The sequence below is a fragment of the Onychomys torridus genome, chromosome 3, assembly GCF_903995425.1.
Source record: "Onychomys torridus chromosome 3, mOncTor1.1, whole genome shotgun sequence".
Lineage (NCBI taxonomy): Eukaryota > Metazoa > Chordata > Mammalia > Rodentia > Cricetidae > Onychomys > Onychomys torridus.
Genome location: NC_050445.1, coordinates 141085163 through 141373520, shown reverse-complemented (window position 1 = coordinate 141373520; position 288358 = coordinate 141085163). Strand labels below are relative to the sequence as shown.

General features: G+C 46.6%; 1 protein-coding gene, 1 non-coding gene and 3 pseudogenes across 2 annotated transcripts; 3 read left to right on the top strand and 2 right to left on the bottom strand.

Moving 5' to 3' along the window:
* The first annotated feature begins 42085 nt into the window (after positions 1 to 42085).
* LOC118579239 lies at positions 42086 to 42442 on the top strand (annotated as a pseudogene).
* Positions 42443 to 108149: 65707 nt separating this feature from the next.
* Positions 108150 to 219034, bottom strand: LOC118580290 (annotated as a pseudogene).
* Positions 219035 to 239498: 20464 nt separating this feature from the next.
* LOC118580289 lies at positions 239499 to 245281 on the bottom strand (annotated as a pseudogene).
* Positions 245282 to 257808: 12527 nt separating this feature from the next.
* On the top strand, positions 257809 to 283512 carry Ccnd2 (cyclin D2). Its single transcript, XM_036182044.1, has 5 exons — positions 257809 to 258253; positions 259990 to 260205; positions 262721 to 262880; positions 269648 to 269796; positions 278772 to 283512. The coding sequence occupies exons 1-5, from the start codon at positions 258062 to 258064 to the stop codon at positions 278919 to 278921; spliced, it is 867 nt and encodes a 288-aa protein (XP_036037937.1). The 5' UTR covers positions 257809 to 258061; the 3' UTR covers positions 278922 to 283512.
* A 1373-nt stretch (positions 283513 to 284885) lies between these two features.
* LOC118581010 lies at positions 284886 to 284991 on the top strand. Its single transcript, XR_004944650.1, has one exon. It is a non-coding gene; the product is annotated as a U6 spliceosomal RNA (small nuclear RNA).
* The last annotated feature ends 3367 nt before the right edge of the window (positions 284992 to 288358 follow it).

Below are 288358 nucleotides of genomic sequence, written 5' to 3'. Positions count from 1 at the left end.
CAAAGTTGGTACCCAGTAGAGTACAAGGTCAGGAGATGAGAAAGCTACATGCAGGAAGCTTCTACCTCTGCTGATAAGGTCTACCAAGTCATCCATCTATTGTGAGCCTCAGTCTTTTCACCTGTCAAATGGGTGGATCTGGCTGGCATGGACGACTATAATGCAATAGCCCTGTGCATTGATGGCAGACAGGCCATCTGGGGATGGGGAAGTCCCCTTGAGCAACTGTGCCACAAAGCCTGGCTCTACCCTCACTCTGTGCCTGCTGTTAGCCCAAGTTAGATTGACCCTGCCCAGCCTGGAGACATCCTGGTGCAGCATCAAGGGAAGGTTTGGGTGAGGGCCGGCTGGGGCCAGCAGGGGGGGACCCACTGGGGTATTTTTTTTTCACATGCATATGTCCCCTCTCAGGCAGCCCTTTCAGAGTCCCGGACAATGCGCTCTTTTTGTCCCCAACCCTTTCAGCCGCCTGTTCATTCTCTTTGCATCTGCTGTCACACAGGACATCCCGGCTGGCAAGCGACCACGGGGACACATTGTGCTGCCTTAATGAAGCATGGGGCTGGTGATATGGGGGTGGTTGGGGCATGCAGAGGCTGGAGTAAGCAGAGGGGCACCCCACATTTCTACATCAGACTCCTTCTTGAGGGCAGGACCATTGTCCGCCCCCCCCCCCTTTACTTCACATGGTCCCAACGGATGTATCTGTAAGAAAGAAATGGAAGCTTTGATGATTGGGGGCCAAGGGCTTCTCTGCAACAGAGAGGGCTCCGCTGCTCCCCTGGGACCGAGCAACTGAGAGGAGAGTCTGAAAGAGGATGTATTACCTAGACAGAGACTCTGTACACCTCCAACACATGTCTGGGAAAGAAGGCCACTGGAGGATCCACCTGTGTCCCCATCCATTAGGGGTCAGGTTGGCCAGAGAGATGGCTTCTTAAAAGGCCCTTTCAAGCCCTCACAAGATGCAACTGGGATTGAAAAAAAGAGACAGAAGATTCCATCATTTCATATCATGGCCAGAGACACAGAAAGGTCTAACAGTCTGCCAAGCAGTGGCAGAACAGGTGGTGAGCTCACGGGCCACCCTTCCTCATGCCAAGTGTTCCTGAGAACTAACCTTTCACCCTTCCTACCACATACCCACTGCTAAAGGAGAGTGAAGTTGGGGTCTGGGTAGGGGCAGGAACCTTTCCTCCCTGAGTGGCTAGTGCCTTGTTTCTGATCTTTGCTCTGGAGGAAGACGCTACCGATTTGGATGCCTCTCTGCACTGCAGGTGTGGCTAGAAGCCCCCAGCACAGAGCCAGTGACCAAGGCAGCTCTGGTGCTTTTATTTGGGGCTCTTCATTGTAGCATGGGCTCCACCTGCAACCCTCAGACTTAACCCACATCCCCAACCCTTCCCTTCCAGGCACGGTTACCTAGCAGAAGCCCAGGGTGCCTCACAAGGATCTGGCATGAGAATCTTCTTTACCACTTGAGGTTTGTCTTTCTGGTCTACTTACTGCACACACGCACCCCCTCCAGCCCAACCCTTACCCTCCCTGGCCTGCTTACCCACCCACCACCCAAAGAAAAAAGCCTGGGTCTTGGCCAACAAGGCCCCCTGTCCTCTTTAACAAGCAAAGTGTGCTGGCATTGCGATTGGTGGTCTTCTCCCTGAAGGTCTTTAATCAGTGCAGAATGTAGACCTTGCTGCCTTGCCAGCCCCATGAAAACGCAGCTGGCAGGTAGCCGAGACAGAGGAATTCGTCATAGGTTGGATGGGCCCGGGCTCTAAGCACGAGTGTACAGCTTATGCAAATAGTTTTGCTTAGCATGGATCCTGTGTTCTTATTCCCTCTCTTTCCCCCAGAACATTTTTTTTTCCACTCAAGGGTGGGGAGAGATTGGGAGAGTGAGGGAAGTGGGGAAAACAAGCCCTTCCCTGCCAGATCTTGTTCTCAATCAGAAAGGAGCAAATTGCTTTTCCTAAAAAAGAAAAAGGCATGTGGGGGTGGGGGGCGGGGGGTGGTACAAAACACCCATCCTTTGCTCTGTGCAGCAAAGCGTTTGAAAGCTGAACAGCTCAGTGAGAAAGGCCAGCACTGAGTGTGTTTGGAGGGACTATTATCCCCACCAAGACCCATTCGGTCTCTCTGGGAGGCCGTCAAGCACCTGGGTGGGGACTTGGACCTCAGCACTCCAGCCCTCTCCTTGCCTTAACAGCTCACTCTCAACCCTGCCTCACCTTTCCAACTTTGGCAAACCCTGAGTGTCAGCTACCGAACAATGGAGTGTCTGGGCATCACCAAGACCCCAGCGAAGAAAGCCGTTGTGGTGGCTTCTCTTGGCTCATGTAGCAGTAGCTGACATTATTTAAAGAACAGTAGCTGCCAAGTTCAGCTGGGAATGTCACACAGCTTTCCTGAGCTTCAGCTCCGCCATGTATACAAGGCAAGGCTAGCAGCCCCTGACCCTCACGTTGCAGTACATGGTGTACTTGGCTCAAAGGAGAGACTCGGTTACTATCTGATGAGAAGGGATGAAGCCAGATAATGAGGAGAAGCAGCGAGCATGCTGCCTGGTGCCCCATAGATGCGGGAAAACTTTAACCACTCATGGCAAGGTCACAAAAGGAGTCAAACGGAAAACTAAACTCATAGGTCCTTTGAAAGCATCGACTTAGTTCAAACCTGAAGACAGGAGTAGTGGAGTCAGAGCTGGGACAACACGCCTCAAGATTGACCTAGGATGGGTTGTAACCAGGCAACGCTGAGACTTTGGGACAGGACCATTCTTTGTGGGGGCTGGGGAAGGGTGGTAAGCAGCACCCTGTGTGCACTTGATGCCGGGGCACCTCCCCATTTGTGATAACAACAACAAGTCGTCAGATAATTCTAGCTGTTCCCTGGAGGAGGAGATCGCTTTAAAATTTCTAACTGATTTGTGTGTTGTTCCTGCACACTGAGGGCTTCCCTTTAAGCCCCTCCCAACACTTGGGGCAGAGCAGCAGTCACCACCTGAAGGACTGCTGTGAAGAACAAAGAGAGGCCGGACTTTGGTATAGGGTGTCATGGACTTCCTCCTGGTGTCCCGTGTAGTGCTTAAGAAGTATAGAAACTACCATTTGACCCACGAGGCAAAAAACAAACAAACAAAAAACTGAAAACCTGGTTCTTCTTAGATTCATCAGACAAATGAGGTCACAGGGTAAACGGCTGACCCCAAGGTGGTAGAAGCAGCTTGCCAAACACGGGGAAACCACAGAAATGGACTAACAGAAATGGCCGGAGGCATCAGAGCTGGCAGAAAGCCAGACTGCAGCTGGCTGTAGCAGGGTCTGTAGGGACGAGTCTGAGTTCAAGTCCAGGGTGGCTCCTATGTGCTTTCAGGGATCACCAGAGTGTCTGTCCTTCCCAAGGCCTGCCCTGGGGTTTGAGCAGAAGAACCTGATGTTTGTTTTCCATTTGTTTCTATGATAAATTCCTTATTTCTTCCTTACTTTAGAATAAAAAAAAAATCTCCTTTACTTTTCCTTGGCCTGGGAGCAGGAAAATATCCAACCCTGCCCTTTCTGTCTATATTGTCAAGAGTGGAGTGGAGGACTGAGCCGCCCTGGTGGAATTCACAGTCAGGGTACAAGCTCACCAAACCACTGAGACCTGATCACAGTGTGGCCTGCTCATCTTCTCCCCCTCTGACCCACATTCCCCAGAGGCCTGCGAATTGCACTACCTTCCATCCACTCTGCCATGTCCAACTCTAGGGCAAAGGAGCTCTAAATGGCTAAAGACAGTTTGAAAAGGCAGAGCAAGTGTCCGAACCAGACTCAGATATGACAGGAGTGTTGAGCTTGCTGGATTGAGACTTTAAAACAAACTGATTCATATGCAAGGGCCGGAAGAGATGAAGGAGACAGCTCACTGGAACAGATGGGCCTTGTGAACAGAGATGGACATTGTAAGTAAGGACAGCAGAGAAGCATGAGAGCCTGCAAACACTCACCAATGAAGACTGCCTTTGATGGACTCATTAGTAGCCTGGGTGGAGCTGAGGAAATAATCCCTGAGCATGAGGGTATGTCATTAGGAACTTTCAGTGTGGAAAATCAAAAAGAAAAAGGATTGGAAAGAAAAATAAAGAAGAGAAAAACTCAAGAAGAAAAAGGCATAACATTTGTGAGGTGGTTGTATCAAAAGTGAAAAGGCAGGGTGGGCCGGGGATACATGTCCTCATGAAGCATTTGTTTAGCATGCAGAAGGTTTCAGGTTCAACCCACCCCCACAGCCAACACACATACACACACATATCCCAGGGGGCAGGGAGCTGTTTGAAGAAATAATGACTGGGAATTTCCCCAAATTGGGTTTGGTCAGACACCAAAACCACAGATCCAAAAGGTTCAGAGAACACAAGTGAGATGTGTCCTAAACAAACAAAGCTCCCTGCATTCGGGCACAGCATATTCAAAGGGAGATGGGGAAACCTTGAAGAGGCCAAGGGAAAAAATGTCTTACCTGTAGTGGAACAAAGATGAGAATTTATCCAAATTCTCGCCAAAAAGCATGCAAGGAAGAAAGGAGCAGATGAAATGTTATTGAAGAAAATAACTGGCCAATCTGGAATTCTGTAGCCTTCAAAAATAAGGAGAAATGAAGATTTGTTTGTTTGCTTAGACAAGGTCTCTCTACACAGCCTGGCTAGCCTGGATTTTGCTAGGTTGACAAACCTAGCCTCAAATTCATAGATGTCCTCCTGCCTCTGTGTCCCGAGTGCTGGAATAAAGGGGGTGCCACATGTCTAGCAGAATTTTTATCATAGAATTTTGAAAGAAATCTATTGTCCGTAGATATTCCTGACAATCAATGTAAAAAGTTCTTTAGCTAGGCAGGGTTACCACGGAACATGTCTGTGATCCCAATGCCCTGGAGGCTGGAGCAGGGGGATTGTGAATTGAGGCTAGCCTAGGCTACAAAGTGAGATCCTGTTTTAAAAAAGATGGGGCAGGGTGCAGAAAGGAGGAGGGAGAATAACAGGAAAAGAAGAAGGAAAGGGGGCTGGAGAGAAGGCTCAATGGTTAAGAGCACTTGTTGCTCTTGCCAAGGGTCCAGGTTCAACTCCCAGCACCAACATGACCTCTCACAACCACCTATCTATCGCTCCATTCCAGGGATCCAGCGACCTCTGCTCCTCTTCTGCAGGCAAAATGTCCATATACATTAAATAAATAAACAAATGAATGAATGAATAAACAAACAAATAAACATCAAACTCCCCTCCTATGTGGTCATTTAAAGAAATGCCTGAGCTCTGAGCTCTCATTCTCAGCAACGTGATTCTCAACAGTCAACAGGTACAAGTCATCGGAAGGTCTCTGGGGGGATGAACGGGTGAGGAAGGGGGATATGTGCACACAGTGCTCAGCCTTGCAACTGAGTCACACTCTGTACAATCGACGCTGTGTATCTACTGCCTCAGGCAGCCAAAGTCATCATATGCTATTAAAGGTGTTTTCTGCCTGGAGATGCCATTTGTTCACATGGAGAATCATCCAGAATGGACAAAATACAACACCCAAAGCACCACCCATGAGAATGCTCATGCCAGACTTCACTCAACTGTTAAACTGACTTTCCAAAAGGTACCGTTAAAGAGTCAACTGGAAGCACAGGCTGAATCTGGGTAGGCGGCCTAGCAGGCAAAGGCATCAGTCCTTCTAGCCTTCCTTCAGGCCCTGGACCACAGGGGAAATGCCAGACACTGTAGTTCAATATGGAGCATGAATAGATAGAGAGGTGCTAAGCTCAGAGAATTGTCTTCACGTTCAAGAAACAAAATATCACAAAAGAATAACACAGTAGTGAGCATGCAAGAAGCCTTCTCAAATACTTGCCAGCAATGTGTACAGGTATCCTAGGAGGCCTGAAGAGTGCATTAGATCCCTGGAGCTGAAATTACAGTCTGTAGTGAGATGCCTGATGTATGAGCTGGGAACTGAACTCGGGTCCTTTGGAAAAGCAACCAGTGCTCTTAATTCTCCAGCCACCTCTTCAGCCTGGGGACATTCTTTTTAACAACAAAATATTTTGTTTTCCCAAATAAGTGATTACACAGCAAGCTGCCAAATAAAACACCTAGAAAGGATTGGTTCACCGCCCCTGATGCTCTGTCAAATAGCGCCTCCAAGAGCATGGGCTTCCACAGGGCAAAGTTCAGAAAACACCTGCCAGTGGGCAGGATGGAGCTCCCTGCTCAGTACACACAACCCTTCACACCTAGATCCCACAGTCCGAATCCCAGCATCCTACAGGTTTCACGCCCTGTCTTTTACCTTCCACATGTGCGAACATCTCTGTGCCTTAGTGTTCTCATCTTTAAAATGGGAATAGTAAAGCTCACAATTGCTATGAGAATTAATGCGTCAATACACTTAAAGTGGCAGCATACAGCCAAGACATGGCCAGAAAGGACTTAGAATTGTGTGCAGTTCATAGGAAATATTCAGTACAGTTCGGCTTCTACTGGTTTTCTAGACTGCCTTGTAACACAGCTCGACAGATTGTTTCTGAATGGTGTTCTTTAAAACATCTGTGGACGGTTGGGATGTATTTGTGGTTTTTTGGCACGTGCATATCTGTCTGTCTGTATTTCTGTCTGTCTGTGCGCTCACACATGCCACAGCATGCACATGGAGGTCAGAGGACAGTCTGCAGGAGCCAGTACTCTCCTCCCACCATATGAGTCCCAAGGATGGCACTGTGGTGCTCAGGTGTGGTGGCAGGCACCCTCACCCTCTGAACCCTCTTGCCAGCCCACCCGTGTTTTAGGCATGCCGTTTCCTCTACCCAAAACTCTCTGTCCTCTCTCCTAGTCTCCTCTCATGACCTATGACCCAAAATGTATCAAACCTCAGTGAAAACTGAGACCGAATTTCCAGCATATCCTCCAAAGGTGACTCTACACTTAATCTAGCAGACAGAAGAAATGCAGGCAAGATTTTTATTTTTGTTTTTTAGATAGAACAATATTATAGTAGGAACCTCCTTACAATTAGGAATCAGATCTGGTAACTAATTGGTTAATTATTTTCTTAAATTGTATTGCATCCATTTAGTGTGTGTGTGTGTGTACAGGCACAAGCATACCATGGTGTCCCCTGTGGAAGTCAGCTCTTTCCTTCTGCCTGTGAATCCTGGGGATAAAACTCATGTCACTGGGCTTGGTGAGACTGAGCAATCTTGCCAGCTCTGATTGGTTAATTTGAAAACTCAATATAATACAGTGAAAACAACAGATGAGAAGAGGAAGCTGAGAACTGCTCCCTTGTAAAGACACGAAATGATGTTTTTATGTGGATGTTTACCTTGTTAACCCAGTGTTGAATAGTGCCTAAAAGCCACCAGGGAAAGAGCTACCAACTTGGGTGCTTGAGCCTTAGAAAATAAAAAAAAAAAAAAAACTAAAGGATTACATGCTTTCACCCTAAATGAGGTGGAGCGGGCAGGGATGGGGATAGAGGGAAAGATGTCTTTGAAGAGGGTGACCCTAGAGGACAGCAAAGTCAATGACGCTAGCCAGACATGTCTCTGAGGGATGCAGGGTTTTGGGTGTCTTCTGTTTTGCTCAGATCTTATCTGGGGTTACTGACTTAACCTTCCCCACAAGCTGACTCCCATCAGCCCTGGGACTGACTGCCACTCTCGTATATTCTAGCCACATCCAGTCAGCTTTCTCGTCCCTCGTTCCCCTCTGCCTCTTCCCTCTCTGGCCTCTGGCTGTCACTGAGATTCAGAGTTATCTGGAAAATTGTTTCTTCAGTCATGGACAGTGCCATCTTCAAGTTTCAAGTCAAAAACAGAAATAAAAGCTCACTGGGTAGGAGCGGCCAAATGTTGCCTACACTGTTGCAAACAGTATGCTCTGCTCTGTGTCAGGCCAAATTTAAGAGGGCCATTTACCGGGTACCCTCACCCCAGCCTCAGTGTCCAGGTAACACTCCACATGTGTTGGCTCAAGCTGATAAGAAACTGCTTTGTTCTCTTAGCCTGGGCTCCACTGGAGAAATCACAGAATGCCTGAGGAACTGACCGAGCGAAAGACCCAAGGGCTTTCACCCCTGTCTAGCCATGTGTTTGATTCAGCATCTTAAGGCGGCGATGGAGGACCAGAGGTGACCTGCATTTTCTGCACTCTGTGGGGTGTGGGAGGGAGCAGCCTCCTTCCCACTCAGTCACCCTTGGAAACGCAGCTCAATGACCCTGCATCATAGGAATCTGCCCAGTATGCTTTGAGGAGGCCAGGGGAGCCTGCCCTTCAGTGGGGCAGCAAGCCGTGTCTCTGAAATGCTAATGGGAGTGGTTCATTTCAGAACTGCTTATGGCATCCTCATTCTCGGGCTTGAAATGACCTGGAGTGCACAGCAAGGCGTCACTGCCCTCCCCGGAAGACTCCCAGGCAAAGGCCGTGTCCGGCGCTGCTCTGCACACAGCAGCCAATGGTTGTTTCCTCTGGCCTGTCTCTCTATGTCTGAGTTAACTGTGTTTCAAGCTCTCTGCCCTTCACAAAACTCATGTCCACATACATGTTGTCCCCCCCCCCCCAAATCCTCTCTTCCTGGAGAAAGGAGCGAAGGGAAGAGCTATGTCACTGGGTGAGGAAGACTCAGAGACTGTCACTCCTAAAGTGCCACTAACACAGGTTCTCAGTCTGGTTATTTTCTTTAATCCTCATAGCCAGTGTGATAAAGCTAAAGAAACTGAGGCTTGGAAAGCCGGAGACCCGGCAGCCTACCTTCTTACCCATACTAAACCATCCCAGGAGACAGACGGACTGGCTTGACTGTGGGTATTCTTCATGATTTTCAGCAAATCACAAATTTTCTCCGAACCTAGTTTCTCAACAGCTAACACAAACACACACACACACACACACACACACACACGCACGCACGCACGCACGCACGCACCCAAAAAGCACACACATATACAAGCATCTATACCTTGTGTGTACGTAGATCCTTTGCAAATGTTGTTCCTAGAACCTACAACACCCCTTCCTTTTGCCTAAGCTATGACTCCTACCCATCTGATTTTCAAAAGTTTCCACTTCCTCTTGTGAAGCTCTCCACCCACCAGAGGTGGCCAGGTACTTGCTCTCACAGCACATCCTCTTACCCAACTTCCACTTAACTGTTCCATATTTAGCAACAATGTTGTCTTCCTGATACTGTAACAAGATATCTGAGCTAGTCCAATTAAGAAGGTTTATTTTGCTTCCATTTTGGAGATTTCAAATTCCTGGTTAGTTGGCCTGGTTGCTTTTGAGCTTGTGTGGAGGCACATCATGGTAGAAGCACATGTAAAGCTATTTTTCCATGTCAGGACTCAAACAAAGCAGGAGGATGGTGTGTCCCATTGCCCCCTTTTAAAGGAACACCCTGAATGGCTAACTTTCTCCCATAATGCTCTACTTCTCACAGCAACCACTACCTCCTGATAGTGTCTCAGGGTAGGGACCAGCCCTTTAACATATGAGCCTGAAGGGAACAGATATAGTGTGGTCTCTGTTGCTGTGATAAAAACACTGACCAAAAGCAACTTGGAGGAAAACGTTTTTCTGGCTTACACTTCTATCACTGAGGGAAAACAGGGTGGCAACTCAAGGTAAAAACCTGGATGCAGGAGCTATAGAGGAATAATCTTTCTGTACACTCTGAAGATGTGTTATACTGATTGGCTTAATAAGAAACTGAATCATCAGTAACAAGGCAGGATTCCCAGGCACACAGAACACTGGGAAGAAGAAGCAGAGAGTGGCCAGCAAGACAGAGAGGAAGCAATATGGGAAGTACAGAGTAAAGGTAATAAAGCCACAAGACAAAAAGTAGATTGATAAAAATGGGTTAATTTAACTTGTAAGAGCTAGTTAGCCACAAGCCTAGGCTATTGGCTGAGCTTTTATAATTAATAATGAGTCTCCATGTGGTTATTTGGGAGCTGGCTAGCAGGACAGAAAAATATGCCTACAAGGAACTGTGGAGAAACACTGATTCCTGGTTCACTCTTGGGCTTACTACCAGGCTCATATGTTAAACCTTAGCAGGCTTTTGTGTATAGCCCAGAATTACCTGCCTCGGGATGCTGCTGCCCACAGTGGATTGGTTCTTCTGCATCAGTTAATATCCCACACAGAAATCTGATCCAAGCAATTCCTCCATGATCCTAATCTGTGTCAACTTAATAATCAGGTAACTAGGCCAGGGACCAAAGACCCAAGCTACCAGCATCCCCACTTCTCCATGAGACATAGATTAGTGTCTATGGCATCATACATGCTGCGACCATCTGGCCAACTCTGTAAAATAAGTGCCTAATTTTGTTCCTTCCTTGCATCCTGTTTGCTTTGTCAAACTTCTTCCCAAGACGATTCATGCTAATTGTGCATAGGTAGATCCGGTTCTACAGAAACAATGAAGCATGAGTACAGAGGACAATCATTTATCTGCAAACTAAACCGAGTAACCCGGAAAGGCGTGCTGAAAGTGGAGAGACCCCTTCAGCAGTCGGCTATACAACCAAAAAGACTACAAAGCTACAAGAGTCTACAGCCAGATTTTTCTCAGGTGCATCTTTAAATTCTCCCTCTCCTTCAGAGAATGAGAACAGGAAATCACCACAGTAAGGGTGTGGTGTGTACAGAGATCACAAAAAAGGTGTGGGCTTTGCACCAAGAGATGCATATGAGCCAGGTGTGAGCCAGGCCTAATGGAGTGGGGCTCTGATTCCAGTACTTGGGAAGCAGAAAGATCAGAGTTCAAGGTCATCCCTGGCTACTTAGTGAGCTTGAGACCATCCTTGGATACATGTAACTCTGTATCTCAAAATCAAAACCAAAATGATAACAATAAAGGTGTGTGTGTGTGTGTGTGTGTGTGTGTGTGTGTGTGTGTGTGTAAATCTTCTGGGTTAAAATAAATGCTTATGGAATGTATCTTTTTCTGTGATTCCTTGTTCAGTGACAAAACCTTTGTGGAGGTGACAACACCATCGTATTCCCACAAGGACTTGTGACAGAATGTGGAGCTCAGTGTGAAACAGAAAGGCAGGTCTCCTCTGTGGGGGAGCAGCCCCCATCTTTCACAGGGTTCCTACAAGGAGGAGAGAGCAATAAGGAACTTGCAGATAGAATGGTAGGCCTAGCTGAGAAGAAGAAAAAAGACAGAAACACAGGAGAGCTTTGGGAGGGCCTGGGTCAATACCCAACGGCCCAGAACTTTATTCAAAAGGGCTTTTTATAACTATGCCAAGGGACGAGGCAAAAGACCTCCCTTGTGCTAGATACAACCAAGTGTAGACCCTTCCAAATACCTGGTACCCAGGCCTGTGGTCCAACCATCCTCTCATACTGCTAGTAAAGCAACCTCAGCTCTCACTAGGAAACCTTTTGGGCTCCCACATCCTTCTACATATCTTAGGTATTTCAAGGTGGCAATGGCAGTGTGTTAGACCACATGAACACTGTGATGTTTGGGGCTATCTGAGTGGAGGCCTGCCATGGAGGTAAGGGGTCCCTCTAGGTTTGGAGCCCTGGGATGCCCCACAGTCACACCCATAGAGCATCCTAGACTGCATCCTCCCAGCATAGAACTCAGAAAGTCCAGGGTGCTGCACCGAAAGGCTCTCTGTAGAGGGCCTGTTAGCATTTTCTAGATGCTGCAAATGTAGTCGGGAGAGACACAGCTTAGTTTCTACAGACAGAGTTAAGAACTGAAAAGGCACCATCCTGTAACCTCAGTCCCAGGGGGCCTAATGCCCTCTTTTGGCCTGCACAGGCACTAGGCACACATGTGGTGCACACACATACATGCAGACAAACAACCATACACATAAAAATTAAAATACAATAAAAAGAAAAGAAAAACAGATTCAGAGAAAGTCAGAATATAGATAAAATGAAAACCTGGGGTGGGGGTTAAGTGATATCTGTGCTTCGATTTTGTGCTGAGTTTTCTGGTAACTAAAGCAAAACACACGTGCACACATTCACATGAATACACATGCTTACAAACACACACACACACACACACACACACACACACACACACACACACACGCAGTTTCAATTCTTATCAAAAGGAATACATTCCTGTCTCCTACGAGCAAAAATGGATGTCATGGCAGATCTACTTCCTTTGATAATAAATGAGATGGAAACTGTGGGAAAAAACTCTAAGCATAAGCCACTGTGGTCTGCGAGCTCTTAGCATCAGAATGTTCTCCCAGAAGAACACAGTTGCTAGAAATCACTGGCTGCTGTTCCTCGGGTGCCATTCATTTTGTTTGTTTTGTATAAGGTGATTTTGTGTGTGTGTGTGTGTGTGTGTGTGTGTGTGTGTGTGTGTGTGTGTGTGTTGTCATATTCACAAGACCATCTGTGTCCACACCTGTGCATGGGCACACAAAGACCAAATCAGTTCATCAGTTATCTTCTACGGCTGTCTGCTGTATTGTCTTGGGACAGTGTCCCTCATTAACCTGGAAGCTTTCATTTGAATTGGTCAGCTGGCCAACAACATGTTGGAATTTGCCTGCCTTTGCTGCCCGGTGTTGGAATTAAAAACACACTCCTGAATGCCTGGCCTCATGTCTCACATGAGTGATGAGGATTTGAACTCGGGTCCTTGTACTTGTAAAGCAAGCACTCTGGTCCATTGAGCAATTCCTTCTGCTTCCCACCTTGTTTGTGGGGACTGAGTTTTTCATGGGCCCCGGAACTTGGGAAGTAGGCTGCTCTGGCTGGCCAGCAAGCTTCAAGGGTCTCCCTGTCTCCACCGCCTCAGTGCTGGGGTTACAAGTGTATGCTATCATGCTGGGTAGTTTTTACATGGGTTCTGGAGGAAGCAATATTTATTCTCAGGTTCATGGAGAAAGGCTGTTCAACAATAAAGACCCCTGAGCAGAGGGGAGGCCTGAGCACAGACCCTGCATCTCTCTACCTGCCTGTTTGTCTGCAAAGCTGTGCCTGGCTGTATCTTTCCTACACACAGAAACACGCCCGCCTGCCCCCACCCCTCCAAAAAAAGATTTGTGTCTGTCTCAGAGACACAGTTTGGTGAAAAACCTGACTAAAAGTAGCAGTTACTGTAATAGTCTTTCATTTAGATGGAAACCAAACAAAACCAAACACTTCATTAGAACAGGAGTGTCCTAGGCTCTAAATAAAGTTGAAATAAATTAGCATTAGGAATACCTTTCACATTATTTTTTCTGTTTGCAATTTAAATTATTTTTTATTACTACATGAGAAAAAAATCTAAATTATACACACTAATGGAGTGTATACTGTGGATTTCCATACATGTATGCATCATATGGGCAAATCATGGAGATGTGTCTGTTTCCACGAACATCCATCATTTCTTCATGATAAAAGCATTCAAAATCCTTCCACCCAAATTTGTGCAACACATAGTGTGTTGTTGTTTTCTGTAGCTCCTCTGTGTCAGGATATGACTGGTTCCTTATTTGAGTGTGTGTGTGTGTGTGTGTGTGTGTGTGTGTGTGTGTGTGTGGTGTATTTATGTGTATGTTTATATGTCTGTCTCTGTGTGACTATATGTCTGTGTGTATGTATACATGCATGTGTATATGTATGTATATCTATGTGTCTATGTGTGTGAGTGTATATGTCTGTATGTGTATATGTGTGTCTGTGTGTATGAGTATGTCTATGTGTTTGTGTATGTGTGTGTGAGTTTGTATGCATGTATATCTATATGTGTATATTTTCAATGCTGGTGACAGAATCCACAGCCTCCCAAATGCTAGGCAAATGCTCTACCTCTCAGCTACATACACAGCCACAGAAATTCCTAATAAGCATTGTTTTATTTCATCTTTGTTTGGGGCAAGATTTCACTACATCTCCTAGGCTGGCCCTGAACTTGCAATCTCCCTGCTTCAGCCTCCCAAGGGTACAGATCACATACCTGAAACCCCACGCCCTGTGAAGCATCGTTTAAACAATGAACCTGTAAGCTCCCTCAGTCCCCTGTTCAAGGTTCTGTTCCAGGTTCTTCTAGTCCAGCTGTTAACCTGCAGAGACCATTTGGATCCAGATGGGAGAAACTGAATGTTCCCAACAGGGATGCTGCTAGTTCCTGAATGTGGCCCATGCAATTGCCTGGAGAAAAGACATGGCTGAGCTCTGCGTATTGGCCCTGTTTGAGGCAATAACTGCTGTGAGCCCCTCACAGCCCCCTGCTTGTGTGTGCAGACATTGCTAATGAGGGAAGAGCTAGCTGCAGGCTTTCCAGGCCCCAAATTGTAAATATGATGGCTGGATCTAGGCCGAGCTCCAACACAGCAGTGTTTGGAGCACACTTTAAATGTGGTCTCTGAGACTCTGAGCTGTGGCGTGTGTGGTTGTATCTCTTTCTCTTTTTTCTTTCCACCACTGGGTAACTGGAAACCGCTGTACAGTGTCTTGCATCATGTCCATGTGAGCGAGGCAAGGATCTGAGGGCCAGCTCACTCACACCCACCTCGGCTGAATTTGTATCTGTATCTTAGAAGTGATAAAGAACTCGTGTGTGTGTGTGTGTGTGTGTGTGTGTGTGTGTGTGTGTACCTATACCTCTGTGTGTGTGCGTGTGTCTGTGTCTATGTGTGTCTGTGTCTATGTGTGTATGTGTGTGTGTCCTCTAGTCTTCTCGCCTTTCTGGACACAGCCTTGAATTCATATCCTCCTTTAGGAACCATGGCAGGTCATTCAGGTTCTTTGAACTGTAGGAATCAACACCACATGGATGACCTGTCCCCTGGGGCTTCCATCCATTCTGACCATTCAAGGTCAGCCTGGAGGTCTACCATGGCTGATCAATTAATCTGTCGGCATCATGGTCTGCTTTAGGGCGTCCCTATGGAGTGCTCTCACGGTTTGTCATCTTTCTCGTGCACTTTTTCCCAAATCTTGGCAGGTTTCCCCAGGATCTTTCCTTCCGTTTCTCTCGGCCTTCCTGTAGCCCGAGTCTTCCTGGTTGTCCACCTTACTGGCTGGTAAGCCTGCTAACTTTCTGTGCTACCTGCCTCTCTTTTCTGTCACACCTAAACCTTTCCCGTGGTCTCCTTCTTTTCTAATACTCCTCAACTTAGGATGGGGTGACATCCCATCAGTCCATAAAAAGTTGAAAGCATCATGTCCAAAATGCCTTTAACATGCCTAGCCTCCTGCTTACATGTGCTTAGAGCGTTCATGTGACCTACAGTTGAGCAAAATCATCTAACACAAAGCCCATTTTATATTAAGGTATGGATTATCTCATGGAATTTACTGAATAGCTCTATCTGGGGAGAAATGACTTCAACATAGTATGCATTAGATTAAACATTAATATCATTTACCCTCGTGACCACAGGCCAGAGTGAGAGCTACGGCTCTGGGCTACAGCCCAACCCGACAGCATGCAGTTTCTACCATGTGCACATCACTTCCACACCATGAATGCTGAAAGATCATAAGTTGGACCATTGGATGTTGGAGTCCACCTGAATAATACTTAGAACAAAAAGATTTCTTCTGAGTCAGGGCATCCCAACTTAAGCGTGGCTGCCCTTGGGACCAGGTCACTGTCACTGGGGAGAACTGTTCAATGTGTTATAGGACTCCAGTATTTCTGGCCCTCTGCTCACAGCATGCTGGCAATGTACCACCCATATTTGTGACCTTCAAAAATGCTTCCACACTTTGCCAAATGTGGCCTGTGAACCTCTAAGAGTAACTGCTCTCTGTGGTGTGGGCCTTGGCCTTTATTAGTTGAGGTTTAGCATTTTGTTCTCTCGAAATATTTACTGATTTCTATAGTTTTTCTTTAATACAATGAGTTCATTAGAAATGCTTTAAACTTAAAATGTAATGTTTTCGTGTGTGTGTGTGTGTGTGTGTGTGTGTGTGTGTGTGTGTGTGTGTGTGTGTTGTGATGTGATGTGTGTGAGAGCAGGCATGCACCCAAGTACCATGGTGTACAGAAGACAACTCTCAGGCATTAGTACTTTAAAAACAGCATTGTTTTTAAGACGATGTCTCTATCCGGTGAAAATGGGTGCTGCTGTGTCTCAGCACTTGGCTCACATTCCTCAGGACGGCCACTGCCTTGGCTGCATTTGAGGAGCCTGTCCTCAGTCTCATTACTGTGCCCTTTTAAAGGAAATCCACATCTTCCTCTGATTGCTTTCCACCTCACCTGGTTACATTTAAGATCTTCTGTAGGGATTGTTGGTTTTGTTTTGCCTTTTACAAAGTTTTCTATGACACTGCCTAAGACTAATTTCATCTTTATTTATATGCCTTAAGACTTACTTCCTACCTCTGAAGACTCATTTCTATCATAAGTTCTGGAAAATTCTCAGGCATTTTCTCTCCTGTTATCCCCCCACCCACCTTCCCTTCTCTTAATGTTCACCTGACATTCCTATGAGTCATATGTTTACCTCTGTTCTGGCCTCTGTAACCCTCCATCTTGTTTTTTACACTGTCTTCTTGGGTCTCTGCACTGTATGTTGGGTACTTTTCTCAAACCTACTGGTTCTTAAACTCTGATGTCAGTCCTGTTGTTAAGCTGTGTTTCTTTATTCAAATCTGCCTGGTCTTTTTTCTCTCCCCAATTTCTTCTCATGATATTTTCATATATATATATATATATATATACACATACACACACATATATATGTATATACATATATGTATGTATATATGTATGTATGTATATAAAGAGTTATATATACATATAATTATTTCTCTAAAATATACTAATATGTAGTACCTCTCCACTCACTGTGCTTTTTGAAGATGTCTATGGTCTTCATCTACTGAGGTATCTGTGTTTGTTTGCAAGTGGTAATTGTAAGACTATAAGTTGAGAATTGAGACATCTCTGGTTTGGTCATCCTCAGGAACTATATTGAGCTGTGTCCCACCAGACCACTGCATGGGTCTTTGTTGCTCATCCTTCTGCCTAGCTCCCCAGCAATTTCTCTCTCCAGTGTCTTCCATGGTTTTTACAGACATCAGAGCTCCTGGACCACTCAGGCAAAATCACTGCACACTGCCGGCATACAGGAAGGTGGCTGGGTGGGAATGAGGGTTTAGGGAGATTTCTATTCACAGCTAGGCTCAATGCACAGGCATTCTTGATGTCTCCCTTGGTTGGCAAGAAGACAGGGCAAGAAGAGAGTTTCCTTCTACACTTTTGCCTGGCTTTATGTGAAGGCTTAAACCATGACTCTCTGCCTCATATAGACCCAAGGCCTCATGTTCAATAGCCTGTGGATGAAACACCTCAGTCTGCTATTGGAATACAATTTGTCTGCCATGAATGATACCATGAACTCCATCTTAGCAAAATGCCTTCAGAAATTCAACTGAAATTTTGAAAATGTAACATCCTAAAAACCTAAAAACTCAATCCTACTAGTCTCTCCCTAAAATCCAAAGTTGCCTCACATCTCTCCATTCTCTGGCTGCTCTCATTTCAACTCCTTGTGCAGTCTTTTTGTGGTACTCATAAGGCAGCATTTGGATTTAGAAAAAAATACATTGCAGGTTTTTACGGACTCCTGAAGTTTGGAAATAGGATGGTCTTCAGGTTGTCAGGCTTGCCATATTGTGGGAAATGGGGACCCTCCATTTAGACATAAATATCAAACAGTACTTGGGCCTGCATCTCAAAGGAAAGCTCTTTAAGATGGATGTTCTGGTGGACTGGGCTGTAGCTCAATGGTAGAGCACTTGCCTGGCCTGCAGGAGGCCTTGAGTTTGATCCTTAACATCTGAAGAGGTAAAAACAAATACTAGAATGATGCCTGTCTACCTGCTCCATGTCCATCTGTCCATTTTGCCACTCCACGTTCTTACCACACAGATAATTTGTATTTCTACCACCGTCTGCAGCTGTGAGACTCAGGCTATGTTGAGCCCTGATGGTTGGGCCTTCTTTATTTTCATAAACTTCCATTCTCCAACCAAAGCAAATGTCAAATATTGGCCTCTCTGTGAAACCCTTTCCAGCATCCCAAAATACAACGAAGCCAGCCTGTGCTCACAATGAGTTTGAACAGACTCTTTTGATAGCACTTGCCGCACAGAATGCAGTCTTTGTTTTTAGACTGTCCTAGACTTAAACCTTCACACAGATGGAAGCAAGATTCCATTCATCATCTCCAGTACATGGCAGTCTTTGGCACATTGTAGTCAGTCATAAATTCTATGACAATTGCCTGGAATTGTGAGACCACTCTACTCTGGCCCAGGGAGATACAGTTTGAGAGCATAACTTTTGAGTGTTACGAGCAGTCATAATGTTCATGGATTTCACAAAGCTTCGGACAGTGTGCCGGTTAGGTCACAGTACAGATCAAAGACTGATGGTTTGCAGTTTTCATTTGATCTTAGTCCTGATTCATAACATCATTCCATTTCTCTATCTCACTGAGGAGGAGCTTATGGTTTAAAACAGACAGCATAAGCACTGGTTGGGTGATGTGTGGTGATCGGCAGGTGATGGGTAGACAGGTAGATATGTGGCCGATGGGCAGGTGGATGGATGGATGGATGGATGGATGGATGGATGGATGGATGGCTAAATGGATGAACAGATAGATGAGTGGTTAGAAACACCAACAGACATGTTTATTGTCTCACCAATGGTCACTCCACAGCACACACAGTGACTGGTGTGGAGCAATTGCCCAGTGGACTCCTGAATGAGTTTGGCCCCACCGCTGGATCAGGGTCTGGATTACATATGACTCATTTTTACTTGACCTGTAATCATTTGCAATGAGGGATAGCTAAACGAATGAATGCAAGCAGGTGGATACTAAATACATAATAAAAATCTCTATATAAAGGCTGGGTGTGGTGGTATATATCTTTAATACCTGCATTCAGAAGGCAGGAGCAAGAAGATCTCTGTGAGTTCAAGGCCAGCCTATTCTGCAAAGTGAGACAATGTCTCAAAAACCAAATACAGTCAGAGAAGAAGAAATCAAGCATTATTATTTGAGATGAAAATTAAGAATTCATTATTTTTAAGTTTTATCCTTTTTGTGCACTTTATCCTTTCATCCATCCATCTACACACACACACACACACACACACACACACACACACACACACACACTTATGATTTATTTGATCAAGATAAACTTACTAACCATCTATTTGAGCCAAGCCCTGTGCATTGTGTTTAAAAATAGCTCTGTGATTCTTCGAGTGTATAATGATATCACTGATGTGCTGGGAGCTAGTATCTCTCAAATTTTTCATTCTGTGATTAATTCATTCGTTCACTTATTCACTCAGTATATACCTTTGAGCACACCTCTGTGAGATGCCATCCATTCATTACTTCTCCCCCTCCCCCCATAGGCTGATGTGCAGCTTTAATCCAACACGACTTTTCATGCATCATTTGTCAAGTAATGACAATTGGTATGCATGATAGAAATACAGGCAGAATACTACTACAGTAGCCACTGAGAACGTCATCACTCCTTCGACTTGCCCATTCATCAACAGAGCATTCTCAACAAGGATGGGGCTTAGGGGTGGTGTTTGCTTTCAGAGTACCTAAGTGATGATAGTGGTAGGGTTCAGGCAACAGACAGATCAAGAAATCAAGTTTAAAAATAATGAAACGAGACAAAAACAGAGGTGGGTGGGGAGAAGATGGCAGATGCTGAGTGAGAAAAAGGTTTTACCTTCAGACAAAGAGCTCTTAAGTAAATGGGGTCTGGCCTGAAGATTGTTCCCTACCTGGGGTCTTTCAACATGAGTGTGTGACCTGGCCTGGGGCAATGATACAAGGGTCTTGGGGAGAACAAAGCCAGAAGTATGAGCCCCTCACCCCCACTCTGAGGCCTCTCTGACTTTTCACAGAGTGTCAGCAGGGTGCAGTTTCCAACCCTGTGGCCCAATCTGACCTGCCTGAGCTGGCTTCTGGAAGGGCAAATATCTGCCTTCAAGCCACTCAAAGGAAACGCCTGCCCTACCTCCATTGGTCAGGAACTTTGACTCACTGGTGACCTGGTTTTGAACTAGTGACCTGGAGGTGAATGGCTCTGTATCTCATTACTAATTCCCCATAGCCACCCGCTTCTTCCTCTCATCAGGAGCAGGAGGATCTGGTAAGGGTGGGGGCAGAAGTCCAGCCAGGGGCTCTAAACCCATCAGCAGAGCTCCTGCCCCAGCTTTAGCCTTGCCATCTGGCCTCCTGACATGTCCCCAGCCTTTAGGCCAGCCTGATGGAACAGGTTTTGGAAGAGGCCAAGGTCACCCTGGGGCTGACCTCCACAGATGGATTCAGCCAGAGACTCCACCTGTGGTCCATCTTGCATGTGAATTAATGCTCAGGATCCACACACACACTCCTCCTCCACAGAGAACTGAAGCCAGTTAAAAATCTAGACCTCAGCCAGGTGGGCTCTAACTAGATCTAGAAATTTGCGTGCCCTTCCCCACACACTATAACTTGACTCTTCCTTTACTCTACTCTGTTCCCATGTGAACCCCAGTTTTCTTGATGTCTAGTCTTGTGTCTTGGTACTCTTCTCCCATAAGAGGCCATTGCCATACGTCTGAGATTAATGTTCAGTAGAGACAACATCCATTCAAGAATCAGGACAACTACTGAGAGGAAAAAGATTTGGGAACACTCCAGGAGCTGTCTTCCAGCTCCCTTTCTAGCTAGGAATGCTCAAAATGAACCCATACAACGGTGCAGAAGATCAAGGCTCAGAACGCTCAGGGAAGCCCAAGTCTTAGATAAAACCTTGCCTTTCTAGGCCACAGACTCCAGGAGAAACAGGCTGGAGCTGTTGGAGGGTGTGTGGTAATGGTCAGGATGTCAGATACACAGAGTCTGGATTTTGAGTTTTGGAGCCTGGGCTCTGAAGTAATAACCTTGCACACAGCAGCAGGCAAGCACTCTGCAGTTGGATTGCATCACCCAACTACAGACTAACTAAACTACTCAATGGAGTCCAAATCCTCTGTGCTGGCTATTACTACCTGAAGTTGGCATGGAAGACATGAGCTTTCCAAATAAACGGACTTATGGGACAGGGATGGAAACATGCCTAGTTTTTGCTTAGCAGTCTTACCTTGTGTGTATTTCTGTACATGAGTACTGCACTTCCACACACAGATAGTCCCTTCCTAGGACCGCTTCCTCTTCTATGCTGTGAATTCCTCCAAATTGGGAGTCTCCTTCATATAGTGCACTCTCTCATTGATGACTAAGGACATGATCAAAAATGATAGGTGTGCAGAGAGCCTGAAAAGTGAACTTTTATTCCATGTCTCTTTGGATTTATTGTAGAATTCATAGCACTTAGATCTAATAAGACAAGACAATGGGGGTGGGGGAATCTGGTGTGAAACATTAAAATCACAGTTTACTGCCAATCATGGTGGTGTTCAGTTGTCATCCTGACTGCTCTACTTAACTGAGAAAGGAGAGTCACAAGTTCTAGGCCTGCCTGGAGTACTTCAGCAAGCTCAAGACCAACCTTGACATTAGTGAGACCTTATCTCAAAATAAAAATAAGAACTGAGCACTAGGCACTGTGGCTCACCTCTGCACTCCCACATTGGGGACACTGAGGCAAGAGACTGGCCATGAGTTGGAGGCCAGCCTGGGCTACAGAATAAGACCCTGCCTAAAATAAAAAATAAAAAATAAAAAGACAATGGTATAAAAATGTAAAAGAATTGAGGATGTATCTCTCAGTGGCAGGACACTTGCCCAGCATATACAAAGCTTTGGGTTTAATATCCAGTGTCTTTTTTTTTTTTTCAAATTTTACAAAAATAGAGTAATATTAAGGAGTAATATTCTGGTGTGTGTGTGTGGGGGGTGGGTATCCTGTGGTGTCTAGGAGCTTCAGTTTGCTGTGGCTTAGACAGTTGATCCATCCCAGCATGCTCTGCCCTCTTGAGCTGGTGACTTCATCTGCTGGAGCCTCAACGTCCCCATCTTTAAATTGAGGGCTAACCGCAGTATGTACTCTTAAGAGATTTTTGTTTGTTTCTTTTTTAAAGTGAAGTGCTTGGAATGGCATCTGGCATGTCACATATATTCATGAAGTACTGTGACCAAAATTAGGACACGGGCCCCAGCACAGTCTTCAGTGGGATACAGTATGTGCACATTCTCCACTGGAAGCCAGGATGCTTCTGGATCTGGAAACAGCTTCAGTGGGCAGTAACCACTCCAAGGCACCTGTGAGGGTGAGTGTGGGTAATCCGGTTGCAGGAAGGAAAGCTCATGGAGAGTGAAAAGGAGAGAACAGAAAAGAAGAAAGGCTCTGTTCAGAGCAATTCCTTCAACTTCTACGGCTTGGGTGGACTTGGGGAGAGGAGACGTTAGGACAGTTTGGACGCCATTCTGACCACTAGAGGTCAGTGGAATGTTTCCTGACTCAGCCGGTCCTTGAAGGAACTATAGAAAGAACTGCCCACAGCATCACCCACAACAGCATCCCTTGGAGGGTCCAGGTTTATTTTGTTTTGTTCAGGAGCCTAAGTCATCCACCATTCTCTGGAGCCTTCTCTTAGAAGGTAGCATTTACAAGGCAATGCTCTAGGCCAGTGATGGGGGCCGAGGGGAGAAGACGTGGCTGGAGACACCACTTTTCTCCACAGCTGAATGACCCAGCTGTTCAAGACTGTCAGTGATCCCTTTTTTTCTAACAAATACTGTCTAAGATCCTTAAGATCCTACTCACTTGCAGCTTTCCATCCGGGATGTCCTGTGGTTTAAGCATCTGTACCCATCCTTGCTCCTTCTCTTCATCACATACAGATCTATGAGACTTCCTCCTGGTTTCCGAGGTCAGCATTGAACATGATAGTGGAATCCTATACATTTACTGTTATTTCACACCATTTCCTAGACACTGCTCCAAGGCAATGTTTTCGTGGCTCACCTTCTATTCCATGAACACCTAAAGGACTCGAGTTATGATTCTCCCTGTTTTATGGTCATAGATCTTGGTCCAAATATGATGATGATAGTGACAAATTTGCTGAGTAAACCGAAGGGGGAATGAGTGAGCGTGGCCATTATTCAAGCTCATCATACAGCTTTCATCACGGACAGCTGTGCCCTCTGGTAAATGGAGACTTCTGAGCATGGTGCAAGAGTTCTCTCTTTATACCTCCCAAGGCAAGTCAGTCTAGCCTCTGCATTGGGGCTACCTGAACCCTAGTATCCCGAGTCACTAAAACTTGCCCGAGGCTGGTCATGTGATCCTCTCTGCAGGCATATGTGATTGCATTTTTCCTGACTTCCTTTGTTGTGAGAGATCATCGCATGACTTGAAAAACTTGGAGAAATTCAAAGGGACTCACTTTACCTTAGTGCAGTAGAGCATGTGGATTGCTGCCATTTGACCCAAGAATGAGTGTTACCAGCCCCACATTGTACCAAATGAGGTAGACAAATCAAGAACTAGAGGAGCATTCCTCAACCTATGGGTCATGAATGCCCCTTTCACAGAAGTCACCTAAGACCATCTGCATAGTAGATACTTACATTATGAATCTTAACAGTAGTAAAATTACAGTTATGAAATAGTCATGAAAATAATTTTATAGTTGAAGGTCACACAACACGAGGAACTGTGTTAATGGGGTCGAAGCATTAGGAAGATTGAGAATGACTGAACTAGAGTTATATGGGGCAACTTACCAAAGACCACACAGCTATTTGGTAACAAAAACAACAGAAGGGTTTCTGGTGACGGGTTTCTTCCTCATCCTTGTATCAGGTTCTGAAAGCTGACCCTAGATGAGACAGGCTGGTCCCTGCAAGGCCAAGCCAGAAACTAGAGCTCTCTCTCTCTCTCTCTCTCTCTCTCTCTCTCTCTCTCTCTCTCTCTCTCTCTGCCTTGCACGTTAAGTAACCTCGTTGATGAGCAGCAGCTGAGGAATGAATGTGTCAAATATCTACACTATAACAAGAAAAGGGATAGGAATGGCGGGTAATGCCGGGCATGGAAACACAAACCTTGTTTGATCCCGGCACTCCAGAAGCAGAGGAGAGCGGATCTCTGTGAGTTCAAGGCCAGCCTGGTCTACGAAGTGAGTGCCAGTCCTACGTGGGCTACATAGTAAACCCTTGTCTAAAAAATAATGTTTATTCAAAGGAAAGAAAAGAAGGGAGGATGAATGCTAGGCCCAGGTCACTAGAAGAGAGAAAGATGGGAAGCTAGGCAAGGGAAAATAACTCCAGAAACTATCTGACCTTGACTCAGCCTCTAGGTCTATCACCATGACTACCCTCTGCCTTGAGTTTCTCCAAGTTCCAGCCCCACGCTGCACCTACCAAATCGGACAACTCAAGAATCAAAATGCGAGCCTCTCATCCAGGAGCACACAACTGTTTAGCAGCCTTTGACTTCCCCACGTCTTTCGAGCCCCGTGAAAGCCTTTGACCCCCTGTAACAGCATGTAGGGTGCCAGGCTAGGATTCCTCACACCAGAGCTAACAGCTGCACAGCTTGGATGGTGAGGCCAAGAGTGATATCTCCAAGAAAATGAACGGCTTTCAGAGAAAAGATCAGGGAAAGATTAGTGAAGACTCAGAACTCATCCTTAGCTTTGCAGAGATGGAGAGCCGGGGCAGGAGAGCGTGAAAAGATGCTTCGAGGCCAGGCATCTCAGCAGCTGTTCCGGGCAGCTCCTCCGAGACAGTCTAGGCTTCCTTTCATTTCTCTCTGAAAGTTTAGCATCTTCTACAGAAAGATTTGCAGTGAGGCTTCACTCAGCCAGCCCTGTCTGAGCCAGGTCTTTTTCTATCTCCTCAAAAGTCCGGATTCTGGAATTCTGTAGTTCTATGGTGACCTAAGTCACAGGAACCCATTGGTACAGGGAATCAGATTCCTTTTTGAGAATGTTTCTTTCCTTCAAGACAGGGTTTTTCTTTGTAGCTTTGGTGACTGTCCTGGATTTCACTCTGTAGACCAGGCGGGCTTTGAACTCACAGAGATCTGCCCACCTGGCTCCACCTCCCAAGTGCTGGGATTAAAGGTGTGCGCCACTGATGCCTGGCCCCTTTTTGGGGATTCTTATTCTCATTAATTAAAAAATTTAAGAATTAGCCGGGCGGTGGTGGCGCACGCCTGTAATCCCAGCACTCGGGAGGCAGAGGCAGGCGGATCTCTGTGAGTTCAAGGCCAGCCTGGGCTACAGAGTGAGTTCCAGGGCAGGCTCCAAAGCTACACAGTGAGACCCTGACTCTGAAAATAAAACAAAACAAAACAAACAAACAAACAAACAAAAAGAACAAGAGAGAGAGAGGAGGGAAAAGAGAAGTTCCACTTCTCTGAATGACTCCGAAAAGCAGGCAGACTTACAAAGCTCCCTAACTGCAACTGTGGCCCGTAAGCTGCGCTGCTGGGGGATTCTGGGAAGGAAAATGAAAGTGTCATTAAAGGACTAATTATTCTGCCTAATTCTTAAGCATGACTTAAGGTGAACCTGCCTTCCTTGGGGTGGTCCTTTCCCCAAGCAACTGACCAGCCCAGTTGTAATGTTCAGTCTCTACCCAAGCCACAGATTCAATTCTTTTGTCTAGAAGGAGTTTTTTCTGCTCTAACACTTTGCTATTGGTGTGTGTGTGTGTGTGTGTGTGTGTGTGTGAGAGAGAGAGAGAGAGAGAGAGAGAGAGAGAGAGAGAGAGAGAGAGAGAATGAGCAAGTGCATCAGTCCTCAGTCTTCATTTTGAAGCAGGTTCTTGCTCATCTTGTGAGTGGCTGGACCAGGAGCTTCCAGGGATCCCATTTCTCCCTTCCATCTTGTCATGGGAACAATGGGATTCCCAACATATGGATGGCATCGTCCAGCTTCCCATGGGCGCTGGAGATCCAAAATCAAGTCCTTACGCTTGCAGAGCCAGCATTTTACCCACGGAACCACCTCCAAGGCCACCTCTTGCACTCTCATAGCTTATTATATTACCTTCACTGACCTCACAGCAAGCCCTCTGAGGTGGGTGGTACTGGCTCCCTGCCTTATTGAAGTTCTGAAAAGCTGACCTGTCCCAGGTCATTCTATTATTGTCAATAAAACCTGAACCCAGAGGGTGTGACAGCAGTGAGCATGTGCACCCAGTCTTAACACAGCATCATCTTCCCACAAGGTATGTACGCATTGTGTTTCCATGAACACATGAGTAAGAGGAATGTACGGAGGAGGCAGGCAGCTAATTTTTTTTATTTTGTATGTGAACTTGGAGAAACGTCCACACTTAAAAAGCATCCTGCATGGGTTGGGGATTTAGCTCGTGGTAGAGCACTTGCCTAGCTAAGCACAAGGTCCTGGGTTCGCTCCTCAGCTCAAAAAAAAAGCATCCTGCTTCAAACTTATTTTTATTCAAACTTATATATAGAGTCAGCAAAATGTTTCAGTGTCTCAGTGGGTAAAGGCAGCACTCAGCTGACCTGAGTTTGTTTGCTTGCTTTTTTTTTTTTGTTTTCGAGACAGGCTTTCTCTGTGCAGCTTTGGAGCCTGTCCTGGATCTCACGCTGTAGCCCAGGCTGGCCTCGAACTCACAGAGATCCACCTGCCTCTGCCTCCTGAGTGCTGGGATTAAAGGCGTGCACCATCACCATCCAGCCTGAGTTTGATTCCTGGGACCAACATGGTGGAAGGAGAGAATTTACTCCTCTCCTGCAGATGTCTTTTGACCTTCATATCAGGCATGCTCCAAGGCTGGGTATATAGCTTGATGACGAAGCAATGGCCTAACATGCACTAGGCCCTGAGTGACATCCTCAGCATCCTCAAATAAAATAAGATACTCAATGTTTTTAAATCTATCTATTTTACATCCCAGCTGCAGCCTCCCCATCCCTCACTCTCCCCTCCCAGTCCCTCTCCCTCATTGTACCCCCCAATTCCCTCTTCTTCTGTTTCTATCCAGGAAAAGGCATATCTCCTATGGACACTCATTTTTTTTTTTCTTGCCAAAATGAGGATCAGAGAAGAAACAGAACACAAATGCAATGGGCGGATCACTGATCATCTTCTTTCACTCATGCATGCATGTATTTCCTGTGCACACAGCCCTGTCCAGTGGCTCTCAGAGCCCTACTCTGGGATCTGTCTCCCAGAGATGTGGACTGACAGTGTGGAGCACAGCCTCATCCAGGCCTCCCAGTACCTGGCTAATCTCCACCGCGGATGTAGCCTTTGCCCTGGCATTCAGCAGCGACAAGGAAAGAATGTGTTTTCCCTTTCTTCCCAGGCTCTACCTGGGCGTGGTGGGCTCTGCTGTCACTAGAAGGCTTCTGTAAATAAAGCCTGCTTAATCTCCTTAGCCTGAAGGCTGTGTCAGCCGGGTCTGGGCAACAGGAAGGCAGCTCGTGCCTTAGATTCCCCAAATTGTTGGAAGCCGTGGGTGCCCCATCACATCCCTGCAGCAGAAAGGCCTGCATTGGCTTGTCCACACATCTGGGCATGCTCTGTGAGACTGCTTCAACACAGAGAGGGGCTTGAGCAAATACCCTGCATGCCAGGCAACTGGACAGCTTACAGGCTATGACATCCCGTTTCCTCCCACTTGGCAGTTCTCCAGGGCTCCCAAACGAAGTACCATGGGGCACCCCACAATATGGCTTATAGCCAGAGCTATACACGGGGGAGCGGAGTCTCTAAGCCTACACAACTAGCAAGTACCTCTAAGAGAAACAACATAAAATAGCCACACCAAGGCTCTTAAAAGGGGTCCAAGAAAACAGGGGGGTTGAAACTTTACACTCATCAGCATCATGGGGAAAGAAAAGCAAAACATCACCTTGTTTCCAGTTACTTTCTAAACTTCTGTCACCCAGTTCCTTCAAGTTCTCCTCCTTTTTAGATGTTTCCACCACTCATATGGGATCTTAGTTCGCTTTTATTGCTGTGATAAAACACCGTGAATGAAAGCAACTTGGAGAGGGAAGGGTGATTTCAGCTTATACCTTACAGTCACCTCGGAGGGAAGTCAAGGCAGAACTGATGCAGAAGCCATGGAGGAGAGCTGCTCACTGGCTTGCTCCCTATGACTTGATCAGCCTGCTTTCTTATAGAACCCAGGACCACCTGCCCAGTTAATAATCAAGCAAGCACCAGCTAATACAAAAAGGGGAGGTAAGCCAGCTTCAAAGGGTGAGAGAGCGATAGAATAGAAAGCGGAGGATTGGGGGTGACTCTCCTGTAGCCCAGGCTGGCCTCAAACTCATTCTGTGGTGGAGGCTGGCTTTGAACTCCTGATCCTCTTGCTTTCATTGACCCCTCAAGTGTAGGACGACTGCACGTGGGTCATGCCCTGCTGAAAAGCACTTTGTGTATCGCCGCAAAGACGAATCTCTGAGATGAAAGCTGGCAGACATTTCTACATCTCTAAGTTTCATCTCGTCCCGAGAGATCCAGGCCTCGGCAGAATTGCAGGCATAGCAAAACTGCCTGAGCAGGAAGCCCCATCTCCTGATGGCCTCTGACCTTTTGCCCTAGCCTATCAGGAGCCAGGAACACCTCACTCCCCTGGAGAGGGCCAATCAGAAGCAGACAACTCCAGGTGCTGAAGCTACAATGTTGCAATTCCCTAGATCCAAGAGAGCCAATCAGCTCAGTCTAGGTACACCGAGCCAGGGCTTGAGCCAATCCCAGGTCTGTAACTGGGTTGTCTTAGAATTCCCCAAGCCCTCACCTCCTTCTCTAGCCAATATAAAAACCCTCGCCCGATGCTGCTGGAGGTCTCTCTCCTGCTCCGTTGGCTGCGTCAGTTGGATGGAGAGGCCCGAGTTAACTCCTATTAAAGACTTTGTTTTTGCATCGGATTCAGTCTCTTAGTGATCCTTGGGGATCCGAATTTTGGGCACAAGAGAACAACTCTGGCTAGGAGAGAATTCCTATCCCTCCACATCCACCTCCCAGCTCGTTTATCAAGGAATGAGTGGTTTGCATTCTTTGCAGCCAGTGTGATCTCATTAGGATCTCGATTTTCTACCTGCATGGGAACCAGTTCTAACTGAGAGTCAACCAGGACTAACTTTAACCTGGGGACACGTCATGAACACAGAAGACAGCAGCTACAGTGTATTGACAGGGAGATAAAGAAACAAATGGTTAAAAAGGCACATTGGAATTGTAAAGGAAGAACACCATTCTTAAGCTGCCAGGGAGCCCATTCTTTTTTATTTTAAGACTGTTTTCATATCAATTATTCTTTAAAAAATATTTTTGATGAACAAGTTGTAGCAACTATGCATTTTAAACTCTAGACAGAGTAGTAAAATGACTCAGAGATTACCTGTGTATAATGAAATCACACATAGTTTCTAGTCTTTTAATTTCATTTTTATATTCTATTTCCTCTCTATCAAGCACATGTTACTTCTGTAACAAAAAGGGGTAAAATGAAGGCTAGTATACTTGAAGCTTCACTTCCAGAAATGGTCATCCACCAGCAGCAACAGAAACATGTGCTGCCAGTGTGCCTCAGCCATGATTCCTAGCACACGGGACTTGTGAACCTGCTAAAGCCCACATTGGTGTGCTTGCAATCAATGATGAGCCTATGTGTGTCAAGTTGGTTGCACCCTGTGTGCTGAACACCGAATCAACCTACTTAAAGCTGATGACAAGAAACGAGAAGAATCGGTAGATGCCTGAAAAACTGATCAAGAGGAGAAACCCCATAAAACGGTTTGTTGCAGTTATGTAGTGGTTATGGAGTATGACAAAAACTCCCAGGCCAAAGATGTCATCAAAGAGTACCTCAAATGCAAGAAATGAATAAGTAAAGAATTGGGCTCATTATAAGTTAAAAAAAATGGTTTTCCTCGATGTCAAGATAGGAACTCCAGTGAGGAAAATGTATATAGACCTCTTATACAAGAGAGAGAATTGGCTGTTGCCAACTCAGATGCTAGAGGAAGTCTGCTCTTCCTGGGTTCTGTGGACCCTCTTTCCAATCTTTCCAATTTCTTCCATTGTGCTTAGCTCTCCTCAGTCTGCACAAAGCTTCAGTGTCAGAACCATAGGAGACAAGATGGTAGACTAGACAAGTGAGGTTTCTCAGACTAGACTTGTGTGACACCATTCCTGGGGAGACATGAAGAAATATCTATTTGCACCAGATAGGGAACCAACAACAGACCAAAGTAAGGATACCACAAAAATCAAACTTGTGGGTGACACCTCACAAAACCCCAGAGCTGTCTACATACATGACTTCCATGCAGCTTGGCTTGTCTGAGCTTTTTTCAGGCAGCTCGGCTTGTCAGAGAGTGTCTCCTCAGCAGTCATTATTATTTGTATAATCTTGGGAAGGGAGAACCTTCTGCATCTAGGTTTTTTACTTGTGAAGTGTCAAAGAGCTTCCCTACAGGATGGAATGTTTCACCTCCCTTTAGGATTTCCTGAATTTTAACCATCTTCTGGGAGGAAATTGCTACTCAGCAAGACTGAGAGGCACACTTATCTGCCATGCACTGTTTGGGATCCTCCCAAAGTCATATGTTGAGGCTTTAGACATCGAAGTGATAGGGTTTGGAGATGGGCCTTTAGGAGGTAACAAGGATTGAATGGGGTCATGTGAGTGAAACCCCCATATCAGTAATTATTTTCTTGTAATAACGGACATCCTAGAAAGAAGAACATGGCAGTGTAGCCCTGTAATCCCACACTCAGAAGGCTGAAGTAGGAGGATACTGCCCTAGAGGGCAGCCTGGTGTAGTTTGCAAGACTTTGCCTCACAAGACCCTCCCTGCAACATCATTTGGCTACTGCAACCTAAAGAGACAGCCCTCATCAGAACCAAATCCTGATGAAATCTTGACCTTGAACTGCCAATCTTCAGATCTATGACAAAGAAGTCTTTATTGCACAACCTGACCAGCTGATGAGGGTCTCAGAATCATCCCCTAAAGGCCCAGTGGTAAAGGCTTGATCCCTAGGGCAGTGGAAATTTGAGAGTTGGGACCTAGTGGAGGTCTGGAAATGACTGGAATGATATCTCCCCAAAGGGGACTGTGGGACCCAGACCCTTCCTCGCTCTTCTCTCTGCCCCTGCCCAGCTCACAATGTAAACAGGTTTTGCTACATCATGTATCCCTGCTGTGATGTGCTTGCCAAAGGCACAAACAGTGAGGCAAATCAGTCAAGTCCGGAACCTTGAAATGTGGGAATCAAAAATAAATGTTTTTCTCTTTACAATGTGATTGTCTTGGGTATTTGGGTATGTCAGTAAGACACAACACAGTGAATCTTTTGTTATAGTCACTTGAGTTGACTAATAGATCATCTGTACACTTAGGTCAATTTCTGCTGTCCTTTTACATAATATAGAGCCTATTAGTCATTCAGTTCAATCCATCCATTCCATTACTCACCCAGAAAACTGTGTGCTCTAGTGGGCCAAGCATTGGGGTATGCACCAGGGAAGCACGGTTTTATGAACAACCAACACTCTGTTTGCCCTTTCAGAGCTTAAGTTCTATTCAAAAGAGTAAGCGGATCAATAAGACGTTGATAATTATTAAAAGTTGGAGGTGTGGATGCAGTTCAGGGGTGGTTCTTATAGCATGTGCAGAGCCCTGCATTTGATTCTCAGCACTGCACAAACAAGGCTTGGAGGCATGCACCAAAAATCCTAACGCAGAAGTAGAGGTAGGAGGATAAGAAGTTCAAGCTCATCCTCAGCCTACATGAGACTCTGTGACAAATACATACACAAGGTACGTGGGTTGAGTTTTTATTATGCCCCCTACTTTTTCAAATGTTAGAAATTTCCTGTAAGTGTTTTGGTTTGTTTGCTTATTTTTGTTTAGTTGTTGTTGTTTGTTTTTTGAGACAAGGTTTCTCTGTGTGATCCTGCCTGTCCTGGAACTCACTTGGTAAACCAGGCTGGCCTGGAATTCACAGAAAGCCACCTGCCTCTGCCTCCCAAGTGCTGGGATTGAAGGGGTGACCCACCACTGCCCGGCTATAAGTTTGTTGTTTTCGTTGTTGTTGTTGTTTTGTTTGGGGTTGGGGGGGGTTGTTTGTTTCTTAGTAAATAGTATTGCACAAAAAATATATAAGTTTGGGGGCGGCGAGATCTGGACTTTGACAAGATGCCTCCTTTGGTAAACGTACTTGCAGTGCCACTGACAGCCTGAGTCTGACCCCTGGGACTCAAGTGTAAAAGGAAATCTCTAGGTTTGGTAGTGCACATCTGGAACCCCAGCACTCCTTCAGTGATCGGACAGGGAGGGACAAAGAACCTCACAAAAGTTCATGGGCCAGCTAGCTTGGGATAGCCACCCAGCAGAAACAATAAGAAAGACCCTGCCTCAACCCGCTTCCAAATTCTGTCCTCTGACCTCCACAACATAGCCTAGCATAAGCAGGTACCCATACACACATGCATGGAATGATAGTAAAAATAGTTTTAAAAATTGTTTTGAACTTTATTGAGTTTTCCAAAGGGCAGATAGGCAATCCCATAAAGCAGAATGGATCACTATGGTGCAGGGTATAGACTGTCACAATGAATGAGCACATTTGCAAAGCTTGAGCCATCAGTAGCTGGCTGAGGAGGAAAGGACATAGGGCTCGCAGGGGAAGGGGCATGCCTCACAGTGACTGGGACTGAGAGCTGGCTGAGGGGTGCTGGCTGAGGGGCCAGTATCTGTGTGGATTGCCCCTCCCATGGCCCTGGGACAAACAAAGGTAGCAGCTCACTCTTGCTCATGTCTCCCTTTGACAGTGTTGAGAATCTATGGAGCAAATCCTCACCTCGTGGAGGGTGACAGAACCCAGGTGACACAGAGAAGCACCCAGCATCGAGCGTAACCAGGTATTCCGTGTCCTCCGAGGCTCCTGGATGTTTTGATGGCCCTGCCGCTCTGTCCATCTGTTCCTTCCTTTGAGACTACAATTGGGTGGTGGCAGAGAGCTACCTGTCAGTTGGCATTCTTGCCAATGGGTGTAAGCCATAGTTTCCAGTTTGTCAGTAAGAAGAGTCAGAGATTAGTCCTGTCTTCCTCGGTTGCCTCTTATTCCTATGATGGATCCGAAGCAGGGTGGGAGAGAGGAATGTCCTCTACTCAGCCATCTCAGCCACCTTCACAATGACTCTCTCTTTTCCCTCCCACCTCTGGGGCTCCCAGCATTGGTTTCATCACATGTTTATGGTGCCATTGCTGATCACGTGTTTATGGTGCCATTGCTGATCATGTGTTTATGGTGCCATTGCTGCCCCTTAAAAGTCCCGTCCTTCATTTTCAGTCCTTGCAGAATGATCTGACGCTTATTCTTTCATCCGTTTATTTACTGAGTGAGACAGAGGAAGCTCATTTTTGCCTGGGGCTTATAGTCCTATGAGAGTCAATTGGAAGACAGGAGCACATAAGAACAAATAATAGATACAGAGGACAGTGAAGATGCTATGTGAGGGGTTAGGGAAGAGTGTTTAAATGGAAACCCGAATGACAAGTCACCAGGGACACATCTGGAGAAAGAACATTCTGGACACAGGGAGCAGCATTTGCGATCCCCACAGGGATGGGAATGAGTGTAGTGAGTTCAGGAATTGAAATGAAGAGGTCACAGCCGATGCACAATGAAAGAGAACATAACTCGAGTGGCTGGAGAGAGAGGTGGAGGTGTGCTCCGGAGCCCTTGCACTCTTGTTGGCGGGGAGTTTGGAGTTTGGATCAGACAGCACAGGGAACCTACTGGTTTCTTTCTTGACTAGAAGTTACTGCAACCATGATATTCTTGTTTGTTTGGTTTGGTTTTGGAAACAGGGTTTCTCTGTGTAAGCCTGGTTGTCTTGTAACTCACTCTGCAGACCAGGCTAGCTTCCCACTCAGAGAGACACCTGCCTCTGCCTCCTGAAGGCAGGGATTAAAGATGTGCACCACCATCACCCACTCAACCATGATATTCTTGACCCCACACTCTGTGCTCCGAATCCTCCTCATGTCAGGAAGAGACCTAGGCCTTCCTCATTGTAGTTGCTTTCCTAACAAGGAGTCACTGCTTTTCCAAGTTTATTGATGTTTTGTTTTGATTTTTAAGAAATATAACGGGGGCTGGAGAGATGGCTCAGTGATTAAGAGCTCTTACTGCTCTTGCAAAAGACCCAGGTTTGGTTTCTAACATCCACAGGGTGGCTCGTAACCATCTGTAACTCCAGTTCCAGGAGCAACAATGCTCTCATCTGACCTCTGCTGGTGTTGCATGCATGCGTGTGTACATACATACACTCAGGCACACACAAACACACTTAAGATAAAATGAATGTTTTTTTTAAGATAGGAATACAATGAAGGGTCAATGCTTAAACTCAGAGAGTAGTCCACTAATAATAGAAGACTACCAGGCAGTTCTGAGAAGAAGCCTCCAGGACCCCTCAGATCTCCCAACAAGAACTAAATCAGCGTAGACTAGAAAGGGAAAGAGTAATGTCAATCATCTCGGCAAAGAAGCTAAAAACGCCTTTACCAAAGACATAAAGAAACCTGGGTGATGTCATGATGGAAAGTCCAGTCGTAGCCAGCTGAGTATATTTGTTCATGAACTTCTCAGGAACGCAGCAGGTGGGTCACCCATATTATCAGAACTGGCTTACAGAGCTGACTGCTCAGCATTCTTGTTGCCGACTTGTACCAGGTGGTTAAGTGGAATGCTTAAAATGTGAGCATGCCCTTCTGAGCAATACCCCATCCAAAGGAAAACTCCTTTTTCCTTACTCTGCCCTACCAAGAAGGACTCTCCGAGCTGGGGGCTTATCAACTGTGACCAGTACCATCACAGCAGCTGCATAGGGAAAGGTACCCAGCAGGAGGTCTCTAATCCACTCCCCAACGGAACTCCTATGAGGCCTTCAGTCTCACTTGTAGATGGGGAAAGTTGGGCTTCTGTTTCTAGCAGCCAACACTTAAGCTAGGAGAAAGCTTCCGTGGTCCAGGTTGGTCAGAGGACAATTGGAATTGATTCTGATCCTGAAGGTCCAGGGACTATGGGGTCTCTAACTCATAGTCTTTTGAGAATCCCAGGATGATGTGATAGACCTGCCTCTAAGCTGCAAACTTTCTAGACTCACATACATCACAAGTCACTCTGCTGCAACTGGAGGAAGAAGCCTTCAGTATTAGTTGGAGAATTTCCTCCTTTGATCTGTTTGCCACACTATTAGCAGCAGGGATCAGAGAGCAGTACTGTGCTTTGCTATACAGCCAAATGGAGAACCACTAAATCCCCTGGAAGATCCCCTCACTTACAATGCCAAGGGGCAGCTTGGCAGGGAGCCTAGCAGGGGAGGCTGTTGGCCTCCTCTGTCCTTTGAGATATCTATCTCCAAATTGCCATCTGAAAACTTCCCTGCAAAGATCGAGAGCCACTGAACTCATGGGGAGGCTTGGATAAGCCAAGGTACCCATGTACTCCACTGGGAACAGCTATTACAAAATATATGAGTGCTATGCAGGACAGAAAGAATGGCCAAGGGTTCGAGTTTGGTTCCTGTCTGAGCATGAAACAGGATGAGGCTTATAAAAATGCTCTTTACCTCTCCCCAGTTAAAGGAATTTGATTCCTTTCCATCAGCAAAATCCTACTAAATGTCTGTCATATGCCAAGCTGCCTCTGATGTGGTCCAGCTCTCAGGGAGCTACCAAGGAGATGGGAAATCATTAGCCAGAGCAGGGCTGGCAAACTCTGGGGCCACCGACCCAATAAAGCCCATTATTTTTGTATGCCTCACAAGCTAAGAAGAAATTTTACCTTTTAGGAGCTCTGTGTTATAGCATTGACAATCATGAATTCTAATTTGAGTGTCCATAAATGAAGTCTGAGTGAAAGGCAACCATACCCAAGTGTTCACCTGTCATCAATGGCTACTTCTGCCCTACAGTAGCTAAACTAAATAGTTACAGCTAAGATCGTGTGCCTCGAAAAGTCTAGAAAACTTTGTTTTCTGGCCACAGTCAGAAAACATTTGTTAACTTCTGGGCTTGAACGATGTCTCCAACAGCCTTTGCACAAAAGGCCAGAATAAAAGGTAACTTTCAAGTTCTCTGTGCTGTTGAGGGGTTGTGGCTTGAACGTGGTTTGTTTCCATCAAGACACACTGAATTTGGTTGCCAATGGATGGAGTTTAATTAAGAGGGATTAATGTCATTCTCAGGAGATTAGCTCCTACAGCTGTGGGGGGCTATAAAGTGCCTCCCCCTTGTCTGCTCCTCTTCCTGTTGCCATGAGACTTTCACCAGAAGCCAAAAGATGTTGTACTCTTAGAGCTCCAGAGATGTGAGCCGAAATTAGTGCTTTTCTTTATAGACTCTATAGTCTCAAGTCCTCTGGAATAGTAACAGAAAGCAAAGTGTATACTATTACTTATAACAAATCCTTTAATTACCTGCTTTAACTACCATATCATGGTTATGTGATGTTTTTAATATTTCTAGAGAAAATAAAATTTCAACTTGTCCCCACCAGGAATGTGAGATCAGATCATGGCTGTGGATAGAAATGTCTATTATGGGTATTACTCTGGTTTCAAATCTGAGCCCCACCACTAAAAAAATTATGACTTTGAACAGGTTGTTTAATTTCGATCTTCCTCAGTTTAGTGATCTGTAATTTAAGTAAATTATAAATTTGAGTAGTAAAAAAGATATAGTGTATCTCAGCTAGTGCTGGCCATACAGGAAGAGCTAGCCATTAGTTTGCCTGTTTTTTTTTTTTGTTTGTTTGTTTGTTTTTGTTTTTTGTTTTTTCCTGTGTTGAGGATTGAACCAGAGCTTTGAAAATGCTAGCTAAGCAGGTATCCACCCCTGAGCCACACCCCCACCCCTAGCCTCACTTAGGTGAAATGTCACAATGTCACGCTCTCTTTAAAGCTCACCACATTCACACACTGTCTAGTGTGGGTAGCCATGCTGGCTGGCATGGTGGTCTCCTAATGAAGATAACCATGGCAGTTTGAATGTAATTGGCCCCCATAACCTTATAAGGAGTGGCACCGTTAGGAGGTGTGGCCTTGTTGGAGTGGGTATGGCCTTGTTGGAGGAAATGTGTCACTGTGGGGCTGTGGGGCGGGCTTTGAGGTTTCCTATGCTCAGAATACCGCCCAGTATGTCAGTCATCTTCCTGTTGCTTCAACATGTAGGACTCTCAGCTACCAGCACCATGCCTGTCTGCACGACGCCATGTTCTCCGCCATGATGATAATGGACTGAACTTCTGAAACTGTAAGTGAGCCCTCTCAATTTAATGTTGTCCTTATAAGAGTTGCCTTGGTCATGGTGTCTCTTCACAGCAATAAAGCCTTAACTAAGACAATGGCTAACTTTTTTTTGTTTTAAGGAATGTGTTAAAGGGAACTGTAACATGAAGAAAAGATTCTCCAGGGGAAACCCATCACAAAAACATAGCGTAAGTTTATTTTCTGTACCACACAGGAGCCGGCCAAGAGCACATCCAGGAAGACAAGCAGGTACCATCTTAAAAAGAAGTCTCTGTGGAGCCGGGCATGTGGCACACGCCTTTAATCCCAGCACTTGGGAGCAGAGGCAGGTGGACCTCTGAGAGTTGGAGGCCAGTCTGGTCTACAGAGAGAGTTTCAGAATAGCCAGGGCTACACAGAGAAACCCTGTCTTGGGGGAGTGGGTGGCGGCACGTTCACAAACAAGTCTCTTCAGATAACAAGTTCAGCGCAGAGGTTTCAAAGAGTCCAAGGGAGAAGTGAAAAGCAACTGCACATTAATGCCCACAAACAACTGAGCTAGAGAGGAAAGCTCCAGAGGCTGTTTACAAACGAATGCACACGCACACCCACCCACCTCTCAGAGATAAAGACCTTACTCAGTGCTATCTGATAACTTTGAAGTTACGTACCAAGGTAATGCTTTCCCACGCGTGTTACTTTGAGCTTTGATCTAAATTTGCACAAGTAGAAACGAGAGAGCAGTTCTGGTGGGTGCTGTGAAAATTGTAGGGTATGATATCTCTATAGAAAACTCACTGGAGAGAAGACTTCTCAACCAGTGTGGCCGTGGTTTGTTTGTTTTAAAGTTTTCCTCACCTGTATGACGACACACTTGAGTCTCTAGACCCAATAGGTAGGCATCAGTGTCATTGACGGTGACAACTCTAAACACACAAAAACCACCAGGAAGAGTTCATCCTCTTCTACAAGACATGCCCAGGGACCCACAACCCTCTGAGCAACAATCAGCTTCATGGGACGGTGAAGAGTGCAGAGTCTTGGCTAAAGACTCCTGGGAGACGGGCTTTTCACTGTCCACAGTGTGACCTTCAACAAGCCATTTACCCTCTGGCCTCATTTCTCATCAGAAAAAGGAGCAGAAGCAGACTGATTGAACTTCAGGCTTCCCCTAAATGGTTTGGTACTGTGACCTTTAAGGTGCAAGGTAGCGGCATGACTTTGTCATCTCTGCTGCTAAACATGCTAAACTTGTGGGTCTATTACCAGACGCACGTGGGGCAGGGGTGGGGGCAGGGAGAACACCTGTAAAATGACTAAAGCAATTCAATTTTCTGAGACTGTTTTTGGTGGTTTTGTTTCTTTCCCATGAAAGAAACTCAAAAGAAATGAGGAGTTGGACTCAGTCTCACCTTTTAACCTTTATTAAACATCTGTCACAGCAGAGTGGAATGTGTCATACAGTGGCCCTGCCTTCAGGGAGTTCCTGATGCAACATAAAACTGTCACTTCCACAGCAGCTTTCTGCTTTCTTGGGGGAATGGCCAGGTAGGAGCCCAGGAGTACCTGGGAAATCCCTGAGGCACTTTTTTTTTTTTTTAGTAGTACAATCTTGGGCCTTTATTTTTATTGTTTGTTTGTTTGTTTTGTGCTGGGGATGGAAGCCAGACCTTGGGCATGCTAACAAGTGCCATGTCACTGAGCTACACTTGACTCAGTCATCATCATCATCAACATCATCAAATTAGTTTTTGTGACATGGTCTTATTCAGTCCAAACTTTCCTTGAACTCACTAAGTGGCTGAGAATGACTTTGAGGTCCTGATCTTCCTGTTTCAGCCTCCCAGGTAATGGAACTGCAGATATGCACCACCAAGCACAGAGACAGTAGTTTTGGTTTTGGTTTTGGTTTTGACTGTGGTCCAGCATGCCTCTTTTCCCATCCTTTCCTACACGTCCATCCATCTTTTTAGCTTCAGCCAAGGTGATCCGTTTCGTCAAGATGTGATGCTTGGCCCTGCAGGGAAGGGTGGATGGCTATATCTACTGGTTGCAATGGTGCCTAAGCCTGGGGTGCACCCTGCAACTCTATTGGAGATGCACACATCAGACTTGGGAAACTTATAGCATCCCTATTTTGAAATACAAAGAAGGGGAACACTGACAGTTTTTAGGAAGATAATCTTAAGCTGCCAAACAGACCACCTGCAAATGTCATGATTTCATTTTTATGTATATCTGAATAGTATTCCATTTTGTATATGTACCACAGTTTTGTTATTCATTTCTTGTTGAAGGAGTCTTAGGTTGGTTTCATTTCCTGGCTGCTGTGACTATGGTGGCATTGAATGTTGCTCAACAAGAGTCTTATGGAGTAGGAAATCAAGTCCTTTGGGAATATGCCCAGGAGTCATAAAGCTGAGTCATATGGTGAATTTATTTTTAGTGCTTTGAGGATTCTCCATACTGATTTCCAGAGTGGCTGTACCAATTTATATTCACATCAACAGTGAATGAAGGTTCCTCTTTTTCCACATCTCCAACATTTGTGGTCAGCTACTGTTGATCTTAGCCATTGTTGAAAGAATGGTTGATCTTAGCCATTCTTTCTGGTGTGAGATGAATTCTCAAAGTTGTTTTAATTTGCATTTTCCTGAGTGCTAAGGATGATAAACCCTTTTTGAGAACTCTATTTAGATCTCTAGTCCATCTTTGAAACTGGATCATTTATTTCCTTGAGTTTTGTTTTGTGTTTTATTTTAGTTTTTTTGTTTCTTTGTTTGTATATTCTGGGTGGTAATCAGATGTACAGCTGGTAAAGATTCTCTCTCACTCTGTGTGTCTTTTCTTCACTCAATTGATTGTTTCTTTGGCTATGCAGAAGATTTTTATGAGGTTACACTTGTCAATTATTGGCCTTTATTCCTGAATAAATGGAGTCCTATTCAGAAATGGCCTTTCCTACATTTATATCTTGTAGGGATTGTCTACAGTTTTTTTTTTTCTTCTAACAGTTTCAGTGTTTCAAGTTGTCTTAGGTAGGGTTTACCATTACTGTGAGGAGACACCATGACCACGGCAATTCTTATAAAGAAAACATTTAATTGAGGGGGCTTGCTTACAGTTCAGAGGTTCAGTCCATCATGGCGGGGACAATGGCGGTATGCAGGCAGGCATGGTGCTGGAGAAACAGCTGAATGTCCTACTTCTTGCAGGTGATGGGAAGTCGACTGACAATCTCACCAAGAAAAGCTTGAGAAAAAGAAACCCCAAAGTCCACCCCCACAGTGACACATTTCCTCCAGAAGGTGTGGCTCAAATTAAAATTGTGGCTTCCAGCCTCAAGGTCTGGATTAAAGGCGTGTGCCATCCAGCCTCCTCCAACAAGACCACACACTTTCTCCAACAAGGCCACACCTTGTAATAGTGCCACTCCCTATGAGTTTATGGGGGCCAAATACATTGAAACTACCACATAGTTTTTGAATTAAAACCTTTGATCAAATTAGATATAGTTTTTGTGCTGGGTGACAGATACAGGTCTAATTTCATTCTCCATGTAAACATCCATTTTCCCCAGCAATATTTGTTGAATATGCTGTCTTTTCTCCAGTTTATATTTTGGCCTCTTTGTCAATATCAGAGGGCTGTATTTACATGTGCTCATGTTTGGGTCTTCTATTTTATTCCATTGGTCTGCATGTATTTTTGTCATGTTAGTGCCGTATTTCCTTTATTGTTAAAGCTCCATAATACATCTTGAAGTCTGAAAGGGCAATCCCTCTAGTATTCTTCTCTTTGCTTTAGCTTTGGCTATCTGGAGTCTTTTCTGGTTTCACACTAATTTTAGCATTATTCGTTCTTATCTTGGTGAAGAATGTTGTAGGGATTTGGTTGGGTTTGTACTGAATCTGTGAATTATCTTTGGTAGGATGGTTATTTCCACAATATTAATTCTGCTGATGCACAGACTCTTTCACTTTCTAGTGTCTTTCTCAACCTCTTTCTTCAGACCTTGGAAGCTTGCACTGTAGAGGTCTTGTACCTGTTTGGTTAGGTTTATTCCAAGTGTCTTCTAACACCTTGTTGGACAAGCATAATTCCTTACTACATTCTAAGTGTTATCCTTACACCCACCGATAAGTGTAGCTACCAACCCTCACCAAAACCCTCTTTCTAGCAAATGGAAACCACCACAGAAAACCACAAGTGGATACAATGCAGACATCAATGGATACTCTGGAGCCCAGCCACAATAGCTACATCTACATCACAGCTCTTGAGTCGATGGTTTAGGGAGCATCAAGAAAGAGGGGATGGAAAGATTATGAGAGTCAGAACACCAGGAAGTCTGCTAAGAAACCGTCTCTCCCAGAAATGGCTGCATAAACAAGACCAGAACCGTAGCAATATCACTGGACATGTTAATGTGGGAGGGGAAAATCTCCTCATGGTCCCACTCCTAGACAAAGAACTACAGGTAACTAATGATTGCTGAGAAAAGGAAAATTAGTTTCTCTCAGGGATGAACCCTCTTACTGGTATCCAGTGCAGAACAGCCATCTCTGAAACCATATACACACGAACAACAAAAATTGACTCAGTAGATTGTGTGTGTGTGTGTGTGTGTGTGTGTGTGTGTGTGTACTAAATATATGTAGTAATAATAATCAAAGAAAAAAATCTATCAATCTGAGAGTCAAGGGACATGGGAGGTGTTAAAGGGAGGGTACATAGGATGGGCTGGAGGAGGGAAAGGGAGTGGGGAGGTGATACAATTTTATTTCAGTTTAAAATATATTTAAGAAAAAAAAGGCTCTTCCCATGGCCACTACTCAAGATGGTGCCGCAGAAAGACAAGAAGCCAAAGAAGTCCACCTGGACCTTACTCATCACAGTAGAAGATGGAATTTTTGATTCTGGAAGTTTTGAACAGTTTCTATGTGAGAAGGTTAAAGGCAATGGAAAATCTGGAAATCTTGGGAATGCTGTTCACATTGAATGCTTGAAGAATAAAATCACAGTTGTTTCTGAGAAACTATTTTCTGAAAGCTATTTGAAATAGCTTATCAAGAAATACCATAAGAAGAATAATCCCCATTGTCGGCTTCATGTGGCTACCTTTGACAAGGAGACCTACAAACTTCCTTATTTCCAGATTAGTCAAGACGAAGATGGATCAGAGTCTGAGAACTAGTTGGCCTTTGCTTTTAATAAAATGGAAGTATGCTAAAGAAAGAAACCTAAAACTGGACTTTATCAGCAAATAAAAAATCATTGTACGTTATAAAAAAGAGGAGGGAGGGAAGGAGGGAGGACCAATGATGCACAGACAGGATAACAGGACTTATTGGACCTCAAAACAGTATTAAATAGGTTGAGACCAAAAAAAAAAAAAAAAAAAAAAAAAGGCTCCCCCAGGTGCAGTCAGAGTGTCCTTCAGCTTCATCCCTCTTCTCACAATAACTGTTACAACAAAGGAACAATTAGCAAGACTATTTGACCAACTGGACATCCTTGTGACTATAGAATGCTCCACCCTTTAAGAGCAGAGTGTATATTCCTTTCAAGTACTCTCAGAAGATAGACTATATTTTTGTGGCATGCAAAAGTCTCTTCCTTCCTTCCTTCCTTCCTTCCTTCCTTCCTTCCTTCCTTCTACCTTTCTTTCTTTTCCTGGTGTGGTGTGGATTGAATTAAAGGCCTTCTAGGCAAGTGATCTACCACTGAGTACTTAAAATTCTCCAGCACCTAAAATAAGTCATAACAAATGTAAAAATATTCAAAGCATACTATGTTCTTTGACTTTAATGGAATTAAATTAGAAATTCAGGAATAAAAACAATCATGGATAGTCCATTGGTTATTAACAAACATTTCAAGACAATTTAATAGAAAAGGCAAATTTTCAATATGGTGCTGGAAACTTGGTTAGATATATGTTTAAAAGAGCCCCAACAATGACCTCATAACATTTATGAAAGTTAACTTGAAGTGAAAAAGCCCCAAAGCGGAAAACACAGCCGGGAATAGCCGCCATTTTGTGTTTAACCAGTCACCCTTCCCTTGGGTCTACGGAGAGTCCTCATTGCCTTTCCCTCACTACCCTATGAACAACATCATTGCATTTGTTTGTTATCAAGTGAGACGCCAAAAATTTATAGAGGGCTGAAGAGACGGCTCAGGGATTAGGAATGTTGGCAGAAGATCTGAGTTTAGTTCCTAGCACTTAATGGTGGCTGCCAATATCTGTAACTCCAGCTCTAGAGAATCAGATGCCCTCTGTCCTCTGGGTACACAGTGCACATAAACTCATACAAGCACACAAACATATACACAAATATAGATAATTAAATCTTCAAGAATAGAAATAAACAAAGAATTTATAGAATACCCATGAAACCATCATCTGGCTTAACATTTTACTAAAAATCTTTATTTAGCTAGGCACGATGCCGTGTGAATATCTGGCCATGAATACCTGACAGAGGCAGGTGGATCTCTGATTTGCTGGCTAGCCTGGTCTATACAGCAAGTTCTAGACCAGCCAGAGCTACATAGAGAGACTCTGTCTCAAAAAGAAAAAATATTTTGTATATGTGTGTATGCATCTGTATAAGGATATATGAGTGTGTGTGTGTGTGTGTGTGTGTGTGTGTGTGTGTGTGTGGCACATGCATGTGCATGCCAGCTGAAGCTAGAAGTTGTAGTTGATACCTTCAATTGCTCTCTGCCTTGTTTTTTTCAGACAGGGAGGCTCACTAACCCTGGAGTTCACTGACAGATTAGAATAGTTAGCTAGCAAGCCTTCTGGATCCCGTCTCTACCTTCCAATGCTGGAAGTACAGGTGCATGCCACCACACCCTGGTTTTTTCATGAATACTGAGGGACGTTAACTTTCAAAGATTTTTAGGGCAGTTACTTTTTCCTTTCACACAAGAGCTTTGCAAGGGCAAAGAGCACAACTTTGGACTTTGTTATTAACTGAAATCTAATTGACAAATGATAGCTGTTTAGGCAGAGAGAAGAGAGTGGGGGAACCGTGCACTCAGCTGGACTCAGGATGAACAGTCTCACTTCTCTTGGATGACCCACTCGGGACTCAGGGTGAAGCACCAAGACAGGACTCAGAAAGCCAGAGTCACCTTCAAGCTCACACCCTCGAGGGAGGGAGGACAGGGGGTGGCTGAGGTAAAACTCCAGGTAATTCACTCAGCGGCATGCTGCGGCTATACTTCTCATCTGTTTCCTCTTTGACTTGGTTTTGGTTTGGACTCCTTTGATAAAGGTGCACTCCCACCAACCTCCCTGCCTCACAGAGCTTCTCCCAGAGAAGTCCACCTCCCCTCAGCTGCTGCAGAGCAACACTGCCTTAGCCAGGCTGTGGTTAGGGTCACCCCCACACACTGCCCTTCTGACGCTCATTTTCCTGTGTTCCTGGAGCGCTGTGGCCTGGCCCTTCATAGAAATTGGGTTGCATCTCCCCAGCATCGCGTGTTGTATTAGTGGCCCTTGTTACTCATGTTCAAATGCTGCTTTTCACTTTTCTAGCAAGGACTCCGAGCACAGAGACTTCCCAGTCAGATTGGCCTGGCCCTGGCCTTGTCCTGTTGTGGGGATGATGATGTGAATGACTGAGTGGGATTGTGGACAGATCTAAACAGCTGGGTGTACTGAAGGGCAAGCAAAATGCCTCTGTGGTTAGAAGTCTGTTTTCTAGCAGTCTGAGGACAGGGGGACGGCCCCTCTTGCTAGAAGTCAAAACAAACCCTAGACACCCTGTGCAAATAGCCTTTCTGTCCTGTACTTCCCAAGGCCCATTGCTCTGTTTGTGACCAAAGCCCTCTGAAGACACTACTTCCGAGCCTACAGCCTGGGTCACTCCCTGTCCAGATAGGGAGGACAGGCCACTCGCTTATCAAAGCCAAGGACATGAACTAGGATAACAGAATCTGGAGTTGGGACTGTTCCTTAAGGGTCATTTCATCCATCCTTCTGCTTTCAGCCAAGTTTTCCTGTACTGCTCCAGAGAGACCCTTGGCTATCCGCCCTCCCTGGAAGCAGCCCCTGCTCACTCACACTTGTTCCGGTGAACAGCAACTCCACAGTTATGGAAATGAGGGAACATGCCTTTAAGAGATGAGGTCTAGTGTGAGACTAGTTTTTCTTGTCTTGATCCATGTGGGGAAGGGGCTCAAAAGACAATGAACTGGAAGTTCAGAGAGGGGTTTGGAAACTGAAAGACAGCTGAGGCCAAAACCGAATGCTCTGGCCTGTTTAAAACCTTTGCTGTTTAAAGTGTGGTCCATGGACCACAGATGTCAGCATCACCTGGGGACTCAGAGTATATAAAGGGTGGTCCGTGGACCAGAGGTATCAGCATCACCTGGGAGCTCAAAGTGAAGACTCTCAAGTCCCACAGCAATTCACTAAGTTCAAGCTCAGATTCTCTTTCCTAAAAACCGGGTCACAGAGGGATTCATTTCTATATTAGAGTTGGAAAGAGCAGAGGGAGAACATTCTTCATTCCTGACTAAAAGCTCTGAGCAGGAGGCACCTCAGCCTGAAGCTGGACTGCTTGTCAAGGTATCTGAATTAGTCCTCATTTCCCAGAGCCCTCTCCCGGGCTCAGTCACTGAATTATCTCAGACAGCCATCCATTGCTGGAGACTGAGGGCGAGGGGGGTGTTGGTCCAGATGGATGGGTCAGTCAGACTTCCATCCTGTGGAGCAGCCCTCCATAGACTCCAAGTGGTGGCCCCACCCTCTGCACCCGCAGCCTCTAGTGTGGAGCTCTCTTTGAAGTTAATTCAGGGGACTTCATTTTGTTGGGCAGGGCTTCACATCTGCGTGATTCATGTGAGTGGCCCCCTCCACCCCCCAACAACAGTTTGCTTCTGTGCTTTTAAATGACACTCTTGCAGCCCAGCCCGGTAATGCCAGCCTCCTTTGATGCTCCTCTGTTTTGGAGCATCAGGGTTCTGCCACCCAGACCTGCTGAGGCATATTTAAAACTGTTTAAATTGACAGACCAGGCAAACAGGATTAACTCGGTGGACCCAGAAGGGGAGATGGGGGTGGGGGGGTTGAGCCTCAGAGTGGCTTACAGGGATGGCCAGGAGGGTAGCCGGCTGGGCTGGGAAGGAGCCTAGTGCTGGAGCTGGCCAAGAATTCTCGATCTGGGAGGTAGGCAGAGACTTCGCAATCTGCCGGTGATTGGATTAGACATGGTGTGAAAATCGGAGCAGGGCTACATGGCTGGGGCTGGGGCCCAGGCTGCTGTGAGGCCAGGCTGCCAAATCCCTGCTGTGGAGACCACATCAGGGATGCCTGTCCCCGCCCCAGCAGGCCTTGGAGACAGCTTCAATGTCACAGCCCTCAGAGGCTCCCCCACAGCTCAGCCCCGTTGTCTTCCCCATCCCACCACATCTTGGGAGCTTTCTCAGGGGAAACGGAGGCCATTGGCCCTATTCACCCGCCTCCTTTACCCTTGACCTCCCAGCAGTGACTCGGGCCTCCAAGGAGGGAGAGGCCTGTCTTTCAAGTCTCTGGGGTCTGAACAGCTCTCTCTTGATGTCTTTCTTTGTCTGGCTTTCTCTCTCCTTCTGGCACAGTCTGGTTCCTTCCAAGGGATTCCACTCTGTCTGCATTTGCTCAGGATCTGGAATCAGCTTGTGTTTTCCACTTTTCCAGGGATTTGGGAGTTCTGTTGAATAAATATCTCTGAAGATTTTGAAGCTTCTCCCAGAACCTTCATCAGGATTTTATTGGGGGGCTTGGGGGGCTCATCATCAATGGTACTTTGACACTATGTGATGCTTTATGGTAGGAGTAGGAACACAAAAGGATTGTCTAACAGGAGTGGATTTTAACAGGAACCCCAAAGGGACCCTGTTTGTGAGTATTAGGCTACTGTTGATGAGACAAGGCAGTAGCCACAGTATGGATACACAGCCCTCCGGGTCCTGAATCCCTTTAACCTCCCTCCTGACACTGTTCATAAAAATACAAATTAGAAACACAGAACTAGCCAGCCGGTGGTGGCGCACGCCTTTAATCCCAGCACTCGGGAGGCAGAGGCAGGCCAGCCTGGGCTACAGATCCAGGATGGGCACTAAAACCACACAGAGAAACCCTGTCCCGAACAAACAAAACAAAACAAAACAAACAAACAAAAACCACAGAACTAGCACCTCTAAGTCAGCTTCACCTGTAGAAGCCTTTTTGATTCTTCTCTGGTCCTTAGCTACTAGGGCAAGCATCCAGTCACTGGCCAAGTTTGCCTCTCCTTGTTTCCTGTCTTAGTGTTTCTGAATGTGGCAGGGGATTGGTGACATATTCCTTTTACTCCTTTTGAAATGTCACCAGTGATCCAGGAGGCTCCAAAGGTCATCTAGTTATACAGCCTCCACTGGGGAAGATGCTACTCCACTTCTTCATGTACAATCAGCTGGAGATCCTACAGACCCAGGGTCCTGCAGACCTCGGGGCATGCAGTCATCTGCACCAGAGGCTGTTAAGAATCCAGCACGCTCAACAGCAAGGGCGAAGCTGGAGAGAGAACACAGGTCATGGGCTGGCTGCTCGGGTTCTTTTCTGTCTACTGGGGTGTCATGGCTATTGCCAATGGGGACACCTGGATGTGACTTCCAACAAGCCACAAAAGGCCTGCTGTCACTGAGGAAGCCAGAAAACGGCTATCAGGAGATTCCTTCTGCCGTCACACCTCTACATTCTCTCACACTCTGAGGGGAAGCCTGGAGGACAAAGTATGGCCTGACCTTGTCTTGACCACACACTTGATGTCTACTTTGTCTGTTTGTCAGAGCCCCTCAAATGCCCATCAGTGTGGATTATCTGGATCAGTAAATAGATACCATTCAGCTATCCAGTTCAGAGACATCTGTGTTGTCTGCCTACACTCTTGTTCAAGTCCACTTTGGAAGGGGGTTAGGACTGTTTGAAACATTCACATGGATGAGGAACGGGATGATGAAGGCAAACTGGTGATGCATCTTTTGAACCTGGTGCAGAAGGAGGCAAACTGGGCTGCAGTGCATCTTAGAGGCAGAGACTTTGCCTAACATGCTTAAGGTCCTGGGTTTGAGCCCCAGTACCAAAAAATCTTTAAAAGAACAAAGAGAGTTGGTGTACCCCAAAACTGAATATGTTCCCAGATCTGCACTGTCCTGTCCAGATTTCAAAGTCACCCCTCCTCTAACAAGGCTCCCTCCCCTCTTGCTTTGGCTAATAGCAGACAGCTCAGGGCTTCCCCTGCCTTTGCATGGTCATTGAGAGGAGTGGTTTTCTAGAGGAGAGAAACAACCTTTTGAACACTTTAATCACCAATATGCAAATCAAACCCAATTACAGACACACTGGCAGCCTGTGAGGTCTGTTGGAAACATCTTGACTCTGGGGGTGCCTCTCTCTTTCCATAGCACTCACTGCTTTTCGAGGTAGTGGGTGTCCAAAGTCACCCTCCAACAATGCTTTGTCTCCTTGGATATGGATTCACTTCTGGGATTAAATTAAGGAACAGAATCTAGTCCCCTTACCCTTGATGACTGCTGAGCTCTTACTTGGTTTAGTCTCAGAAATTTGAGAGAACTCATCTGGAATATCAGAGAACCAGTTGTTTCTGCTTCCTCCCTTCCCTCCCTCCCTCCCTCCCTCCCTTCCTTCCTTCCTTCCTTCCTTCCCTCCTTCCCTCCCTCCCTCCCTCTCTCTTTCCATCCCTTCCTCCCTCCCTCCCTTCTTCCCTCCCTTCTTCCCTCCCTCCCTTCCTTCCTTCCTTCCTTCCTTCCTTCCTTCCTTCCTTCCCTCCTTCCCTCCCTCCCTCTATCCCTCCCTTCCTTCCTTCCTTCCTTCCTTTTGTCTGCTGTGGTGCTGGGACCAGGACTCACGGCCTCTTGCAAGCTAGGCGAATGCTCCACCACTGAGCTACAGGTCCAGTCCTATCTCTTTTCTTTAGACTAGACGGGCTGTAAGAAGCCTGGGTAGAGTAGGCGACTCAGTGGTATAAGAAAGCCCAAGAGAGTCATGCAGAGGCCAGTGGAAGACAAAACATCAGATACATACATGCAATTTAGGACCCTAGATATAAGTGTGTGGTCAGGAAACCCGACTAGTTGAATCTGGCCTAAACTCCTGACCTTCAGAATTGGAAAAAACAATAAATGATTGCTGTTTTATTATACCAAGTTTTGATATGGTTTAGCACACAGCAACAGAACTATGGAGACACTGTGTACATGTGCATGTATGTGTTGCATGCATGTGTGCAGTGCATGTGCATTATGTATGTTCATACACGTTATAGATGTGTCGTGTATGTTTGTTATATGTATGTGCTGTATATATATATGTGTGTGTGTGTTATATGTCTGTATATGTTTGATGTATATGTGTGTACTGTATGTTTATGTGTTTCATATGTATGTGTATACTCTTACCATTGTAGGTGCTTATGGGGTGCAGGGGTTAATTTTGGGATATCCTTCTCAATCACATCCCCATCTTATTTTGGGGGGTTGGGGTCTCTCAATGAACCCAGTGCTCTCTGCTGAAGATAGGCTGGTTTTTCAGTGAGGCCATGGGACCCACTTATCTCAGTCACTGGGGTTGCAGCGGATGCCATGCCTGGCTTTTTCCATGCATTCGAGGGATCCAAATTCAGATCCTCATGCTTGCATTCCAAGCACGTTACCCATGGGGCCATCTCTCCAGTTCAGCACCGTCTCTAGTGGTGATGATGTGGTCCCCAAGCAAGTGGGAGGCACCCTCTCTTTGATGGGCTCATTTAGACCTGCAATAGAAAACCCAGGAAACGGCATCCACAAGCACGGCTTGCAAGTCAATCTGACTGCTGGAGTGACTTCAAATCACACCTCTGCCGTGACCCTCGGACTGAGAAGCCACCCCAGCTCCCTCGCGCTGCGGAGAATGAGGGGCAGGGCTGGGACACATGACACAGACTTGAAAAAGACCAAGCTGGTCCATCATGTTCCTTAAAAACCCATTGCCCAATGTATCATTCCTCGGTTCCTTGGTCCTTTGTGCGCATGTGCGCCTATGCAGAGCCACGCAGCTTCAGCTACCCACACCCGACTTCCAGCTCAGCACAAGAGCCCCTGCCTGACCCATCCTCACAGAAGTGCAAGCCACTGTTCTTCTCAGAGCAGCTCTGAGGTGAGAGCTCTTTGCCAGGGCTGTTCCATGCTGATCCAAATGTTGTCCTGAGGCCCAGACTGTGAGCAGAGAGTCCTGGAGACTGCTCCCTGTACTCTGAGGGTGCTCATGGAGCTCTCCAGAATAGGCCACCTCTCAAGGGCTAGTCCCCAGAAATGGCTGTCGTAGGTGTCAGGCACACAAACCCTCAGTAGTTCAGGAATATTCTTTTGTGCAGTGCTGGGGGTCAAGCTAAGCATGCATTCCACCACTGGGCTTCACTCATAGCCGGTGACACCATTCCTGTTGTTGTTTGAGATGGGGTTTCATGCAGCTCTGGCTGGCTTGAATCCAGCCATGTATCGGAGGATGAGCTGGAACTGTTTATACTCCTACCTCCTGGGCACTGGGATTATAAGCAGGGGCCATTATTACCCACCTGTAACGCTATTTGAAACAATGTTATTCGGGACAAAGTCTGGGAAGAGGAAGGAAACAAAAATATGTCACCAATCTGAGCAAGCCTGGCCTATCCATAAGATACTAGTAAAATAAACTGATATCATCATATTATGAAAACAAGTGGCGTTTTGGACTGCATTGATGTGGAAAGCTATCCAGCATGCACTATCATGGGAGAGAGAGAGAGAGAGAGAGAGAGAGAGAGAGATCAAAGGGGTCCACAGAGCACGCTTCCTTTTTGCCTAAAGGGGAAAATCAACACGAATGTGCATTTTCATGTTTGTGTTTGTATAAATACTGAGAGAATGAACAGAAAGTTCCAGACAAGATTCCCTCCAGCACGGGAAGAGGAGAGAGACACAAGATGGGCTGTAGACGATGAGGTTGATTGAAATTTACTCGAAGCTGTTTAATTGTTTTGATTGTTAACCCATGTGAATTGCATTACCTAGCCCCAAAACATTGTTGGGGGTGTGTGACAATCAGTCCAGCTCAAACTGAACAGAGAAGGGCCGCATTTGCTGTGCTCCATGTCCTGAGTTAAGGAAGGGGCAGGCAGGAGGTGTGAAGCTGTGCGCTGTGGGTCTGGGGCTGTGGCTCAGGTGTTAAACCGGGCTGTGGGAAAGTTGGTGGCACTCAGGAAGTCTGTTGGCCTCATGACTGAAGCATCCATAAGAAGAGGCGTCCATAATAGGCAGCTGCCCGCTCCATCGGCTGCCTGTGGATGAGATAAAGACATCTAAAAACGCATGAAACCCCACTTTATTGGCGAGTTGGTTGAAAAACTGTTCGCCCGAGCCCTTCGAATTCTGTATCCCAAGCAAAGGAAAACTCCTGGGCCTGCGGCAGTGAAGACATGGCTGCCAGCAGAGGGCAGTGGTGCCCCTGTCAATGACTGGTGCAATGATAATAAGTTAATCTTCTTGTTTTTAATATATACATACTTCCCTATTCCTTCTCTCAAAGCTACCTTCTTCCTATTGTTCCCCTCAAGACAGAATGACCTATCTGGGGTCAATCTCTATACATCAGTGATGGACAGTTGAGGTCACAGTACTTGGTCACAAAATGCCACCACCCCCCAACTTGGCAAACCCACTGTGTCTGAAATGAACTTGAATTCTACATGGTAATTCCCCCTTAATAACTCTCAAAGACGATGGGGATTGTTTCCTGGGAAAAGGAGACGCGGCCCCCTTTCCTCTCCCTCTCAGGGCCTCTGACCCCTCTTTATCTTACCACGGAACCATATCTAATTGTGAGAAGAGGCCAGGCTCAGGAAACCTGGGCTCCTCTGGGCAGGGAGAGTAGGCAGGACACACACCGGCCTGAGAGACACTGCTCAGTTAGTCTGGGTTCAAAGGAGCAGCTGTCAGTGCCCAAACAGTGAGGAAAAACCGTCGGAGGAACTGAGAAAGAACCTGCATCCATTCTTGTCATGGTTTTTTCATCTCCCTGGGGCCCCTGTTACCCCACAGACTGTGCTCAGAGCAGCCCTGCTGGTGGAGTTTTCCTGTATTCCTCTCTTCAAAAACCCTACAAACTAAAACCTTTTCCCCCAGAGTAAAAGACTGGTTTCCCATAGGCTTTGGGGAAGTTCTTTGTCCCTGGGTTTTTCTGGCCTACACCTGTTTCATCTGATAAATAAGAGAGTTCTATTCACTGACTGGCTACTTCCAAGGCTGACATCTCAAGCAGTTGGAATATAGAGGGGAATGCACACATAGGGTGTTTCCACATGTCTGAAGAATGCACGCACATCAACAATTGATGAGGCATGGGGCACCAGCAGAATGCAAACCATGACTCCCCCTCAACCCCTAAGAAAATACGAATTCCCGAAAGTCAGGGTTTTGTAAAGTCAGTTTGGGCTGCATGGGGCAGAGTATAGCATAGAGCATCATGATGATATGAAGAAAAGGAAAGGAGAGGAGAGGAGAGGAGAGGGGAGGAGGGGAGGGGAGGGGAGAAAAGAAAAGAAAAGAAAAGAAAAGAAAAAAATAACTGTTGAAGTATCCAAACAAGGGCCCCATGTTACACACAGCAAGAACACGGTTCTTTGGAGGGTTTAGGAAAGGCTTCCAAGAGGGAGGTCCCCAAAGCATGCACTAGTTATGAGCCTGGCCTGCTACAGAGCTGACAGAAGAGTTTTGCAGAGGTGCAGGCTAGGACTGTTTGGTGTTTAGAGTTCATTTACCTCAATGACAGCAAATACCCACAACCCGATGGATATACTTTGAGCCTGGAGAAACCACAAAGCAAGCATTGCCTGCTGCCTGTGAGGACTTCTCTCCTCTCCACGGTTCTAGGCTAGGCTCGCTCCCCTGTGTAATAACTGGGAGTCCACATGCCTATGAGGCAGGAGTTATGAGTGGCTGCAAAAACTGAGAAGGCATGCAGCCTGTATGTGTGTGGCTGATGCAAATCCCCGTTCCAGCCACGTTTTAGAAATCTCTTAAGACATGCCTGATGAGGCTGCTGTTACTGAGAACTGCTACTAGACTGCTATACAGAAAGACTTTCTAAGCCCATAGCATCTAGCTTCCCCCCCCCCCCCCCCCCCCCCCCCCCCCGCCTACCTGGGATACTTAAAAGGTAGGAATGACTTCTGTCTTGTTCTGTTTTGTTTTTTTCTAATGAGAAGCCTCGGGGATAGGAAGGATTTAGTCTAGAGCTAGCCATGGTGCCTCATGTCTATAATCTCAGCACCCAGGAAACAGAAGCAGGTGTATCTCTGTGAGCTGAAGGCCAGCCTGGTCTGCATAGTGAATTCTGGGCTAGACCAGGTACATAACAATGAACAGATTAAACCTGGATTTTTTCTTTTTTTTCTTTTCTTTTCTTTCTTTCTTTTCTTTCTTTAAAGATTTATTTATTTATTATGTATACAGCATGTATGACTGCAGGCCAGAAGAGGGCACCAGATCTCATTACAGATGGTTGTGAGCCACCATATGGTTGCTGGGAATTGAACTCAGGACCTCTGGAAGAGCAGTCAGTGCTCTTAACCTCTGAGCCATCTCTCCAGCTCCCAAGCCTGGAGTTTTTCATTGGTGCACCTCTGGTCTGAAACATATGACTTTTGACTCCAAACAGATCCAGTTGTCTGTCAACAGGGTGGGTGATACCCGAAGCAAGAAGAGCCAGAGTACCCTGTCTGAAAGGCCTGCGCCTCTGGAGATGGTTGGGGTAGCCTACCACAAGCTGTATATAATAAGCTGAGGTGATCAAAAGACTCTCCAAGCTGGGTGGTGGCAGTGGTGGTGGTGGTGGCGGCGGCGGCAGCGGCAGCAGCACAAGCCTTTAACCCCAACCCTCGGGAGGCAGAGGCAGGCAGATCTCTGTGAGTTCAAGACCAACCTGGTTTACAGAGAAAGTTCCAGGACAGCCAGGGCTGTTATACAGAGAAACCCTGTCTCAAAAAACAACAACAACAACAAAAAGAATGGAGGCGAATGAGAGAGGGGTGTGGTAAGGAAAGAGAGGAAAAGTCCTGGACCACACCCTCTTCTCAGAGCCTATGAAGAGCAAAGCATTGAGGCTAACTGAGGAAGTCATCGAAGGGCTGCTGAACGTCTGAGTTGTACATAGCCATGCTGGAATGTAGTACTGGGTAGAAAGTACACATATTCCAGATACATTTTCCACTTTCAACGTAAAACAACATATTTATGTTGGTCTGTCAGATCTGTGTGGACCAAAAGGTTGGGAACAAGACGATTTGGGTTTGTAAGAGTTGAACTCCATATTAATACCAGCTGTTAATGAGCTATCAGATTATAAACTGAAATACACTGGCTAAGCCAAATATATGACTCTTTATGGAAACCTAGCAAAGTAAAAAACTGCATAAGCTCTGTAAATGGTGTCACCTGCCCAGCTCCCTCCCAATAAAATTTATCCTTGAGACACAAATCAAGAGCTCCTGTCATTTGAACTTTCTCCTCCAGCAAGCAGAAAGCACTCTGGGATGTAGAGGGCTACCAACGGTGGTTTGGTGGTGAGGCACACCTTCCTCCTGCCCTCCTATCCCTGGGGACTACAGGGAATGAGTCACTTTCCTCCACTTCCCATATCATCCACCTGTCTCATCCCACCAAGAGGCAAGGTGGATGGGGGAACAAGCAAGGGATGCCATTCACCTAAGACACAGAGAAGGAAAGCCAAGTGCCCAGGCCCACACGGGCTAGCAGAGGCAGGGCCGAGGCAGCCCTGGAATCCATAGGCTCCACATTTCACTTCTAGACATGTTTGTGCTTCCTCCCATGTTTGCTTAATGGTAGGAATGTTTCAGCAGAAACCAGGGTGCTGGCTGGTCTGAAGCTCACCTGTTGCTTTGGAATGTATTTATTTATACCTGGGGCCCCATCTCGGCAAACTCTTCCCTTCCTACAGCCAGAAGGCTGATGTGTTCCAACGTCACCATCTCCATGGCAACAGTTTGTGATATTACAAACAGCAGATTGTGCCTCCAGGTAGATAGCAAGTAGCCTGGACAGGTAAAGGGGACCAAATAAACTTCCTGTTTCCAGGCCAAGGTTTAAAAGAACAGTAAAGTGCCCTGGCACTCCCTACCTGGCCCTCAAAGAAGACAGGCTCTTCTCTAGAGAAACAAAGGCTTTGCAAATTGTGGTCCTGGTTTTACAGTACCTCTCTTCTTGTAAGGGGAGGCAGGGACATTTCTGTTTTCCTTCTGAATGCACCCCCCACCCCGGATCTACCATCACTTTACCTTTAATTTACGTATAGCCTAAACCCCCCCTTGGCATGGTGGTAACTTCAAAAGAAGTCTAGACATGGCGATAAACTTCCATATTAACACACGTCTTGACTCCAGTTGTTCTGCATGGGAAAGAAAAGGAAAATGAGCTGGGGTGGCGGCTCACCAGGTAGAGAGCTTGATACAGGAGCATGAGGACCTGAGTTAGAATTCTAAGCACCAACACACAAGTTGCCCGTGATGGTGTATATCTGAAACTCCAGCGCTGAGAGGTAGAGATGACAGGATCCCAGGGCCTTAATGAATGGTCAGCTAGCCAGCTGAAACAGCAAGGCCCCGGTTCAGTGAGAGACCCTGCCTCAAAAAACAAGGTGAATGCGGTGGCCCATGCCTTTAATCTCAGCTCTTGAGAGGCAGAGGCAGGCAGACAGATGTCTGTGGGTTTAAGACCAGCCTGGTCTACATTGTGAGTTCCAGGCCAGACAGAGCTACATAGTAAGACAAATCTCAAAACAACAAAAATAAACAATCAAGACAATAATAATGAAATAAAAGCTAAGGTGAGCCATGGAGGAAGACATCAGACATCCACCTCTAGCCTCCACAGTACAGTCATGGCTACACATCCCCAGGGGTGTGCACACAAAAAAATCAGTTTTTAAATAAGAGAGACAGGAGGAGAGAGGGAAAGGAAGATGCTGGCAATACACTCATCCACATCTATCTAAGTAGCCCAGCATGCAGAGGACCACCTGGGAGGCTGGCTCCAGTGGTGCCCACAGTCTGACTCAGGTCAGTGTCCTGCAGCTGCCAGGCTGCCGTTTGCACCCTAACCCCTTACATACTTTCATCTGGTTGTGGTGTTTCACCTGTCACTCAGCTTAGTGCCACCTCCTGCACCCTGACATTCTTCTAAGACCCTGGAAATGGACTAAGAGAGCAGAGGAAGAAGGTGTGACCAAGAGACATATGCAAGGCCAAGCCTTCTTCTAGTGTCCCTGACAGACACCTCCCAGTGACTTCCTGTGTGTCCAGACTCCTGACCATGGCCATAGTGTTCTCAGCAGACTTGTGGACCTTCAATCTGAGCTAAAATGTCTGTCTTACTAAGAACCTGGGGGGTCACCTGGTCTTCCCCTTTAGATTTAAGCTGTAAACTGTCTCACAAGCCACTGAACTTTCTATAGCTTAAGACTATAATCTTCTTGGAGGGAGGTATTAATCTCTCTGAGCAGAAGAGACATCTTGCTGGTGCTGCGGAGAAAGCAAGAATCCCTACAAGGCACCCTAATTCCCACAAACCTTGCAGGTCTAGACCTTTCCCATCCTGCAAGCCGGCAGACAAAGCCCTAGAAAGTTCCCCTGAAACATACCTGGTGGGGCCACCTCTCGCTGCAGAGTCACAACAACTGGCCCAAACATCTCAGTTCATCTCTTGATTTGTCTTGAGAAGCTGTCAGGGAAAGAGTCCATAACTGGTCATCTTGTGTTCTCTGTGGCTTTGAACATCACAGCTGCCTCATAGATCTCTGTTAGTTAGGTGACGTCATGGCCGGGATTGTTTGTAGCCACGTTCCCCCATCCCTCTTGTCCTCTCCCTCCTTCCTGTTTGAAACAGGGTCTCACATAGCCCAGGGCCTGGCCTCGAAATTGCTTATAGGCAAGGCTGGCCTTGAATTTGTGATCTTCTTGCCTTTACCTCTCAAGTGCTGATTAGAGGTGGGAAGGATATGGAGGAAAATGTCTTTGTGTTTCTCATCCTGCCAGCCACACTAAAAGGAACTATTTTACACCCAGCTGATGGTTTCTATGCTGCAAGCCTCACACAAAAGTCAAGGAAGGACATCAGGGATTCTATTCTGTTGTTCTTCGTATTATTCCCTTAAGACAGGGTTTCTCACTGACCTAGAGTTCACTGTTTTGGCTAGACTGGCTAGCCAGTGAATCCTGGCTGTCCCTATAGACCCATGACAGCTGGCCCAAATTTCTGATGGCTAGTATCTCCATCTTTGTTGATAAGTTATCTGGGAACAGAGTCTGCATCTGGCCAGTGCTGGGATTAGAGGTGTCAATGTCCAAACCCAGCTTTCACATGAGTGTTGGCAATTTGAACTCAGATCCCCATGTTTGATCAGCTAGTGTTCTTTCCCACACAGCCATCTCCACAGCCCCCTATTGTGGTAAAAATAGCCCCCATGGGCTCGTAGGGAGTGGTATTATTTGAAGGGATTAGGATATGTGGCCTTGTTGGAGTAGGTATGGCCTTGTTGGAGGAAGTGTGTCACTGGAGATGGGCTTTGAGATGTCAGAAGCTCAAAACAGACCCAAGGGCTCACTCTCTCTTCCTCACTCTCTCTTGCCTGCCAAGCTCTATGTGGAACTCTCAGCTACCTCTCCAGCACCATGTCTGCCTGTGTGCTGCCATGCTTCCTGACATGATGAGAATGGACTAATGTAACCCAGCCCCAACTAAATGTTTTCCTTTATAAGAGTTGCTGTGGTCATGGTGTTTCTTCACAGCAGTAGAAACCCTAACTAAGACACCCTTCCTTCCTTCCTTCCTTCCTTCCTTTCTTTCTTCTTTTCCAAGACAGGGTTTCTCTGTGTAGCTTTGATGCCTGTCATGGATCTTGCTCTGTAGACCAGGCTGGCTTCAAACTCACAGAGATCTGCTTGGCTCTGCCTCTTGAGTGCTGGGATTAAAGGTGTGTGTGCCACCACCACCCAGCTGCTGTGGGATGTTCTGTATGTCAAATGTGTTGCTCTGATTGGTTAAAATAAATAAGTACTGATTGGCCAGTAGCCAGGCAGGAAGGATAAGGTAAGCAGGACAAGGAAGAGGAGAAGGCTGGGAACAGGAAGGCTGAGGGGATAGACTGCCAGCCGTGGCCATGACAAGATGTAAGGTACTGGTAAGCCACGAGCCACATGGCAAAGTATAGATTAATAGAAACGGGCTAAATATAAGAGTAAGAGCTAGACAATGGTAGACCTGAGCTATTGGCCAAACAGTTTAAATAATAGAAGTGTCCATATGATTATTTTATATGTGGGTTATGGGACCACAGGGGCTTGGTGGCACCTGGAGAGAAACTCTCCAACTATACCCAGCCCTATCTTTCAATTAGTAAAATCAAAGATTCCTTTATAGAGATCTTTTCTCAGGGTTCTAGAATCCTGGGCCGGGCCATGCCTTAACAGTAGAGCAACTGCCTACGATGCATGATGCCCTATCTTTCAGCCATGAGTGAGAGAGATCCTTTTGGGAATTCCTGATCCTTCTACATGAATCACATCTCATTCCCCTCCAGCATACTTGAAGGCCTGGCTGTTCCTTCCCACAACACCAGAAACTTTCTGTTTTTAACCATTAGCTTCTGCATTTGCTGCAAGTGGCAGGGACCCAAAGTGTTGCCATAAACAAGTTAAAAACTGATTTCTTCATCTCAAAGAAAGTCTGAAGGAAATGGTAAAAAATATCAAGGAAACTTCCCCATATCACCAAGGACCCAAAATTCCTCAATGTAGACTGCTAGTCTCAAAACCTGCCTCCTATTTCATGGATGACGAAGGTTGCATGGTCTCCAGCTTTCATGCATTGCACCCACAAGGAAGTGGAAAAGGGCATTCATTCTTCATCAATAGAGAGGACCGACCTCTGTGTCAGCTCTATGTTTCACAGACCAGGAGCTACTCTAGGAGACCAGAAGCTTCTGGGGGACTAGCATAGAGTCAAGTGACTTTCCCAAATGAGCAGCAGGTCAAACTTCACTGTTCCCCCAGGATGGTTACTGCTGCTGTCAGTCACTCTGACGCTGCTACCAGAGAGATGCAAGGGCATCCTGGCCAAAGCAAGCTCCGGAAGCCATCCTGAAGGAATCTGTGACCCAGGGCACTGGCTTTCAGTGTGCTCATTCCAGCGGTGGTGACACAGGGCCAGCAGCAGGTCTCCCTCGTGCCGTCTTGCCTGGTATCACCGTTCCCTTCCAGCCAGGATTCCACTGCCAGCTCCACCAACCACCCACACCCACGCAGCGTGGCAATCCCTGACACCTGGCAGGCAACTTGGCATCAGAGAAGGCAAAGTACCGCAGCTGCACCAATTCTGGGGTCTCCCCGAGTACTGGAGGCCAATGCTTCCCTGCCCAGACCTGTGGCTGCGTGTAGACATGGCCCTTATCTTCCCGAATCCAGCCCAGGTCCTCCAGCTCTTGTGTTGCCTCCCACAGCAAGAGCCTCAGGAAAGGGAGTTGAGCTGGCGGTTTGCCTGCCTCCCCTCCCAGGGTGCCAGGCTCTCTGATCATCCCACCGAGGGGTGGTGCCTCTACTTATGAAACTTCCTACAACCATTTGAGAGCAATATCCTGGCTGTAGGGTTCACACGGGCTGGAAAGCAGGGTGCTGTGGGTGCTATTTGGCACTAAGGGAGCCCACAGGGGAGAGACACGGCATTTTACTTGAGGGCCGGCAAGTGTGAAGTCCTTGTCTAGCGAAGAAACAAAAATCGACTAAAGAAACAAAAACAATTAACAAATAAGGAGGAGTGTGGGACTCTCCAGACATCTGGCCTTGGGGGATGTTTTTCCCGTCTGCTGCATGGGATGACACCCTGTGTTCAGATAAGGAAACTATCTTTGCTCCTTCTTCATAGGTTGCACCACTGGGCCACTGTGATGGGCTGTAACTTCCCATAATGTCTAAGAGCTCTTGCTAGTGCCGTGGGACCTTTCCTAAGGGATGCCGGGGCACTGGCGAGTCAGCTCTAAGGTAGACCTATGAGGCCAGATCTTTTCTATGGAAAAGCTTGGGGTCAGAGAATTCGCCCTAAAGAACAGCTTGACTTTCAATTTCTTCAGTACAAAACAAGATTCCCACCCAAGTTCTCCTTCCCCTCCCTGCCTTTCCCCCTTCCCCTTCTCTCTTCTGTCCTCTCTATGTTCTGCTGCCCTCCTTCTTCCCTTACTCCCTTGCAGGGAGTGAATAAAGTCCTGAGTGAGTGTGTATTGTTGACAGGAGCGCAGCCATGTCAAGTTTGCCGATGTCTCAGACCATGGGAGATGGCAAGACTTTCCTCAGGTCAGGCTCTGAAGAATGGCAAGGCCTTCCCTCGGTCTGAGTACAGATGTTGACAAACAGTTGACCTTTGGCTAAAATGAGCATTTACAGAAAGTACTGGCCACAGCTTCCTCATCCGGGATAACCGTAGCTTGAGAGTTTCCTTACAGAGATACCCACTCCTTACTGAGATTAGCTAGCCCAACTTCTCCTTCAAACTGTATATAATAAATACAATTCCAGGCTGCTGCCGTTGAGTCTCCATCCAAGTGGACAGCCTATCTAAAAAGAGAGAGATAAGCTGTACATCAGCAGTGGAGTGCTTGCTTGGCATGCGGGAGGCCCTGGGTTCCATTCCCAGCACTACATAAAAACCAAGTGTGGTTGGTGCACTCTCACAATCCTAGCCATTAGAGGGTGGAGGCTGGAGGATCCGAAGTTCAAGATCATCCTCAGCAAGTTTAAGGCCAGCCTGAGATACATGAGGCACCATCTCAAAACCAATAGCAAACACAAAACACAAAAACAAAAACAAAACACATTTAAGTGGACAAAGACCAGTGCTACAGTTGTGCTGGGCATGGTGGCTCATGCCTATCACCCTCCGAGCACATTGGAGGCCAGGGCAGAAAAATCCCTCACAAGTTCCAGAACCTGTCCTGAGCTATCTAGTGAGATCCTGGCCAGCCTAGGCTACAGAGAGAGGGAACCTTGTCTCAACTGAAAATGGCACGCTGATTTGTGGATCTGGCACTGGCCAGGCCAAAACACTTTCCTTTCTTAGGAGTGCCCTGCCGCTTGCCCTCTGGGGTGTTGTTGCTGTAACGGAATGACTAATGGGTGCGGGGCTTGCAAGCATCCTGACAGCGGAGGGGTAGCCCAGGCCGGGGATGGGGGTGGGGTGGGGGAGGAAGCGCGGGGCGGCAGCCCAGGAATGCACCCCAGCCTGCCTCTAGCCTGCACTCTCCCAGGCCCTATGGCAGCCTCCCGGGTAGGTGGCTCCGCCTTGGATCTGTTTCTTCCCCTTACCTGCCTAAACAAACAGCAGGGCCTCCCACCCGCAGCACGCCCGCCCCCGGGACAGGAAACAAGCGGTGACAGCTCCCGGCCCGCGCCTGCCGCGGACCCGCAGCCGGGTTAGCAACCCGGCGCCGCGGCGCTGCGATTGGCTGAGCGCGGCCCAAGAGGCGCCGCGCCGCTCCAATGGGCGGCCGCCGGAGGCTGCGGGGAGCGAGGTTTTACATGCCTGTGGTATTTGCTCAGAGGGGCATGACCACTTTGGGCAAGTCTTTAAATGTGAGTCAGCTTTCGGCCGATCCCTGGGAAAAATTCCTTCGGTGTTGTCAGGCAGGGTTCGCTAGCTGTAGCTTTTTTTTCCGACCCCAACAATTCAAAAGGGATAATCCTACTGAATGGGGAAAGGCATTCGGACCTTGTCGGGGGCTCCCCAACCAGAGGCCCCTTTAACTCTAGGGTGGGGGCGCTCCTCAGAGCTGGTTTCTGCAGGGTCCCCCCACCCTCTTTTCACACCAATGGAAATGCCACTGTCAGTCTGCAATGTGGTCTCCTGACCTGGTCCATACCACTACCTGTGGGTGGTTTACAGAGTCCCCCTTTCTACAGAACAACAGCTTGGAACAAGGAAGCAGTTGGGGGCATCCTCTCTGCACCAGATACTGACAGTTCTTCCTCCTCTTGGCTCTCCTCCAGGAACCCTTGGGTAGCAAGTTTCCTTCTTCACTTAACTGCAGGGGGAAATTCTCTTGTACCCCTCATTCTCTGCACACCCCAAGACCCTCATAGGAGGACTAGCCTTGTGAGAAGTGGCTGCCAGGGCTACATGGAGGAGGCAGAGTTCACCAGAAGAGCACTGGATGCCTGTAAAACCCTACCCAGGGACCAGCATCAAAGAGGTGTCCCCAGCTCACTGTGGAGGTGTTATTCCAGCTGGATAAAGCTTCTAGAAGCTTATTCCCACAGAAGCAAGGACCCCAGCCCTCTTTGCCCCAGGCTTCCCCACCCCACCCCCATCGTGTCTTCAGAACTGCACACTTGGTCCAGGGGACACCCAGGCAGGGGCACAGTGCATAAGAGGGCTTGCTGCCCAGGGTCTGCCTCCTGCCCCTCTCATGGCGATTCCAGGCTTGGATCAGCATATAGCTGGTCACCTCCCACGCCCCTAAGCTTAGATTCCTATTTGGCAAAGCAAACGTCTTAACGCTAGTTTGGTCTTCCCAGCTTGCTTAGGCAAGCCTCTGCTGCATTCTTGGCCTCAGTTTCCACTGAAGAGGGTCAGGTTGGGTGTGGAAGTGTCCCTAAACAGCCTTCCACTTCTACGTGTGCCCCTCTGGAAGCTTGAGGTCCACCCAGCCCAACTGCACAACTGCGCAACAGATACCACGTGTCATCTCAGAGACACCCAGCAGCCAGGTGCAAAAGGGGTGGGGGCCGCGCCAGAAGGCTAAGGGCTGAAGGAAATAAGCAGGCACTTGAGGATTTACGTGTAATTTGGTTTTAAATGAACATCTTGTGCAGAAGAAGAGGCAATTTGGCACCTGCTGGTAGTGAGTTAATAGCTTAGGCGCTTGGTAACGGCCACAATACTGCGAAGAGACCATTAGTGCATGTGGCATGTGGCAGAGCATTGTGGGCAGGGCTGATGGCTTGGGAAGCCTCTCTCTGCAGTCAAGGCAGGCAGTGCTTTGCCTCCTTGAGGGGGCTTTGCAAGCTGGGCAGAGTGTGGCCCTTAGAAGCGTGCACCCTGGGGAACATGGGGGCACTGGGTGCTTCTGTGTGTGGCCAGCATGGTTTGCCATAAAGAACTCTGTACTCTGTGGCTAATCAGGTGTCGTGACCATGGGCAAGTTACTGGCCTGCCTTGGTCTCTTTTTCTCTAGCTGTAGGGTGAGAAGTTTGTTGCATTGCCCTCTTAAAGTGCCCCGCCTTCCCAAGCCCTGACCTCTATAATGAAATGGAATAATAATATATGTGCCATTGCTTGCTTGTTTGTTTATTTATTTATTTATTTTGCTTATTTATTTATTTGGGGGAGACTCTTTCCATCCTGTGAGTTCTGGGTCTTGAACTCAGGACATCAGACTTGGCAGCAAGTGCCTTTACCCTCCCAGCTACCTTGCCAGCCCTTGGCTATGATTTTTAAATAGACAAGGCAATCCACTGTTCATCAAACTCCATGGATGGCTAGAAGTGGGGTGTGTGCTGCCCACCAGCTGAGACCGCAGCAGGCTACCAGGCATTTGTTTGGTGGCAGGGTTTTGCTGTTAGCCTGGGGAGCAGTATTATTTTCTTCATGTCCTCCTATGAGTGCCTACCCTGCCTTGGCAGCTTGAACAGCCCACCGTTCTCACCCTGTCTTGGTTTCTCCACCTCAGCTGGCTTTTTCCAGTCTCCCGTGAGACCAATAAACCGTGCTGTACCTTGGACAAGTTTGAAGACACTGGCAATGAAACTGCATGTCTGAAAGAAAACAAAGCCAAGCCAGACTGGCAGTTTCCTCTCTCCTGTGAGGAGTTCTGAGCATCACTGAGGCAGGAAGAAGGGAAGAAGAATTCTTTATTTCATTTGTTGGGGAGGTGGTGCAGTTAGTAAAGTGTGAAGTGTCAGTACCCGAGTTCAGATCCTCAGTGCCCTGGTAAAAAACCAGCATTGTAACACAGCACTAGGAGGACCCCTGGAGCTTGCGGGCCAGCCAGGCTCACCAAATCAACAAACTCCTGTGCAGTCCTTGCCTAAAAAGTGGGATGGAGGAGAGGAATTGAGGAAGATAGCAACATCAATCAACCTTTGACCTCCATGTTCACCTGCATCTCCTCCTTCCCTTCCTCCCTCTCCCTCCCCTAAAAATTCAGACATAGAAAACAGACCTTAGCAGGGCAGTGGTGGTGCATGCCTTTAATCCCAGCACTCAGGAGGCAGAGGCAGAGGCAGAGGCAGAGGCAGGTGGATCTCTGTGAGTTCGAGGCCAGCCTGGTCTACAGAGTGAGATCCAGGACAGCCAAGACCACACAGAGAGAAATCCTGTCTCAAAAAACAAAACAAACAACAAACAACACACACACACACACACACACACACACACACACACACACACACACACACACACACACACATACACACACACACAAGAAAGAAAGGAAGGAAGGAAGAAAAGGTGGGAGAGAGGGAGGGAGGGAGGAAGGAAGGAAGGAAGGAAGGAAGGAAGGAAGAAAAAGAAAGGTCCAGGCAGTCATTGTGCACTACATTAAAAAAGAAAGAATTCCTGAAGACTATGGGAGCATAATGGAGTTTGGTTCTGCTGGGGCAGACAAAATAGCTTTCAGAGGACTGGTATCTGGGATACTTCACAGATGTGCAGGCTGGGAGGAACGGCATACACAGCGGTCAGGTGCCAGATGTGTCGGTGGCTCAGGTGGCTGACCGAACTGAAGCTGGATTCGTTGTTCACTGTGGTAAAGCGGTTGGCCCTCATTCACAGGGAGTGGAGAGCAGCTCGAATTGTTGGGGAAGATCAGCGGCAAAGGATGCTGTCTTTAAACTTCTGGTTGTAGAGTGAAAGTCGGGTCATAATCAACATTTAAAAATGGAATAGATGATTACAGAATGGAATGGAAGACCTCAAAGTATGAGTATACACATGCATGTATGCTCCATGCCACACATGTGCTAACATTATGTCTTCTGCAGTGTAGTATAAATGGACTTACTGGAGTCTTGCCTGAAAGTTGTCTGAAGCCCACCATGTTTGCAGATTTTTCAGGCTGAATCAGGAAGGGTGGGTAGAGAGGAAACTGTAGGAAGTTCGTGCAAACAGGATGGGTGCCTTGGTCCCTTCCGGTGTCTGCTGCAGCCCCACACAGCCCTAGAACAATTTATGACCCTATGACTTAAATATGATAGTCGCAGGGCTGGAGAGATGGCTTAGAGGTTAAGAGCACTGCTTGCTCTTCTAAAGGTCCTGAGTTCAATTCCCAGCAACCACATGGTGGCTCTCAACCATCTTGTAATGAGATCTGGTGCCCTCTTCTGGCCTCCAGGGATATGTGCACTGTATACATAATAAATATATATGATAGTCGCTTTCCACTCTTCTGGTGGGACATTACACAATTACTGTGCTCCAAATTTTGGGGTAGTGTATGCAGAGACTGGCTTTTAAGCATCAGCTTGGTGGATACAGGAGCAGACATCCCTGCAGGTAAGTAGTGAGTGCCTTACATTCAAAGCCCAGAAGAAGGCGATTGTGGACCCTCTGACGACCAGAATTGCCAGTGCCCTAACAGACTTGAGCATAGGGGAGCTTTGGTGGGTAGTGTGGATGCTCCTTGCCCCAATGCTAACACATGTCTTTGGCTGACTTCAGAAATCCTGGAGAGTGGCTGGTTACCACCTGTCTGACCACATACCTGGTGATTTAAAGCTGTCTCTAAGAGTTTCCATTTGCCTTTCCTGGTAGCCTTCGATGCAATTGTCAGGCATGTGAGGGTGTTTGAAGGTGGGTAGGCAGAGGAGCCCTTGGCTGAGGGGCTCGATTTTCACCATCCTTCTCAAGGAGGGAGGGGCAGTTTCTTACACTGAAAGAGTGTATACAGGTTGAAGGAAGGACCTGGACAAGGCAGGAAGAGAAGAGACAGCACTTGAGGCTCCCAAGAAAAGCTACATGGGACAACTTAGTCCAGTCGGCTTCTGTTTTTAAGGTAACTGACATTGTACTACTCATTTGATTCATGTTGAGCACACCCATGTCCTCCTCGCCTATCTGTACCCACACCCAGCCCCGTGTATACAGTACAGACAGCTCCCAGTTCAGTTTACATAACCAGGGATACAGCCTCTCAGTTACACCCCCAGAGCAAACATACCCAAGGCTGCTCTTTGGACTCCACGGAAGTGTGCATCCTTCCTATAGGAGGGGGGATTTCTCCAGTTCCTTTGATTTCAGCTGGTTCCTTGCCCATAATATAAAGAGCAATTTACCACGGTTGAAGTAACACTGTGAGCCAAGCCCTGAGCGAGGCATCTTGGATATTCAACAAACTCTGATAATATTATCGTTGTTTGTAGCTAAAACCCTGAGGCGAGGATACACACATCTGAGTTTCTCTAGACTGTGCTGCCATGCTTGATTTCTGAGACACCCCACTTTCCCTAATTTCCTTCCAGAGCTGCTTTTCATGAGAGCTTGGGACACTATCTGACCCTCCTCCCATTCTGTCACAGAAGCATCATGGAAGTCCATCTAATGCAGGAGTCCTTTCTAGAGACCTCTTAACATGGTTCATTCACCGTTTCCTTCAGGACTGGAGATGTGAGCTAACTTATCTCGTCATGCATGTTTGAAGATTTTTCTTCTTAGGTCACTCACATGATCATCAAGTTTGATCACTGCTTCCCCCAGGAGACTAATTTCTACTTTGGGGTAAGGTTGAAATATTCAAATCTGTCCTCTATGCATTAGTCCTTCAGATGTTTGGAGGCAGATATGACAGCATCCTCTTGTCCTCAGACTGAGCATGCCCAGTTCGGCACTGGCATTGGTACCACCGGTCACATTTGTGTCATTGTAGGTCACATTTGAGTGAATGACAGAACTGTGAGCATTGGCCATTTGCCAACCCAACCCCTTGAAAGACATTACCGATTTTCATATGCAATGTATGGGCTGAAAGCACTTCCATTTTGTGGAAGAGATAAACAAACTTGTGAGATATGGGGCTTAGGCCAAGGACAAATAGCTAGAAATGAACAGAAGTGCCACATTAACTGGAGCCTTGTATCAAACAGACACGTACTGTTTTCTTAGAGCGCCACCAGGGTAGTGTACCTAAGATGCGGTCGTGCCATCTCCAACTAAACACGGTTTTATCTGTACAGTCGCCTGTCTTGCTTGCTAGAGACTTCTCCCTCTCCCTAGCCTGATCCTGGCTGTGGATTGTTACAGACAAAGGCAGCTTTTCCATTTAAGAAAGAGAAACAGAGGGAAGATGCTGATGGTTTCTGTCTATTCTCACCCGGCACATGGCACACAAGTCCAAATGGAATCTCCAGGTCCCCCGCACAGGCAGAGACTGCTGATTGCACAGGTTTGTGTGGAGAAAAACACTGGAAACACGTGTCACTTTTCCACAGTATTGTTGGAATACAGGAGCCCCCTGGTGGCCAAAGCAGTAGCAGGAGGGTGTCCTTGAGAACTTGAGGCTTGCTGGAGTTGATCCTGGATGATCTGAGTCTGCGTTTGAGCCCACTCCTCTCATTCTTCATCCTTCCTAGTTTCATGGAGGGTGACCTGCTTTTTGAAGACTCCTTCCCGTTCTGTCTCTGCTGGAGTTTCTCTCTGTGCCTCTCCCTCCAGCCCCAGCTGGCCCTCTTGATCCCTGTCATCTTCAGCCTCAGGGAACCCTCCCTGAAATGGGGCCAGGTCCTCCATGGCAGATGCCGAGCGACAGCAGCTGCGGCTGCTTCAGCAGTGTGGAATTCACATCCCTCTTGGGTGTTTAGAAGCAGTGGATACATTAAGCAATGATGCCTGTTGATAAGCAAGCATGGGCAGCATCTTGCTCGACTATGGTCTCCCAGAATCCAGCTCGCAGAAGAGCAGCTCCTACATATTACCTGGTTCCTGGGGTTGGCTCACTGCCCAGAACAGGGCTCCTCTAGGTTTTTAGGGTATCCTTACATTGTACAGATGTTTGTTTATATCATTATAATCTGCACAGAATGTTTTGGCTTCTGTAAGGTCAAGCCACACAACAACCAGCAGGAAATAAAGATGCACACACTAGCTATTCTAAATCTTCGTCATGGAGAATGGTCCCATTGGTCCAAAGGCAGAAGGCCACTAGTGTATCAGTAGACTGCAGTGAAATGAACAAAGGGAGGAGAGCCGGGATGGGCGAAGGATGTGGGGCAGGCATTTTTGGCTAAGATTTTAGACAGGATCACCTTGGCTTCAAGTATAATAAGCTAATAGGGCAATATCACACTTAGATTGCACTTTGGACTGCTGAGGAAAAGGCATTCTATAAAACAAAATGGGTGATTTTATTACACTATAGTGTTTAACAATTAGTAGCTTAATCACTGGGTGACCAGGTGAGATAGGCCAATACGTTCACTTCACACTACGTTCACTTCACCACAGGGGCAATCAGAGCAGCTTTCCCAGGATTCTGAGTATATTGCAAGAAGTGGAGGATCGATGCTCCCGAGAAATCAGTGGCTAGAGAGGGTGGCGGGATTTCAGCGGGTGTTTCTCTGTTAATGTGGTCCAGTTTAGGGAGCCCACACATTGGAGGACTATGGGAGTAGTGGTAAAATGCAGTTGGGTTTCTATTTCCATGATTACCTGAAAAAGGAAGCCTTTGATGAAGCTTGATGACTTTTTATTTTTAACACAAGTTCTCATTGTATGGTTCTGGCTGTGCTGGAAATTGTTATGTAGACCAGGCTGGCCTCGAACTCACAGAGATCCACCTGCCTCTGCCTCCCAAGTACTGGGATTAAAAGAATCTGCCATGATGCCCAAACCAGATTTCACTTTTTTTTTAATTGGTTTGGTTTTTTGAAGCAGGGTTTCTTTGTGTAGCCTTGACTGTTCTGAAACTTGCTCTGTATACCAGGCTGGCCTAAATGTCACAGAGATCTGCCTGCCTCTGCCTCCATAGTGCTGGGATTAAAGACATGAACCACCATCTGGCCAGATGTCACTTGATAAGAGGAAAGTGTAGGTGAGACCTATAGGTATGGTGAGTGAGGCCTTTATATGTGCACACGGGTGGAAGTCAGAGAACAAGTCAGAGCTGGTTCTCTGTTTCCATATTTAATTAGAGTGTAGGGATCGAACTCAGGTCATCAGGCTTGGCAGCAAGTGCCTTTACCAGCTGAGCTACTTCATAGATCCTGGTGTCCTTACTCTTTATTGCCCTAGCAAACCACACATACCCAGCCTCTAGTTTCCCATGTAATTTACAGGATTCTCTGTAACTTCATCATTCTACCAAGAACCCTCATGGTAGATGCTTTGGATCACATGATCCAGCTTATGCTCCACTACTTCCATAATGATGCCTTCTCCCAAAATAACTATAACTATTTCCTGAGTGTTCAACAGGATCTTGGCTTTGAAGGCAGAAGTGTGTGTGTGTGTGTGTGTGTGTGTGTGTGTGTGTAGATGGGAGGATCTGTTTGTGGATTCATCATCCCAGCCTCTTCTTAAGGGAAGGCTACTAGCCCGTCAGGTGTGATAGGCACCATGAAGAGGCCGAGGACCACCTCTGTACTGCATTCCCCTCTTCCTTTCACAAGGAATTGTGAGAAACTCACCATGACCCTGGACTTGGAGAAAGAGAAAACAGACAGTTCACACTTGCTCCAAACCCAAGGTTGAGCAGAACTCTCAAGACCTGTTGAAAAAATTCAGAAACTCTCCCTTCTCACAGAGCAGGATTTGTGCTGTCCTCTGAAAACAGCTGTGGCAATGGAAAGAAAAGGCTGGAAGATTCGGGCGCCAAGCTGAGCTTCTGTGAAAGGTCAGATTCCTCAGCTGCTGCAAGCATCAGTGGTAAGGGAAACAGGGGCCCATCTCGGCTTTCCCCACACAAACATTTTAAATGGATCGTGAACTTCTGTCTGTTCTCCCAACCAGTGAGGCTCCATAGTGTTTCCAGCACTTACAACTCAGTGTGCCAGCACCTTCTCTCCTAACCAAGTGGGAAGATCACTTTACTAGTGGCCGCCAGCATAGGCTTTGGAGGCAGGAGACTGGTTGAGTCCTTAACTCAGATAACTGATGGAGAGGCTGCCTGGGCTTGATTGACATGGAGTTATCAATGGAAACTCTCTCGCTTCATTTCTGATAACCAAGGCCCAGCATAAAGGAGTTATCTTTGCCAGACCTGCAAGGTGGGAAGTCTTGGCAGCAGCTCTGGGCGAAACCAAGAACAGGATGAGGCCAAGTGCAAGGAACGTCGTTGGTTTCTGATGAGGGGGTGCCTATCAGAGGTGTATGGCCTTTGGGTGGCACTTGGCATAAAAGGGAAAGAGGGACGATTTCCTATTCAGAGGGACGTAGGAAGGGTGAAGGAGGGACAGGGCACCATTAAGGCCTTTTAAAGAGGTCATGGTAAATGGTGGAATGGAGACACCATCAATACTGGGGAGACACGGAATTGTAGAACACAGAATGCTAAAATACCTGAAAGTTATCTCAGGCTAGTCCTTCATTCTTTTTTTTTTTTTTTTTTTTTTTTTCCCATGTGTGTTTAACAAACCAGGCCTGACCTGGGAGCAGGTGGGAAGGCGTGTCTCTACCAGTGCAGCAATATGGTTTTAGGGCCAAAAGGTGGAGTCTGGAGTCAAACTGACTCAGAGCAGCATTAGGATCCAAATTACTAACTGTGGCCTTGTAGCACATGAGAATGCCCACCTTTTGTGACTCTTAAGAGGAAGCGAGACAACCTATGTGAAACTCCTAGTCCAGAGCTTGGCACTGCGCAGCCAGTACTGGTGATGACTCATCTGGCTGCTGTGGGGAGCTTGGTGAATTCGGATTACACTGTCATGACAGTGGGTGAACAAATGTTAAGCAAGCAATTGCCATATGCTAGGTGCCTTCCCGTTACAGGCACTTAATTACCCAGGTTGTATTGTTTCAATGAATGATGGTAAAAATGTGAACTGTTACGCTCATAAATAAACCAGAGGGAGCGGTCAGTACATCTAGAACCAGTGCCTGAAGTGAAGGATAGTGAATGGAAAGGGTCATTTGGACACTCACTTTTTGGTCTGCCTTGGTTATTAATAGTGAGTGAGGTAAGAAATGGGAATTCTGGGTATATGTTCATCCACTCATTCATTCACCATGGAACAACACACAGCCTATGACATCGTGTCACTTTCTTAGCAACTGTAGAGCTCAGTAAAGATGAAGTTCTTTCCTTCAGTGGAGGCAATAAACAGACAAGGAAATAGATACCACAGTGTTAGGTGGTGATAAGACATTTAAAAAAAAAAAAACCAGGATAATAAACCAGGGTGAGGGAGTAGCAGGATTGGAGGTGGCTGTTTCAGATAAGGGGACTGTCTCCCCAGGGAGAACACACTTGAGTAGAGACCTGAATGGGGAGGGGTAGTCATGTGAATACCGTGGGGGCAGAAAGAAATGCATGGACAAAGTCCTTAAGGTGGTACTGGGTCTGCAATGTGGTATCCATTGTACCTAGAGAGCCATTTCTTCCCAGATGCAGAGAAATAAACAGTCAGTGAGAAGAGCCTCTTAAGTAGAGAACTTTCCAGCAACCCCAAGGCCACCTCTCAGGGTAAGGCCAACTGTGAGGAAGCAGACTGGAGTATCCGAGACAAGACAAGTTCCTTAAGACAACTGGTGACTTGTCTGAGAATGTGAGAAATGAGACCCATACAGAGCCATGCGGCTTTGGACAGTCTGTGACTGTTATCTCCAGATGCCCAAGTTGGAACCCATTATCAGCCTCAGAGGAGTGGGAGAATGTCCTTCTCTCCCTTCTTCACTAACCTATGTGGGATCATCAGATTTTTTTGGTTTTGTTTTGTTTTGCCAGACAAAGTTTCTCTGTGTAGTTTTGGTGTCTGTCCTGGATCTCACTCTATAGACCAGGCTGGCCTTGAACTCACAGAGATCTGCCTAGCTCTGTCTCCCTAGTGGTGGGATTAAAGGCCTGCGCCACTGCTGCCAGGGCTTTGTTGTTGTTGTTGTTGTTTTTTTTTTTAAGTTGGCCTTAGGAACATTTGTACTTCTCGGTAGTATTGTTTGTTTAGGAGACCTGTGAGGACAGGGACGACATCCAATTCATAGAATTCCCATGGGAAACACATGTGTAACACAGTTGGGGTAAAAGAAGACCAAACCAGTGTTCCTTACCAATAAGCACACATTTACTGTCTACTCAGTAAAAGCGCAGCCATTTTATTTATTTGACATTTTAGCTTGTTCAAACTTCCAGTTACCTCAGGTTACAGGTTTGTGAAATCAGCAAACAAGCCTTTTGTTATTTCTCCTGTTCTTTACCACTGCCATTTCCACTCCTTTCTCTAGCACTGGTGGATTCTTACAGACCTGTAGGGCAGTAGGAAAACTCCTGGTAGGGGGAGCTTTTTCTACCATGCACTGACTGTGTTACCTTGTAACCTTACCCCGAGAAACCCAGGCTCCTCATCTGAAAGTTCCAGATGACATTTCTGTATTTTATAAAGCACTGCAATAAAGTGCTAGGAAGACTGAATCATAGGTAGTAAACTGCAGAGGACACAGGTTCCACCCTCAGCACTACAGATAAATAAATAAGCAAATAATCATCATACTCATCTACTAGGACCTTCCCACCAGCTACCCCCCAATCAGTCAGTGTGAACTACCTCTCACTGAAGTTCTCCACTTGTTAATCCTTTTGGTTCTGTTTGCTTGTTTGTTTGGAGACAGTTTCACTATGTTGCCTCGAATTCTCAAACCTCCTGCCTCAGCAGTGAGCACTGCTGATGAAATCAGTTCAACTCAGTGTACATGGTGGAAGGCTGGGGTGAGGAACAGGGCAACCAAGAGGCATGGGTCTGATGGCGTAAAGAACGCACAGATGATGTTGGCATTCTCCTGAGTGAAGTGCTATGCAGGAGGGAGCCCTCGGAAGTGATGGAGAAGATGAGGTCTCCTTACTGGGGCTACCCTGACTACTGGATATTTGCCCATCCAAAGTGTGTGCTCTCATGTTTCCCTTGGAAGCCTGGTAATGTGGGCAGAATGGTCAGGGGTACTTTTTTTTTTTTACACAGTGGGGCAGTGTACCCCATCCTGACGGCAAAGGGCCTCTGAACCACCAGCTGGAGGACCAAGAGGAAGATGGAGAAAGGTTGGATCGGAGCTTAGAAAAAGAAATTAACTTGGCGTGGAAGAGGCTTGTCCTGCACCGGACCCCTTAGGGTTTACACCAGGGCCCAACTGTGACACTGTGCCTCACATAAGCCCTGGCAGGAGGCTGAAAGGAGCCTGGACCCTGTCATTGAGACCATCCAGCCAGGCTCACTCTGTCCTTTGTCAGGGCCCAGGAGGCTCCGTATCGTTACCCCAGAGCATTCTGCTTCCCTCCGGCCTCATTACGCAGTACATTAGCTGTGGGAACGAAACCCATTACAAAAAAGAGGGGGTGGAATTGGCACACGGGGAAAGAGGCCTTCTCAGATCAAGCTAACAACTTGTGCCTATTAACTAAAGAAGATCATTAGAAAACTCCCATCTCCTCTCCCCCTGCCTCGCCCCTTCCCCCATGCTTGCCATGTCAGATAGAGACAGAGTAGGGCTCACGTGAACCGCCTGTTTCTTGAGCGCCCCCCAGCCATTAAGGGGCCCGGCTCAGAATTTTGTAGAACAGTAAGCCTGGGGTGGGGAGGACTTGGGTGGATGTTGGGCTGTTTTTATCATTACTTTAACTTATCTGTTTTGCAGTGTTGAGGATGGAACCCAGGCCCTCACACAGCCAGTCTGACACTGAACTGCACTACCAGCCCTAGAGTCTTATTTTAAATGAACAAGATGTTTCTCTTAAGGATAATTCTTTGAAGATTAATGAAGACAGTGAGCAGAATGAAGTCAGTCCCACTTAGGAGGAAGGAGGGAGATTGTCTTCTGAGGTCCCATAGTATGAATTGTTTCTCTGAGATGAATCTGTTTAAGCCCACGTTTAAGGATGAGAACCAGTGCATCCTGGTCGTTATGAGAAGTGTGTCATCTTGTGATGCCAGGCCTGGGGCCTTCCTCTTTCAGCAAGCTTTCTCTACTGTGCTAATTTTTCATTTTCTTTGAAAATTATATTTATTTTCTTTCTTTCTTTCTTTCTTCCTTTCTTCCTTCCTTTCTTCCTTCATTCCTTCCTTCCTTCCTTCCTTCCTTCCTTCCTTCCTTCCTTCCTTCCTTCCTTCTTTCCTTCCTTCCTTCCTTCCTTCCTTCCTTCCTTCCTTTCTTTCTTTCTTTCTTTCTTTCTTTCTTTCTTTCTTTCTTTCCGTGTGTATACCCACAAGCGTGTGCAAGTGAGCGTGCAGGTACCTTCAGATGTCAGGAGAGGGCATCAAATCGCGAGGAGCTGGAGTGACTGGCTGGTGGTTGTGAACACCTGAACTCATTCTTCAGAAAGAGCAGCAAGTGATTTTTTAATTGCTGGCCATCTCTCTGAGCCCTTATTTTTCTTTCTTGGGTTTTCATGGGCTTTTTTATAGCCTGACTGCCTCCTTAGCTATGTTCCCCAGCCAGGGGTGGAGAATGTCTTCAAAGAACTCCAGTCAAGTCCCTCAGATTTCAAGCCACAGCTGAGTATTGAGCATTGAGTAGCTTTGCGTCTTGCCTTTCTCTTTTCCCCAGTGCAGAATAAAAATAAACGTAATGAGCCTTCTGCAAGGCTGGGGCATGGTTGTGCATACCTGTAATCCAAGCACTGAGAAAGTGGGTGCAGGAGGATCAGGAGTTGAAGGAGGATCAGTTCTGCAGTGAGGTTGAGGTCAGCCTCTGCTCCCGTTTAAAAATAAACAAACACATACTCAAAGATACAAACAAAACAAAAGAACTCTTGCATAAAATATGGGTCACAGAAAGGACGGACTGAGCTCTTTTGCATCACTTAAAAATAAAGGGCTCTTCCGCCACATGTATTGCCCCGTGTCTGCCTGTGCACACTCACTTTTTTCCCCAAGAGCACATTTCACCCAGACAGTGATGGACTGGGCCAGTGCTTTTGTGTCTATGTGCTTCCTCCTCTGCATGCTTTGGAAAAGTCTCAAACAGCTCGACTGAAGAGGGAATCGTGGAGGGGCTGTGCCATGCATGGCTGTCCCCAGCCTGTCAGGTCACTGGAGTCACCCACTGGGGGAATTTCAGAAGCTCAAGCGTCCTTGTCCCGCGCTGCAGTGAGAACAGACTTCCCCCTTCCGTCTGCATGGTTTGCTGTGCTCTCGAACAAGGTCTGGTTAGCATTCCCTTTCCAGGAACTCCTTCGACATCCCAGCTGCACTGATTGTGGGCAGCCACACGGAATGGGGTACAGCATTGACTCAGGAAGGCAGCTGATGGAGAGAGCCCAGGCGAAGAGGGGTAAAGGCGGTCTGAGAGCCTGCAGGGACTGCTCCAATTAAAGGGGCTGGAGAAGACCGCTTGAAGAGACGCTTGGAGATTGTGGACGAGGAAGCCAGACTTCAATGAACAGAGAAGGGAGAAAGGTGCCTCAGACTAAGGACACTGAGAAAGAGGAAACAAAAATAAACAAACAACCCTGCCCCCCCCCAAAAAAAAAACACTTTGAAAGATGGAAACAAAACAAAACAAAACAACCAACCAAACAAAACCCAAACAGAGAAGACCAGAGTTTTAGAAAACGAAAAGGTAGAGAGACATTTCCTTTCCCTGGTCTTTGCTTTGTTATTGATTCTTTCAATACCTTTATGTCCTCATAGAAGGAAACGCAGTCACTTGGATTTTACTCCCGGAAGAGCTGCAGGGGTGAATGACTTGGACACTGCAGCTGAGGAGGCTCTGACCACCCTTGCTTTGAGACTAGCTCCACACGCCTCTCCAAGTTCTCCCTTTGTCGTAAGCACCATGTCCTTCTACTCACCTGCCTTCCCTGTCCCCATGTCATCAGCAGAATGCTCGAACAGTTGGCGAAGCTGTGTTGAGAAGGTCTGGGAGCTTTGTAGAGTAACGCACAGGAGATAGTGAGAGCACTCCACATGTTCATCATTCTTGGGGGCTCCTTCTATAATCCCAGGACAGGGAGTGTTCTTCACAATACTGTTGGTGAAATACAGGGCCTTCACCATGCTCTCCCAATGAGCAATATCCTCAGTCTTTTGTTTTTGGAGATAGGTTCTTGGTTGGTTTGTTTGTGTTTGTTTGTTTTTTGAGAAAGGGTTTCACTTTTTCGACCAGACTGACCTCAAACTCAGAGATCTACCTGCCGCTGCCAGCTGGGACTAAAGGCATGTACCACCACTGTCAGGCAGATCTTTCTGTGTAACCCAGGCTGACCTGGAATCCCTGTGTAGCCCAGGCTCATCTTGAACACACAGCAAACCTCCTCCCTTGGCCTCTTGAGCTAAGCCTAGCTCTTGAGTCCTTGAAGAAGATTGCATGGCAAACACTGTTGGGACTGGTCCTCTTCCTAAGCCTGTATCTTGCCTACCTGTGATTGAGCTGGCTTGCTGGCTTGCACTTTCAGGGAGTATGTCCTTGGTCAGTGGGAGTTACTGATTCATCTACTTTTGGACTTATCAGAGATAGAAAGGGACATTTATTTACTGAGATGTGTCCATACTACTTTGGAGATGTGATGCCAGCAAAGAATGCCACTAGCAGTGAGGAGAAGAGTAATAAATAGTCAGGAATTACATCCCTTCTACCACTACAAGTCAAAGAAAATGAGGTAAATTTGTGGGGTCTAACAAGGTCCCAAGCATTATCTATTTTAGGGTCAAGGTGATTCAGCACAGCACTTTATTCTCAATAAGAGTTCAAGATCTAAAGTCCAGTGGATTTGTGTCCAGTTGAACTCCTAGCACCAAGGAACTAAGCAATTATAGAAGAAGTTGCTACTCTCTAAGTGTCTTTGATTTGAAAATGGGGCTCTACAATCAGCCACAGAGAGCTGCTGTGAGGCACCTACCATGAAGTAACTTCAAAATGCATCTAGAAAGATTATGCAGTGGACCAGAGTTGGGCAATCTGGTGTGGGTTCTGTAAGTGTCCCTGCTGCTTTCTAGATGTTCACCAGAACAAATCGTACCATCACCCATCAGGACTTCACTCTGCTCCTCAGTCAGCCAAATGGGGACAAATATCCACCTCATCACATGGACTGAAGACACATGCACACTGGATTTGCTATGCAGTCCAAGCTGAGTTTAACGAGATGCTCCTGTATCTGCCTCCCCAGTGCTGAGATGACAGGTGTGCCACCATTCCCTGCTGGTTACAGATCATCTGTGTGCAAACTGTGGCATGTATTGAGAGAATAATACACAGCAACAGCAAGTTTATCCTTGTTTGCCCAGCTCCCATCTTATCCCTGACTCGAACTATAATAACAGGTCACTTAATTTTCTAAGACCTCTATTTCCCCATCTATGAGAAAGGGATTAGAAGCTAGACATGGTGCTACACATCTATAATCATAGCACTTCAAAGGTGGAAAGGCAGAGGATTCATCAGTTCAATACCAGCCTCAGATACATAGCAAGTTCAGAGCCAGCCTGAGCTACCTGAGACTCTTATCTTAAAATTTTTTTAAAAAGACATAGAATTAAACTTTTCATCCCATGATGATACAATCTTCCTATTTTGTGATCCCCCCAAAATGCCTAATAGATAAATTGGAGTCTTAGAGATGCCTCCATGAGTACCCCCCTACACCCTTGGTTCTTCTTGTCCCTTTGCCTACATCCTGGGAATCTCCAAACTTACTGTGCTTTAAAAAAGGTAGAAACTCCTACCCCCGGTGTGGAAGACAGCTTTCTAAGTTGACAGGCCACAGAATAGTTAAACAGGACAGATACGATTTCCAAGAAGAGATTGAGGAGCTGGCGAGATGAGGACCAGAGTTTGGACCCCCAGAAACCCAGGTGAAATGCCTGGTGAGCATAGCAACCCCTGTAATTCCAGCCTTGGAAGGCAGAGGACCCACAGAGCAATCTGGCTAGGGAGATTAGCCATATCAGGAAGTTCTGGGTTTGACTGAGGGACCCTGCCTCACTAAGTAAGGAGAAGAGTGATGGAGGATGATTCCTGATATCATTCTAAGGCCAACACACACACACACACACACACACACACACACACACACACACATACACACACATCCCACATGCACTCATGTGCATGAGAAATGGGAAATGAACATAAAGAAGACATTGACATGCAAACCAGAGTCCAATTTGCCCAAATTAACATGGTTGTTATATAGATTCGGGGTCAAGAGTGGATTCAGCCTGCTGAGAGCTTTGTGTTCAAGATTCGCCATTCAAATGTTATAACTTTAGACAAAATCTTCGCCATGGCTCCATCATGATTTCCCATTACATGTTGTCCTGTTGGTTTTCTGTTTCTGTGATAAAGGCCATGACCAAAGGCAACCTTGGGAAGAAATGGGTTATTTCAGCTTACAGTTGTAGTCCATCATGGAAGGAAGTCAGGGCAGGAACCTGGAGGCAGGAATTGGAGAAATGCTTGCTTCTCCTGGCTTGTTCACCTTGGTTTTTTCCCCCCTTTGGTTTTTCGAGACAGGGTCTTTCTATATAGCTTTGCACCTTTCCTGGCTCTTGCTCTGTAGACCATGCTGGCCTTGAACTCACAAATATCTGCCTGCCTCTGCCTCTCAAGTGTGGGATTAAAGATCTGCGCCGCTGCCACCACCACCTGTCTCACCTTGCTTTTTTATACCCCCCCCCCACACACACACAAGAATTACCTGTCCAGGGATAGCACCATGTCAATCACCAATCAGGAAAACGCTCTACAGGCTTACCCACAGGCCAATCTGATGGGAGCATTTTCTCAGTTGAGGTTTCTTCTTCCCAGAAGACTCTATCTTGTGTCAAGTTGACCAAAACAAGACAGGTTTGATTTGGAGATGTTAGGACTGGAATAGAATGGGACAGTCCATGCAAAGCGTTCAGCACAGTGACCAGTGCCTCGTCAGCCCTCACAATATTGGCCACTGCTGTGATTAATATTTATGTTACTATCACCATGAAAAGGCCTCACAGAAGAAATATGTACAGGGCCAGATTTTGGGGTTGGTGATACAGAGCAATAGTAGAGCCTGGTATATGCAAGGCCCTAGATTCAATCTCCATCACTGACAAAAAATAAATAAAAAAGCAGATTTTGAAGGGTGGAGAATAGAGTTTGGGAGTAGAAATGGGAGTCTAGGAAACAGTAAACACAGATACTCTGCCAAGGAATCCAGCATCTTCATATTTCCAATGTTTTCCATGTGGTTTTTATCATGCAACCAGGATTCATAAGAGAACAAGCAACGTTTTCTAGGTATGGACCATAAAACAAGGAAGTGAGATTCCTGGATTCTGGCACTTTCTGTGGCCCTAACTAACGACTTACCTTGGCAATTGGTTCAGGCATTGGATGTTATCTCCCTTGGAGTTCCATCAGTCTCTTTCCAGCTGTGATGGGCTAGGCCTTCCACGGCCGTTCTTGGCTCAGTAAGAGTTCATACTTAGGCATCATCACTCACCCTCTTGTTTCGTCTCATCTCTGGGATGATTGCTGTAAGCCCACAATGTTAGAGAGAGCCCATTTGGATTCCCACACACACCACTTCCACTGTGTAAGTTGCACTAGCTCCCTCTGCACCCTTACCTGGCCTTCTCTGCCTCTTCCATGTGAAGAAGCTGAACTGAAATGCAATGTGCATGGTCTTGGGTGGCTATCCACAGCCTGGTTCTCTGGGCCAATGGGAACCTTATACCTATGCAACTTGAACCTCTTGACAACAACAATAATGCTAATAATCACCAACTGGAACATTTGGGACATGCAAGTACCATATGGAGAATTTCAAATGCACAGTCTGGTTTAATAGTCACAGTAGCATCATGGCCTCAGCAGAATGATCCCATCTTCTATTATACACACAGAACCCCAAGATTGATGAGATTAAATATCTTGCTCCAGATCACACAGTTGGTACATGAAGGCAGGGTCTTCCATGCCCACCAGGCCCCAGCATTAAGGTCATCATCCTCTTTCTGCTCTCTTACTTTCCATAGGCCACAGATCACTGACAGGATTTTGTGCTGTTGTGTGATCACACAAGAGTATAACTTAAGACACTGCATTTGTTATGTCAGGTTCCAGGGATCCCTACGAGACTTTTACCCTCTCTCCTGATCTTAGAAGCCCTCCTCAGACTCAGCCCAGCTTTCCTTCCCAATCCTGTCCCTCTGAGCCTCTGTTCCAGAAAGACAGCCTACAACGGACACTGCATTGCTGCACTGAAGGCCCAGCGCATGGTCAACACTGAACTAATACAGTAGTCAGTGGCTATGTGCCTGCATTGAGCAATGGAAATATGGCCATTTAAATGTATCATATTTAAATGTATAATTTAAATGTACTCTGGATATATTTAAAAAATAAATAAAACGCCAGACTTCAAAGAATTACATGGGTAAAAAGCAATGCCAAATGTCATGTTGGTTACTTTTATATCACTTACATGTTAAAATGACGGTGTTTAAGAAGTACTGAGGGGGCCTGAAGAGATGGCTCAAAGGTTAAGAGCACTGGCTGTTCCTGCAGGGGTCCTGAGTTCAATTCCCAACAACCACATGGTGGCTCACAACCATCTGTAATGAGATCTGACACCCTCTTCTGGCCTGCAGGCAGAACACTGTATATGTAATAAGTAAATATTAAAAAAGAAAAAGGAAAAAATACTAGGGCAGTAAAATATCATTACAACCTATTTCGCCTCGTTCTTAGTTTTCATCTTGTGTGTTAGGATATTTAAGATTATAGCTATCTCTAGTGTTTTTAACTCTATTTCTGTCAGACAGGATGGAAAGAAGTTGCCTGGGTCTTAATCCTGGCTCTGACATATACTACCAGGATGACCTTGAGCATGTTCATTCATCCTGATGTCCTCAGTTTCTACAAGTGTATAATGAGGATACTAGTGATGAGACCTGTTTAAAGGTTGTTGAGCCGATTGTCTCGGCTCCTTGGTCTGTTACATATTCCTCATCAAGGCCAGGTTCTTCTTTCCTTCCCCTCCCTTTCTATATTAGTTGCTTTTCTGTAGATCTATAAACTACCATGATCAAAGCAACTCATAGAAGAGGGAGTCTGTTTTGGCTCATGGTTCCAGAGGGGTAAGAGTTCATTACAGCAAGAAGGACCAGGGGCAGGAGAAGCTGAAAGATCACATCTCAGTCATAAGAACAGAGAAGGAAGAGTGAACAGGATGTAGTGTGGGGTGATACAATTTTCAAAGTCCACCCCCAGTGATGCACTTCCTTCAGGAAGGCTCTGTCTCCCAAAGGTTCCACAATCTCTCCCAAGCAGTGACGCTAACTGGGGACCAAGTGTTCAGATACCAGAGCCTTTTCCAGACCACCCTTCCTTTTCCATTCTTTCCTTCCTCCTTCTCCTCCTCCTCCTCCTCCTCCTCCTCCTCCTCCTCTTTCTTCTTCTTCTTCTTCTTCTTTTTTTGGTGCTAAGGATTGAACTCTCACACATGCTAGGCAAGCACTCTGCCATTGAGCTATGTCTCCAGCCCCTAACTTCATCTATTACCCACTGTGCTGTTTTCCTTTGGTCTCTGTGTCCTCTAGCTTAGCATGGCTCATTGGCCATGCCCCTTACATTGGCATTAACTTCTTTACCCTATGAGTCATCATTTCAGTGTGAATACCTAAGTGGAGTTCAGTACTCGCTGAGATTAGGAGCCGTGATTACTTCCCCTTGAATTTCCCTCCCCATGAAGTCCTCCACAGATCTAGTACACTGAGATATAATGTGCAAAGTGGTTTTGTGTAAATAAAATGCTTGTTAATTTGCTGACCAATTAATGTAGCCCCTTGTCTCCATGCCAGAGATCTCCTACATTTTTTAGACTTCATAACAGGGAACAGCCATGATCAGATGCCCTTTTCTGGCCTCCTTGGGCACATGGTACACACACTTAGGTTCAGAAACACACTCAACATGCATTAAATATATACCTATGAGGCAGGATTGTGTTTTGACTGGTTATTCTCGAGTTACCATCTTTCCTGGTTGTCACCATAGAACAACCCATCTCTAATTTTAATCACTGTCTAGCTCTGCCATCTCAAATGCTTTCAGAATGAGGGATGGCTTTTCTTCCCCCTCCCCACAACACACAGATGTTGAAATCATCTGTAATTTCAGGGTCTTAAGTGATCCAACTTCATTGAATTCTAATAGCAATGAAGGAAAGTGGAGGTAGCTCCTTTAATTAAGAAGACCTCTCTTGGCTGAAGATGTGGTTGAGATTTGCTGGTGGAGGGCTGCTGCTCATTGCTTCAGCCACTATCTGGGATGGCCATGTCTGTGCTATGCAAAGGAGTATAGAAGTGCTGGTCCACAGCATTGGGAGGCCCATACTCCATCTGCCAATCATTTATGGTCTGTTATTACCACCCTTGGGAATTCACCCAACAGGAAAACCTTCACAAGCTTTAGATTTCACTCAGTGTTCAGGGAATGCATATTCAGGGGAAAATAAACTCCAATCACACACTTTCGAGGGTTTTCTTTCATTTTGGGTACTGGCAATTAGACCTGAGGCCATGCACATGTTAAGTACACACACCATCATTGAGCTGCATTCCAAACACCTAGAATTTTGGTTTTAATTTTCTTTAGTAACCTGAAGTTGGTTTTGTATGTCCAGAGAAATAGTTGGGGAGGCAAAAAAAAAAAAAAGGACACATACAATTAACATAGTCTACTAAATACTAAAAATAAAAATTAATAAAGAAGTCAAATAATTTTAAAGTTTTAATTATTTTAAAAAATATATGTCCTTGTATGGGTATGTGCACTTGAATGCAGCTGCTTGTGGAGGCCAGCAGAGGGAATTAAATTCTCTGGAGTGGTAGGTACAGGCAGTTTTGATCCATTTGTCATTGCTAGGAACTGAACTTGGGTCCTCTGTAAGAACAGGTTTTTAACCACTCTGACCCCACAAAACGGATTTTAATGATTTTTTTATGTGCCTAAGACATTCCAGGTTGTGTTAGAACTTGCTATTTAGGCTCAGCAGGCCTTGGATTTGCAATCTTTTTGCCTCAGATTCCCAAGTGCTGGGATTATAAGTGTATTCCACTGCATCAGGCCAACAATCTGGTTTTTAGTAGGTCTCAGCAGAGACATCTGACATCAGAGAGAAGTTGCACCATTAATGGTCCTTTGTTTTGAACTCAACCTAGCTTCCGTATACAGACCATCAGAAAAGTACCATGTAATATTTTAGAGAAGGCAACATAGTTTTACAGCCTTGGTATGCATCCATACTGAGACACTGCAGCTGTGGGCTTCTGGAAGGGAGACAGAATGCATAGGATTCTGGGCAAGTGGTGGGTACCACAGGAAAACAGCTCGCTTTCCCAGAGTTCTGAGTGCAGGATCCAGCTGGGCTCAAAAGTACCTGCTCTGAGGTGCTGCCCCACCCCACCAAGATCCCTCTGGAAGTTATCTGCTGAGTGTGCAGATGTATCCTTGAGATAGGTGCTCATCCATGGACTTAGAGACAGCCTGCACCGATGATGGCGATACAGGGATATGAAGACTCATAATGGGACAATCGCAGTGACAAGTGGGGTTAGCTGGCAACCTCTGACCACAGTGCAATCTGTTCCCCACCCCCACCCCCTGTTCAGTCCCGCTTCGTTCTCTTAATCCAGCAGGTGCAGATGCAAGAATAGTTCCTAACATGGCTGCTCACTAAAGTCTTGCTTCCTAAGTCTGCACCCTGGAAAAGATGACTTGCAACCCCTCTTGGGAACCCAGCGTGCCTCTGGATTGAACCGCATCACTTGACTGCAGATCTGCTGGGTCCAGGGCTTTCAGAACCCAGGATCCACTTTCTTCCTGTCACTGTCTCCTCCCTCGATGCTGGGATGGAACTCAGGACCTCATATGTGCTGTGAGAGGACTGCAGTCCTGGCCCACACCTCCAGAGACTCTTCATCCTTCCTGCTGTTCATGGGTCATTCTGATGAAGTCTCTGCAGTACTGAATGTTGATGCAGCATCTTGGTGGACATGTGTACATTGTGTGCATCCCCAGTGTCTCTCACTCCCTTCCCAGATGAGGTCTTGCTGAGGGAGAGGAATGTGTCTCTTTTTTTTTTTTTTTTTTTAATCTTCCTGACATACCTCAGCCCTCTTGGGAACAGTAATTAATGCTGCCTTTCCTGAACCCTCTTAGCCTCAATGATCCTCTGAGCCTATCACCAAAGAAGAATGTCATAGATTGTGGCTGTCCGTAGAGGACTCTGGGGTCATTTACCACAGCTTCTCATGTTGACAGGAATGCTCCTGGCATACCACAAAGGTGGTCACACATCTTATATCTTTGGTTGTGAGCCTAGCTGTTAACGGCCGAGCCATCCCTCCAGCCCCACACGTCCTAATGAAGAACAATCGTGATGTCACTCACTGTCACTGCCACATTCTGGTCCTGAATCACTCACAGCTCCAGCATCCTAGTTACCTGTGTTACCTAGTTACGTGCTGCCAACCATGCACAAAGCAACTAAACCTAGACAGGTTAAGTCAGCTGATAAGAGACTCACAAAAGGGGAAACTGAGTTTATTTTGGCTTGCTTATTTAAGAGCAAGCTTGGGAAGCCAAATAACAGACATCCAAGTTGGAGGCAGTCTGATAAGTATGGGAATCCTCCCAAGGTGGTTCCTGCATCTTGGGGTTAGCCTAGCCATTAACAGCCTCATTCTTTTGACTCCTGGAGGCTCCCGGATTCTTTAGGTTCCCAGTCAACCCTTCTGGTGTCTTTCAACCCAGTAGGCATCTTCCACGGTGGCCCAACCAAGTCCTCTTGCACTGGCAGCACCTGTCCTCAGTGAAGAGCAGGGAAGAGCTTGCCTTTCATTCCTTGTGGGCTTGCCCACACTTGAGCTGTCAGGCCTTCCTGGGAAAATGGCTCCTGTGGGGGAGCAGGGTGTGTGTGTCCACAGCTCCATTCCCTGTGGCCAAGTGCCAAGTGACGAAAGTGTCGGGGCCTTTGAAATTGTCAGGGAGACTGATTTCCTTGACAGGTCTTGTCCTGTGCAGTTAGAGGGCCAAATCCGACCTTCGTGTTAGCTGCCACGCGGATCAAAGGCTGATGACATGGAGTTGAAGGGTTTGTGCCTGGTGTGCTTCAAGATTTCCACAGTCCGGCTCAGGGACGCTCCTGCCTTTTGGCTTCCTTGAACTATCTTATCCATCCTGCTTTGTGGGCCACCAGATGAAGGGCCTGGGAAATAGTTTAGAGTAATCAGATTCCCAGATACTTGCAGAGAGGCCCGAGGAGAGAGACTGTAAGAGTCGGAATAGACAGTCACCCATAGCTTCGGGAAGCAGAATTAAAACGAGCAGGGGTGAAGGATCTATATCCCATGACTGCATGTGGAGCGATCTCCACACAAAAGGATTTATCCTCCTGTTTCTTGCTCTTGGGTATCAAAGGAAGTTTCAGCCCCAATGACTCCTGAAGCCACTTCCTACAGTGGGCTTGTCATAAGGCCATGAGGGATGGAAGTGAGCGGGTAATGGCCGAATTCAGGTTGTCAGGAAGCTGGTGTGATGGTTAATCTTGTCAACTTAACTAAACTTAGAGTCACCATGGAGACACACTTCTGGGTGCATCTAGGAGCATTTTCTAGAAAGGTTTAACTGATGTGGGTGGCACCATCCCTCGGGCTGAGGTCTCGGGCTGAAGAAAATGAGCCACCAATGCCCATTACCCTGTGCTTCCTGGCTGCAGGCGCAATGTTGTCAGTCACATCACACTCCTGTGACCATACCTTCCCATCACGATGTTCTTAACTGGGAGACAAAAGAAGCCCTTTCTTCCTTAGATGCTTTGTCAGAATTTTTGACATAACAATGAGAAAAGTAGCTAATGTACCCAGACAGATCCCAGAGTAGGAAATAGATGAGAACAAGCCTGGGGAGATGTCGACGCAGAGGAGCGCTGGGGTATCAAGCCTAGAGCACAGAGCCAGGAACACTGGGCTCCAGACTGCAGACATCCCACTGTGGCATCTTCTGCTTCTTTCTCCCTGGGGATTTCTAGACCCCATCTAGAAAGCACCATCTCTTGGCCACATGCTCCTCTCTATCTCCTTCTTACACCTTAGACCAGAGGTTCTCAATCTGCAGGTCATGACTCCTTGGTGAGGGGTCGCATATCACGTATTGGGTGTTTACATTAGGATTCATAACAGTAGCAAGATTACAGTTATGAAGTAACAATGAAAATAGCCCTATAGTTAGGGCTCACCACAACATGAGGATCTGTATTAAAGGGTTGCAGCATTAGGAAGGTGGGGAACCACTGCTTTCAATGCTTCTGACCTGAGGAGACCACCTACATGGGCTCCTCTCTTCCCAGGCCCTCCATACTTCAGTAGAACTAGACAAGGACGTTCTTAGTATTAGGCATCACAGGAGTCAAGTTCCTTCAAAATGGGAAGAGACTGAACCTTGGAATCCGACCATACCCAGAGTCCAAAAAGCTTGCTCTCTAGCAGGCCAGGTTCTGGAGGGCTGGAAGACTTGACAGAGCCTCATCTACCTAATTCTTCCTGTTTGGTCTCCATTCATCACTTCCCTGGCACTGTCACATGGATGTACATTTGCACAGAGGAGAGATGCCTCTTGCTTACTCTATTAGGTCTCTGCATTGCAATAGCAGGTGGTGAGAATCCAGGCAATAAGGCTTTATCCCAAACCCTGCCTGACCCTATTAAGTTCTTGAGTTTAGACAGCAAGGTTTATTTGTACTTTTATTATTTCCATAAAATTATCTCTCACGGTCCAGTTTATTGCTGGCCAAGCATAGTGTCTTTCTGTGCTTCTGCCTGGCACACGGTGTGCTGCCTAAATGCTTGGTGAACAAGGCACAGTAGAGAGAGAAGGTAGAAAACATTGGTTAGACATCAACATAGGAGAACTGGACTACATGGGAGATGGTGCTAGAATGTGAAGAAGTGTATGAAATTTTTTAAATGAGTGTGCAACAAAATGCTCAGCCTTGGCTGTAAGAGTTGGCCAGAGAAATTTCTTTAAATACATTGTTATTTAGACCTCATCCAGGTCGGGGTGGAGTCATTCACAGCAACCCAGGAAACCTCAGTGAGACCTAGGGCTAGAACTGATTCAGTGTAGACTGCTGTGTCTTATTTGGTTGGTTGATTGTTTTTGAGACAAGGTTGCCCAGATTGGCCTTAAATGGCAAGGATGGATAACCTTGAACTTTTCAACCTCTTTCTTCCTCCTCCAGAGTGCTCGAACTACAGGTGTACACCATCATGTAAAGTTCATATGGCCCTGGGGATCACATCCAGGGTCTCATGCATGCTAGACAAGTACTCTACTAACAGAGCCACATCCCTAGCCGAAGCCTCCTGATTCTCATGGAAAGCTCCATGATGAGCAGGTGCAGCTGGTGGTTTGAACTGTCCCAGTTGTCCCCTGCAGTTGCTGGATCCTAATGGCTCCCTGGGGGAGTGAGTGAGAAGGTGTGGCATCAATGACACAGATACCAGGAGTCAGTTGAAGGCAAATAGCAGACTTGTTTATGCAATAATGGGGAAGTCCTTACATACCCTCCTCCCAGCACCCAGGCTGTATCCCAGTCTGGTTGCATTGTCTGGCCATCCCTCATTGCCTGGGCACAATCAGGAACAATGATAGCAACTGTTGCTAGGCCCTCAGGTATACTCCAGGTTGACTCACAAGGAAGTATGTTATATGCATGCCTTGGCAACTGGTTTGAGCCAGTTTCCTTGACCCTATGGGCCTGTCCTACTACACCATGCTAAGAAAGTTTTACCACTCAAAGACACTTGCATATTTACATGTAGCTGGATGGGCAGTTGGGTTTGGTGAACCATCTGACCCACTTGATTGTGCCTCTATTTCACTAAGGCCAGCAGCATGCTAGGGGCGGTGAAGGTGATGAATATCCCTAACCCTAGGAGTCTTCGCTCCAGATGAGAGATAAGGCTGTGGATATATGATGTTGCATGTCACGAATTTCTCCTCCAAAGTGCAAGGTGGTAACCAAAACAGCAATGAGAGTTCATAAGGAAGGGCAGTTCACAGGGAAGCCCTTTGGTTCTCAAGGGGTGAGTGAGACTCAACGAGGCAAGGGGAAGAGGAGGCACACTTCCAGCTCCAGGCACAGCACTGTGCTTCAGCCTGGTGTTGGCGGGTGTCTCTGACCCGATGATGGGTCTCGAAATACACTCAGTACTCCTGGCCTGTTGGAAGTCCGGCAGGGCCAGCAGCGTGTTTCCAGGGCATGCACTGATCCTCTCTCCTCTCAGTAGCTTTTGCTTCCCAGCCCTTCCAGCCTGCGTTTCCTTCCCACTCTCACTCTCCCTTCAGCTCTGCACTCTCTTGGTTTCAGCATCTTTGGAAACATCCAGTGAAGGAACGCTCAATTGGATAGATAGATCCTGGAACTGACCTCTCTCCAGCTGGGTCTGTCCAACCTCCTCTTCTACCCCAACCCCCAGTACCCTAAGGCACTGCTGTGGCCAGGGCCCATGAGGCTGCCACATCCTGTACAGCCCTGTGTCCAGTCAATATCAAAACCTCCACCAACCTCTCCTGCAGTAGAACTGTTCTCAGGGAATTCCCACCTTATAAAAGAATCATGCCATGGCCCTATGGATGATAAAGACATGACTGGGGCAGGTCAGCTTCAGGAATTAGGCTTTGAGGTTTAAAAGTCATGAGTCATTTCCAGTTTGTTCCTCCCACCTGCAGTTCAACCCTCCATGTGTGAACCCTCAGCTTTACAAAGGGTCCCTCCCTCCCTTACTAATGAATATGAACTTCACACAACCCTCCTGAGGGTCCCCACGAGGGGGTCAGATGGAACCCATTCTCAGGCAGTGCTCTTCATTCTTGAATGTCAATCAGAATGAAAGTCAATGGCTTGTCTACCAGCAGCCCATGTGGGGTGGGAAGTCAGAAGGCAGGCATGAGAAACCTTGGCTCCATTCACAAGCCAGCTGGTGGATGAAGGACCAGAGCTGGGGTTAAGCATTGAACTTTTATTTGGAAATGCTGCTTGTGTGAGTGTTGCCCCTGAGGTGGGCAAGTATTCATGCTATCTAATCTCCACACTTTGCACTGTCTCCAGCAGACTGCTGATGCTATGTGGAACCCCAAGTTGTTTGTTCATCCATTCGGTTGTTTATTTACTTCCTGGTCTTTAAAACGCATTTAGTAGCTTGGGAAGGCGCTTGAGAGGAGGGGGAAGAGGTATACTGTTTGAGTAAAGAGTCTCTTCCATTTCAGAGAAAGGAAATAAAACCACAGGGTGGAAAGCAGGGGCAGAGAAAATGCTGACTGGCTTCTAGATCTTTCACACACTGCTTTTTGTTTCATTGTTTTTCCCAGTGTAGGTTTGTTTGTATTCTCAAATCATTTTAAATTTGCCAAAATGTTGCAATGATAGTAAAAGATATCCCCATAGACCTCACACTCACCCTTCCATTATGTGGCCTCTTACACAACTGTAGCACGTTGTGGATACTAAGGAATTGGTGCCTACACAATGCTAATTACATAGTGTCACCCTCTGGCTTGTGGGGCATCTCACAGTCTCCCTCCATTTGCCCTCTCCTCTTCTTTGTGCCAAGGCCCAGTCACTGTCCACACACAGGACTACTCCATCCCAAGACCTTTAAGTGGCTGTGTCCACAAACATGCGATTTTAAGAGGATCATCTTTTCAGCTTCTGGTGGACATGTGTTTCCACAGCACAGAATTAAACTCATTACATCCATGTGGACGCATAGATATTTACTTTATTCTTTGGATCAGAATCACATTTTTTCTTTATTCATTTATTTCCTTAAATTGTTCTAGCTTGGGCTAATAGGAGCTCTTTCAGGTCAGCATCTGTATCCTTTTGACATGTCCGGTTTCCCTTCCCTTCCCTTCCCTTCCCTTCCCTTCCCTTCCCTTCCCTTCCCTTCCCTTCCCTTCCCTTCCCTTTTCATTTCCCAGTCATTTGCCCAGAGACCTAATACCCTTGTTGAGACTCATATTAAAAACAAGGATCCACACACTAGTTGTATTTGTTTGCCATTAAAGCATCTCAGCTTCCAGACAGAATGTGTGTGTGTTTGTGTGTGTGTGAGTGTATGAATGTGTGATGTGGTGTGTATGTGTGTGTGTGTGTGTGTGTGTGTGTGTGTGTGTGTGCACATTTCACTTAACCACATATCTGCTTTTATTTTTGCATCTCCACATCTGTTAGACACAAAACAAGCACTCATTCCTACTGCCATGACCTCTTGAGTTCAGCACCTTGCCTTTTACTTTCTGGATTCCTCCACTTTCTCCCTTCTTTCTCTGGCAGAGAGAAGCCAGACCCTCCTTGTCCAGTTTATACACCTGTTTGCTCAGCTTAGCACAGGTAGAAAGTCTCTAAGCTATACCCCTGTGAGAACCAACTTGACCAACAGAGCACACGGCTTTTTTGTACAGCTTGTTAGACTTACAATTTCCAGCCAGACTATTGCCCCTCAAAGCTACAGTGGTACCGTCCTTCGCTCCCCAGTTCCCTTGGGCGAGGTTATGCCACAATCTTTGATGCATTGGGGTTCGTTACTCAAAGTGTGCACCCCTTTCTCCAGTCACCCCACATCCTCACTCGTTCCTTAAGAATTTGCATACAGCAAAACCAGCTCTTCATGGTGTGCAGTTCTTAGGGTTTCGAAAATGCAGAGTCAGATCACCACCTCCCCCAAACTGTAGAAGAGTTCCACAGGCCTCTGACAAGTCATTCTAATCAACGATACACTCAGTGTCTCTAGCAGGATCAGATTCTTCACAGGTAACCGTCACAAGGAACCAATTCTCAGCTGCTGCCGAGGACAGTCTACTTAGGAGCAGAGCTTACACTACCTAAACAAAGACGTGGTGGGGGTGGGACCCAGGGAATGCAGAAATGGAAAAACTCTTCTGAGGTTGAAAAATGCTTAATGGCAAGATAGCATTTTTTTTTTTTTCCGAGACAGGCTTTATCTGTTTAGCTTTGCGCCTTTTTCCTGGAACTCACTTGGTAGCCCAGGCTGACCTCGAACTCACAGAGATCTGCCTGGCTCTGCCTCCCGAGTGCTGGAATTAAAGGCGTGTGCCACCACCGCCCAGAGAGATAGAATTTTTGAAGGGTAATTACAACTCAAATAATTTGGGGGCTACAGAGATGGCTCAGTTAAGAGCACATGATGCTCTTGCAGAGGACCTGGGTTTGGTTCCCAGAAACTACACGGTGGCTAACAACCATGTGTAACTCTGGTTCCAGGGGATATGGCTCACTCTTCTGGTCTCCACAGGCATTGCATGCATATAGTGCACATGCATACATGTGGGCACTCATACACATAAAGTAGAGACAAAAAAAATCTTAAAAAAGAAATTCCAATGATGTATTAATACAGCTACAAACAAATATTATTGAATTCTTTCCACTCATTCATCCGGTGCTAGGCAATCTGGCAAAGGCGGGAAACACACAAGGGTGGAAGGGTAAGGTCAGGGAGACTTTGTCAGTTAAGTGCGTGTAGGTTGAACACAGCGTCTGTCCATCCCCTTTCCAGACTCCACCACCAGGACAGAATGCAATAAACAGATGCACCCTATATCATAGCTTCATCTGTCAACCACACTTAGTCACCTGGGAAGAGGGAACCTCAACTAAAGAATCGTCTTGATCAGATTGCCATGCAGCCATGTGGTGATTTGAACAGCGTTCTCCAAGGGCTCAGGTATTTGCACACTTGCTTCCCAGCTGGTGGCACTGTTAGGGGAGGGGGTACCACCTTGCTGGGGGAAGTACATCACTGGAGACAGACCTTGAGAGACAATAGCCTCACCCTACTTCTGGTTCTCTCTCTTCTTCATGTTTACACTCAGAAATGATGTGAGCTTTCAACTTCCCACCACGGCCCTATGCCTGCCCCTGTGATGGACTCTCATCTTTTTGGTACCAAAGTCCCAATAGCTCTCTCTTCCATAGCTTTCTTTAGTCAAGGTGTTTTATCACAGCAACAGAAAAGTGGCACACACACACACACACACACACACACACACACACACACACATACTACCTTCTCTTTAAATGTTTTCAGAATACTGCCTGCCTGGCATAGTAGTTTCCAGGGGAGTCCACACAAGCCTGTTGCCTTATTTTTGAACTAAGTACAGACTTGTGGGTTTTTAAAAATATTATTACATTTGAATATATTTATTGTGTATAATTCTTTCATTAGGCTAAATATCACCCATACAGACACCCAGCCCTCCTTTCTGTGCTCAGGCAGCCATGAACCTGCATTCCTTTTTTTTTTTTTTTTGTAATCTGTCTGCCTGTCTATTTTGTGGAACTCAGTACCTTGCATAAGCCAGGCAATTATTATACCACTGAACTATATCCCCAACACTTATTGTAATTTTTTATTTTGTGACAGGGTTTTGCTAATTTGCCCAGGCTGGCCTTGACCTTATGCTGTGGGCCACACAGGCTTTGAACTTGCAATCTTTCTGCCCCAGCTTCACAAACACCTATCATCATAAGCTTGAAAACCAGGCTCTGCTCCTTCCTTTCATTACAGATTAATTTGTCTGAGCTATACTTTCATATAAAAAGCTTTTTATTTATACTCGCTGTGACTTTTTATATAATGTATCTTTGAGATTTACCATATTGTTACACATACTATTATTTTTTATCGCTGATTAAGTAGTATTCCATTTTATAAATATGTCGCAATTTACTTACCTATTTAGTATTCATAGATGCTTTTAAATTGGGACTATTACAAATAAATCCACTGTGAATATTTGTGAAAACAAATGTTTTCATTTATTTCATATATATAAATTAGACTTTTTGAGTTGTATGGTAATATTATTATGCAAACTTGTCAAACTTTCCAAAGTGGTTCTGAGTTTTCATTCTCACCAGCAACGCCTTGGCATCCCCATTCTTCCATACCTCTTTCCACAGTGTCATCTCTGAGGTGTGAGATGGTATCTCCGCTGTGGTTTGAATTTGTACCCCCTGTTGACTCGTGAAATTGTGAGCGTTCTTTTATGGGCTCATCAGCCATTCATACACTTTCTTGTAAAGTATCTTTGCAAATATTTTCTGTTTAGAAAATTTTCTGTTTTTTTTTTTTTTTTTTTTTTTTTTTTTTTTTTTTTTTTTTTTTTTTTTTTTTTTTTTTTTTCCCGAGACAGGGTTTCTCTGTGTAGCTTTGCGCCTTTTCTGGATCTCACTCTGAAGACCAGGCTGGCCTCGAACTCACAAAGATCTACCTGCCTCTGCCTCCTGAGTGCTGGGATTAAAGGCATGAGCCACCACTGCCTGGCGAAATACACTATTTTTACAAAGAACATTTTAAGTTCCCGGTAAATTGAGAGGAAAGAACAGAGGTCCCACGTGCCTTTTGCCCCGACACGGGCAGTGCCTCTCCCACTGTCAATATTCACATTGGAGTGGGACATTTCTCGCAGCCAAGCACATTGACACACCTTTGTCACTTAGGACTCACATCATTGACATCAGGACTCACTCTTGGTGCACATCCTAAGGGTTTGTACAAGTGAACCATGACCTGAATTTGCCATTCCAGCCTTGTACAGAGAATACCTGAATCTTCTCTAAGACACCTCTGAGGCTTTCTGGTCTTTCTTCCCGCCCCAGTCTCTGGAAACCACTGATCTTTTTTTTTTACTACTTCCACGGTTTTAGCACCACTAGGAGGTTATGAAGTTTAAATTGTGCAGCACATAAGCATTCCAGATTGGTCTCCTGCACTCAGGAATATGTCTTGAGGGGTTGTGCGTGTCTCTTCATGGCGAAGGGAGTTCATTTCTTTTGTGCTTTGAATAATCTGTTATCATTGTGGTAATATTGCATTATCACTGTGCACCACAACTTACTGGCCCATTCACCTCTTTGTACATTTCAGCAACTAAGAACAAAGCCATTAAAAATATTTAGAAGCAAGACTTTGTATGGACATAAGGAGTGCGATTGCTGAGATGCAGCATATGAGCATTTTGTTCGCTCTCTAAGATATGGTCAATGGTCTTCCACAGCAGCCATTACAGTCTGAATTCCCATCAGCAATGAATGAGAGCATTCCAGCTGCTCCACACCCCTCCTAGCATTTGGTAATATCTTGTTTCCAGATTTTTACCATTCTAATAGGCGTAAAGCCATATCTTACTTTTGCTCTAATTTGCTTCTCCCTAAAAACAGCAGATCTGGTACATTTTTTCCGTGTTTGTCTGTCATATGCACATCCTTTTTAAAAGGTCTTCCATCCAGCTTTATTCAAGTTGTTATCTCATTGTTTAGTTCAAAAGTTCTTTATATATTCTAGTTTTAAAATAAATTTAATGTTCATGTAACAGTATCATGGGTCTTTAAATATTGGTGAATCAGTCTCCTGTCAAATACTTTTTATAACTATTTCCTCCCAGCTGTGGTTTGTCTCTTCAGTTTCTCAGCAGTGCCATTTAAAGCAATTATTTTTGTTTTGTTTTGTTTTGAGGGGGAACAGGGTTTTTCTGTGTAATTTTGGTGCCTGTCCTAGATCTCACTCTGTAGACCAGCCTGACCTCAGACTCACAGAGATCCTCCTGTCTCTGCCTCCCAAGTGCTGGGGTTATAGGTGTGTGCCACCATTGCCTGGCTTAAAGCAGTAATTACTTTTTAATTTTAATGGAGTCCATCTTGCCATGGATTATGCTTTTAGCATCATATCTAAACCGTCACTGCCAAACCCAAGATCAGTTTAGAATGTCTTCCTATGTTATTGTCTAGGAATTTTATAGTTTAACATTTTTTGAGACTTTTATTTTTATTTTGTGGGCAGGAAGGAGTATGTTGCCTTCATTTTCTTTTCTGTACCACTTGTGCGTAGTGCCCTCAAAGGCCAGAAGAGGGCGCTGGGCCCTCTAGGACTGAAGTTACAAACCATTGTGAGTATGTGGGTGCTGGGGGGTGCTGGGAATTAAAACCAGGTCCTCTGGGAATTAAAACCAGGTCCTCTGGGAATTAAAACCTGGTCCTCTGGGAATTAAAACCTGGTCCTCTGGGAATTAAAACCTGGTCCTCTGGGAATTAAAACCTGGTCCTCTGGGAATTAAAACCTGGTCCTCTGGGAATTAAAACCAGGTCCTCTGGGAATTAAAACCTGGTCCTCTGGGAATTAAAACCAGGTCCGCTGGGAATTAAAACCAGGTCCTCTGGGAATTAAGACCAGGTCCTCTGGAAGAGCAGCATTGCTCTTAAATGCTGAGATGTCTATACAGCTCCAAATCTTATACTTTTTATACAAGTTTTGACTTTTAGAGATCCGTAATAAATCTTAGATCTAAATTTGTGAGAACTACAAGGTCTGTGTTCAGATTTATTTGCTTAATTGAGTGATTAATTAATTTGTACATAAATAGTCTATGAATCTTCAATATTTGATATAAGAGCATTTCCCCATTATATTGTCTTTTCCTCTTTGCCAAAGACCATTCGACAATATTGATGTGGTCTGACCTTGCACTTCTAATCTGCTCTAGCGATTTGTTTATCCACGTTGTCTTGCTTGCGGTAGTTTTAGGGCTCCCCTTGAAGACAGGCCATGTGCACACAAGACTTTATCTTCCTCCTTCAGTAGCACGCCTTGCCATTCTTTGCCCTTTCATAGGAAGTCCATATCCATTTTCAGATAGAGACAAAAGAACTTGGTCAGGTTCTAGGATTGCATCAAGCTGTCATTAGGAAGAACTGACATGTGACATTATTGATGCCCCCACCCATCCATCAACAGGAGCTCTGTCTCCACTTCCTTGATTCCTCTCTGATGTGATTCATTAGAGTATTGTAGATTTTCTTATAGAGAGCTTATATATAAATATATAAGGCATATAATCATTTTTGTTAGGCATATAATCATTTGTTTTTAGATGTGACTATAAATCAGATGTTTTTAATTTCAAATTCTACTTGTCTCTTGTGTCTAAGTAAGCAACTGATTTCTGTTGCTTTTCTCTATGCCGCTAACTCATTTTTCCTTCTGGTTCATTCAGGACTTTTCCTGCACCCTGCATTGTATACAACCTGACCTTGTTACGTTGGTGTTGTTAGTGGTGTTTTTCTCATTTGCTCCAGTTCTCTGGACTCTGACTTTATTTTGGAGAAATTCCCAGTTGTTATTGTTTCTTTTTCTTCTTTCCTGGTATTCAAATATCTGTACGTGAAACTTTTTGTAGCTGTCCCAAAGAGATCTTGGATATTCTGGTGTGGAGGGTTCAAGGTCCTCATGCTCACAGACAAGCAATAGGGACACTGGGAATGTTAAGCACCCTGACCTGTCTCTTCCACAGAAGGGATGTGAATACCTGTTTTCTACTCAGAAGGCTGGGGTGGATGTTGTTAATAGCCTAGTGATCTGGTAATCCGTAGGGCCAGGCATCACCCAGATATTCCAAACTATTTTATTTATCCCAGACTCCTGGGCATTGTTTCTCAGTCAGTAGAATCCATTCATATGGAAGAGGTCGCAGATGCTCTGGCAAAGACATGTACTTTGCAGAGGAGAGTCGATGTAGTCAAGCCTCACGCTTTATTTCCATACTTGTCACTAGAAAACTTGCCCAAAGTTGTACTGAACTTACATATGTCAAAAATAAACTGCTATGGGTCAGACTCTGGCAATTTGAACCAACACCAGCTCCTGAGTCATGTTGAACCAGATTTCCTCCCTGCAGCACACAGATTATCCCCCTGCTGCCCTTAGTGTTTATAAGGACCCCTATGTTGTGAGTTTTGTTTTGTGTCCTTTCTGCTTTGTTTTTGGGGTGTTGAGTTATCCCCAGCTCACTTTCTTTTCTCAGCCGTGTCTAAGAAGCTCATCCATGACATCCTGCTGTGATGTTTTCGGTTCTTTCTTAGATTTCCCTATCTGTGTGTGGAGGGTGTGCCATGGCGGAAGTCAGAGGATAACACGTGGGTGAGTTCTCTCTTTCCACCATGCAGGTTCCAGGGACCAAAGTCAGGTTGTCAGGCTTGGTGGTGAGCCACCTTACCAGCCACATCTTAGAAATTCTCTCTCTGCTTACTTTCCATCTCTTCTCACATGGTATCTACTGTAGCTGTTGGAACCCTTGGCATATCAGTTAAGTCATACGAAACTCCCAGGCTAATACATCTGACTCTGATCCGGCAATTGTTCTGTCTCCACAAACCTTGGTGTCTGTTAGTATGCCTTGTGCTTTTTCTCGATATCCAGATGTGAGGAGCTGGGTGTTGTAAGTCGGTCTTTGAGTATGGTGATGGAGCAGAGGGCATGGGTGTACTCTGTAGTCCCACAACTGGGTCTTGCTCTTTTGATGAATTCATGTCCTAGACTTGGAGCTTCAGCAGAGATTCTCAGTTCTCTTTTCCTCCTAGGTGGGACAAAATGTCTAGAGGAGCGTACAGTTGAGTATTTTCCTTGCTCCAAGTCACTTAGGCTCTGATTAAATAGTTTCTCCTCAGGGCAGGCCTCATCAGGAGGTGAATGCCCTGACATATTTCAAAATGGTTCTTTTTCCTTCCTCTGATCAGAGCAGTGGGTTTTTGCCCCCTAATGTTACCGTGAGAACCAGATCCACAGCCCAGAGTTAAAGCACACTGGAAGGGGTACTCCTCTTCTGGCTGGGGACCTCTGTGTGAGCCCCTGGCTTCTGTTCCACAGTTCCAGTCTTTCTTTCCTGGCAGAGGTTTGTGTCCATTCTGGGAATCATCAGTTACCCTTCTATTTGGGGACAGCATTTGTTCTGTGACTTTGCCTCTCTTCAGAGCTGGGAGAGGTACCGACTTCTCTGCTTAGCTTTCCCATGCAGTTCCAGTGGGGCTGGGATGTTCTGGTTAGTTTTCTGTTGCTATGATAAACAGCATGACTAAAGGCAATTGGGGCAGGGGAGAGTTTAGATCATATTACACTCTCAGGTAACAGTCCATCATGGGGGAAGCTAGGGCAGGAGCTAAAGGCAGGAACTAAGGCAGAGACTGTGGAAGAATGCTATTTACTGGTTTTCTTCCAGACTCACATTTAGTTAGCTTTCTCGTACAGGGCAGGCCCACCTGCCTAGGATTCGCACTGCCCACAGTGGACTGGGTTGTCCTACATCTTATTGCATTGCATATTATGGATGTAGCTCCTTTGTTAGTTCTGTGGACTGTAAATCATTTCCTCTGGACTTTGAGGTTTTCTATACAAGATCAGAGATAGTACTTCAGCTAAGAATGGTGATTGTTCCTTTCAATCATAAAATGCTCTATTTTAAAAGGCAAACTTTTCAAAGCACACATATTTGAGCCATTTTGTGTGAGATATGTCAGAAACGTATCTGTCAAAACTAATATCTATTGAGTCCATCTACTGAGTTGAGAATTTTCTTTTTCTTTCTTATCAAATGCTGAGTGTCATCTTGTAAATATGTGTGATTCCTTTCTGCCCCAACAAAGGCAGAGACACTAAGCTCCATTTAGTGAGTGATCACTGAGGGACACGGTGTAAAGACATCAAAGTAGTTGTGTAATAGACACACAAAGCTTCTCCAACAATGTACGGCTTGTTCTTTGCAGGGCTTTGGAGGCTGGCAGCGGATTTGGAAATGGTTGATTGATGCACCTCAGCCCATGTGTGAACTCTTCTTTGGATGGCCTGCAGGTTTCATTTAAGCATCTCATGAGAGAGTCAACTTGTATTCTTCAACCACCTTTAAAAGTAGGTATTTATAAAGGCTCACTTTAGGCCAAGTGCCCAACTTGATGGTTCATGTCCATCATGCCTTTAATCTTCCATAATTTGACATAAATCCTGGTGATGGGTATAATCGGCCCTAGTCTACAGACTATGAAAGTGGCATTGGGGAAGACTGAGTTTCGTGCCTAAATCCACAGTCACCAAGTGGTAAACCTTGTTTCCTGCTGACCCCAGGCTGTAATAACCTAAGAACTGATGTCTCTGCTTTACAAATTAATGAATGTCACCTCGATGATGGTTTGAGTCACAGCCATGCTACTGTTTTTCACTTTTCAGAACACTATCTATAAGTTGTATAAATTATTCACTTTTTTTTTTTTACAAACTAGACTTTATGTTAGACAATTTGTCACACTGCAGCTACAAGCATAAGAGCACTGAGCACAACTAAGGTCGAGGAGGTTAGATTGCCATGCAGGTTAGATGTATTAATGTATTTTATTTAAAAATTTTATCCACATATATTAATTATACACAAAGGGTTTCATTATAGCATTTTAAAAAAGATTTATTTATTTCAGTTTCATGCATATAAGTGTTTTGCCTGCATGTATGTCTGTGTGCCTGCATGCATGCATGTCTGTGTCCCACATGCATGTCTGTGTGCCACATGAATGTCTATGTGCCTATGGAGGCCAGAAGAGGGCACAGGATTCCTTGGAACTAGAGTTGCAGATGGTCTTTATCTACCCTGTGGATTCTGGGAACTGAATCAGGGTCTAGCAAGCGCTCCTGACTGCTGAGCCATGGCTCTAATCCCTCTCTAGTTCTCTTTGGAGAAGAGCATCCATTTTTTACACTGTAAGGTTGATAGAAACAATAATGATGTTTAACAGCACATACAGTAAATGTACATGTGAAATAGTGTTGGATTATAGCTGCTACTTTTTTTTAAATCAAGTTAACTATGTTCTCTTATTTTTTGCCTGAGATTTTTAACCTGAATATTACATTTTACCAGATAATTATGATACATTAGCTGATATGATCCTGTGATTTTTATTTTTTTCTTGTTAATATGGTAGACTGGCTGATTTTCAAATATTGAACTGACATTACATCCCTAGAATGAACACCTGTTGGTCATGGTATACAATTGTTTAAGCATATCCTTGTGTTCTTTTAGCTAACATCACATTAAGAATTGTGTATCTATTATGGTGGGGATGTTGATCTGTAGATGTCTTAGGTTTTCTATTGTTGTGAAGAGACACCATGACCATGGCAACTCTTATAAAGGAAAACATTTCATTGTGACTGGCTTACAGGTTCAGAGGTTTAATCCAGTATCATCATGGCAGGAAGCATGGTAGCATACAGGCAGACATGCTATTGAAGGAGCTGAAAGTTCTATATCTGTAACAGTGGGCAACAGGGAGAGAGAGAGTCACTGGACCTAGCTTGAGGTTTTGAAACCTCAAAGCCCATCGCCAGTGACACACTTCCTCCAACAAGTCCACATCTACTCCAACAAGGCCACACCTCCTAATAGTGCCACTCCCTATGGGCCAAGCATTCAAATCTATGAGCCTGAATCAATTATTTTAATGCAATATATATAACTTTCATATTTAATATTTGATAAATTAATTTTTTTCAAGTACATATCCATTTCATCTCAGTTTTCAAACTTATGTGTGTAGAGTTGTCTATAATATTCTTTTATTATCATTTGGGTAGCCTAGTCATATTTCTAAGTTTGGAACACAAGTCAAATTAGTTATCATGGCCACTGTCTTCATCGAGACCATTGTCATCCTCATCACCGTCCTCTCAACATCATCATCACCATCATCATCACTGTCATTGTTCTCATCATCATGACCATTGTCATCATCATTGTAGCCATCCTTGCATTATCATTATTGTGATCATTGTCATCATTATCATTACCATTGTCATTATTACCATCATCATTGTCTCCATCATTATCATCACCATAGTCACCACCACCATCATCATCATCTTTCAAACTCATCAGTCTTTACCTTTCAGAATCTTCAAACATTTGTCTTACATACAGTGATCAGGGATTTTATTGTACTTTCTCAGTGAGATAAAGAAACATACTTCATCTTTCTAGAAGCACAAGGGAGACTTCACTTGAAGTAACTGATTATTTAGCACCAACAGGATTGATTTTTTTTTTTTAGGATTCCTTGTATTTAAACAGTACCATCTGGAACTGAAAGATGCAGGTAAGACTCATCAGTGAGAGACCAGCACAAGACAGAACTGAGGGGCTGCTCTGTGCAGTGGAGGACATCAAGACAGTCTAGATACACAGATTTGAGTGGAAGAAAAGCAGGGCAAACGTCAGCATGTTTCCTTAGACACTTTGTTTCAATAGCTGAAAGAGTACTCTTGCTTAATCTCCAAGCATTCTGAAGAGGACTGGAGGGCTGCAGATTCGCTGGTAATCACATGAGCTCTTCAGTCCTTTTTATCTGCAGAGGTAGGCCTTGTTCCGTGATATCACCACTGCACTCAGCTCTGTCAATTCATGGAGTGGGCTTACTCAGAGATTAACATCACAGTGAGTCATGTCACATAAATGGTGCCTTACTCAGCCCAGGATCCCCATGTGGATCAGGCTGTAAGGGCTCTATGCCAGTTTCTAGCCAGGTACAGATACTTGTTTGAGGAATGAAAACTTTGCCAGTCTTCCAAGTGTTTCCAAAATGAGGTTTGACTTCCTCAGCCCATGTAGAGGTCTAGGAATCCACAGGCTGTACAGGTATGCTGGGGGCTATATAAAATATACAGCTTCCATCCCACAGAGCTTTGAGAGATAAGAGATGTATGGCCTGCTGGTATGATATGGGTGTGGCTTTCCTGGGAAAGGTAGTGTGTCTGGCAGAGGCATTCCACATTGAGGGTGGCATCTTGCTTGCCTCTGCTGGTCCCTGCTCTCTTCCTCTCTCAAGTAGGGACTGGAGGGCCTTCAGAGCACCGGGCCTCTCTCTTCAGGTACACTTACTCATCTTGAGAATGAGTCTTTCAGTGTTGTTGTTTTGAGCTGGAAAATGGCGGCCGGGGTGCCGTGCTCCCTTCCCACCCAGAAATAATCCTAAGAGCGTTGTCCTTTTGGTTGAAGAAGATACAACTGACTCCAAACTAACTAACTAACTAACTAACTAACTAACTAACTAACTAACTAAACAACAACAACAAAACAAAAACAAAAAACCAAAGCAAAGCTGGGTTGGGGGGGTTGGGGATTTAGCTCAGTGGTAGAGCGCTTGCCTAGCAAGTGCAAAGGCCCTGGGTTCGGTCCTCAGCTGGGGTTGGGGGGAGCTGGGTTGAGGAGACATGCTTACCATAGCTGCTATTCAAGAGACTGAGGCAGGAGGATCAAAAATTCAAGGTCTACATGGCCAAATCAGCGAGAGGCTTTGCCTCAAAATAAAAAATAGAGAAAGGAGGGGCCAGCAAGATGGCTCAGTGGGTAAAGGCTCTTGCTGTGAAGTCTGACACCCGAATTCAATTCCTGCCACCACCCACTTTGGTAGATGGAAAGACAATTCCCACAAGTTCTCTTTTGACCTCTTCAATGAGCCCACACAATAAACATACCCCCTAAGCCTGCACCCCCACACTAAATAAATAAATGTAATTGTAAATGAATTTTTCAGATAGAATAAAAGCCTGGGGACATCGCTCAGTGGCGGAGCTGTTGCCTAGCAAGCGAGAGGCCTAAAGCACTTGCTTCCTCATTTCTTTGTTCACCCAATACTATTCCTTAGACCTCAGCATTCCTATCAATAAATATGATGTTCTAGGATCCAGCTAGTGCTTGCATTCTCTTGAAACAGACCATGAGAAAAGAAGCCAGCTTCAATAGATTGTTGTTTTTGTTGTTTTCTTATATGAGAGTTTGAGGGAGGTAGTTTAAGGCCAGGGTGGCAATTCTGTGACATCACTGATACACCAGGCTCCTTGTTAGTCTAGTTGGCGTCACCTCCCTTACTAGATCACCCTTACAACCTTGTGGTTGTGGCACCTGCACCATTCTCCACCCAGACATAGCAAAGTGAGGCAGAGAAGCAAAGGGCATGGGGATACTCCTTAAATTCCACTGGGACTTCTACTCATGTCTCTCTGGTCCAAGAGGCCACAAGGCCCACCATATTTGCTGCTAGAAATAGACAAGGGCATTCCTTTTGTTTGAGCACTTTGTCACCCCTGTCTTCAAATAGGGCTCTACCCGTTAAGACCGAAGGAAAGACAAGTATTTGGTGACTAGTTTAAGACTCTGCTACCAATCAGCCAGTTGGTTCTCTCCTGCTGCTGAGGGTTTCCATTTTCACAAGCTGGGAAGTAAATGTTCACTTCCACAGCCCAGCTATATTCAAAGCAAGAGTGGGCACCGTTGATGGGGCAGTGTCAAGCAGAATGCCTCTCCAAGTGAGAGTAGTCTGAGGATGCCAGGCCGCTGAGATGGCCACACACAGTGGGTCCTTCTTCACAAGTTCTCATTTGTCCCCGAACAAGACCAACCCAGGGAAGAATTTGAAACAACACTAACGCATCACTTTATCCCCCAGGTCACCACACAAAGCCTCTTCATCATGACCTCACTGATTCTTAGCACATGAAATGGGACAAATGGGGTCAGCCTTGCTTTGGAGGTAGGTCAGAGTGACAGGCCACTGTCATGCTGTGAGAAGGCTGCAGTTCAGTATCTGACTCTAGCCCTGGGTCTTTCCTTTACATCGTCTGTGATAATGATCTATAGCCATGTGTATTGTAAAGCCAATGCCACATTTTCTCTCCCTGCTCACTGGATTGTCTTGATAACCCCATGAGGTAGGCAGAACCCCTCGCCCTGTAGCCATGGAAGACTGAGATATCGCAGTGGTTTAGTAGTGGTGCTATGACTTGAACCCAGCACTTAAAATTCATTACAAGGCCCTTTAAATTGTAATGAGTTCACCAAAATACTCCTGTTTGGGCTCCTGAGAGCTGGAGAGCAGACTCAGGGCACTGAGGAGGGCAGGCTCCCACACAGCCTGGGGCCCCACTTCCCTCATACTCCTGGGTGAGAAGCAGGCATCCCCCAACAGCCTCAGTGTAAGTCACAGGGAGAAGGAATAGTGTTCCCCTAGGACTGCCCTGAGAAATGTGTTCTTTTCCCAGGGGATGTATTTGACACAAGATAAAGGGCTGGGGAAGAAAACAAACTCTGGGAGGCTGGGCTGGGTGTTTGTGCTTGTCCCTTTCTCCCTCACGCTCCCTTCCCCCACTCATGCGTGGGAAGACACAGTGCTCCCTTCCACACAGGTTTCTCTCTGCAAAGCATTTTCTCCAGGGGTGATCATCTGGCAGACCTGGTACCCCAGGCCCCACCGGCATTCTAAGTGCACAAAGCCCCACAGCCTGCTTATGGATGTCATCAAGAAACGACAAGTCTCCACGAAGGTTTGTTTTGGATCCCAACCCAGAAACCTGGGTGCATGTTTTATCATTCACTGTTAGAATCTTCTGTGACCACACACCTGACAGAAATGACCTGAGGGGAGAAATTACTTATTATTTTTACTTTCTATGTGTATGAATGTTTTGCCAGCAGGTATATATGAGCACTACCTGCATGCCTGGTGTCCTTGGAGGACAAAAGTGGGTGCCAGATCCCTTGGAACTGGAGTTACAGGTGGTTGTGGACTGCCATTTGCATTTCTGGGGGCCAAACCTGGGTCATCTGCAAGAGCAACAAGTGTTTTTAGCTGTTGAATCCTCTCTCCAGTGCAGTGACAGGTTACTAAATTTAACTGAAGTTTAGTAATTTAAAGTCTTAGAGGTCTGAGGCTGCTCAGCACACTGTATACAGGAAGAGCATCATGTTGGTGGGGACACGTGACAGAGGAGGATCTTCATCATGCAGTAGACAAAGAATAGAAAGAGGCAGAAATGACTAGAGCAGAGATCCTACCGAGGGCCTGCCCCTATGCCCAGGGTCTACTTCCTCCAGGCAGTTCCACCCCCAGCCCCCATAGTTTTCCAGAATCTTCCAAAATAGTACCACCAGGTGGTGACCTAGACTTTAACACATGTGCCAAAGGAACGGTTCCTATTCAAACCACAATGCAGTAGCAACCCAGTTGCCTGGTCCAGTTGCCATCAAAGTCAATGGTAGTAGACTTGGTCATCCCAACCTTGTCCTAGCCTCTCTGTGTCTCCTGAGAGCTGGAGAGCAGATTCAGGGCACAGAGGACGGCAGGCTTCCACACAGCCTGAGGCCCCCACTTCCCCTGCAAGACCATGAGCCCCTCATACTCCTGCGTGAGCTGCAGGCATCCCCAAGTGAGACACAGGGAGTGTCCGGAAGTCTGATCAGAGATACAATCCATTCTGGTCTCAACTACCCCAAAGATGCATGTGAGTGTTAAGAGGTCCACAGCTGGGCTCCACAAGAGTCCACCATGTGTGTTCTTGGCAGTCACCACATGACCATCTCAAGTCCTATGTAGCAAGCAGGAGAAGGGAATCCATTTCTGGTCACCGTGAGAAGCCCTCCCTTCCAAGCATGTGTTTTCTGTATCACTTAATTACTTCGTTCTGAGATGAATACTCCTGCCTGCCATGCTGGTATCTCAACCCACACCTGCCACTGCCTTCCACTATCTCCCTACAACCATTGCAAGTTCCTCAGGGGTGCCTCATGTGTCCTCTCCCTCTGGAGGTCAGACCCAGTGCCAAGCATAAGTCCTATCATTCTATGCAGGGGACATTTGCTTGTTGATTCCTAGTGTCCTAATGCAATGAACTGCCATGTATCTGCATACTTTTAGTGTCATTGATTGTCCCAACAATGCAAAGAAGAAGTATCCTCTTTTAAATTGTTTTATTTTTTTGAGTCAGGGTCTTACTATGTATCCCTGGCTGGTCTGAAGTTCACTGGATAGACCAGGCTGGCCTTGAACTCACAGAGCTTTCTTTGCTTGCCTCTGCCTCCCAAGTGCTGAGGCAAAAAGGCATGCACAACCACATCAGGCATGCAAGGGATATACTTTTTAAAAGACATTTTTGTTTAGTGTGTGTGTGTGTGTGTGTGTGTGTGTGTGTGTGTGTGTGTGTGCATGCACAGGTATGTCATGACATATGTGTGTATGTGTGGAAGTCAGGACATCTTGCAGGAGTCAGTTCTCTCCGTTCAGAGGTCAAACTCAGGCTGCTGGGCTTGGCAGCAGGCACCTTTTCCTGCTAAGCCACCTTGCAGGCCTGCAAGTTGCGTTCTTATCCCTGCTCCAGGGTGAGTGAATAAACTACATGATAATCAAGCATTTAGCAGTGCCACCCGGAGCCCAAGACCAAAGGCCAGCTGAGCCCGATTACAGTGGGGAACAACCCGGGGCAGTTAATCCTCCTGCAGCCAGTGCTCACTTTGTAGCAGGACTGAAGGCTCTCCATGCCTCCAGCTGCTCCCTTCTCATCCCTTAGCTTCCCTAGAGTGGGGTGGCCCTTCTGATGCATTTGTCTCCACAGGTTGCTGAGCATGGGGAGGAGCCCCTTCCTTCAGGGCAACAGGGCATAGCCACCTCCGTCCTTTGTCCACCACCTCTACCTCCTGGCCTGGGACAGCTGTTAAAATGTGCCACCCTCCAATTAATGAGGATGCTGTCATTGCTCACAAAGACTCAGAGTGGTCATGCCAGAGAGCTTTCCAAACCTTCTGCATGCTGTTTGCACTGAGAAATCCAAACAAGCTGCCTGCTATTTCTTCCCAATACCCACAAGGCTACAAGAGAAGAAGGCTTGGCACCAACCAGGTCGGGGTGGAGTCTACACAGGGCCTAGGAGGAACTGCCCGTGGGGCAGAGGCTGCCCCCACCTCTGGACTCTGTTGTCCTGGGGCTTGTAAAGGAAGAGGCAGGATTTGACTGGAGAAATTGTAGTGAGAAGAACAAACTTAAGCCCAAGGAGCATGGCTGGTTTCAGATGTGCGAGCGAGGGCCTCAGTCTTCCGCTACAGAAAAGGCAGCAAGGCTCAGCTTCTCTTCGCTTGCAGTACATCAGGCACGTGAACGGCAACTGACTTTCATGAGTGTCATGGTGGAGATCTTTCCAGAAGCACTCACCCTGCACCTCTGGGCACCTCTCCCCTATTTGTGTTGGCTTGTCCATCTCTGTGACAAACAACTTAAGCAGAAGGAAATTTAACTATCTGTAGCACGAATCTTAAAAGTCTTATTAATAAAATCAAACCCGAGCCAGGTATTGGGGTGAACGCTGAAGGATCAGAGAAGCAGAACAAGCCACAGCTAACCTCACCTCACCAATTTCCCAGACCATCCTGTTTCCTCAAACTGGAAGCCTGAGTCCTCACCCGAGTGGATCTCAGCTGAACTGCTGCTAAAAGCCTAAAAGCCTAAAAGCCTAAAAGCCTAAAAGCCTCTAGTTCCTGGTCCTTACACCTTACATACCTTTCTGCTTCTTGTCATCACTTCCTGGGATTAAAGGTGTGTGTCCTTCCCAAGTGAGACATGAGATCTCAAATGCTGGGATTAAAGGCGTGTGCCACCACGGAGGCTTTGTTCTCAGTGTGGCCTTGAACTCATAGAGATCCAGACGGATCTCTGCCTCCTGAATGCTAGGATTAAAGGCATGTGCTACCACTGCCTAACCCCTATGTTTTATATAGTGGCTCTGTTCTCTGACCCCCAGATAAGTTTATTGGGGTGTACAATATATCAACCACAACTATCTGGATATGGTGGTACATGCTTGCAACCCCAGTGTCTTAGTTAGGGTTTCTTTCGCTGTAAAGAGACACCATGACCACAGAAACTCTTTTTTTTTTTTTTTTTTTAAGAGTTAGAGATTGATCTTTATTCAAAACTCTGATCTACCAACTTAGCGTTTTCCACCAACTCAGGGAGCAGAGACCTTCACAGACTTCACAATCTTTTGTTTAGGTGCTGCTTTGGTGGGGGCCTTGGCAGCAGCCATTGCTGTCTTCATGGATGCTGCTTAGCTGTTTTTTTGCTTCCTTGGCAGCCCTGATACCTGTTCTCTCTGAGCTTTCCTAACTTCTGGTTTCTGATTCCTCTTGGCCATTATATCAGCAAGAGATGCACCAGTGATAGCTCGCTGGAATTTGACTGCATGGCGGGTTCTTTTCTTTTCAATTTCTTCTCACTGTCCCTTTTTGTGTTTTTTTTTTTCTCTAGAGGACAGTCCGGTTTATCTGCAGAGGATTCCTTTTGGAAAGGAATGTGGACTCGAATTTTGCATTAAGAAACTGGAAAACCTTCCCGTTGGTCCTAGCATAGCGCCATCGGTGTCCGGGGTAAATCTTGTAGCTGCTGAAACTGCACAGCTCAACCTTCACAGTGAAAGCTGCCGGCTGGCTGAAGGAAAGATGGCAAAGAGCCACAGCAACTCTTATAAAAGAAATTATTTCATTGGGGCTGGCTTACAGTTCAGAGGTCTAATTCATTATCATCATGGCAGCACGCAGGCAGACATGGTGCTAGAGAAGAAGCTGAGAGTTCTACATCTGGATCTGCAGGCAGCAGCTGAGTCACTGGGCCTAGCTTGAGCATATGAGACCCCAAAGCCCACCCCACAGGGCCACACCTCCTCCAACAAGGCCACACCTCCTCTAACAAGGCCACACCTCCTCTAACAAGGCCACACCTCCTCCAACAAGGCCACACCTCCTCCAACAAGGCCACACCTCCTCCAACAAGGCCACACCTCCTCCAACAAGGCCACACCTCCTAATAGTGCCACTCCCTATGGCCAAGCACTCAAACACCTGAGTCCCTGGGGGCCATACTCACTCAAACCACCACGCCAGCTTAGGCAGCCTGGGCCTGAGTCAAGAGGAATGTGAGAGTGAGTGCCTGGGATACATAATGAGATCCTGTCTCACAGCAGAAAATATATAAAAATTGTGGGAGGAGAGGCAGGATATGTATCTTGGCTCATGGTTTCTTAAGTTTCTGGCCACACATGATGGTTGGTTGGCTCTGTCGCTTTTGTCCTGTGGGGAGGTAAAACATCTGAATAGGGACCATGTAGCAGATCAAAGTTTCTCACCTCATGGAGGGTGGGAGTGTGTGGGGGTCCCTTCAAGGGTTACTTACACTCCCAATGACCCAACTTTCACCTGCTGGCCTCTCCTTTTAAAGGTTCTACCACTTTGTAGGAACAGACTAGTGACTGAGCCTTCAACACAGGGACCTTTAGTGTAGGTGGAATCTTCCTATCCCAGCAGCTGCTTCCTAAATAACCACAAAAGAGTCTTATTATTAATTATAAATGATCTGCCAATAGCTCAGGCTTGTTACTGGCTAACTCTTACATTTAAACTAACCCATATTTCTTATCTATGCTTTGTCATGTGGCTTAGTAGCTTTTCTCAGTATGGCATGCTCATCTGGCTTCTCCCTGCATCTGCTGGCAACTCCTCTGACTCCATCCTTCTTCATCCCAGCATCCTTAATTTGGTTGCTTTGGTTGTCCTGCCTATACTTCCTGACTGGTTACTGGCCATTCAATTCTTTATTAACCAATGAGAGTAATACATATTCACAGTGTACAGAATGATTATTCCATAGCACTTTAAGGACACTTAGGATCCAAAACATAATGCTGAAGTCTAGTAGGATATGTTTAGGAGTTGAATTATAAAGTCACCCTGAATAAAACAGGATTCATAGAAGTTTATAAAGATACACACCATTGAATTTCCATTGTGAAAAGATTCTAAAGGTTTGGTAACAATAAAGCTATCAAAATGCAATAGGAGGCTAGAGAAGATGACTCAGTTGGTGAAGTGTTTGCCATACAAGTATGAGGACCTGAGTTCAGATCCCTGGTATCCACATACAAAATCTGAATGGGGTGGGACATATCTGTAACCCAAATGCTGGGGAGGCAGAGAGAAAAGGATCCCTGGAGCTCACTGGCCAGCCAGCATAGTCCACTTGGTTTACTCACTGAGAAACCCCATTAAAAAAAAAAAGGCCAGGGAGATGGCTCAGTGGTTAGGAGCACTGACTGCTCTTCCTGAGGACCCAGGTTCAATTCCTAGCACCCATATGGCATTTGACAACCATCTGTAACTCTGTTCCCAAGGAATCTGACATCCTCTTCTGGCCTCTGAGGACACTATATAAATGTACTGTATAGACATACATGCAACCAACACATAAAATAAAACAAATAAGGTAGAGTGTGACTGAGGAAGAACCTGATGTTGACCTCTTGCTTTCACATGCTCATGCATACACACCCTAGCACCTACATGCACACATACATACATACACACTGCACAAGCATCCATCCACACACAAATAGGAATTGTGCTTGGATGAGTGGTCTGGCACAGGAAATAAAGCATATCCCAAAGAGCATCCCGCATAATCTGAACACCATACTCACTTCCATAAAGATGAAATAGTGTTTTTCCAAAACTCCTGAGGTGCCAAAAGAAGGCTGGAATTGCCGTCCTCATTTTGGCAGGCTTGCAAACTGAGACTCGGACAATAATGAGCTTTGCCAAAACCACACCCTAAACTGGGATGGGACTAAGGAGTCAAGGCTCTTCATCCTGGACATCAGGCCACATGTGTAAGTTACAGTGAGCTCAGAACTACCACACCCCAGCTTGTAATAAAACCCAGAAGCACCCTGCTCACAGAGCATAATTAGAACAGGAAGAGGCCACTGAAAATAGATTCTGGGAGTGTTTAGTGAGTAGTGAGCAAAAGGAAAAACTACATACAAATTGTCCAAATAAGCACTGAAGAAAATAACATGTGGGTTATAGTTTTTGCTATGTGCAAAATCTTAGGATAATTAATCAAGAATTGACTCATCTACAGGTCATTTGTCCTGCACAATTTTATAAAGGCTTATATGGTTAGATTTGGCCTTTGGAAGTAATCTAATAATCCCTTCATCTGGTATCCTAAAAGACCTTTCTTCATTCTTGGACTTTGAGATGTCTCTCCTTTGAATTCTAAAACCCTCTTTCTTAATTCCCATTGATGCGGTTCCCTTCAACACCAACTCTTCCAGGTCCTTCCCAGGGGTGGCCATCTATGTGATTACAGACATTCCTGGGCAACATAAGAAATGTCTTATGCAAGGTTTACCACTAACTTCCCAAAGATGCCAACATCAAGAAGGTTGCCTCATGTTGGAAAAAGATCAGTTCACTCACAAGTATCTGGATCATTGGAATGACTTCTCCTTAGCTTGATTCATCCCTCAAGGCCTGGGACAATGACTTTTTAGTTGACAGAGGGCTGAGCTGTTCTTCCTTTGCTTCTTGATGCCTAGTCAGCCTAAGGGAGGTTCAGAGTTACCACTACCACCAGCACCACTACCACCACCACCACCATCATCACCACCACCATTTTAAGACAGGGTCTCATGTGGTTCAGACTGGCCTTGAACTCACCTTGTAATGAGGATGACATTGAACCTGCTTCTCCTACTGGGATTATGTGTTCTGGTTACTCAGTGCTGGGGATGGACCCTCGTGGCTTTGTGTATGCTCATCAGCTTTCACTATTTTCAGACAAGGCACCAGAGCCCTGCCTATAGGACTCACAGTTTGATCCTCTTTGAGGCCTGAACAACTGCAGAAGACTTGGCGCAGGGCAGACTGTCTCTGAAGCCCCCTTGTTCTCTGGAAAGTCTGTGCTCCCTGTGTCATCACTGTTTCCAATAATTTCCCTTTGGGATTGGAAAGATGGCTCAGCAGACAAAAGTGTCCACTCTACAAGCATGAGGACCTGAGTTCAAATCCCTAGGACTCACATAAAAAGCCAAGAGTGGCCCTATGTGCTCTTGTAACCCCAGTACTATGGAAAGTGGAGATGAGAGAACATCAGAAGCTAGCTGGCCACTAGCTTAGAGAGAGACCCTGACTCAAGGGAGTCAGATGCAGAGTGATAGAACAAGACACATGACATCTGCCTCTGGTCTCCATGTGTGCACAGGCACACACACACACACACAAGTACACATATACTACTACACACGCATACACGTACACATATACACACATAAAACAAGGTGTCCATTTGGGCTCTCTGCAAGGCTGCAGCTAGTTATGCACAGCAGGGAGAGGGAGGACAACCAACAACAAATGGTGGTTCCCCTTCATCACTCCATCCTTACCTTCATCACCTGACTCACTCACTTATTCAAATAGCTGTCTATACAGGAGATACTTAGTCAGTAGTTACTGTTGAGGTGGATGATACCAGCACAGCCAGTGGACACCTCCAAGGACCTGAAAGAGTTGGAAGAAGCAATGCACACATGACACATTTGCTGATAGTTGTTAATTTTGAAGAGTTAGATTTGAAAATGTGTTTGTTATTGCTTAACCCCATCTCCTGTTCCCTCCCAAGCATCCTACAGATGAACTGGGTTACTGTGATCACTGACTTACAGAGGGGAAAGCTGAGACCCAAGGCCATTTATTGGCATTTGTATAGTCTGGTTCTTCTTACTCAGTGAAGTACTTTTTTCTGGAACATTCCTTTATTACCCTTTGTGAGAATACCAATTGTTATTCAGTTGTAAATGGGAATGAATATTGACACATGCTCCAATCTGCTTGAAGACCTAGGAACATGATGCTGACTGAATGAAGGCACCCACATGAGCTCATAGCTGGGGCTGTAGGTCCTGTGAGAAGCTCACAGTGGACAACTCCAGGACTGGGGAGCTAGAACCCCTGGGAATTTCCCTCCTGTGCCCACACTTCCCACTGTGTTCTCTAAGGAAGGGAGAAGAAAGGAGAATAATTGGCTGAAGTCAAGCAAAGTGATGCAGACCTGTAATCCCAGCACTCAGGAGGTGGAGCTGAAAGGATCATGACCAGTCTGGACTACATAGTGAATTTGAGTCTAACAATGGGCTACACAAGACTTTGTCTCAACATCCCATTCCTAAAATAGGCTCTGGATTCTGTGAATTATGAAACATATTTTTATGTGTGTGGTGTGCATGTGTGTTTGCATGTGTATGGGCATACCTGTGTGTGCAGGTATATGTGCACATGCATTAGAGGCCTTAAGTTGATGACCAGGTACCTTCCTTGATCACCCTCCACTTTATTAATTGAAGCAGGGTCTCTCGCCCAACCCAGAGCTCTCATTTCGGTTAGTGTATCTATGCAGCTTGCCTAGGGAATATCCTGTCTGTCCTTCCCCAGTACAGGGGTAACAGGGGGTGTCACACCTGCCCAGCTTTTATGTGGATTCTGAGGATTCAAACTCTGGCCCTCACACTTGCCTAGCAGAAACTTTGCCCGTGGAGCCCCGGAAATGTTTCCAAGCCTCTTTAAAGAGCAGAGGGTGTATTATTCTTATACCCCAGACATGTTTTTTCTGTCTTGTGATGATTTAAGCCCAAACAGCAAGCAGACCTGCAGCAAGCCTGTGGTGGGTGAGACAGCCTTCACACTGTGAGCCTCACCCCCCCCAGAACTGCTGCTGAACCAGGTTTGGCGGGGGTGGGGGGTGGGGGTGGGTTCCCAGCAGTCCTCAGTGCATGGGGAACAGTGGCCATCTGGAACGGGTTAGTTTCAGTCCAGCCTGGAGGCCGGAGGATGGACTAAATGACCCCTGCAAGTCCCCCTCTGCCCTCTGCCTCTCCGGTTACCTTCTCTCATTTCCAGCAAGCTTGCTTTCTCTAGGGAAAAATGAATCCAGGGCTCCAGCTTCCCTTGGAAATCAAAAATGATTTCACTCTCCAGCCTGGAGAATCTGAGGTCCATGAGACAAGAACATTGGGAGGACTGGAGAAGAGAGGCTTAACACACACTACATACTTAGACTTGTCTAGCAACATGTGCTCCTCAGAGCTGCATATGCACAGGAGGCAGGAACCAGGAGTCTTCGTTCTGTCCCCCCCCCCCACACACACACTTCCTTATCCTCATCCCTGACCACCCCAGGGTCCTAGCTTTTTGACTCCCTGCTTGGTGTCCAAGTGACCTCTCTACCTGGCAGCCGGCAGGAAGCTGTTTAAGTCACAGGACAGAGCTGTTCTCTAATTCTTCCTCCTCTGAGTTTTTCTTTCAGGGACATGGATGGAATCCAAGGTTTCTACATGCTAGGCCAGTGCTTCACCCTCAAGTTTCACCTCCAGCCCAGGATTTCTGTTTTCTAAACTCAATCTCAGATGTGTGGGCTGGCAACCAATATCTCTGATGCCTCTGGGTCTGGAGTTTATTATTCTGGTAACTTCCTTTGAAACCTTTTTCTGGGCACCTGTTTTGCTGGTTACTTTTCACACATGATGGTGTATTATCTCCCACCAGCCCCCTCAGACCAAGGGTTTCAGAAAGGTAGAGTCTGAGGTCACCCAGCTAGGGCTCCAGAACCAGTGCTGTGTGAATTCCTGGAGCACACTGTCACAACCATCACACTAGGCTCACAGATTTAACTTTGCACTCTGCTCTGTGAGTCACTTTATCATGACCCTGAAACCCCTGCCACCACACTGCAGCCCTTCTGTGGAAAGGCTGTTTATAATGAAAGCTTTCCAAACATTCAGAAAAATCACAAGAAGCAGAAATGAACCCACCTTCCAGGTTTAACCATTACCAGCATTTTGCAATGTATGTGTCCATTTCTGTTGACCCACCACCACAGTACTTAAAAAAATTCCTGACATTGTGTGTCATTCTGCCCCTAAGTACTTCCATATGTAGATCTAAAATGGGATTGGGGGGGGGGGAAGGAGAGGGGGAAAAACCTAACTATGAAACCAAATACCTAACGCAAACATTTTATTCTCACCTGATGGCAGCCAGTTCAACCCAAATATTGCCTTGTGTCAAAAAATAGAAATGCACTTCTACATTTCATTGGTTCCAATAAAAAGGTTTAAACACACACACACACACACACACACACACACACACACACACACACACATACACACACACTGCCTTTGATGATGCCCCTCCTCCACGAGTATTTGAGTGGAGAGCAGTTTGTCTGCCTTTTTCCTAGGGCTGATGGTTAACAAGTTGAACCATGAACTGGAGAGATGGCTTAGCAGTTATGAGAGAGCACTGCTTGCAGAGACCTGAGTTTGGGTCCCAGCACCCAGGTAGGATGGCTAACAACCACCTATAATTCCAGCTCCAGGGGTTCCAATGCTCTCTTCTGGCCTCTGTGAGCATTAGTCACACAGCATACATGTGTGTGCTTATGTGTACACACACACACACACACACACACACACACACATAAAAGCAAACAAATCTTTAAACGAAGTTGTCCCATTAAACGATAATGTCTCAGATTCTAGATCTGTGGGATGACCTCTGTATTGGCTAATTTTATGTCAACTTGACACAAACTAGACTCACTTTAGAAGGGGGGCCTTAACTGAGAAATGCCCCCCACTAGGTAAGCCTGTGATGCATTTTTTAAACTGATGATTGGTGTGGGAGGGCCCAGCTCACTGTGGTTGGTGCCACTTATGGGCTATGGGCTTGAATGCTGTAAGAAAGCAGGATGAGTGAACCCTGAGGAGCATAAGCGGCACTCTTCCATGGCCTCTGCATCAGTTCCTGCCTTCAGGTTCCTACCTTGAGTTCCTGCCCTGATTTCCACTCATGAAGCGCTGTGATATGGACATATAAGTGGAAATGAATCCTTTCCTCCCCAAGTTGCTTTTGGTGATAGTGTTTTATCACAGTAATAGAAAAATAACTAAGACAGGCTCCCTGAGGGTGGGATAGGGTAGCCTGTTGGTTGGGTTTGTTTGTTTGTTTGTTTTTTCAACTAGACTCAAGCCAGAGTCCTCTGGGAACAGAGAACTTCAATAGAAAAAGGCCTCCATCAGCTTCCTCTGTAAGTAAGTCTCTAAGACATTTTCATAATAAATGATTGATATGAGAGGACCCAGCCCACTGTGGGTGGTACCTCCCCTGAGCAGGTGGTCCTCCGTGCTATAAAAAAACAAACCAGTAAGTAAGCAGAATTCATCCACAGCCTGTTTTCATTCTTGCCTCCAAGTACCTCTCTTGGGTCTCTGCCTTGGCTTCCCCTGATGCTGTACTATATAAACTGTAAGCCAAATAAACCCTTTCTTCGCCAAGTTGTTTTAAGCCATAGTCTTCATCACAGCAACAGAAACCTAGGTCTGGCAGTTCACATCCTTTTCCTCCTGTGCTTCCAACAAGGTAAAGCTCAGAAGACTCAATGAGACTCAGTTGACAAAGAGTCATGGAGATGTGTCCAGAGCAGACTCTTGCATCACTTCTGAGGCTATCTAGGACCTGACTGTCCCAGACTGGGCCCTGGGGAACTGGAGAAGGTTACTGTGTATGATGGGTTCAGGTATCTTGCTGTCTTAGAGACAAAGTAGAGATTTAAATTTGTGTCCTCTGAACTTGATCTTGAAGACTTATGCTGGAGACACTGGAAAGATCTTTTTTTTTTTTCAGCTTTGAGAAACTTCTGCCTTGGAGCACTAAAGTCATCTGTGCTCAGGAGGGACAGACAGCCTCATGGAAAGTATGGCAGCAGAGCCTGATATTATCCCTGGAGACAGCTGTGGAAGTAGCTCATGGCAAAGGTGAAGCAGAGCCAGGAGTAGTGGCTAACTCTGGCATCAGGACAGCAGGGAGAGGCAGGCATGGCAAAGTGGTTGTCATGGTGTCTCTTCACAGCAAAAGAAACCCTAATCAAGATAGAAGTTGGTTGAAGGCATTGACAGAAGTTGGTACTAGGGCTGGGGTATTGCTGTTTCAGGCCTGACCATGTTTCTTGGTGGAATAAGGACTTTAAAACTTTGGATTAGGAGAGCAGTAACAGTTTAAGTGGTACTTACTGGGCCACACCAGTAGTGATGTGGAAGACAGTGGTGCTGACAGCAGTGTAGATTATAATGGCATAGACCAAGAGGTTCTATCAGAGAAGAATATTAGTGAGCATCCTAGAGGTCATTCTTGTGATATTTTGGTGAAGAATGTGGCTGTTTTCTACCCTTGCCAAAAAAAATCTGCTTGAGGCTAAGTTGAAGACTTTTGGATTAACAGTGTTGGCAGAGGAGATTTCAAAACAGCCTAGTATTGACTGTGTTGTGTGGTTATTAGTGGCCAGCCATATTTAGATCTATAATGAAAAGGAGTAGGCTGAGAAAGGAAAAATACAAAATATGCAGTTTGAGGAGAAAAGAGGCATGAGGAAGTGTAATGGAGCTAAGTCCTGTGTTCAAGGAAATAAACTAATTAAAGAAAAACCTGATATTAAATGGAATAAAGAAAGTGGTAACCTCAGGACCAGACCCTACCTAGCTAAGCTTCTTTAAGGAATTAAAGAAAAGTGTAGGGCTGAGTGTAATGGCACATGCCTTTAAATTCAGCACTCCAGAGGCAGAGGCAGGTGGATCTCTGAGTTCTAGGCCAGCATGGTCTATAGAGCATGTTCCAGGACAGCCAAGCTTAGGCAGTAAAAGAAACCATCACAAACAGAAAGCTGGTGAAGATGTAATTGAATGAGGGGTCATGTTCCAGCCCCAACAAGCAACAGAACTTGACAGCTTTGGCTACATGGTTCTGGCTTTGGAGTCAAGGATACAAAAAAGGGATTACAGAATCTCCCTCTAATGATAAGGAAAGACATTGAGGCAGCTGTGTCAGGGGTGTCCATACATAGAGACCCAGAGAGCCCATTGTATGAAGCTGGATTACCTTGGATTCCCTACAGTTTTGGAGATGCTGGAGTCATGGGATACCTGCCATGGAGAACTGATAACAGGGAGTGGAACCAGGCCAAGAGAGTGAAGTGTGTTGCAGTCAACAAAGCTGGAAGGAGTTGGAGATCTGATGAGAACTTTGACATTAGACATGGAGAGTTTGGAGTTTGCCCTGCTGGTTTTAGGTCTTCTCAGTGGCTGAGTCATCCATGTATATCTAGCATAGAGGCTGGGAGTGTGGTTCAGTGGCAGAGCACTTTCCCAGCATGCTTTGAGGTCCTTGGTTCCACTCCAGTACTGTGAAGAACAGCAAACAGTATAGTCTTAGCATTTAGGAAAGCGGTGGGCATAGAATGGTAGGTGGTACCTAATGCAGACGTGGAGTAGAGGGCCCACGTGAGTGAATGAATGGAAACTGAGACAGTGTGTACCTTATCTAGACCCTTCACAGTCCCTGTGACCCATCCTGCCTCACTGGCCTCAGCACTAGATTCTAGAACATGCTCCTCAAGTCTCACCAGCTTCCCCAACCCGCTCTCCATGAAATTTGAAAAATTATGTGTTCCCCTCATTACTTTGTAAGTCGGAATCCAACAGTTGGCTTCAAAGGTTTAAACATGTAGTTTAAACAGATGTAGTTTCTAGAATAGTGTGAATATTGATGTTTTAAAATTAAATTTGTCTCACTCTGTAGCCCAGGCTAGCTTCAAACTCACAATCCTCTTGCCTCAGCATCCCCAAGTGCTGAGCCACCACACTCAGCGTCAAATAAAGTTCTTACATCACACTTTCAGCAATAGCCTATAGAAATATGTGCAAGTGTTGACTGACTCCCCACTCCCGCTCCCACCCCCACCTTCCTCCCATCCCCTCCCCCTCCATTCCCATGTCCTCCAGGACCAAGACACCCCTGGGGACTCATTTAAACCTGGTGGATTCAGTACAGGCAGGTCCAGTCCCCTCCTTCCAGGCTGAGCATGTGTCCCTGTGTAAGCCTAATAATTGATACAAATAGCATTATTGTACTAAAGAATATATATTCTAAAGGTCAATTATTAAGATTACCAAAGTTCTTTCTAGAAAATGTAGACACAATTATAACTACCATAAGCAATTATAAACACAATGTAACTTTTTATGTAACTTTCAATATGTGGACATTAAACAAATTATATGCCTGACTTTCTTATCCATTACAATAGCTTCATTAAACAGTTATTACCTTAAAAAAAAAAGATGTTTTCAGAACAGTAGTTTTTTTTCTAGTCTCTATAACTTTTATATTGTAATTGTCAATATTGCTCTGGATTGGGCTATTATTGTATACAACTAATTAATCAGTATAAAATATTACACATTGGTAAGAAGATTTTAAAATAAACATATCAGTGGGGACCACCACCTAGTTGATAAAATAAACCTTAACAAATTTGGTTTGCGAGTTTTGTTTCATTTTGATTTTGATGAAACAGAGTCCCACAGTGTAGCCCAGGTTGGTCTTAAAGTTACAGCAATCCTCCTGCCTCAGCCTCCCAAGTGCTAGGCTTTTGGGCAATAGACACCAAACCCAGCTAATGGTGTTTTAAAGAAATGGATCACTAGGGTATTCTTTAAGCACAGTGGGGTGAGGAACAGAAAGAGCAGGAGCTAGCACACCCCTGTGATCCAGTCCATGGGAAGAGAGGGCGTCTCCGGGGAAATCCAAAAATACATCGAACTGAAGGAAGATGAAAATACCATGCATCCCAAGTTAAGTGGCAGCGCCTCTACATTGAAAGAGAATGCTGCCTTGCTACAGGCTCACACTGGAAAGAGGAAAAGGCTCGGGTATCAATCCCAACCTCCTCCTTGAAAACGGAAAGGGTGACCAGCAGCATGGTGATGGAAAGAAGGAAGAAGTCTCAGAAAAGAGACCCAGGGGGACTGCTGGAGAAAAAGAGAGTTAAGATATAGGTGACCAATGTCAGGATACACAGGATGTCCCTACAAGACTCCGAGGACACCAGAATGACTCAAAGCAGTCTGCTCTCATAAATGTCACAAGCTAGGTAATATGGACCAATTCCTCAAGAAACACAAATGACCACAGTTCACCCGATATGAAGCAGATAATCGGAACAGCAGTGTGACTACTAAAACAATTAAATGCAGGGTTTGGGGAGATGGCTTAGCAGTTAAGAGCATTGGCTGCTCTTGAAGAAGATCTGGATTCAGTTCCCAGCACCTGCATAGTAATTTACAACTGTCTGACTCCAGCTCCAGGGAGCCCAATGCCCTCTTCTGGACTGCTTGGGCTCCTGCATGCATGTGGTGCACATGAACTCAGGTAGGCACACACACATACACAGAAAAGTAAAGTCTTTTTCAATAGAGAATTAAACTAATATTTTTATTATCACATTGTTTGTTTGTTTGTTTGTTTGTGTTCTCCCCTTCTACCACACAGGCTTAGGAACTAATCTCGGCTGTCAGTCTTTGCAGAGGGTGCCTTTATCCACTGAGCAGTAACACTGGCCCCAAATTCACAATTTTAAAAACTTCACAAGACAAATTTTTACTCCAAGACTCAGATTTTCCTGAAGACAACTACCAAATGTTTAGAGAGGAATTAATGCAGATTCTCCAAATTTCTTTGGTTCTTGCAGCTCATTTTGTGGCAATTGTTACCCCTGTACCCAAACCAGCAAAAGATAATACACATGAAACTACACGTTAGTAATGGACATAAATACACAGAATCTCAACAAATACTGGCAAGTAAAACTCAGCGACATGTAGAAGCAATTACATGCCCTGACCAAAGAGGCTTATTCCTAGAAAGCAGCGCTGTTACAGTTTGTTTTTAATTATCGACGTAACCAACACTATTAAGAAGGAAAAGAGGGAAAATTACAAGACTATATTGTTTTTTTAAGCACTTGAAAAATTCAACATACACCTGTAATTTTAATAATTAAAAATAAGGTTTGTTGATAAAGAACAAGTATCTTTAGAGGTAAAAGCAACAGAAATGCTTCTCCATGGAGTGTAGATCTGGGTAAAGATGTTTGCTTTTGACACCTAATTAAGAAAATGCCAGAAACTTTGGCAGAAGAAATAAGTCAAGAAAATGGAATAAAAGGCCCTAGAAATAAATGAAACAGTCTGTATTACAGATGGCATGATCATCAAGGAAGAAAGTCCCAACAAGCCTGTAAGATAACAGAGAGGTTAGGAATATACAGCTGTGTTCCTATAGTCTGGTAATAAATATGTGGACATTGTGGGCTTCAGCAATAGCTCAGGATTTAAAAGCAGGTACTGCTCTTCCAGAGGACCTGAGTTTGGTTCCCAGCACCCGAGTCAAGTGGCTCACAAACCCTGTAACTCCAGCTCCAGGGAATCTGAGGCATCTGGTTCCCAAGGGCACCTGACTCATGTGCACATACCACACACAGATGCGTGACACGCGCGCACACACACACACACACACTTTTAAAACAACAATAATAAATCTTTTAAAACATATGTGGACACCCAAATTAAAATAAAAATAACAGTAGCACGTACAGTTGAAATTACACACTCAGGTTGAACACACTATGTGTAAGATTTGTACGAGAAAACTAACTGTGCTGGTGAACTACACCAAGGGAGTCTGAACAAATAGGTGTACTGCAGTTAAACACTGGAAGACTCAACACAGGGCTGGTGAGATGGCTTAGTGAGGAAATGTGCTTGCTGCCAACCTCAGTGAGCTGAATTCAGTCTCAAGCAACCAGATGGTAGAAGGAGAGAACTGGCTAACTGATGGACAGACGGACGGACTCACCCACTCACTCACTCATGCCAGTTGTTCTCTGACCTCTACATGCACATACACCATGCATCTGCACAAGCACCAGTTCTCCCTCCCTCTCTCTCTCTCTCTCTCTCTCTCTCTCTCTCACTCACACACACACACACACACACACACACACACACACACACACTGAAATAAAATACAAAAGACTCAATATAGTTTCAGTGGTAAAGAACACATGTTCCGCCGGGCGGTGGTGGCACACGCCTTTAGTCCCATCACTCGGGAGGCAGAGCCAGGCGGATCTCTGTGAGTTCGAGGCCAGTCTACCAAGTGAGTTCCAGGAAAGGCACAAAGCTACACAGAGAAACCCTGTCTTGAAAAAAAAAAAAAAAAAAAAAAAACCCAAAAAACCAAAAAACCAAAAACCAAAAACAAAACAAAACATGTTCCTTTTGTAGAGAATGAGAGTTCATTTCCCAGTACCTACATGGTGGTTCATGACCATCCATAACTACAGTTCCAAGAGACCCAACACCCTCTTCTGACCACTGTAGGCACAAGGCACACATGTGGAGCGCACACATATGAAATAAATAAATCTAAAAATAACTTTAAAGAAATAAAATTAAAAAGAAAAGATGTCAATTCTCCCTACCTTGATACACATAAACAGCACAGTTCTTATCAAATGCTTAGGAACACTGTGGTACATGTACACAGGGGCCACTCTTAAAACTTACATGCAAAGAGGATTACATTAGCAAAATCATTTTGAAAATAGGAATATACATTGGGGAAAAAACCCTGCCTATGTGATTTTAAGATGTATAGCTGCAGAGTTCAGATACAGCTCACTTAGTAGAGTACTTGCTTAGCACTCAGGACACAGAGGCAGGAGGATCTCTCTGAGTTCAAGGTCTAGGCCAGCCATGTCTACACAGTGTGATTCTGTCTCAAAATCCAAAGCATTTTCAGAAAAGTAAGTGCAGGAAAAGGCATGCAGCAGCAGAGTTTATGGGGAAATGTGAGCAGAGCCATGAGCTCGTGGTACATTGCTGGTGCCAATATGAGGCAATACTGTCACTCTGGAAGACTGGGAAATTCTCTAGCAACTTAAGGATGGAATATCCTGTGAGCCAGCAACTAAACTAGAATGAAAATGGGTGTTCGTACAAAAGCCAACACATGAATATGTCTGGAAGCACTGTTCAAAATAATAATAATAATAATAATAATAATAATAATAATAATAATAATAATAGATTCAAACAAGAAATAATTCAGGTGTCTTCCATGAATGAATGTTCAACACATCCACACCAGGGGCTATAACCCAGTTGTGAAAAGGGAGAATCTATTGATATTCACAATAACTTGCAGGAGATTTACACTGCCCGAAGAAAAAAATCACAATACAGAAATGGTGAAAAAAATTAATAGATGCCAGAGGTTGAGGAAAGGGTGTAATCAGAGAAAAACAGTTCAGAAAATAGGCAGTATGGATACCCTAGAAGACACAGGAATGTTCTGTCTTGACCATACCAGTAGTGATGCCTGGTATATATGATAAAGTATATGCAGACATTTTCTCTCTGTCTCTGTCTCTGTCTCTGTCTCTGTCTCTCTCTCTCTCTCTCTCTCTCTCTCTCTCTCTCATGTTCATATGAATGTGTGCACATGTACTGACTTAGGGTTTCTATTGCTGTGAAGAGACACCATGACCAGGGCAACTCTTACAAAGGAAACATTTAATTAGGGTGGCTCGCTAACAGTTTCAGAGGGTCAGTCTATTATCATGGTGGGGAGCAGCATGCAGACAGGCATGGTGCTGGAGGAACAGCTGCGAGTCCTTCATCTTGCAGGCAACAAGAAATTGACTGAGACACTGGGTGGTATCCTGAGCATAGGAAACCTCAAAGCCCACTGCCACAGTGACACACTTCCTCCAATAAGACCCACCCACTCCAACAAAGCCACACCTCCTAAGAGTACCTCTCCCTATGAGATTATGGGGGCCAATTACACTCAAACTACCACATGTGCATTGTGGGAGGACATGCACGTGTGTGTGTGTGTGTGTGTGTGTGTGTGTGTGTGTGTGTGTGTGTGTGTGTGTCTGTGTGTGTGTGTGTGTGTGTCTGTGTGTGTGTGTGTGTGTCTGTGTGTGTGTCTGTGTAAGACAAATGTCCACCTTGGGTTTTTCCCCCATCACTCTCTACCTCACATTTTGAGACGGGGTTTCTCATTGAACTTATTGTCTAAGCGAGCTGAAAAATGGACTCCTGGGGCCCTCTTGTTTGTCTGTCTACCACAGGCCTGGGGTTATAGATCCACACTACCAAACCCAGCTGTTAAACAGGTGCTGGGGGTCTGAATTCTTAATGCTTGTGCAGCACTGAGACATCTCCCTGGTGATTTTCATTTTTAGGACGGGTTTCACTTTGTAGCCCAGACTAGCCTTAACCTTACCATCCTCTTGCTTCAGCCTCCCAAGTATTGGATATCCTATGCCTGGAACCTAGTGTTATTTCTTACACTGTGTGAGGCTCTGCATTTTCCCCAAATTAAGACTTTTTGTTAGAAATAGCTATATTACTTTTAAATTTTTTATTATTTATTTTTATGTGTGTGGGTGTTTTGCCTATTGCATGTTTATGTACATACCATTTGCATGTAGTGCCTGTAGAAGCCAGAAGAGGGCATTGGATCCCCTGGGACTAGAGTTACAGAGGGTTAGGAGGTACCCTGAGGGTGCTGGGACTGGAACCCAGGTCCTCTGGAAGAGCAGCTGGTGCTCTTAACCGCTGAGTCATCTCTCCAGCACCGATACATTAATTTTTAATGAATATCTTCATGCACGGTGCTACTTACATTAGGACTAGTCAGTGGATGGCATTTTTGTGGAAGCCGCGCTGGGAAACCTTGTTCACATAAGAGGTTTGCCCGAGGGTTTATTATAGAAACATGACTTTGAACTCTCTGAACTCTTTCCAACTTCCATGCCAAGAATAACATGGGAGTTTGTCATCAAGTCTTATTTTTAATAATCTATCAGCAGACAATTCCTTGGACTCTCCTCTGATGCTGCTGAAGGCAATGGAGTGCAGAAGATCTGAGCTGCAAAGACCAGTTGCTTGGCCTTGTGGTCATTTCTCTTGTCTGGGAGAATCCACCCCAAATCCTTTATCAGGCCTCATGACTACTCCTCCCCTGACAGGCGCCCTCTACTTGGTGATTGTATGGTTGGTTTTGTGTGTCAACTTGACACAAGTTAAGAGTCATCAGAGATGAGGAGCCTCAGTTGAGGAAATGCGTCCATGAGATCCAGCTGTCAGGCATTTTCTCAATTAGTGATCAATGGGGGAGGGCCCAGCCAATGGTGGGTGGTTCCAACCCTGGGCTGGTGATCCTGGGTACTATAAGAAAGCATGCTGAGCATGCCATGGGAAGAAAGCCAGTAAGCAGCACTGCCCCATGGCCTCTGAATCAGGTCCTGACCCCAGGTTCCTGCTGCTTCAGTTCCTGGACTACGATCTGGAAATGCAAGCCAAATAAACCCTTTCCTCCCCAACTTGCTTTTTGGTCATGGTGTTTTATCTCAACAATAGAAATAGGCAGTGATTTGAATAGGTTAGAGACATAGACATGGTGTTGCTTTCAATACACATTTACCAAGCCTTAAGTGCTGACTGCACACATCTTCTGCTTTGTTAAGAGCAGCAAGCTTAGCACACTCATTTCAAAAGAACACCCACAGCAGGTGTAAGCTGTTATTGCTTTGTCTCCCAGAGGTGGCTTGCTGTGTCCCTTCCAATCTCTTCAGTCCAGGAGATGATATGTAGATAAACATTCTGAGTTTTGTTTTTGTTTTTTTTTGTTTTTTGTTTTTTTTTGAGCTGAGGATCCTGAACCCAGGGCCTTGTGCTTGCTAGGTCAGCGCTCTACCACTGAGCTAAATCCCCAACCCACATTCTGAGTTTTAATTCAGAGATGACAGAGGATAGATGGAAAATGGATTGTTAGACTGATTGATAAACAATAGCTACATTATTATATAATCGATGATAAATTGATTGAACAACAATAGATAATAGATGATCTATACATGATAGATTGATTCATTGATTGTTGAGATACATGGCAAATAGATTTATTGATGATAGATGATAGATACATGATCAATGATAGATAAGAGATGAAAGATAGATGGTTAGATAGAGAAAGATAAGATACAGATGATGGCTTGATTGAGGATAGGTTGATTGATGATTGATTTTTAGATAAATAAAAAATATATATGATAGCCTAATTGTTGAAAAAATGGATTGATTGATGAAAGATATGTAGAATGAATGATTGACTGATGATAGATAGGAGATAGATGATAGATGATAGAGACAGATAGGTAAATAGATATAGATTAGATAGATAGATAGATAGATAGATAGATAGATAGATAGATCCATGATACATGATAGATGGTAGACATATGGATAAGAAGATAGAAAGATAGGTAGAGAAAGACAGATGGTAAAGAGACAGATGATGGCTAGACAATAGGTAGACAGTGATCATCGCTTTGATGGAACACCCTGCTTACAGCAAGGCTCCCTACAGGATGACAGTATTTACTTTGGCAATCATTGGAAGAAAAAGAGTGGCATCAAGTTATAATTCAAAATTGCCCCCAAAATGGATCAAAGTCTCCTCCTCTGTCAGCTTTGTGATGACAGAAGTCTTGGAGTCTCAGGCAGGAGAGGCCCAGCTGCAGGGATCCAGGTGGCCTTGCCTTTGCCTGCACCTAGAAACTATGCAGACCACTGGGTCAGAAAGAGGAGAGCATGATGGCTTTGCTCTCTGGGAGCCAAGAGAAGACAGCAGGCCCTGAGGACAGCCTGCTGCTTGGAGACATGCATGGGGAGAAGGTCAGCTGAAGGCAGAGATGGAACTAAGCATCCAGATATCAATTCTAGTCAAGTATGTGTCTTGAGAATTTAGCAGTTTTCAAGACCACCATGTCCTTCCTACCTTACCAACCAGGCTCTAAAACACTCTTCTAGAGTTCCAGCCTTTCTGCTGCACAGATCTGTGTGGAGAAAGATGGGGTGCCTCTGATCTTCCCAAAGGCTTCCCATCTTCACATAACCAGAGTTGGTGTCACAGCCAGTGGGTCTCCCTGCCAGGACCCATTGTGCAGTAGAGGTGTCTTAGGAGAAGGCAGTGGCTTCAAGGGGAAAGTGCCCTTCAGAAAGGGGCTACACTGAAGCCTCAGACACACATCCCAGGTGAATTGCAGGCTTGAAGAGCTGTTTAGGTCTCCAGGCCAGAAAGGGGCAAGGCAGCCTGAGGGGACCACGGGAGCGTTGGAAGAGCTCCAATGGTTTGGTTTGTTTCAGAGATGGAGAGAGAGATACAAACACAATTTGATAGAGTGAAGCCCGTGGACTGACACCTTCTGGAAATGTCCACACTTGTCTCCAGGTAAATGAGAATTTCCTGCACTCTTTCCTCTCCACAACCAACATCATGTTCAATGACAGAGAAAGGGACAGAGAGAGAAAGAGGGAGTTCTCCTTTTCTTGACATTCTCAGTTTCTGAACCAACAGAAGTCACATGGATTAATTTATACTACAGCATTAATAGCTTACACTAGTTACACCTACCAAAGGTCCATTCCAGTTCACGGACCTGTGGAATGTACACAAAATAGTCAAATACAAAGGATAGGACAGAAAGAGGATCAGGAGGAAGGACTAGAGAGGGCTTGTCTCCACCCCTTCCCTAGACAGTCCGATCAGGAGCCTCATGCAGCAGCACTCACTCGGGGAGCTCTGATAGGACCGGTCTACCAGCAGATGATGGTCTGCATAGTTACTGCTCTTTCTCCTGCATCATATTGGTGGGGTTGGCTGGTGTATACGTACTTGGAAAGAATGCAACAGGCACAGTGCAAATGAGAGAACTCAGGAGGAGACCCGACCTGCTCAAAATTAACTTCCTCATGGATTTGTCCTTCTAGGTCTAACATTCCTACCTAGCCAGCCCTTTTGGGGGGAAAGCCAATGGCAGATGGAGTAGAAAACTGGGGTTAGTCATTAACACTTTAGCAGGAACTAATTTGGCATATTAACTTAGGAGAGAAAGGAGCTTGAAAAAGTAGAAAGAGCCTTGTGAGCTCCGAGATGACAATGAGCAAAGCTTTGGCAGCTTGTGCGTAGAATTCACAAAGCTCTGGGCCTCTGCGTGCCACCATCCTCTTGAAAGCAACAGGTGATGTGGGAGAGTAGGATGGACTAGTTCTATCCATCACTACATGGCTGCTTCCAGCTGCTTACCCGTGAGGAGGACAGGATCCTCACAGGCTTTCTGGACACCATAGAAAGTCCTCAGCCCTCAGAGGCCACAGGACTCCTCCGCACAGATGATCAAGGATCATGGCTGAAGAGCAGAGGGTACAATGACTGAAGGACCAAGAGGTGGAGGAGACTTGGCCTTGGTCCAGTAGCTGTCATGTGGCAAACTAGGGGGAAAGTCATGTTCAACAGGACACCACCAGCCTTGGAAAGGGCTGTGCTGAGAGTGGGACTCCATATTAGAATCAGACATTTTAGAGAAACTTGCCATGAGACCGCTGTTGTAGTTGCTTTGATAACACTGACCAAAAACAATCTGTGTCAAGGGTCACTATTGATCACTGAGGGAAGTCAAGGCAGGAACTCAGGGAAGGAACTTGGAGGTAGGAACAGAAGCAGAGCCATAGAGGAATGCTGTTCACTGCCTTGATCTCATGGTTCATTCAATCTGCTTTCTTACCCAGTACTACCTGCCAGGGGAGGTACAACCCACAATGGGCTGGGCCCACCTGAATCCATCACTCAGCTGTGGTGCTATTATATTCCCCAAAATATTGTGCACCCTAATAAACTTACTTGGGGTCAGAAACAGAACAGCCACAATATTATACTTAGAGGATTGGCAGTAGTAGCACACTCCTTTAATCCTAGCATTCCAGAGGCAGAGATTTACCTGGAGTTTGTTCAGGGATACAGCCAAGCTTGGTGACTCACACCTTTAACCCCAGGGAGTGATGGCAGAAAGAGAAAGGAATATAAGGCGTGAAGACCAGAAACTAGAAGCATTTTGGCTGGTTAAGCTTTTAGGCTTTGGAGCAGCACAGTTCAGCTGAGATCCATTTGGATGAGGACTCAGAGGCTTTCAGCCTAAGGAAACAGAATCAGCTGAGGAACTGGCAAGGTGAGGAAGCCGTGGATGTTTTACTTCTATGATCGTCCAGCATTCACCCCAATACCTGGCTCCAGGTTTGATTTTATTAATAAGACCTTTTAAGATTCGTGCTACACTCAGCAAGAATATATCCTACAGATATGCCCCAGGCCAACATGATGGAGGCAGTTCCTCAACTGAGGTTCCTTCTTCATGGGACTCCTGTTTGTGTCCCCAGCATAGCAACCTAAGGAAAACGTCACCTCTTAGCGACTTCACTCAGTGGTTAAAAACACTTGCTGCTCTTGCAGAGGGCCAGGATTCAGTTCCCAACATCCACATGGAGACTTACAACTACCTGTAACTCCAGTTCCAGGAAATCTGATGCCCTCTTCTGGACTCTGTGGGTACTGCATACACATGGTACACAGACAAGCATTCAGACAAACACTCTTATACATAAAATAAATAAACCTTAGAAAATGTTGCTTCCTTTCAGAGCCATCTGAAACCCACTGAATATGGTAACACCAGCATGGTGACTCTCAGTGCCTGGGGCTGGGTGCTGGGTGCCACCACCCAATGACAGCTGATAGCACTCCATGACTTGGGTGTCTTCACTGCTAGACTGTGACGATAAGAACACTGCAGCTCAGAGGAGTCCAGCAACACATTCAGGGTGAAGCTCAATGGTCAGGCTGTTTCTTTACACTAACAAGCTGCCCTGCAGAGTCAGAGCATTCCCCAACACAGGGCCTTCAAGAGACAGGCTCTGGACTTCCTGGAGGAATGTAGCAGAGAGGCTCATGGGATTCTACCCTCACAAAGTCCATCGACCCTGGGCAACCTGGTTCCTGCAGTCGCTCAGCAAATGTGCACAGGACCTAAGACGACCAATCAAAGGGAGAGAGAATGGGAAGGACAGAAGGGGGAGGGAGAGGGGAGGGCACAGCAACAAGCACACCATTTTAAAAACAGCTTAACAGAAAGAGGCATGTCCGTTGCCTTACAGAAGTAAAGAGTGTTTCAAGAAACCGTCCCACGAGCTTGAACGGAGTCTGAGAGCCAGGGGCCTCCTCAGACTGAAGAGAAGCTGAGACACTGAATCCAAGGGTCTCTCACAGGTGTGCCTAGGGGATGAGCATCCAGTAGGACTGCCCACTGGGCCATCCTGCTGCCTGGAGGATTAGTGGACATGCAGTGGGAAGGCGTTCCTGGGGCTGGAGAGATGGCTGGTAACCTGTTGCTCCTCTAGAGGAACCAGGTACTGAGGCGTGGGGAAGCATCCAGAAGTTATCCTAGGAGCTGTGGGGCATCACCTGTCTTGGTCCAATAACCCTCACGCCCACTGCAGGGCCCAGTCACAAATGCTAACGCCTTAGGAGAGAGGGTATGTTTTCATTTATTCGGGATGAAGGACAGCTCCTGTTGGGACTGGCTAGTTTTCTTATGATTGCAAATGTGATCAGTTACTTTTAACACACAGAAAGCCACACACAAACACAGATGAATCTTTACTGAAAGGGAGCAGGGAGTAGTCAATGCTTGGGCTTTGCAGCTTGCATTCAGAGCTGGGTTCACCTCTTCTAGGCGTGGCCTCAGGCAAGCTGGCTCCCAGCTCAGAGCTTCAGGTCCCTGTGTCTGAAAATCAGAAGTGAGTAAACAGAGTTAGGACATTGCCCTAACCATTGGCAACAGTGATGGACCCTTCAACAAGAAAGCCACAGGCTGAAAACAAGATGAGACCCACCAATAGCGGTTAGCCACTAGGCAGTCTGAGTCCTTAATGCTGTCTGTGAGGAGGTCCAGGAGCTCAAACAGAGAAGCAAGGACAAACCAGAAAGAGTCAGGAAGCGAGAAGGGCAGGGAAATGCGGTTGTTTCAGCAGAAGGCCTGGAGATATGGGAGTAGGTGCGGGACATCCCAGAAAGAAGCAGTCCTATGGTCCATGCATCGAGAAAAGCCCTGGGAGGCAGCCTCCACATAGCCATAGGCCCTGTGCAGCTAGGAGCAGTCTACAGCTGTGAGTGGAGGAGAGACAACCTGGGGGAGGTGCTTCTGTAGTATGGAAGGTTCCAGAGCATCCCTAGAGTCCCTTCTACTGCTGTGACCTCTAAGCTCTCAAAAGGCATGCCGTGAGTCCTCCCATCCTAGACTTTCCTTGCAGCTTCTTTTGAGAATGAGCTCCTGGTAGCTAGTGGCAACAGATAAGAACGTAGAGTATGTCTTTATCCATATGGAGGGCTTCACCCAAATGGAGCCAATGAAGCTGAGTTCCCAGTGCTACCAGTTGCAACTGTAGAAACTTGGAATAACTCCATCATCTCTGAGGGGTTGGTTCTCCCAAGGGTGCTGTAACAGCTCCTGTGCAACCTGTGGGCTAGGAGTGTGAAATGGGACAGCGCTAAGATGCCAGAGCCCCTGGCATTCCAGCGTAGGAGAGGGGCACCCTTTTAGAATGCTGTAAACCAAAAGTGTTTGCATCACGACCGTTCAGCCCCTGTTCCTCTGTCATTCTGTCACAGAGTAGTCCTGTGAGAGGTGGAGGGAAAAGAGCAGGGACATGAGGCTGGAGCTGTCCCCAGTTATCACCAGGCCTGGGGGAGGGTGTCAGCTGAGTATAACTTAGTGAAAAAGAAAACCCTAGCTGGGCATGGTGTCTCACTCCAACAGTTCTAGTATACAGAAAGTTGAAGAAAGATTGTGAGTTCAAGGCCAGCCTGCCCTACATAGGGAGAACCTGAAAAGGAAGGGAGGGAGGAAGGAAGGGAGGGAGGGAAGAAAGGGAGGGAGGGAGGGATGGAAAAAGTAGAAAGAGGGGAAGGAATGAATGAAGGAGAGAAGAGGGGGGAGAGAAGGGGAAAAGAAGGGAGGGGACAGTTCCACCAATCTCTCCTGGGTTCACCCTGCAGTGGGCCTCTGCTCCTAGCCTCTCTGTCCTGGAGATGGGCCAAGGGACAAGGATGACTCCAGCAACAACAAATTCCTAGAAGGCCAGGGCCATGGACGCCGTTCCTTTGCTATGAGTAATGTGGTCAAACAAAGCCCCTGGTATTTCCAAGTCCATTCACGGTGCCCAGCGTCAGATCCACAGCTGGGCAGGGTAGAAGGCAGCCCCAGATCTCTGCCTTGGGTCTAACCTTTGGGAAGCATTCTGAAGGTCTTCTCAGCCATGCCCCTGCCTCCTGGTCCAAGGTTAAAAGACCTGAGTGTTCAGGAATCTCTATAATGCGTCTGATGTGACCCAAAGAGTCTGCATAAGAAATTAAGCATTCAGGGAAGGACAAGAAACTGGTGTCCCCTTCATGTCCCACTACAAATGGCTACAGAAGAGAAGGCAAAGGGCTGGGGTCCTGGCTAAACACAGCGTTCATCTGACTGTGGGTACAATGTGACCAGCTGCCTCAAGCTCACAATTTCCCTGCCCTGATGGACTGTACCCTGCAACTGGGAGCCAGAGACCTTCCTTCCTTAAATGGTTTTTCTCAGGGCATTTTGTCCCAGCAGTAGACAGGTAACAAAGACGCCCCCTTCTGGCCACACATGTGTAACAACCCCTCCTGCTGGAAGCTATCATCTTCATAGTGGTAACTGATCTGCCAGTTCTCAGTGGCAGGAGTGGGGGGTTGGGGGATCTTTCCCTAATGGTGAATGTCACTGCGGTATGTCACTCTACCCTAGAAACCAAATCTTTTGCCTCAGGTCATTTTGTGTTTGTAATAACTGCTGGAGTAGGTGGGTTTTGATTGGTCCTTCAAAGAAGACTGAGACACAGCAAAGTTAAGACAAAGACCCTCCAGCTGGGGTTTCCCACGGTAGGAACACAGATAGAGGCACCCCTTGGAATCCTCAGGATGACTTCAAGGGACCCAGGCACTCCTTAAGCAGCTCCCGCCTGACAAGAAAAGAGCGGTCACACCATCACACTACAGCACTGTGAACTGCCCCAGCGCAGCCATGGGAAGGACCGTGAGTGTCCCCTCCAGAACGCTGACTGTCATTTCCCCTGGCTTAATTTCAAAGCCGGCATTAATGGACCCAGAAAGTCTGCATCCTTCACAGTCGCCTGCAGAAACGTTTCCTCCACGAGCCTGCCGGAATTTCTGAGCTTCCCCAGAGATGAGGAAGGTCCTGGGGACAGTGGCAGAGGGCCAGGGGCATCCAGGGGCCAGTGCCCCTCAGGTCGGTATTCCGGAAACATCCCGGTCACTTTAGATTCAGCAGCGCAGGAAGGAAGGTTCTTGTTAGTGCCCAGTTTCCTGTGGGCAGGAGGATGATCTCAAACAGCTCCCAGCGCCTGGGCCAGCAGCCAGCTGTCTTGGATGGTCAGAAGGTGAAATTTGAATGCTGGTGAATGGGAGAGCGGAAGCTCAGCAAGGCTGAGCTGAGCCCATTCATGAAAAAGATCTAGTCTCACTTCCTTATTGCCAGGAGTCCTGTGTGTGTGTGTGTGTGTGTGTGTGTGTGTGTGTGTGTGTGTGTGTTGTCTGCTCACGGGAGCGAACAACTACTTTCTGTCTCATTTCTTCCCCAGACTCCCACTCTTCCCCTTTTTTCACCCCCCTCATCCCCCCCACCCCCCACTCCCGTCTCAAATACGAAGCTTATCCTCAGGAAACTGCCAAAAACTGTGTAGCTGGTCTGTGGTTTGCCAAAAAAACGAAAGAAAAAAGAGAGAGATTCATGCAAAAAAAAACAGCATTCCCCCTTCCCCGAGCCTGCAAAGCACCCTTGCTTCTCCATCTCTGCCTCTCTGTCTCTGTGTTTCTCTCTCTCCCCCTGCAGCCCTCTACTCCAGCCCCTCCTGGCTTGGGATAGCAACATTAGCCCCTAGTAGGTGCTCAGATGTGCAGCAGGTAAAGGCTGGCTGACCCCATGGAGCCATCCTGAAGCTAAACATAGGCCTTCCCACGCAGAGCTGTTCAAGTCTCAGGGGTGGTAGAGACACCTCTTTGGTAGAATTAGAAACCCGGAGGCCCACCATGGACAACCACGCACCCAGCACAGCTGTACCCACTCCCTGAGTTACTGGAGCCTGGTAGCCGTGATTAACCCAAAGTCCTCAAGAGGGTTCATGGAAGGGAGATGGAGATGTGAAACTCTCAGACACCCCAGTTATCTCTCAGGTCGCAGCCAAGAAATGCTTAGTGGGCACCCACAACAATTTCGTAGCAATCTTGGAGGTGGTGCAGGTGGTGCCCTCAGTGAGCACAGCAGGTGGAAAGGCATTATGGTACTTTCCCTCCTGTAGCCAACACCCCCTGATGTTGATACCCCAGGAACCTCATCCTTGCTGACCTCACACCTTCTTGATGGTTGTCACTCAGGAAGACTTCACAGGGAGTGTGGGAAGGGATGTTATGAGTACCCAGCTCCTGAAATAAAAAATAAGCTATCTTTCTCTTCTGCCATCCAGAGTTACCCTTCACCGTGTTGAACAGAAGTGGGAGGTCTTGCCACCCTCAAGTTCCCTGCCAAGGTGCTCCTCCAGGATATGGGCCACCCCACCTCAATGTCCCTGGTTCTCCTTGACCCTGGCTTTGCCCAGGCAATACATATCCATCAGGGCATCCTACGATCTCAGGGGGGAGCTAACCCCAGGTGGAGAGAGATGGGCTTCCAGTGAGGAATCTCCCCAACCTTCACTTCCTCCCTCTCCCATCCCCCACATCCCCAAGCTGCCCACCAACAGAGAGAAAGAGGAAACATCTGGCCAGGTTCAGCTCCCTCACCCCAGTGCCAGGGGAGCTTGTGGGAAGGGATGGCTGCAGGTCTTGCAACCTTGAAATAAACCAACGGTCTGGCTACTGTCTTCCCCACCCCACATTAACATTCAATAGAAACAGCCCCACCCAGCCACCACCCAGCAGGCAAGCTGTTGGGTCTGTTTCAGAAACTTGGGGGGTTCCTGACTTAAGTCCAGGATGTCTCTACCAAGGCGATGATGATATTGATGGTCACAGGGCCAGAGTAGAATGGCAGGCACTGTTAGAAAGATGCTCCTCCCCCACCTGCCCCAATCATCTTTATCTGTGGCTGGCAGATGTTTGCCCAAATCATCTTATTTAATCCTCATAACAGGCACCCCCATGAAGCATGGTTCGTCCACTTCTTACAGATGTGGGGGGTAGAGAGGTTGAGCACCCTGACCAAGGTAACAACACTGCTGAATGGCAGAGGTTAGAATCCTCCAAAGTGTATCCACTCAGTTGGTGAGTCAAACCACAAACTCTCCGAGTACTCCTGAATCCTTGCTCCCCTCTAGACCATGACCCAGGCAGCCATCTCTACCTTGCTATAACAGTCACCCTTCCCCTTCATTTGTTCATTTCAATCATTTATTCATGCACTAAGTAAAAAGCCATTTGCTGCATGGTCAGCATATACTACACACCGAGAAAACCAAAATTATTCTGTGTGGTGTTTGGCGATGTTTTAAGGCTGAGACTTCATATATATCTCAGGCTGACTTTGAACTCTCCAGCCTTCTGCTTCCACATACTTTACCTGGCCTGGCTGAGAGCAAAATATATTAGATACTGAACTGGCCTTTTCTAACCTTTGCTGTCAAGATCTTTTGGTGGTTTTAAAAACTGAGTAACTGGTAAGTACCAAGGGAATATGCTTGCAGCTCAGAGAGGGCTGTGTGGTGAGACCTGGTCTCTAACAGGTCTTCATTGATGGCTGGTGACCGTCTTCAGCCAAAAGATGGGAAGGATTTGACATTTAGTGACAGAAAAGACAGTAAATCCAAGATGCCAAGCATGAATCTATTTAGTCTTATCAATAAAAACCAGGAGTCAACTTGTCAGGGTAATAACCCGAAAGATCAGTGAAGCAAAGGAGCAGCCACCAGTGACTTCTTACCTCTCCAGATACTCTGACCAAATGGGGCCGAGATCCTGTCTCTACCTGCCTTATATTCCTGTCTCCATCTCCTGAGTATGCTGGGATTAAAGGTGTGCACCACCACCACCACCACCACCACCACCACCACCTGGCCTCTGTGGTTAACTAGTGGCTAGCTCTGCCCTCTGATTTGTCAGGCAAGCTTTATTTTTCAGAACACAAACAAAATATCACACAACAGCAGGCCATTTTCAGGGAAGCTGTTGTGGCTGGGGATGGGGTTACAAAGGGATATTGGGGTCTTTTAAGGGAGTGCTCTGGATGACCCAAAGGACTAGCTTTGATCCAACAGGCCAGGGAGAGGTCACAGTTCACACGGCATCAGGAGACCAGGAGCTAAGAGAGAAGTGGGTGGGCTCAGCAGCCTTCTTAGGGTCACATTCCTGAGACTGCTGGTACCACTGTTTCTAGGGTGATGAAGACAGAGTAATGGAAGAACATTGGCAAGCCTGATTTTCCAAGGTTTGATGTTACCAAAGCTGTGAGCCTCAGCTGTTTGGTTTTGTTTTAAAGCCCCTGCTATAAAATGGGAATCATATTGCTTACCTGAAGTGTAATGGTAAGAATTTGATGAATTGGATGTGTCAAGGATTTCACATTCCAGGAGCATGATGGTGCAGTACTTGGTAGGCAGAGGTAAGAGAATGCAAGTTGGAGGCTTGCCTAGGCTACAGTGAGACCCTATCTCTAAAATCCAAGGGCTGGGGTGGGGGTCTCATTGGTAGAATGTTTGCTTAGCATGTGCAAGTCCCTGGCTCCATACCTTGTCAATGAGGAAAGAAAATCAGTTTGATGTCCCCAGAAAACACTTGAATCCCAGCTTGTCCTGCTGTCCTGGAGCCTTGGTGACTGTGCTGGTTACTAACTGATTGAGAGATGAAAATAAATATTCAGCAGTCAATGTGTTGGGTATTACAGGCTCCCTCTCCATTTTTAAGAGGACATCTGGGGACACGTCCCCATGCCTAGGTGAAAAGTGCTAAGGATAAGGAGCATTTAAGCCTCCAGCATCGTGCTAGCACCCTACATGGTTCTGAGAACACACATGTACGCACACACACTGCTACACAATGAGCTCTAAACATAACTTGAATGATGAATGAATGAGCCTTTTTGTCTTTGGAAAAGAAACGTTGACAAAGGGCATCCAAGGGATGGAGGGCTTACGGCTGGACACTGAGGCGCATGCTTTCCCATCTACTCAGTCCTGAGAATTTGGAAATGAAAGAATAGTTTCATTCCCTTTCAGAGAGGGAAACTACCAAATGAACATTTGACATACCTGAGCAGAACTTGCTGCCACATAGCAAGCGATCCTTGGGGCTACAGCCTTCCTTGACACTTATCTGAAGGCCCATGTGCAGGACAGAAGGTCAGTCTAAGGAAGAGGTGAGCTGCTTCCCAGGAGTCCAGGCTTTCCTTGACCTCCATCAAGCCTGCAGGCTGCACCTTCCTACTCTGACTCACTGTACAGTACAGCCACTTTCTCCAGTGTGTGTGCCCATTTGTAGAGGCCAGGGAGGGCATGCAGCAGAAAAGCCCTGTTGTGATTGCAAACTTGCTGTCTCCACAGTCCATGTTCTTTCCCCAACTTTGGGGCATCCTTGACTTCAAGGGCTTTTCTCTCCAGTAGCCTTTACCTAAGACAAGATACCATGTGTGATGGGTCCAGGGATCAGGACAGCCAACTGCCTGGGGTTTCCCTCTTAGGAAGACTTGAGTCTGTGACACCACTTACCCTCTTCCTTTCAGAGGCAAGATGGAGAGGAAATGAGAGTCATGTCTGCTAGCCTCTGGTTGCCCCTCTGTTGCCCAGCAAGGGAGTTGTGAGAATAGTACTTGAGAGACAATGAACTGAGTCTGTGCCTCTTTCTCTGCTTACAATTCCTATCCCTTGATCACCTCAACCCCTAGAGGCCATCCTAAGTGATCACTCACACTCCAGGCCAAGAGAACCGGGCCAGGGCCTCCTTCCTTCCTCCCAAGTCATGTACCTTCATCATGAAAATTGATTCCTCTTCCATTTCCACCTCTGGTCAAGAGCCTATCAAGTCTTAGACAGTCAAGATGAGTGAGACTCTGAGGAGGAGGATGGGAATGGAAGCTGTGCCTCCCTTATACACGCAAGGCAAGCACTCTCCTACTGACCTATACCTCAACACAGGCGTCCTTTTTATTGGTCATTTGCCAATCAGTCTTCATGTCCTATGAAATGCCCGCTTGTGTTCTGCACTTTGCTGTTAAGTTGTGTGTTCCTTGGGGATCTGATGACATTTTCATACACTCTGAACACTAATCATTTTTTTGGTTACATGCCACTGTTCCTCTTCGTGTATGTGTGTCTGTGTGTGTGTTTGTGTGTCTGTGTGTGTGTTTCTGTGTGTGTGTCTGTGTGTTTGTGTGTGTGTGTGTATGTTTGTGTGTGTGTCTGTGTGTTTGTCTGTGTGTGTGTGTTTGTGTGTGTGTCTGTGTGTTTGTCTGTGTGTGTGTATGTGTGTGTGTCTGTGTGTCTGTGTGTGTGTGTGTGTGTGTGTGTGTGTGTGAGTGCGCATGGGCGGGCAGTCTATGCATGTTTCTTTGAGTGTGTGGACGTCTTTGGCAGCGCACAGCCCATCCCTCTGTCGTATCTCACTCTCACATGTTCAATTCCCGCATGAAGTTCTTGAAGCTATTGTAACTAGGGACAAAAGCAGATGACTTAAACAACACAAATATGTCACAGTCCTGGGGGCTGGAAATCTCAAATCGAATGACCAGTGTTGTCCCCGCCTTCCTTGGGCTCTGTCTGCTCTGTGTCCTGAGGAGATCTGGCAGTCTGTGGTGTTCAGTGATTTACAAAAGCATCCCCCTAAACCCTCCCTGCAACCCCATGTGGTGACCTCCTGGGTCTACATCTGGTCTCCTCAATTCTTAGAAGGTTCCTTCACAGGAACTAGGGTCAAGACCTCAACATATGCCTGGGTGACACAGCTCAACTCAGGATGAATAGTGACGCCTTTTTCCTCCTTTCTTGTGCGGTTATCTTTTGCCCTGTTTCTTTATCTTGTAGTTACAGTTGCTGCTCACCACCAACCATATTTACCATTTACATTTTTTACATTTATTTATTTCATTTGTGTGTGTGTGTGTGTGTGTGTGTGTGTGTGTGTACATGTATGTCACAGTGCACATGTGGAGGAGGTCAGAGGGCAGTTTGCAGGGATCGGTTCTCTCCTTCCCTCATGTGGGTCTCAGGGATCAAACTCACGTCATTAGACTTGGTAGCAAGCGCCTTAACCTGCTGAGCCATCTCACCAGCCCACATTTATCATTCAGAAGCATCTTTGGGCTTCGTTAGTCTTCTCTATTCTATTTCTTCTTTATTTCATTTATTCTGACCTACAGTCATCTATGCCTTTGGCTTTTCTTTCGCTCACTCTAATGCTCATATAATGCTTTGCTTGTCTTCAGGAGCTTTGCATTTTCCTCTGACCCCAGTTGTACCTGCATTTCCTAAAGTTTAGCCTCCACCATATCCTCTTCAGTCACCAATGCTTATTTCCTCTTTCCCGTTATGCAGCTGGAGTTACAGGCATTGTTATTTAAAGTGCCTTTAAATTTCCCAGGATGGGATTTTTAATGCCACTTGTGTTACTGATCCCTTATTTAATTTCTTCACAGTCAAAGTATGTCATTTGCTAGAGACCAATTAAAAGCTGCAGAGACTTGCTTTACGGTAGATCATGGAGACAGCGTGTCTTAAATGCCAAATGTACCTGAACAGACGTGTCTCCATTTCTTAGGCTCACAGTTCGGTACACCTCCATTAGCTCAAGCTCATTAGCTGCAATTGTTCAAACAGTCCACATCCTATTGGTCTTCTGATGCCTGCTCTGTCAGACATTGAAGACTGCACTGAGGTTTCCTACCACAATACAGATTTATAGTGTCTCTTCACGGTCCTTCATTTTTTTTTTTTTTTAATTGTTATATATTTTGAAGTTGTGTTAATGGTTACATGCAAGATTAATATTGTTAAATCCTGGTAAGTTACATGTTGTTCTTCATGTAGGAACTTCTGTTATAAAGATTTACTTTTATTTTATGTGTGTGAGTGCCCACCTACAGGTATGTGTGTGGAGTACTCACAAGGACCAGAAGAGGGCATTAGGTCTCCTGGAACTTCTTATAGACAGTTGAGAGCTGCCTGAAGTGGGTGCTGGGAACCGAACCCAGGTCCTCTGAAAGAGTAGCCACTGCTCTGAACTGCTGAGTGGTCTCTCCAGCCCACTATTCAGTCTTTATAATCCTTTGTCTAAGAACACTTTCTTCTTGGTAGTAAATTTCGCCCAATGTTAACATCACTCATGTCTTCCATGGAGTCTCAGAGATTGGAGCAGGGGTGACCCAAGTCCCTGGGCTCCACACCAGCCTTCCTAACTGAGCAGACCTAAGGTGGGACCTGAGAACTTGCCTTTCTAAGAAGTTCTTATGTACTGGTGCTGTGGGCCGGAACTCCAGAGATTGGAGAAGCAGCTCAATGGCCATCCTTACCTTCAGAGCACCTGATCCCTGCCTGGTGGAGACCGGGAGCTTGGTGACAATCCCTGCCTGCAGCAAGTGCTTGGTGAGTACCCTGTGAGGGCTTGAACTAGGAGCTACTTTATTCTACCTTTCCTCATCTCTGTCCACATCTAGACCAGACTCCACTACCAAGGGATGCCAGGGAATATTTCCAGGACTCCAATCAAGAAATGTCCTCCAAAGATGGACACCTTCCTTCCAGGCTCCTGCCTAATCCTCCTACTGCCTTTTAGGAAAATCTAGCATTAAATAAAAAGAGAAGTAAGAAATGAAGTAAAGAAGAAACATGGGAGCTAGAGGAAGCCGGGAGTTGCTGTAGTGAAGTATTGTGTACCCCAATATTGTGTACCCTAATAGTGTACCCTAATAAACTTATCTGGGGATCAGAGCCAGCCACCAGATTAGACATAGAAGCAAGACCATGGTGAAACACACCCTTAATCCCATCACTCAGGAGGCAAAGATCCATCTGGACCTCTCTGAGTTCAAGGCCACACTGGGAACAGAGCCAGGGGTGGTGGCATACACCCAGCACTTAAGATCTCATGTCTTTGCTTGGGAAGGACACATGCCTTTAATCCCAGGAAGTGATGGCAGGGAGCAGAAAGGTGTATAATGCACGAGTGCCACAGCTGTCTGGCCTCTATGTCTAATCTAGTGGCTGTTCTGTTCTCTGGTCCCCAGATAAGATTTGTGATATTAGAACACAAATATCACAAGTTGCCAGCACTGGAAGTCTTTAAGGGGAAAAGAACCTTGCCCATACCAGGAGGCAGAGGTGGAAGGCAGGTAAGTTAGACCCACAGCTCAAAAGCAGGAGATGGGCTACAGGGCATTTCAATCATAGTAAGGTGTTTGTTTGTCTTGCAAGTGTGAGGACTTGAGTTCAATTCCCAGATCTCATGTAAAAATGCCAGGCGGAGTGTCTATCTGTAATCCAGACACAGGGGAGGCATAGACAGGAGGATCCTTCAGTCTCTAGACAGTGAGTGACCCTGTCTGAAAGGAGGAGAACATCCGTTCCTGAAGATGATACCTAAGGCTGTCCTCTGGCTTGCTCATGAACATGGGCACCCCCACCCCCATGCATGCAACTGCATAGACGTGCATTAAAAAGTAACAGCAAAGCAAGAGAAAAACAGGGGAATGCTGTGCAGGACCCCGGAAGCCTGAGCAGGAGGGGACACCCACACCCGGTCTGGTCCTCCTTGTCTGCTTCTCCCTTCTTACCTTAAGGACTGGTACTCCATTTCCCTCCGACTGTCCTTCTCAAAGGGAGACCCTGGGCCAGGTTTCTCCCTCTCTCTCCACCACGCCATTCCAAGTCCTGTCCACCCCTCCACCCTCCACCCCCTCCCTCATTTAATCTCTCACACCCCCAAGTGGTCTGCACGGCTCAGCAACCCGCTCGCCCAACTCCTTGGGGGACTCTGGCAGAACGTGACCCGGGTCAACCTAACTTACCCCCAAGGCCGCTGCGGGTGGAGGGTGGGGAAGGGGAAGGGGAAGGGAAGCCTGCTGGAGGGAGTGTGGCTGATTTGCAGTTCCCTGGAGAACCCAAACTTTCTCTTAAAGGGAAAATAAAGCCGATAGCAGGGCCTCTGGAAGGCCCCCGTTACCGTATATGCTGCCATATAAGATGCGCACTCTCCAAGCCACGCTGGAGTCCTTGTGACAGAGAAAGTCCCATGTCCCTCCCACCCCACATGCATGATTGCCTAGCCACCTCAGGACCCCCAGCTGGCCGGAACGGAAGGCTAGTGTGTCATTAACGAGAAGAGGGAGCAGGGGCCTCCCTGACGCTTCCCCTGAGGCTCATTGTTTAACAACACACCTCTGCTGCTCCAGTAGTTTCCCCTATGCCAGCAAATACGGTACCCGGTGTAAGAAGCAGCAATTCAGGTCTACCTTTGAGGATGGAGGAAGGGGTGGGAATGGCTTAAGAGGGCTCAAGCCTACAGCCCTCCTTCCCCTCCCCTCCCAACCCCCAACCTCCTTGCATCCTCCCCCATCTCCTGCCCTCACATATTCTTCAGCCCTCACTCCTGACCAGAAAGAGGGAGAAGGAGCCAAGAAAGGCCTGGGAAAGAGTGAGGTTGTGAGTGTACTAAAACAAACAACAAAGACAAAATAGAAAAAGCTAAGACGCGGTGGCTCTGCTCTTCAGCCCTTCATGAAGCTAAGGATGAAATTCCCACCCAGGTCAGAGATGGAGGCCTCCAGATTTGTCTTTGGCCAGCCAAGAGACGTGCAGTGATTGTCCTAAGGTCAAACAACAGGTTCCTGACAGATGTCTTGAGCCCCGGGCCTGAGCTCACCACATACCCCCACACTTGGTTTTTATCCAGATACACACGAGCGCTACCTGCTGTCTCTTCAGTCAGCCTGGCAGTCTAAACTGGCCACCAGAGTCGAAGGATGGGGACCTTTGATGGACAGCTCTCCTTCACAACAGGAAAAATGCCTGATTGCTCTAAGCTAGCAGCCCTGAAGTTGGCAACTTGCTTGCACAAGCCCAGGGTAGCTGAAGAGACTAACAGTCTGTCATTTTCTCTCTCCAACAAAGAAACAACTGAAAAATCAGCTAGGCACACCAGCATCCTAGAATCGGTGAGGACCAGGGGAGAGCAAGGGACCTGGGTGACTTCAGCAGCCACTGGACCACACATAGGCCAGGACTTCAGCTCTCTTTAATAAGGGTCCCTGGACAGGAGATGGGTGGATCAGGCTCTCCACGTCTTTTTCCCTCCCCCTCTCCTCCATCCCTCTCTCTTTTCTTTCTCACACACCGGCACAGTCCCCCGCTGCTCACTGCCAAAACCATCTGAGGACCCCGCACCAGGTTCCCATTAGCAGAGCGCATTTTTGTGCTATGGATATGAAGGAGGAGGAAAGAAAGCCAACTATTGTCCATGATGGATGGGGGCCTTCTCAAGGTGGTCCTGCTGCTGGAACGGCGACAGCCACCGGCTGGACCCTCGCTTAACAGCATTCCTGCTTCCTGCCCAACGCTGTGTTGAGGGTCTGTCTGTGGGCTGCATCTAGTTTCCTTCACCTCCATTCACCCCCTAGTGCACCCCTCCCCCACCATCCCAGTTTATCTAGTGCGAAAATGAGTGTTTCCAAGCCCTCCATTGAGAATCCAAAGGGGCAGTCCCTCGAGCTTGCTCTGCATGATATATGAGTTTGTTAGCTCATAAAATGCTCCCCCACTTTTTTTTCCCCAACATTTCAAATGGTCCGTGTCAGTATTCAGAATGCTGAGTCTGTCTTACACAGTGTAGGTATGCTTTCAGGACCCTCTTAAACTCACACTGATGCCACAAGATGGAAAGCCAAGCCTGGGACTTGTGTCCTCTCTCCATGTTGAGCTCAGTCAGTGTGTGTGTGTGTGTGTGTGTGTGTGTGTGTGTGTGTGTGTGTTGGGGGGGGGTCAATGCAGAAAATTGAGAGTCCATGAAAACGTCTTTTAAAGCTACTTTCCTTCGGCCTGTTAACCCTATTGTTTTAAATAAAAAGGAAATTGCTCCATGAGCTTCAGTGACTGGTCAGGCCACCAGAAAATGGCAGAGAGGGAGAGAGAGAGAGAGAGAGAGAGAGAGAGAGAGAGAGAGAGAGAGAGAAGGAGCTACATCCCCTGACTTGGGACTCTGTGGTGTTTCTATCTCCGCAAGAAGCTGAGGGAATCTAGAGCCTGTGCCCATGGAGGGCACTGCCCACAGCGCTTTCCAGCCAGCCCTGCCATTCAGGAAATGGGTGCTTATAACACAGCCCTGAGATGCTTGAGGTCAGAGAGCCCCTGAAGACAGGAATGAATCGGGGCCCATTATCCCAGTTCAATGAGGAGAAAATGGAAGCACCAAAAAGAAATGGAGCCATTCACCCCAGGTCAAACCCCAGAGGACAAAGGCGAGTTAATCAAATCCTTAATCCAGTTGAAGGGTTTTCAAAGAGCTTTGGGGAGCAGGTGGGATGGCTGTCTGGAGATCCAGACCTCCCAAGAGGGTACTGGAGGTCCGTGCTCACTCACACCCTAGCCTTTTCCTACTCCAACATGAGAGCAAAATAACCCGAGGTAATAGAAAAATAAGAAGACCCACCAGGGCAAGCAAGCATACAGCTTCCTACATCCTTCTTCACCAAGTCTCGGAAAAGTACGTATTAAAGGTTCTGAGTAGTCCTGCAGCCAAAACCAAAAGGGAACACAAAGCACCCAAAGTAGGAAAATTCTCAAAAAACGGGAGGAAGGGCGACTTGGTTGAATCCAGTGTTATTTCTTCTGGGGATTTTTTTCTCCATTCCCAGGAGTGATGTAAACTCCAGGAACAAAGTATACTGGGGAGCATATTTTGAAAAATAAAGTCTCAAGTTTTCCAACAGCGGAGCAAGGAGTTTGCTGCTGAGACTGTTGCGGGCAAGCACAGATTGGGTGCTGAGTGACAGAGGGTGGCTGTGTAGAGGATGAGGACAGAGGCGTCTTGATAAGTCCAGTTCATAGTTTGCTAGTGGAGCCAATCCCTCCCTCCACCCCAGGGATGGCCTGATAGGAATGTTTTGGCCTGAGATGGTCTAAGCACCATCTCATGGTGACTTGCCAAGGATCTTCCAGCTCTTTAGACCTCCCAGATGACACCAGAACAAATTGCCACTGGACTGGAAAGATGGCTCAGCAGCTAGGGGTACTCAAGCCTTGCAGAGGACCCGAGTTCACTTCCCAGCACCCACATCAGCAGCTCACAACTTCCTATTACTCCAGTTCCAGGGAAATCAGCACCTCTGGCCTCCATTGATTCCTCCAGATTCTACCAGCTTCTGTACTTGCATTACACACACACATAATTTAAAATAATAAAAATAAATCTTTAAAAAATGAATTTTTCTTTCTTTCTAGAAAGAATGTCAGAACTCTCAGTCCTTCACATACACACACACACACACACACACACACACACACACACACACACACATATTCGCACATGCACACGCATGCACACACTCACACATGCACACACACTCACACACGCGTGTGCGCACACACACTCACACATGCACACGCACACACACTCTCACACACACTCATGTATGCCTATTGAACACACTCAACATGTCTCCAAGGACTGCCTAACCCTGCATCTCATTCACCCTAGTTATACTGGGTGCTGTGTACAGAGCATATTCAACCGTGGGTAAGAGCTGGCATGTAGATCATCAGAGCAGTGTTTGCTCAACATACAAGAGGCTGTTTCCACTTCCAGTACCACAAAATTTTATACATTCACGTTAATAATGATAATGATTAATGATGATGATGATGATGATGATGATGATTGATATGATGATGATGTGGACTGTGTGAGCTGAACTGCATGCACAGCCCTGTGGGTTATTTCTTAAGTCTATTCATCCTTGTCTGTATGTCTGTGGTGTGTGTGTGTGTGTGTGTGTGTGTATACAGCTGCATGTCAGAAAATAACCTCAGCTGTCTGTCCTTGTCTTCCATGTTGAATTAGACTCTCTTTGTTGTGTCCCACGTACACGGGGCAAGCTGAACTACAGGCTTCAAGGCCCTCGCCAATATCCACCTCTCATCTCCTGGTGGGAATAGAAATTATAAATGTGCACCACCATGTCCAGCTTTACACGGGTTCTGGGGATTCGAACTCAGGTCTTTATCATTTTTGTACTCATCGAGTCGTCTCCCCAGGCCCTTGTGGGTTATTTTAGCACTCTTTTAGGATTTGTCCAACCATCCCTTTCCTGGGGGGACTCTCTCAACAAGCTAGGCTGCGGAAAAGTTGAGGTACTATTCAAGAATCAAGAATGCCGCTGGTGAGCTGGGGATGCAGCCCAGGGGCAGGAGCTGTGCTTACCATGCAGGACACTGGTCCAGATTTAGCAGGTTTTCTTGTTTGTTTGTTTGTTTGTTTGTTTTTAAGTGAACATACTTTTTACATTCCCTTCCTCCCCACCCTCTCCTGGCTCCACGCTTCAGTCTACTACGGGACCAACAAGGAGCTCTACCCAGAACCTCCTAGGTTGGCACCCCCACACTGCCATCCCCCCTTTTCTCTCCCCCTGTCCTTGGCACATCTATGCTTTCTTCTTCCCTCACACTCCCCAATATCTCCCTTCACCCCCTTTATCCTCTCCTAACTAGAGCTGTCTTTCCACCCAGTGAACTATGGGATTGCTCCAGCAGACTCGAGGAACCTTGGTTGTCTGGGCCCTAGGCAATCCCTGGCTTCAAGATTCTGATTACTCTGCATAAGAAGTGTATGTCTGGATGACTGTCTTCAAGGGACAGCCTTGTCCAGTTTTCTGCTAAGGAGAAACATTGGCATGCCCCCGGTGGTGGCAGTGCCTATGATTGCATCCTCCACTCATAGGCTTACTGGGAGGCACATTTGCATGGGGTGGGCTTTAGAAAGGATCTGGACTCTAGTTTAGGAACAGTTCTCTGTTCCTTGTTCAGAAAAACACTCGGCAAACAATCCGAGCTTGGCTCGGAGTGCCCAGATTTGTGTTGAGGATGCACAATATAGAGAAAGGAGCCTCATACTGTACCCACCCACAGTCCCTATACTGTTCCCACCCACAGCCTCTATACTGTACCCACCCACAGCCCTATACTGTACCCACCCACAGTCCCTATACTGTACCCACCCACAGCCCCTATACTGTACCCACCCACAGTCCCTATACTGTACCCACCCACAGTCCCTATACTGTACCCACCCACAGTCCCTATACTGTACCCACCCACAGTCCCTATACTGTACCCACCCACAGTCCCTATACTGTACCCACCCACAGTCCCTATACTGTACCCACCCACAGTCCCTATACTGTACCCACCCACAGCCCCTATACTGTACCCACCCACAGCCCCTATACTGTACCCACCCACAGTCCCTATACTGTACCCACCCACAGTCCCTATACTGTACCCACCCACAGTCCCTATACTGTACCCACCCACAGTCCCTATACTGTACCCACCCACAGCCCCTATACTGTACCCACCCACAGCCCCTATATTGTACCCACCCACAGCCCCTATACTGCACCCACCCACAGCCCCTATACTGTACCCACCCACAGCCCCTATATTGTACCCACCCACAGCCCCTATACTGCACCCACCCACACCTCCTTCCACTTAGCCCAGGATAAGAAAGGCATTGCTGGTGGGTGGGAAGGAGTGACTCCCAGAGAGAAGCTTGGGAGGCCGAGGCAAAGGTCATGACCTTCTAAACACACAAGAGAAAGGGCCCCTAGGAGAAAGAGGAAATGAGGCTGTCTCCAGCTCCTGACATGTGGTTGCAATGATCAGATTCCTCAGGCTCCCAGGGACCTCCAAGGCCATCTCTTCCAGCCTCCTGCTTCCAGGTAGGCTGTATCTAAACCAGTCAAGACATACAGGCCTTTCTGTTCCTACAGGTCCTCAGAGGAGACAGGCAAGTTCCTTGCCAATGAAGATTAGGCTGGGCATCCTGGTGTTGGCTTTTCCAAGATCATTCAGAGACATTTTGAGTCTCAAATGCTGCTACTATGTTGATAATGCTGTGTGACCTGACCAGCCTGGCTTGCTGGCTGGATTCCTGGGGCCCTTGTGTGTTGTTTGACAACCTCAAGTTTCCCAGGCATGAGAGATCTTCCTGTTCCTCCTGAGGCCTCTGGTGGCTGCCTTAGGGTAGGGGTTTATCTGGGTGGGCTGTGGCAAGTGCTTGGATACATCGGGAAGCCTGTGTCAGGCATTCAGTGGTGCTGTAACTGCTGCCATTATTGTCTCCTTCTTGGGCCACCAGCGGTCAACAGCACTGTCCTAAAGGCCGAAGGGAGACTTCGATAAAGGTCCTATCTGGGCTTCTCCCCGACCCTCCCATCCGCGTGTCTGTGCCCATCAGCACCTCACTGACCTCCGTGAAGGGCAATAGAGTGGGTCAGAGCTATGGCTAGGGACTCTGAATAGGAAGCCATATAATTTATTATCCCAGCCAAGATTCTCTAGAGTGAAAGGGTCAGCCATTAATTATGTAGACAGCAGGCATAAACCAGGATTTTCCCAGGCAAAGGGCCACACTGACCACCCTGGCCCTGGGTTTGAATCAGGTTTCTACAACTTCTTCCTTGGTCAAACCAGAGCAATTTTGTTCTTTCTGAGTTCAAATTTCAATTATATTCTTTTTTTTTTTTCTTTAAAAATAAAAAGGCTACCAAGATCAGTTTCCCACTTGGAATGTCGAATATCTTAGCTTCTAAGAACACGGGAGGGACTGAGGACAGTAGCTCCAAATAAGATGCCCACCAAGCCCTGGAGACACTGGACCGCTGGATCTGTGTGAGTCAGCCCACAGATCAACCAGCTGGCAACCTTGCCTTTGGACCATGGTGAATCCCATGAGAATTTTGTGGGTCAAGTGCTGGGCACAGAATTCCTGCTCATTCTCATCCCACAGGATGTCTTTTCCTCCCCCATCTCCTCACTTCTTCAGGACCAAGCTGGGCCTCACTCACCTCCAAAGACCCAGTACCAGCCTGGTACACAGTGCAGTCAGCCAGTGTCCAAGACCCTTTTCAGACTGGCATATGCAGAGCAGAGGGTCTTGGAGGCAGGCCCAAGGCCATCCAGGTTTGCTGTCAAAGTAGATCCACCATGCCCGTTTGGAATGGTTCTGTTGACATGCAGATCCTCCTGTCCAGTGCTCAGCTGTCCAACCCACCCTGATGCTCCTCCTGGAGGCCTGGGCTATGGCTGAGAAATCCTGTTGCGGGCCGATCTGGCTGTTGCCTGGGTTTCATCTTGAGATGACTGAGAGTGAAAACTGAAATTGAAACACCAGCCCACTTCCGCCCACACCTTCCTCCCCCAATGAGCCAGGGCTTGCCTGCTCCTGCCAGAGCATTACCCTTCCCAGCCCAGCTCAGAACCCCTCTGAAGCCTGGGCTCCGAACCCTGCCTTGAAGGGACACCTCTGCTCTTTCTTTTCCTTAACTGCCTCACAGAAGCCACAAACAGGAGTTCCTGAAGGAGACATTCCCTTTTGGAAAAGATGGCTTCCAGCTAGCTAATTAACACTCACTGTTCTTACTATGCTAGCTCTACTGATTAAATAAGAACCAATTCTTCTGTTTGGAAGATTGATCCAAGACATATATAATGACTAAATAATATCTGAGTGCATATTATGTCAGTTCTATAATGAGTTAGCACCCTTCAAGTCAAAAACATGGAAACAGAACACACACACATACACACACACACACACACACACACACACACACACAGAGTGAGAGAGAGAGGGAGACCATGCACTAAGGAGAGATGGCTCAGTGGGTGCATACTTGCCTAGTAGACTTGAAGCCCTGGGTTCCACACATAGCATCACACATGAGAAATATATGTCAACCAAAAATCAGGTGTGACCAGGTGTGGTGGTGCACACCTTTAATCCCAGCAGTAGAGAGATAGAGGCAGGTGGATCTCTGTGAGTTTGAGGCCAACCTGGTCTACACAGTGAGACTTTGTCTCAAAACTAAAACAAAAAGAAAAGAAATAAAGAGAAAGGAAAAAGGGGGAAGAAAAATTCCACTTTCTATGAATGTGGCTGTTTTGCCTACATGCATGTCTATGCACCATGTTCATACAGTGCTCAAGGAGACCAGGAGAGATCATCAGGTCCCCTGGTACTAGAGTGACAGGTGTTATTACTAGAGTTGCTAGGTCATAGGTGCCACTATGGGTGCCAGAAATAAAACGCAGGCCCTCTGGAAGAGCAGTCAGTTGACATTTAAACATCCCTCTAACCCTTCAAAAGAACTTTTGAAAAACTATCTAGGAATAAACTTAACAAAGGAAGTCAAAGATCCCCATGCCTAAAACTGAAAATGTTAAAAGAAGATATTGAAGGAAACAATAGAAGGTGGAAAGGTCACTTATGCTCCTTCATCGATAGCATTAAGAGTATTGAAATGGCCATGTTACCAAAAGCAAACCACAGATGCAAAACAATGCCCATCAAAATTCCAATGACATTATTTGCAGGAATAGTGAAAACAATCCTAAAGTTCACACAGAAACAGAAAAGACTCCATATAAACAAAGTAGTCTTCCACAGAAAGAACAAGGCCATTAGAACAAAGCAGCATGGCGTTGGAACACAGACAGACAAGGATCCCAGTGGGGTGGTGTGAAGGACCAAGAAATAAGCAGCACTTGGCCACTCTTGGTCAAGGGTGTCAAACCACATTGAGGGAAAGGGTAATACAGGTTCTTCAACAAACTGGGAATGCTGGAGAGGCACAAACGGTGAGCTAGGCCCTCCTAACCAAAGTGTTAACTGAATGTGGGCAGCAGCATCCTGTGGACTGGGGACCAGCACTGATCTCCTTTTAAATAAAGGAAACAAAGAGAAAGCCATCTGAACACTGGTATTCCCTACCCTTCCTCTGCTTCCTGGTTGAAGCTGTGGACCAAGCCACCCCCACCTCTATGCTTTCCCCACCAGGAGGGAGTGTGCTCCTTTGAACTGCAAGCCAAAATAACCCCTTCCTCCTTTGCGCTACTTTTTGTCAGGTATTTGGTGAAAAACTCACAGCAGGCAGGTGCAGGGCTTTCCTTTCCATCTACCCTCAAATCAAGAAAGAGCTCGTGTTCTTGCCGACATGTGACCATGTCTGTCTTTCTACCTTCTTGTCTGGCAGGTGCACACTCTGTTTTTTCCTCTCTAATTCCAGTTCCTTGCTCACTTGTGTGCTCTGGTCCTTACCGTAGGTACTCTTCATTCTCTAAGGTTTTCAAATACAGTAAGCATGGCTGCTTGGACAGCTCTTTCCAATGCCCTTGTCCTCTGGCTTTCCTAGCTATCTATTCCCATGATCAGCCCTACAGTAGACTTTTTACCCCAGAATAGTCTCAATTTCCCGCCATTGATCAAACTCCACCTTCTCTCTTTCTAATCTTCCTCTCTAGATCCTCAATTCCAGCAATATCACCAAGTCCTGTTTTACCTACCCTCTCCCTATCTGACTCACCTTTCACTCCATGTCAGTCATGATCTCCCCCTTGTAGACATCCTTAGTTCCTTCTCCTCTTTTGCTTTAGCAAGGGAAGATAGGAAGGAGCTAGGAGGCAAAAGGCATATGGCAGCAGTGTCAGGGGCCCGATGGCAATGTGTGAACATCCCCTGCTGCCTCTCGGAGCTTGGGAACATGAAAGCAAAGTGTGTTCCTTCAAGGATAGAGACTCAGAAGCCTAGATCACAGTAGGATTTATAATGACTTCTTGTAGGAAATCAACGACTGTGCTGAGTGGCCCCTAGGCCCTATGTAGATTAGTAACTCAGGACGTATAGCCCGATGTTGAAGAGTCCTTACCAGACATCTTATATTCACACTTCTCAAGAGAGAGGACCTAGTAGCATCACCGTATCATTATGACATGGGGAAGACCACTTCCTCTGGGACAGTCTTTGGCCAAGCTGCCCCATAGTAACCAGACCTCTGGGTTGGCCACTTATTATTCCATGCCAGGTTTCTGGGACATGACCATTGGCTGTTGGGCCAAGTTCTGAGACCATCCAAGACCACATGTTCCTATATTTAGTTCTGGGAACTAGCTGTCGCTTTTACATTCTACCAGTCCAGGGACTCTATGCATCTGCTTTCAAGGGGAATTTTGCTGGTAGTCCCCAGGTTTTCATAGACAGAATCATGATGTCTTGGTCAGACAAGAAAGGGACTGGTTTCACCTGACTCACCACACTGGTGACTCCATTTATAAAGTCTGAGAGGAGGGATCAGTGGACAACTTCATGATCCACTTCAAACTCCACTCTTTATGCCATGTAAAACACATGATATTTCCAAGCGGATGGACATAGGTTCAAATCCTGGTATGAGCTCCTACTAGCTGTGAGACTGAGTAGTTTCCTCAGATTCTCTGACTGAACCTGTTTTCTAGATTGTAGAATGGGACAGTGTTGTTAGTCTATCCAAGTCTCCCTGGGATTTGAAGGACTTTTATTTGGCAACTTGCCTGGAGGGCTATTAACACCATGCCTTGATTTACCCAACTCCATCTGAGTATGCAAGACACCGAAGACACTGTCATTTTGTTCTGAAGTGGAAACACTTGCTAACCTCTTTCCACTTGTCCTAGGGCAGAGGATCTGGGCTTAGTCTCACTTGAACTTAGTGGTACTGGCCCTTGCCCAGCAGCCCAGCAGGACACAAGCCTCCTAAGACACCTACCACCTCTGAGCCAACTTTAGGGGCTGAGGATATAGCTCCAAAAGACTTGCCACGCATGCTCAAGGGCCTAGGATTATTATAAACAAGCAAACTCCCTGAGAGACCTCCAGAGATCAGATGTAGAAGGGGCTGAATGAAGGAAATGGTGCTTGTGGATTCAAGTGGAGGATGGCCCCAAACTCTGCAGCAGTACCAGGGCTACAGCCTTTTCCCCCAGCCTCCTATAGCTTCATATGTATATATGGCTTCCTATATAACCTTCCTATAGCTAAAGCAATCTGAAAGTCCTCCCAAGGAGACCGGAAAAGAAGCCCAAAGAATGAGCTGGGCACTCAAGGATCCTGAGGTTCCACTCTATGCTCTGAGTCTCAGTCTTCCAAACACACCCTCTCAGATTGTGCAAGGTGAGAAGTTACACGGAGGGGAATTTCCACAGCACAACATTCAAACAAGATTTAAAATCTTTCTTCCTTAAAGGGAGGGAAGTCCACATGGGGGAAACACCTGATATGAATTTCAGCTTGGACAAGGTAGGATGGTAGCCTTCCCCTGTGGAACCCATGCGGGAGCCCAGAGTCTGAGGGCAGCTGAGGCATCACTTTCCCACATAGCTCAGAGCATAATATATATACATATATATTTACTTACTTACCTACTTATTGTTTATTTCTCTCTCCTTTTCCTATTTCTCAAACACTCTCCTGGTGTGTACTACGCTCTTGTCGTTTGTGTAACATATTTCTGGAAAAAGAGCTTGTCCACCTTGGCCGTGAAGGAGATGGTGTGTCTACAAAATAAGGCCGGCATGGGGACTGGGGTGGGGTGGGGGTGTGATGGAACAGCAGAGAAGGAAAAGCCATCAGCTTGGCCCCCTGCTCAGGAAGAACCCCTTTGCTCTATTTTAAGATAATCTCAAAGGCTGCCTTGCACCTGGGCTACACTCTCCGGAGAGACTCATCCTAGGAAGCAGCCTGCACTTCCTCCCGTGCCCACCTGGCTCATGCCACCTGTGCGGCCCCACACCTGCTGAATAGTGCCCAGCCCATTCGGTTTTAATGTCCCCGGAGGCAGCCTCCCATCTAGAGCTGCTTGCCTGAAGTACCAATTACTGGTCCTGTTAGCTCTATAACCAAGCCATGTGGGTTTTACAGGCCTGATTCTAGGATTTTTATACTGTTAATTTTAGTGGGCAATTTTACAGCACATAGCATTTTTTTTAGAGGAATCTACATGTAGATGACCATGTAAACCCCACTCTAAAGCAAGGCCATTTGCCTTTAGTGAAACTGTAGTATAGTCATACCTACGGGGTACCAGGTGGCAGCTAAAAACACAGAACTGTGTGGAAAAACCCCCACCTCAGTCTAAGTGAACACCAGCCAGTTGCAGAACGATGCATACAGTATGATATTATTCACCGAGTGGGGGAGGGGAATAACCTTCAAAACAACACCTTTGTTCTCTGAGGTTCATATATTCCATATGTCTGTAAGTTCAAGGGAAACTGGTAACTGGTTCTCTCTGGGTGGGAGAGGAGAGGTGACCCCAGCACTTAGATCTAGGTACATGGTACTTGCTCTGGCCCCTCTGACTTGACTCCTTTCTTAGCCAGAGTCCTCCACTTAAAGGCACATTCTAGGCTATTCTAGATCATACTCTGAAAATCGGGAGCCAGAGTTCTTGTGTGAAGACCGCAGAGCCCACTTCCTTGCCTGTGGGGATGGTAGTGGCATTTTCTGAATCCATTCTCCCAGCAAGCGAACCATTTTGCACACTTGCAGGTTGGATGAGTAGGCGTGGGAATAAAGGATGGAGAGTGCAATGCTCAGTGATCCACAAAATACAGAGGCAGGACAGGCCCTGCCTAACAGAGGTAGTTCTGTGAGTACCACAGGACTTCGCCTACTTCATTCCCCTTTACAGGAAGACCGATTTTTGCATCGTTCACATGCATAGCAACTAATTAAAGCAATGAAAAAAGAAGTCGGTGTTCACCTCCAGAAATTGAAACTAACAACACTTTAATGGTAACTCTTGTTACGGCTTACAGGGAGTGGGCTGAGGGGGGGGCAGCAAAGGGGGAAAATGAAGTCATAAGGGAAACAGGACACTCATTACTCTGACAGTTGTGAAGAACTACTCAATTTTAAAGAAAGAAAGCACATTCTAATGGCTGTTGGGGCCTATGAGATGAGAGTGGAATTCCCCGGAAGCAAAAGCCATGGCCATTAAGAGAATTTACAACCCACTTCCACTCATGGCCAGCTTACTGCCAATCTAAGAGAAAGGTCCAGAAAGTCCTGAGCAGTTCTACTACAGTCTGCCTGTCCCGACAGCCTTCAAAACTGTCACTCAAGGGGCCACAGACCAGGGGATTTCCTGTGGGTGGAGTCTCGAGCCAGGCCCCTGGGCTATTCTGAGGTGTCTTAGGCTCCCCATCTTGATTCCAGGAAGCCTCGCTGGGATTATCAGAAAAGTAGTATCATATCCTCAGCTGTGTTCAGCAAAACTAGAGTGGGAGGGTTGGGGGACAGACCACCTGGGGATCCATGGAAAGAGCCCGGAAGCAGCAACAGGAAGCAAGAGCTATTGGCCACCTGGTCTACTTGTGTGTGACTTCAGGCAAGCCATCCCTAGGCTCTGCTGCCCCCTCCAACCTAGAAATGAAATTAGAATGATATTTTTACTTCATAGCAACTGCAAAGGGCTATTAAAAATGTATATGTGTATGAAACTGTCCAAAACTAAAATAAGAAGTTAATTAAATAAGGCAAAACAATTCAATTTCACTTGGCCAACCACCTACTCAAGGCAGTTAAAGATACTCCACAGCAAGGCACTAGGGAAGTGCAAATTCAAGTAACAGTGAGATGCTAACACACACCCATTAAAAAGCCAAGCTAACAGCAGCAAGTGCTGGAGAGGCTGTGGGGAAACTGGAAGTCTGCTCACCACTGGTCTGGGTGCAAACCGAGAGAGAGTTTGGCAGTGTGTTAATGTAGTGCATCCAGGCTAGTCCTTTAATCCCAGCACTCAAGAGGCAGGGGCAGTCAGATCTCTGTGAGTTTGAGGACAGCCTGGTCTACATAGAAAGTTGTAAGCCAGCCAGGGTGACATAGAGAGACCCTGCCTTAATCAATAATGATGATGATGATGATGACTATGATAATGATGGTGGCATGCTGCTGCCCTATCTATATTCCAGGCTTCAATCACATTTCTTGATATTATCCAAAGGAGCTGAAAACTTCTGTTCACACAAAAACTTGCACCAAAGAGCTGGATCTGGGGAGATGGTCCTTTGGTAAAGTGTGATGGTGATATGCTTGTAATCCCAGACAGGTGTATCTCTGGGGCCTGATGGTGAGCCAGGCTAGGTAGGTAAACAAGCCCCAGGTCCCAGTGAGAGAGCCTGTGTCAACAAACAAGGTAGATCGGTAGATGTCCTGAGACGGAACGTTGAAGTTGACCTCAGGCTTCTATGCACATGCACCAGCACATAGATGCACGCACGCACATGCACACACACACACACACACACACACACACACACACACACACATCACACTTGTATTCAGGACCTCTGGGACAAACCAAGTGTATCAGTAGTCATGATAAAGTGCTATAAAAGGTATCGAAAATTACTGGGAGAAGATGGTCACTCTTTTATCTCAAATGATATTTAAATTCATCTCTCTCTCTCTCATAGTATCTCTGTTTTGAAAATCTTTCAAAACAGATTTTATTTTTTAACTTAATTTTGAGATAATCTCATACAGAAGTTTCAAATATAGCATGGTGTTCCCCATGCTCTGCATCCAGCATTCTCAAATGTTAACACCCCAGTACAATGGTCAAAACCATAAGGTTCACATTGATATAGCACTGCTGTTTGGCCTCCCGACTTTGATCAGACTTTCCAAGCTTTTTCACTAGTGGTGGCGGAGGACGCCCTGCTGGCTTCTACATGCCACAGTGTAGCATGGACCAGCCCTGTGCCCCTCAGCCCCTTTCATCAACTTGCTTCCTCAGTCTCTTCTTTCAGCTTCTAGATCTTTACACATCCAACGTGTCTCTGCTAGTTACTCTGTAGAAGGTTCTTCCTTTCCCTTAGTCTGGTGTTTCCTTGAGATTACACCAAGGAAATACATTTTTGACCCTGATCACCAGAGCAGAAATGTCTTGTTCCCACCATACTACAGTCAGGGATCACAGGCTGTCAATACTCCAGGTGATTCCACTTGACTAAAGAGGGTCTTCCGAGTTCTTCCTCTACAAAGTTATGCTCTTCCCATTCAAATCAATAAATATCCTTTGGATTATCCAAGGACCTTGTTTCTCAGATTTGGCTACTGGGATAGGGTTTATTCTTTAATTTTTATTCTAAAAATCATAGCAAATATCATTATAAAAATAGTTCAGTTGAATCTGCTGTGGTGGAGGCACAGCCCCAGTGATTCTAGGGGATTATACTTCAGGCCAGGAGTTGGAGGTCAGCCTGAGCAACCTCTGAGTGAAAAAAATAAGCCGAACAAAGTCCATCAAAGTACCGACTGTTGTTGATGAAGCACATGAAGAAACCAATTTCAAGTCCTCGGTTATGTCATTTCTACTGTTCTTGCTCATTTAAGAGAAGTGATTCTTGCAGATGAGTGGCGCTTCCTGGACAGAGTGGGGTGGGCATTCCAGGTCACAGAGTCGCTAGAGCAAAGGTACTGATGTGTAAGAAGTCTGGGTGTTGCAGAATGACAGGCTGTTTGGGGTTGTTTGTATGAAGCCAAGTGGGTAATCCCAGCTACTTGGAAAGTTGAGATGGGGGATCAAAAGAGGGGGGAGGGTTGGGGTGCTGGCCCAGAAGATAGTGCTTGTTGTACAAGTGTGAGGATCAGAGTTCAGATCCCCAGGCCCTATGTAAAACCAGATAGGGTCAGTATGCTTTATAACCTCAGCACACCTAGGATGAGATGGAAGAAAGAGACAAGAGAATACCAGAGGCTTGCCTGGCATACATAGTAGTTAATGAGAGACCCTGCCTCAAACAAGGTGGGAAGACAAGACCAGCACTAGAGTGCTCTCTCTCTCTCTCTCTCTCTCTCTCTCACGCGCGCGCGCGCGCGCACGCTCGCACGCACGCACACACGCACACATGCACATCCACATAGATGTGCATTTGAGAGTCAGGCAAAGTAGAAATCAAGAGAAAGAAAGCAGCCAGGCCCTGATGGGACCCTGTCTGGCTCAGTGCTGTTGTCTAGCAAGCACATAACGAGAAGCCCCAGTGGGTGTTCAGCAGACCAACTTGTTTAGCTTGGTGATCTAAAACATCAGCTCTGACTCTGAGATGAGGGAGCTGTAGGAGGGCAGCAAGCTGGGAAGGGAGTTTAATTGACTGGTAGAGATGAGTCTGTCCACGGCAGTAGAGGTGGAGATACAGAAGAACAGATCTGAGAGACACAAGGAGGAAGGATGTAGAATGTTTCATGACTGGATGGAAGACTGAATAGAGAAAAAAGAATAATCTAGATTGACTCCTGTGATGGGTAGTGTTAATTGTCAACAAAATCTAGGGCTGGAAAGATGCCTTAGCAAGTAAAGACTCTTACCACCAAGCCTGATGAACTCAATTCCCAAAAGAGAATTGATGCCTACCAGTTGTCCTCTGGTCTCTACACTTAATAAGAGTACGAACACACAAACCAAAGCAAACTCAAAATGAGGAATTGCCTGGGAGATGGGACACTGGGCATGTCTATGGTGGTGTGCTGGCTAGTTTTATGTCAACTTGACACAAGCTGGAGTCATCAGAGAGAGAGAAGGGAGCCTCAACTGAGAAAATGTTTCCATAAGATCAGACTGTAGGCAAGCCTGTAGAACATTTCCCTCATTAGTGACTGATGGGTGATGGTCCAGCCCATTGTGGGTAGAGCACTCCTGGCCTGGTGGCCCTGAGTTCTATAAGGAAGCAGGCTGAGAAAGCCAGGGTAAGGAAGCCAGTAAGCTGCACCCCTCCATGGCCTCTGCATCAGCTCCTGCCTCCAGGTTCCTACCCTGTTTCAGTTCCTGTCCTGATGTGGAAGGGTAAGCCAAATTAATCTTTTCTCCTCAAGGTGTTTCATCACAGCAATAGTAACCCTAACTAATACAGAAGGATTTCCTTCCTTCCTTCCTTCCTTCCTTCCTTCCTTCCTTCCTTCCTTCCTCCCTTCTTTCCTTCCTCCCTCCCTCCCGCTCCCTCTCTGTTTCTTTCTTCCTTTTTCTTTTTTTTTTGGTTTGGTTTTTCAAAATAGGGATTCCCTGTGTAACAGTCCTGGCTGTCCTAGAACTCACTTTGTAGAGCAGGCTGGCCTTGAACTCACAGATATCTGACTGCCTTTGCTTTCTGAGTGCTGGGACTAAAGGAGTGCACCACCACCACCTGGTTCAGGGGGGGTTTCTTGATTATGTTCATTGATATTGGAAGACCCACCCACTGTGGGTAGAGACATTTCCCACTTCTAACCTTAAGAATCCTATCCTGTGTAAGAATAAAGTGAGGTGGGCACTCACATGCATGCATGTATTGCTTTCTTCTGCTGACTGTACACACAGTGTGCTCCTCTTGCTTCTGCTGACTGTAGACACAGTGTGCTCCTCTTGCTTCTGCTGACTGTAGACACAGTGTGCTCCTATTCCTCCTGCTGGCTGTAGACACAGTGTGCTCCTGCAGCCTTGACTTCCTCACCGTGACTGATTGAAACCTGTATCTGTGAGCTAGAATGAACTCTTTCTCTGTTAAAAATTGCTTTTGTCAGGGTAATTTATCATTGCAACAGGATAAGAAACTAGGACTATTCCCAGTGCCCTATGGCAGGAGCTGGATAGCAGAGCCCTTTGTGAGAATAAGAAACACCGGAAAGAAGAGAGACCAGTTCAGCTGTGCACCTATGTTTTCTTCTCTCGTGAAAAATTAAAAATAGTACCAAGAACACATCCACATTTTACACAGATGCCCCTGGTACCTTTTAGCTGCACATACTTCATCGCTTGCTTTCTCCAACAACTCCCAATTCCCGTTAACACAATATTAAACCCAACCTTTCCTGAAACAATCTGTGGCAAAGCTGCACTCATGAACCTTCAACCCTAGATATCTTACTGTGCATCTCCAACAGTGGGGATATTATCTCAACCCAGGACAGACAGAAACAACAGACATTGAATATTGACGTAACTCTTTCATCTAATCTACTGTTTGAATACAAGTTTGGGCAACTGACCCCCAAAAAGTCCTATATGGTATTTCTGTCTCCTCTAGCAGAGCGTCAAGTCTAGGTCATGTCTTGCTTTTAGGTGTCATGTCTCTTCAACTTCCTTCACCCTGCACAAACACTTTCACATTGAAATATTATTAGCTGCAGAGTGCAAGCCATGTAGTTCATTCAAAATTTTCTAGTAGATATATTTAAAACCTTTTAGAAAGGTGGAATTAATTTTAGAATGTAATTTGCTTATTTAGCTCCATATCTTAAGCATATTTCAACACAGGATCAGTATAAAAATTGCTGATGGACTAATTGACTTTTTTTTTTCTTACTGAGCCTTTGAAACCTAGAATGCACTTTACACTTCTGGTACAACTGTCTCACCAACCACATTCCATCTTTCAACCGCCATGAATGGCTGCTATTCAGGACAGACAGTTCTGTCTTTCTGTGAAATAAGAATATCATCCTCTTTCCTCTTCCTTCCTCCTTCCTTCCTTCCTTCCTCCCCTCCTTCCTCCCTCCCTCCCTCCCTCCCTCCCTCCCTTCCTTCTTTGTTTCTTCCTTTGTTTCTTTGTCTCTTTGTTTCTTTGTTTCTTTCTCTCTTTCTTTGTGTTTGTTTGTTTGTTTGTTTGTTTGAGATAAGGTCTCCACATAGCCCTGGCTGTCCTGGACCTTATCATATAGACCAGACTGGCCTCAAACTCACAGAGATCCACAAGCCTCTGCCTCCTGACTGCTGGGATTAAAGGTGTGTTCTCTTTGTTTTGTATTAAGTCAGACTGTTCTCATGTCGTGTTACTTTTCCTGGAAAGATCCACAGAAACTTTGTATTACCTCAGACAAGGCACAAACAGACCAAAGAAAGGATTCCATCCATGTCCCGCTTGGTGATCCACTAAGTTTACTGGGGTTGCATACAGGAGCATGTGTGAATCTCAAGGGGCTACACCAATAGAAAAAATTCTCTCCAACGTGGGTGGAGATCCCCAACAGCTGCATCCCTGAGTCTTAACTCCAGTCAGCCTTTCTAAATGCTCAGGCATCTCTCAAGTGCACCTGGGGCAGGATCATGTGCAGCTTGTTGATGGGGCAGGAAGGAGTTAGTGGCTAGAATTTGGGGAGCAGGTCTCATGTCCCACTACTTCATGAGAAAATGGTAATGGGCACAGTCTCATGAGTGTCTCCTGTGGGTAATTACAAACGTTCTGATTTTAGGATGGTAATAGCCATGTCTTGCCTAGAAGTCAGAGTTCCAGTACAGGCGTTTCTGATGCTTTTTCATAATGAGACTTTTGGTTAACAGCACATAGGCCCTTCTTGGGAAGATAGCCAATGCAGACATAGAATGTCTGCCTGCCCCTTACTGCTGATGCTGTCATATATGTGTATATGTGCAAGTGTACAGATACATGTTCATGTGACCCTAAATGTTGTTCCTGAGGAACCATTCATCCTGTTTTTTCAGACAGTCACTCACTGAACCTGGAGCTCATGGCTTCCACTAAGCTGGCTGCCTAGCAAGCCCCAGAGATCCACTTGTCTCTGCCTCCCAGGCTGGCATTGCAAGGGCATGTCACCACACTCAGATTTTTTTATTTGAGTTCTGTGGCATAGAACTTAGGTCCTTGTCCTGATACACCAGGCACTTTACCAGTGGAGGTGTCCCCCTGCTCCCTAATGTGGATTTCAATTATTCAAAGGTATATGACTTCTCTGCTAAAACAATGACATTGTGAAAGGATTGAGACTCATGAACATAACTTGGCCAGGGTCGTACACCTGGTGCATGGTAAAGTGAGCCCTTGGTTCCTACACCGCTAGAGCAGCTCTGTCACCTGGACAGTGTGAGTACCTGTCTGGGCCATGGGCGGTACTAATAATCGTTGTTCATCTTTAGTGATGTGAAAAAGAAAGTTGTTTTTTTTTTTTCCTTCTGTGGCTCATTGCTGGGGAACAGAGCCAAACAGAGAGAAGCAGCCTTCCCTAAAACTGGCTATCCCTTCAAACAGTGCTCTTCAAATATTTATTCAATATTCTTCAATCCAGCCAGGAAGTTTCCCGAAATTTGAACTACAGATGCACTTACACATTCACAGAGGATGGTTTGCATAGCCCATTGTGGTGTTATTTGTAAGAGTAAAAGGTTAAATCCATTACCGTCCATCACTAGGAAACTGGTTAAATAAATCACAGTGTTACCAAGCTTGAATAAGTCCATGTCCCTCCCTGGGTCTCAGCTGGAAGGGCTTCAGGGTGGCAATGTGGAACCAGGGCTCTTGACACTAGCCATCCTGGGCTGTCCTGAGTGAGAATGAGTTCCACTACATCTTCTCTGATGGGAATGACATGGACCAAGTCCCGAGTCTCTCTGAGCTTCACCTCAAAGGAATCCAGAGAGCTGCCAAGGTGACATCAGCTGGGGAGCATTGCCTTCCACACTGCTCAACAGATGCTCACTCTTGGAGAACTATGCTCCCCAGACCCTGTACCCCAGACCCTGCCCAAGGTCCTGGGAGTGATCCAGAGGGTCTGAGAAGACACAGAAAGTCTTTTTGATTTCTTCAGGATGTCTTTCAGGTCCAATGTGATTGCCTCTGGGTCCACTAAATCACCCCTGGGAGGTTGGTTACCTTTGTCCTTATGCAAACACCACATTGGATAAAAGCAGAACAATTCTCTAAAGACTCTATTCTTCTTTCTCCTCCTCCTCCCCCTCCCCCTCCTTTTCCTCCTTCCTTATCTTCCTCTTCCTCTTCTTGTACCTCCTCCTCCTTCTTGTTTGATACAAGGTCCTACTCTGGAGTCCTGACTAGCCTTGAACTCACCATGTAGCCCAAGCTAGCCCCTGATGTTCCTGTACCCTTCCACTCAACAACTCTCTCTTTCTCTGGGAGTTGATTTGTTGATTGTTGATTTTTGTTTGAGCAAGGTTTCATGTATCCCAGGCTGGCCTCAAACTCAGTGTACAGCTGAGAGTCCTGAACTTCCTACATCCACTTTCTTGGTGCTAGGATTGCTACTGTGGGCTGCCACACTTAGTTTATGTGGTGCCAGGGATTGAGCCCAGGGCTTTAAACATATGGCAAGCACATAAATCCCTTTTTAGGAGTCTGTCACAATGTTTCTTCCTTAAGGTGACTTTCTTTTGCAACTAGAATAATCAAATAATCACCCCTTGTTTATAACCATCTCCTTTTGGGTCCCAGGTAAGCATTTGGGGTCCCATCTCATGGGAACAGTGGCCACTGCACATCCTTATGATGTTGCTTAGGACTGCATCTGTATCCCAAGGAAGACTTCCCTTCCCTCTCTGTGGTTCCCAATGCAGCGACCACTGGGACAGAACCCTAACACAGGCTGTGGAGATGCTTCCAAAACCTGGCTGTAGAAGATGGGAAGAGGAGTCTCTCAACAAACACTTCTTATCGCATCCTTTCCTACAAGTAATGAAAAGTGTCAGCTCTCAAATAGACTTCATTTCTGCTGTTCCTCCTCTGTGACGGTGAAATATTGCTTTAGTCTTGACATTTTAAATATCCCCCATCTCTTCCAGGAAGGCTCAGCTTTGTATCAGACAAACCAATGTTTAGATTGCTCTGTTGATTTCCTAGGAACTAATCTTTTATTGGGCTTACTAATATCATTTTCTGCATATAATATTAAGATATTTTTCTTATGGTGTTTCTCATAACAAGAAATAAAAGAAGCATTCATTCTGGACCTGTTAAAAAGCTACTATCAGTCTGACAAATCTTGCCTGTGCTCACATTACCATGTTTGAAAATCCTCCCCAGAGCATGTCCATTGATCCAGCTCTAACCCCAGGCCTGGACATGTCTGTGTGCGTCCTTCCTGAGTGAACCTTGCTGTGTCTCATATTGCCTGTGATTTCCTTTAGATATCAAGTTCCATGAACTTCTCAGTCATTCCTGTAGGCATTACCTTGGTCACAAGAAGGTTTGCACCAACGTTTTTGGAGTATTTTGCACAGATCCTTCTGATCTTTGCACCCACATTGGACTCTGCACTTGAAGAGATACTTGCCCATAGTTCTTCAAATGCATTCTGCTCAGTGGTCCTTTTATGCGCAGACTTGGAATATGGTGCCTCACTTTTTCTTGGATCCTGCCCAAATTATTTCAATTTGCTTTCTGTGAAATTTTCGTTCTCTTCCTCCAGTGGGCTTTGTGGAAGCATGAACACCATTTCTGGTACAAATGTATCTGATGTATGACCCTTCCCCCCCACCTCTTCTCTTTCACTCTTTAAAATGATCAACTTTGGCAGGCGATGATGGCACACGCCTTTAATCCCAGCACTCAGGAGACAGAGGCAGGTGGATCTCTGTGAGTTCCAGGCCAGCCTGGTCTGTAGAGTTCCAGGACAGCCAGGGCTACACAGAGAAACTTTGTCTTCAAACTCTGCCTCCTCCTCCTCCTCCTCCTCCTCCTGCTCCTCCTCCTCCTCCTCCTCCTTCTCCTCCCTGCACACACACAAAAAGAATAATCAGCCTTGGCTTTTCAGCAGTATAAATGGATTTCTCTACCATACACGTCTCTTTGTCGTGAGGGGTCCCATCCTTCTCAAGATCTCATTTGTTTTTGTGAGATCTACCCTTTTGTGGAAAAAAGCACACAAAAGTCTTGATCTTTCAAACCTCCTCCCTCTCGTTCCAGGCTCTTTGGTCCCCCCTAAGCTCTTCATGTCCCCTCAATCCTTTGCCACTCTCTAACTAGCTACCCTCCTCCACCTAGCCTGCTGTGCCTGGAGGCCACTTCCTCCGGGTACCTAAGGAACAGCGCAAACACCCTATATTGCAGCCTCTCTGTCGCTGGGAGAGCTGGACGGTGGGCCTCATCTCCCAGATCACTGTTGTGTACTTCCAGCCCCAGCCAAGCAAAATCCCAGCCCTTCCCACTCTGTATCCACTTCAGGTTTCTGCTGCCTTTCATGCGCAGAGGGAGAGGATGTGACTTCATGCATGAGGCATCTGAATCCAGGGGTGCCCAGAGCTCCCACCCAGGTGGCTTGGAGCTGTCTCCCTGTGCCCCTCTTTCTAGCCAGGAGGGAAGGGATGCTATACTTCAGAGAAAGGGGCAGATGGGAGAGGAAGTGAATTTATCTAGACACACACTTTATGTCAAACATTCCCCAAACTGGAATCCCATACACAGAGCCCCACACATGTGTTCACCCTGACTGGAAACCCTCTCCCCACCCACACTTACTCCAGCTCTGCAGGACCAAACGCAGGAATAAGACTGATGACGTTTTCGTTCTCATTCCCCAGGGCTGTCTCTGGGACAGACACAGAAGGGTGGAGCCGATAGACCTGGGAACCCCAGCTTCAGAAAGCCCAGCTGTTCCTGAAATGGCTAGCGTGGCAGTCCACTGAGGGACCACTTTCTCACGCCCCCCAGAAACCTATCTTCACATGGTGGCTGAGGATTTTACATGGTACTTACATTCCTTGGGGGTCTTTGGGGTATCCACTGTTTCAGGAATCTTCATTTAAAGACAGTGCTTCTTGAAGAGGGGCAGCATACATCTCCCCCAGGTATGGGAGAAAATGAAGCTTAGAAAGGGCCAGAGAAGAAGTGGCCCCGACCTTCAAGTCATTCCTCATGCCCAGTGGGGTTGTTTCCTGCAGGCCAGAGGCCAGCTATGGAACAGTTTGTAGGAAGGCTGGGTGGGTGGCTCCTTCTACACTCTTCCTCTCAACCCAGGCAGAAGACTTTCTTTCTAGACTTCTTTCTAGGCAAACGCCCCCCATCCTCTTGGTGTCCCTCATATGGGTCAGCACAGAGTAAGGTTCTGTGATGAGTTTGCACACAGCAGAGTTACCTAGCCAATGATGACTAGAAAAGAGTGTGTGGCCAAAGTTGCTGCTGCCCCTACCAAGTGCCCCCTGCCTTCCCCCTCTTCCCTGCACACTCCTCACCTCGTCAGAACAGGAACAGAGTGTACTGGTATTCAGTTTTCTTTCTCCTTATCCTCTAGTATGGATCCCAACCCTTGGGATAGTGTCCAGGTTTAGCATAGATTTTCCCTGCTCAGCGAAACCACTTTGAAAACACCTTTGAAGACCTGCCCTAGGTGGGCAGCCTGGGTGATTATAAATTTAGTCACACTGACAATAAGGATTAACCATCATGGAGTTTCAGGCTGGTCTTAAACTCCTTATGTAGTCCAAGCTGGCTAAAAACCTTTGGTTCTCTTGCCTCTTTACTCTTGAGTGCTTGGATTTCAGTCATCTACCACCACATCTGGCCTGCTGTTTTTTTGTTTTGTTTGTTTTTTGGTTTTTCAAGACAGGGTTTCTCTGTGTAGTTTTGTGCTTTTCCTGGATCTCACTCTGTAGACTAGGCTGGCCTTGAACTCACAAAAATCTGCCTGGCTCTGCCTCCCGAGTGCTGGGATTAAAGGCGTGCACCACCACTGCCTGGCTTTTTTTTTTTTTTTTTTAGATTTATTTTATTTTATGTGTGAGAACCTGGACACATGTATATGTGCATACAGTACTTCTGGATACTAAAAGAGGGCATCAGATCCTCTAGAACTGGGGTTACAGGTAGTTGTGAGCTGCCATCTGGGTTCTGGGAACTGAACTGAACCTGGATCCTCTGGAAGGGGAGCCAGTGCTCTTAACTGCCAAGCATCTCTCCATCTCCATACACACTACATATTTGGAAACCCTGCTTGTCTAGGTTCTTGTCTAGGGTGTTCTCACGGCACCTCCCTTCGTGCCTTCCCTGACGGCTGTGTATATCCCTCTCCTGCAATAGTTAGTGTGCACATTTCCCTTATTAGCTTTTCTGGGTTCCTTCAGCAGGAACTGTGATTCCGGTAACCGTATTCCTGTTAGGCTTCTGTCTATGGCTTTGTCGTAGCTCTTAACAATTTCAGTTACTTGTATTGTTGCATATTTTCTCCAGTGACGACATGTATCTTCCCAGGATGAAAGCTGTATATTACTTATTTACATACATTCATTCCTAACGTGGTGTCTGCTACCCCATACAGTAACTGTTAATTGACTTGGTTTTCTGTGTCATAAAGAGAAAGAAGACAACCATGTAAACAATGAACAAACTGAGACATAGAAAGCGCCTCACTACTGTGAGGGGAACTATGCCAGTTTCTCCAAGGGACACAGGTCAGGTGACAGATTCAAGGGCGGTCCTCTTCGGCTCCTCTCATTGCCTTCCTCCCCTCCTGTCTTGGGCAACAATCAGTGCCCCAATAGGAAGAGGCTTTGCCTTCTGGAACCGTGTAAATAGGAGCCTAGATTTCCCAAAAGATCTCCTTGGAGAAGTGACAGTTGAAATCCAAGATAAACCCCCCACCCCAGGAGCTGGCCAGCAGAATAATCATGACAGCCACCTTCTCTCAGTATTTAGTCTGGTGTCACAGAGGCAGCCCAATAAAGGGACAGCCAGCATGCATTCCAGGACGGTGTGGCCAGTGAGTGGGCAGGAGGAGGTCTACTCTAGTTTTTCAAAAAATATGAAAACCTGGATTTTTTAAATGAGAAATTCCTTGGTTTTAAACATTGGCTCAACTTGAAAAAAATTAAAGCAAACTGTATGTGCCAAATGAAACACACCTGCGGGTTTTATGGCCCAATGGGTAGGCAATTTGAAAGCCCCGAGTTAGGGATATAAAGCCAGGGGTGGAAAGTGAGTAGCCATAGGCAGAGATTGAAGGAAATGTTCAGGCTTATTAAGGAGACCAGCTGGCAAGGAAGGGCCACTGGAGGGCTGTAAATGCGATCAGGTTTCTGTTTAAAAGGACTGTTCTGGTTGCTGCCTGGAATCATTGGGAAAGAATCTGCCATGGAAGGAGGAAGGCCATGTTTTAAAATGATGGTGACACACCAGTGAGTTATGCCAGGGCCTGGTCTCCAGAGCAAGCCCTGGGGGAAGCAGAAAGGGATGATACATTAGAGAGCAGCTCTGCAGTTAGCCTAAAAGTCTCTGTCGCGTGTATTTTTTTCTATTCATAGGTATGTATGTGTGTATCTTTGAACGTATGCCACATGCCATATGTGTGCCTAGGGTGTCAGATCCCCAGAATTAGAGTTACAGTGAACACCGTGTGGATGCTGGGAACTGAACTCAGGCCCTCTGGAAAAGCAGCCAGCACCCTTAACCACTGAGCCATCTCTCCATCCCCACCCACATAGCCTTTTCTTAAACACACTTGGCTTTTGGCAGCACTGAACTCAGGGCCTCAGACGTGCTAGGCCAGCACTCTACCAGTGAGAAATAGCCCCCTAACCTTATTTTTCTGACTTTTAAATTTTGAGACAAGGTTTCAGGTTGGCCAGCTGAACTTGAACTCACTCTGTAGCCCTGGCTAGTCTTAAACTTGTAGACTTCCTAGCTCAGTTGCCTAACGAGCTGGGATTACAGACATGAACCACTAGACAGGTTTCCTTCCACCCTCCCTCCTCCCCTCCCTCCCTTCCTCCTTCTTTCCTTTATTTCTTGTTGTTTTCTTTTGAGACAAGATCTTGTTTATGTAACTGGCCTCAAGCTCATCATCCTCCAGCTCCAGGTTTCTGTATGTTGGGAGAATAGCCCTGTACCAGCATGCCTAATTTAATTCTTCTACTTATTGATATTTTTTCATTCATGTTTTCATGTTGTTGAGGATAAAACCCAGGGCCTCACACTACTACCATGCAACTGACTCGAAACTTAATGCTGCAAAAAGTCTTAGCTCTTAGCTGCACATAATCCAGTTCTCACTGGATATGGCCCATAACTATACCTTGCAGCTTCTGGTATTTTCATGGAATAAAAGGACGAAATAAAAGCATTATAAACACATACAGAGTTTAATAAATTCCATTTATATATGAAAATCAAACAACACTCATATCTACAAAAAATAGCTAATTAGAAGCTATAACAAAGGAGAGATCCCATTTAAAATAGCAACAAAAATAAAACTCTTGAATAAACTTAACAAGAAATATGCAAGATTTATAGTTTGCAATTTTAATGCACTCAAAGGACACAAAAGCTTAACAATGCTAAAATATACCATGTTCTTAGATTCTTATCATCATAGAGCTGTCAGAGACAGGGAGCCTGCAAATTTCATGTGATCTCAATGAAAACACCAAAAAGGTATTCTAGGGGGAACTAAGTGGCTAGTATTAAAATTCATGTGGAAAAATTATCAAGAATAGCCAGAAAATTTGGAGGAAAATTAGAGTTGCAAGGAAGGGCTAAAACTACCACATTTAAAAACTGGTTGTAAATCCTTGATAAAGAAAGCAGTGTGAATAGAAAGATCACTCAATCCCAGTGAGAAAAATCCAGAAGCTGTTTCAAGGGAATGAGAGAATGCTGTATGTTGCTTTAATGGTGTTAGCTTGTGGACAATCATCTGAAGAAACGATAGCCGGATTACACCTGTGTAAGTAACTCCAAGAAAGATTCTCTCCTCTGATGGATTTAAATGAAATCATAAACTTGATATGAGAAATCTCTTATACTCTCATGTGAAAGTATGATGAGTTAGTGAGTTTTAGTCTACAAAACCTTTGTACAACCTGTACAAAGTAAAATAATAATAATTATTATCATTATTCCTTAGTAAAATGTCAAAATATAATTGACCAGGAACTTGAACTCATGACAGGCATATACCACTTTCCTTAATACAACAGTTCTCAAGCTATGGGTTGCAACCCCTTTGACAAATCTGTATCTCCAAAAATATTCACATTATGATTAATAATAGTAGCAATATTACAGTTATAAAGTAGCAACAAAAATAATTTTATGGTTATAGATCACCACAATGAGGAACTGTATTGAAGGGTCGTAGCATTAGAAAGGCTGAGAAACACTGTCTTAATATATAACGTGATACAACTAATGAAGAGAGAAAAGAACAACCTGATGGAGAAGAATTAGTAGAAAAGAGAACCAATGCTACATTACTCACTGGCTAGGCAAAATGTGACCACCGGCACAGTAATGGCAAATCAGCTATGGGGGTAACCAACTCTTTCTGATTAGAATTGAAGCCTGCTCCCACAGGACAGAATTTGCATCTGGCATTATAAACCCAGTCAGGAGCCACAGGCTGGAGAGCTGTTGTTTTGTTAAATGAACCATGCAGATTGCCTTGGAAATAATTACGTTTATCCGCATAGGTTAGTGCTATTGCCAGCCTTGGTCAGCAAACCTCTCGCAGTCTAAGGTGACTGTATAGACTCCTAACTGGTCAGAGTGCTGAGAAAAAGTGATGGTTTAATGCTCAACCATAAACGGGACATCCATATTATGGTTTCCAAGACTCAAAGGACATTATGGAAGAGGATCCAGAAAGAATGTGAGAGCTGGAGTGTGGTGGAATATGTCTTTCGGGTGTGACATGGCCACTGCAATCTTGAACTCACAGAGCTGTAGTTGGTTGTGTCAATGTCCTGCCATGAATGGGGAGGAATCAAGAGGCTGCACCCTTCTCTGGAAATCTATAAGCAGTTGGTGGTTGCTAGGAGGAGAGACCACATTTTCTTCAGTGGAGCAGCCACAGGTGAGGTATCCATACTCCGGTAAATAACCTTTCATCCTTGCAACCCAAATGCAACTTATTGAGTCAAAAAAATTTTTTTTTAGGTGCTGGAGAGATGGCTCAGAGGTTAAGAGTGCTGGCTGCTTTCCAGAGGACCTGAGTTCAATTCCCAACACCCACATGGTGGCTCATAACTGTCTGTAACTCTCCAGTTCCAGTTTCTGACACCCTCACACAGACATGCATACAAGCAAAATACCAGTGCATATAAAATAAAAATTTTCTTTTAAAATTTTAAGGCATGAAAGTAGAAGGGGGCTGGAAAGAGGATCCGCAGAGAGGGACAGGGGAAGGTGGTGACTGGGTGCTATCTAAAGCATGCGTATGTACACAATGACACCCATTGTTATGTGCAATGTATGCTAATAAAAACATGAAAATGGAAGCCAGGTGGTGGTGGCACACATCTTTAATCCCAGCACTCCAGAGCAGAGATAGAGTTTGAGGCCAGCCTGGTCTACAAAGCGAGTTCTAGGACAGTCAGGGCTGTGCAGAGAAACCCTGTCTTGAAAAACAAATAACAATAAATCCTTCTCCAAAATATCAAAATTACAAACTCATCTTCCCTTTGAATAAACTACTTCATCTCTAGTCATCTATTCTGTAAATATATTTGCAATTTGCATTCATAAAATGTGACATTGTGCATCATCTATTGCATCAGGGAGCAGGGCCCAGTGTATTGGTGAGTGTTCAGGCCAAGACAAGAACTGCTGCAAACAGGGATTCAAAGTTGGACTAGCAGCGGGGCAAGACTCCTCAAAAAGAGAGAAATGGAAGGAACCCAGGGATGTACTAAAATACTCTGCCAAATGTCAAGCAAGTTGGAGAACAATAATGTACTAATACTTGCATGAAATACACTGTGTGTATGTGTGTATGAGAGAGAGGGAGAGAGAGAGAGACAGACAGACAGACAGGAAAAGGAGGAGCAGGAAACTGGTTGTCTTTGAAGAAAGAAGCCAGGAGGGAGGGGTGTAATGGGTATAATTTCTTTCTACTATCTAGTTTTTGGTACCCTATGCATATAGACTCCACTAAAAATTAATGTGTGTATAACAGAAAATAAAAAGCTTCAGGGAATAAAAAAATCCATAATCTCACCACTAATGATGACAACAGTTGGGAGATTTCTTTCCCATTCTCGTTTTTTTTCACTGAGTCTATAAATTTAGGGTGGCTGGCCTGTTAAGCTCACACCATACATGGCTTTGTGTCTTGAACACCTCTTCCCCTGTATATCATGAACACGTTCTCATTTCTTATCACAATTCTAGTACAGTCTTGTGATTGTTTACTGTTTCAGACCCTGCTGATTCTTGGGTTTTGTGTCTCTGGAGGGACTGCTCTGGGGCAAACACACACCAGGAGCTTCGGCATCTGTCCCTAGAGCATGCCCCTGGAGCTGACGGGGGAGAGAGATGCTGGAGCTCCGACTTCTCACCAGCTCTGAGATCTGGAGGGAGCGGGACAGAGGCAGCAGCTCTTCCCATTTCTTACAAAATGCCTGGGAGAAGCAGTTTCAGGCAGGAAAGATTCACTGTGGCTGATGGTTGCACCTGATTTCAGTCTATCGTGGTGAAGGTATGGTGGCGGGAGCCACTCTGTTCCTCCAAGTGGGAGTACTTGTTTACCAGGAACCAGGAAGCGGAAGGGGCTGGACAGAAAGCTCCCAAGCTCTGTCCTGAGGGACACCCCTGTCCCCAGTGACACCCCCTGTCCCCAGGGACACCCCACATTCCCAGTGATACCCCCTGTCCCCAGGGACACCCCCTGTCCCCAGTGACACCCCCTGTCTCCAGTGACACCCCCTATCCCCAGTGACACACCACCACCAGCAGCCAGGCCACACCTCCCAAAGGCAACAGTCTCCTAAGACAGCATCCCCAGCTGAGGACCAAATGTTCAACCATTGAGCCTGTGGGGGACATTTCACATTCAAACCATAACATCTCACACACACACACACACACACACACACACACACACACACACACTGGGAGAAACACCAAGTGGCAACCATCCAGGAAGGTGTGTGTCCCCGTTACCCCTGTGGGAAGTAGGGAGTGAGAGATCCCAGCTGGCCTGGAGAACCATAGTCAAAGCCCCAGCACCCACATGGTGTCTCAGAACCACCCATAAGTCCAGTCCAGAGGACTCTGACTCCCTCTTCTGACTTCCTTCAGCACCAAGCATGCAAGTGGTACACATACACATACACAGGCAAAACACTCACTCACATAAAATAAAAATAATAAGATGGACAGTGACAGAGAAAGACACCCAGCATTGACTTCTGGTCTTCACATAGAACATACACACACATAGATGCACATGTACATGAACTTCTATTCATGACTTACCCCCCCCCACAACACACACACACTCCAAGTTTTGGAAGCCTGGAAGTCCAAAAGGGAGATGTGGGGAGGGATATACAGCCTTCTGCACCTTCCAGGAAGGGGGTACCATTTTTGTTTCTTCCCGAAGCTGATGATCTGCTGAGAATCCTCGGCCTTGTCCACCTCAGCTTCCATCTCTCCAATCAGCTGCACAGCATCCTTCCATGCTCATCTGTCTCTGATCTTCCTCATACTCAGCTGTCAGTAGTATTACATTAAGACCTCTGGGCTGGAGAGATGTGCTATCACACAATTCCCAAAACCCACAGGATGGATCACAATCATCCCTGACTCCAGTTCCAGGGAATCCAGTGTCCATTTCTGGTCTCTGAGGGTACCAGTCATGAATATGGTGCACAGACATACATGCAGGTAAACATTCGTATGTATAAAATAAAATAAATAGATAAAAAAAAAAAAAGACCAGCCTACACTGGCAGTGGCCTCATCACACAGCCACCCTACTTCCAAATGGAGCCATATTCTGATGTGGTGGTATTGTGTTCCCTAAAATATTGTGTATGCTAATTAACTTATTTGGGGTCAGAGAACAGGACAGCCACAATATTAAACATAGAGGATAGGTAGTTGTAGCACACACCTTTAATCCTAGCATTCCAGAGGTAGAAATCCCTCTGCATCTCTGAGAGTTCAAGGCCACATTGGAAACAGCCAGGCATGGTGACTCATGCCTTTAATCCCAGAAAGTGAACCGTTAATCCCAGGGAGTAATGGCAGAAAGCAGAAAGGTATATAAGGTATGAGGACCAGGAACTAGAAGCTGAGATTCATTTGGATAAGGACTCAGAGGCTTCCAGTCTGAGGAAACAGGATCAGCTGAGGAACTGGCAAAGTGAGGTGGCTGTGGCTTGTTCTGCTTCTCTGATCTTCCAGCATCCACCCCAATGCCTGGCCTTGGGTTTGATTTAATTAATAAGAACTTTTAAGATTCCTGTTACATTCTGAGACTTAGACATCACTTGCTTCTTATGTGTTTAATGGATGAATCTCCACATGAAGGAAGCAAAGCCAATTGCGGGCTATAAGTGGGAGGTGTGGTCCCTCCACCTCCTCACCGTAGAATTTTCATTCATATGCCTTCTGAATTGATCAGTTTATCTCTTTCTCAACAAGAATCCCTTCAAAGTAAGCCATTTCCATGGGTATTCAGTAAAATATATCTGCCTTCTTTAATTGTGCTGTCTTATCTACACCCAGGTTAATCGATCTCCATTCATTGAATTTTATTCCAGTCCTGTGGAGTATAAAATACCATCATCCCCGTGTCAGGGATGGGGAGACTGAGGCACAGGAGAAGTATGTAGCAAACCTTCTCAGAAAGTGAATTTAGCCTGCCCAGAATGTAGCTCCAAAAGGATTTCACTTCTCATGAAAAAAAAAAACAACAAAAAACCAAAAAACGTTTTTTTCATTACATTTACATTATAGAAACATGTGTTCATCATAAGTGCTTTCAAAGAAGGCAGAATGACATGTGGGGAAATGACCCAAACTCTCCTCCCCATCCCAGTTACTTCCAGGCTTGATTCCCTCCCAGGGCTCTTCCTCTGTGACATCTGTTCTCTATGTTTTCTGTCAGATGTGTACATCACTGCCTATTTTTAGTGCTTGTTTTTTATTTACATAAAGAGAATCTCACTCTCCATGTTGCTTTAGTACCGATATTTTCCACTTAACAAAACCCTGGAGATGGTTTTTTTTCCCTGTGTCAGCGAAGCTCACACTCATCTTGAATGTTCCAGAATAACAGGAGGGCCAGTTCTGTTGCTGCTGCCAGGATGTCCCTTCTGATCAGCACCCATGTTCAAGCCAGCCTGTGGATTGTCAGTCTTTCCCCTTTCTCTGTTTCTTTTTTGGAGGTGGAATAAGAGGGGGCTGGGGATTGAACCCATAGCCTTCTGCTTGCTAGACACACAGTCTACCACTGAGCTGTGCCATCAGTCCCACAGCTGCTGATTTTGAGTAACATGTCTCGTTCATCTCAATTGCTATCTTGTGTTTTGGAGCATAGACGTGCTGCTGCTGGGTAGAGTGCCTGCTGTGAGGTGCAAGCATGAGGACCTGAGTTTGGAGCTCTTGCGTCCACATAAAAAGCTGTGGCTGGTGTCTGTGATCCCTAGGTTGGGAACACAGACTGGAGGAATCCCTGGGGCTTTCTGACTGGCCAGTCTAGTCGGACGCATGAACCCCAGGTCCCAGGAAGAGATTCTATGAGGTGGACTGCCACTGTACTCTCATGTAAACATCTACTTCTGCTGTTGTGGTTTAAATGTGAAATATCCCTCACAGGTTCGTATATCCAAACACTTTGTCCTAGCTAGCAGATGTTTGCGGGACATTGTGGAACCTTTAGGAGGTAGGGCATGGCTAGAGGAAGTCAGTTGCCTTCACATGGATCCTTGGGGAATATAGCCCCTAGTTGCTTCTTGTCTTACTTTCTGCTTCCCATCTGGCCCTGCCACAGTAGACTGAAATCTTCTGAAACAGTGAACCAGAACAGACCTTTTATTCCCTTAAGCCATTTCTGGCAGGCATTTTGTCAGTCATGGTGACTGATGGTCCTCAACATCTGAGAACTTCCACCAGACAGTCTCCCCCAGGAGAGACCCCCAGGATTCTTCCCACCATGAGACTGCCTCCCACAGTCACCCCAGGTACCTGCTCTAGGATAGTGGATATATCATCTGGGGTGATTCTAAAAAAAATACCACCTGGGCCTATGCCTCACCTCCAGGAAATCTAATTTAAGTGAATGAGGTTGGACCAAAGTGTTAAGATACTTTTTAAACAATTCCTATAGATAAATCAAGTTAAGAACTACTGACAGGTGCTGGAAAGTTGGTTTGGTGATTAAGAGCACTTGTTCTTGGAGAGGAGTAATTCGGTTCTGAGCACCCACATGGTGGTTCACAACCATCCCTAACTCCAGTACCAGGGGATCTAACTCCCTCTCCTAAACTTCAAGGGCACCAGGCACCCATGTGGTACACATACATGCATGCAGGCAAAGCATTTGTACACATAAAATAAAACAGGTTTTTAAAAACGGCTTGCATAAAAGCAGACAGGTGCAAAGACCATGACATTAATCCACACACCTGTTTTTTGACAAAGAAGCTAAAATTGTACAGTGGAAAAAAGAAAGCATCTTCAACAAATGATGCTAGCATAATGGGATGTTGACATGTAGAATAATTCAAATAGACCCATATCTTTAGCCATGCACAAAACTCAAGTCCAAGTGGATCAAAGACCTCAACATAAATCCAGTTACTCTCAACCTGATAGAGGAGAAAGTAGGAAGTAGCCTTGAATGCATTGGCACAGGAGACCACTTCTTAAATAGCACCAGTAGCACAGACACTGAGATCAATAATTAATAAATGGGACCTCTTGAAACTGAAAAGCTCTGTAAGGCAAAGGACATGGTCAATAAGACAAAACAGCAGCCCACAGAATGGGAAAATATCTTCACCAACCCACATCTGAGAAAGGGCTGATCTCCTAAATATATAAAGAATTCAAGAAACTAGACATCAAAATACTAAATAATCCTATTTAAAAATGGGGTACAGATTGAAACAGAGAATTCTCAACAGAAGAATCTCAAATGGCTGAACAACATTTAAGGAATTACTCAACATCCTTAGTCATCAGGGGAATGCAAATCAATCAAAACAACTCTGAGATACCATATTACACCTGTCAGAATGTCTAAGATAAAAAACAATGATCATAGCTCTATGTTGGAGAGGATGTGGAGTAAGGGGAACACTCCTCTACTACTGGTGGGAATGCAAACTTGTACAGCCACTTTGGAAATCAGTATGACAGTTTCTCAGAAAATGGGAATCAATCTACCTCAAGACCCAGCAATACTACCCTTGGGCATATACCAAAGTATGCTCAATCATACCACAAGGACACTTGCTCAACTATGTTCATAGAAGCATTTTCCGTAATAGCCAGAACCTGGAAACCACCTTGTTGCCCCTCAACTGCAGAATGGATTAAAGAAAATGTGGTAAATTTACACAATGGAGTATTAATCAGTGGTAAAAACAAAACAAAACAAAACAATGGCATCATGAAATTTGCAGGCAAATAGATGGAACTAGAAAAAAATCATCCTGAGTGAGGTAACTGAGACCCAGAAAGACAAACATGGTATGTACTCACTCACAAGTGGATATTAGATGTAAAGCAAAGGATAACCAGGCAACAATCCACAGCCCCAGAGAAGCTAGGTCACAAGGAGGACACTGAGAGGGACGCATGGATCACCCTAGGAAAGGGAAATAGATGAGATATCCTGGCTAAACTGGGGGAGGGGAGGGGAATGGAAGAGGATGGGGAAGTGGAACATGAGAGATCAGGATGGTTGAGTTGGGGAGGGATGAAGCAGGAGAACAATGAAAGAGATATCTTGATGGGGAGGGGTGGTTAGGAAGAAACCTGGTGCCAGGGAAACTCCCAAGAATCCACAAGGATGACCTCAGCTAAGACTCTTAGCAATAGTGGAGAGGGTGCCTGAACTGGCCTTCTGTAATCAAATTGGTGACTACCCTAACTGTCATCATAGAACCTTCATCCAGTAACTGATGGAAGCAGATGCAGTGATGTGCAGCCAAGCACTGGGCTGAGCTCCAGGAGTTGAAGAGAGGGAAGAAGGATTGTAGTAGCCAGGAAGCTCAAGATCATGTCATGATGGGAACCCACAGAGACAGCTGACTGGAGCTCTTGGGAGCTCATGGACTCTAGACTGACAGCTGGGGAGCCTGCATGGGACCGACCTAGGCCCTCTGCATGTGGGTGACAGTTGTGTAGCTTGGTCTGTTTGTAGGACTCCTAGCAATGGGACTGGGATCTGTCCCTGGTGCATGAGCTGTCTTTTTGGAACCTATTCCCTATGGTGGGATGCCTTACTCAACCTTGATGCAGAAGGGGAGGAGCTTGGTCCTGCCTCACTTGATATGCCATGCATTGTTGACTCCCATGGGAGGCCTTACCCTTTCTGAGGAGTGGATGGGGGTGGGTAGAAAGGAGGTGGGGGGAGGGGACTGGAGGAGAGAAAGGAGGAGAAACTGTGGTTGGTATGTAAAATAAATATAAAAATTTAATAAAAATATGTTTTTTAAATTTCTTAAAAGAAAATTAGACAAAGAATCTCCCCTACCCCCAATTTGAAACCTGAAGAGGGAAAATGTATGCACAGAAGAAAGGCAAATGGGACAGAAAAAAAAAAGTAGGAAATGAAGACAGGACATAACTCCTCCCATAGAGGCTGAGGCTGCCCACCTCCAGTCCCTGAGGATCCCACAGTTTGGTCCAAAACCTCCCTCCCCACCAGCTGCTTGTGCCCCTTATAATCCTCATGATTCGCTCACCCTGTGCATTATCTCGCCTCTCTCAATACTCTCTCCATGCTCTAGCTCCACTGCTCTCTCCTGCTTCCCAAGCTCTCACCCTGTGCAGCCAGCTTTTCTCTGTGCGCTGGATGCCTCCAGCTACCTCTGGATCTTTTCTCCACAATTAAAAACCTTCCCACTAATGGAGCAGTCGTGTTGGTCGTTTCTTTACTGGGTCCCATCGGATGCTCTCACAGGTTCTTGCCTTTCTTAGGGGTTATATATCCATCTGGGCATCTCTTGACAAACCCTCTCCCCATTGAAGGCCCAGCTCCACACCAGCAACCCAGCTTTTGTCTTCAAGAAGACCGGCAGTGTGCAGACACTAATCTGTGTGATGTATGTTGGTGTAATTGTGATAATATACATTGTTACATCTGGCAAAACTCACAGAGTTAAGCACACTGCGGTTGACCTTGTGACTGACCTTGCTGGGAATGACTAGGTATCTGACTCTGTTCATTTGTGACAGACCACACCATTGCCAATGGGAATGGATGACTACCAAGAAATCAAGTGATTGCTGGCCAGAATGGCAGGAAAGAAGAAGCTTTCTCCACTGCTAGCAATGTATAAACTGATGCAGCCACTATGGATATTAGCATTGAAGTCCTCAGAGAATGGAAACTACCTGCTATGATGTACTCCTGGGTAAACAGCTGAAGGACTCTAAGTCTGCAGACTACCAAGATACTTGCACATCCATGATTCACAGCAGCCACTTATGATGTCATCATCAGACAAATCATGAAGAAAATTGTCTGTTCATATTTAATGGAATATTACACAGACATTAAAAAGAATGAAATAATGTCATTTACAAGAAAATAGATGGCTCCTCCTGTTAAGTGAAATAAGCCATGCTTCTCATGTGTAAAATCTAGACTTTTTTAAAGGTCGTGAAATCAGAAGACTCTCCAGAGACAGGAAGGAGACCAACAGGAGGGGGAAGGGGACCACAAGAGAGCGGGTACTGAGGGGATGGATACGATCAAAGTGTGTGGCATATATGCATGAGAATGTAATAATGAAACCCATTGTTTTGTACTAATGAAAAAAAGAGATGTTAATAATTGATAGGGACACCTGGGAGGTGCTGGGTCACATGTATGAAACTCCCTGCACTCTGCTCAATATTTTTTCTTGTAAAGACAGAATTGCTACAAAAACTAGAATTTATTATTAGGAAAAGACCCTCCACATACAAAATTTCCATTCCTGGAGCCTCAGCATCCTCAAGAGGCTAGTTGGGCCTTTTCTTTCTTTAGATGAGGAAGGACAGGATGATTGAGGCCCTATAAATACCTTAAGCTTTCATAAATAAATAAATATAAGTGTGCTCATCCCAACAGCTCCAACACTCATTGAGCACCAACGCACTGCCCACCTGCGTCTGCATCCTCTGGCTCCTGCGCCCACAGACCAGGCTGGAACAACTCACAAGTTCACAGCTCTCTTTTCCTCCCTCCTCCTTCTTTTTCTGAGGCCACACAAGGGTAAAGGACTTCCTAGTGGTGGGAACCCCTGCTCATTACCTTCCCCCTCTACATTTCCGGGCCCAAGACTTCTTTTTCAACGGAGGTTAATCTGATTAGAGCGGAGGTGCTAATATCTTAAATGAATGCCATTAAGGAGCAGCAGATAACATCTGCATGTAAACCTGGCCTCTGAGAGGCCAGCAGCTGGAATGTCAAGCATCTGGCTGGCTCAGAGCTGGGGGAGGGGCTTATCCCAGGCTTCTGGGAGTCTCCTGCTGTCCCCACAATAATCTCTTCTTTAAAGCAGCAGTGTGCGGGGTGCAATGTGATTCAGTAATGACTCTTTGGAGTGTTTCTGTGTTAGACACAGGGCTTGGCTTTCTGCACCCATCATATCACTTTCATTTTTCTGGTGTCCCAGTAAGGGACTGTAGTCTCCATTCTGCACGGGAGGTCTTTAAGCTTGAGTTTGTCGAGAGACTCGTTCAGGGGAAGAATTCAAACTTAGTTTGAATCTTGCTCTAATCATTCTCCTTTCTAATCTGCACCCCATCCCCATCTCTCTCTCTCTCTCTCTCAGTGGAGTTTATATGAGGTAGGGTTTCCATCACTGCTGGTGACAGCAGTGGTTGGGGCCCCCGGTACAGCTATTCCTCTGCCAGACCTAGTCTCCCTCCTCCCTCCCCTCTCTGACTTCCTGGCCACGCATAGATAAATCACAAAGCAGAAAGCTTTAGCCTTCAGAGATCGTTACATGGAGCCACCCATCCCTGGGCATCATGTGGGATCTGGCAGTTGGCTCAGTGAGGGCGGACACCACACTCAAGAGCAAGACTGAGAATAACTCACCAGTACTTTCCAAGCACACGTGGATGGCTGCAAGAGAACTGAGGCCAGAATGCTAGATATGATGGAGATGAAGTCCCTGCCCTCCGAAGCTGGATACACACCAGGAAAGGAGGAAGGGGCTGGAGGGAGGGGAGAGGCAAGGCCCCTGACTACTGACAAAGGCTATTTGTTTGGCCAGCAGCTCCTGGTACCTGTATTTCCACAGAGCCCTGCACTTTCCTGCCTAAGATTTCCCCAATGGAGAGTGACTTATTCAACTACATGGTGGCATTTTCAAGGCATCTCTAGATTATCCAACTTCCAGTTACCCTGTAGGGCTGAGGATAAGGTAACAAGTGAATTCGTCTGTATTTAAGGATCCACAGAAGGAAAGAAGAGGGACATGTGCTGGCTTCACTGGAAGCTGCCCTCAGAGGTAGAACCCTGGACCGGCCCTGACCTCCTTTTTGTTTTTGCTTTTCCCCAGGTTGTTTGATGTATTTTCTCAGGAATCAAACCAGGGCTTCATGTAGGCCAGACAAGTTCTACCCCCTAGCCACATCCCTAGAGGCCACTGTATGTCCAAACAGGTGGTGTACCCTTCCCTGGCTGGTCCAGGCAGACTCCTTAGCATTGGCTCTCATTTATGTATTGTGGTTGATATAAAAGCTGAGGGTCCATGAGTTCTTGACCACACTCTATCAATAACATCCAGCGCATGACTTGAGAGTGGCAGGCTAGCTCTCCTGAAAGGCTCGTAGCACTCAGAAGGTCCTGATGGACTATAATCTGTGGTAGAAACACACACACACACACACACACACACACACACACACACACACACACACACACAAAGTCTTCCAAAGCTGAACTTCTTACAGCATCGACCAAGGGAAGCTGGCCATGGCATGTCTGCTCCTAAGACACCTGGTGATGCCTGCACCAAGCCCTTTTGTCTGCACCAAGCTCAAAAAGAAGAGGAGGATTTTCATACCTGACACAGAAAACTAGAGGCAGCAGGAAGCTGTGGACCAGGAGCCTGCTCCTCTCATGAAACCAGTGTGACCTTCTGAAAGGCTGAGTGCAGAGGGTATGCAGTTGGGGGACTGCTCCCATCCCCTTCCTCTGAGAACTCTTGAGAAACAGAAAAGTCTAAAAGATAGAAATGTTTGATCTGTCTTGGGCAGTCCCTCTGACACACCTGTTTTCATTCCTATAAATTCTCCAATGAAACTCTGTTTTCAACATCTCAAAACACCCACAACTGGAGTTTTTTAAAGCAAAAGCCCTAGCTGGTAAGTTCCAACAGGCTAGGCTCAGAATGTCAATTAAAGATAACAACCATAGTGAAAAATAGAGAGATATCTATTCTCTGCAGCCATATTGGGAAGAAGAACCAATAGAGGTGTCCTGTGACCCCAAATCAGACCCAAGGGTAATTTTAAATAGAGGGCAAGCAGTATATGTAGCTATAAACACTCCTGGTTAAGGTGGTCCCAAGAGGCACTGCAAAGTAGTGTTAAGAAGTGGCTGGAGAGATGACTCAGTGTTAAGAGCACCAACTGCTCTTCCAGAGGATCCAGGTTCAATTCCCAGCACCCACATGGCAGCTTACAACTGTCTGTAACTCCAGTTCCAGGGGATCTGACACCCTCACACAGACATACACACGGATACAAACACAATTCCCCAATACAGAATTGCCCTCATGTATACAACCCTTATTATCTATCCTGTGAGGTTTTGTTCTCTCTGGAATCCATGGTGACTAAAGAGGACAATGACTTAGCTGTGTCTTCAGCCTTGACAGAGATGGGTTAGGTTGGCACAGTGTAGCAGGAGTGTGAGCCCCTGTGAAGGAGTCGGATAAACAGTGTGGACAAAGAAGCCAGGCTTTCATAGGCTTGAAGCTACCCTGTAGACTTCAGCAAAAGCATCATCATCTGTGTGCAGATCCCCAACCCACCCAACACTGCAGCACCATGGCTCTGGTCTTGAGACATATTCTGAGGCAGGTGTGCTTTCCCGGGAGGTCCATGGAACTGGTGTGTTGGCTCTGCAATTCCTGCCTCAGGAGACTCTGTTTGCTGATGATACAGGCTGTGAACCCTAACAAATGATCCTGCATGAGGGAGCTGATCTCATTTTCTCCAGACAGAAAAGCCCACTGCCTTCTTCTGCCCCTTACTTTCCAGCAGATAGAACACAGTGTGGTTCTGGAATGTGAAGGAAATGACCACTGTCAAGCCTACATCCAGAACACACCTCACTAGGAAATGTTCCCACAGGATCATGTGCTAAACATTTGATCCCCACTGGGTGGCGCTATTTGGGATGTTGTGGAACCTTTAGTGAGACCTGACCTTCACTGGAGATGAGTCTTTAAAGGTTATAGCCTGACCCTGTTTCTGGTCCTTATTTTTTTGTTGGTTTTGTTGTTGTTTGTTTGTTTGCTTGCTTCTCTATCACCGAGATGTACAGAATCCCAGCTGCACACTCTTGCTACCACAACTTCCACCATTATGTCCCCAACCATGAGCCAGCATAAAGCTTTCTTCCTTCAATTGCTTCTGTCTGGTTTTTGTTCACAGCAATGAGAAAAGTGGTTGACGCCGGTTCTCACTTGAAGTTCCAACTATGGAGTTCTGCTATAACTTCTCTTATCAATCTTCCTCTTGTTATACTTGCTTCCTGTACATCAACATTTGTGCATTAACTGCCCAACTGAATTAGGAGCATTGGCGCTCTAACAACTTGTTGAGAAGTGGGTTGCAGACAACTTCAATCAAGGTTGCTATAATTGTCATTTGTTTTCAGTGTGTAGTGCTCCAGACTTTACACACATGTTGCTAAAATCCCTTCTCTGGGGGCAGGGGAAGACGTAAACAACATCTACCCTCTCCCTGAGGTCCCAACACAAAGCAATATAGATCCCACTCAAGTTCACCCTGGGGAACCAATGATTTTATTAGGCTTTCTTACAGAACCATGGGTGAAGGGTTACAAGCAGGTATATGGGTGGCCTTAAGGCAGCCACACTGGAAGACCTGTGACTGCATAGATGGAACTTCCTCCCCTAGCTAGCCCTCCTCCCATCTATACACTCCAACCTCTCACTATTAATCAGGGTTCTCTAAAGAAACAGAAGTGATAGAATGAATATTATATTAAAGGGAATTTATTAGGGTGGCTTAGAGACTGTGGTCTGGCTAGTCCAACAATGGCTGTCTCTTCAAGGAAAGGCCAAGAATATAGTTCAGTCCACATGGTTGGATTTCTTAGCTGGTCCTCAATCACAAAGAAGTAGGGTGTAACACCAGTGAAGGAATGCCACAGCAGCAGGACAGATGAACTTGCCAGTAAGAGTGAGGGCAAGCAGGCAAAAAGCAAAAGCTTCTTTCTTCCATGGCCTTTTATGTGGGCTGCCAGCAGAAGGTGCAGCCCAGATTGAGCATGAGTCTTCTGATCTCAAATGATTCAATTATGAAAACTCCTCAGAGACCAACCACTTGGGTTTTAATTGACTATAGGTATATTCAATCTGACAGCCAAGATTAGCTGTCACACACTCCCTGAGGCTTCAAACAATTAGAATTTCATTAGGCTTCATACAACTGGTTGGGAGGGGTGACTGGATACTCAGGATCCCACGATGTTCTGTACCCCTTATATAAAAGGTCAAAGGTCAACAAGGCCAGCCATGCTGATCTCTTGCAAACAGGCACAGCTGATCTGATGAAGATGGAGGCAGTTTGACTCTGAGGATAGCCCTAAAAAACAACACATTACTTCAAGTCTCGCCACAGACATGCAAAAAAAGAAGTTTATAGAAGAAATCATTTGCCTGTGGATACAACACCACAGTTCTCACTGCAAGGAAAATAAGAGAGAATTTATTCCGAGCCAAATATGTGTGAGCATGCCCTGGGAGCATGGGTTCAAGTTGCTCCAAGTGACATATTCCAAACAGACTTGCCCTTTTCATAGTCACAGAACAAAAACAGTCAATGCATTCACCACACACATTAACAGAGACATCAGGTGATCTGGTTAGTGGAAGCTAGAGGTCTGCTAATAACGTATGTAGTTAATATATTCTAAAGGTTTTATGTGACAGTTGAAAGGTCAGATGGAGAGGGAGCTGTAAAGAAGACTAAAGATGGCCCAGTCTTGGCTTCTGATCTGTGTCACACCTACTCTCCCCAGTCACAAAGCTCTAATCAGTCCCTAGAATCTTCAACTCAGGTATGGCTTTCCCAAGGCACTACAGTTATGTGCCCAAAGACACACATTGTTTTAAGAATGGAAGTAGAACCAGAACAAAGGCCTAACATCAAAGACTACTCTTCTGGGCTGTCCTTTAATTCTATAGAGTATGCCTATATACTCAGGGATCTGCCTGCCCTTCATTCTGTGGGAGTCAAATGCATGGGCAGCCATGTTTTCAGCCCAGCTTACACTGTTCCATATCATAAACGAATAGGTGACAACCATCTGCAAGAATGTTCACCGTGTATACGGGGGAGGGGGACCCTCCACTCTGTACATGGATAGAAAGTCAGCAGTAGACACTTAGTGGATTTTCACCAGGGAGGTTCCCTTGGAACTTCTTAAAAGAAACAGACCAAGATTAATGGAATTTCTTGAGCCCTTTATGAAGGGTGGCCTTTGAGCATTCCCTTACAGAGAGCAGAAGCCCATCTTTCAAGTGACATTGTTTAGACAGTGACTCACCTCTGTGATGGAAGGGGTCTTAGGATTGAATCTCCTTTGCCTCTCTCACCAATGCATGCTCCTTCAATCACTGCAGAGGAGACAGCTTGGTGTCAGTGTGGGGCAGGGGAGTATAGAGACAGGGGCAGGGGTTCAGGTCTGCTGACCCATCAACCCCATCCTTTCTGCCTCTGGGCTGTTTACACGGCACTCCATCTAGGCTGCCTCAAATAACACTTGCTTTTTCTTTAGGGGAGGCATTGTTTTTCTTATACCAACATACAAAAAAGCTCCCCCATCCCTCTCCTCCAAGGCACACCTAGAAGATGGCATGGGGAAGAAGAGACTTCTGCCAGGTGAATCTAGTGACTACAAAAAAGTGACTGCTTTCTCTTGAGGCTTTCCAAGATATTTCCTGTCACCACCATACACGGCTTGTGAGTTTATCTCAAATAAATAAATATGGTGGGAGGTGAGTCTTGGGCCACCTCCAGGGTGAGAACCACCTATGCAAAGCACAGGAGTGACAGACAAGGTGGTTGACAGATGCAGATTCCAAAACAAATAATTTCTAATCCCAGACACCAAGGGCCCGTTCAGGGAGTCTCTTAGGGAAGATGTCCTTCAAGATATTACTCATGAATGAGAGTAGATGCAGGCACTTCACTGAGTGGCAACCAAGTCTGAGAATGTGCCATGTAGAAAGGTGCATGCCTTAGAAATTCAACCTGACTAATAGGGACTACAGCATAAGTAAGCCAACTGGTCAACCCCATGCTACCACCACACCTGATCTTGGCTCTGTCCTCTGTACTAGCCACTCCTTCATCTCATCCCACCTCTTTCAAGAGTGTGCCCAGGGGGTTCCATGTATTTTAACATGACCTTGAAAAAAGCAACTTAAGGGAGATCCACTGCCTGCCTTGAGAGAATGGGACTCTTACATAATTAAAGGCTTGGCAACCCTCAACACATGTAAATTCACGGCTCTCATCACTATTATAAGTCAGTGCTTACGGAAATAGTTGTGCTGTGAATCCTTTAATATTACAGGAGCCTGTCTCCCTGGGGACATCTTGCCTTTGGGTAGCAACTGGTGTGGATAAATGGGAGATGCTTGTAGGGACAACTCTGGTCCTGTCTCACATGCCTGAAGTAAGAGAGAATCTGGCTTCCAGGTTCCATCAGGCATCCTTCGTGACCTTCTTCATTGGGAGCCTGTGACCCTCTATGATCTCCCTTGGTTGGAACACCCTTGGAGTCCAAGGCAGTATCAAAGTTAGATGTCTGCTTTACTAAAAACAGCTCAGTGTCTGACATAGTACAATCAAAGTTGAGAAGGCAGATTGATGATCAAAAAGATTTGCTTCTGATATGAGCCTATCTACTCTCAACACCAACTCTAGCCAGGAGCTAGCAAAACAGAAGTGGGAGTCCAAGTTTGGTAGAGATGTGAATTTAACTTATACTACTCCATGATTCATCTTCCTACTTAATAAATATGAGTACCAAGGGCCAGACAGGGAAATCATCTGCCCCGCTGAGTCTGAAGACAGAACCTCCACACAAGAACTGCCTGGACCCTGCTGTCCTTTGCCGTATACTCCTTAGAAATCCATGGGAAACAGGCTAATCTATCCCAAGGATGCCAGCTGATGGGTTACGATCCACAAGGCATCTGTCCCCACAACCTAGCAGGAATCCGTGCCCAGCAAATGAATTCCAATATATCTCACACAATCAGTGTTGAAAGTCTACCACAGCTGAATCTTTCATCCATGTAGTTTGAGGAACATCTGATTCAGAGGGACACAGGATATAATCTCACTATGGGCATCTGACAAAGCTACAGGGATGCCACCTGGAGCCACATGCTGCCACACCTCAAATTCCGTGATCTCCAAGACTCCTTCTCCCTCTAAATGGTACCTCCTCTAAAGGTTAAGCAGGTGACAGGGGCCACCATTACAGCCAGAGCATTTAGATTAGAGAGGAAGTTTCCTCACAAATTACTGAACTCCAAAACCACGAGGAAGTTTATGTAAACTCTGCTTGAAAACATAAATCCTCACTCTCCTTAGAAGAGCCTTGAAGTAGACAAACTGAAGCCCTTTAGCTGGGAGGACTAAGGAGTCATAGCTAACCAAGTGAAGAAGGACTGAGATACAGTTTGAGGCCCCACATCACACTTGACCCATGTCCTTGGCTGAGAGGCCAGATCAAAGCCTGTAATGTTTCTGAAAGCCGTCAGTCCCTGTTGCCAAGGTAAAGGCCAGGGATCAATCACCCTTTGGATCTGGAGAAGTACAAGGCATTGTGGAGGAACACCCAACTGGGAGGAAGACAGACTGATGAGTCTCACAGTCTCCAGACAAAACTTACATCAATCAATGAATGTCAAGGCATGTGAGGTTGAAGTCAAGGCCACTGTGGGTGAATACAAGAAAAAACAGCAGCAACAACAACAAAACACTCCCCCTCCATCTCTCCCTATGCATTGATTTTTTTCCCACCATTTCTGGTCTGGCCCAACCACCACACATGATGAAGGTGATGAGGGTGTATTATCCCATCCCACAGACAAGGAAGTTAGGGCTAGAAGTTGGGGGGCAGAGAGGCTGAAGGTACACATCTAGAAAGCTACACAGATGGCTCTTCTGACCCTAGACACAGGTTAATGCCTTTCTTGCAGCAGTCCCATTTATAGGGTCCTCGTCTGCTCTCTGTTGCTGTGACAAAATGCCATGATCAAAAAAAACCAAAAAAAAAAACCCAAAAAAACAAAAACAACCTTGTGAAGGAAAGACTATATTTTGTTTAAACTTCCATGTTCATCATCTAGGGAAATAAGGGCAGGAGCTCAAGCAGGAACCTGAAGCAGAGATCATGGAACGACTTTGCCTACTGGCTTGCTCCAGGCTTATGCTCAACTACCTTTTTCATACCTCCAACACTCAAGGGTGGCCCCGCCCACATGGCTGGACCCTCCCACATCAATCATCAGTCAAGAAACTGCCCCCATAGACTGGCCTACAGGCCAGTCTGATGGAGGTAATTCCTCAGCTGAGGTTCCCTACTCCCCGATGGCTCTGGTTTATGTCACCATGACAAAAAGGAGGCAACACATCCCAGTCACTGCATCCTTCATTTCCTTCAGCCATTCCTTGGGACGTTGATGAGGCATGTTTGAAACAAAGGCAGTCACAGATTTTCTTCTTCCTCTTCCTCCTCTTGCTCTTCTTCTCCTTCTCCATCCATCTTTTTCTCATTAACTCAATCATTTAGAATTCAGTCATGGTACTCTGCCCTTCCTAAAGAGGGCCCCAGCTGTAAACGAAATCCCCACTTTCTACCCACTGAGTGCCTGACAATGAGGATTCAAAGTCCAAACCAGACTCACCGTGGAGCCCGGGAGTGGGAAGTGCTGCAAGTGGAATAAATACACCAGGGGCCAGCACATCGGGACCCGCCAGGGCTGGGGACTGCAATTTTAAATAGTGTGTGCAAGCGAGGCCTGTTGAGAAGGCATGTGAGCAAAGACCTGACCAAGAAGGGAGAGAGTGACATTTGATAGATAGCAAGGAAAGCTCATTCCAGAATCAGGGACAAAGGCAAAGGCTCCTGGGTAGGGATGCTGTCTTGTTGGGTAATGCCAAAGATAAATATAAAAAATATTTGTCGGGTTAAGCTGTCTAATATTTTCAGTGCCAAAAAGAAAAGAAAAAAAGAAAAAAGAAAGAAGAACAAACTTAAAAACTTAAAATTGGCATGTGAGCGAAAGTCAGGTCAGGGGTTCCCTGAGAACTACGGCACTGTTAGAGTGGGTAGAGGAGCTAGTGAGGGGCAGAGGCAGGCATAGTATGTGTTAAATCTGGGGTGGTGGTGGTGGTGGTGGGCTGTTCAAACATTTATTTAGTGTGTATTCATGATGTATGTGTGTGTGCTCTTGTAGGAAATCAGAAAGTCCACTGACACCCACTCCATTTGGTCTCCCAAAAGTTCTACCACAGGCATGTTATCCCCGTTTGCCTTTATTTTCAGACTGTTTATTTTTAAGACAGGGTCTTAAGTAGTCCAGGTTGGCTTGAACTCAGAGCCCCTTAAACTCTTGATCTTCCTGCATCCTCCACCCATGCACACACACACACACACACACACACACACACACACGCACGCACGCACGCACGCACGCACGCACGCACACACACACATGCACACACACACCAAAACAAAACAAAAAGCACCACCACCACCAACCAAATAACTGGCTTCCTATGATCAGAATGACGTCAGTAGATGAACCTAGTGTCTCCCTTGGGTCACTACTCTGCTCTTTCGCTTTGGTAGGCTGTGGCACCTGGGGCTCATCACTCCCACCCCACAGATCCCTGTCACCTGGCATCCTATACCACGAGACCAAAACACCTGTTCTGCTCTTTGCAAGATGTTCTGCCTGGAAGGGTCCTCAAACCTCAGGGATATTACATCAGCATCCCTTCCTGTTCTCACTATCTCAGGCCTCAGTGAGAAAGAACCCATGTGGCCAGCATGCCAGGCCAAGGCCTTTTAAGTGCAGCTTTCCCTCTGGTGACTAAGCACAGTGACTAGATCCTGCTTGCTCTGCTGGCTCTTTCTGCAGGGGGTTTTCCCAGGAATCACCTGCTTACTGGGAGATACTCAAGGGGGCAGGGTGTGGCCAGCTCCTACAGAAAGTTTAAACAGTAGTGGGACTGACTCAATCTGCCTCTTATTATTGTCCTGGGCCTGCGTCACTAAAAAGGTCAATGATAGAACAGAACCCAAGACTGAATTTGTTTATTCCAAATTTGCTGATTACTCTTCATTAATTTAATTATATATCTCTCTATGGGTTTTAATTGGATCTGTAATTGCCTTTTCATTGCTTACCATCAGGAGAATTATATCCAGCGTGGCTGTTGACTTAGACCCTTCTGTGATACAGCTCTATGCCTAGCCATTCACCCTATCCACACAGACAAATAAAACAGCAATATCCTAGCGACTACAGCCAGCCTCCTCACTGGCTCCTCCCACCAAGCATCCTTGCACTTCCATGGTTAGAGTCTGAGGGTCCCACTTTGGATTGCTAGGACTTTCTTCCTGGCATAGTCCCACCCTCATGCTCTGAACTATCTACTCTGCTATTCCCACAAGCAGCACAGTGTATATACAGGCAAAGTAGAAGAGCTAGAGAGACTTCATTCTACTGTCCTCCATGAGCCCCAGAGCTCTTGACTTGTGGAAAACTGAGCAGAGAGTTTTCCAGAAACAGAGAGTGAGAAGTAGAACCTGGAGGTTAGGCGGTGGCGCGATTAGGTTCTAGTGGGGAATCTGGAGCATGTTTTTATTAATGGTGCTTATCACTTTCATATCGTTATTTTAAAACGAAAAAACAGATCAAGAAAATGATTACTAGGTAATAATTAAGGAAAATACTGTTGAGATATAGAGGGAAGTTGGCAAAATATAAATGAACGTACAGATCAAATACAGTAAAATACTGAAGGCCTTATGTGATGCTTAATCAAGTCAAATGTATTGTCGGAATATTGGGGGGACTACAGCTCAATAATAAGGTGTTTGCTGGTGTGTTTGTGAATGTACACACATAACACATACAGAGAGGGGGAAGAATTGAAATCGTTATCTTCTTTGTTTTGTTTTGTTTTGTTTTGTTTTTGTTTTTTGAGACATGGTTACTCTGTGTAGTTTTGGTGCCTGTCCTCTGTAGACCAGGCTGGCCTCGAACTCACAGATATCTGTCTGGCTCTGTCTCCCAAGTGCTGGGATTAAAGGCGTGTGCTACCACCACCCAGGTCTTCTTTTAAACTTCAATGTTTCAGTGCTGGAGGCATGGAACCAGTGCTCAGGATGAGCACTCTTCCACTGAGTCATGTCCCTAAACTCCCAGCCCCATAATGGCAGATCTAGGTCACTCTGAAGCTACGTGCCCTGCGCTCTGGTTTAGACATGGAATGTTCCCCATAGGTTCATGTGTTTGACTACTGGGCCTCTAGCTGGTTGTGCTGTTTTGGAAGGCTGTGGCATGTGCAGGAGGTGGAGCCTCACTGGATGAAGTGGGTCTCTGGGAGGTCAGCCTTGAGGTTTTATAGCCTAGCCCCCCTTCTTGTCCTCTCTGTACTTCCGGAATATGGCTGCAATGTGACCAATGGCCTCACACCGCTGTTGCCAGGCCTTTCCTGTCATAATGGACCATATCCCTTCTTAAGTCAAAATATGCCCTGGCTTTCCCAAGTTGCTCTGGTCAGGCATTTTGCCATAGCAACAAGAAAAGTAACCAACACACCCATCCATATTACTATTGCCATTTTACAAAACTATTTCAGCCCCATGAGGAGGCAAGGTAATGTATGTATGGAGCCGTCCCAGACAATACTGCTTCTTACCACTCTTTCTCTGGAAAAGGCCCCTGGAGCATCCCCGTGCATCCTGGCAGAGCAGATTGCTGCATTAGGCCCTGGAGAAGGCTACAGGGCTAGCTAGGGCTAAGTGTAGACTGTTCCAATCCTCTCAAGCCATCAAAACAGCGACAGATGAAGGCTAACTGTCTCTTTTAACGGGCTAGAATGTTAATGCTGTTTCCAAAACTCATCTATTAAAATGAGGAGTTGACTGGAAGGAAACACACACTTACAAAGTCATAGTTGATAAACAGAAAATCCATTTATGTTATTATACACTTAGAAGATGAGCCCTGACCTGCTGGGTAGAGACGAGTAATTGTAAAGAAACTGGCTCCTAATGGAGACCAGCACAGGCTCCAACACCATTCCAGCACTTACCAGGCCTCCTCATGGCTCCGGAACGTGTAATAAGGTGCACTTGCCCGATTTATTTAATAAAAGTAATTCCTGCTCATTATTCCTCTTATTATCATTGGTGGTGATAATGACAGGATGTTTGAACATGTTGCTTTTGCTCTGGGACTGGCCAGGGGGGTTAGTTTTTACCCTACTGTTGGTGACTCATCTAATGGTGAAGACCAGTGAACCAACTGGTAGGCGTGGGGTAGACGGGAACAGTGCCTCCTGGACAGGTAGTGGGGCGTCAAGGCTACAGGCGTGTTCCATCAACATCGATGTCATGCCTCAGCAGCATAGTCCTCTCAGCTCCCCTGAGGTGTGGGGGGCAGAAAACATAGATGGATCACGCACGCTCCCACACAGGTTACCATCTGTGCTACTGAACTTGTCCCTGGTATTACAAAGTTCCCAGACAGCCTCTTTGTGTGCCATGTAGGCTGTATGGTGGCTTCTTCACTAGATTTTTGAAGAGACCAGTTCACAGATCCAGCCACAACAGAGAAGGCAAATTTCTTGTTTAGGGCATTGTCATAGAGAGAGGAAAATTGGCGAGACCCTTGGGTGTTGGAAGCTAATACTCTCTCTGTAGGAACAGATTTGAGCTTTCTTGATCTAAATACTGTAACTAGGGCTAGGGAAGCAGCTTGGTAGTAGGGCACTAGGATGTACAAGGCTCTGGGATCCTTCCTCAGTACCAGCTGAATGAATGAATGAATGATCCCACAGTACCCAAGAGTAGACAGCCAACCCTCTCACCTGACACACATCTCCTCACTTCTCACTTCTCTGATAGGACACCTGTGCAAATGTCCTCATCTTGAACAAAAAGGGCCCAACATTGGAATGGGTTGGAGAAAAGTAGACTCTATATTGGTCTGGTTTTGCAACTCATGCTGGTACTAGGGTGTAGTGGGTAGCCATTCCAGCTTTGACCTGGAAGTTCCAACCCCCACTGAGGCTTCAGTAATGGTCATGCCTACAAGGTGGGGCTGAGAGAGGACACTGAAGACCCGGGATCCAGATGCAGGGACTCTCTTGGTTCCTAGACCCTGGACGCTGGAGGTAGACTGAGTAGAGTTCTCTAGAGAACACCGCCGGACTGTGCCACACCTTTCCCAGACCCTGCAACCTACCTATCCATTCACTTGTAGGTTACCCTACAAAACAAACCTCCTTTTTAACTACGTGGAGTGACATTAATAATTTCACCAATACTAGGGATGGGTTGTGTGGGTCGAATTTTCCTCAGCTGTAGGGGTGTGCACACTGATACCAAGCACACAGTCGTGTGAAGACAGGCTAGGGCAGAGCTATGCGCTAAGCTGCTAACATATACCACACATTCAGCTACAGATGGTGGCTGCCTTTGTGCCGCCCTGGGCCACACCTGCTGCCACTGTGTTTCTCATTATTGTTCCATTGATGTGGGCACTAAGGGCTCTCAATACCTTTCACTCTTACTCCTGAGAAATTCTCCTTTCCATGTTCTATGAATGTCAGAATATGAGTGTGTTGGAGGCAGATGTGGTGGTGCACATCTTTAGTCCGAGAACTCAAGAGGCACAGGCAGGCTGATCTTAAAACCAGTCTGGTCAACACAGCAAGTTCCAGGCCAGCTAGGGCCACACAGAGCAGCCCTGTCTTTAAAAAAGATGTGCATTGGAATATTCTTGTTTATTTCCTTCCAAGGAACTTAAAGATTGGTCTGACCTAAAATATAATTTCACTATGTCTAAAAACGGCACAGAAAACAAGTATAATTATTCCCATTAGATGGTGAAACAGAGGCTCAGAGAGGGTGAAGGAATTACTGAAAACCACACAATGAGCCAACGCTCTTACTCAGGTTGTCCTGGACGGGTACACCCCAGAATACTGCTCATTATTGTTGGGTCGCTAAACAAAACAGTTTTCTTGGGAGTACGAGCCTCACTGCTTGGCACAACATTGATGCTTTCTACAGTTTATAAAGCACTTATAAACCCCTCCCTAACCTCCCACAGCATTATCACCTGTATCACTGAGTAGAACTGCCATCGTAATCAACTTGTCCTTGAGGAAACTGACATTTTGAAAAGCTCCATGACCTTCCCAAGGTCATGGTGTTCTGTAGTTGGGATCTTGGTAGTTCTCATGTGTTAGAGACTTGGTTCTCCAGGGAGGTACTGTTGGGAGATGGTGAAACCGTTAAGAAGTGGAACCTGGTAGAAGTATTTTAGGTCATTGTGGGGCTGTCCTTGGAGGATTGGGGACCCTTCAAGCCCCTCCTATCTTTCATTCCTTGACTCTGTACATGGTGAGATTTGTTCTACACATACCCACTCTGTGCTGCCTCACCACTCATGGAACCTCTGAAACCATGACCACAAATCTCTCTTTTTCTCTCTATGAGTTGATAATATCATAGTGATGGGAAGGTGTTCGCTTAGTTAGATTTGTTTGTTTCTTTGTTTGTTGTTTTTTTTTTGAGACAGGGCTTCCTTGTGGAGCCCTGGTCGTCCTGGGACTAGCTCTATAGACCAGGCTGGCCCCGAACTCACAGAGAGCTGCTTGCCTCAATCTCCTGAGTGCTAGGATTGAAGGCGTGTACCACCACTTCCTGGCTTAATTTTTATTGTCAAATTGACTGAAAAGGGAACCTCAGGTGAAGAATTGCTTCAATTAGATTGACATGCTGTTATGTCTATGGAGCATTGTTTTGATTGACGATTGACATAGGAAGGCCCACACCATTGTGGGCAGCACCATACCTAGGCAGGTGGATCTGGGCCATACAAGAAAGCTAGCTGAGGGGCTGGAGAGTTGGTTCAGTGGTTTAGATTGTTGGTCTTGCAGAGAACCCAAGTTCCTTTCCTGGAACCCATGTAGGGGCTCACAATTATTTTCTAGTTTTTAAAAATTTAAAAAAAAATACATTTTATTCACAACTATCCTTTACGTGAGTTCCAGGGGATCTAACATCCTCTTCTGACCTCTGCAGTCATGAAAACTAGAATATGATGCCATTAAGTAGAGCCCCAGTCAGTGTGGCTCCACATAATGTCCTTGTTGCTGTTATTGTGTTGATACTATAGCCCGAGCTAACCTGTGTTAGGGAATATATGTATGTTGTGTTAAGATATGTCATGGTGATTGGTTTAATAAACAGCTGGATGGACAATAGCTAGGCAAGAAGAGGTTTGGCGTGACTTCCAAAGACAGAGTGGAAAAAGAAAGGCAGACATGGAATGGAAACAGGAGGTGCAAAAATGGAAGACAGGTAAAAGCTACATGTAGATTGATGAAAATATGGGTTAATTTAAGTTATAAGAGCTAGTGGGAGAGGCAAGCAGATCTTTGTGAGTTTGAAGCCAGCCTGGGCTACAGAGTGAGTTCCAGGACAGGCTCCAAAACTACACAGAGAAACCCTGTCTCGAAAAACCAAAAAAAAAAAAAAAAAAAAAAGCTAGTGGGACAAGCCTAAGCTAAGGCTGAGTTTTCATAATTACTAATAAGTCTCCATGTAGTTATCTGTGATCTGGTGACCCGAAGGACAGTCCAGTTACAGACCTGAAATTTGTTATGTAGCCCAGACTTGCCTCAAACTTAAGATGCTTCTCCTGCAGCTTCCAAATGCTGTTCTGTCATTGGATTTCCTGAACATGTAAAGATGGTATGAGAGGTCTGCTCCAAGTCTGCTTTCTTCAGCCTCACAGTCCTCATTCACTGCCCCTACAGCTGCTCTTCGTCCTGTTGTTTCTGGTGCTCAGAGTCTTGCTCACAGTTGCTCCTTCCTCAGTCAATACCTTCTTTCCAGGCCTCCAAGGACCAGGTATCCTTGGTCTTCAACTTCACCTGTATAGTCTTGACACTCTGCAGGCCAGAGATGTGAGCCTTGCATTTATAGGTTTCTATTTTATCACCTGGCTTTAAAACCCAACCACCCAGGGAGGATAATCCAAGGTTTACAAGCCCTGAAGCTTATATAGTTGGGAGACCATGTACAGCAAAGAAAGAAGACACTTAAGTCCCTATGTATATGAAGATCCAAGCCCAGTCTGGTCATTCCTCTGTAAGTCCATCTGGGCCCTATGTGGAGCATCTGTTCCATAAGCTTAGCTCTCTTGACTCCCAGGGCATTAGAGTCACGGAACCGTGTCTCCACTGTACATGTCAACTCCTTCCTACTGAATGATTTATGGTTAAACTTGTGCTTCTTTCAGCACAGGAGTCTTGGGGGTGAAACCCAAGACTTTGTACATGGCAGGTAAACACTCTGCCACTGAGGTACACCCCCACCCTAGGAACCCAGCTTTCCATTTTGTGATAGAACCCCCGCTGCGCCCAACCCAGTGCTGAGTTTGTGAATGTTTTATGGATGAATAGATGTTTGAACAAATGAATGAATAAAGAGTGCCCATTCAATTGCTGCTTGTGGAATTTATGGAGAAAAATTAATGGTCCTTATAATGACCATTTATTGGTTGCCTGTTATGATACAGTCAACCCTCCTGCATCACTGGTGCTCACAGCAACCTTGCAGAGTGGGTGTCATTATCTCTAATTGATAGCTGAGGAAATGGAGGCTCTTCATGGTTAAGTCATTTGCCCAAGGTCAAGTAGTCAGTCAGGGGCAGGGCCAGATCCATTCCTTTTCACTTGAAACTCTATCTTAGAGACAAAGAACAGGACCCCCTCCCCAGTGGGGGCAATGCAGCCTGGACCTGCTCTCTGTGTACCTCAACTGTGAGTGAGGAGGTGCAGAGAGTCCCTACCTGCCTCTACAGGCCTCCTCCTGTCTCCCCTGTTCCCAAGAAACTTTGAACATGCTCTGTCCATGCAACTCACTAGCCAGTTGGGTATGGACAGTGAGCAAAGTCCTTCCAGTGGGTCTGCAGTGGACAGTAGGATTAGCCAAAAGTCAGGTTGGCAAATAGGATAAGCTAGCTGAAGGATCTGGAGTGTTGATGGTAACACCTAGGAAGCTTGCCTGGGCCAGAGCAGAGGGAGGAGGAACCTCAGATGCCTTCGCTTTCTACCAGACGCTGTTGCAGATAGGGAGAAGAATGATGCCCTTTGTGGTCTCTTTGGACCAACAAGACTCTGTGATCATAGAGGAATGTGAGGATGGATGCCAGCTTCCCACCGAGGGCGCGTAATGACAAAGTTTCTCTTGGGCAATTTTTAGTTGATGAAAATATGATGGTGCTTTAAAGAGGTTTCAAGAGCCTGGGGCAAAAGATGCTTTGATAACAGACGAAGAGGTGCTCAAAGGCCCACACCTCCCTCTCTCCTTGAAGTCTTGGCTCTTCGAGGCTGTCAGAGCAATTCCCATTTTACAGAGGGTAAAACTGGAGGCTGGCATCTTGGAGACTAAAAATTCAGGGTTTATTCTGTATTTGGCCTGATATGGGATCTCCCTGAGTACAAGAAGTGTCTAGAAGGCAGTCATGTGGAATCTCACCTCTTGCATTGTAATTCAAGTAAGAGATTTTTTTTTTTTTTTTAGAATGCCTCCTGATCACCTGACATGACAGCACTCAGCCCACTCTCCTTTCCCAAGTCCTTGAATTCTGAGGCCCAAAGACTGTTGAATCAATACAGTGGCAAATCACTTCTAACCTGGGAAGAGCAGCAAGATGAAAAAAAATCTTCTGCTTAGGGTAGGCTAGGCACAGCCTCTACATTCTATAGTCTATAGAGGCTGCGGTCCTGAATTCCAGGGTCTAGAATTCTTCAAGTCAAGCTATCCTTAGAAGCTAAGCTTGGAGCACTAGACATAAACACACTTTGAGTTTCCTTTGACACAGGTGGGGAGCAGGTGGTTGGGGAATACCTGCCCCTTGCTCAGATTCTACAGTGCACAGTTAAGAGGCAATTGCCATCACATAGCAAGGGTGCTGAGGGCCTTGTTTCTGACCAACTGATCCAATGGACTACACCATCCATGGCTGCACAGATAGGTACCAGTCCAGGCTTCTGAGAATCACTTGTCTGATCCCTAATAAAAAGAGGACCAGGATACCTAAGGACTCTGGCTAATTCCCGCTCATGTCTTGCCCATTCTACTCTTAGCCACATCCTCTTGTGCTCTCCACATTCCTTTTCTTCCCCCAAGAAAGGGCAAAGGTTTCTCTGTGTAGCCCTGGCTGTACCAGAACTCACTCTGTGGATCAGGCTAGCCTCAAACTCATAGATTCACCTGCTTCTGCCTCACAAGTGCTGGGATTAAAGGCATGCGCCGCCACCACCCAGCTGCCCTCCATACTCTTCAGAAGACTTTTCTGAACTCTGTGAAAGATCTCAAACATCTCCAAGGTCTGTAGCTTTGGCCTGGACAGGTTTAGCTTCTTAAGGCTAGAAAGTCTTTGCACATCCTTCAATTCATTCCCTTGTCTCTGGGTGGCCACACCTGGAGCCTTCCAGGTCACTCAGCTACTTTCTTACTTCTGAATCCACATCTGAAAGGCCAGGTTAATCTTTTAGTCAAACCAACTAGCCATCTCCAAGTCTCATTATATCCCATGGTATTCCATCCCATAGTAGCTTGGAGCAGACATAAATAGTGACTCACAATGGCTCACATTTTCCTCCCTGGTTTAGAAGGCTCAAAAAGCTCAATCCTTTTGACTCCAGTGGAGTCACTTCTCCTGGTCCCTTGGAGAATTACCTCCTCCAAGTCCACCAGCCCTGGTTGTATGTTCCGCTTTTTCAACAGTCGCTTGTAAGGACTTACTAAATCCTCTGAGCAGGTGGTTAATTTTTCCCAAGAACATCTGGAGGAAGAAGGCCAGGCCTTGGTTTCCAGCCTCTCGTGATGCCTGCCAGTGAGCCCAGCAAACAGTGACAATCCTAACAGCTGAGTCAGGAGTGCCTGCTCTGACCCAGACTCTGTCAAAGGAATCTTAAACACATTAGTTTAGCTTGACCAGAATCCGAGGGGGCAGGGGACAACCCAGGTCTGACTCTGGCTTCGTGTAACACCATGCCAACTTTCCCTCTTAGGAGCATTTCCCCGCCATTGTTCCACTGCCATTGTTTGATGCAGCCAAGGGGCTTTGTCAGCACCAAGCAGATGCCTGCACCACGTTGCCTGAACATGGAACCAAACAAACTATTTTTTCCTTTATACAGATCCAGCCTTGGGTATTCCTGCAGGAACAGATGGATGTGTGAACATCTTCAGAATGGGTGACTGTAGTTGAATGTTTTTGGTCCTGTCTGGCCCACGGTTAGGACAAATCTCTTATCCACCAGCCCCGCAGTTGTTCAGACCCAACCAAGTAAACATATAGAGACTTACATTACTTATAAACTGTATGGCTGTGGCAGGCTTTTGTTATTTAGTTTTTATATTTTAAATTAACTTATTTTTATTAATCTATAAGTTGTCACATGGCTTGTGGCTTACTGGTATTTTGACTCAGTCAGTCTTTTACTTTTCAGAATTCTCCTCTCTTTTTATTCCACCTGGCTACTGGCCAATCAGTGTTTTATTTATTAACCAATTAGAGCAACACACTTAACGTACAGAACATCCCACAGCAGGTGGCTGTAAGCATTTATACACCCTAAGCAGTAGATGACTGGCTGGTGAGCCCCAGGAACCCTCTAGTCTCCTTATCCACAGTGCAGGGATTGCAAGCCCACACCACCACAATGGTGCACTTATTGAATACAGTTTCTGCGGATGGGATTCACATTTCCATGCTGGTGCAGACAGCACTTTCCCAGCTATGCCATCCCCAAGCCTTTGGTTTTCTTTTTAACACGAGCAAACAGAGAAGTCCCTCCTCCTGCCAATCCCACCATCTCCTTACTCATCCAAGTTACAGACGCATGGAGATGGGTTTTGGTTGGACTCTATTGGTCCATGTGTTCACATGATGACATTGCCATAAATTTCTCAGTGGGTATGACAGTCTGTGCTTGCTCCTCAACCCATCAAGGACATTGTTTCGCTCTAGAACCTTATATGCTTATGATGGGTTTCCTTTCTTCTCAACCTACCCAAGTCAGAGTCTCATACTTGCCTGTCTGTCTGTAGGTCTGTCTGCTTTTCAAGACGGTATCATGTAGCCCATGCTGGCCTCAGACTATATATCCAAGACTGGACTTCAATTATTATTATTACTATTATTATTACTATTATTATTAGTTTATGTGTATGAATGTTCACCTGCATGTGTGTGTGTGTATGTGTGTGTGTGTGTGCATACAACAAGTATGTCTGGTACCCATGGAAATTCATTGGATCTCCTAGAGCTTGAGCTACAGATGGGTGTAAACCACCATGCAGGGACTTAGAATGGAACCCAGGTATTCTACAAAAGCAAAAAGTACTCTTAGGCACTGAACGGTCTCTCCAGCCCCAGGCCTTGAATCCTCCACTCTCCTGCCTCCACCTCCCCAGTGCTGGGGTAACAGGTATGCATTGCCTTGCTTAGTCACGTTCTGATGCTAGTCCCCCTCAGACTGCACACAGCAGGAGTTGGCAGGCCATGAACTTGATCTCAACAGGTGACACTCATTTTGCCTGACTTATTCTCCAGTGGCTGGTGCCAAGGAAACGATACCTGTGTTCCTGCCACCTGGCACTATCACCAGTGATTTCCATTGCCTTTGAACACTCTCAATGTGTGAGTCCCATCTATGTAGAGTCTCCTTCTACAGTCTCATTACAACCCAAAGACACATTGCAATGGAAACAGGGAAGCCACAGCCTTCATGGCGTCCCTGACTTGTGGATGCCTCCCTATCTGACCCAGCTCGAGCTATAGAAACGACTCTCAGAGCTATGCTTGGCTCATTGTATACCCACTGGTAACGTCTGGGCTTAATGAACATTCCTCAGAGGGATTTGTAGAGACACATGGGAAACAGAGCTCTGAGTGATGCTAAAGTTAAAAGCTGAGTGGTTTTCTCAGCAACCAAGGTATCTTAAAGTTAATGCAGGGTTAGGACCCATAAAAAGAGGTCATGGGACAAGAGTCTTCAGATAGGGGTTTCCAGTTGCCTGGAGGGACTGTGGCACTCAGGCTAGGGTGGGGGTAACCAGTGAAAACCATTCTATGTCATGGAAGAGCCAAAGAGTTTCTAGAAACAGTGGGGTCTGACCTTCGATGTGTTGATTATTTCCCTTCCCTGTGCCACCAGCCAGTTATCCCAACCCTTGGGAAAGTCTGGTGAGCACAATAGCCTTGTGTTAGTGATGCTCTAGGGTGGGGGTTGGGGGCAGCTCTGAACTCCAGATGAGAGAGGGAAGGGGGAGAAACAGCTGCTCCGGGGCACTGGTGGGGTGGGGAGTGGAGCAAAATGTGAGAATCAAGACTTCTATAAGGGTAAAATTTAGAAGATAAATGCGGCCTTGAGAATAGAGAGCCCCAGCAGATTCCTGGGGAGCTGACAGGGCTCCACACACTACTCTGAGCTTGGCCCTGGGACGATGTTCAGCCTGGGTCATTTGAGTGGTACCAGAGCAGTTGCCATGGATGAGGTGGCCACAAGCATTTATGATGCCTCCTTGAGTCTGGTCTGAGCACCACTGCCCATCCCCCGACCCCCAGGACACAGTTGCTTTTTTGAGAGAAGTGGAGGCAGCTGAGTTGACTGTGCTGAAAGCTATAGGATTAACAGCTGGTCCCCAGTCCTTAGTGCTCAAGATTCAGGCTCTTCTCTGAAGCAGGGAACAGCTGGCACCAGGGGCAAGCTAAGATCTTTCCTTTTACCTCTCTCTAGCCCTCCCATGTCCCGCAGATAGGGTCACCTAAGAGCAGATGTCAAGCCAAGTTGAGGTTGCACTGACAAATGGACGGAGGACAAAGGGCCAGCCTGTGTGTGGCACCTTTCGCCACTCAGCACCAAAAGGCTCATCTCCTCCTGACACTACCATCAGCTTTTTTGGTTTGTTTTTGGTAGCAATATATGCATTTTAACCATTTAAAAAAATTTGTGTGTTGTGTGTGTACATGTACACATAGGAGGGGTGTGTGCTTATGCTCACATGCGGGCATGTATGTGTTGGCTGGAGTCTTCCATTGGGAGTCTTCCTTGATTGCCCCTCCACCTTAGGTTGTAAGACAGGGTTTCACTGAACCTGGAGCTCTGAGTCAGCCAGACCGGCTGGCTGATTAAACCCCAGAGATCTTCCTGTCTCTGCCTCCCAAGTCTGCACCATGGTGCCCAGCTTTTCACACGGCTGCTGGGGCTCTGAACCTAGGTACTCATGCTTACACAGTAAGTACTGAGAGCCGTCTTCCCAGCTCTGCTTCCTGGGTATCTGGTTTATACCATTAGTCACATTCACAGGGCTGTATAACCATCTCCACTATCTATTTCCAAAGTTTGTTTTTTTTTTTTTAATCACTTCAAAGAGAAATTCTGTACTTACTTACAAAACACTGATTCCTTGTTTTTCCTAGCCCCTGGTGACTTCTGATCTAATCTACTTTCTGTCTCTACAACTGTGTTGTGGTGGTTTGAAAGAAAATGGCCGCCATAGTCTCACAGGGAGTGGCAGTATTAGGAGGTGTGGCCTTTTGGAGGAAGCGTGTCACTCAGGGTGGGATTTGAGGTCTCAGATTCTCAAGCCTAGCCAGTGTGCCTCAGTTTCTCTTCCTGCTGCCTGCTGTCTGCTATGGATGCAGAACTCTCAGCTCCTTCTCCAGCATCTCGTCTGCCTGCACACCACCATGCTTCCCACCATGATGACAATGGACTAAACCTCTGAACTATAAACCCAGCCCCAGTTAAATGGTTTCCTTTATAAGAGTTGCCACGGTCATGGTGTCTCTTCACAGAAACCCTAAGACATTTGTTTTCTTTGGCTTACTTAGCATAATGCCATGTTTGAAACATGTGACTTGTTTTGTTTATTCTCCATTGATGAAGACTTTTTTTTTTTTTTTTTTTTTTTTTTTTTTTTTTTTTTTTTGAGACAGGGTTTCTCTGTGTAGCCCCGGCTGTCCTGGAACTAACTCATTCTGTAGACCAGGTTGGCCATGAACTCATAGAGATCTGCCTGCCTCTACCTCCAAAGTGCTGGGATTAAAGGCGTGCGCCACCACTTCCAGATTGATGGAGACTTTTGTTTGTTTCCATCTCTCTGCTGTTTCACATAATGCTATAATCAACACTAATGTAGGAGGATCTAAGCTGTTGCTTTTGATTAGAAGTGGAACTGGCAGGTCCATAATAATTGTTACTGTTTGAATGTGAAGTGTAACCCCCTCCAACCCTATCTCATGTGTTCAGTGTGTGCTCCCATGCTGATAATACTCTTTGGAGCGGTTCTGGAAATTTGGAAGGTGGTGGGCAGTTAAAGGTAGACCATCTCCAGTCACTTCCTGGATCACTGCCTTCCTGTCCTGGCCTGCCATGACAGAACTGCCCTGCTACTCTGTCTCCCCCACCACGATGGACTGAACAGGCTGTTTCTGTGAACCATAAGAAACCTTGCCTCCCTTAAGTGATCTGTGCCACCTAATATGGTCAAACAGTAGAAAAAACGACACTGCAGGCCCTCTGCATTCAGCTTTTGGGGGAACCACATAGTGACATGTCTCCATAGCGACAGTACCATTCTAGTCTAGAGCAGCGCCCAAGTCTCCTAGTTCTTCACCACCTCCGACACCAGTGGTTTTCAGTGTGTGGTTGTTATTCTCAACAACAGCTGTTACACGGGGGCAGAGCAGCTCAAGGGCCAGTGCCATGGAGCATCCTTGCAAGTGTTTGCTGACCATCTGTCTATACCCCTTGGACCCTTTGTTAAGCTTTACATTTGTCTTTACTTACTGTTGTGTGTATGATGTTGGGGGTGGTGCATGTCCACAGCACACTTGTGGAAGTCGGAGACAACATTGTGGACTCAGGCTCTCCTTCCACCTTTATGTGGGCTCTGGAGGTTGAACTCAGATAGTTAGGGTTGTGTGGCAAGTTCTTTCAGCCTCCTGTGCCACTTTGTTGGCCCATTGCCAAGTTTTTGATGTAGTGGTTTGATTGTTCACCATTGAGCTGTAGGTGTTCTTTACATACTCTAGATATTAAGTCTCTATTAGATGTATAATTTCCTAGTTTTCTCCAATTGTGTGTGTTTTTTTAATTTCTCAGAAAGATTTTTAATTATGTGTTTGCAGATGTGACTGTGTGCAGGTACCTATGGGCACTAGAGTCCCCAGAGTTGGAGTTATAGCTAGTTGTGAGCTGCATGATGTGGACGCTGGAAACCAAATGTGGGTCCTCTGCAAGAACACAAATGGACCATTGAGACAGCTCTTAATCACTGGGCCATCTCTCCAGCCCTGTGTGTGGTTTTCTTTTGTAGTTTCATCCTCTTGAAAATGTGTTTTGAGGGGCTGTAGAGATGGCTCAGAGGTTAAGAGCACCAACTGCTCTTCCAGAGGTCCTGAGTTCAATTCCCAGCAACCACATGGTGGCTCACAACCATCTGTAATGAGATCTGGCGCCCTCTTCTGTATACGTAATAAATAAATAAATCTTTTTTTAAAAAAAAAAAGAAAAGGTGTTTTGATATACAATTTGATATATAATTTGTATATAATCAGTTTATCTTTTCTTAAAACTATGCTTTCAGGGTCAGAAATCACTGCTAAAACCAATGTCATAGAATGTCCTTTGATGTTTCCTCCAAAAAGATTTTTTATTTTTCACTTTTATGTTTTAGTTGCCCGGGTCCTTATGAGTCTATAGGAATGTTAGTGAGTTTTCCTACTTTAAAATGGTTACAATCTTAATAGGACTCACCTGAATCTCTGGTTTGATTTGGGCAATATCTTCATATTAACAATATTATCTCCCAATCCATGAATGTGGTATGCCTTCCATTTTTTTTATGTCTTTTTTAAGATCTGTCAGTGATGTTTTCTAGTTTTTTATATAAAAATCATTCAGATGTTTAAGTAAATTTATCCTTACCTTTCAATTGCTATAGATTGCTGAATTAGCTTGAAAGATTGTTAATTTTATGGAACGGAACTGCTTTTGTGAGTTGGCTGAGTTTGTTTGTTGACTGTAACATTTTCTAGTGGACTGTCACACTGTATACAAACAGTGACAAAAATTTTTTTTTCCCTTTTTTGGGTAGAACTTCCAATATTGTAAAGAGGACATATGTGTGTCATGTTCCCAACCCTAAGAATGAATTTCTTGTTTTAGCAGAAATATGAATTTCTTTCCACTCTCCAATCAGAAATGGAATTTGAAACTTAAAGTTCATCTGGAAAGAAATTTGGGGTAAAAATTCACAATAACAAGTAAATGACTAATGTTAGACTTTCCCCTTGGGATAATCTTTAGACTGTTAGGACTTGTAAGAAGCTTGAGAATCATTTCATCTAAAAATCCAGAAGGTAATGCTGCTTGTTTAAGTACACAAAACCAACTAGATAAGAATCCAGGACTAAACCAGACTTTCATCAAATGATATTTACATTAACACACACACACACACACACACACACACACACACACACACACACACACATAAATGAATGTAAAACACAGGACCTTGCAGCTCTGTAGCTGAGAGAAGGTTGTAAGAGAAGGGGAGAAGAACAGAACAGGGTGACAGAAAGAAGCTTGACTGGTCCTCACACCTCATAGTTTGGAGAGGCTGTACCCAGAAAAGAATTCAGCCACACAATCTCTACCTATAAGATCTCAACTTCATTCATTCATTCACTCAGAAAATATAGAGACCTACTATGTGCCTGGTGCTGGGAACCCAACACAGGGGGACTAGCAAGGCTCCTGATCTTGGGGGCTAGCATGCTGGGGCAGCTTACTCCCAACCCCATCTTTGATGCTTTTTTTTTTTTTAATTCTCCATGGGATGAAGCTAGACATGAAAAATGGGAATGGTTAGCTAGGCCAGAGATCCTTGCTAAGAGCAGACCATGGAAAGACAAGCAATGGGAGCTGACAATGACTCTGGGGAGTCCTTTGGGCATGAAAAGTCTTTGATGTCCCCCAAAGTCAGCAGAGAGTCACTGCTGAGTTGGGAGGGTGGGAATGGGGTGGGGTGGGGAAGCCCTTTGGCTCTGTCTCCACATTAGAAGTGTTACAGATCCTTCTCTAGCCCTGAGCCCTCTACTAATTTCCAACCTTGGCTGGAAAACTGTCTGGTTTTTTCAGAAAGGCCTAGTATGGCCTGAAGGGCAAGAAAACCAGGCTGGGCTACAGAGTTCAGACCTCTGTGAGACAAGCACAGAATCTCAGGCTGGCAACAGCCTTGGGTTATGTCTTTCTTATGACTGGATTGTCCTACTCTGCCTGCCTCTGCCTGCCTCTGCCTGCTACTCTACCCCCAGCTTCAGCCTTGGGAGAGACTTCCCACCTTGGGGTTCAAGGGAAGGCCAGAGGCAGGAGGCAGAAGATGTGGGTTTTAGCCCTATCTCTTTGTTTAGCTTATTTTATGTCCCTGGGGTAGGGAGGTCACTTTGTAGTTCTTTATAGTTCCTGCCCTGAGCTCTTTTGTATGAAAGAGGGGAAGTGATATAGGTTATGATGTTTAATTTTGTTTGTCTACTTGGCTGGATTGAAAGACACCTTGACAGTCTCTAGGATGTGCTTCTGTATCTATCAGGGTGTTTTCAGAGAAAACTGGTCCATTGGTTATGGGCTCAGTGGGGGAAGTCTCAACCTAAATATGAGCGGCACCATCCTGGATGGCACCAGCAGGAGGGGAAAGGGATGCCCACCTGCACCCCAAGCTTGATTCCCCTGGAGCAGGTGTCTTGGCCCCCACTTTCACTCATGGACATCACACTTAAGCTTCACCAGCCTTTGGATGTGGTGACTCTCTAGAGAGTGGTCTTGTCCCCAGTGACTCTCTAGATAGTGGTCTTGTCCCCAGTGACTCTCTACAGAGTGTGGTCTTGTACCCAGTGACTCTCTAGAGAGTGTGGTCTTGTACCCAGTGACTCTCTAGAGAGTGGTCTTGTCCCCAGTGACCCTCTAGAGAGTGGTCTTGTCCCCAGTGGCCCTCTAGAGAGTGGTCTTGTCCCCAGTGACTCTCTAGAGAGTGTGGTCTTGTCCCCAGTGACTCTCTAGAGAGTGGTCTTGTCCCCAGTGACTCTCTACAGAGTGTGGTCTTGTACCCAGTGACTCTCTAGAGAGTGTGGTCTTGTACCCAGTGACTCTCTAGAGAGTGGTCTTGTCCCCAGTGACTCTCTAGAGAGTGTGGTCTTGTCCCCAGTGACTCTCTAGAGAGTGGTCTTGTCCCCAGTGACTCTCTACAGAGTGTGGTCTTGTACCCAGTGACTCTCTAGAGAGTGTGGTCTTGTACCCAGTGACCCTCTAGAGAGTGGTCTTGTCCCCAGTGACCCTCTAGAGAGTGGTCTTGTCCCCAGTGACTCTCTAGAGAGTGTGGTCTTGTCCCTAGTGACTCTCTAGAGAGTGGTCTTGTCCCCAGTGACTCTCTACAGAGTGGTCTTTTCCCCAGTGACTCTCTACAGAGTGTGGTCTTGTCCCCAGTGACCCTCTAGAGAGTGGTCTTGTCCCCAGTGACTCTCTAGAGAGTGTGGTCTTGTCCCCAGTGACCCTCTAGAGAGTGGTCTTGTCCCCAGTGACCCTCTAGAGAGTGGTCTTGTCCCCAGTGACCTTCTAGAGTGTGGTCTTGTCCCCAGTGACTCTCTAGAGAGTGGTCTTGTCCCCAGTGACCCTCTAGAGAGTGGTCTTGTCCCCAGTGACCCTCTAGAGAGTGGTCTTGTCCCCAGTGACTCTCTAGAGAGTGTGGTCTTGTCCCCAGTGACCCTCTAGAGAGTGGTCTTGTCCCCAGTGACCTTCTAGAGAGTGGTCTTGTCCCCAGTGACTCTCTAAAGAGTGGTCTTGTCCCCAGTGACCTTCTAGAGTGTGGTCTTGTCCCCAGTGACCCTCTAGAGAGTGTGGTCTTGTCCCCAGTGACTCTCTAGAGAGTGGTCTTGTCCCCAGTGACTCTCTAGAGAGTGGTCTTATCCCCAGTGACCCTCTAGAGAGTGGTCTTGTCCCCAGTGACTCTCTAGAGTGTGGTCTTGTCCCCAGTGACCTTCTAGAGAGTGTGGTCTTGTCCCCAGTGACCCTCTAGAGAGCTCTAAGTCTTCAGCTTTAGTCTGAGGTGGCATCCTGGGTCCCCTTTGTTCCCAGGATCCCAGCTTCTTGTACAGAACAGTTGGTTTTCTTGTACTAGAGCCCGCAGACAGCCATCATGGGGACATGGAGACAGATGGGGACAGCCCAGCATCTGACTGTGAAAGTCATCCTAGGAAGCTTCTTTACTATGATCCTTACAGTTTGGTTCCCCTAGAGAATGAAAGTACTTTGCAATAGGCATCAAAACTCCAAATCTCAGCTTCAGATGAGGGAAATTTTTCATTCAAGTCCACCTGATGTTAAGGATGGGAGGTGCTCAAAGGAATGTGCTCACCTAGGAGCTTATTACATTTGTGCTGTCCAAGTGGAAACATCCAGAAGGATACGGAAGTATGAACCTGAACTTAGGAGAAGCATTGGGTTGGACGCTCTGATGGTTAATCTTTTTGTTTGTTTTGTTTTGTTTTGAGACAGGGTTTCTCTGTGTAACAGTCCTGGCTGTCTTGGAACCTACTTTGTAAGCCAGGTTGGCCGGGAACTCACAAAAATCCACTTGCCTCTACCTCCTAAGTGCTAGGATTAAAGACATGTGCCACTACACCATACTTTGATTGTAGCTGAAGCTTTCCTGTGTCCCAGCTGGCTGGCAGCTTGGGACAAATCTCTCACCCACCAGTCCTGCAGCACTCAGATCCAAGTAAATGCACAGAGACTTATATTAATTATAACTGAACAGCCATTAGCTCAGCACCATTCTGTGCTGAAGTCCTGGGCTGAATAAAAAGGAGAATGGGGTCGATAAGCAGCATTGTCTCTGCTTCTTGACTGTGAATGCAGCAGGACCAGACACTTTCCCACCTCCGTCTCTATGCCTTTCCCACTGTGACAGACTGTACCTCTTCAAACCATGAACCAGAAGGAACCCTCCTCCTTCAAGCTGCTTTTGCCAGATGATTTATCACAGTCATGAGAAAAGTCACCAACACAGAGCCAGACCCAGACAACACTGGGATCAAACATTGCTGCTCACATGCACTGTGGCTGTATCTGCAGAGACCACTGGATCTTCCTGCCCAGCCCCAGACCACGCCCCCCCTGCACTAATACATACATCTTCATTAGTCTAGGATAATCACAGACAACCACATTTTTGCCAGTGTTTAAACACTAGACAGTGGCCTGGCAGGAGAAACTAGAAGGACATTCTAAAACAGATGTCTTAAAAGGAGAATCTCCCTTTGGTCCACTTCTACTCACAGCTCTATGAGGAGGCGACCCGAAATTGTTGCAGCCATCTTGTGACCATGAGACAACAAGCCCAAGAATGAAACCCAAGCTGCTAAAGATGGCAGGAAGGCACAATGCAAACCAGGTCACCATAGACACTGCCGCGCCACACATGGATGTTCTTGTTTAAGCCATTGTTTTCTTTCTTCTTTTTTATTTTTCAAGACAGGGTTTCTCAGTGTCCCCTTGGTTGTCCCGGAACTCACTCTGTAGACCACGTTGGCCTGTAACTGACTGAGGTCCGCCCGCCTCTGCCTCCCCAATGCTGGGATTAAAGGCGTGCCTGTCACCGCCCGGCGTTTAAGCCATTTTCTGCCTCTACAAGTATTCTACTGCAGTCACCATTGCATTAGTTACTTCAGTGCTGTGAAGAGACACTGGCTAAAAGCAATTTGGGGGTTATTTGGCTTATAGGTTACAGTCTGTTTTCAGAGGAAGCCACGGCAGGAACCCGGAGGTGGGAACTAAGGCAGAGACTGTGGAGGAGCATGGCTTACTGACTCGCTCTCCAGGCTCACATCCAACTACCTTTCTCATTCCTTGCAGGGGTGTGATGGTCCACACTGGGGATCCTCCCACACCAATCATTAACCAAGAAAATGGCCCCCTAGGACTTGCCCATGAGCCAGTCTTCAGTCAAGGCTCCCTCTTCCCAGGCGACTCTAATTTGTGCCAAGAAGATAAACTCTAACCAGCGACGGTGACTAATAACCATGCAGCGGAAGCGTGTGGAATGTAGCAGAATGGGCCAACTGAGGTAAGAAGCAAGAGTGGAGCCTAACAGCGTGGAGCGAGAGAAGAAACGGGAAAGAGCAGAGGAGAAAGGCAGGGGTCAGGGAGAGAATTAGAGCTGACTGTGTCAGCCAGGGAAGGGAATGGAGCCGGTCAACAAGAAGGGCCTGGAGAGCAGAACGAAGGTGTGGTGCAATCACAATGGAGTGGTGCAGGGTGTGAGGTGACAGTGTTCATCCCCCAGTCCCTGTGGCCACTCCATGGTCACAAGGATGACCCGAGAGCTGCCTACTTGGTGCTTGTGGGGCGGTAGAGTGCACAGAAGGTGCCCTGTTGTCGGACCCGGTTCCAGACACCTGGTCCTGCCCCTCTCTCCTGCAGACAGGGCACGAGACAGCTCCCTTTACCCCTTCACTGTGCTCTTGTTCCCAACCCAGGGCGCAGCCCCAGCTTCCTTCTCTCCCATCATTCTTCCTTGCTCTGCTGTGCCACATGCTGAGCATCCTCACCTTTGATCATAAGGTTCCCTGATCATGAGGGCCCTTCTTCTTCCTCCTCCTGTCACCTCTTCCTGCACTTAGAGATGGACACCTCTTCCACGAAGCCCTTCCCAGCCTGCCAGGCAGAAACTATTGCTCGCCCTTCGCCTCCCGTCGACTTGATTTGAGCAACTGTTTGTGTGAGCACTGAGGAGGAAGTGTTAGAGTTTGGTCCTGGAAGATGAATCCATAGACCCTGTCATAAGCACACTCCATGTATGGAGCCCGCAGCACCTGTGAGACAGACTGCAGACGTAGGCATGATGGGAAGAGGACTGAGGTGACCTCCCTTCCACCCCAGCTCAGCTCCTCTTCCTTTCTCCGATGGTTCCAGAGGAAATAACCTTGACAAAGCCAGCTGGGTAAGTCCCAGACACTGTCTGTGCCCGGCCCTCCCAGGTTGAGCTGTGTACTGCCACCTCCCCACCTCCTGAGTATGGGTGACCTCACAGATACACCCCCCCAACCCCACTCTGTCACTGTCCCTCCTGCTGGCCTCTGTCCTGGGCTCCAGGCCCAGTGTCTGGCCACCCCATCCTATCTCTCTCTCTCCTGCTCTATCTGCCATTGTTTCTTTCTCTGTCTGCCTGGCTTGCTCAGATGCTGTCCTTGCCCTTTCTGCCTCTCTTCTGCACTCCCAGTCTCCTTGACTAAAGCAAGAGCCTGCCAAGAACACAGAAGCCTTCCCAGAGCCAAATATACCCAGAGTGGACAAGGCTGGAGGGTGCACTGTTCTGTAGAGACCCCACATATGGGCTGCAGACCAGGCTAGAACTTGGAGGGAACATCCACCAGGATCAAAGAAACTTGGGCCATGGTCTTAAACTGGTGGCTTCCATGCTTTGATCATATACCCCTATCAGTTAGAAAAAATGTCTCATCTGAGCATGGTGTCTCCCATCTGTAATCCCAGTACTCAGCGATGGAAGGTTCATTACAAGTTCAAAGCCAGCGTGGTCTACATAGGGAGTTCCAGGCCAGTTGGGGCTATGTGGTGAGGCCCTATCTTAAAAGAGCAAACCAAAACCAGACTGAGAACCATTTCAACACATGCACAGCTAGCTACATATTCATAAAACTATCATTGTGAGATTGTGCTAGCTGCCGCCCAATGTCCCAATTCCCTTCTTTGCACCGTAATTACCCCCAAATGTCACACAGAGTGAACATCGCATGTTCCACAGACCCCACCAGAGGCCATTTGAATGAAGTTCTGGACAGCGGGGCACGAGCAGAAATAGAATGTGAATGCATGAATCTGCCCCTCTAGCTGAGTCCTCCAGGCTGCTTCTGGAACATATGCATTGATGACAAGCCACCTTGGACTCTGTAGAGGAGGCCAAATCCAACAACAGAGGGAGAAGAAGAGAGGAGGGGCTTGAGTCCCTGGGTGATTGACGGAGCCTGATCACAGACCTCTGGATACTTCTGTCTGACTCACGTCCCGCTCTCACAACCCCAGCCTGTGTTTTAGCTCTTCTGCTTCTCTACAAGAGCATCACCTGCAGCACAGAACACAGGGAAAGACTGACCATGTAAAAGACAGTACTGGGCTGTGGATGCCGCTCAGTGGTTAAAGTGTTTGCTTAAGTTCAGATCCCTAGAGCACACCGAACTGTGGGCTGGCCATGACACCCCACCTGCAACCCCACCGCTTACAAGATGGAAATGGGATGCCTGAACAAGTTGATTCTGGTGAGGTCTAAGTTGGATTGAGAGACCTAACCTCAGTGATTCCCAACATGAACCTTGGGCCTCCACAACACCCATAAGCCTGTGCATGTGCACCCACATAAGTGCAAATGTGCATGCTCAGCCACCCACACATGTGACCATGCATACACGTACATACATCAGACATACACACACACACACACACACACACACACACGAGAGAGAGAGAGAGAGAGAGAGAGAGAGAGAGAGAGAGAGAGATTTAAAAAATAAAGAATGGTATTTCTGTGACATTTTTGTTTTTGTTTTACAGTAAGTTTCTGTTTACAAGGTTTTAAGGATAGTCCAGGGGATTCCCATATGTCCTGAACCCAGTTTTCTCTGTTAATTCCTCCTGTAACTGTGGCACATTGTTACAGTTAATGAACCAGTGTGGATATACTCATAACTAAAGCCCTGCCTTATGGCTGTATTCTTTAAATAGTTTTTTAACTGGACATGGTGGCTCTTCCTTGTAATCCCAGATTTTGGGAGGCTGAGGTAGGAATGCTGTGAGTTCAAGGCCAGCCTCGGTCACAGTGGAACTTGTCTCAAAAACAAATCAAGAAATAATCAGTAGAAGCTTGCTTTCCCCGTCCAGCCTCCATGCATGTTGATCACCCTCCATGGTACATTCAGAGACCATGGTTTTGATGATCAAGCCCTGTACCAAGGCTTAATGGTCTGCTTAGAGCCACAGAGCACAAGGCTGAGACACTGTGAGGGGGCATGGAGTGAAAGGAGGGTGAACTTCCACATGCCAGTCCAAAGTATTTAATTCCTGAGCAGGTGCAGGGGGCTGGAGTGGCTGGTATCCCCAGGGAGGGCCACAGAAAGCTGCTTGGAAGGGATGCTGGGGAAGACAGGTGTTGCTAAGAGGCAGCTGGTGTGAAGCCTGTGTGGCTTGTCTGAGGTGGAGTCTAGCACATGTACCTAATCGAGGTTGCCAGGAAAGAATGAAGGCAAGAGGTGGGTGGCAAGACTTGACTCTAATGGGCTGAGAAGCAGTGTGGAATAAAGCTCAGGGGCATGATGATGGGCCCTCAGCATCTGCTCTGAGACCTGGGTACTTTCCTTGTCTAGATCCCTTCCCTGATCTCAAAGCTGACCATTCTGTGTGCCCCGCGGGACTCTGTGCGGGGGTTTTCCTTGATGCCTGGGAGCCTGTGGATCTGGAGGACAGCCATGATGTTGGAGAAAACTCACAAGAACTCTTGTCTTGCCAGGCCAGGCTGTGCAGCCAGAGCTCTTGGGAGAATCCAGACCTCAACCGCCCCTTACTGTTAGCTTCGGTTCACATCCTGATTCCTGGCAAAGAGCAATCCTAGGAGTTCCTGCTGCCCCTGCAGGGGGATGCCTGTGGCTGGGTGACTCCTCTGGAGCTGGGCTGGATCTCTAACATCACCTTTGCAGCATCTCTGGAATCCTCGCTCTAAGCACACACCGTACCCCAAACAGCCGAGGCTTGCTCTCATCCAGTGCTTGATACTCTTGGACACAACACTTCTTATTTCCACTCCTGTGCTCAAATCCTGTGCTCAGATCTTCCTATGCATAGGAATGCCATCCTCCTACTTCTCCTCATCAGTGTCCTCATGTCCCCCCAGTTTGGAATTGAATCTTATCTTCTACAACCGTTATTGGCTCCTCCCCACCTGCCGGGAGGTGATCACGATTCCCTATATATTCCCACAGTTGACTCCAATGTCATTGTTACTAGCTTTGTATAATTTTGTATGCCTCAGGAGACCTCATGTTGTGAGGGCACCATGGATGCTGACCTCTGAATTTTCTCTCTCCTTCAGCTAGAATTCACCTGCCACATCTGCTCCCCATGAGACCTGCTGTGATAGGGAGGAATGGTCAGCAGCGCTGTCTGGGCTGGAAGAGTGGCTGTGTATGGCAGTGCACTTTTGGGATGAGAACAGTTCCAAGTGGACATCTTCCCTCTATTTGATGAGACCACTGACACACAGAGAAGTGCTGGTGGATCTTGGAAGCCAGAAGAGTAAGCAGGGACCATACGAATTAGTTTTTCAGTGTGGGGAAGCTATTAGACCAAGTAGGAGGAGGCTGCTTAAACACCAGGCTGGTGAGACAGCCTGAGATCCCAGAGGCCTAGTGTAAAGAGAGAGTAACGATCTCACAGATGGCTTGAAGGATGCTGGAGAGAGAGAAAGAGAGAGAGAGAGAGAGAGAGAGAGAGAGAGAGAGAGAGAGAGAGAGACAGAGAGACAGACACAGAGACACAGAGACACAGAGAGAGAAAGACAGAGAGACACAGAGAGACACAGAGAGGCCAAGTCATCAGCCTCTTCCCTCTCCCTCTCATTCTGTATAGCACCACCCTGCTTTCTCCTATGCCCACAAAAGATAGGTAATAGGCATTAGACCTTCCCTTTATGGAGTCTTTGGAATCCATTAAAGACAGAGCCCAAGTCTACTGAACTTCATCTTTAATCTAGGTGGGACTAAAACACAGAAAGCCACCACACTTGATAAGGCATCTCTGACAGAACACTGAGTATCTGGAACTGTTTCCCCCATGGGAAAGTCTCCTTGCAGCAGCAGGTCATGAGAATTCTTGTCATACTCAGGGGCTCAGTCCAGGATCAGTACCCCTCACCTGTCTATCCCTTCTTCCTTGGAATGGTCTCTAGAAATGTTCCCTTGCTCCCTCACCACCCTAGAGAAAGTTTTAGAACTTCAACAGAGCTCATTCCCATCAACAGCCTTCTCCCACTGTGCTCCATGGTACCCACACCCCCCATTTCCTCAGAATACCACTGGGATCCTTGGATGGAAGGCTCTTGGCAGCTTCCCGGTTTTTCCAGGCAGCCCCTCATCCCCTGACTCTGAGCACTGGCAACCTTTGCCCCATGCAGCCATGACCCTTGGGTCTGAAACCAGTCTCTCTCATTATCCAAAGGGGCGGTACATAGGCTTTTGGGAAGTGGCTGGGCCCCTCGCTCTCACTTCCATTCCTGTGTATGGCTTCGTGCAGACTCTGGGGGAAAAAGGATAGACTAACCTGAGTTGGCACTGTGACTTCCTTATTGGCACTGTGGCTTCCCTGAGAAGATGCAATCACTGCTTCTGACATCTGCTCACCCACCCTCTCCCAAGGAAGAACTGGCCCTCAAAACACAAGCTTAGAAAGTGCCCCAACCCACTTCTGTTTGGCTTTAGGGGACATGTGGTTTTTGCTTTTAACTTATCCTGCAAGCTAACTTTAATAGATATTAAAGCCCACCTATCCCAGGCAGTGATGGAGGGAAAATGTTGCTCCCCAAAACCCATTGCAGAAAAGTTGGGGAACATATTTCATCCAGGTGTGGTGGCACATGTCTCCAACCCCAGCATATGAGGATGAAGGTGAGGATGTAAGAGAGTCATGAGCAGCCTAGATTTTTTTTTTTTTTTTTTTTTTTTGGTTTTTTGAGACAGGGTTTCTCTGTGTAGCTTTGCACCTTTCCTGGAACTCACTTGGTAGCCCAGGCTGGCCTCGAACTCACAGAGATCCACCTACCTCTGCCTCCCAAATGCTGAGATTAAAGGTGTGTGCCACCATCGCCCAGCTCAGCAGCCTAGACTTTACACACACACACACACACACACATACATACACACACGCACACATGCACACACGCACACACACACACGCTGGAAGGGACTTTCCAGGCCCCCTCAGTAGCTCTGAAAGTCCATGTAAATATCCCCCCAAGTGCTTCTGTGCAGCACTGACTCAGTGTGTCATCTCTGAATGTATCATTATCATTTTAATGACTCGTTTCCCTCATTGACATAAAAGCTAGAAGAAACAGGGGCCTTTACATCCCTCCTCATAAATTCTGCATTAATGACTCACTAGTGAGTTGTACTAACTAACCTGTGATGAATGCCCCAAGGTGAGTGGTTCAAATGATGTCTCCGACCTGGGGTTCAAGTCCTGAATCTCTAGCTGTGTGACCTACCTCCCCTGTAGAAGTGGGAGCATGAGCTGGCTTGCCAAGAGGGGGGCTTTGTTTTTATCCAGAATGATTCCCCCAAATATCCCATGTGTAAAGTCAAAACAAGACACAGCAAATCTCAACTTCTTGGCCAAAATCTCCAGGATCCCAGCTCAGAACCTGTTGCCTCTTCCTGCTGAGGAAAGCCAAGTGCAGCCACCGTCCCACTAGAGTGAGCATCCTCAGCTGGAATACGAGCCAATAATAACTCACCATTATTTAAGCTAATAAGGTGTCTGTTTGAAGCCCTGACCCTCTGAAAAATCTATTTGGCACATAAGTGAGCATCCAGTTCTGTAAATGCAGATGATAGCTTGATCACTACCCTGGAGAGGCTCACAGACCCACAGAGGAGGCAGAGGACATCACACAAGGACTGTCTGATACAACTGAAGAGAGGAGAGCATACAGCAGAGAACAGAGGAGGGAATGATGGTTGATGGTCACGCACTGTTTCAGGGGATCCAGGGCAATTTCAGAGAGAAGCCTGAGCAAGCATGCAGGGCCTGAGTGTATAAGGAGGACCGATGCCTAAGCAGGCCTGTGAGAGCCGCAGGTGGAAGGCTTACTCTGCAGTGGGGGCATTTGGAAGGATTGGAGCATTTGAACTGTGCTGTACCCTCAAGTTGCAGGAGTCGCTAGGACAGGAAAGTGGGAAGCAATAGGCAGTGAGGCTGCAAGATCCAGAAAGGCTGTGAGTTCGAGGGTGAGCAAAGCTTGGCTTCTCATCCTGGTTCCTGACTAGCTGCTCCAGCAAGTCCCTTGACCTCCTCAAGGACCACGTGGAAGGAACTTGTCACCATGGAAAGGATCATCCTAGGGCAGCAGCTCAGGCAAACAATGCAGAGGGACCCGGCTTCACTTGGAAACAGCATGACTATAAAGCAAAGAAGAGAGGCTCCTGAGCCTGGGAGCTAAGCACAGAGTTTCAGCTGGGTGAAGGATGGACAGTGGAGCCTTTACCTAGTAGAATTGTAAAGGGCTTTGGGGTGAGAGTTAAAAGCAGAGGAACATGCATAGTTACATACATGACACAAGTTCACAGTCTGTACTCTGGTTAATACTCAGTTTTCCATCGGGAAGAGACCTCATTCCTCTCCTCTGTCGGGGTGGGAGGCTGGGGCTCTGGGATGGTGCAAATGTGATCACCTCAAACTCATGTGTTGGAGACTTAGCCTCCAAGTTTGTATTTGGGGGTGAGGTCTTGCAGAGGGGATGTGATTAGGATTGGGTGAGGTCCTGAAGGCCATCCCTTTGGCCTGAACTAGCTAGCTGGCTCTCAAAATAAACCTCCATCCTCTATGAGGTGCCCAGCCTGGGCCATTCCATCACAGCACCAGGAAGCAGCTATGAGCCAGGTTTGGGGTTCCTGCTTGTAATCTCAGCACTTGGGAGGCCGGAGAGCCATGCCTTTGAGGCCATCTTGGGTTGTACAAAGTGAGGTCCTGTTGAAGGAAGGAGGCAGAGGGCTAGAATAACACCAACAAACAGACCAGACTAAACAGTCTTCGAAAACCACGGAAATGGGAAGAGAGGCTGAAACAAATACAGGAGTCAGGCATGATGGTATGTGCTGAGGCAGGAGGACTGCAAGTTTGGGGCCAAAATGGGCTCCGTGGCAAGAGCCCGTCTCAAAGCCATGACAAAAGAAGCGAGGGCCACATATCCATAAGGGGAGAAGCCACGGTCGCTAGTCCAGTAGCTGTGTGTGGACACTTGTTTCAAAACCACACTGTGTGGTTGGAACTGGACTTAAGGTGTGCACTACAGATGGTGACCCGGGCCCCTTTATAAAAGGCCACTTGATGTTAGAAGCCAGACCAGAGGGGGACAGTGTCTAGGAGGATAAAGCCTTCCTGAGGGCTAACCTGGAGTGCGAAAGTGGCCACAGTCACCCCCGAAGATTTCTCTGTGGCCTCATTCCTGATGCCACCCTTTGACTCAGGGGGGTCAGGCAAAAGGGAGGCCTGAGGGAACAGGACACAGTAGGCGCTCACAGGAGAGACTGGAAAAGTCTCTGGAGAAGGAGCCACATGTACATCTAAGGGCTGGAGGGAGAGGCGCTGTGGGGATGAGAAGACAGGCTGCGGTATGGCTTAACTTTGTACATCAGAAGCGCTGCGGTGACCCATGGTCTATCATAGAATGCTAGCAGGGTGAGGGGCCTCCTCCACAGAAGAGGCAGCCAGGGCCTGCCCGGCCCAACCCACTCCCTTCTGCTTTGGGTGGAGGGTGTGTACCTTCTGCCCTGCCTGATGGCCCCAGACCTCGCTGGCATCCCACCCACAGGCTTTCCAAACCTCATCCAGCCCCCCACGAATTGTCTAAGCCGGGAGCAGGCGGCTGCCCCTAGGCCCAGCGCAGGCTGGCTGGAGCAAGGCTCTGACCACCTCCAGCTCCTACCCTGCAGCTGTCGCTCCCCCTCCATGCCCATGTGGCCCACACCATGTGGCACAGGGCTGCCCCCACCCCTAGCCAGCCTGGTTCAGCAGGCATGGCTGGCTCTAGTTTCCACAGAAACTCTGCCCTTCCTGGGGCTTGGTGCAGGCCCGCCAAGAGGGTGGTGGGTGGTTTGTGTGGGCCGAAGGCTCAGCCGGCCATGTTCCACTCAGAGTTCCAACTGCTGCTGGCTTTGGAAGCCCCTCTCCTCCCACGCCTTCTGGCAGGGCAGTGTCCCGACGACCGCAGAGGCAGAGCCTGGCAGCAGCCACAGCTACGTGTCCCTTTATCCTTGCAAACAAGTTTCCAAACTTTATCTCATGGTTCTCTATGAAACAGGCAGACCAATTAAGATTAACCTTTTGGGGACCAAGGTATAGTTCAACGGTAGTGTGCTTGCCTAGCACACATAAGGACCCTCCTTTCTCACCAAAAAAGCCGCAGGAGGAGCCAAGGAGGGATGTGGTGTCTTGTGGTTGCTCAACTATGGTGGACACCCCAGAAGCTTCCCCCAGCCACACTGTTGCCACTACCACATAACCCTAGCATATGTCCAAAGACTGACGCAAAAAACATCCTTAAGAAGCTGAAGATGTAGCTCAGTGGTAAGGAAATTGCCTACCATGTACACGGCCCTGGGATCCATCCCCAGCACTGCAAAATTTAAGGAAATAAGCAAATAACCAAAAATTGTAATAACAGAAATTCTTTTTTTTTTTAAGTCTTAATTATCAACAGGAAAACCCCACAAAGGAAGATGGTTTGTCTGTGACTTTCCACAAAGCCAAAAAGAAGCTTCAAAACTAAGGTAAAGGATGGCCACGCATGGCAGCACATCTGTAACCCCAGAACTGGGAGGCAGAGATTCGAAGACCAGGATTAAAAAAATTTTTAAAAAAAGATAAAAATAACCAGGATGAAGAGGAGCTGGCAATAACGGCTCAGCGGGTGAAGGTGCTTACCCCTCTGAAAGCCTAGTGAGGGAGTTCTTTCTCCAGAACCTACCTAAATGTAGAAGGAAAGTACCAACCCCACAGAGTCATCCAGTGGCCTCCACATATACGCGTGCACGCACACACACACAAATACTAATACAATAATAACACTTTAAAAAAGGATGAAGACATTCAGAAGGCGGGGGTGGAGGTGGGGGGGGGGGGGGGGAGGTGTGATAGATGTGTGGGTGGTGTGAAGTTTCTAGCATTTGCTCCATAGACCTCTTCATGGTCCTTGTATAGGCTTAGTAGCCCTACCCTTGTCCACTTGCAATGAGAAAATCCTCCTGGACAGCCCAAGACCACCCACCCTGAGTACACTGAGTACAAACCATGGAAATGCCACAGCCTCTATGCAGCTACATCCCTAAATTCCTCCAGATACAACCTGTCTGAGTGATCATCTGCAAATCTCTAGGGTGGCTGATACCTGGAGCATCTCTCCTGTCTCTGGACTCAGGTTGCTTCTCCTCCTAGATGTTTCTTTTTTTTATATAGTATTTTTATTTTATAATTAACTTAATTTCACATATCAGCCACGGATTCCCCCGTCTTCTCTCCTCCAAAGAAAGGTCTCCCCTGGGGGGTCAGCCCAGCCTGGCAGACTCAGGCAAGGCAGGTCCAGTCCCCTCCTCCCTACACCAAGGCTGAGCAAAGTGTCTCAGTGTAGGCTCCAGGCTCCAAAAAGTCAGCCTCTGCATCAAGGACAGGTCCTGGCTCCATTGCCTGGGGGCTTCCCAAACAGTTCAAGCTAATCAACTGTCTCACTTATCCAGAGGGCCAGGTCCAGTTCCATGGGGCTCTTCCACCATTGGTTTACAGTTGATGTGCTTCCACTAGTTTGGCTATTTGTCCCTGTGCTTCCTCCAACCATGGTCTCAACATCTCTCACTCATACAATCTCTCCTCTCTCTCACCGATTGGACTTCCGGAGCTCCACCTGGGGCTTGGTGGTGTCTCTCTGCATCTGCTTCCATCAGACACTGGATGAGAGTTCTATCATGACAGCCAGGGTGTTTGGCCATCAGAGCAGGTCAGCTCAGGCACTCTCTCGACCATTGCCAGTAGTCTACAGTAGAGGTATCTTTGTGGATTTCTGGGGACCTCTCTAGCACTCTGCTTCTTCCTATTCCCCTGGGGTCTTCATTCATCATGGTGTCTCCCTCCCTGTTCTCCCACACTGCTCGTGACCCAGCTGGGACCTCCCTCTCCCTAAGCTCTCTTTCCCCAGACCCTTGCCCTCAAAGGTCTCTTCTTTGGAGTGAAGGAGGGCAAGCACAGTGCCAATATGCAGGAAATAAGCCCCTCCCCCATTCTTGTCATTTCCCTTTTCTTCCCTCCCCTTCCCCCCTCCGATACCCCCACCCTTGAGACTTTGAGTCAGATACTTTCACTGCAATGAATATGTGTTTAATTTCTTCTGTGAGCCTCCAGGCTTCTCCTAGAGGTCCCAACAAGGCAAATCCCTCAAGGAATGATTTCACGGAGCTCTGAGGGCTGGGGGAAGCTTTTCCCCAGTCTGTCACTTTCCTCTAAGCTTTGACCTTTCTGTTCCCACATGAGGCAGAACCACAAAGGGGTTCAAGTTGGACTGAGCTGTCAGCAAACCTTAGCAAGTAGCGTGGGATTCAGATGGCATGAAATGGACACATTCAGAAAAATGTGTTTGCTTCAGGGGTTCCCAGAAGGTTGGATGGTAATGAGGAAGTTCTGAAATGAAGCCTCCCCCTGAGCTGGATGTGGCAGCCCACACCTGTAATACCAGCCCCTGAGAGGCTGAGGCAGGAGCATTGCTATGAGCTGTAGTGTGAAACACTGTCTTCAGAAGAAAAAAAAAAAGTCAGATATGGTGGTCCATACCCTGGACCCAGCTCACAGGAGGTAGAGGCAAAGGATTGCCACAAGTTCAGGGCTAACCTGGTCTACAAACCAAATAACCAAGTTCCAGGCTAGGGAACAGTAGGTTAGGGTTGGGGCAGTAAAGTAGCTGGGCAGGTAAAGGTGACTGACTCCAAGTCTGAGCCCCTGAGTTCATCTTCTAGGACCCGCAAGAGAGAAGGAAAGAACCCCCTCACTCAAGTTGACCCCAGACACATAAGCACATGAACACATATTTGAGTATGCACGTGCACACATACATTTAAAAAGTTAATTTTTAAAATTCAAACGTAAATAAAGGAAAACACAAGGCAAGCTCCATTGGATTAGGAGCTCCTCTCTGGAAACTGGGAGGCAGAGAGCCAGGAATCCTCTGTGCAGCCCCCTTGCCATGTGCTCAGAGGTTTCTTTTTTTTTTTTTTTTTTTACCCAAAAAGCCAGGGAAGATCCAGACAATGGAGATGGAGTTCTGACTCCTCTAGTAGTCAGCAAGCTGCAGTCACCTTGCATACAGACTTGGGAAGCCACTGCGGCAGAGCCCCATGCTGTCTCCAGCTGTTTCCCCACTTGAAGTCTAGGGTGGTGACACAGACTTCACAGGACCGTGTTGCAGACAGGGAGCTGGGGATTCTGTCTCGGAGTCTGGGAGACTCCATTTCCGGAGTGGAGGGCGGGAGGCTCCAGTCTGCGCACTGGCATCCCTCTGAAGGATGAGTCAAGAGGCAAGGGCCAGCTCCAGTGGCACCCTGTGCCCTCCAACCAGGACAAACAGCAGATGGGAAAGCAAGGCTGGGACTTTGATGCCTGCGCAGAGCCATCTTCAGACCAACTTTCCCAGGCCTGGCGAATAGGGAGGCTGAAGAAAGAAGTGGGCTCTCCTAGACTCCGAGACAGTCCCCAGCAGGCCCAGCTCAGAAAGGGCACAGCCTTCAAGATTCACAAGGATTGCGATTGTTTGAAATCGTCGTAACATTTCATCTTCCCAAGACCTTGTTCATTTATCAGGGTTCTTAAAACCCTTTTGTTCACAAGCTTGTGTGGGGCACAGAAAAGGGTCTATCTAATATCTGAGCCCAGCTGTTCAGCGACCGAAGGACTTGGGGGGAAGTCCTTTAAAAGGAGGAAGAGGGGAAATACAACAAGGACGCAGCCTGGGGATGTGGCAGGCGCCACGCCACCACCAAAGGCCTCACAGGCCCCAGCTGCCTCGCAAGGCTGTGCTGTTTGGGGAGTGTGAGAAAGAGAATCAGCTGGCTGACAGCAAGGCCTCTGCCAGGTCCCGCGAATGCACAGCCCAGGCAGGGCCTGAGAGCTGGCCTCCTCCTGACTGTGGGGATCCTGGCAGTGGCACCCCAGGCCCTGCCAAGCCCCTAAAAATGTCTGAAGTAGGTGTGACGCCTTGAGGAGCTCTTATGAAGAGCTAGTGTGGTGGGAGGGGAGGGGAGGGGGGAGAAGAGGGAGGAGGGGGGTGAGAGTCCAAGGTGGGGTCTAGTGGAAAACTTCGTCCGTCCCAGGGCACAGGAGACCAGCAAGCCTTTTCTAAAGAGGGCATTGATTGCTGTGAAAACACAGGACAGTTTTCAGGGCCAGCAGGGCCCGGCCAACGTGGGGACCATGCAGTGCAGGCCACTGGCCATGAGGGATGAGGACAGACTGGTACAGAGTCTAGCCTGTCTTCTCAGCTCTGGGTTGGACCTGTGGGAGTGGACAGGCACAGGTATAGGAAAACACATCTGTGTTTATGAAGTGTCTAAAGTAGAAAAGGTTTTAAATGTCATTTTACGTCTTAGAGACAATCTCAAACATCACAATGTCTCATAAGCAGTGCTTCTGTATTACAGAAATGGTGATCTTCTGAACAAGAAGTACTTGAGTGTAAAGAGTGCTGTGTGACCTTCAGAGAATGTTTCAGCCTCTCTGTGCCAAGGACGTCCCATCAGTGTGATGAGGCTAGAGGTCCTTCATAGCAGTGTTATGAAGGCCACGTGAGCTATGATTGATGAAGCATTTAGGAAAGGCTTGGAACTTAACCAGTCCCAAATATTAGAAGCTATAATTTTAAAAGGCGGGGTCCGTAATGAAATTTTGTAGCCATAGAAGAGCCAAGTCAGGAAACTTGGATGGTCTCAGCTTGGCCGTGACTGGGTCTTGTAACACCACCTCAGTGTCCTCTGTGAGAGGTAAATGATACTTGTCCCCACTCTGAGACATGCACGTTCTAGACAAGGAAACTTTGGAAGTACCAAGTCACTTAGAAGCCAGCCATGTAAGGGACTCATGTGCACGTGCTCACCTGCAGTCCCGAAAACCAGAGGCTAAGGCAAAACGATTACCTCAAGCTAGAGGCCAGCCTGGGCTACAGTGTGCAACCCTGTCTCAAAATCAGCAGCAGCAAAGGCACTTCTGAATGCCATCCACAAATGCCAGAAAATGTCCTTGGTTTGCAGCCCCTGCATTCGACAGGCATTCTGAGGCCAACGCTTGGACTCTGAATACCAGCTGCTCCTCCTGCTTGGTAAGCTGTGTGTGCAGAGAGACAGAGAGGAGAGGAGGGGGACAGAGAGAGCAGGGGGCACGCGGGGGCTCCATCAGGGCAAGTCAATGACACTGAAGAACTATTACTGACTTTCTCGTCACAGCCATTGGCCCTGCATGCGGAGCAGCCAGAGACAAACTCGTGTTTGGGTGGGCTTTAAAGGCATCTGGGCTGGAAAGGAACCAGGGTTCAGATATATGACCTTGGGGGCCAAGTGAGGGAGCATGGGTGTGGGGACTCACTCCTGTAACCCTATCCCAGCACTTAGGAGGATAGCTGTAAGTTTGAGGCCAGCCTGGGCTACAAAGTAAGATCTATCCAAAATCAAACAAACAAACAAAAACCCTTCAACAACTGAGACAGAAAACAAAAAATGGGGCTGGAGAGATGGTTCAGTGGTTAGAGAGCTGGCTGACAGGAAGTAGGGCTGAGTCCCAGCACCCACATAGCATGCTGGTACCTCTGAACGCCAGTTCTCTGGTTCCAAAGAATGCCATGCTGTCTTCTGACCTCTGCCTGTGCACCTGAACACACCCGCTCACACACATACGTACGCACAGACACACTCACACACACACTCATACACAGACAAACACACACACACACTCACACACAGACACTCACACACAGACATACACAGACACACACAGACACACACACACTCACACACAGACACACTCATACACAGACACACACAGACACACACACACACATTCACACACAGACACACTCACATACAGACTGACACACTGACACACTCACACACAGACACACTCAGACAAACACACACACAGACACACTCACATACAGAATGACACACTGACACACTCACACACAGACACACTCATGCACAGACACACACACACACACACACAAGCGTACTCACATACAGACTGACACACTGACACACACAGACACACTCACACACAGACACACTCATACACAGACACACACAAACACACACATTCACACACACACACATAGACACACATACAGACTCACACACTCACACACTGACACACACATAGACACACTCACACACACAGACACACTCACATACAGACTCACACACAGACTCACATTCACACACAGACACACTCACACACAGACACACTCACATACAGACACACACATTCACACACAGACACACACACTGACACACACACAGACACACTCACATACAGACACACACACAGTCATACTTACACACACACACTCACACACAGACACACACACACAGAAACACACACATACACACTCTCTCTTAGAAATAAAAAATTTAAATTTTTAATTAAAAAGCACAAAATGCCCCCCACCCTGCACCAAGTACATAGGAAACCTGAGGGTGCAGAGAACATGAAACTGCACTGTGGGCTGCAGACAAACTGCTCTGGTTCTCCAGGGCACCCCCATCCTTATCTCAAGAAGGTGAGACTCAAATGCTTTTGACATTCCCATGATGTGATGGGGGATTTCCAGGGGCCAAGTATGTCTTGACAGACTTTCTGGACAGATTACCACTTCTGAGGGACGAACTCATTCCACACCAGAAGTTCACTCTTGTTATGGAATGAGTTGGGGAGAAGCCCCAGGCTAAGCAGAATGCCTGTCTGAGCTGCGTCTTTCTCCTGCTATTTGTATGGAGCCTCTGATTTTAGTTTTTATGGTCAAAGACCAACCAAGATAAATGCATTCAGAGCTTGGATATTTCTTCCAAACTCTACTCTCATGAACTGTGTGTGGATTTGTGGGGAGCATACGCAATCTGTCATGTTTATTTAGCCGGTGCAGGGGATTTCTCTTGAAGTGGGAGTCTCTTTAGCACAGAGCAGGACAGGCAGCCTTCCTGGGGGTACTGCAGATCTGAGGTCCCCAAGCACTAGTTCTTGCTGTTGTGACTGGAGGTATGGACACAGTTGGAGAAATCAAGTTGAACACTGATGCTCTGGAACCTTCCAGCAAAGACATCTCAGTATCAGTGGGTGCACTGTCCTGTGCATTGGAGGACAACATAAAGAGGAGCTTCATCAATAATGTTAATGGGCTCCATCAATAAATCACAGTTTCACTGACATGGGTTGTCTCTCAGAATCCCACAGCACCAACCGCTTCTCAAGACTTGGGGCTGGGCACGAAGGCATTCATCCATAGTCCCCGCTTTCATGAAGAGGTGGCCAGAGGATCACTTGAACCTGGGACTCTGTATGAGAAAAGGGGCAGCTGGGAAGATGGCACAATGGTTTAATGGGTATAGTGTCTGCTGTGCAAGCATGAGGATGTGAGTTTGGATCCCCAGCCCCCAGGTAAAAGCCAGGCACAGGGGAACACATCTGTAACCCCAGAACTGAGGAGGAGATATCCGGATGCCTGGGCAGTTATCCAAAATGCTAAGTTCTCTAGTAAGAGACCCTGCCTCAGAAAATAGGGTGAGGAGTGACAAGAATAAATGCCTGACCTTGACTTCTGATTACACAGGCGCACTCACACACACACAGACACACTCACATACAGACTCACACACAGACTCACATTCACACACAGACACAGACACACTCACATACAGACCCACACACAGACTCACATTCACACACAGACACACACACACACACACACACACACACACACACACACACACACACCAGGGAGGGGGGAGTGACACATCTCTTGTTCCTTCCCCAGCATATCTGGTTTCTCTAGTATCAACTCCACATGATTTTATTGTCTCAAAAGCATCCATCCTGCTGACCACCAGAAACACAGACTGGAAATGATATTTGAGCCATCAGTAAGGCGGTTTTTATTGAGCAGCCGCTTCATCCAGACACCCTTGTGAGGAGTTATGAGAGATCCAGGGGACTGTGACATCCCTCTTGAGACACAAGTCAGAGGCACACTCCCAGACACTTGGGGTTTAGTGTGGTGCCTATCCCAACTTGCTCTTTTGGCCCCTTCGCTGCTCTGTGATATGGAGGCATAAACTATATCGACTCATGGAACCAGTGAGATGAGGAAGAAAGGAGAAGGGCAGAGGAAAAGGACAAGGGGGTTGAAAATGCAACCGAACTCTTCATACATCTAGTATCTGGAAGTAATCTCCAAACACATCTGGGTGCACCTTTCCTCAAGTCTGTAGCCTCCTCCAGCATGGCTGCCACAGCTGGTCACCCTCCATATATATTTGCTGTGCCCATCTGGGGTCTTGCAAGCAGTCACTGAAGCAAAGACGGGGGCTGATCAGGACATTTCCATATGCCTTCCCACACCCCTAGGAGAATTTACTCTATATACAACACACTAAGTTCACCTTCTAGGGTAGCTTTGGTGTGAATGGCCTGGATCACGTTCACTGACACCCTGGCTGTGTGGCAGAGTGCTTAATAGGCAGGCTTTGGGCTTTGGTAAGACTGTGGTTCACCTCATTCTGTAGTTACTAACTGTAGGATTCATATATATATATATTCATATATACATATACAAATACATATTATTCCCATATAGATACATACTCATACATACACACATTACACATAAGTGTCTGTGTGTGTGTGTGTGTGTGTGTGTGTGTGTGTGTGTGTGTGTGTGTGTGTGTGTGTGTGTGTTTCTTTGCTTGTTATTTGAGACAGGGTCTCAAGTCACTCTGACTGGCCTTGAACTTGCTATGTAGCTGGAAATGACCTTGAACTCTTGCTTCTCCAGCCTCTATCACCCAAACTACTGGGATTACAGGTGTATGTTATTACAGGTGTAAGCACATGCCTGGCTTATTCAGTGCTAGGAGTCCAGCCCAGGGCTCTGTGCACATCAGGTAAACACATGGCCAACTGAGTCACATCCCAGCCCATTCAGTACATGTCCTATCCCTTCCTAGCCTCAGTAAAAGTAAGAGAGACAGGATCTAACTCTGTGGCACAGGCTACCAAAGTCTAAGCCTTGGAGACCCTTCTGCCTCAGCCTCCCTGGCACTGAGATCACAGGCATGTGCCACCACACCCAGCTAGCCTCAGTTTCTTTCTTCATAAAATGGAAGATGTGATTTTAAAAAAAAAAAAGCCTCACCATAAAGCTGGGAGAATGCAAGGGTTAGTGTGAGCTTCTTGCTGTAGCACTAGGGAGGTGGAGGGGTCAGTACATTCTGATCATTATCATCAACCTTGGGTCTCCAAATCCTGATGTACAGCTGGGTATTTACCTATTAGTGGTTTAAGAGAAATTCCTTTGGTTAGGGGTCAGGAGGAGGGGGAGGTCCTGGTCTGTGTCCTGGAAAGCTTCTGTGCATTGGCCAGCCTCACACACAGGTGCTGTCCTGCTTGAGAGGTCCCTGTAGTCCCCGGCTTGCAGGTCACGTTTCCCCTTGCTATCACCATCCTCCCTCTGCAGGGACAGTGAACACGCTGGCATTGTTGCTCCCAGCCACTGACTTCTCCTTGGCCTGTGATTGGCACCCCGAGATTCCAGAGCAATCCAGGCATCCCAGCTACGTCAGCGTGACTCAGCCAGTGCGTGTCTGACATCCACATGGCCCTGTAGAGGGCTGACTCCAAAGGAAGGTTATTTGGAACAGGGCTGAATGCTTGATGGCTGCCTGTTCTCTTTCTGGGGTCAAGCTATTCAAGGTGCTTCTGATGTTTAGTAGAATTAATGAGATAAGCAGAGTGTGGAAATCTGTCAGTTGATGAGAAGATGTTTATGGACTCATGTAAAGTAACCAATGAAAGTAGAGGGTCCTTCCCACTCCTGCAAAACCTTGTGTATCTCTTCCACCCAAATCCAAAACAAAAACAGTCCCCCTAAAAGAAGCCTCCATAAAAACTTAGGGCTGCTGGGAAACCTGTGAAGAACATGGGCTCACTCAGTGGACTCAAAGCAGGGAGCTACCAGACCCCTCCTTAAATTCTCTACCCCACCTTCAGCACCCGTCTCCTGGATGCTTCTTTTTCAGATAAACCTAAGTCTCTCCAGTGTGCTTTCAAAGTTCAACCTTCCCACATCCCTCTGTTTCCATGGACCTCAAAGCGGTGGTGCTGATGAGGTTCTTGGGTGTCTGAGCACACGCTCTTCCACTTTCGGTCCTGGTCTCGCTCAGCTTTCCCTCAAAGCGTCTTTCATTTCTCCCTTCATCCAGCCAAATGGTCCCATTGAGTTCAGTGCAGTGCCAGCACACTGCCATGCAGACAGACAGCCTGTCTCTTGAAGTCTAGGCTCAGGTGACACCTCCTTGTGCAGGCTTCTTAGTCACCCACTCACTCGGACCCTTCAGTTTCCCTCTTCCTGTCTCCTCACACTATCTAGTGCGCTGGTCAGTTTTGTGTGGACTTGATACAAGTTAAAGTCATGAAAGGAGGGAGCCTCAAACAAGAAGATGCCTTCATAAGATCAGGTTATAGGCAGGCCTATAGAACATCTTCTTAATTAGTGATTGATTGGCCCATTGGGGTGACGCCATCCCTGGGCTGGTGGTTCTGGGGTCTAAAAGAAAGCAGGCTGAGCAAACCATGAGGAAGAAGCCAATAAGCAGCACTCCTCCATGGCCTCTGCATCAACTCCTGCCTCCAGATTCCTGCCATGCTTCAGTCCTGTCCTGACTAACTTCAATGATGAACAGTGATATGAAAATATAAGCCAAATAAAACCTTTCCTTCCCAACTTACTTTTTGGTCATGGTGTTTCATCATAGCAACAGAAACCCTAACTAAGATATCCAGTCACATTCTATTTCCCTCTACATGATACTAAAGTCACAATTATGTATTTGCTATCTTTACTCCCCTACGGACTATAAAGCTTTTGGAGACAGTGATGACCAATCATGGCCAACTTGACTGGGTTTAAAGTCACCTAGGAAACACACTTCTGGGTTGTGTCTGTGAGCATATTTCCATAAAGGTTTAACTGTGAAGGGCCTGTCCCTGAATGTGATGGACCATCTCACGTGCTGTGGTCCTGGACCAAATGAAAGGATAAAGCAGAAAGTGGGCTTATGCTAGAGTTTCTGTCTCTGCTTCCTGATCCTCCAAGAAGTGAGCAAGCAGCCCCACCCTGCTGCCACCGTGTTCTTCCAGCCATGATGGACTGTCCCCTCAAACTGTGAGCACAAATTAACCCTGTGATGCTTTAGCCAGGCTCTTTTTCTAAGCAGAGAGAAAAGTAACTAATCCATGACCTCAAGGTGTTCACGTTCTTTCTTGGACCATTTAATAAGTTGAATAAGGACTGTGAACTCTTTCTCCACCCACAGACCCTCAGATGCACAAGGAAGCAAGTGCCAGAGAGAGCCTTGTTGGAATTGTATTTATTAAAAAAAATCAGTGTGAGTGCCCCCAAATGGCCGGGAAATACAAGAAGTTGTTACATGGGAGGGCCCCCAAATATCCACCAAGTCCAAGAAGTTGCTATGACACTTTCTCAATATTGAGAAACATCCCACATGGAAAGAACAAAACACAGAAAGAAGTCAAGAGCTATTGCTCACTTTGAAAGGCCAATTTGCAGAACACACTTGGCAAGATCTCCTTTAGGTTTTTAAACTCTTACACTCAAACACCAAGAGCCATAAAGGTCCCTCTGATGTGATTGAGAAAGCAGTGGGTTATCTGAAAATGACGGGAGAGTAAGATATCATCAAGAGTGAATCACACATACCTTAAGAATTTTATTTGAAGTTAATGTACATTTATTTACTGACTTCTTGATGCTAAGCCAAAGCCTATTTTTAAGTCTGGGTCGGCTGATTAGAGCCCAAGATCATCTTTCATGTGTAAGCCACATTCATGGGGGATTGTGTAAGAGTTCTAGTTTAATTTTCTTTAAAGAAGAATTACTTCAATATATGGAGATAACAATTGTTTACTCTTTTAACCCAAGCTGGCCTCAAACTCATTACATAGACAAAGATGACCTTAAACTCTTGACCTTCCAGTCATATGTGCCATCATGACTGGATCTTATATTGCAACATGTGAAAGCTGCATAATCCGCCTAGGTTTAATAACCTCTGTAGATACCAGTCTTAGTTACAGTTTTCCTCATTGTGACCAAAACACCCAAAAGAAATAGCCTAAAGGGGCTGGGCATAGTGATACACACCTTTAATCCCAGGGCTCAGATTTCAGACTATCACGGTGGGGAACACAGGGTAAAGTGGCTCTGTCGGTGGCAGCAGCAACACATGGCAGAGACTGTTCATACAGTGCAAACCAGGAAGCAGTGTGCTCAGGGTGGAACCAGAGCTGAATAAAACCTTCAAAGGCACTAGTGACCCACTTCCATCAGCCAGACCCCACCTCAATGGCTCCATAACCCTCCAAGGAGTGGCATGAACTGGGGATCAAGTATTCAAAATATGTCTGGAGGGGAGCATTTGAGCCTGACAGCATAAAAGCACTGATTCCAAATCCTAGACATGGGGCATAGTAACAGCATTCACAGGGACTGGGGGGAGGGGTCTTAATGGGACAGCACATACTTAACATGTAAAAGGATGTAACAAGAATTTTAAAAGGTATTATAATATTAAAAAAAAAAAACAAAAAACCTAGAGCCAGATATTGGGGTGAAAGCTGAAAGATTAGAGAAACAGAACAAGCCAGCCACGTTCTTAACCACTATGAAATCCTCAGCCTCAAAAGAGAGACTTCCTATTTACTCACGCCTTATATACCTTTCTCTGCCCTGACATATTACTTCCTGGGATTAAAGTCATCTATGTTTCCCAAGCAAAGGCAAGTGCTGGGATTAAAGGTGTGTGCCACCACTGCCTGGCTCTGTTTCTCTCTTGTAGCCCAGAGTGGCCTTGTACTTACAAAATTCATGTTACAGAAGGTTCTGGGTTCCTAACTCCTGGTCCAAAAATATGGTGTGGGGTGGTGGTGGTGGTGGTGGTGGTGGTGGTGTGTATAGTGTGTGTGTGGTGTGTGTATGGGGGGATGTGGGTGGTGTGCAGTGTGTGTGTGTGTGTGTGTGTGTGTGTGTGTGTGTGTGTGTGTGTGTACGCATCTACAGGCATGTTATGCCCACAGGTGACTGAGAGGAGAAAGATGGTGTACACATGCAATGCATGATGTGTCCTAAGGCTGATCTACTGTGGATTTAACTTTGTCACCACAGGACAGGGGAAGACAAAGCAGCAGTCCTGAGCCACCAGAACTCAGGCACCTCCTCTTTCTTCCTCAAAGATGCTCCAGCTCCACCAGCTCCAGGGGCAAAGTGCCCTTGCCATGCCATCTAAGAACAGGAGAACATGCTGGGTGGTGTGTCTGTAGGCAGTGGCAGAGCGTCCCAGCTTAGCACTAGTTTCTGCTCCAATGGCTCTTGTGAGCTAAAGGGGAAGGGTTGGATCTACATGGGAAAGTATTCACAGAAATGGTGATGATGATACACACAGAGGATCAATCTTTAGTTGCGATGTATCTTTTAATCTAACAGAGTAGTTGATGCCACCGTAATATTTCATCAGCTAAAGCCAGGGAAATTCTACATGTGGGGACCAAGGAGATACTTAAGTGAGCCTTGGGTTCCAGCACCTTTGGCTTTCTCAGCTCTGCCTCACTGCATGGAGTAGGCCCCTTTGTTTTCGTACTGACTTCCTCCTAGTTAAAAAGGAAAGTGGTTTGGGAATTCCAGGCCTCCCATGGGAATTACACCATTGAAACCCTGCAAGCCTCTCTGAAAGAGTCAGGTTCATGGGCTGGAGAGATGGCTCAGAAGTTAAGAGCACCAATTGCTCTTCCAGAGGTCCTGAGTTCAATTCCCAGCAACCACATGGTGGCTCACAACCATCTGTAATGAGATCTGGTGCCCTCTTCTGTATACATAATAAATAAATAAATCTTACAAAAAAAAAAAAAAAAAGAGTCAGGTTCACAGACTAAACTCTGTTATGGCAAGACAGAGGGATTCCATTGACCAGCTTGGGCCAGTGTGAACTGGCTCCTTCATCTGTGGAGTTCTGCTTCCCTGGGCTCTGCGCTACCTCTCTCTTTTTTAAAAAATTTGTTTTCTGTTTTGTTTTTCCAGAGTTTTTCTGTGTAGCCCTGGCTTCGAGGGAACTCGCAAAGATCCTCCTGCTTCTGCCTCCCAAGTGCTGGGATCAAAACCTTGCACCACTACTGCCCAACTCATGCTGTGTTTCTTTATATAGATTATCACATTGATCACCCAAAGCCTATGCACTGAGAGAGGTGCTACTGGGTGTCTTTTCTTCATGACTGAGGACACTATGACCCAGACAGGTGAAGCAACTTTACTAAGCCTGGCTTTATAACATTTATCCAGAGTCAGCCAAGGCATCAGTCCCAGGGAGGGTCCTGACATATTGAGCAGAATCTGAGGGGCTTGAGCTGGTCCCTGAGCAAGGGAAGCATGAGACTATGGGGTTCCAAGGAGGGGATCATGGTGCAGCAGAAATGACAACATTGGGAACAGACTAAGTTTTCTATGGATGGCTGTTATGGAGGTGAGGTGTTGCCCCCAAAGGCTTGCTCACCAGATGATGATGCTACTTTGGAAGGTTGGGGAAACTTTAGGAGCCAAGGAAGTCACTGGGAGGCATGGTCCCTCTTTGCTTCCTGTGTGCCACAAGGTAGGTCAATAGCCCCCTGCTCCAAAGGCTCCCATCACCTGACATTCTCCTGGCCAACCATGAGCTAAGATAAACCTTCCCCCTTTAAGTTATTCCATCCATTTGTTCCCACAGAAAAAAACACCAAGTCCAGAGATGAGTTAAGACATCAGTGGAGTGAATCAGAGGCCCATAGAAGAAACAAAAGAGCAAAATGGCCTGAGGATCGGATTCTGGGGAGCAAGAAAGTTGAACCAAATCCCAGAGAAGTAGGAAATACAGGGAAAGCAGAGCCATGGGTGCTCTAAGATGACACTTCCTTTTGCATCGACAGTTCCAGAAATGAGAGAGGACTGCTAGTGGCTTCCTAAGAACACAACAATAAAGACAGCTCTTTACCATCACCCTCTCCAACTGGATGGGACGGTGGAGCCACAATGAGCACCTACAGCATTACTTAGATTCCCCTCACACCCTGACCCTGTGTTCACTCCCTTTAATGACTCCCATGGCCCTGACAGGTATGTGCAGGCAAACAGGGATGGTGGAGATGCTCACTTGAAGATCTTGCCTTTATTGAAGACTTTGCCACATGCTGGAAGATGTTTTCCCAAGAGAAGTGCTCTAGAACCAGGGCCTGGGGCTTCTTGCAGCCAGGATTCAGTTTCTGCATGTCTGAGACTCATCTACCTGCCAGTCTGGACTCCGCTGACAAGAAGGCGTGTGGTCAGATCCCGGCAATTGCTTCACACCAGTGACACTTACAGCTCAGACAAATGGCACCAGGCCTCTGGGCTCACACTGTTGTGAACAGAACTTCCTCGGCACAGTCCAGAGGTGGCCCCATGTCCACTGACTCACCCTAAGACCCGAACCCCTTCCATGCCCCACCCTCAAGAGACCAGTTATTTCCCCAGTTATCTGGGATCTTTCTTACCAGAAAGACAAGCCTCCTGCTTCAGAAGATTCCCAAAATGAAGCTGCTGTTATTGGTTCCAAAAGGAACACTGGCAAAGGTATTATTCCCCAATTGCTAGGACATTCTTGGAAAGAGATAAAGGAAATATATTTAGTTCTTGAATGGGAGTGTAAATAGACATTTCCTGTCCTGATTGTCTGGTCCCAAATAACCACCCAGAAGCTTAATATTACTTATAAATGCACAGCCAGTAGCTCAGGCTTATTACTAGCTAACTCATAATTTAAATTAACCCCTATTTCTATTTATGCTTTGCCACGTGGTGGTACCTTTGTTAGCATGGCACATTCATGTCCTGCTCTCTCTGCATCTAGCTGACAACTCCTGACTCTACTCTTCTCCTTCCCATTATTATTAGTTTGGTTTCCCCACCTGCCTGGCTACTGGCCAATCAGCATTTTATTAAACCAATTTGAGTGACAAGTCTTTACAGCATACAAGAGGATTATTCCACAGCATGGGAGTCACCCACTTGATGCTGTGGATATCTCTCTGTACAAATAAAATGCTGTTTGGCCAGTGGCTAGGCAGGAAGTATAGGCGGGACAAGAGAGAAGAGGATTCTGGGAAGTAGAAGGCTGGAGAGAGACACCGCCAGCTGCCGCCATGAGAAGCAACATGTAAAGACACTGGTAAGCCACAAGCCATGTGGCAAAGTATAGACTAACAGAAATGGGTTAATTTAAGATAGAAAAGGTAGATAACAAGCAGCCTGCCATGGCCATACAGTTTCTAAACAATGTAAGTTTCTGTGTGCTTTCTTGGTTGGGTCTGAGCGACTATGGGACTGGCGGGTAAGAGAGATTTGTCCTGACAGGGCCAGGCAGGAAAACTCAAACTACAAATGGCGCCCAACGTATTGGCAAGAATTTCCACCTAAAACCTGAAAAAAAAGATTCTAAGACGGAGCTAAAAACAGCTTCCTAATTGTCTCTCTCAAGTTAGCGGCAGCCTGCCGGTTTGAGCTACTATGGCGGGTTCCTGGCGTGTGCGTCTGACCTGCAGTGTGGCGGGAATGAGGAGTCTACAAGCGGCACTTTACTCTGCTGCATGGTAGATTTAGCCTTTGCTAGTTTAAAAAAAAAAAAGATTTCTGGGCTATGCACTACTTTGATAGAACTGCTTCTGAGAGTTGATGGTACACATGGCTCCAGACCCAGAGCTGGCGGTAAACTGTACCACCGCCATGTTGGAAAACTGAGGTGGGCGGAGCCAGCAGCCACAGTGGCATTTCAGTGTTACAAAGATGGATATTACACAGAGAATCTGGTTTGTCTTGTCTTTGGGATTTTTAACCACAGAAAAAGATTTGATCATAAAAGCTGTTGAGTTAAACAAATATGTAAATTTTAAAGGTACCTTGACTTCAAAATTTGGATATAAGGATACGTTGCTTTGGAAAGGAGTCTCTGCTTTTGTTTCCACAGAAAGCCAGAGGCTGTGGATTTGTTCCAGATTAAGATATATCAGGTTTGATCAGCCAAGACCACCTAAAAGGTCTCCGATGACACCATGGCCCAGATGATCCAACATCCAGAATGGTTTCAAGGCAACTGGCTCAGAGGTTCACCCTCACAGACTACTCCATACTCCTAAAATCTTCTTTGTGTCCCCATAAGATACAGCGCCCCCCTCCAGCAGGAAGTAGTAAGAGAAACTATGCCCACATTCCCAAAATTATCAAGCTGGCTTTGGAGATGAAATTGGCTCACTCCTTCTCTAAACCCAGACATATTGCTAAAAAAAAAGGTTAAGAGATTCTTATGTCCCAAATCAGAAGAGCCCTCTGATGTGGGACAGAGAAAAACCAATATTTTTCTTTAAAGTAGATTGATTATAAACACGATCTCTTTCTAAAGAAGAAAAGGGGATATGATATAGATATAATAGGATGAAAGGGTAGATTAAGGAAGGAACTTACTTCTAAAGAGCAACAACTTGTTTAAAATGTTTTACATTGGTATAGATTTTAGTCTATTGATACAAACTTAAAGTTAATTTTGTTATACTATGTATATATTTCTACTTGTGTTTAAGGTATTATGTTTGTATAGCTCATTTAAAATTGTAATGGATAATTAAAAATAGATTAATAATTAATCATCTATGATAATCATACTCGTAGCCATGTTAGTTAGTCTTCTAGATATACATAGAGATATTTCAGATAGATAGGTAATCTTCAAATACTTCAAAGACCTACAGAATATGGCATTTAAAATACTTTTAAAATTTAGACCTTCTGGACAGTGAGACATGTCTGCTCCTGGCAGCACTGATTTACTTCAGAGAGGAGGATGGGCATTGAAGACACTTCATATCTTATCTTCACCTTGGCAAAAATAGCCATTTTGGCAAGAAACTATTCTTGCCTGGACTGCTCGATCAACTGTACGTGCAGGACCCATAGAAAGGTGACCACTGAACTTTGCTTGACAAAATGGTCCTTCAGGTTCCTGCTTCGCAGAGGAAACTGCCAGACATTCTACAGGACACTGAGAGAAGTGACCAAGAGACTCTAGCCCTGTGGGCTGAAGACAGATGCCCCAACTTTACAAAAGAACATTAGGTGACTGTTCAGGCTGCCAGCTGTCTCTGTCTACCCTGCAAGACTCCCGAAAGTTGCTTGCATCCTTCTCCCGGTTCTCAGGTAATATTATATCCTTCTGAGGTCTTTGATGTGGTTGAAGACTAGATAGTTATAATTTCCTCAGTTATGATACAAGATAAGTTAGATATAAAACTTTAGACTCACAAATATAAGATAGATAGGATATCTTCTTTAATATTGTAACTATAATTCTTGCTTAATAATTGTTTTGTTATATGTAATTGTACTATGTAAAAGTTAAAACCTTCCTTAAAAAAAAAAAAGAAAAGGGGAAGTGCTGTGGATATCTCTCTGTACAAATAAAATGCTGTTTGGCCAGTGGCTAGGCAGGAAGTATAGGCGGGACAAGAGAGAAGAGAATTCTGGGAAGTAGAAGGCTGGAGAGAGACACCGCCAGCCGCCGCCATGAGAAGCAACATGTAAAGACACTGGTAAGCCACAAGCCATGTGGCAAAGTATAGACTAACAGAAATGGGTTAATTTAAGATAGAAAAGGTAGATAACAAGCAGCCTGCCACAGCCATACAGTTTCTAAACAATGTAAGTTTCTGTGTGCTTTCTTGGTTGGGTCTGAGCGACTATGGGACTGGCGGGTAAGAGAGATTTGTCCTGACTGGGTCAGGCAGGAAAACTCAAACTACAACTTGATCTTTATTCCCCTTCCAGAACCAGTCTCCCTTGTCTTGCCTGTGATGAGGGTACCACTCATGAAGGTCTGGATGGGTGAGTTTTTCAGAAAAGTGGCACTCTGCTGCACACCACAGGGACCAGCCATCCTTATCAAAGTGATCTCTAAATATTCGGCATCCACAGAGATGGCATGGTGGTTTGGATAGAAATGGCCCCCATAGACTCATGTGTTTAAATGCTTGGCCCATAGGGAGTGGCACTGTCTGGAGGTGTGGCCTTGTTGGAGGACGTTTGTCACTGTGGGGTGAGCTTTGGGGTCTCCGATGCTCAAGCTAGCCCTAGTATGGCATTCACTTCTGCTGCCTGTGGATCAAGATGTGGAACTATCAGTTCCTCTCTAGCATTTTGTCTAACAGTGCACTGCCATGCTTCCCACCATGATAGTGGACTAAACGTGAACTGGAAGCCAGATCCAATGAAATGTTTTCCTTTATAAGAGTTGCCATGGTCATGGTGTCTCTTCACAGCGATGAAATCCTAACCAAAACAGAAGACATCCCCACTGGAACACTTATGCTTAAACTCATCCAACATGAAGGTGAAAATGGGGTCCAGCCCTTAGGCTTAGTAGCCAGTGCCAGCTCTCATTCCTCCATCTCCTCCTCAGAGACTGGCACATCTGCCCCTTTCTCCTCTTTCTGCTCAGCCTGGGGCTCCTGCTCTTCCTTCTATTGGGGTACCCTTTTTAGACAGAGTTGCTGCAAACTTTTTAGCATCAAGCTGCAAACTTCATGGCTTCTCTCACTGTTTTCACTTCCCCCCAAGACAGCCTAAAACCAGAGCTGGTTCAGATAGATGAGGAACCAGAAGTTGAAATTGGGAAACCCTTGTGAAAAAAAAGTCCTATAGGAGCTGGGCGGCGGTGGCACACGCCTGTAATCCCAGCACTCGGGAAGCAGAGGCAGGTGGATCTCTGTGAGTTCGCAGCCAGCCTGGTCTACAAAGAGAGTTCTAGGACAGCCTCCAAAGCTACAGAGAAACCCTGTCTCGAAAAACAAAAAACAAAAACAAACAAACAAAAGTCGTATAGGTACTGGAGTGATGGCTAAGTGGTTAAGAGTGTTGGCTGCTTTTGTTGACCTGAGTTGATTCCCAGCACCTCCATCAAGCAAACTGTTAACCGTCTGTAACTCCAGTGTCTTCTTCTGGCCTTCAGCGGCACACACATTTACATGAACACACCCATGCACATACACATGATTGAAAAACAAAATTTAAAAATAAGAAGGTTCCAAGATCTGTTTATAGAGCTGTAACAGGGTTTAGATGGCATAGTATCAGACAGAGTCACTGTCTGCCTACCAAATAAGTCCTTGTCATCAAGTAAGCATCCACCCAGTAGCCCCAGGATTCCCTTCACTTCCTCCTTTGCATTGCCTGCAGCCTGCTTGCTGTGGTCCATGATGCCCAAGATGGGGAACACCAGAGAACTGTGTCATATCAACAAAGCTCACCCACAGCATCGACTGAGCTGTGCCCATGACTCCTCATTCTCATTCACACAACAGGTAGTGGTACCGCTCTCAAAGACACAAAATCCATCATCATCCTTAAATACTGGAACTCTGCCAACAGGGAATCTGTGGAAAACTTTAGGGGTGAGGTTGGTTTGGTCAAAGTGTAAGTGGGGTGTTAGGGAAAGCATTTAGACCTAAGCCCCTCTAGACTCATACTCAGCAGCGAGGAGGTCCTTGAAGACCCCTAGTTTTCAGAGTACACATCCCAGTTGCCATGGAAACTGTGCAGGGAAAGGTGTGAAGCTCCAGGGGTTTGGGGAGTTAGATTTTAGCTTGTGACCAAAGTCTGAGCTAATAATTTAATGGCAGAGGGACTGGATTTGGCTTCTGACTTCAGAGGTGCCTGTTCCTCATGCTAGGCCTGGCAGTGCAGAGCAGGTGACATGACCGTGACGGGGAATCGTTGACAAAAGGGATTACAGGGAGGAGTCAGGACAAGACTTCCTATACTTCACCACTTCCTCATAAGGCTATCATTTTAGGAATCTCTGATGGACTCAATCCATTGCTGAGGTCAGAGCCTCTAGGATCATTATCCAAAAGACCATCAGCAGGCAACCAAATCCCCAGTCCATGAAACTGTTGGGAAATTTCATAGTCAAAATACACTTACATAGAGAGGCTCATAGGTAACATATATAGTGCAATACTTCATAGACTATAGGTGCTCAATAGATACTATATGGCATCATAAGTACTACTTCTCACTGTTATTGTTATTATTTGGTCCTGGGGGTAAATCTTGGACCTTTCACATGCTAGGCAAGTGCTCAACCACTGAGCTACATCCCCAAGGAGTCTTATTTTGAAGTGACTTATCCAAGAAGATAATTACTGGTTCCAAAAGATGATCCAAACTTTAAATGTTCAATACAACTTTTCTACTACTCTTAGCTTTTTTTATTCTGCAGCAAATTTGAGATAAAGTATGCCAATGCAAGGGCTAGAGAGATGACTCAGCAGGTAAAAGCACCTGCTGCTCTTCCAGAAGACCTCAGCTTAGTCCCCAGTACCCATTAGTTTCCAGTATCCATGTAGGGTGGCTCACAACTGTCTGTAACTCCAGCTCTAGGGAATATGACATCTGCTCCTAAATCATTGTGTACATGAACACATGTGGCATGCACTACTTACATGCACTACTTACACTCATAAATAAAAAATAAATCCTAAAGAATGTCAGTGTAACTAAAATTAGTCTCTCTCTCTCTCTCTCTCTCTCTCTCTCTCTCTCTCTCTCTCCCTCCTTCCCTCCCTCCCTCCCCCTTCCCTTCTCCTCCTACCAGTATACTACACAAAAGAAAAAAAAATCCAGTATCTTTTTCATGGATAAAATCTGGACAAAGATAATGGCCTTTGGCTAAGCAGGAGAGTGATTCAGCTAAGTCCCACCAAGCTAAGTATAGGACCCAGCCTGATCATCCACAAAAGCAGAAATTTGAATAAGATCATCTCAGTTTCTGTCCAACCCTGAGATTCTGTGTCTCCTCTTCTAATCAATGCCATAGTAGTTCTCTGCACAGAAAAATGTAATTGTATCTTAGGAAAATGTCCATAGAGCCAGTGTGACATGAAAATGGAATACAAGAGAAGACAGGAAAGTTAGCTTCAGGAACATGAAACCCATCTGGTCATATAGTAGTTGGATTTATGTAGTGTAAGCTCCAGAGAATAGAATAAAAACAAGGATTGCTCCAGCTCTTGTCTGTTTGTGTATGTTTTTCCAGCTTTTAACTTAAAAAAAAAAAATGATACTGGGAATTGAGCCCACAGTCTCATGAATACTTTCTAGCACTGCTGAGCTATATTCTCAGTCTCCAATTTTTTATTTTAAACTTACTTTTTTGTGTCTAAACCATGTCATATCTGGAGCATGTTTTCTTTACTCATCTGTTTTCTTTTGACTTGAGTATTTAGTCCATTTACAATTAATGTAATTATTACTAAGGCAGGACTTACACTTGCCTTTTGTCCTATCATTCTTACAAATATTGATAGTTTTTTCTTCTCCCTCACCAGTGTTTTATGTTTAACAGATATTATATGGCATTTGAATTATTTTAATGCTTAATTTTGTAGATATATTTTTAATTGTTTTCTTACTGAATATCCTTGGTATTACAATGAAGATCCTTCTAGAGTACAGCGTGAAGTGATTCCAGCTTAACATCAGCATTTAAGGACTTTACACCAGTGGGACATGGTTCCTGTCTCCTCTGTGCTGTTAGTATACAAATTACATCTTTATACACTATAACATCAATGACATTTAATAAATATTAATTTTAAATAATAAGAAAAAGTTACATAAAAGAGAAATCTACATGTATATTTTACTTTTTAATACCTACATAATTACGTCTTGGTACTTTTATTTATTTTTGTGGATTTGAGTGACTGTTTTGTGTCCTTTCATTAAAGACACAAGAGTTCTCAATATTCTCCCCTTCGCACTTTCCTACCTTCCTGTGTTGGACATTTAACACAGCACTTCCTTGTGTGCCAACTTCGTATACTATCATTGATCCACACTTCCAACTTCCAGTCAGTATTTTATGTAGGGAGATCTGCTGGCAACAAAAAATAAAATCTGTCAGTTTTTGTTTGTCTGAAAACACCTTACTGTCTCCTTTACTCTTTATTTGTACCTGTGTTTATGTGAGGTGTGTAAGTTCAGGCACATGAGGGCACAGTTGTGTGAGCAAGTGTCTGTTTGTGTATGGAGACCAGAAATTGCTGTCCGGTATCTTCCTTGATCTCTCCCCACATTCTATGCTGAGGTAGGATCTCTGACTCGGTACCCCGCCCATCCCCTCACCTCACCCCCATCCCAGGGTACTGTTGGTACTGTGCATTTCCTTAATCGACTTTCCCGTACTGATTGGGTAAAGTCTAGGTTCTTGATCATCTACTCTGCTCCAAAGTTCTTTGTGTGCAGGTAATGCTCAGACGAGCTATTCTTTAAATAGCCTTTGCTGAGGGACTTTATGTGTCTGTTGTAGCATGCCTTTAGCAATCTGGTATGCTGTTTAAGGTCCTGGCTTCACTGTCATTGTGTGCTCAGCTGAAAAGGTGAGTGCCTTCTTAAGCTTTTCCACAGCATATACGGAACTGTGCCTGGTGACCTGAATTTGATACCAGGATTCACATGATGGAAGGTGAGAACCAACTCCCACAAATTTCCTCTGACATACACACAAATACCTTGGCATGCACTCCCCCAACACATGCACACAATAAATGTAAAATATTGTGTAATGAATAAATGTAAAAACAAATAAATATAATAAAATGTTTAATCTAAACTACAGCAGCTCATCCCACAGATTTGCTTTTTAATAATAATAATAATAATAATAATAATAATAATAATAACAGTAATGATAAAGTCTCCCTTCATATCAGCCCTAACTGGTATTAACTGGGCAGCTGAAATTTTAACATCAGCCAATAACTATTTGAACAAATGCATTCATTGGTACAGGGCTGTTTGCAGAGAACACGAGGTGAGTGAGACCAAATAATGAAAGCCTCTAGAATGGAGCTCTTCCAGAGAACTGCCAGACAAAGTCAGTGGCTTTAAAAAGTGTGGAGAGGGGACAGGACAAAGGCAAACCCACAGAGAGAGTTGACAGTCACGGGCAGTGGGGGAAACAGCGTGAAAGCAGAAGTGAGCAGTGAGAAGTAGGCACGGTCAACCAGGGGGGGGGTGACTCATCGGTAGAACATATGCAGGAAGAAAGGAGAGAGATGAGAAAATATGGCAACACTGGTTAAATAAAGACGGCCTCCGTGAAGCCTGAACTTCCGAGTTTTCAGGAGGAGGTGGGCTTCCCTGCCCGCTCTGGAGCTGCTGGGAGGAATGACGGGTGAGAGCCAGGGCCAGACATCTGCAGGAGCTGGCCTCCTAAGGCTAGCACTTGCTTGGTTTGAATTGTTTGCACACAACCTATGTAATTCTTCTAAAAAAAAAAAAAAAAAAAAGTGTTGCTTCTTTGCCTTACATGTTGCAAAACAGATCCCTCTCTAAAAACGTCAATACCATAGAAACACTAGTGAAATGTGATGGTATCATCAAATACCATGATTTCCAGGAAATCATGAGTTTAATATGTTACTTTCCCCCAAATTTCATTAAAATAAATATCATGTCATTAAAATACAAAACCTTTCTCCACAAACTACTCACCTTGCTTCTGAGAACACTGGTGTGGATGGTTAAGGTTCTCTATACCACTAGAATGGCGTAGGGGGGGGGGGGGGTTCCCCATCCCTTCTCCTGAAGATAGGGGGCATCCCTCGGTACTTGTCAGTGAAGAGTGTGTGCTCAAGACTCTGTAAAGGACTAGTTTGAAATTAAACCATGTGGACCATGGTCACTGGAACTCCCTCCATAGACCAGGCTGGCCTCAAACTCAGAGATCTGCCTGCCTCTGCCTCCTGAGTGCTGGGATTAAAGGCATGTGCCACCACCGCCCAGAAGAAGTATGACCTTTATTTTAAGCTTTAAAGGAAATGTATATATTTTCCCCCAACATAATATTTTTATTAATTATTTGGGAATTTTGTATAGTGCACCCCTATCTCACTTGCTTCCCATTCACCCAGGTCCAACCTCCACCCCTGTGCCTCCCTCTCTCTGCTCCCCCAAATAAAAGAACACCAAGTCCAATTTGTGGTACCCATGGTCAAAGTCCCAGTGGCCAGCTCCTTAAGGAAAACTGAGACCTTCCCCAATCCCACCCCCACCAGAAGCTGTCAACTGTGAAGAGCTACACTTCAGCATCTTTATCAATTTCTAAGGACCCTCTTCAGTGACCTCCTGTTTGGACTGCTTCTTTGGGGGCAGGGGATGTTGTCACAGAAGCCATCAATGTCTCTTATTCTCAATTATGTATGCAGTCATGGATACCACTACAAAAGAAGCTTCATTGCCCATAGCAGTCAGTTGCAGCACTGATCACGGGCTCCCACATCAACAGGGATGGATCACAGACATCAGCATGGACTCCAGAGGCAGCATGGATCCCAGACATCACTATGGACCCCAACACCAACATGGCCTCCAGCCGCAGCACAGACCACAGAAGTCTTTCAGGGAGACTTAATCCAGAGAAATGAACCATTCCATGTCTCAGATATCTTGTTGCTCAGAGTCAGGATAATCATGCTGTTGGGCATCGTGTTTGGGGGCAGGGCCTGCACAAGCTTCAGGCTGCTGCACTCAGGTACTGGCGCCCTGCCAGCACCCTGGGTATGACCATTTTGCTCTCAGCTTAACTATCACTGCGGCCCCTCCTGCCCCAAGCAGGGTGAGCAGAGAGAGTGGTAGCGGCCGCACTGGCTTAGTGCATGGGGACAGACGAGGTGGGCCCAGTGGTGACCCAGGCCTCCTGGCAGGCCAGGGACTGGTCCTACTTACCGATGACATGCTCCTTTGTGGGCCACAGCAGCACCCACAGCTGTAGCCCATGTTGCATCCTTCTAGCTCAGCTTCTCTCTGCCATGCTCCACCCCCCCCCCAATTCCATGAACCCACTTTTAAAAAGCATCTTCCTGTAAGACCTGCCTTACTTTAGTTGTTCTGGAGCCCGGCAGCACTCTGCAGCCTCCTCCTCCTCCACAGCGTCTCCCTGCTAAGCTCCATCGGAATTATGACTCTTAACAGGCCCCTGGTTCTGTTCCCTGGGCCAGCTGAACACAGATGATGGAAGATGCCGCACAGTTGAGTTTTACCCGTTTACGATGAACAAGTAGGTGTGATCTTGGGTTTCGTTTATGAAACCAGCCTGGACAAAATGGCAGAATCATTCCTTTCTTCATAGTAGTGTATTCAGTGGTACTGGAGGCTGAGTTGCTCAAGGAACCCAGGGCCAGGGAGGCAATGACAGCAGCTCATGTTTTTTTACCATTGTCTTCTCGGTCTGTGGTGAAAAGGAGGAAGCTGGGACATTAGGAAGGGTACACACTAAGACGACACCAGTGAAGACACAGAATGCAGAGGAGGGCACCTTAGGGCAAAGGGGCTGATGCTCACAGAAGAAGAGGGCTTGAAGAGACTGCACCCACAGGGGAATGTCTTGTTCTGCCATGTTTTCATGACAAAAGGCAGGATCTGTGGATAACAACTGTCAGGAAGAGCCTGTAGGAGGATGCAGTGAGTGAAGATGCTTTCTGCCAAGTCTGGTGGCCTCTGTTCAGTCTCCAGGGCTCACGTGGTAGAAGGAGAGAGCTGACTCCCACGCGTTGTTCCTGGATGTCCACTCATGTGCTATGGGCAAGCGCATGCAGACATACATGCTCACATGTGCACACACAAAATAAATAAATAAATAAGTAAAGCAGGGTGTGGTGGTACATCTTTAATCCCAGATCTCTGTGAGTTCGAGGCCAGCATGGTCTACAGAATGAGCTCCATGTCAGCCAGGGCTACACAGAGAAACCTTGTTTTGAAAAACAAAACAAAAAATAAATAAGTAAGTGTAATTAAAGCATTTTTCTTGGCCGGGCGGTGGTGGCTCACGCCTTTAATCCCAGCACTAGGGAGGCAGAGGCAGGCAGATCTCTGTGAGATCGAGGCTAGCCTGGTCTACAGAGCGAGATCCAGGAAAGGCTCCAAAGCTACACAGAGAAACCCTGTCTCAAAAAGCCAAAAAACCAAAACCAAAACCAAAAACCAAAAACAAAAAACAAAAAAATATTTTTCTCAATTGTCAGGAAGTTGGAGGTTTCTATCTCTGAATAGCTATGTGACCTTCAGTGAGTCATTCCCTGTTGGAATTTGTGACCATTGGCCACTCCCCCAGCTACATGCGCTGGCAAAAACCATTAGTCATCCCCTGGCCTTACATCCTACGTAATCCGTGTGCCCAGTGTGATCATGCAATCTATGTGCGTGTGTGGCGTAGCTCCGTATGCCCATGTGCGCATGTGCAGGGGGAATCCATAAAAAGCGGATCACAGTCTCCTCCCCACTTCTTCTTCTTCCCCCTTCTCCTTCTTCCTCTCTCTCCGCCCATGTCTTTCAAACAGGCTTGATCACATCCTTTCCTGTCCCTCCCTCCCCCTAATAAAACTCTCATAGTGGGTTTTGGTGTGCCTTGTGACTTTTCCTTGGGTAAACAGCGCCACATAAAACCAACATTCCCCTGCCTCAGTATCTGAATGTTACAGTATCTGTTCTTGGGAAGAGGCTACAAATCAAGGAGCTGGGGGCTCATCATGTAGTAAGCAGATGCACACTTGCATTCTAACGCTGGCTTTGTAGGAAGTGTCCCTGGGAGGCTCAGGCGGCTTTGCCAGAGCCACCACCAGACCCGTTCTGGAGCCTTGGCTGCCATTCGCCCTGCTCACCCTGCTTGGAGGAGGAGCGCATAGGTACTGCCTGCATGATCGTGCCAGGGCACCAAGAGCAGGGTGGGGTACAGAAGCCTGGAGCTCGAACAGGTACTACCCCTCCCCCCAAGCAGGCTATCCAATCACATGATCAAGTTGGTCCCAAGTTGCACAGAGCTGTAGCTTGAGTGAGATCTAAGGCCCCTGAGGTTGAGGCTCCTTTATGATTGAAGTCTTTGTCCCTACATGGGTGTTACTGGGAGAATTCAGATCAGAAGGATGTTCTTAGATTATGAGGGGCACATCCTCAAAAGAGACTGTGAAGTTCATCTTCATATCCTCACATTCTCCTCTCCCCCACCACCACCACTTCCTCTACGGCAGTGTAAGTCCTTCCACACACACTAGGCTCCGAGGCCACATTGCCACTAGCAAAGGCAATTCCAACGGGCCTACCTAATCTGGGACTCTGAATGTCCAAAACCATGAGCCTAACAGCCCCTTCTCTATGTTCAAAGCAAGCTGCCTCTAGCATTTTGTTACAGTATTGAAGACCTAATTTACGGCAATGGCAGATGGGTAATTAGCTGACCTCTCCTGAACCTCAGGTCAGCACTCTTTCCACGATTCCGTGAACTCAAAGAAATTTTATGGAGAACTGTCTAGAAGCTATACCAAATGCAATGATTTATCTATTATATGTCTCTCTTTTTTAATAGCCACACTTGGAATGGGACATGGCAACACATAATTTCGTAATTCTAGGGATGGGTATCTTTTTGGCTTTCACTAGAGTGCAGAAGACCCAAACAAATGGAGTTTCTGATACAGTCAAAGATTCAAAATGAATGAGAAAATTGGGAACCAGCAGTTTCCACTGCACGCTGCTAAGTACTAAGGTTTGTCAACAGCAAGAAAGATAATTGCAACTTGGGGTGGGGTGGGGGGGGGCACGAATCTGTCCATTCCTTGTAACCAATGGACCTGATGCTATGTGATTCCATGCATTTCAAAATGAGCCTCATTTAAAGAGGCTCACAACGGTTATGCACTGCTCACCATTTCATCACCTGGAAGAGGATCGTTAATTCAGAACCCACTTCAAACCAGGTGTGTGTGCTCTGACAGCTTCTGTCCGAATTAGCCAGGATTTCCTTAAACATCCTGGAGTATCATATATTCCACATATTCCCAAGTTCCATATGTCTTTCAGCTTTGATTTTATTCTAGTGGCTGGGGACAAGATGGACACCAATGTCCATCATCCGTCAGCTAACAACGGGTGAAAATGAATTAAAATAGCCAGGATGCCAAATGAGGTAAATGTCTTCTAATTAACAAGGGAGTGAGAACATTACTACCATTTAAAATCTTTATATAAAAGATAGAATATACAAAAGATATTGTGTTATTAGAATCCTGTTTTGACAATGATGATAAGAAAGCCAAGGGCACTCCCAGAGTACAGAACTGAAGAGGAACGTAAGACCACATTTTATGGTCAGCTGATTCTGTGGATGACTGAACTCAGTCTTTTTTGATTACAGACACCAACCTTGGTCACAGTACTAGTCAAGGGTATACCAGGGACAAGAATAGGAGAACTTTGGCTTCCAGGCTAGCATTGCTTCATTTGCAACGACAAGGTGCCAATGACAAGGAGCACATTCTGGTTGCATGCAAGCTACTAAGACTCTCTACAGGGCTAGGGAGATGGCTCAGTGGTTAAGAGCACTGGTTGCTTTTCCAGAGGACTTGAGTTCAATTCCCTGCACCTATATGACAGCTTACAACTGTCTGTGACTCTGGTTTCAGGAGCTCTGACATCCTCAAACAGACATACACGTAGGCAAAACACCAATGCATGCCGGGCAGTGGTGGTGCACGCCTTTAATCCCAGCACTCAGGAGGCAGAGCCAAGTGGATCTCTGTGGGTTCGAGGCCAGCCTGGGCTACAGAGTGAGATCCAGGACAGGCGCCAAAGCTACACAGAGAAACCCTGTCTCGAAAAATTAATCCAAACAAACAAAAACAAAAACAAAAATACCAGTGCACATGAAATAAAATTAATAACTTTTATTTTTTAATTTTTATTAATTTTATTTTTTAACTTTTAAAAACTGTCTACTGTAGGTTTGGCTGTGTCAGGAAAAGCTATTTTAACTTTAAATCATGCCCCCCTCCAAAAAAAGAACTGACACACTGATCTCTGTTCTGTCAGCTGCCAAGAGAAGCAGATCCTCTGAGACACACACAGCCACTCACAGAAACGGATGCTCAAGAATGAGGGGCCAAGGACACAGATCTATCTTTACTTTCAAAGGACTCAGACAACCAACTAGTTTCCAGTCTCCCATTCTGGTCCCAGCTGTCCCCCTAATAGATTACAAATTAAGAGTATAACTAAGAACAAGTTTCCAGAGCAGAATTTTTAAAAACTCTGTGTAACCCAGGCAATAGTTACTGGACCCAGTCTGAAGAGAAGATGCTCCATCTCCCTGCTATGAGCTACTCAGGTCAACACAGTATCTCATTCTAAGCCCTTTGACCTACAGTTTCATTCTTATTTATTTGTATTTATTTAGGGTCTCATGCATCTCACACTGGCCTGAAACTCCCTATGTAGCCAGGAATAAACATGAACTCCTGGTCCTCCTTCCTATGCCTCCCAAGTGCTAGGATTACAGGCATGTACCCTTATGCCTAATTCTACTGGATGTTGGGGATCAAACCCAGGGTTCCTGTATATCAGAAAAACACTCTAGGAAACAGACTACCTCCCACCCAGATGTTATTATTTTAGAATGCCAATCATTTATCTCACATATTAATTCTTTCCCACACTTAATCACTAGAGAATGTGCTTCTTGGGCTCAGGGGCTCAGGAATCAATTCTTTTTCCTTCATGTCTCCCAACATATTTATTGAGGGTCTAGCAGCTATGTGCTTGTTCTATCGCTGAGTTCAGCTTTTGGAAGCACTCAATCATAAGCAAATAAGTGAAGTGCAAAAGCCAGATGCATGGAAATTGCAGCACAGTCTACTCATCCACTAAGACCACTTAAGTTTTACCATACAAATCCAAACAAGGCCCCTGACATGCCCTGCTGTATCTACACATAGATGTCGATACTATCAGTTCAGCATACATGCAATCCCTCAGCATGGATAACCCTGATGGATGCTATACAGAGTTTCAACAGCAAACTCCTGAACACGGAGGCATATTTGATGACTGCCCAAAACCTCAGGAGGTCCAGCCTTAAGAAGACCTAATCTATGGTTCAGCACAATGGGTACCTAAACTGTCTTCAGCTGAGTGAAAAATAGTCTGCAGTCTTTAGTGACTGGAGGGGAGGTATGACTCTGGTTTCTTAAGGTAAATGTGGTTTTCATTTCAACTGTAGCAAATTTCACGAGTGTTTCATTCCCGACTCACTCAAGAGCATTTGCTCGATGACATAAAATCGCTGGTAATGAATCACACTACAAAGAGCGATTATGTGAACGTCTCTTTACCGAAGCAAGTAAATTGGAGCCTTAGTCAGGACTTTGCTAAGGAAATTTTAAATTAAACACACTAGTTTATTCTCCAAAGAGAAGTGAATTTTTCTTTTCAGAAGGGCAGAGGGGCAGAAGCCAGTTCTTCATCCGTTTATCACCAGACAACCAGGATCACATGCCGCACCTACCAACTAAAGGTCCCCAATCAAATGATGTCATCGAAAGCCCCACACACAGTGGCCTGCAGATTTGAGTTCTGATGGAAGCCTTTGCCCTCAAAAAACATTGGTTTGGGTTTGGGGGGGGGGGTTGTTATTATTACTTTTTTTTAATAATGAGGTTTCACAGTCCTGAAACAATTGGTGACCATGGGATGCTAAGTGTAAGACATTTCACATGAAACCTCCAATAAATTAACCCAAACCCTTTGCTTCACAACATCCTTTTTGATACCAGGATACGGGTTGGGTCCTGATGCTGGCCTTCTCCCATGGTACTGACAGGCTACTCTCAAGTAAATGGAAACATATATGGGCATGATGAAGGAACAAGGGTCTGGAAATAAGCAAAGAAATGTTCTTATTCACTTTAAATTCTGTATGGGTTCTTCCTCCACACCCCGTCCCCTTTCATCTAGGTAGTGGGTGACTTAGTTTCAAAAAAGGAGAAAGGAATGGTTTTAGTGTTATGTCCCTGAATAAAAACCTAATCATCTGACAATAATTTTGAAAAAAAAAGAAGAAAGTGAGGACTCTCAATGCAATACTGAGACTCACTACTGTCCCTAACCACCATGACTGACAGGAGCCCCACACATGAGGGCTTGGAGAACACCTCAACAAATTACCAAGAATCATTTGATTTGCAGCTGATGGCACTACCATGAAGAGTGTGATTTGAGACAGCGGAGAGCAGAAACAACTTGGAGGGTTTTGTTTTTGTTTTTTTTTCCTTTAACTTCATCCTCCATATAAACTCCTCTGCTCCAGAGTTCTTTGTACAGCACACAGACACTCACTGTGTCAAGGGCATGCAAAAGCAGATTCTCAGAGTTCATGCTGAGCAAAGAGGGCATACATTCCTCATAGGGGTCCAAGCTAGCGTGGGCTCTTTAGCACCCTGACACAAACTGCTCTCCTCCAGGACTGTTCTAAAGCACAGTGTCTCCTCTAAAGATGCACATTTTGAAGAATGCATAACTTGGAAAACAACCAGTTTCATAATGCCTAACTCATTCTTTTTCTTGTCTTTTTTTGCCAGCAAAACCTTATCAAGAAAATAATTTTAGAAATAAATTTCATCCTGTCTCCAGAAAAAAGGAGGAAAAAAGTTAAGAGCTAAAGAAAAAAAAAATCATTTCTCCATTTGAAAAAAAAAAAAAGACTTCATTGTGGAAAAGTTGGAGAGTGAGTCTGGTGTGCTGTGGGATTGTGCTAACAAATGCTGACAGTTCTTATGTTTAATGACTGAAACAATATGATAGAAAATAGAGAATATTGATGAGAATGTTTTATAAGGCTGCAACTTGGCTGATACATGACTAACTAAAGCAATCAAATCAGAAGTTTTCAACCACACTAAGAAAGTGGGTGGTTTTTAGAGGAGAAAAAAACGTTTGAATTTGAACAAAAATAAAATGTTTTGAAAACAAATACAATTGATTTCTGTTTTTAAAAAAAATTCTGGTAGGGGTAGTGTTAAAGCTTCACAGAGAATGCCCACAATTTAAAGTGTCAAATGAAGGTGAAGTAAAATTTAAAGGGTATTTGTCTTTCAGGTTCTTAAACACTTCCTTCAGCTCTTTTCTTTAAAAATTGTTTAATAATTTATTGTTTTCCTACCTTGTACATACAAAGCAAATGTTCATCACATCAGTCATCTAAAGGAAGCCATTCTTCAGTAAAGCTCCCTCTCACAGTGAGCCTCAAAAGCAATTATTAACATTTTTATGAATTATAATTCCACCCCTTCCCCAGAAGAAACAAAACGAAGCTGTTTGGGTCAGACTAGCAATCATTAAACGAAAAAGAACTAAATAATAAGTTAAAAATAGAAAATGTGTTCAAACGAAGCAAGAAAGCATTGCTCATAACCACTCTGTCGTCTTCAAAATAGAAACCTTTCCAAGCTTCACCTCTGATTCAAGCTGAAAACTCCCCTACTTTTGAAACAAATAATTCCACATCAAGTCCATTTCAAAGAGGCCCCTGGCTCCTCCCACAAGCCCCTTTACCTAAGTAAAGTTGAAAAAAAAAAAAAAAAAAAGTCACAGCCAGGTGGTATTTTCCTCCCCAACACCCCCACTATGGCTCCTTGAATGTGAGCATCAACTCATCCTAATTACTGTGGGCTCAAAAGCTCTCGTGTCTCTGAACTGAAAGATTAGAAAGATTTTGCCTAAATTCAGGGGAAATGAAGGTGCGTGGGCTCACCCTGCAGCTTTCAACCTCTGCAGGTCTCTCTAGAAGGTTCTCCACACGTACGGATGCCATGTGGGTCTCCAGTGAGTGGGCGGGGAGTGGCCCTGCACTTTCGCTCATCTCTCTGTGCTTCTCACGGGCGTGTTTATAGATACATTAGCTGTGGGTGCAGCAAAACCCGTGGGTGAATGTTTCCACGCTTCCGTGTGCCACCGTCCACAGTAACCAATTCAGAGGATGTTTAAATGGAATGTGGAGTGAGGCAGAGAGGAAACGGTCGCGCGTGGAAAAAATCCCGCGTGTGAAAGTAAACACAGAGCTCTGTTCCCACAGAGTTGAAAGTCACAAGTTCGTCTTCCCGGGTGGAGTCGGGCTTAGGAAGCCCCGGGCTAGCAGTTGCCAGCAGCAATCGGGATACTCGGTCCGATCTCAAGGACCAGAAGAACTGGACCACAAACCAAAGAAACAAGATTTTTCTGGAGCAAAGATCGGATCTCGATTTCAAAGTAAAAAAATAAATAAAAATAAGTGTGGAAGGTGGTGGGGGAAGTCTTTGGGAATGGAGGATGGCTGGGAGCAGGGAGCCGAGCTTTGCGGCCGGGGTGCAACTCTGACCGCCGCACCCAGCGGGTGCTTAAGGACCTGGGACCCCGTGCGCTGCTGGGCGGCCACCCGCTACCGGCCGCGCCGCCCCCCTCCCCCGCGTTTCCTCTCGCTCTCCCAGCCCCTTCCCCCACATGTGGGTGACGTCAAAATTCCGCGAAAAAGCCGCGTGGTGGCTCCCCAACCAGAGGCGTGGTTCGGTCGCCCCGCTGTCCCCTCCCGGGGACGCCCCGGGGAGGAACCAGGACCCCCGAGGCCGCCGGCCCGACGCCCCTCCCCCCACACCCTAGATCTTACTAGCAAATTCACTTTTAAAAAGCAAATGCGTTTCCAGGGCTATTTTCGGCCGGGTGAGGCGTGTCCCGAAGCTGAATCAGACAGGAAGACGGGGAAGCTTGGGTCTTTTTTTTTTTTTTTTTTTTTCTTCCAAAGCAGAGGTGCGAGGTGGGTGAGCCAACTGCAGGCGCTGGCTTCTGAACCCACTCTCAGCTCACGTACCGCCACAAAGACCCTACCCAGGTCCACGCTGAATCCCACTCGAGGGTCCCTGCTCTTCAGGTCTGCTGTCGGGGAGAGTCGGGGTCTCCTTTCACACCTAGAGCCGCTTGGTCTCGGTGTGAGAGCCTCCAGTCCTGGGTCCTTCCACCCTCTCTCCTGGGCTCTCTACTTCCCAACTTTTTCTCCACCCACCCCCTTCTCACATTTTAAACCTGATTTTTTTAATGTCTCCCCCAGTCCTTTTACTGAGCCTTTCCTCTCTTAGTTCTACATGAAGCAACCTTCGAGTGATGGAGTTTTGATTGGCTGACCACCCATTTGTCGGTGGAGTAACCCAAATACAGCTCTACACTTTGGGGGAGTCAGGAAGGAGGTGATGACCCTATTCCTGGACCAGAATGTCGAGGTAACAGGATTCGAACCAAGGACTCCCCAGCTTGTGGCCGACCGCAGGATCACCTGGCTGGCTGGCATCCGCCAGGTGAGCTTATTAGAATGTGTGCCTAGGTGGCAGGTTCCTGCAGAAATATGCCTATAAACACCCAACACCCTGCTGCACCTTACACCTACAGGCTTTGTACACTTTCCAACCGAAACTGCTACATGCAAGAAGGAGGGGGTGGGGGGCACGTCCTGGAGGGACTAAAAAGCCCAGTAAAACTCGCGTTTGGTTCAGGTTTATCACGGATCCTACCCAGTAAAGGATCTCTCCACCTTCAGGGGTTAAGAAGTGGGGGGAGGAGACCTCCTAGTCTTACTGCGCCCCCTCCCAAGCAGAGCACACTCGCGCTTCTGCACACCCAAGTCCACATTCAAGAAAAAGAGGTACATTTGCCCCTACGGCGGCATGCCTTTCCCGCCTGTTAGCTGGAGCACTTTTTATACAAACAAACAAACACAACCAAGAAATTAAGATTTTTTTTTTTTTAAAGCACGTGGTCAGAGTGGCGACCGAAAGAGAGAACGCAGTTTCCAGTCCCAACCTCTCAGAGACACGCTGCCAACCTCCGCACCCTCTCACGCCGCACCCCACGTGCTGGGGACGGATTCGGTGCGAGGTTCACCTTCGGGAACCCTCGGTAGACGGAGGGGGAGGTGGATGGGGAGCTGAAGGAGAGAGCTTCTAACTTCCCAGTCTCCAGACTTCGGGGCCTCTGTTCCGAGACCCTCTCCTCCCCTCCTCCGCGGCCCTCCCCGCCGCAGGCCACCTCTCCCACCCCAGGATCCCCTCCCCGCTGGAATTTCACTGCAAAGCCAAGTGTGGGGGAGGGAAGAGGCGAGGGGCCCTCCGCTGGCTCTGGAGACAGGAGCACCCGCCACCCAGACTTTGTCCTCCGGGTGGGCGAGCCCCCGAAAACGACCACCCGCCTCTTCTCCGCCCCTGAGCTCCGGATGCTGTCTTCGCTGGAGGTGCAGAGGAGACCCTGCAGGGCTGGCCTTCGAGGGATGTGGAGAGATCCTCCGAGTCCTCCATCCGGGTAGATGGATGGATACCTCAATACACCTATGTCGCCCCGTACTTGGCTCCCCTATCCGGGAGCTCTGTCAGACCCGTTCCTCCGAGGTGGCCCTGGGGAAGTTTTTAGTCATTGCTTTGTGAGGTCTTAAAATGTAAATTCACGTATCTGCTCCGGGTGTCACCATAAACCTTCTATTCGGGAAGCCTGTGATTAAAATCAACAGGTGATGGACGGTGCACACTAGCCAAGTGTCATCTTGGGAGCAGGACTGTTTCATTTTGAGTTTGGTTTTTTCAATGAGTTTTTTTTTTTTTTTTTCTTCCCGAAAGCTAATGGCTTCCACTGCAATTAGACATTTTCCTCGCCCGCCCCTTCCCTCCCCTTTCTTTACACACAGTAGATTGGATACTAATTCCCGCTGCCATTGATAAGGTCCGAGGCACCCGGGCCCCTCTGCAGCCCCAGCCCGCCCGGGTCCCGGCTCTCTCCGCCCTCCTCCGGCTTCCTTTTGATGTAGCGGGGAAGGCGTCCTACTTAAAAAAAAAAAAAAAAGTAATCTGCCCGGTAACAATCAGCGCGCAGTAGCAGGAGCCCCAGAGCTATTGGCTATGCAAATAGAGGGAGGGGAGACGGCGCCCCAAACTCTTACTCACCCTTTTAAAGTGATTCCCCCTCCCCCCGCCCACCCCTTCCGCCCCACCCTCGTTTAAAGGGGCTGGCCGGGCCGGAGTTAATCGCTTGCACCTCGGCTTTATTGCCCCCCTCCCCTCTTGCGTTCTCCCTTTCACCTCCCTTCCCCGGCCTTTCTGGGAGCCCACGGGTGCAGCTCCCCCAGCGCGCCACCCCCCCAGCCTCCGCTAGCTGTAGGCGCCCCTGCTCGGGCCCCCGTTCTCAGGGTAGGAGGGACTCAGTGGCTCTCGTTGTGCCCAGAGAGCCGCAACCCACGCCATGCTATCTGCACGTGCCAGCGTGGCCGCCCTGCCAGGGCCCTGGGGTCCTTGCCCCTTCCTCCCCGAGAGGAATATGCTGAAAAGCATGGTGGGAGGAGGAAGGAGGTGAGGAAGCACCCCCGTGTCCTCTCTACAAACAGCCTTGACCACAGGATGCGCCAGAGCACATGTCAGAGGCGACCCAAAGTCCGGGCTGACGAGTGAGGCGCGAGCCCCCGCGGGGTCTGAGATTGAGGGGTGCAGGACCCAGGAACCTCCGGGGAAAGGAAGGGTGGCCTCGCTGGCGCACGGAGAGCCAAACCTAAACCCTCCCTCTTCCCCTCCCTGGCCCCTCCCGAGCCATTTCCTAGAAAGCTGTATCAGTGTGGCCACGCTAGGCGCAGACACCTAGGGCTGGCTCGTCAGCCCATGCAGGGGCGAGGAAGCGGGTTTTTCCTGCGTGGCCGAGGGCCGTGGAGAACCAGCTGCTAGCCCTGCCCCTGGCCTGCGGCGGCCCCGAGCGGCTAGCCGTGTCGCCCAATGGCGCCCCCAAGAACACGAGGATTCTGCACGAGGGTCATAGTCTACCAGGCCTGAGAAGCAGCCCCCTCCTTCCAGCACCCACCCTTTCCTCCTCTTCCTCTCCACAGACGTGGCTCTGGCCCGGGAAACAGCTTGAAAGTTATCAGGAACCTAAGTTCAGGGGCGTTATAACCTTTATCCCTGGGTATGCAAAGTTGCAATTTTCTCACATCAGCCATCTCTCATTCTTCAGTTAGGGGATCTACTTCTAAGTTGTCTGAGCTCATCCACATGTTCACTCAGTCTACCTTCTACCGCAGGGTCGTGAATAGTGGGCAGTATTCCGATCACATTGCAAGCCGCCTAAGTTAGAGGGCAAACCCCCTCCCCATTACACAGAATGTAAGAAAGGATAGAGAATCAATAGGAATCGGTGGGTTTTGTGGGTTCCCCTATCCGGGGCCCCTAGCAGCGGGGCTGGATAGAGTGAGAGGGCCTTGGAGAACTGGGGGGGGGGGGACGCGGGGGGGGGGGATCGTGTTTGAAGTTTGGTCGGGCCAGCTGCTGTGCTCCTTAATAACAAGAGGGAAGGGGGGGGGGGGGAGGGAAGGGAAAGAGGGAGGGAGAGATTGAAAGGAGGGGAGGGACGCCAGGGGAGAGGAGGAAAGGGGAGGAGGAACCGGAGAGGGGGAGGAGATCTAACTGCCCTGCCAGCTTGCGTCACTGCCTCAGAGAGCGGCGAGCGAGCTGGGGAGAGCGAGGCAGTTCCGAGTGAAGGACTGGTGCGAGTCAGGCGGCCCTTGAGGCTCTGCTCGCCCACCTTCCACTCTGCCTCCCCCCCTTCTCTCTCTCTCTCTCTCTCTCTCTTCCACTTTTTCCCTCTGAAATCTCGAATTTAGCCAAAGGAAGGAGGTAAGGGGAGCCCCCCCCCCCGCCTCCAAAATCTAATAAAACTTCCACAGTTGGGACCGAGTGGTCGCCGGCTGGCCATGGAGCTGCTTTGCTGCGAGGTGGACCCGGTGCGCAGGGCTGTGCCCGACCGCAACCTGCTGGAAGACCGCGTCCTGCAGAACCTGTTGACGATCGAGGAGCGCTACCTCCCGCAGTGCTCCTATTTCAAGTGCGTGCAGAAGGACATTCAGCCGTACATGCGCAGGATGGTGGCTACCTGGATGCTAGAGGTAGGTGTGCTGGCGACGCTCTCAGGGAGAGGCAATCCTACCAGCTTCACCTACCCTCCCCCCCCACCCCCACGCAGGGATCTTAAAACTGAGAGGGGACTACCCCCGCACTGGCCTCCCTGCGCTGGTGCGCGAGGTGGCCCCGCACCCTTGGACGAGACGCAGTTCTGCCCCGTGCTAGATTAACTGGGGGCAGAAAACGTGGGTGAGGCGACGATGCCGGTGGGGGGTGGGGGGGCATCCCGCTAACGTGTGTCTGCATGTGGCTTCCTCGTCCTCCCATCCCCATCCTGACCTGTTTTGTGGAACCGCTGCCTTCAGTGAGGCCCCCAAGGGTGTAGGGACCTTAAAATCCACACCAACAGTGAAAGACAGACGCCCCCCGCCCCCCGCCGCCGCCACACACACACCCCGAGGCTGGGGCAATGCCACCCTGGCCTCGGGTCCCTTGCGTGTGGTCGGGACTCCGCGTTGGCAGTTTGGAGCGGGAGGAGGGAGGAGAGAAACGGGGAATTCAGGAGAGCCCCGGAAGTCACACTGGGAAAACGTGCGTGTTAGGGGACTCTGAAAGAACCGCTGCTTTAGTCTTGCTCGCAAATCTTTGCGGAGAGAGGAGGGTGCCCACGTATGCACAGCTCTGGACCTGCCGCGCTTTCGCCATGTTGCTTTGCAAACTCCAACTGCAAGGACTGGGAACATTCGCCGGCTCCCCCAAGCACCCCATGATCGTGGCCACCCTCTTTCTGGTCGTGCCCTCTCTCCCAGCCCCCAATCACCAAGGTTACTTACAGTTTGACTGCTTCTTCAGCGCGCAGATTTGGGTGGGGTAGGAAGCGAGGGAGGAGGTGTGTGTAGAGCGGGTAGGGGACACCCCCAGATGAGAGATCAGAGTCCCGTGTGCCTCCTGGAGAGGGGTTCCCCGAATCCCTCTCCCCCAGCTCCCAGCTGGGTACAGCCTTCTTAGCTACTGCCCTTGTGGGCCGCAGCCGACTCCGCAAGTTTCCGCACCGGGATCCAGAGCCTCTGGGGTGGAGATAACGACCTTAATGACACCCGAAACCTCTATTCCGGGGAGCCTGGAGCCTCTCTGGGGTTTTCAGGCCCAAAGGACGTTTCTAGGCTTTCCCCTCGATTTTTAATAATTTTTTTTCGAAGCGCCCCCCCCCCCCGCTCCGGCTCCAGCTGCGGCGGCTGCGGCGCGCTTCCTCCTCCCTCCCCCTCTTCTCCACCCACCCCCCCAACAGCGGCCCCTGGGCGGCCGAGACCACCCTGGACAATTTTTTCAATTGTCGGGAATGATAGAATAGGGTCTGGGGATCCGAATGAGACCAAGAAGTAGACCCTTGGAGCTTCCAGAATATTTTTATTGATTTTTTGAAAAGATGACGAAATCCAAAAAAGAGAGTGAGTGAGTTAGAGTGCGGAGTAGTGAGGAGGCAGAGGGAGCGGCAGGCAGCCGCTGCTCTGGGCTTTGCCTTGGGGTTTGGGGGACTTTAGTTAACCATTTTTTTCAGCTCTGGCGGAATATCCGAGCCCCAAGGGCTCTTCGGATTTACCCCAGTGTTCTCACCTCTGTTCTAATTGCCCTTTCCATTCCCCTCCCCCCTCTCCACAAAAAAATTTAAAAAAATTTTTTTTTTTTTTTTTGGTTCGCCACGGGTTATACTTTTCTTTTCCTCTGTTTCTGTTGCTATTTTTTCACTGTCGTCTCGGACCCTTTCCCACTCCGCTTGTAGGTCTGTGAGGAACAGAAGTGTGAAGAGGAAGTCTTTCCTTTGGCCATGAATTATCTGGACCGTTTCTTGGCCGGAGTCCCGACTCCTAAGACCCATCTTCAGCTCCTGGGCGCAGTGTGCATGTTCCTAGCCTCTAAGCTCAAAGAGACCATCCCGCTGACTGCTGAAAAGCTGTGTATTTACACCGACAACTCCGTGAAGCCCCAGGAGCTGCTGGTAATGCTGCTCTCCTTGCTCCTGACTCTGCCCTCTCCTAACCCCATCCTCCAACCCCAGGTCCATCTTAGGATTCACAATGGCCCACAACTTCTGGATCCTTTACACTAACCAGGTGACTCAGTAGGAGATAGCTAGTCTTCTCATGTCAGGGAATGAACAAAGCTCAATACCTCATGGAAATTTGTGAGGATGAAATTCAGTTGAGAATGTGAGTGTTGAGGGGTGGGGGGGTATAGACTATTTTAGTTAATGATTTTAATTAAGGTCTATCTACATTTCCACCGAACCTTGAGAACGCAATCTCATTTCTCACATGCTACCTGTGTTGTGTCTCCTAAGAGCCTGGATGTGTCGCAGGTAATGACTTACAGATCAATAAAATCTCATAATATCAACATACATATAGTAGCTGATCACTAACTCTTCATACATCAACTTTTTGTGGCCTTCTATTGGCAGGCTCTAAAGCATGAGTTCTTAGCTCCAGAAGGGACTGTGACTGAGACAATTCCCAGAGGGTCCTGTCTTGGCTTGGATTTTCTGCCGAAAAGGCTTTCCCCACCATCTACCCTTTTTTTTTTTTTTTAAACCCTCCTGCCCCTTCCCTTCACATTGCAGCCACACCGAAGGTTCTGCAACTCTGTTTTGCGGCTTCTGGGGCCCACCTTCAGTGGTTTGCACACCTTTCTCTTGCACTGGTAGAAGAGGACCACCCCCTCTGCCTCCCTCCCCCCCCCCACCTTGCTGGCATGGCCTGGGCCTGCACAAAGTCTCCAAGGCTAAGAATGGCTTCTTGAACTGAGCCCTTTGTGAGGAGTCCTCCTTTCTGGGCTTGTGCTGCCACCTAGTGTCAGACATGTGCAAGGTTGGGGGAGGAATTACAGAGAATGCAGAGGGGCATGAATGACTTCACCTTTGAACCACTGCCAGATTTCAGCTGCTTCTGGTTTGGGCTGAGAGGCCCCTAAAGGTGCTTTCTTCTGGAAGATCTGCTTCTTTTAATAACGATGCCAGAGGACGAGTTTATGTTCACATTGCCCTAGAAGAAGGAAGGGCTGGGATTCAAGCCATCTCTGGGTTTTTTTTCATAGTTAAGCGGATTTTTATCCCAACTTTCTGCAAAAAGCTAGGGCAGACTTGAAAGCTTGTGAATTAAAAAAAAAAAAATTAGAATTGGAGACCAGCTTTTTTTTTCTCCCAAAACATGAAATAGAATCTTCCATGTGGCTGATTGAGTTATTTTTCAAGACACCTTAATATTTCCAGGACCAGTGAAGCTAACTTTAACCCTTTCCAAATAAATAAAGCATGCCAGCTTCCCACCTCCTAGCCAGAAGTCATGGGGTCAGGAAGAGCCTTCCTATGTCATGGATGGAAAGAGCTTGCTCCAGGACATACCATAGCTAGTTGCTGCTTTGTAGCCTGTCCCTGAGCTTTGCAGATGGAGCCAGGTGAGCTGAAGAGTCAGGTGCTTCTGAAGAGGACTGGTTGGCAGGGGCAGTTTCCTTTTGAATGAACCCCATGTTCTGGGGGGCCAGCAAAACAAAAACAAACAAAATAAACAAGGTCTCATATAATTCAAGCTCACCTGAAACCTCCATTCTGTTTCAGAGAGGTGGAATCCCAGGCACACACCCCTCAGGTGCACACTTTCTTGTGGTTTTATTTTATTTAGTCCAGTTCATTTGAACAGAATTTCCCCTATTTATTTCACAAAAGGAGAGACACAAGGCTGTTTTCTAGTGGGATTACAGTGAGAGCCCCAGTACACGGGCTGAGGGGTTTTAGGACCCTGTTTCAGCACCTCCGCCTTGCCTCAAATCACTGTTGGCTACAGGAGTTGCAAGTGACCACCTTGGGCCTCTTAGTCATGACGACAAAAGGCCAGTGAAGATTTAGGGGAAAGCACTAAGTGTCATATCCCCAAGACTTCTCCATGCTGTGTCAAAGGGGAAAGTGTTAGCAGCAGAGAGAAAAATACGTCCTCTCACAAGTAAAGGCCAGCTAATTGGCTGCCAATGAGTTGGGCCAAGGAAGCTGATTTTGTTCCTAATCTGCAAGTATCATTTTTTTTTCATGAGAAGTAAAGAGACTATTAGTCCTATGATAGAACACATATCTAATAAATTATTGCCACAGTGCCACCGTGACCTTGACTAGATCTTGCTTTAGTTCCAACTTGCTGGGTGGGCAAGCATCAGCGTTTGTGGACATCAGGGTCCTGTGGGTAGGGTTGGGAAGAAAACTGAAGAAATTTCGTCAGCTCTTGGCAGTGGTTACCTGGCCTCTCATTATCTGCAGTGGAGCCTGACATTTTCATCACAAGAAGAGCTGTCAGCGACTTCAAAGCATGAAGGGCATGGTGACAAGTGAGGCCCCCTTGGGATCATGATCCAACAGCTGAGCCTTAATGAGCATCATTAAAGCTGGTCTGGAACCCAGCCCCTAGCCCAGACCTGGAGTCAGCCTACGGGTGTTTAGTTCTCTGCGCTCTTCCCCCCGTCCTTTGCAGGAGTGGGAACTGGTGGTGCTGGGCAAGCTGAAGTGGGACCTGGCTGCAGTCACCCCTCACGACTTCATTGAGCACATCCTGCGCAAGTTGCCTCAGCAGAAGGAGAAGCTGCCTCTGATCCGCAAGCATGCGCAGACCTTCATTGCTCTGTGTGCTACCGGTGAGAGGGAGCTCGGGGCGGCGGGAAGGCCTACCAACTCCTGCCACTTTGGGTGTCCTAGGCAAGTGGGCCTGAGTTAGCCAGGCTGGGTTTCAGTTCTGGCTTGTTCACTCTTTAGCAGAGCGCGGATATTTTCTTTTTCTGCTTCACTCATAAATGCTTTATGAGGACAGGTGTGGTCAGGGGAAGAAATTAGTGCCTGCTAAACTATTGTTTATGATGTCTAAAGTGCCCTTTGATGATGATATATACTGCTCACTGGTTGTGTTCAGGTCTTTAATCTTTTGAGGAAAAGGACAGCTTGGAAATGAGCCCAAGAGGGACCGTAAGGGAGGTGGGGGGCAAATATAGGTTAGAGCGAGAAGATAAATCTGAGGCCTGCCCTGGTAAGGGGGAAGGAATTCCTTTTCATTCACTAATTCACTTACTGCCTTCTGGTTGCTCCCTCTGCTGAGAGAGAGTACACCTTTTGAGCAAAGACTGGTTTTCCAAGCTCTGGAAAAGATGTTGACGCATAGCTGTTACTGGCCCACACCTGGGTAGAAGTCCCTAGAAGTGTGGTTCTCAATCTGTGGGTCTCAGACCCCACAGGGGTCACTTAGCAGATATCCTGCATGTCAGATAGTTACATTACGACTCATAACAGTAGCTCAATTATAGTTAGGAAGTAGCAACGAAAATAGTTTTAAGGTTGGGGGTCACCCCAACATGTGGAACTGTCTTAAAGGGTCCCAGCGTAAGGAAGGTGGAGAACCCTAGTCTAGGAGCTTGGGAAGTCCAGGGGAGATGTGTCAGGAGTTCGTCTCCTCAGGGTCAGAAGGTAAAGAACTTACCATGAGTGGCGTGCAGCTCAGTTCACCAGGGGTTCTTGAACTGTGGAGGTGTGATAGGGAGTCGGTGGAGTGTAACATTTTAACCCTTGTAATGGGTTAATTATGTGTTTGCCTAGCTGGTTGTGTACTGAACAATAGGGCCTGTGCTTTGTTCGAAGTTAAAAGGTCAGACAGACTTCGTTACTTATCACTGAGTGACCTTGCACAGGCTGTTTCACCTCTCTGAAGTTCAACTCCATCTGCAAAACAAGCTTTTGGATACATCGTTTCTCTAGCCTTTGCAGAATGCATAGGAAAACTAAAACCCACAGCGAAGAGACATGCCCTATGCTTTATAAGGCGCATGCACAGTACTAATTGTGAAAGTACTCCAACAATAGTGAGCCCTAGTCTGAGACTTGAACTTCTTCACTTAAGGTGGATACAGCTTTTCCTGCTATTAGACAAGGGCTCTGACTGGCTTATGTGTGGGATTCCACCTCCCACTCCTGTGTGTGTGTGTGTGTGTGTGTGTGTGTGTGTGTGTGTGTTATTGCCAGCCCTTGGGGACCTGTATCAGGCCTTATGGCACATGTGCCCCAGCTCCTTTGTGTAGTTACCTGTCCTTCCAACAGCTGGGGCTTGGGGGAGTGCACACAGAAGCCTCAGTCTTGGCTCCTCTATGGACAGCAGCCCTCCTCTGCTCCCTGCTCTTCTGCACTGGCCTGGGCTCTAGAGGTCAGCCTCACACTGACCTGCTCTTTCGTCACCCAGGAACTCAGTCCCTTTCCTCTCTTGCCATGATTCAATGGTGGGGGGAGACAACCTCTTCTCTCTGGCCCTGGGACAGCTGACAACCCTACCTCAATTCCCTCACCACCCAGCTGCCAATGGCCACAGCCCTACTTTGACCTTGACTGATAGGTCTTTGGAGTGTGTGGGGGGGGAGTGTCCACCACTTCTTTTTCCCTGATCTTGCACTGGGCTGAGGGGGTGATGGGTGGAGTTACCCAGGCTAAGATAGAGTCTCCCAATCCTGTATAGACCACAGGCCCGTTCTCTATTCTTGGGGATCCCATCCCCCACTCTTGGCTGTCTTGTGCAGATCCTTGGAGCAGCTGCCAACTTTGGGGCCAAAATGGGGAGCTTGGGATTCAGGGACTGAGGACAGAGGTCCACTGGGAGGTGGAGGCCGTCAGGAAGACTGCCTTTTCGGGGCCTCAGCCTGGCTTTAGCCAAGGAGTGGGAAGGAAAGGGGAGAGTGTACCCTCTAGTCAGGTCAGAGCTATGTGCCAAGTACAAAGCCTGAGGCGCAGACCTGGTGAAAGTGAAGAAGAGAACCGCAAGCCTCCTGGGTGTAGAAAGGGTAGGCCTGCCCACAGGGCCCTCATCTCTCCCTTGGTCTGCGCTTGGACCCCTGCAAGTGGATAAACTTTGGAACCCTGCTGGTGATGGTGGGGTCGGGGGTGGGGGTGGAGGGCAGCAATAGGCTGGACAGCCCAAACACCAAGGCCTGCTGCTCTTGAGTGACAGAGCTTCAGGGAGCCAAGATCTAGTGGACCCAAGAATGGCAGGATCCTCAAGTAGCAGATGCAGAGTGACTCAAGGACCAAAGATGGGAGACGCCCTGCCCCCTCAGCCACAGGTGGTGCTCCCGCATGCTCGGGTGCTCAGTACCTCACAGCCTCACCCTAGCTCCAGTCCTGGAGCTGAGGAAGCGCCTGCAGCCAGGGTCTTGGGGGTTCACCGTGGCACAGGAAGGGGCCAGTCCCTGAAGAGACGGTGGGTAGCCAGCCCTGGGGCGATGTTGATAGTTTATGGGAAAAGCCAATTGTGAAATAGCTACTGGGAGCCCTGAGGGATGTCCTCAGCGTATGTGTGTGTGAAAGGGGAAGAGCATGGGGAGTGCAGGGGCCGAGGGAGGGAACAGTGACTGACCAGCAGGCTGCCTTTATGGGACTCTGGGTTAAGGTTGGTGGCAGGGCAGAGAGGTGCTCTCCTCCCCTGTCCAGTTTACAGTGGCTACCTAGTATTGCTCTCCCAGTTGGTCTTGGTGGATGAGAGTGGAGGGAAGGCAGAAGTGGGCTCCATTCTCCTGAGGGGCTCTGCAGCAGGGGCAAGAAGGCCCCTCCCCTGAGATGACCAGGATCTTACTTGGGCACCAGCAACCTTAACATGCTTAGCATGTGACATCAGTGGCGTTGAGTTTAAACTTGGTACAGGTACCCCAGATTCCCTGAAGCTGCTTCTTTTTGCACTGGGAGCCCACCTGGGACTGCTGTACCCAATTGCCTGTGTTACCCCACCTCCACCCCAAGGCTTCTGCCTAGGGTTCACCCAGTCTTCTCTTAAAGGCGTTTATTGATTTCCAGCCCCAAGTTGTAGCCAGACTGTGGTGGCCCTGAAAAGTCTAGGGACTTGACTCTTGTTCTAGAATGTAATCCAAGCCTCTCTGGTAGCCAGGAAGGAAGAGTGAAACCCACATATCCACCCAGGGGCCTCTGAACTGCCCCCAGAGGGCAGTCATGGGGCCAAAAGGAGGAAGTAGCATGTTGAACTGGAGTTCTATGAGTGATACTGGTTATCTCACATCCCATCTGGCCATAAGATGAATGGGTGCTTTTCTTCAGCCCTCTCCTCCCAGCCAAGCTAACAGTCAGTAGCTAACAGTTACTGCCCTTGCACCGTAAGGACAGTTTGTGCTGAATCCTTCTGGGGGTGGCAGATGAGTGTGTGCCGAATGATGTCACGGGTGTCGTTTACTGGCCAATGAGCACCCTGGGTCTGAACTTGCACCTCCCTCACTACAGGTTGAGGAAGAGGAAGAAGCAGAGAAAACAAGACAGTTTTTCTGGGTTTCCTCAGCCTCAAAAATCAACGCCGCTCCCCCTAGTGGTGAGCGAGAGTAGAGCAGCCCCCGGGAGGCTTTGTTAGTATGATTCACTTGGGCTCCTACTTTGAGTCAGCGTCAAGCGCTTTGAGCAGGACCACACACAGCCTCCCAGATTTAGACTCCATTAGCTTTGAAAGTTTGGCCAGTGAGATCTCATCAAAAAGTGCAGATTCCACGTTGCTGGATATGGAGTGCCTCTCCAGACACCCAGCTGCTTCTGCGGCATCCTTGGGATTTGGTGCCGCAGTCTCCTGCTGACTCTGCAGAGGTGGGGCCCGTGGAGTTGGGCTTCTGATGAAGGGCCCTGCTTTTGTCTTTTTCTTCACGGTGTGGGAGGTAACTCTGAGGGTTGTTCTAAACCCAGACTGGATGGGAGTACAAAGGCGTCCCTAGTCAGAGGTCCAGCACCCCTAGTGATTGACCCTGAACGAATCACCTTACACCTCAGGATTTCCATTCACCTGGTATGTGTCCTAAGTCTGCACCCTCCGGGAGGGAGTGAGGAGGCCAGGCCTGGGGCTTCTCGGTGAACCACATCAGAATAATTGTGGACTGCATGGTAAAGCTAACTACTGACTTAACAGCTCCTGGAACTGGCTCTGTAGACCAGGCTGGCCTTGAACTCAGAATTCCACCTGCTTCTGCCTCCCGGGTGCTGGGATGAAAGGTGTACCACCACTTTGCCAAGCAAATTACTAACCCTTCTTAGGTCAGAAAAGTTTCTTTTGAAGATATCCATGTAGTGTATGTGAAGTCAAGCATTAAGATACCATATTGGTGCCAGGCGGCGGTGGCGCATGCCTTTAATCCCAGCACTTGGGAGGCAGAGCCAGACAGATCTCCGTGAGTTCGAGGCCAGCCTGGTCTACAGAGCGAGATCCAGGACAGGCTCCAAAACTACACAGAGAAACCCTGTCTCGAAAAACCAAAAAGAAAAAGAAGAAAAGAAAAGAAAAAAAAAAGACACCATACTGGGATGTATTGCTGTGTAATAAATTGGCTACCCAGCTATACGAAACTGCTGCTTCTTGGGAACACCTGTTTTAGCACAGTGTGGGGTATGGGGATGACTAGTCGTGCATGTTGGAGCATGGTATAAAGAGTCAGTCAGGCTCTGCCCAAGGAGGACTCCCCTCACTCAGTACTTTATTGGGGAAAAGGAAAAGGTAGAGCCTGTCCCCATAAGGGTCTTGTACCTATAGCCCAGGCAAGCCACAAATCCCTTCCGGCTCCACATGCTAACCTTGAGTTGGTTTTGTTAGCAGTGTAGCTGCGAAGTTCTGCAGGGATGATGCACATGCCTCCTGATCTGGAGCCTGGGCACAAGGAAAGGAACATGAGGACAGTTCCCTGCCCTGTCACTGCCAGGTGCTCTCACCCAGGGCCTCTGTGGGCCCAGGGCCATGGGCTGACTGCCTCTTCTGTACTATGAATGTCACAGAGGGGAGCTAACAAGGTTATTGGGCAGAGAAACAGTCTCCTGTGGCCCATATGGGAGAGACCTACAGCAGAGCAAGAGGCGAGGAGGTTGGCTTCGTCACACCAGTTAGGCAGATCGAGAAGACACAGGCAGGGCTTGGCGGCCAGTAGGAGTTGGGTGAAACCCCATAATATATGGCCCTCAAGGTGAAAATGGTGAATGGGGAAAAGCCAAGGAGAGAGACAGACAGACGGCCAGGCCTACCCAGTGTTCCTGGGATTGAGCCAGGTGGGAGGGGACGCGTGCACGGTTCGCTGATTCACAGAGTGTCTAGCAACAGTGGAGATTCAATGCTGAGGCACGGTGTTCTCTGCTGAAAAAGCTTCACAGTACCATGCTGCTGCAGGAAGGCATTGCACTGGGAGAAGGGAAGAGCCTAGGTGGCTCTGAGCGTTCATGTTCAGCCCAGTAGTCTCATATGATCTGAAGTGTGACTTATCTGCCCCTCTATGTTCTCCCTTCTGTCCCCACTGGACTTATTGATGTCTTGCTACAACTGGTGATCCTACACTGGAAAGTGGACCCCATTTCACAACTGTACTAGACTGGATCACAGTCATGAAGCCCCTTAGGAAATCACTCAGTGGGAACTAAGTTTAGGGTCCCAAGTTGCCACTACTACTTAAGGTGAATAACAGTATGATTGGAACACAAATGTTAGTCTTTGGTATTTGAGTAAAGTTCTGTCTTCTGTCCTAATGTTCTGAAGATCCTTAACAAATGGTTAGAAGTTGAGGATTAAGGGAATTTGGGCCAACTCACCTCATCTCCTACATTACTGCTTCTGTATTTAGCTTACATGCACACACATGTGAACACACACACACACAGGAGTGTTTTGTCTACATGTATGTATGTGTACTATGCACATGCCTGGGGCCTGTGGAAGCCAGAAGAGGATATCAGATCCCTTGGGACTGGAGATACAGACAGTTTATGTGGATGCTGAAATCGAACTTGGTCTTCTGCGGGAGCAATAAGCTGAGTCAGTTCTCCAGCCCCTCTCTAGTATTTATTTCTTTACACTTAGCCAGAGACTGGGGCAAGGTCCTGTTGGGAATATCATTCTTCACAAAAGTCTTCATGATTGCCCATCTCCTTGTGCTTTGCCTTCCTTCCTTCAAACGTCAAAAGCCTATAGTTATCCTACCTGCAGGGTAGATGGAGTACTGACCTGTACAATTACATGCCTCCTTGACCCTGTTCCACCATCTCCCGGGGAAGATGCCACATTTTATTCACCTCAATGGCCATGGCAGAGCAAAGAACATGGTACCTGGCATGTATTGACTTGAACAATTATGGGGCATAGACTCCCCAGGACGTGGAGCCTTTGGTGACTTGCTGTGTGCACTCAGATAAGTGACCTTGCTCTCTTGCCTTGGTGTCCCTTTTAAGATTGAGAGTACCCACAGTTGGCAAAAGAGCTTCCTATGGAAGGAGTCAAGGGAGAGCATGGCTGTGGAGCCAGGGATCCTAGGCCAGTGGTCTCACACCTTCTGATTTGCAAGCATCTGCAGGCTGGCAAGCTCGGGCCCCTTTCAACTTCTGTGCTTAACTTTCAGCCTCTTGTTCTTTCCAGACTTCAAGTTTGCCATGTACCCACCATCGATGATCGCAACCGGAAGTGTGGGAGCAGCCATCTGTGGGCTTCAGCAGGATGAAGAAGCAAACACACTCACGTGTGATGCACTGACTGAACTGCTGGCCAAGATCACCCATACTGATGTGGTAGGTACCCACCACCTTGGCTGAAACCTGGTGTCTCTCCTCAAGTTCTGGGAAAGATGGTGGTTTATGATGGGTCAAAGGTTGTTTTTTTGTTTTTTCTTCTTGGTGTTTGTCTTTGAAGATCAGCATTTAAGTCAGTGTAAGCTCTAGCAGAGTGACGCCTCACCCTCAAGGTGTATGTGTTACTGAGGATTGGGCTCTGAGCATGCCAGGCCATCACTCTACCTACCACTGAGTCATATCATTATCTCTTCTCTAACTTTCATTGAGAGACAGTCGAACAAAGTTGTGCAGGCTGGCCTTGAACTTGTGATCCTCCTCCTTCCACCTCCCTGGTGGCTGCGATTGCAGGTGTGCACCATTAGCTACCTTCTGCTTCCTCTTGTGGGTTTGAAAGCCTGTGTGTGCCTTAAAATACAGACGGACCTCAGCAGACTGATGGGAGGGGGAAGGGCCGTTGACTGGTTTTCCTCTGTGGTATGGGGTTTATGTCCATTTATGTACACGTTGTCAGGCCTCTGCTTTGCCATGGAGAACCTCCAGTTCTGCTACTCCCCTCTGAGGAGGTAAGGCTCAAAGGGGACAGCTAAAGCTGGGCCGTGGCCACAGTGGAGAGAGCACATTCAAGATGTGGCCCTGTGTCCATGCTGTCAAGCTTTCCACCATCCTGTCTCTGGCTTTGCTTTTGATCAGAGCGGTGACGGATGGCCAGACACACAAAGATCAAGTACGACACAAATTCAGGGAACTATTATTAGCTTTAGACTTTTTCCATTCTGTGTGGATGGCCCCAAGTCTGCTGCTGGCTGCCAGAATTCAGAGCTCTTAAACAAGAGAGGTTTTGAGATGGGCCAGGATTCTATACGGTCTTGGTTTCAGTGCCTAGGACATAATCATTGGAGAGGGTTCCATCTGAGATGGCTCACAGAGCCCAGATAGACAGTTCCCTGCATTTTCCCCAGGCAACAGAGAGGGTAAAGGAGGCAACCTGGAAGAAAGACAGGTAGTAGTGGAGCTGGGCCCTCACACCTCTGAGCTCCCACTCCAGCCTGGAGACTGTTCACTGCTGAGGCTCCCGGGAACTTGGTATTTGCAAAAGGCATTTGGTTGAAAGGCGGGGCAGAGAGAAGAGTATTGCTGGTCCTCAGGTCCTGGTGCTTCACCATGGAGAAGCTCAGGAATTAGAGTGTCCTGTGAAGGAATTTACTGGGTTCAAGGGTCGTGTCATGTGATACACAGGCCTGTGGCTGGTGTCTCCCCAGGGTCTGCTGAGCAGCGGCTGTTTAAACACAGGGAGCTCAAGGCCATCCATCAACTTACCTGTATTGGGCCTTGACCACTAGCTCAGAGAGGTGGCAGGCCTTGAAGAGTTTGATAGAACTAGGCCTGGGCTCTACTCTGAACCAGTTTTCAGATGGGCTATGTTAAATGTTGGTGCCAAAATGTATGCTTTTCAGGAAGGGTTCCAGATATAGATTGCAAAGCTCTCTGTTTCTAACTCCAGCACAGTGTGAAAACCTTTCTAATTCTCCAGAAGTGTATGTGTATGCGTGTGTGTGTGTGTGTGTGTGTGTGTGTGTGTGTGTGTGTGTGTGTGTAGGAGCTCATCCCTTTCTTTCCTCTTCCTAATGTCTCCTGGTAAGGTTCCCTTTATAGATAGGATGCTAGCCAATTGCAAACAAGCCTTTCTTCAACTCACACAGAAAATGCCTACAACAGTGCTTTGACCCTCAGATGTCACTGCATTTTCAACAGTTCTAGGACTGCTCTGATTGGGCTGACACCCCCCAGAAGGGCCCCATGGTTTGCCTCCCTCTCCCTTGTCCCACTCCTTACTGGTACATATGGACAGAAACTGCTCGTATGGGCCACTACTGAGACTCTGTGCCCTGATTTACATGGCTGCACACAAACCTGTCATTTCATACTGGAGATGGCATCTTCCTCTTCCTCTCTCAGAAACCGTGCAGCAGACAGGAAATCCAAGTTTGCTGCTGACTGGGATCCTGTCAGCTACAGCTATTGATTTGATATTTTATTTCTTTACACAAAAAGTTTAATTACCTTTTTTCTGTGTGTGTGTGTGTGTGTGTGTGTGTGTGTGTGTGTTTAAGTGTATAAGTGTAATGCATGCCACAACTCGCATGTGGAGGTCAAAGAACAACCTCTTCTGGTTGTTGGCTCTTCTTCCCCATGTGTGTCCTGGGCATTGAACTTGGGTCACCAAGCTAGGTGATAAGCACCTTTACCCACTGAGCCATCTCACTGACCCTGGCACTTTGTTTCTGCAAGAGACCCATGTTTTGTCTTAATTTGAGGGTGCAAGTCCATGCTTGATGCTCACAGTAGGCCCAAGAACAGACTTTGCAGGATTCTAATCCAAGCATGGACATAGGAACTAGAAAGATCAACCTCACCTGTCCAGGTAAATGGCTGGTGCCTCCGTAAGTTCCATGTGTACCACTGACCCCTGAAGCTCACTCATCTGCTTCCCAGAAGTGTTTTCAGTGGAAAGGTTGGTGTGCCCGCAGCTTCCCAGGTGCTGAATGTCCTTCGCTCCATCAGCGTGTGCTCTCTGAAGAGCTGAATTCCAGAGTGAAGGTCAATAAGGCTGCCATTTGGAATGCACTGGTGTTCAGAGGGGGAATTCTGCTTTCATGACCTCTGTTCACCATTTTGTGAAAGAAGAAGCGGTGTGCTTGGACCACTCCTCCCGACTCGATTCTGGAAGCACTTAGAATGTCCATTTGTTGCAGACAGCTGCATGAGAAAGTAGAAATGGGCAAGGCCTGGTCCCTAGGCACCATGCTTGAGGCTGAAATAGACAGATGGAGCATGGAAAATCACTTGGCCATTAATCAAGAAATGTAAAGTAAGGGCTGGAGATGATTCCGTGCTGGAGAGCACTACTGGCTGCTCTTCCAGAGCACCAGGATTTGATTCCCAGCACCCATGTGACAGCTCACAACAGTCTGTAACTCACACATGTGGTGCACAGCTACGTAGGCAGGCAAAACTCCGATGCACATAAAATAGATGAATTCAATTTAAAAAAAAAAAAAAGGAAAGTAAACCATGGAGCATCCTCACAAGATCTTGGATTAACAAATGCTAGCATGTTCTGAACTTTAAATGAGGCACTTCTTTAAATAATGGAACTCATGAGGCCAATTGTAATTTGAGCCGAATAACGTTTGAGCTGAATAACATGTCCTTGGACTAGAGAAACAAAATGTCATATGACCATATGATGGGTTATTGTGGAGCCTTTCAAAAGAAACATCAGCCTGGGGTTAAGCTTAAAAACACTGCTAAGTAAAATAAGCCAGACACAGGTCATATATGAAGAAGCTGGAGAGGTCAAATTGATAGAAACAAAAAGAATAACTGAGGTTCCCAGGACTTGGGATGAGGAAAGAAAAGGGAGTCAGTGGTAAATGCATATAGAGATTCAGATTGGAGATGCAACATCCTGGGCATCACACACAGTATGGATGTGCATAGCACTCAAATACACTAAAAATGGTTGATTTTATGTCATAATACTTTATCCATATATATGGATAGATATGGGTATGTATATACATATGAATATAAACACATGCATTAGATATACATATGTGGGTGGATATATATATATACATATATATATATATACATATATATATACATATATATATACACATATATATATATATATATATATATATATACACACATATATACATACACATGCATTGTGTGTACAAATACATATGAAACATCCGGGACTCCCCCTGTGAAATGCCAGCAGGTGTATTGGACTGTCCCATGGATAAGTTAAACCAACACCCAGGACCACGTTTACCCCTTGTGGCAGATAGCTGACCAGAGTTCCTGAGTTCACCTTGTTCTTTACAATCTGTTCTACTCTCACTGTAAGTGGCAGCTCACGATAGTCTGAGATCAAGGTTGAAAGCAGGTCCTCTTGACTCATCTACCACCTCTGAGCTACATTCCACAGCTCACTGGCAGCAGATAGCTGAGATTGCAGGGACCCACTCAGCTCTGAGAAAGTGGGTCTTTGTTTTCCCATCTTGTTGCCAAAATAAACCGGAATGCTCCATTCCAAAGAGAAATCTGAGTGAGAAGCCTGACAGACTTACAGGGAGAGAAGTCTCAGAGGGTGGTGTATTTTCGGTACTTGTTACTTCTAGCTACAAGTTAAGAGTTGCTAAAAACAGACCCTAGCCAGAGGGGGCAGGCTCACTCTCAGGGAACTTCTACCTACCCAGGCTTCCGTTGCCAAGGGTGAGAGCAGGGATGGCCATCTCCGGCCCCTGGAGAATCGGGTTCCTTTTCCATGCCCTCCACAGTGTGATCATGCTTTGGTCCAGCGTTTACCTCACTGTTCAGTTGACTATAAGGTCTTTTGAATCTACGCAACTAGACTTGGCTTTTTATCTCCAGCCTCTGGCAGTCATGGGGTAGTGAGGTTGGGGAAAGGGAGGGAGGGAGGGAGGGAGGGAGGGAGGGAGGGAGGGAGGAAGGAAGGAAGGAAGGAAGGAAGGAAGGAAGGAAGGAAGGAGGAAAGGAAGAACAAAGGACAAGCAGATTCATTTAGGACTTTTAGAAAGGGCTGGAGATGATTAAGAGCACTGGCTGCTCTTCCAGAGCACCAGGATTTGATTCCCAGCACCCATGTGACTGACAGCTCACAACAGTCTGTAACTCACACATGTGGTGCACAGACACATAGGCAGGCAAAACTCCAATGCACATAAAATCGATAAATTTAATTTAAGAAAGGGAAAGTAAACCATGGAGCATTTACCATCTATCTAGATCTACCTGCCTGTATGTATGTGTGTAATTAAACGTTAGTTATATGTCAGAAGATTTATCTTAGTGCAAGCCACTTAATCCTCTCTTTCAGTCTCACACTTAACGAATTATAGAGTGGAATTTAGGGCTGGTATGAGGCTCAGTGGTAGGATACTTGCCTAACATGGGCAAGGCTCTGGGTTCAATCTCCAACATTTCCAGAAAGGAAAAAAAAATGAATTGAGGCTTCCATGCTCTAAAGATATGAGGAAGTTTCTAGAAGGTATTTAATAGAACAAATACCAGCTGTAGTCACACAGCCAGCTCTACCTGGGTTACATCAGAACTCCTTGCCATGTTTTCAAGAACTGCCCAGAGTAAATTCTAGAATTTAGGGTTGTCTTGGCATTTTATGATACTGCTTGTAATTGTAAAACAAATAACTTCAGTGCAAATGGCTCGTTTGGGGCCCCAGGTTTTCTGTGGGGTCCCTGGCATCTCTTCTGTTCCCCCTTAGCTCGAAACCTGGTGTTTTCTCAAGCCATCTCTGGGACCCACGTCATCTTTAGTGGGCTTCATAGGGGTCAGAAACTCTGGGAAGCAAGGTTGGAAGGCGGGCTGGGGCGGGGGAGGTGGGCTAGAGCTGGGGGCTGCCTCCCTCCCTCCCTCCTCATTTCTTGTCAGCCTCATTTGGTATGCAAGGAAACGAGCCAAACAGCCTGCAAAGAAAGGAAGAATGAGATAGTTTCCTAAGTTGTCTCTGCCTGAGTTGGCCGCGGGTCTGGGGCTCATTCAGCCCTTTGTCCCCCTGTTGAGTGCAGTGCGTGTGTAGTGACAATGGGTTGATGCAGTAACACTGAGGGCTAATGGTTGGAGTTCCGTGGGTCCATTCATGGAGGCGGTGGAGGGTGCAGGGCCGGGAGCTCGAGCCAGCAAGTGGAGGAAGTCGGGGGCCCGAGTAACGAGCTGGAGATCACAGCCGCTGCTGTCAGGGCTCTGAAGATGGGGGACCGGGGGCTGAACAGGGAGGGGGCCATCATCAGAGGAGTTGGAGGGGTGCCCGACCTCCAGCGCAGTGGAGTGCCACCTGTCCGGCTGACAGACTAGCATTATAGCTTTCCTTTTAATCAGCTTAATTTGGGGCATCTTAACACAATGCCTGCTGCTTTGGGAGGCTACGCAAAGCCGAGGTCCTAGAGTTCCCGCTTGTCACAGGGATGCAGCACCTTTTCATCAGGGGCCCTGTTGTCATCACCCCTACACACACGCACACACGCACACTCAGCCTGGGTCTTCCTTTCTAGAGACTCTCTGTCCATTATGCCCTTCCTTGCGTCCTGAAAGAAGCAGAGCTGTTGGAAAGAGAAAGTTCTCAAATTGGCGACTTGTGTGGATTTTTCTGCTGTCATTCAGGGACAAGCCACACCATTCCCCAGCTCCAGTTCCCAGTTTGGTCTCTGTAGGCCTCTTACAGCTCCGCATTTGCTGATACTCTGATTATTTATTAAGACATCATTTGTGAATCCTGTCCCTTTGGAATTACTCTGAACTCCACACTTCTCTCCTGTGGCCTCCTGGCACAAGCTGTGTGGCTGGGTTGGAGGCAGGGCTCTTGTGTCTTTCTAAGACACCACCTACCCCCAACCCCTGCAGCTAATATTCTGCTTATTGTAGATCACAACTCCCTTGCGATGGTGTCTTCTTCGCTTTCCACCAGCTCATAGGAAGTTCCTTTGCCCTGTAAGGCCCAAGAAGGGCTCCTACAAAGAAGCGGAGGGAGGATGTTATACTAGGACTGGCTGACGTTGGAAGGGTACAGTGCAGATTTCTCCACCTGCAAGAAGTGGTATATTCTCCATGGTTTCTGCAGGGCAGGCTCTTGCCTTTGAGATTTCCACCTGCCTGAGCCAGGACTGAGGGACCCTAGCTAAAAGTAGAAATGGTAGCGGACAACTTCGGGGGGAGAGGAAAGTGATGGCTAGTCGAGCAGAGACCTCAGGTGGGCAAGATGGGTCTACTGTGTGAGCAGCAGGTAGGGTTCCAGCTGTCTTTCCTAGGTTAACCACATTAGTGCCTGGTCTCTTCTCCAAATGAGAGGGATCAAAGGTCAGGGGTCACCTAGTCGGTAATGATTAGGTTTTCAATTAACATTGGAAAGGAGAGTGTACATTTTATATAAAAATCTTTGGATCTTCACCCATTGCTTAGAACAGCCTGTGAGCCTGCCCTTGGCTGGAAGGTGTGTCAGGTCACACTTGAATCATTTTGAGCCCTTGGCTCTGAAAGTCCTATAGAAGTGACTGCCAGATGTCCTGTCTTCCCTGTAGGGGTTTCTCTACAGGGCTTTAAAGGCAGAGAGAAGGGAAGGCTTAGTAGGAAGAGTCAGGAAACTGCCCATCCTAAAGCCAAGTCCTTAAGCTCTCTGCAGGCTGATCTCCTCAGAGGACCATCTGGTGTGATTCATACACTGGTACCATGGAGATGTACATTGGTCATAATGATAGGGTAGATGTGCCAACCAAGATGATCTTGCCCACAGAGCGTATGATCCTCGGCATATGAGTTCTTCATTTAGCATTGTTGAAATTGGGTTGGTGACTCCCAGTGCTGGGCCACACTATCTCTAGGACCAGACCTGTGGCACATCCTTGTCTTAAATATTTGCTGATCCATACCTTCCTTTAAAGAAATCTAAGATGGGCATGTTTGTGTGCCCGCAGTCCCAGCTACTCAGAAGGCAGAGGTAGGAGGATCACTTGATTAAAGCCAGCCTGAGAAGCATCCAGTCTCAAAGTCCAAAGGATTCTTTCAGATTCCAGGACAGACAGAGCCATTACCACACACACACATAGTAAACAATGATTATTTATTGACCTGCTGCTTAGCAGTTCGTTTTTATAGATGGAGAAACAGAGATTGGAGTTGACAAACGGAGCTGTGCCCTGCCAGTATGGAGTCAGCAGCAAACTCCGCCCTCCCTTTCCCATCATGCTCAGGTTCAGGGAGCATTTCACCTCTGACCTTTGCCCTTGGTCTGCCATCACTCCTGATCTTCAAGCTATAGTTTGAGACGTGGAGCAGATGAGAGATAGGAAAGAAAAAAATGGATGGAGGTGGGAGGCAATGGAAACTTCGCTCCTTGGTACTTAATGCCAACTTTATTTTAGGTCTTTGGAAAATAAAGATAATGCCTTTGTGCTTGGAAAAATAGCAGCCTCTAGGTAGTGAGATTTGCACTGTGAAATAAACAGGGGAAGTGTGTATTAAGCTGTGGGCAGGCAGGGGGAGCTTCAGGTTAGCACAGTTTCTGCATACATAGGCTGCTTGAAAGTGCAGGGAGGCAGAGCCAAGAGACTAAGGGGGACATCCCTACCAGGATCAGTTTTCTTAGCTTGCCCCCCACCTCCCCCAAGCGTCTAGCTTGAGCCATAGTCCCGTCCCAGTGACAGCATGACTTGCCCTCACATTCCATGTCTCCCAGCTAATAGAAAGAAGCTTCTGCCTGGGGCAGCTCGCTCTGGACTTTCCCTACCAAATATAGACTAATAAAGGCAATAGTGCAAATTCTTGCTTATTCCCAAATTGGACAAGCTCAAGCGTCCTCAGGTTTGTAAACATTCTGCATTGTGTTTTTGTGAAGAGAGTTCAAGGGTGGTAAATGAGCAGAAAATGCAGAGATTTTTAGTTTCTGAACACTTTCAACGGTTAGGCATCCCCCTGGTTACCTGTTCCCTGGTTGCTGGCTTGGTTAACAGTGTAGCACCTTGTAGGAACCGAGTCCTTCTGTGCCACCTCCAACCTTTCCCAGACAAAACCTCCAGTTGGCCCCTTGATGTCCAGGCAAGGGCTTTTTTTTTAAAGCTGGATCACTTTCTGGTACATATGTTTTAGACTAAGAAATGCCTGGGTTTCAGCTGAAATGTCAGCTCCTATTGGCTCAGTCTGGGATGGACTTCTAGCTAGTTGCCAGATGGTGCTGATGCTGCTGGCTCATGTACCCCACTTCATGTACTGAGCTTCCATGGCATTTGAGAACATCTCTCCTCGCCATCATACTTACTTCTACAGAAAAATGAGTACAGGGTGATGGGAGGTGGACTGTGTCTGTCTCTGGGAGATGTTTTGTGCAAGTGCATATGCTAATAGCCCCTGTCTGGACCTCCGTCCTCCAGGATTGTCTCAAAGCCTGCCAGGAGCAAATCGAGGCTGTACTGCTCAACAGCCTGCAGCAGTTCCGTCAAGAACAGCACAATGGATCCAAGTCTGTGGAAGATCTGGACCAAGCCACCACACCTACAGATGTTCGGGATGTTGACCTGTGAGGATGCCGTTCGGGGCCTGCAAGAGAGAGGCGTGTTAGTCATCTGCTCGCTCCTTCTCTCTCTAGTTATGTTTTGTTCTTTGTGTTTTAGGATGAAACTTAAAAAACAAATTCTGCCCCCACCTAGATCATATTTAAAGGTCTTTTAGAAGTGAGAGGAGAAGGCCCTATAATTGAAATGCATGTGGTGCCTGCTCAAAGTACAGCAAAGTACCCTTGTGTATGCAAACAGCTATTGTTTGATGATGTCAAAGTCATAGTCAGATGCTTACAGGAAAACTCGCAGACTAGCTCGAGATTATGTACACCTGCAATATGGGAACAAATTAGAGGAGACTGTCTTTTGTGCTTGTGAACTAGTGCATACGCCCCTTTTCATAGAATTGCAAGGAGTTGTGGATGCCAGTAAGGCATGATTAGGTTGCAATGCAGTGAACCCAAGAAGGAATCAGAAGCAAGCAGGGACATGCTGGAAAGGTTGTACAGAACTACCTGTCCACATGACTGAACCATTTTGGATGTAAGAAGCACCTTGACGCCTCACCGCATGTTACCGTGACTTAGCATGGCGAGGTCTCTACATTGCATACTCTCACTGTCTACAGTAGCTGCTATCTAAGGGATATATCTTTTGCCAGTTGGACACAGGTGATTGGTTCCTAAGTCTCATATTTGGTGAGTTTGTGCTTCTTCCTCCAAACATGGTTCACTGTAGATATATCCTACTGTTACCTAATGGAGGGAGTCAGCTATGGGCCATGACCAAAATTCATCGAAATGGGGGCAGATGGAGACCACAAGCAGAATCTGAAACTAAGCTTTCCTATGTAACAGAAGAGGCCGAGGTGATCTTTAATCCCTTATTAGGAAAACGACAACTTAGCTTCTGGTGCTGACTGGCATGTCTGGTCCACAGTTTGATGCTGTTATAAACCATTCCATTAGAAAAGCACTTTGCAAGATTGTTCTGCGGTGGGGTGGGGTGGGGTAGGGTGGGGTAGATGGGATGGTTTAAGCACTCGTGTTGAATATTCCTTCCTTCTTTGCCCCTCCCCTTCCTGTCCCCTTCTGGTTACTGTTCATTTCTGGAGTCTGATGTTCTGGTACTGAGCTCTGGTGTCCCTACCAGGACTAAGAGATCCTTCTACTGACATACCCATCCCAGCCTAAAAACAAAGGTCTAAACCGTTCTGATGGCATAGAAGGATTGATCCCCATCTGTATTTTTCTACTTCGAACATGGAAAAACATCAGGGTGTGGCATTTTATTCCCTTTTCCATTTTTCTGTTTGTTTGTTAATTTTACTGCAAAATTATAGTATTCATTGTACTTGAATTTTTCCTCTCCCACTTCTTTGAGGCAGTCAGTAAACAGAAGTCGGAGCCACAGCTGTTAACTGACAAGTAATGAAGCTATTTGTTAGAGTACTTGCCTTTTTTTTTTTTTTTTAGAAAAGATCAGAACAGGGCTGCTTTGAAGAATTGACTTCCTACACAGGCTCCACCTTGTTTCATAGTATGAGGGTTGAAGATGGAGAAACAGCTAAGGGTCTCTTATCTTTTGTTTTTCTTTTGTTCTGTTCATTATTATTATTTTTCGCTGCTAAGCTGAGGTCGTTCATTCTCTGTTCACATTAACAGTACCTAGCTGTAATGTTTCACGGTGTGCTGCTATTTTAGAAACATTGTTATAATATATTATTTTACTGCTTAAATTTCAAGTCCTGAAGTAGATGGTTGAGATGAGTTCTTTGTACTGGAAAAGCTTTTCCTCGGTTTGTTTTCTTCTGGTAGCGTATTGATGAGTTCTGTTTCATTCTGTTTGGTTCCTTTTCTTTCCTGGTTCTTCTTTTTCCCTCCCTCCTCTGATCACATTCTTCAAAGTATTCTTTACCTCAGGTTTACTGGACAAAATCAATAATGATAACAATGTACGTTTTTGTTTTCATAATACCTCACAGCTATACAGTTTCTGTTGGGATGGCCGCTAGCAGGAGGCCCAGGGCCCAGGGCCCAGGGCGGAGGGCAGGCAGAAGCTGGGCAGCCTCCTAGGTAGAAGGCAGAAGGGATCTGACCCGGGGTCTCAGGCCCAGGGATCTTTTCTGTCTCCAAGGTCACTAGGCTCCCCCTTGACCCAGGCTCCCACCTCGTGATAAAAGAGCACGTGGAAGGAAGGAAGGGCTCTTCCACACAAGGCAGACACTTGGCAAACACAGGCAGTGGACTAGGTAAGCCTGACTTGCATGCAGTCACCAGGATCAGTAATCAAGAATTCTGGCAGACAGTTAGGAGACACCCCCAACCCCACCCCCATCTTGTAGCCCATTCAGAAACAGGACTTTCTTCTTCATAGGGTCCCTTCATCATGAAAGCTGACCAGTTTACTCCTCCTTGGCACTGACACCCCAACTTAGGATGTTCTTCAAAGTCTTCCTAGGACTGAGTCTCGGCTGCTGAGCTGCAGCATACATTTCACACTCCTGTCCTCCACAGTGGCAGGCAAGGGCTGTGCAGGGCCAGGGTGTCTGTGGGTGCCACTGAATGGCTTCAGGTTTTAAATCCCATTGAGGGGGCCAGGCAGGAAGCACAGGTTAAATGAGTTTGGGACGCATGTTGAAAGGGAGTGAGAGGCCATTCCTCTGGTCTCAAGTGTATTTTGGAGGGATCAGGACTCGGTGAGTTAGCACGACCCTAAAATTCTAGGGAGTATGTGGTGGGACAGTGGGTGATGACTTGGGAAGTATGAGAGGGGAAAAGGAGCAGCCTGTAGCTAGCCAGTGTTTATCTGACACTCACATTGCACAACACACTCTTCTAGTCTTTAAGAGCCTGACAGACACAGTCCCTTGAGTTCTTGGGCAACTGGGGTGCCTGATGAGTTACACAAAGCACACATGACCTTGGAGTTGAACAGAAACACAGAATGAAGGAAGCAGACACACCAGGGAAGAAGCAGGCTACTGTCTGCTTATCTTATCTTGGATGGAGAAGACACTTCCTGTCTGCCATCCTCAGAGCCTGTGTGATGAGGTATGCAGAGTGGCTCTTTCGCCTGTACTTTGCTTACACAAGGGAAGGGAGCCTGGATTCCTTGGTGACCAATACCCTCTGCTTAGATCTGAGTCTTCTTAGTAGTATTTTTGTCCCAGAGGGGTAGAAATCACCCCAGCTTGCTCCTCCTGCCCCCTTCACATCCTACAAAAGGGATTGCAGACTCTGGTCTTTTTCTGCCTTGTTAATGAACTTTTCTTTGTTTTGTTTTGTTTTTTGTTTTTTTTTTTTCTTTGTCATCATTGTTGTCTGTACTTTCTCCAACCATGGGGGCTAAGTTGTCCCCCCAGCTTGCCAAATTTTAATCCTTCCCTGTTTTGACCAAATCCTAGAGGGGAGGAAACCCTAGTATGCCAAAAATAATATGCTAAGCATTAGATTCAGAACAGTTCCTAATAGCCAGGCAGCCTGCAAGAGGATGAAGGCTGACCATCTGCCAGTGCTGAGTAGCGAGCTCCTTCTAGAAGGGACAGCTTTTAGAGGTTGCTTTGTTTGAACTGTCCCCAGGATGCCATCGAAGAGCAGGGCACATCTTGGAGGCAGCTAGCCTTAAGGTGTGTGCCTACTAAGATATACTCCTCTCTAGCAGCTAGTCAGGCTGGGGGTATATGTAGCTGCCTTGGATCCCATCCTGGTGCTAGTAAGATAAGTGACCCCTCAGAGGGAGCTTAATAGCTTTCTTATAGTCTAGCTCTTTGGGAACCTACCAATCTGTGCCTTGAGAGAGGTAGTACCAACAGACTAAGATTGATGGCTTTCACAAAGAGGGCAGATGAGCTTTCTCTGCATGGGCTATGGGGACAGGACTGGGAAGATGACGCTTGTACCTTATGTCCTATAAATACTGGTTGTCTGGTTCAAGAGGGTATGCTGGTGGTGTGAAAACTGGAGGTAGCAATAAGAAGTCTAAGTAAGCCAGCTGACTTCGAAGCCCAAAGGATTCCTCTTTGCTTATCTTAGACAGTCCAACCTTGGGAATAGCTTTAAAAGGGAAATTAATACTGAGACAGTGAAGTCCCCTAAGTCAACAAGCCCTCCACAGGTACACATTGCACACAGGCTTTTATCGGTGCAGACTGGGGGATGGGGGGTGTGAACAGCTGCAGCACACTCATCCATTTGTAAAAGATCGGGTAGGAAGATCCAGGAGGTGTGACTTCCTTACCCGGCGTGGCCTTTGACGATTCTAGAGTCTCAACATCGCAGAAGAGGCGGCACTTGGAGCCAGGACCTGTGCCCCTCTTCTCTTAAACTGGGCTGGGCCATCAGACCCATTCTTGGCTCTAGTTTTAAGAAGCCAACAACAAATCCACACACTTGATGGAGCTGCAGATCCATCACTTTGCCTGCAGCCCACTTGTGGGGAGAAGTGCCTTACTGACCACAGTCAATTCAACAGGTGCCTATCTTTGCAAAAAAAAACAAAAACAAAACAAAAACAAAAACCACACACACATTAAAAGGGTCTCTTAATTTTTGTTGGCTGTCATTTTTTTCCGAGACAGGGTTTCTTTATGTAGCTTTGAAGCCTGTCCTGGAACTCGCTCTGTAGACCAGGCTGGCCTCAAACTCAGAGACCCACCTGCCTCTGCCTCCTGAGTGCTGGGATCGAAAGCGTGGCCGAGGCCACCACCACCTGGCTGGCTGTCATTCTTATGCTGATCATCTTGTATGTCCCCAGCAAGCCACCAGGCCGTCGAATTGTCTCCATTATGTTTATTATCCTTCTGCCGTGTACCTCAGATCTATCAGTTATGATCTCTTGTCTTGGATTTTTTCTTTTTTAATTTGCTTTAAGAGTGTGATGCCATATCAAATCAATGTTATTCTCTCACAGTGTACTCTATAACAGGTGTGGGTGGTTTTTATGGTTGGGATACTAGAAAATGCTAAAGTAGCATGATCAGTGTGAACGAAATAAAAGGTCTGTAGGAACAATTTGGGGGAAACACATTGTATTGACTATGACGGTGGTGACATGGTCACCTGTTAAGTTTTAAGTGATTTAAAAAAATAACTTGTTCTGACTAGTTTGAAGTTGGATTTGAGGGTGGAGTTGTAAGTGGTTTTGAATGCAATTAGGTTATGCTATTTGGACAATAAACTCACCTTGACCTAAAATGTCTGGCCATTGTTGACTTATTTCCAGACTGGTGGTCCTGAGACTGAAATACACCTGTCCTGACTCAGAACTCTGCTGGCAACAGTTGGTAATGATATAAAATACAAATCATAAGCCAGAAGTGAAACCACATCCATGTCTTTACAATGAGGAATTGTTGACTGCCCCACCCCCTCCTTTGAACCACAAATATAACCAGATACAAGTAGAAATATCCCAGTCTCTTCATGAGGTGGCTGAGTCACTCCTGTTAAGATAGGGTTTCCATGACAGCCCCTGGCTTTTGCTAAATACTCACTCCTCCCTCTTTGGCTATGAGTGAGTATCTCATGGTATGGGTGCCAGAAACCCACAGTGCCATCACCAAATTTTGGGGTGTCTCCATGGATCCCCACCGTCAGCCAGGTGACTTTCGCCTCATGTTCCTAGAAGTTCCCATACAGTACCTGACCCTCTGTGCATCTCATGTGAGTCCTAGTTCTCAAATGCCCCAGTGAAGGCTGGTGAGGTACGTAAGGGTCTGGCAGATGGGATAGCCAGTTATCACCTTAACACAAATGATTGCTAGGTCCTGGTCCTCACCACTCTTGGGTGTCACAGCACTCTCCAAGCCAGCTAGGAGAGTAACGTCCTAGGAGCGATGGGCATGTAGAGCGCAAAGCCTTAACAACTATTTTGATGTTGCCATAGGAATTAATTCTCCCTGTCATCGCTTCCTCTTTCAAAGGAAGACTATTTCCCAGTTTCTTTCTGACCTGAGTTGTAAACAGTAAGATTAAAACTAGGCATTGGGTGCTCGTTCGGCAGCACATAGACTAAAATTGGAACGATACAGAGAAGATTAGCATGGCCCCTGCGCAAGGATGACATGCAAATTCGTGAAGCGTTCCATATTAAAAAAAAACAAAAAACAAAAAAAAATGGTCATTGGACAAGTCCTGGTTTAGCTGTTCCTTACTGATGTCTAGAACTTGCATTTACATGTGGTCTAGCCCAGATCCCACTGCTATAACAGAAGACTTGAGTCTGGGTTCTGAAGAAGAGAAACCGGACATCTGTGAGTTATGTGCTCACCACTGGCTGATGGTTGCCTTTGTTATTGGGTACCACATGGCGAGACAGCAAGCAGTCCAGTTCGGACCTCCTGAAGATCCCTATACTCAGGATTTAATTAGATTCCAAAATTTCCCCATGGCTCACATCTCCAAATAGCATGAATGTACCCATTTGGGAATTTCAAGTTTTTGACCCATGGATTTTATGGAGACACACTAACCTCACAACACTGTGATAGCTGCAGCTACAAGCTCTCTTCTGTCCCATTCCCCTCGACATGTACTCTTTTCTTCTTAGGTCTGTTGACACCTGGGGGTTTTGATAGTTTTATGTTAGCACTCATAACCATCCTTGGAATTCACTTCTGCATGACCCATGGTGAGGTGAGCCCCCTCTCCCCTCTCCCATCTGTTGCTCAGAGGTCCTGGTGCTGTGTCAGCCAGTGGCTCTCTATTCCATGGGCCATCCAGTAGCACAGTTGGCTTTCTTTCAGAGCAGCTGGTGTTCAGAGCCAACAAAGTGCAACATTCTGCTTAGCTCTTGGGAAACCACCCACTGCCATGAACACTCCACACAGCTAATGGGGAAGCCTCCCATTGTCCCAAACAAGTTCGTTGCAGTTTAACAACTGGAAAACCTCAGGCTTATGATCAAGGTGAAGACTAGAATCTCCCAATCTTACCAGCAAGTGCTCCTGCATTCTTTCTTTAAAAACAAAACAAACAAACAAACAAAAATTGCCAGGAGGTGGTGGTACACGCTTTTAATCCCAGCACTTGGGAGGCAGAGCCAGGCAGATCTCTGTGAGTTCGAGGCCAGCCTTGTCTACAGAGCAAGATCCAGGACAGGCACCAAAACTACATGGAGAAACCCTGTCTCGAAAAACAAAAACAACAAACAAAAAATTAATTTAATGTATATGGGGTTTTGTCTGCACCACATATATGCAGTGCCTACAGAGGCCAGAAGAGGGCATATGATCCCCTGGAATTGGAGTGGCAGACGGTTGTGAGCCACCATGTGTGAGCTGAGAACCTAACCCAGGTCCTCTGGAAGAGAAACCAGTGCGATCAACCACTGAGCCATCTCTCCAGCCCCACACTTTTGTATTTCTTTTTTGTTTTGTTTGTTTTTGAGTCAGGACTGTTTTTTTGTTTTTTTGTTTTGTTTTGTTTTGTTTTTCCGAGACAGGGTTTCTCTGTGTAGCTTTGTGCCTTTCCTGGAACGCACTTGGTAATCCAGGCTGGCCTCGAACTCACAAAGATCTGCCTGGCTCTGCCTCCCAAATGCTGGGACTAAAGGCGTGCACCACCACCACCACCCGGCTGACCGTTATTATTTATCCCTGACTGTGCTGGAACTCACAATGTCGACCAGGTTGGCTTCAAACTCACAGCTTTGCTTGCCTCTGCCTCCCAGTACCGTGATGAAAGGTGTGTGCCACTATACAAGGCTTGCTTTTATATTTCAAAAACCTTTCTAGAGATCTGAAACTTTCATGAGTACATAGGGGTAGCAGCAAAATAAGAACTGCAGTCCGCTTAGCCGTGGTCTTCCCAACATCCTTTCACGAAGCGGGTGTCCCGCTTCATATTAGGCCATGTATTTTCCTTCTGGTGCTGTGGGGTGGACAATGGCAAAAATGCTGCTGAGGGGGCTGGAGAGATGGAGTGCTTGCTGCTCCTATGAAGGATCAGGTTCAGTCACTTGCACCCAAATTGGGTGGCTCACAACTGTTCTGGGGATACAACGCCCTCTTCTGGCCTCTGCAGGCACTGCACACATGGTGCACATACATATATGCATGCAGACACATGTATACATACAAATACAGATAAGTAAATAATAATAATAAGCCAAGCAGTGGTAGCACACCCTTTTAATCCCAGCAGAGGCGGGTGAATCTCTGAGTTCGAGGCCAGCCTGGTCTGTAAAGTGAGTTCCAGGACAGCCAGGGCTACACAGAAAAACCCTGTCTCAAAAAACAAATATATATATATATATATATATATATATATATATATATATATATATATATATATATATATATATATATATATATATATATATATATATATTTGCGGGGGACATCAGGGTTCAAGGCACCAACATGAGTTGAGTGTCCATGGCCAGCACATATGTAAGGCCTACACCTGGCTTTCAGGAAGCACTGTGAAACCCTCCTAGGCTGTGTGAGTTAAGAAGTTCTCTTTGGAGGCAAAGCACACAGGCCTACATGCGACTAGGAGGTGGGTCAGCAACCAGGCTCGAATGTGGCACCGACTGGTGTAGGCAGGGGAGCAGGGCTAAGACCGGAGGGTTTTTCTCAGAGCATGTGAATAGAAGAAAACACTCATTAGAATGTCCGTGATGCTTTGGAAACAGTAGAAGTGGACCTTGACTTTTTCCAAAAATAAAGGGATGGGAAGTGATTTTTTTCTTTTCAATGAATGAGGAGATATTCAAATAGGCCGCTTTCAGAGCACACAGCACAACGGACTTTAAACCCCATAAATGAGAATGGCCTGGAAAGTAGGATAAGTTCAGCCACAAACACTGACTGAACAACTACCTAACTGATTTCTCAGGAGGTCTGAAGGCTTAGGGCTGGAAGTTTCCAGATAAGACTGGCGGCTCATGCACGCTGGGCTTTGAGGGCCTTTCTGGAGGTGGTAACCATAGGCTTGAGCCACCAGAACTGACTGTCAGAGAAAAGAGTGTGACAAAGCCCACCTTACCTTCTGTTGGAGCTCACTAGGTTTCCTAGTGGCTGTACCCAGCAGGACTGCATAAGAGGTTGATTGGACCACGGGCCTGGGTACCAGGTGTTTGTAAGGGTCTAACTAGCAAGGGATAGACCTTTGGAATAAAATTCTGGGCCGGTGGATAAGGATCCAGGTCCAACCTGTCCTGTGTTTTCTCACTGTTTCTTTCTCCCCTATTTCTAACTAAGTCTCTTATCCCTCATTCCTCAAGAGTTTCTGGAGTAAATAAGTGTGGGGGCTGGTCCCCCACAACCTTCCTTCCCCCCTATCTCATTATTGCCACCTCGTTATCCCTCCAAGGCTTTGCTTACTAACGACACCGCTTCCGTTTCACTAGGAGGGACAAGTTACCCGTAGCTCCCTTCAGTTGGTAGATTTGTAGGTATCAACTTGTGTTTAAGTATGAGGCCCTTCCCATGTTGTCCACAAGAGGGTACTGGTGTC

What these genes read in the sequence shown, in the direction of transcription:
- Ccnd2 (XM_036182044.1), top strand. Translation starts at nt 258,062, where the DNA reads ATGGAGCTGCTTTGCTGCGAGGTGGACCCGGTGCGCAGGGCTGTGCCC. An exon ending in TGGCTACCTGGATGCTAGAG is followed by an intron (nt 258,254 to 259,989) that starts GTAGGTGTGCTG and finishes CTCCGCTTGTAG; the next exon opens with GTCTGTGAGGAACAGAAGTG. An exon ending in CATTGCTCTGTGTGCTACCG is followed by an intron (nt 262,881 to 269,647) that starts GTGAGAGGGAGC and finishes TGTTCTTTCCAG; the next exon opens with ACTTCAAGTTTGCCATGTAC.